This window comes from Loxodonta africana, chromosome 26, assembly GCF_030014295.1.
Source record: "Loxodonta africana isolate mLoxAfr1 chromosome 26, mLoxAfr1.hap2, whole genome shotgun sequence".
Lineage (NCBI taxonomy): Eukaryota > Metazoa > Chordata > Mammalia > Proboscidea > Elephantidae > Loxodonta > Loxodonta africana.
The window spans coordinates 32,865,695-33,154,052 of NC_087367.1; the positions used below are offsets into that span (position 1 = coordinate 32,865,695).

The 288,358-nt window shown below is 39.2% G+C and overlaps 2 protein-coding genes across 8 annotated transcripts; one reads left to right on the forward strand and one right to left on the reverse strand.

The window, feature by feature from the left end:
- The first annotated feature begins 39,933 nt into the window (after positions 1-39,933).
- FAM98A (family with sequence similarity 98 member A) lies at positions 39,934-60,064 on the forward strand. Its single transcript, XM_003416072.4, has 8 exons — positions 39,934-40,083; positions 43,464-43,612; positions 46,654-46,788; positions 50,504-50,688; positions 51,734-51,814; positions 52,375-52,491; positions 58,026-58,193; positions 58,278-60,064. Exons 1-8 carry the CDS (start codon positions 40,031-40,033, stop codon positions 58,935-58,937), a joined length of 1,548 nt encoding a protein of 515 aa, XP_003416120.1. The 5' UTR covers positions 39,934-40,030; the 3' UTR covers positions 58,938-60,064.
- Positions 60,065-90,952: 30,888 nt separating this feature from the next.
- RASGRP3 (RAS guanyl releasing protein 3) lies at positions 90,953-221,541 on the reverse strand. 7 transcript variants are annotated; one of them, XM_023555268.2, is made up of 18 exons: positions 221,246-221,356; positions 174,096-174,221; positions 168,875-169,064; positions 167,787-167,889; positions 162,344-162,406; positions 161,637-161,768; positions 160,146-160,293; positions 158,523-158,696; positions 158,031-158,147; positions 155,689-155,964; positions 142,358-142,435; positions 129,249-129,365; positions 117,688-117,803; positions 100,733-100,880; positions 97,361-97,397; positions 95,088-95,213; positions 94,377-94,741; positions 90,953-91,070 (listed from the first exon to the last, which is right to left on the reverse strand). In XM_023555268.2, exons 3-18 carry the CDS (start codon positions 168,942-168,944, stop codon positions 91,062-91,064), a joined length of 2,079 nt encoding a protein of 692 aa, XP_023411036.1. In that variant the 5' UTR covers positions 168,945-169,064; positions 174,096-174,221; positions 221,246-221,356; the 3' UTR covers positions 90,953-91,061. The 7 variants fall into 7 exon arrangements, with proteins under 7 accessions (XP_023411036.1, XP_064133284.1, XP_064133287.1 ...); XM_064277214.1 differs by lacking the exon at positions 167,787-167,889 and having other exon boundaries at positions 162,344-162,487; positions 221,349-221,541; XM_064277217.1 differs by lacking the exon at positions 167,787-167,889 and having other exon boundaries at positions 158,031-158,144; positions 162,344-162,487.
- Between the last annotated feature and the right edge of the window lie 66,817 nt (positions 221,542-288,358).

Below are 288,358 nucleotides of genomic sequence, written 5' to 3' on the forward strand. Positions count from 1 at the left end.
AGATTGTATAATGTTCAAATGATTTGGTCCTTTTCTAGACAGAGGTCTAATTTGTTTTGTGATATACTCACAGATTTCTACATGAACACACGCAGGCTCAAAAATGAATACCACCTTCTGCGTGCTCGGGCCCCACATCTTTCCAACTGTTGCCCTATTGCTGGGTAGGTGTTCGGGTTTCAAATGAGGATAAATTAAAATTGTATCAACTACCTCTGCAGCCAGAGTAGATGCACAGCTTATCTAGTAGGAGATGGTCTGGTTAAGTGAAACAGACTTGAATGGTAAACTCTTTTAGTGATGCAAGTATAAGGCAGGCATGAGACTGGTAGTATTGAATAAACAAGGGGCTATGGCAAGGGGCCGAGCCTACCACCTTCAGGAACACAGACTGCTAACTCCCAGTGCGGAAGTTATCCCCTTATTAAGTAAAACAGGAACTAACCTCTGCTTTTAAAGTATCTTCTTATTTAGGTATAATTCTGGTTCAGATTCAGCTAAAGGAAACAAGAGACTGGGGTCTTCAGTCCAGCTAAAACCAGTCTTAGACCAGCTTAGAGCCTCCTAAACTGCATAATACTGATGACCATACCCCTCAGACAACTTATGGACATCAGAGACCAAAAACACACCCCAGTCTAGATCCCAGAAGTCGGCAAAAAACCATCTTTGTAGCCCCCCTTTCAGACTGAACAGGCAGAGAAGACTGGACAGCCCCAAGAATGCCCTCTCATGTCAAACCAGTCAGCAAGCTGGCCCCACCCTGGGGTGATCCTGAGGAACCCAGACCCACTTTACTTTATCCATATAAACCCCTTGGGCTATTGTTCGGGGAGACACCTTGGTGACCCGAGTCCCAGTGTTCTTCTTTACTTGGCCAACTAAATAAAGCTTCTTTTGCTTTCATCAGCTCCCTGCATCTTCACAGCCAAGCCCAGAGGACCTTGGAGTGTCAGGTTACAGGCATGCTGTCATTGTCCTGGGGGAAGATCTAACAGAACAATGTAGGGCTTGAAAAAGGTCCCCACCATCTAGGACCCCTTTGTATGCTGCACTCAGAAGACGGGATTAACCACTTTGCTTAATGATCCCAAGACCCCTGAGTGGGAAGACACTGGAACCCCACTGATGCTGGGTAGATCATGGCTTGGAGTGCTGCCCACTGGCCAGAAAATATACAACCAACCCAGTGCCATCGAGTCCATTCTGACTCATAGCGACCCTATAGGATACAAGGCGCCCCAAAGTGGAATAACTGCATGGAATGTCTGGGCTGGTGGTCCAGACTCATCTGAAAGGCAAAGTGAAGAAAGGGGAGGGCTGACCCTGGTACAGAGTGGGGCTGAGTCTGGAAATCCCCTCTGAATCTGCCAGAATATGGGGAATGGCTGAGCATATGAGAGTAAGCTTGAAGTCCAAATTCAGGACACCACAGCAGCCTTTTCAAGGGTCTGAGCCAGGAAGGACATTGCTAAAGGAATGGACAAGCGTCTACAAGGCTGCCCAGGGTATTCAATAGTCCCAGCATCTGAAGCAACAAGTCAGGTAATCGGCTGATTGAGCTTCCCATATCATGCTCCCTTCTGTGTGGAAATGACTGAAACTTTGGACAATTGGGAAGGAAAGGAGAAAAAAACCGAGTGGGAGATAGCTGGTTGTTTTCCAAATAAGCAATGTGAGGATAAAATGTATGAAGTGATATTTTTCCCCAAGCTAGTGAAGCAGGTCATATCAATTTCAAAAAGAAGATAATTTTTTTGAGCTAATAAATGTATATCTAACAACTGTTAATCTTAAATTATGGAAACTAGCGCTCAAACCCACCTATCATCAACATGGGGGAAAAGAAAGGGCCACTGATTAGAGAAAACCATCTTAAAAGTATTTTTGGGCAGTGGGGCCAAGGTGGCGTAATAGCCACACACTTCCTGTGATACATCTTACAACAAAGACCTGAAAAACCAAGTGAAACAATCATATTTATGACAATCTAGGAGTCCTGGTCATCAAAGGCAAAGTTAGAAAACAAACTGAGCAGCAGGCGGAAAGAGAGGCAGTTCAGAAGTGGACAGGAGTACCCAGACCTGAATCGCTGGGATCCCTCAGGCACCAATCCCAGGAGCAGCTGCAGCAGGCTGGTGGTACCATTCAGCTGCCCTTTCCTCAGGGAGAAGCAGTCAGCTAAACAGCCTACTCACACCTCTGGAACCAGAGAAGAATGGCACTCTCGACAAAAGCTAAGTATTTGTGCATGTTTTACTGCTCCCCCCATCCCCAAGCCAGCTTCAGTGACTGTTGATTTACCTGGGCCTGAGATAGGCCTATTTAGTGCCCTGAGCCATGCTCCTGGATTTGGAGAAGGAATAAATTCACAACAGGGGGAAAACACAATTTGCCAGCTCCACTAACCTGGGGAGCTCTGGACAGAAGCAGCTCCTGTCCAGGCAAAAATGGTCCGTGGACTTTAAGCACCTTACCCCCCTGCATGGACCTGTGCAGGCCTATTTCAGGAGAATAGGCCCTTGCTGGCAGACTACAACTGTTTAAGTTGTGCGGTGGAGAGGTGGGTGTTTGATATTTGACACCACTTTGCCTATTAAACAGGGTCCTCACATACCCACATCAGAGGCCTAAGGACTGGTGGCTCCACTCAGATCACCTAGCCATCTGTGAAAGGGGCCCAAGGATAACTGGCACCTCCCAGCTCCTACAATCAAAAACTTTGGGTGCCCATGGTCCGTCTGCAGAGCCCACCCACCTGTATGCTCTAGGGAACAGGGACATGATTTCCTCAGAGACACTAGGGGGAAGATTCTCAGCCCCATGCCTTGTTCAGAGTGTGAACCCCTGCTGCAACCAGATACTGGTACTTACACCAACCACCCCTTCCCCTCTAAGACTGTAGGACAGAGCCTGTACCACACACTTGATGAGCAGCTACCTGGAAACCTGAGATGAATCCATACAAGAAAAGTGATTGGACTCCTAGACTGATACACTTTATAACAGCTCTAGCCATCTGGTGACAGGACGTCAGAGATCCAAAGGTGAAAATAATCAAGCTAGCTCACTCAAGGAACCCATTGGGGCATATCAAAACAAAACAAAGCAATAAACTAGGATACAGTAAGCAAACATAAAATAAACTAATACAATAACTTATAGCTGGTTTGGAGACAACAGTCAGTACCAAACCACATAAAGAAACGGAACACGTCCACTTCAATAAACTCTCAAAACAGAGAAACAAAGGATCTTCTGGACAAAAGTGCCTTCCCAGAATTACCGGATGCAAAATTCCAAAGATTAATATACAGAACTGTTCAAGACATCAGGAAGGAGATCAGGGAATATGCAGAATAAGCCAAGGAAAACACAGATAAAGCAGTTGAAGAAATTAAAAGGGTTATTTGAGAACATAATGAAAAATTTAATAAGCTGCAAGAATCTATAGAGAGATAGCAATCAGAAATTCAGAAGATTAACTATAAAATTACAGAACTAGACAACTCAATAGAAAATCAGAGGAGCAGAATTAAGCAAGTGGAAGGCAGAATTGGTGACCTTGAAGATAAAGCACTTGGCACCAATATATTTGATGGAAAATCAGATAAAAGAATTTTCAAAAATGAAGAAAACTTAAGAATCATGTGGGACTCTATCAAGAGAAATAACCTATGAGTGATTGAAGTACCAGAACAGGGAGGGATAACAGAAAATACAGAAAGAATTGCTGAAGATTTGTTGACAGAAAACTTCCCTGATATTGTGAAAGATAAGAAGATATCTAACCACGATGCTCATCAAACTCGATATAAGGTAGATTTTAAAAGAAAGTCACCAAAACGTATCATAATCAAACTTGCCAAAACCAAAGATAAATAGAGAATTTTAAGAGCAGCTAGGGGTAAATGAAAAGTCACCTACAAAAGAGAGTCAATAAGAATAAGCTCAGACTACTCGGCAGACACCATGCAGCCAAGAAGACAATGGGATGACTTATATAAGTCATTGAAGGAAAAAAATTGCCAGCCAAGAATCATATATCCAGCAAAACTGTCTTTCAAATAGGAAAGTGAAATTAGGACATTTCCAGATAAACAGAAGTTTAGGGAATTTGTAAAAACCAAACCAAAACTACAAGAAATACTAAAGGGAGTTCTTTGGTTAGAAGATCAATAATATCAGATATCAACCCAAGACTGGAACACTGGACAGAACAATCAGGTATTAACCCAGAGAGGGAAATCACTACAATGAATCGAGATTAAAAAATGCCCAAAACAGGGAAACAGCGATATCATTTTGTAAAAGAAGAAAACATTAAAATAATAAAGAGGGACTAAGAAATGCAGCCATAGACCTTTCATTTGGAGAGGAAGGCAAGGCAATATAAAGAAATAAAAGTTAAGTTTAAATTTAGAAAAATAGGGGTAAATATTAAGGTAACCACAAAGGAGACTAACTACCCTACTCATCAAAATAAAATACAAGAAAAAACCCTGGAGGTCATGGTCCCCAGACCTTCTGTTAACCCAAGACAGGAAACATACCCAAAGCAAACTCTTCACACAGCGATTGGACTGGACTATGGGAGAGCAATTAACATAGCAAGGTCTTTATACATTTTGGTATGAGAGATTGACTTGGTTTGTAAACTTTCACTTAAAGCACAATAAAAATTTAAAAACAAAAAACTCCCAACAAAAAAAAGCACTGCCTGGACACCTTCACTGCAGAATTCTACCAAACTTTGAGAGAAGAGATAACTCTACTACTAGGTATTTCAGAGCATAGAAAAGTATGGAATACTCCCAAACTCATTCTATGAAGCCAGCATATCCCCAACACCAAAACCACGTTAAGGCTCCCAAAAAAAAAAAAAAGAAAATTACAAACCTATATCCCTCATGAACTTAGATGCAAAAATCCTCAGCAAAATTCTAGCCAACAGAATTCAACAAAATATCAAAAAAATAATTCACTGTGACCAAGTGGGATTCATACCAGGTATGCAGGGATGGTTCAACATTAGAAAAACAATGTAATCCATCATATAAATAAAACAAAAGACAAGAACCACATGATTTTATCAATTGATACAGAAAATGCTTTTGACAAAGTTCAATGCCCATTCATGATAAAAACTCCCATCAAAATAGGAATAGGAGGAAAATTCCTCAACATAATAAAGGGCATTTATACAAAGCCAAAAGCCAAGATCATCCTAAATGGAAAGAGTCTGAAAGCATTCCCCTCGAGATCAGGAACCAGACAAGGATGCCCTTTACTATCACTCTTATTCAACATTCTACTGGTGTATTCAACATTGTGCTGGAGGTCCTCACCAAAGCAATTAGCCTAGCTAAAGATAAAGAGCATCCACATTGGTAAGGAAAAAGTAAAAGTATCTCTGTTTGCAGATGACATGATCTCATACACAGAAAGAAGAATCCTCAAGAAAACTACTGAAACTAATAGAAGAGCTCAGCAGAGCATCAGGACACAAGATAAACACACAAAAATCAGTTGGATTCCTCTACACTAACAAAAAGAACTTCGAAGAGGAAACCACCAAATCAATACCACTTACAGTAGCCCCCTAGAAGATAAAATACCAGGAATAAATCTTACCAGAGATGTAAAAGACCTATACAAAGAAAATTACAAGACACTACTGCAAGAAACCAAGACAGACCTACATAAATGGAAAAACATACCTTGCTCATGGATAGGAAGACTTAACATTGTAAAAACGTCTATTCTACCAAAAGCCTTATACAGATACAATGCAATTCCGATTTAAATTCCAGTGATTTTTAATGAGATGGAGAAAGAAATCACCAACTTCCTAAGGAAGGGAAAGAGTCCCCAGGTAAGTAAAGCATTACTGAAAAAGAAGAATAAAGTGGGAGGCCTCACTCTACCTGATTTTAGAACCTATTATACTGGCACAGTAGTTAAACAGTCAGATACTGGTACAACAACAGATACATAGACCAATGGAACAGAATTGAGAATCCAAACATAAATCCATCCACATATGAGCAGCTGATATTTGACAAAGGCCAAAGTCACTTAAATGGGGAAAGACAGTCTCTTTAACAAATGGTGCTAGCATAACTGGATATCCATCTGAAAAAAAATGAATCAAGACCAATACCTCACACCATGCACAAAAGCTAACCTAAATATAAAATATAAAATGATAAAGATCATGGGAGATAAATGAGGACAACGTTAGGAGCCCTAATACATGGCATAAATAGTATACAAAACATTACCAACAATGTAGAAGAGAAACTAGGTAACCGGGAGCTCCTAAAAATCAAATACCTATGCTCATCCAAAGACTTCACCAAAAGAGTAAAAAGATTACCTACAGATAGGGAAAAGGTTTTTAGCTATGACACTTCCAGTCAGCGTCTGATCTCTAAAATCCACATGATACTGCAAAATCTCCACTACAAAAAGACAAATAACCCAAATAAAAAAATGGGCAAAGGATTAGAACAGACACTTCACTAAAGAAGACACTGAGGTAGCTAACAGATACATGAAGAAATGCTCACGATCATTAGCCATTAGAGAAATACAAATCAAGACTACAATGAGATTCCATCTCACTCCAACAATGCTGGCATCAATCCAAAAAACACAAAATCATAAATGTTGGAGAGGTTACGGAGAGACTGGAACACTTCTACACTGCTGGTGGGAATGTCAAATGGTACAACCACTTTGGAAATTGATTTGGCACTTCCTTAAAAAGCTAGAAATAGAACTACTATATGATCCAGCAATCCCACTCCTTGGAAAATATCCTAGAGAATTAAGAGCCTTTACACGAACAGATATATCCACACCCATGTTCATTGCAACACTGTTTACAATAGCAAAAACATGGAGGCAACCAAGGTGCCCATCGATGGATGAATGGATAAATTATGGTATATTCACACAATGGAATACTACATTGTTGAATCCGCAAAATATTTCATAACATGGAGGAATCTGAAAGGCATTATGCTGAGTGAAATTAGTCAGTTGCAAAAGGACAAATATTGTGTAAGACCACTATTATAAGAACTGGAGGAATAGTTTAAACAGAGAAGAATATATTCTTTGATGGTTATTGGGGGGGGAGAGGAAAGGAGGGAGAGGGTTTTTCACTAATTAGACAGTAGATAAGAATTATTTCAGGTGAAGGGAAAGACAACACACAATGCAGGCAAGGTCAGCACAACTAGACTAAACTAAAAGCAATGAAGGTTCCTGAATAAACTGAATGCTTCGAAGGCCAGCGTAGCAGTGGCGGGGGTTTAAGGACCATGGTTTCAGGGGGCATCTAAGTCAACTGGCATAATAAAATCTATTATGAAAGCATTCTGCATCCCATTTTGGATAATGGCTTCTGGGGTCTTAAATGCTAGCAAGCAGCCATCTAAGATGCATCAATTGGTCTCAACCCACCTGGAGCAAAGGAGAATGATGAACACCAAAGACACAAGGCGATTACGAGCCCAAGAGACAGAAAGGACCACATAAACCAGAGACTGCATCAGCCTGAGACCAGAAGAACTAGATGGCGCCCAGCTACAACCAGTGACTGCCCTGACAGGTAGCACAATGGAGAGCCCCTGAAAGAGCAGGAAAGCAGTGGGATGCAGACCCCAAATTCTCATAAAGAGACCAGACTTAATGGTCTGACTGAGACTAGAAGGACCCCAGAGGTCATGGTCCCCAGACCTTCTGTTAGGTCAAGACAGAAGCCATTCCCAAACCCAACTCTTCAGACAGGGATTGGACTGTACTATGGGATAGAAAATGATACTGGTAAAGAATGAGCTTCCTGGATCAAGGAGACACATGAGACGATGTTGGCATCTCCTGTCTGGAGGGGAGAAGAGAGAGCAGAGGGGGTCAGAAGATGGCCAAATGGACACGAAAATAGAGCATGGAAGGAAGGAATGTGCTGCCTCATTAGGGGGAGAGCAATTAGGAGTACATAGCAAGGTATATATAAATTTTTGTATGAGTGACTGACCTGATCTGTAAACTTGCACTTAAAGTACAATAAAAATTTTAAAAGAAAAAAATAAAATAATTTTTTAAAAAGTATTTTTAGAAATACAGAGATGTCAATTATAACATTATTAATGGGAAAAAAAACAAGAAAAACTAAGATTTTCATCTTTCTCTTTGCAGATTATTTTCACAGGACATGGCACTATCTTCTAAATTCTCTGGAATCTTACCAAGTTCTCCTTGTTTAAATTTTGCTTCCAAGGGCAGAATTATACTAGCAAGAGGCATAACAAATTAGTAACAGTTAGGAATGTTCACAGAAATCTTTCTGTTGCACAGAAAAGCAAGATTGAGAATTGAATGAATGTTTCCAGTGTTTTATCAAATCAGATTATGTGAACACGTTCTATGGCACAGAAAGCTCTCTTCCCCAGAAGCTGCAGGGCAGAAGGGACCTCTTTTCCTCCCCTTCCTGAGCCTCCTTCATTAGTTATAAACTTTTACTTGCATAAAAAGCAGTCTCTGAAATTTCATTCACAAGGGTTATAAGGAAAAAGCAGGCCTGCAGTGATCAATTTTACTGCTAGAAATGGGATGAGAAATGGATAGGATCTTACTAATAATGAAATAAACAGCATATGACATTCTTCCATTTTTACTAGGTTGAGAATTGTTGGATTACTTGGGGTGACATGCAAATTAAATAATCCATTAATATATGTGTGCATGGCCTCTAAATAGTATGAAAGATCATAGACAGAGAGATGGAGACTCCTCGAATTTTATTTTCCTGATAATCCAAGTCTTTTTTTACTTTCATATGAAGGAGAAGATTTTAAGAAGGGAAAGTTTTTAACATAATTTACCTTTATTAGCCTGGAATGTTTGGATAGCTTACTCAAACTCTATCAGCTGCATGTTCTTCATAAAGATGACAAAATCCTCAGACCCTTCAGGGCGCTGAGGGAATTCCTCACTCCTCTCTATGAACTGCAGGCACCCTGGTCATTCTACATCACAGCAGAATTTCACACTTCCTTTGCCCTGCTGCTCCTGTGGCCAACTGGAAGGGTCTCTGTTCCCCAGTTTCATAATTCCAAATTCACAAGAGAGGAAAACGCTTGGCCCAGCTCATCTATTCATATGGTGTTCTTCTCGGACATAGTCAACTATGACTGACCTGGGAAGACGGCTTGTTTGTTTGGTTGTTTGTTTGTTTTGGTGACAGTAGAGAAAATTTCAATAAAAGGGAAGGTGGGCAGGTCAGATAGCGATCAATATCAATGGGACAACAATAAAATATGTTAAAACTTTGATTGAAATATCTATCTTCATAGTTAGAAATAAATTTTCTAAGGCTTCGTTATCATTTTTCAATACTCAATAAACTCTAAGGTAACTTTTCATTATATATACATTAAACAAACAAAAAAGCTCCATACACTTCCAATACAGAAAGAAAAGTCAAAGCAATTCAAACACAGTTTGAGAATTTTAGTCATTTTGGAATACTAAAGTTTGAAATCTGATAGATATGAAGGATCATGGAATACTAAAAAACACCAAGTACTGGGGCAGATTCTTTTCTTGTTGTTTTTTTTCTCCTCATCTCAAGCATGAAACACCACCCACTAATTTGTGAATCATAATTGGTTTCCTCAAGTAGACAGCTGGTGAGAGGGACATCAGTATAGCTGGGCCCAGGCCTGGATTTTCATTTAATTGATGCCATATAATGCGTATCTAATAAGGAAGGCAAGAGAAGAATTGGAATTGATGCCTTTGAATTATATGGTGTTGGCAAAGGATATTGACTATACTATGGACTGCTAGAAGAACAAATCTGTCTTGGAAGAAGTACAGCCAGAATGCTCCTTAGAAGCTAGGATGGCAAGACTTCATCTCATGTACTTTGGACATGTTATCAGGAGGAACCAGTCCCTGGAGAAGGACAACATACTTGGTAAAATAGAGGGTCAGCAAAAGACAGGAAAACAAGATGGATTGACACAGTGGCTGCAACAATGGGCTCAACCATAGCAACGATTGTGAGGATGGCAAAGGAGATGGCACATAGGGTGGCTATGTGTCAGAACGAACTCGCCAGCACCTAACATCAACAACGAGTATTCAGTAAATGTTTGCCAAATGCATTAGACTTTCTACTACTTTGGCAAAGTGAAGCAATGGTGCAGTTTTAACTAAGACGAACCCTAACGTAAAATATTTAAAATAAAAAATAGATGGATTACAATGCAAACAAAAGAGATGACTTTGGCTCGATGGTGTCACTGGGGTTGGTGTCACCCAGTGTGGTAACTCATGGTGTCACCCCCTCCCCTGGCCCAGGGTGGAAAGGGCTGGCCAATAAATCCTCCCCCCCACCAGATGTCCCCCTTCTTACAGTGTCAGGGGTTGCAGTCCATATCCCCTGGACCTGCTTTGACTAGACAAGGGAGGGAAAGGTAACAAAGGGATATAGTGAGCAAAGATGGGAGCTGTGGTCTCGTTGGGTTTTCTTAGGGCCAATGAGCTTACAAAAGAGTATTACCAAAGAGAAAGTACACACCTTGGTTTCTTAGTAAGGTAGTTTCCAGGAACCTGCAGCCCAGCCAAGAAAACCAGGCCTTTTGGTGAACAACCTGCTCTCAAGGACATCTCAAAGCATCTGTCTGAGCAGATGCTGCATCTCTGAGCTCCCATCTTGTTCTGTTCCTTACCCACTCCTCCCTCTCTCTCAACTCGCTCCTCTAGGACCTTCCTGTCAGTGGGGAGCGAGGGAGTGGACTTCGGGCAACTGTCTTGCTTCTTACTTTGGTTTCTCTCACTTATGGCTGTATGAGAAGTTAGTCTCTTTATGTCTCAATGTTCTCATTAGTAAAAACCAAACCTAAACTAAACCTACTGCTGTTGAGTCGATTCCAACTCATAGTGACACTATATGGCACAGTACAAGTGCTCCACAGGGTTTCCAAGGTTGTAAATCTTTAAGGAAGCAGACTGCCACATCTTCCTCCCACGAAGGAGCCAGTGGGTTCGAACCACTGAACTTTTGACAGGATAATAATTATACCAATCTTTTCTAGGCACTGAGTGAGATAATACTTGTAAGGCTCTTAGAACAGGGCTTGGCACATAGTAAATGCTCAATACACTGTTGTTGTTAGCTGCGATCAAGTTGATTCCGACTCATGGTGATCTCATACATGTAGAGTAGAACTGCTGCATAGGGTTTGCAAGGCTGCAACTTTCCAGAAGTACATCACCAGGCCTGTCTTCTGAGGTACCTCTGGGTGGTTTCGAACTGCCAAACTTTTGGCCTTAAAAAACCCTATGGTGCAGTTCTATTCTGCACATTTGGGGTCACCATGAGTCAGAACCGGCTTGACAGCAAACAACACTTCTGATCAGCACCTGATCTCTGAAATCTACATGAATCTGCAAAAACCCTACTGCAAAAAGACAACCCAATTAAAAAATGGGCAAAAGATGTGAATAGATACTTCACTAAATAAGACATTCAGAAGCCAGCACATGTATCAGGAAATGTTCATGATCACTAGCCATTAGAGAAATGCAGATCAAAACTACAATGAGATTTCATCTCACTCTAACAAGGCTGGCATTAATCCAAAAAACACAAAATAATAAATGTTGGAGAGGCTGTGGAGAGACTGGAACACTTATACACTGTCTTTATTGATCCATAGTATTCCATTGTGTGGATATACCATAATTTATTTATCCATTCATCCACTCATGGGCACCTTGGTTGCTTCCATCTTTTTGCTATTGTAAACAGTGCTGCTATAAACATGGGTGTGCATATATCTGTTTGTGTAAAGGCTCTTATTTCTCTAGGACATATTCCAAGGAGTGGGATTGCTGGATCATACGTATGGTAGTTCAATTTCTAGCTTTTTAAGGAAGCGCCAAATCGATTTCCAAAGTGGTTGTACCATTTGACATTCCCACTAGCAGTGTAGAAGTGTTCCAATCTCTCCACATCCTCTCCAACATTTATGATTTTGTGTTTTTCGGATTAATGCCAGGGCCTCTTTCCTTCCATGTGAAGTTGGTGATTTCTTTCTCCATCTCATTAAAAAAATGTCGTTGGAATTTGGACAGGAATTGCATTGTACCTACAGATCACTTTTGGTACAACAGACATTTTTACAATGTTAATTTAAGACTTCCTATCCAAGAGCAAAGTATGTTTTTCCTCTTCTGTAGGTCTCTTTTAGTTTCTTGCAGTAGCGTCTTGTAGTTTTCTTTGTATAGGTCTTTTACATCTCTGGTAAGATTTATTCCTAAGTATTTAATCTTCTTGGGGGCTACTTTAAATGGTATTGATTTGGTGATTTCCCCTTTCTTGCTGTTTGTGTAGAGGGATCCAACTGATTTTTGTATGTTTATCTTGTATCCTGATGCTCTGCTGAACTCTGCTATTAGTTTCACTAGTTTTCTTGAGGATTCTTTAGGGTTTTCTGTGTATGAGATCATGTCATCCGGAAACAGAAATAATTTTACTCTTTCCTTACCAATCTGGATGCCCTTTATTTCTTTATCTAGCCTAATTGCTCTGGCTAGGACCTCCAGCACAATGTTGAATAAGAGTGGTAATAAAGGGCATCCTTGTCTGGTTCCCGATCTCAAGGGGAATGCTTTCAGGCTCTCTCCATTTACGATAATGTTGATTATTGGCTTTGCATAAATGCCCTTTATCACGCTGAGGAATTTTCCTTCTATTCCTATTTTGCTGAGAGTTTTTATCATGAATGAGTGCTGAAATTTGTCAAATGCCTTTTCTGCATCAATTGGTGAAATCATGTGATTCTTGTCTTTTGTTTTATTTATATGATGGATTACATTAATCGTTTTTCTAATATTGAACCAGCCCTGCATACCTGGTATGAATCTCACTTGGTCACAGTGAATTATTTTTTTGATATGTTGTTGAATTCTATTGGCTAGAATATTGTTGAGGATTTTTGCATCTAAGTTCATGAGAGATATAGGTCTGTAATTTTCCTTTTTTTTTTGTGGTATCTTTACCTGGTTTTGCTATCAGGGATATGCTGTCTTCACAGAATGAGTTTGGGAGTATTCCGTCCTTTTCTAGGCTCTGAAATACCTTTAGTAGGAGTGGTGTTAACTCCTCTCTGAAAGTTTGGTAGAACTCTGCAGTGAAGCTGTCCAGGCCAGGGATTTTTTTGTCATTGTTGAGAGTTTTTTGATTACCTTTTCAACCATTTCTTTTGTTATGGGTCTATTTAGTTGTTCTGCCTATGTTTGTGTTAGCTTCGGTAAGTAGTGTGTTTCTAGGAATTCATCCATCTCTTCTAGGTTTTCAAATTTGTTAGAGTACAATTTTTCATAGTAATCTAATTCTGTTAATTTCAGTCGGGCCTGTTATGATATGGCCTATCACATTTCTTATTTGGGTTATTTGCTTCCTCTCCTGTTTTTGTTTTGTCAGTTTGGCCAATGGTTTATTAATTTGGTTAATTTTTGCAAAGAAGCAGCTTTTGGTCTTGTTAATTCTTTCAACTGTTTTCGTTTTCTATTTCATTTAATTCTGTTCTAGTTTTTATTATTTGCTTTCTTCTGGTGCCTGAGGGTTTCTTTTGTTGCTCTCTATCTATTTGATCAAGTTGTAGAGATAACTCTTTGATTTTGGCCCTTTCTTCTTTTTGGATGTGTATATTTATTGATATAAATTGACCTCTGAGCACCGCTTTTGCTGTGTCCCAAAGGTTCTGATAGAAGTGTTTTCATTCTCATTGGATTCTCTGGATTTCTTTATTCCATTCTTAATGTCTTCTATAATCCAGTCTTTTCTGAGCAGGGTATTGTTCAGTTTCCAAGTGTTTGATTTCTTTTCCCTATCTTTTCTGTTATTGATTTCCACTTTTATGGCCTTATGGTCAGAGAAGGTGCTTTGTGATATTTCAATGTTTTGGATTCTGCTAAGGCCTGCTTTATGACCAGACATGTGGTCTATTCTAGAGAATGTTCCATGTGCACTAGAAAACAAAGTGTACTCGGCTGCTGTTGGGTGGAGTGTTCTGTATATGTCTATAAGGTCTAATTGGTTGATTGTGGCATTTAGATCTTCTGTGTCTTTATTGAGGTTCTTTCTGGATGTCCTGTACTTCACTGCAAGTGGTGTTTTGAAGTCTCCTACTATTATTGTGGAGCTATCTCACTTTTCAATGCTGTTAGAGTTTGTTTTATGTATCCTGCAGCCCTGTCATTGGGTGCATAATTATGTAATATGGTTATATCCTCCTGGTATACTGTCCCTTTAATCACTATATAGTGTCCTTCCTTATCTTTTGTGGTGGATTTAACTTTAAAGTCTATTTTGTCAGAAATTAATATTGCTGCTCCTCTTTTTTTATTGCTGTTTGCTTATTTTTTACCATCCTTTGAGCTTTTGTTTGTGTCTCCAAGTCTAAGGTGTGTCTCTTGTAGGCAGCATATAGACAGATCATGTTGTTTTATCCATTTTTCCACTCTCTGTCTCTTTATTGGTGCACTTACTCCATTTATAGTCAGCGCAATTATGGATAGGTATTAATTTTTTTTTTTAATTTAGTGCTATCATTTGATGTCTTTTTTTGGGTGTTGTTGAGTTTCTTTTTCCCACAATTTTTTCTGCTGAGTAGTTTATCTTTATATATTGTCTTTTCCCCTTGTTCGTTATTGTTGATTTTGTTTCTGCTGAGTCTCTATTTTTTCTTGGATTTTACTTTGATATGTAGGATAGTTTGTCTCCTTTGTGGTTACCTTAATATTTACCCCTATTTTTCTAAATTTAAAATTAACTTTTATTTCTTTATATCACCTCGTCTTCCTCTCCAAATGAAAGATCTATGACTACATTTCCCTCTTAATTCTTTTAACGTTGTCTTCTTTTACAAAGTAACATCACTGTTTCCCTGTTTTCAGTTTTTTTTATCTTGATTTATTTTTGTGATTTCCCCGTCTGGGTTGACATCTGATTGCTCTGTCCAGTGTTCTAGTCTTGGGTTGATTCCTGATATTATTGATCTTCTAACCAAAGAATTCCCTTTAGTATTTCTTGTAGTTTTGGGTTGGTGTTTACACGTTCCCTAAACTTCTGTTTATCTGGAAATGTCCTAATTTCACCTTCCTACTTGAGAAACAGTTGTGGTGGATATATGATTCTTGGCTGGCAGTTTTTTTCCTTTAATGCTTTATATGTCATCTAATTGCCTTCTTGCCTGCATGGTTTCTGCTGAGTGGTCTGAGCTTATTCTTACTGACTCTCCTTTGTAGGTGATTTTTTGTTTATTACTAGCTGCTCTGAAAATTCTTACTTTATCTTTGGTTTTGGCAAATTTGATTATAATATGTCTTGGTGACTTTCTTTTAAAATCTACCTTATGTGGAGTTAAATGAGTATCTTGGATAGATATCTTCTCAACTTTTATGATATCAGGAAAGTTTTCTGCCAACAAATCTTCAACAATTCTCCCTGTATTTTCTGTTATTCCTCCCTGTTCTGGTTCTCCAATTACTCATAGGTTATTTCTCTTGATAGAGTCCCATATGATTCTTAAGGTATCTTCATTTCTTTAAATTCTTTTATCTGATTTTTCATCAAATATATTGGTGCCAAATGCTTTATCTTCAAATTCACAAATTCTGCCTTCCCCTTGCTCAATTCTGCTCTTCTTTCTATTGAGTCGCCTAATTCTGTAATTTTCTTGTTTATCTTCTGAATTTCTGATTGCTGTCTATGGCTTCTTCCAGGTTATTAAGTTTTTCATTATGTTCCTGAATAACCTTTGTAATTTCTTCAACTGCTTTATCTGTGCGCTCCTTGGCTTGTTCTGCATATTGCCTGATTTCCTTCTTTATATTTTGTAGGGTTCTGTATATAATCTTTTGTATTCTGCATCTGGTAAGTCCAGGAGGGCACTTTCATCTAGAAGATCCCTTCTTTGTTCTGAGAGCTTGTTGAAGCAATCATGGTCTGTTTCTTTATGTGATTCGATATTGACTCTTATCTCTGAGCCACGTATAAGTTAATAAAAAAAAAAATTTATTTTATGTTTGCTTACTGTATCCTAGCTTCTTGCTTTGTTTTGTTTTGATATGGTCAAATGAGTTGCTTGAGAGACCTAGCTTGATTATTTTCACCTTTGAAGCTCTGACGTCCTGTTACCAGATGGCTAGAGTTGTTAAGTGTATCAGCCTAGGAGTCCGTTCACTTTTCTCACAGGAATTCAGCTCAGGTGTCCAGGTAGCTGCTCATCAAGTGTATGGTACAGGCTCTGTCCTACAGTCTTAGAGGTGCAGGGGTGATTGGTGTAGGTACCAGTATCTGGTTGCAGCAGGGGGTCACACTCTGAACAAGGCAGAGGCTAAGAACCGTCCCCCAAGTGTCTCTGAGGAAAACATGTCCCTGTTTCCTAGATCGTACAGGTGGGTGGGTTCTGCAGACGGACCATGGGCACCCAAAGTTTTTGGCTGCAGGGACTGGGAGATACCATTTATCCTTGGACTTCTGTTGCAGGTGGCTGGGTGACCTGAGTGGAGCCAGCAGTCCTTAGGCCCCTGAGGTGGGTATGTGAGGACCCTGTTTAATAGGCAAAGCGGTGTCAAACATCAAACACCCACCTCTCCACCGCACAGCTTAAATGGTTGTAGTCTGCCAACAAGTGCCTATTCTCCTGAAATAAGTCTACACAGGTCAATGCAGGGGGGAAAGGTACTCAAAGTCCACGGACCATTTATGCCTGGACAGGAGCCGCTTCTGCCCTGAGCTCCCCAGGTAAGTGGAGCTGGCAAATTATCTTTCCCCCAATTGTGAATTTATTCCTTCTCCGGGGCCTGGGGGATGGCTGTAGGTGCTCAACAGGGCCTATCTCAGGCCCAGGGAAATCAACAGCCACTGATGCCAGTTTGGGGGTGAAGGAGTGAGGTAAAATATACTCAAGTATTAGCTTTTGCTGAGAGTGCCGTTCTCTGGTTCCAGAGGTGTGAGAAGGCTGTGCAGCTGGCTGCTTCTCCCGGAGGAAACTGCAGCTGAACGCTAGTACCAGCCCACCACAGCCGCTCCCGGGAATGATGCCTGAGGGCTCCCAGTGATTCAGGTCTGGTATCCCCTCTCCGCTTCTGAACAGCCTTTCCCTCCCCCTACCACTCAGTCTGTTTTTTAACTTTGCCTTTGATTTTCAGGGTTTTAGCTTGTCATAAATATAATCGTTACCCTTGTTTTTTCGGGTCCGTCGTAAGAGGTCTTGCTGGAAGCATTTGTTTATTCCGCCATCTTGGCCCCACCTCAAACAATATTTTTACGGGAAAAAATATAATCCAATGAGATACTCTACCAACTAATTCTTTTATTGGCAAATTTCTCTGACATATAAGTTGGGCAGGGGAATTCTTTGTGCTATTTAAGAATAGTAACTCTTCACTATAAATTACTATTTTAGGAAGGAATCGTGATGGCACCCCACTTAAACATAGAATAGTATCTCCTTGAGCTTCAGGGTTTTAACTGTAAAAGGAGGCAAAATTTTTTTCTTTCTTTTCTTATTCAAATGCATTTTTACATGGTTTATAGAAAAGAACTATAAGCTTTTTTTTTTACATTTCAGCAAAATAATAATAAAAACTAATATTTTCTGAGAGATTACTATATGTACCTTCACCAGTCTCTCAGTTTGTCGTACTGTAGTGGCTTTTGTCTTGCTATGATGGTGGAAGCTATGCCACCAATATTTTAAATACCAGCAGGGTCACCTGTGCTGGACAGGCTTCAGCGGAGTGATCTACTTCTGAAAATTAACCAATGAAAAACCATGGATCACAATGGAATATTGTCTGATATACTGCTGGAAGATGAGCCCCCTAGGTTGAGAGGCACTCAAAATATACACTGGCTGCAACAATGGATTCAAGCATACCAATGATCTCCTGAAGGTGATGCAGGACTGGGAAACACTTCGTTCTGTTGTATATGGAGTTACCTTGAGTCAGAGCCAACTCGATGGCAGGTAACAACAACAACAACACTGTTTGCCAACCTCTGTTCTAATCACATAGCTTCTGACATTCTGTCACTCATAGTCTTCTGTTCCAAAGTCACGGCAGTAAAGCGGGCAAAGACAACAAATGCTTTTTGTTATGTACGCTTATGATGTAATGATCCTAAATCAAATATGTGTGAAACATGTAATGTGTGACTTAGACATTTAGTTTACGTTTCAAAACTGACAAGTAAACTTCTGTGGTTTTTGTGTAAGGTCGGATATTATAGCTGGCTACCTCACTGTAAGACAACTGCTTCACTCTGATAAGGTGTGCCATAGCTTTCAGTTATCTATGCTAAGATATCTCAGATATGCACCCCTGATTATGGACCTATGAATGAGGTTACCCTGATGCCATGTAAATCAGGCACTACCCTGACAGACCGCAAGACCAAAGGGATTAAAATCACATAAAAATCCCAGGCTTTCACCCTTTCACCGAAAGCAAGTCAGGGGTAACTAGTCTCCACATTGGTCTGTCTCTTGAGCTCTCCAAAGACCCAGTACTGCCAGAGACTCTGCCCAGAGGGCCTGAACCCTCTACCAACCTCAAACCACAGAACCAGGGATGTCTGTTGAGGACATGCCATTGGTTAAGCTTATACCCCAAGACTTCTCATTAAAGGGAAAAGCCTGAAGTCTAAAGATTTGGACTCTAACCATTGGACTAACATTGTAATTGTCAACCCTGATTCTCTGGCCATAACTGAATGTCTTTTGGTCTCCCCTCTGTGCCTTGCCATGACTACCCTGCAATAAACTAAACGAGTTTATGCATTATAAGCTTGAGCATTTCTCTACTTAAAAAAATAAAGTCAACTTGGTGCCTTTCATCTTTCTCTAGATTTTCAGGTCATTAAGTGAGGCTTCCTTGTAGTCTAAGTGTTAAGTTTTTGTTTTTTACTTCAACTTCTCCCACACTCTCACTTTTCCTGATCTAGGAATTAAGTCCAATTTTCCTTTGGGCCAGGCAAGAAGTCCACTTACATGTCATTGCCCTATAATATGCTCAGAACCATTCCTACTGGATAAGACCTAGTCAGTGCCCCTCATTAAGACTGTACAGAGACATGCTCTCTGCTCAGCCTGAGTTCTTTACCCAGTCTGGCTAAGTGGCTGGCAGTTGTTTCTTCACTGCTAAACGATGCTGAAGGCAAGACTTTGCTTCAAGTATTTGCTCAATGGACCCCTAATACCTTCCTACAATCCTCCCCAGACGTACCTGAATTCTTAGTCTGTGGCCATCTTAGGCTCTCATGCTGGGATCCTCTTGTACTTCTCTATAAAATAAGGGTGGTGAAATGCTAAAGCCAGAAATGACTTTGATATGGCCTGATCCACTGGTTTGCAAACAGCAGCACACAACCCATTAGTGGCCTGGGAAATCAATTTAGTGGGTCCCAACTAACACCTTTTTTTTTTTTAATGGACTGAAGTAGAAAAAAATCACAGTGCACAGCACATACTGAGATGTGTGCTTTGTATCACAAAACTGTTTCAGGTGTGTGTGTGCCCTATGTGCACTGGGTCATAATGTAAAATCAGTTTCTTACTCATTGACATGAGTCTTCTGACTCATGTAATAGCTGGTCTCAATCAGTGGTTCTCTAATTGTGGTCCCTGGAGATGCAAGCTGTTGGCAATCAGCTGCTAACCTAAATGTTGGCCTTTCAAACCATGGCTTCTAACCAATTCCTTCTGGTTCAAACCCCCGCCAAGAATTTGCATTTCCAACTATTCCCTGCTGAGAATTTGCACCACCCAGATATACTGAATCAGAATCTACATTTTAACAAGATGCCCAGGTGATCCTTAATGTAAAACTTCCTGGGAACTTGTTAGAAACACAAACCATCAGCAGGGAACTTGTTAGAAATGTGAATTCTCAGCAGGGATTTGAACTGGAAAAAACCCAGCCAGTGGCTCCATGGAAAAAAGTTCTGGCAAGCTGCTTCCATAAAGATTACAGCCAAGAAAACCCTGTGGAACTCAGTTCTACTTCCTAACACATGCAGTCTCTGTGAGTTGAATCGACGTGACAGCAACAGGTTTGGTTTTAGTTTTGGACCAACAGCATCAGCTATCATTTGGAACCTGAAAACTCACTGGAAATGCAAATTCTTGGACCTCACCCCAGACCTACTGAATCAGAAGTTCTAGAATTGGGCCTGGCAATCTGTGTTTTAAAAAGCCTCCATATGACTCTAGTGCACATAAAAGTTTGAAAAACACCAGTTTCTAGATACTATAGCCTTTCTCAATCCCGAGAGATTAAACCCTAGAGAAAATTATTTCACTATTTTCTCATCTCTCCCAAGTACAATACATAGATAGCAGCATTCTAGATGCATAGGAAAGAAGTTAATTCATTACATACAATGTATGCCCATGGGCAATAGGGCTTAATTCTACCTTGGAACTGGATGAGAAAGAACCTTCCAAGGTTCTCTTCAAAGTTAAATTTATGTGACTTTACCCAAGGTTTCTAAAACATAAAGTAATCCAATACAAGGACTGCAATGTAATTGTTTCTGCTTAAAACATTTTTGCTTCTTATCTCTATTGTGTTTGTCAAAAATAAACCTCATATGATGATAAAGTATAGACACCAGTAACTAAGAAACTAAGACTTGCTGAGGATGTTCAAAATCAGCCTCTAGTTCATTTATCTAATCACCATGGTCATATTTACAAGCTCTCCCTAGAACAGCGATTCAGTCTTTATTCTGCTTTAGTCCAGTTTTGTTCACAGCACACTCCCAATTAGTAATCTCTCTCCTTACAATACTGTGATTTTCATGAGGTTGGGGAGGGTGGAGAACTTGAAAAGTTCCCTTGAGGAGCCTAAACCCCTACACCATACAGAATCGCTGCACTAGGATAAAAGACAAAGTTGCTAATACCAATCTAAGTCAGCAGAGAACATATCATCCTACCAGAGTAGCCTAGTTTTAAATAGGCATTGGCTGAGTTCCAGGCTGATCTGAGCTCAGAGCATAATTCCCTATTGTATATTTATTTATTCCCTGTGCAGAATCACTTTATTCTTTTAGAAGAAAGTGAAATCTGGCTATGAGAAAGGAAAGTTTTCCTTGTAAATCAACTAATCAACATTTTTTATGCCTATTGTGTGTGCACCAATGTACTAGGCAATATGTAGGAAGTGCCTAGTTTTACAGTAATTACAGAAAAGATCAGTACATATGAAGCAACATAAAAATATAACATTAATAAATGTGAAATTATAAGGGACTAATTATGAAACCATCTGGGATGGTCTTAAGAAAAATAGATTTCTAAACCCAGCCCCAGAAATGCTGACATACATTCATCATAGGCAGGTCCCTGAATCTCTCTTTAAGTTCCCCAGGTGGTGATGATAAGGTCCCTAGGTGGTGCACACGGTTTGTGCTCCACTACTAACCTAAAGGTTGGCAGTTTAAACCTACCTATGGCTACTGCCTGCTTCCATAAACATTACAACCAAGAAAACCTATGGAGCACAGTTCTATTCTGTAACACATGAGGTCACCATGAGTTGAAATCAACTCCATGGCAATGGGAAGATGGTTATAATAATCAGTCAAGTGGGGCACTACAACTTGAGAAATCCAGAAGAGAGGAAGATTAATTTTAACTAGTATAATCAGGGAACACCTCCTTTGTGGAGTAGCACAAGCTGAGCTATGCCATCAGGACAGGGAAGAATGTGAATAAAACAGTGCAGACGGCATTCCAGGTACACTGGCCTGGAGCAGGTATGCTACACCTGACCACATGCTAGGCAAGCCTACGTGGTGGTAGAGAATGAGTACCTAAGGGAGTCAGGGAAAGGGAAACAGAAACTGAGTCTTAAGGATTGAACAGGAGGACCCTGTCAAGCAGGGAATGAGCGAAGAGATTCCAGGCAAAGGAAACAACTTGTACAAAAGTATAAAAGCACGAAAGGGCAAGTTGTGTTGAGTGAATAACAGAAGCTTCATGTGACTAGAATAAGGAAAGAAGAAAGGTGGAAAAGCCCATGAACAATAGGGTAGGAAAAATGACTAATGCATTTAAGAAGTAAAAGACTTAAAGAGGGGATTCTCAAGCCCACAGAGGGCAAGTAAATTGCTGGGTGTACATGCATATAGATATACTATATGAGTGATAGGACCCAGGGACCATACAAAACTGGAGGATTCATGTCCCATCTAGAAGGGGTGGTCTAGCCAACTCAAGCCAATTGTTGCCATCATTGCTAACCAGGCTCAGTGCAACCAAATTACCTAATTTATTTATTTTTTTCCTCCAAATAGAACCAGAAATCCAGATTTTAAGTAAACTCTCCAAACTTTTAGATGTTGACACAAAACTCTTTTACTAGCCAGGTCAAAAAAAAAAACCCAGAGGTGGAGCCAAGATGGCAGAATAGACAGACGCTTCTGGAGAGCCCTCTTTACAAAAAAGACCTGAAAAAACAAGTGAAATGAGTATATTTGTGACAAGCTGGGAGCCCTGAGCATCTAAGGCAAGCTTAGACAACAAACTGAGGGGCAGGGGAAGAAGATTCCATTCAGAAGTTAAGAGGACTTACCAGATATGAATCGCGGGGAGCCCTCAGGCACCATTCCCGGAGCAGCGGCGCCGGCAGTGGGCTGGTCCTAGCGTTCGGCCACAGTTTCCTCAGGGAGAAGCAGCCAGCCACACAGCCCACTCACACCTCCAAAACCTGAGGATAAGGGTGCTCTCGGCAAAAGCTAAATACTTGTGTATATTTTACTGCGCTCCACCCCACCTCCAAGCCGGCTTCAGCGGCTCAATCCCTGGGCCTGAGATAGGCCCTGGTGAGTACCTAGAGCCATACTCCCAGCCTTGGGGAAGGAAAAAATTTGCACCTGGGGGAAAAGGTAATTTGCTAGCTCCATTAACCAGGGGAGCTCAGGACAAAAGCGGCTCCTGTCCAGGCATAAAACGTTCGTGGACCTTGAGTGCCTTTCCTGTCTGCATGGACCTGTGTGGGCCTATTTCGGGAGAATAGGTCCTTGTTGGCAGACTCCAACCATTTCAGCTGTGTGGCGGAGAGGTGGGTGTTTGACGTTTAACATTGCTTTGCCTATTAAAAATGGTCCTCACCTCCACACATCTGGGACCTAAAGACTGGTAGCTCCACTCAGGTCACCCGGCCACCTGCGACGGGGCTCTAAAGATAACTTGTACCTCCCAGTCCTTACAACCAAAAACTTTGGGTGCCCATGGTCCCCCTCTGCAGAACACATCTACCAGGACGCTCTAGGGAACAGGGATGCATTTTACTCAAAGACACTTGGGGGTCAGTTCTCAGCCCCCAGCCTTGTTCAGAGTGTGATCCCCTACTGCAATTAGATACCAGTATATACGCCAATCAGCCCTGCCCCTCTAACATTGTAGGACAAAGCCTGTACCACACACTTGATGATCAGGTACCTGGAACCCTGAGAGGAATTCATACAAGAAAACCGAATAGACTCCTAGAGTGATAAACCTAATAACAGCTCTAGCCATTTGGAGACAGGACGTCAGAGCTCCAAAGGCAAAAATAATCAAACTAGCTCACTTAAGCAACCCATAGGGGTATACCAAAACAAAAGAAAAAAACAGGCTACAACACAGTAAGCAAGCATAAACTAATACAACAACTTATAGATGGCTTGGAGACAAGAGTCAATATTCAGTCACGTAAAGAAACAGGCCATGATCACCTCAACAGGCTCTCAAAACAAAGAATCCAGGGATCTTCTAGATCCAAGTGCATTCCTGGAAATACCAGATGCAGAATACAAAAGTTTAATATACAGAACTCTTCAAGACATCAGAAAGGAAATGAGGCAAAACGCAGAACAAGCCAAGGAACACACAGATAGAGCAACTGAAGAAATTAGAAAGATTATTCAGGAACATAGTGAAAAGTTTAATAAGCTGGAAAATTCCATACACAGAGAGCAATCAGAAATTCAGGAGATTAACAATAAAATTACAGAATTAGACAACTCAATAGAAAGTCAGAGGAACAGAATTGAACAAGTAGAAGCTAGAATTTCTGAACTCGAAGATAAATCACTTGGCACCAATATATTTGAAGAAAAATCAGATAAAAGAATTAAAAAAAATGAAGAAACCTTCAGAATCATGTGGAACTCTATCAAGAGAAATAACTTTTGAGTGACTGCAGTACCAGAACAGGGAGGGATAACAGAAAATACACAGAGAATTGTTGAAGATTTGCTGGCAGAAAACTTCCCTGATATTGTGAAAGATGAGACTATAACTATCCAAGGTGCTCATCGAACTCCATATAAGGTAGATGTTAAAAGAAAGTCACCAAGATGCATTATAATCAAACTTACCAAAACCAAAAATACAGAATTATAAGAGCAGTGAGGGATAAGTCACCTACAAAGGAGAGCCAATAAGAAAAAGCTCTGACTACTCGGCAGAAATCATGCAGGCAAGAAGGCAATGGGATGACATATTTAAAAAACTGATGGAAAAAAATTGCCTGCCAAGAATCATATATCGATCAAAACTGTCTCTTAAATATGAAGGTGAAATTAAAAGACAGTTCCAGATAAACACATGACTAGGGAATTTGTAAAAATCAAACAAAAACCACAAGAAATAATAAAGTGAGTTCTTTGGTTAGAAAATCAATAACATCAGGTATCAACCCAAGACTAGAACACTGGGAGAGCAACCAGAAGTCAACCCGACAGGGAAATCCAAAAAACCAAAGCAAGATTATAAAAAAAAAAAAAAAGCCCAAAACAGGGTAACAGCAATATTATTACATAAAAGAAGACAACATTAAAATAATAAAGCGGGACTAAGAAATGTAATCATACACCTTCCATATGGAGATGAAGATACAGCAATACAAAGAAATAATACTTAGTTTTAAATTTAGAAAAATAGGGGTAAATAATAAGGTAACCACAAAGGAGACAAACTATCCTACTCATCAAAATAAAATACAAGGGAAAAATACAGACTCAGCAGAAACAAAATCAACCACAACAAATATGAGGAAAGGACAATATATAAAGATAATCTACTCAGCACATAAATCGAATGGGAAAAAAACTGTCAACACACAAAAAAAGACATCAAAATGATAGCACTAAACTCATACCTATCCATAATTACCCTGAATGTAAATGGACTAAATGCACCAATAAAGAGACAGAGAGTGGCAGAATGGATTAAAAAACAAGATCCGTCTATATGCTGCCTACAAGAGACACACCTTAGACGTAGAGACAAAAACTAAAACTCAAAGGATGGAAAAAAATATATCAAGCAAACAACAATCAAAAAAGAGCAGGAGTGGCAATATTAATTTCTGACAAAATAGACTTTAAAGTTAAATCCATCAGAAAAGATAAGGAAGGACATTATATAATGACTAAAGGAACAATATACCAAGAAGATATAACCATATTAAATATTTATGCACCCAATGACAGGGCTGCAAGATACATAAAACAAACTCTATCAGCACTGAAAAGTGAGATAGACAGCTCCACAATAATAGTTAGGAGACTTCAACATACCACTTTCGGTCAAGGACAGGACATCCAGAAAGAAGCTCAATAAAGACATGGAAGATCTAAATGCCACAATCAACCAACTTGACCTCATAGACATACACAGAACACGCCACCCAAGAGCAACCAACTATATTTTCTTTTCTGGTGCACATCGAACATTCTCTAGAATAGACCACATGTTAGGTCATAAAGCCAGCCTTAGCAGAATCCAAAACGTTGAAATATTACAAAACATCTTCACTGACCATAAGGCCATAAAAGTGGAAATCAATAACAGGAAAAGAAATCAAACACTTGGAAACTGAACAATACCCTGCTCAGAAAAGACTGGATTATAGAAGACATTAAGGATGGAATAAAGAAATCCAGAGAATCCAATGAGAATGAAAACACTTCCTATCAGAACCTTTGGGACACAGCAAAAGCGGCGCTCAGAGGCCAATTTATATCAATAAATGCACACATCCAAAAAGAAGAAAGGGCCAAAATCAAAGAATTATCCCTACAGCTTGAACAAATAGACAGCAACAAAAGAAACCCACAGGCACCAGAAGAAAACAAATAATAAAAATTAGAGCTGAACTAAATGAAATAGAAAACAGAAAAACAATTGAAAGAATTAACAAGACCAAAAGCTGCTTCTTTGAAACAATCAACAAAATTGATAAACCACTGGCCAAGCTGACAAAAGAAAAACAGGAGAGGAAGCAAATAACCCGAATAAGAAATGAGATGAGCGATATTACAACAGATCCAACTGAAATTAAAAGAATCATATCCAATTACTATGAAAAACTATACTTAAACAAATTTGAAAACCTAGAATGGATGAATTCCTAGAAACACGCTACCTACCCAAACTAACACAAACAGAAGTAGAACAACTAAATACACCCATAACAAACGAAGAGATTGAAAAGGTAATCAAAAAACTCCCAACAAGAGGCGGAACCAAGATGGCAGAATAGACAGACGCGTCCGTCGAGCCCTCTTTATAACAAAGACCAGAAAAAAAAGTGAAACGAGTTTATTTGTGACAAGCTGGGAGCCCTGAGCATCTAACGCAAGCTTAGACAACGAACTGAGGGGCAGGGGAAGGAAGAGACTGTTCAGAAGCGGAGAGGAGTTGCCGGACCTGAATCTCGGGGAGCCCTCAGGCATCATTCCAGAGCGGCGGCGGTGGTGGCGGGCTGGCCCTAGCATTCGGCCACAGTTTCCTCAGGGAGAAGCAGCCAGCCACGTAGCCCACTCACACCTCCAGAACCTGAAGAGAACAGTGCTCTCGGCAAAAACTAAGTACTTGCGTATATTTTACCATGCCTCCCCCCACCCCCGAACCGGCTTCAGCGGCTGAATCCCGAGGCCTGAGATAGACCCTGGTGAGCATCGGGAGCCATCCTCCCAGCCTTGGAGAAGGAACAAGTTTGCAAATGGGGGGAAAAGATAATTTGCTAGCTCCATTAACCGGGGGAGGTCAGGACAGAAGCGGCTCCAGTCCAGGCATAAACCGTCCGTGGACCTTGAGCACCGTTCCCTTCTGCGTGGACCTGTGTGGGCCCATTTCAGGAGAATAGGCCCTTTTTGGCAAACTTCAACCATTTCAGCTGTGCGGTGGAGAGGTGGGTGTTTGATGTTTAACATTGCTTTGCCTATTAAACAAGGTCCTCACCAACTCACAACAGGGACCTAAGGACTGGTAGCTCCACTCAGGTCGCACAGCCACCCGCGACAGGGGTCAAAAGATAACTGGTACCTCCTAGTCCTTACGACAAAAACTTTGGGTGCCCATGGTCCCTCTGCAGAACCCATCCATCAGCACGCTCTAGGGAACAGAGACATGTTTTCCTCAGAGACACTTGGGGGTCAGTTCTCAGCACCCTGCCTTGTTCTGGGTGTGACCCCCTACTGCAATCAGATACAGGTATATATGCCAATCACCCCTACTTCTCTAAGACTGTATGATAGAGCCTGTACCACACACTTCATAATCAGCTACCTGGAAAACTGAGCTGAATTCATACAAGAAAACTGAATGGGCTCCTAGGCTGATATACCTGATAAGAGCTCTAGCCAGCTGGGGACAGGACACCAGAGCTTCAAAGGCAAAAATAATCAAGCTACCTCACTCAAGCAACCCATAGGTGTATACCAAAACCAAACAAAGCAAGCAGCTATGACACAGTAAAACAGCATAAGCTAATACACTAACTTATAGATTGTTCGGAGACAACAGTCAATATTAAGTCACATAAGGAAACAGGCCATGATCACCTCAACAGGCTCTCAAAACAAAGAATCCAGGGATCTTTTAGATGAAAGTGCATTCCTGGATTTACCAGATGCAGAATACAAAAGTTCAATATACAGAACCCTACGAGACATCAGGAAGGAAATGAGGCATTATACAGAACAAGCCAAGGAACACAGAGATAAAGCAACTGAAGAAATCAGATTATTCAGGAACATAATGAAAAGTTTAGTAAGCTGGAAAATCCCATACACAGAGAGCAATCAGAAATTCAGAAGATTAACAATAAAATTACAGAATTAGACAATTCAAAAGGAAGTCAGAGTACCAGAACTGAGCAAGAAGAAGCTAGAATTTCTGAACTCGAAGATAAATCACTTGGCACTAATATATTTGAAGAAAAATCAGATAAAAGAATTAAAAAAATGGAGAAACCTTAAGAATCATGTGGAACTCTATCAAGAGAAATAACCTATGAGTGACTGGAGTACCGGAACAGGGAGGGATAACAGAAAATGCAGGGAAATTTGTTGAAAATTTGTTGGCAGAAAACTTCCCTGATATTGCGAAAGATGAGAAGATATCTATCCAAGATGCTCATTGAACTCCACATAAGGTAGATCTGAAAAAGAAAGTCACCAAAACATATTATAATCAAGCTTGCCAAAACCAAAGATAAAGAGAGAATTATAAGAGGAGCGAGGGATAAACAAAAAGTCACATACACAGGAGAGCCAATAAGAATAAGCTCAGACTCCTTGGCAGAAACCATGTAGGCAAGAAGGCAGTGGGATGACGTATTTAAAAAACTGAAGAAAAAAAATTGCCTACCAAGAATCATATATCCATCAAAACTGTCTCTTAAATATGAAGATGAAATTAAAACATTTCCAGATAAACACAAATTGAGGGAATTCGCAAAAACAAAACCAAAACTACAAGAAATACTAAAGGGAGTTCTTTGGTTAGAAAATCAATAATATCAGGTATCAACCCAAGACTAGAACACTGGGTAGAGCAACCAGAAGTCAACCCAGACAGGGAAATCCAAAAAAAACACAAAGGAACATTAAAAAAAAAAAAAAAAGCCAAACTCAGGGTAACAGCGATGTTATTATATAAAAGAAGACAACATTAAAATAACAAATCAGGACTAAGAAATGTAATCATATACCTTCCATATGGAGATGAAGATACGGCAATACAAAGAAATAATACTTAGTTTCAAATATAGAAAAAAAGGGGTAAATGATAAGCTAAGCACAAAGGAGACAAACTATCCTACCCATCAAAATAAAATACAAGGGAAAAATACAGACTCAGCAGAAACAAAATCAACAACAACAAATATGAGGAAAGAACAATATATAAAGAAAATCTACTCAGTACATAAAATCAAGTGGGAAAAAGAAACTGCCAACACACAAAAAAACAGATCAAAATGATAGCACTAAATTCATAGCTATCCATAATTACCCTGAATGTCAATGGACTAAATGCACCAATAAGGACACAGAGAGTGGCAGAATGGATTAAAAAACAAGATCCGTCTATATGCTGCCTACAAGAGACACACCTTAGACTTAGAGACACAAACAAACTAAAACTCAAAGGATGGAAAAAAATATATCAAGGAGGCAACAATCAAAAAAGAGCAGTAGTGGAAATATTGATTTCTGATGAAATAGACTTTAAAGTTAAATCCATCAGAAAGGATAAGAAAGGACACTATATAATGATTAAAGGGACAATACACCAAGAAGACAACCATATTAAATATTTATGCACCCAATGACAGGGCTGCAGGGTACATAAAATAAACTCTATCAGCATTGAAAAGTGAGATAGACGGCTCTACAATAATACGAGCAGACTTCGACACACCACTTTCCGTGAAGAACAGGACATCCAGAAAGAAGCTCAATAAAGACACGGAAGATCCAAATGCCACGATCAACAAACTTGACCTTGTAGACATATACAGAACACTCCACTCAACAAGAACCAAGTATACTTGCTTTTCTAGTACACATGGAACATTCTCTAGAATAGACCACATATTACGGCATAAAGCAAGCCTTAGCAGAATCCAAAACACTGAAACATTACAAAGCATCTTCTCTGACCATAAGGCCATAAAAGTGGAAATCAATAACAGGAAAAGCAGGGAAAAGAAATCAAACACTTGGAAACTGAACAACACCCTGCTCAGAAAAGACTGGATTATAGAAGACATCAAGGATGAAATAAAGAAATCCAGAGAATCCAATGAGAATGAGAACACTTCCTATCAGAACCTTTGGGACACAGCAAAAGCAGTGCTCAGAGGCCAATTTATATCAATAAATGCACACATCCAAAAAGAAGGGCCAAAATCAAAGAATTATCCCTACAACTTGAGCAAATAGAAAGAGAGCAATAAAAGAAACCCACAGGCACCAGAAGAAAACAAATAAAAAAATTAGAGCAGAACTAAATGAAATAGAAAACAGAAAAACAATTGAAAGTATTAACAAGACCAAAAGCTGGTTTTTTGAAAAACTCAACAAAATTGATAAACCACTTGCCAAATTGACAAAACAAAAACAGGGGAGGAAGCAAATAACCCGAATAAGAAATAAGATGGGTGATATTACAACAGACCCAACTGAAATTAAAAGAGTCATATCAGATTACTATGAAAAACTATACTCAAAAAAATTTGAAAACCTAGAAGAAATGGATGAATTCCTAGAAACACACTACCTACCTAAACTAACACAAAGAGAGGTAGAACAAGTAAATAGACCCATAACAAAAGAAGAGGTTAAAAAGGTAATGAAAAAACTCTCAACAAAAAAAAGCCCTGGGCCTGACAGCTTCACTGCAGAGTTCTACCAAACTTTCAGAGAAAAGTTAACACCACTACTACGAAAGGTATTTCAGAGCATAGAAAAGGATGAAATACTACCAAACTCATTCTATGAAGCCACCATATCCCACATACCAAAACCAGGTAAAGACACCACAAAAAAGAAATTTACAGACCTATATCCCTCATGAATGTAGATGCAAAAATCCTCAACAAAATTCTAGGCAATAGAATTCAACAACATATCAAAAAAATAATTCACCATGACCAAGTGAGATTCATACCAGGTAAGCAGGGATGGTTCAAGATTAGAAAAACAATTAATGTAATCCACCACATATATGCAACAAAAGACAAGAATCACATGATTTTATCAATTGATACAGAAAAGGCATTTGACAAAGTTCTACACTCATTCATGATAAAAACCGTCAGCAAAATAGGAATGGAAGGAAAATTCCTCAGCGTAATAAAGGGCATTTATACAAAGCCAACAGCCAACATCACCCTAAATGGAGAGAGCCTGAAAACATTCTCATTGAGATCGAGAACCAGACAAGGATGCCCTTTATCACCACTCTAATTCAGCATTGTGCTGGAAGTCCTAGCCAGAGCAATTAGGCTAGATATAGAAATAAAGGGTATCCAGATTGGCAAGGAAGAAGTCAAAGTATCTCTATTTGCAGATGACATGATCTTATACACAGAAAACCCTAAGGAATGCTCCAGAAAACTACTGAAACTAAGAGTTCAGCAGAGTATCGGGATACAAGATAAACATACAAAAATCAGTTGGATTCCTCTACACCAACAAAAAGAACATCGAAGAGGAAATCACCAAATCAGTACCATTTACAGTAGCCCCCAAGAAGATAAAATACTTAGGAATAAATCTTACCAGAGATGTAAAAGACTTATATAAAGAAAACTATAGTACACTTTTGCAAGAAACCAAAAGAGACTTACATAAGTGGAAGAACATACCTTGCTCATGGATAGGAAGACTTAATATTATAAAAATGTCTATTCTACCAAAAGCGATCTATACATTTAATGCAATTCCGATCCAAATCCCAAGGACATTCTTTAATGTGATGGAGAAACAAATCACCAGTTTCACATGGAAGGGAAAGAGTCCCTGGATAAATAAGGCATTACTGAAAAAGAAGAACAAAGTGGGAGGCCTTAGTTTACCTGATTTTAGAACCTATTATACCGCTACAGTAGTCAAAACAGCCTGATAAGGGTACAACAACAGATACATGGACCAATGGAAGAGAATTGAGAATCCAGACATAAATCCATCCATATATGAGCAATTGATATTTGACAAAGGCCGCAAAACAGTTAACTGGGGAAAAGACTGTCGTTTTAATAAATGGTGCTGACTTAGCTGGATATCCATATGCAAAAAAATGAAACAAGACCCATACCTCACTCCATGCACAAAAACTAACTCAAAATGGATCAAAGACCTAAATATATAAAATCTAAAACGATAAAGATGATGGAAGAAAAAATAGGGACAACGTTATGAGCCCTAATAGATGGCATAAACAGTATACGAAACATTATAAAGAATGTAGAAGAAAAACTAGATAACTGGGAGCTCCTAAATAACAAACGCCTAAAAAATTTGGTTTTTTTTTTTTTTTTTTTAATGCTCATCCAAGACTTCACCAAAAGAGTAAAAAGACTACCTACAGACTGGGAAAAAGTTTTTAGCTATGACATTTCTGATCAGCGCCTGATCTCTAAAATCTACATGATACTGCAAAAACTCAACTACAAAAAGACAAATAACCCAATTAAAAAATGGGCAAAAGATATGAATAGACACTTCACTAAAGACATTCAGAAGCCAGCACTTATATCAGGAAATGTTCATGATCATTAGCCATTAGAGAAATGCAGATCAAAACTACAATGAGATTTCATCTCACTCCAACAACAACAAAAAAAAGGCTGGCATTAATCCAAAAAACACTAAATCATAAATGTTGGAGAGGCTGTGGAGAGACTGCAACACTTCTACACTGCTGGTGGGAATGTCAAATGGTACAACCACTTTGGAAATCGATTTGGCGCTTCCTTAAAAAGCTAGAAATTGAACTATCATACAATCTAGCAATCCCACTCCTTGGAATATGTCCTAGAGAAATAAGAGCCTTTACATGAACAGATATATGCACACCCATGTTTATTGCAGCACTGTTTACAATAGCAAAAAGATGGAAGCAAACAAGGTGCCCATCAATGGATGAATGGATAAACAAATTATGGTATATTCACACAAGGGAATACTATGCATCAATAAAGAACAGTGAGGAATCTGTGAAACCTTTCACAACATGGAGGAACCTGGAAGGCATTATGCTGAGTGAAATCAGTCAGTTGCAAAAGGACAAATAAGACCATCATTATAAGAACTTGAGAAATAGTTTAAACTAATAAGAAAACATTCTTTCGTGGTTATGAGCGGTGGGGAGGGAGAGTAACATTCACTAATTAGATAGCAGGTAAGAACTACTTTAGGTGAAGGGAAAGACAACACACAACACAGGGGAGGTCAGCACAATTGGACTAAACCAAAAGCAGTTTCCTGAATAAACTGAAGGCTTCGAAGGCCAGCGTAGCAGGGGCAGGGGTCTGGGGACCATGGTTTCAGGGGACATCTAAGTCAATTGGCATAATAAAATCTATTAAGAAAACATTCTGTATCCCACTTTATAAGAGTGGTATCTGGGGTCTTAAACGCTAGCAAGCAGCCATCTAAGATGCATCAATTGGTCCCAACCCACCTGGATCAAAGGAGAATGATGAACACCAAGGACACAAGGTGATTACGAGCCCAAGAGACAGAAAGGGCCACGTGAACCAGCAACTACATCATCCTGAGACCAGAAGAACTAGATGATGCCCGGCTACAACCGATGCCTGCCCTGACAAGGAACACAACAGAGAACCCCTGAGGGAGCAGGAGAGCAGTGGGATGCAGACCCCAAATTCTCGTAAGACCAGACTTAATGGTATGACTGAGACTGGTCATGGCCCCCAGGCCTTCTTTGGTCCAGGACAGGAACCATTCCCAAAGCCAACTCTTCAGACATGGATTGGACCGAGCAATGGGTTGGAGAGGGATGCTGGTGAGGAGTGAGCTTCTTGGATCAGTTGGACACTTGAGACTATCTTGGCATCTCCTGCCTGAAGGAGAGAGGAGAGGGTGTAGGGGGGTTAGAAGCTGGCAAAATGGACACGAAAAGGGAGAGGGGTGGGAGAGAGCGGGCTATCTCATTAGGGGGAGAGTAATCGGGAGTGTGTAGCAAGGTGTATATGGGTTTTTGTGTGACAGACTGACTTGATATGTAAACTTTCACTTAAAGCACAATAAAAGTATTAAAAAAAAAACCCACAGCTCTTGGCCTGATGTGGCCTTATCACCTTTGGGCTAAAGTATAATAAACTATTACTGCATCCAAATTCGGCTAGTGTCTATCTAGTTTACTATATGTCTGTTTCATGGTTTGGCAGAACATGGCAACTAGTCTAACAATTTGTTGGAGGAAACAACAAAAATCAAGTGTGGAGTTTTTACTCTTGAAAGACCTAGATGTATCGGTTTTCAATACATATATACATGATAGCTACGGTTGTGATCCAACTTGGCTAGGCCATGATTCTCAGTAGTTTGGCATTTGTATGATGTTGTGATCACCTCCATGATGAGATTTAATATAATGTGATCGCCTCCATGATGGGATCTGCAGTAAATAACCAGTCAGTTGAAAGGGATTTTCCTTGGGCATGTGACCTGCATTGAATCTAAATGGACATTCTGGCAAGGTTCAGGGGCTTTTGCTTGCTCTGGATCCTGCAGCTGCCTCCTGTTGGTCTGGCCTCCAATTCTCTGGACTTGAGCTAGCAGCTTACATGTGGTCTTGCCTGCCAATCTTGGGATTCATCGATGTTTGCAGCCTGTGAGCAAGGGCCCTGCTCTGTGACCTGCCAATCTTGGGTTCACCAGCCACTGGAGCTACGTGAATCAGGAGACACCTCTATCCTGACCCACAGGCTCAGAATGTTTCAGTCTCTACAACCACGTAAGCCATTTCCCTGATATAAATCTCTCTCTGCATATATTTATGGAAACCCTGGTCGCATAGTGGTTAAGTGTTATGGCTGCTAACCAAAAGGTGGGCAGTTCAAATCCACCAGGTGCTCCTTGGAAACTCTATGGGGCAGTTCTATTCTGTCCTGTAGGGTCCCTATGAGCTGGAATCAGCTCAATGGCAGTGGGTTTGGTTTTATATATATTTATACACTTTACTGGTTTATACACACACACACATTCTAGTTGTTAGGCGCCATCAAGTCAGCTTCAACTCATAGCAACCCTGTATACAACAGAAAGAAACACTACCCAGTCCTGTGCCATCCTCCCAATCGTTGCTAGGCTTCAGGCCATTATTGCAGCCCCTGTGTCAATCCATCTCAGTGAGGGTCTTCCTCTTTTTCGCTGACCTTCTACCTTACCAAGCATGATGTCTTTCTTCAGAGACCAGACCTTCCTGAAAACGTGTCCAAAGTGTGTGAGACAAAGCCTCATCATCCTCACCTCTAAGGGACATTCTGGCTGTACTTCTTCCAATACATATTTGTTCTTCTGGCAGTCCATGGTATATTCAATATTCTTCACCAACACCAAAATTCAAAGGCATCAATTCTTCTGTATTCCTTATTCATAGTCCAGGTTTCACATGCCTCTGAGGCAATAAAAAATACCATGGCTTGCATCAGGTGCACCTTACTCCTCAAAGTGACATCTTTGCTTTCTAATAATTTAAAGAAGGTCTTTTGTAGCAGATTTGCCCAATGCAGTTCATCACTTGGTTTCCTGACTGCTGCTTCCATAGGTGTTGATTGTGGATACAAGTAAAATGAAATCCTTGACAATCTCAACATTTTCTCCAATTATTATGATGTTCCTTATTAGTCCAGTTGTGAGGATTTTAGGAGATAGCATATGATCAAGAACCAATCATATTGATGGAAGAAGTCCAATCTGCACAGAAGGTGTTGGTAAAAAACAAGGCTCCAGGAATGGACGGAATATCAATTGAGATGTTTCAACAAATGGATGCAGTGCTACAGCTACTTACTTGTGTATGTCAAGAAATTTGGAAGAAGGCTCCCTGATCAACCAATTGGAAGAGATCCATATTTGTGCCCATTCCAAGGAAAGGTGATCCAACAAAATGCGGAAATTATCAAAAAATATCATTAATGCCACATGGAATTAAAGTTTGCTGAAGATAATTCAAAAAGAGTTGCCACAGTACATTGACAGGGAACTGCCAGAAATTCAAACCGGATTCAGAAGAGGATGAGGAATGAGGGATATCATTGCTGATATCAGATGGATCTGGGCTGAAAGCAGAGAACACCAGAAAAATGTTCATCTGTGTTTTACTGACTATGCAAAGGCATTCGACTGAGTGGATCATAACAAATTATGGATAACATTGTGAGAAATGGAAATTCCAGAACACTTAATTGTGCTCATGTAGAACATGTACACAGACTAAGAGGCAGTCGTTTGAACAGAAAATGGGACACTGTATGGTTTAAAAATCAGGAAAGGTATGCATCAGGTTGTATCCTTTCACCATACTTCTTCAATTTGCATGCTGAGCAAATAATCCAAGACGCTGAACTATGTGAACAAGAACGTGGCATCAGGATTGGAGGAAGACTCATTAACAACCTTCCATATGCATATGACACAACCTTGCTTGCTGAAAGTGAAGAAGACTTGAAGCACTTACTGATGGACATCGAAGACTACATCCTTCACTGTGGATTATACCTCAACATAAAGAAAACAAAAATTCTCACAATTGGACCAATAAGCAACATCATGATAAATGGAGAAAAGATGGAAGTTGTCAAGGATTTCATTTACTTGGATCCACAACTGATGCCCATAGAAGCAGCAGTCAGGAAATCAAACCACAAATAAGCATTGGGCAAATCTGCTGCAAAAGGCCTTCTTTAAAGTGCTAAAGAGCAAATATGTCACTTTAAGGAATAAGGTGTGCCTGACCCAAGCCATGGTATCTTCAATCACCTCATATGCATGCATAAACTGAACTACGGATAAAGAAGACTGAAAAAGAACTGACGCCTTTGAATTATGGTATTGGCGAAGGATATTGAATATACCACAGACTGCCTATAAAAATGGCATAGGGCACTGTCTGACCTCTTTTAACTTCACAAGTGGGAAGGAGCATCAAGATCAACGGCCCAAGGCTGATTTCTATGAAGTAGGGATCAGACATGCCTCCTCTCTACACCATCTTTACCAATTCTGACACAAACCGTGCCTCCCACAGCAGTCTCTGTATCTCTGCTGGGTTCGATAATTCATTGCAATGGCCACACGAAACTCACAGCCCATACTCACGATTATGGGGCTTATTAAAAATTAGGAAAGTAAAATGAAAAAACCAAAGCTGTTGCCACTGAGTCGATTTTGACTCATAGTGACCCTATAGGACAGGGTAGAACTGCCCCATAGAGTTTTCAAGGAGTACACGGTGGATCTGAACTGCCGACCTTTTGGTTAGCAGCCATAGCACTTAACCACTACACCACCGGGGTTTCCTATTAAGGAAGTAACAGGTTAAAATTCAGACTCAGGAACACTCAAGGATACAGTTCTATCAGGACAGCTTCTTCCCAGCCATGCTCACGGGCACGCCTCTTCCCGGCCCTAAACCTTTGCCCAAAGGCACTCAGCTTTCTCCCTCTGTGGGCCAGAAAGCCCACCACACTATCTCCTGCTGCCTGGTCTCATTGTCACTTCTTGCTGCCTTTAGTATTACAGTTCTCTGTCTCCTGATTTCAGGATCTTCTCAGCACAGGGATTCCAGGTCCAAAGGACATACTGGCTCTTGGCTATTCTTCCTTGGTGGTGGTGGTGGGATTCTCTCTTCCTTTCCACCTCTGGGGTGGCTCATTTCGAGCCCAGTGGAATGGCAAAACTAACCAATCCGTTTGGTGGCCCACAATTACCATATCTGCACAGTTCTGCACAATCACTCAGGCGGAATTTACAAGACCATGGCTAGAAAGGCCACATAAAAGTGATCCTTCACACTGCAACGCCAGAAGGAAGAACAGACCTGTCTTGGAAGCAGCACAGCTGGAATGCTCCTTATATCCAAGGATGGGGAGACTTGTCTTGCATACTTTGGACATGTTGTCAAAAGGCACTATTTCCTGGAGAAGGACATAATGCTTGGTAAAGTAGAGAGTCAACAAAACAGAGGAAGGCCCTCAATAAGATGGACTGACACAGCGGCTGCAACAATGGGCTTTGCAATATTTGTGAGGATGGTGCAGGACAGGGCAGTGCTGCGTTCTGTTTCACACAGGGTCAGCGTGAGTTGGAACCTACTTGGTGGCACCTGACAACAACAACCTGCCTTCTCATCTTTGCGTTTGGGCAGATTTTACTCTTTTGGTCTCACATAATTAACTGTTCTAAGGAACTCCTTTCTCTAGAGTACTATTATTTATTTTGTAGGCCTGTCTATCGTTTGGCTGAAAGATTTTCTGGGAATGGCTTCAGTTCCATGTTCTCAGGGCTGTAGTCTCGGGGGGCTCCTCCACTCTCTATCAGACCAGTAACTCTGGTCTTTTTTATGGATTTGATTTTTGTTCTACATTTTTCTCCCACATTGTCCAGGACCCTCTATTGAGATCCTGGTCAAACAGGCTGTAATCTTTTATGGGAGCAGATCACCAGGTCTTTCTCCTGTGTAGATGACAGGTGAGTTGGAACCTGGCAACATTTTTGTTAGTAGCCAAGAGCGTAACTGTTGTGCACCACGGTTCCTTAGTATATTATAATGTTAATTCCTCCCCCCTCCCTCCAGGTGATACAAAACAAAGAACTAAAAGGAAATATTAAGGATAGGATGGATTTAAGTTTAAGAAAGTACTATTAAGGAGAGGTGGATGTTTGAGAACTACAAAAACCTAGTGGTACCAGTTTGCAAACCCTGTAATTAAATGCCTATACAATATAACATTATGACAATTTATTGTAAATATGATTTTCTAAATATGCCATCACTTTGAAAATAATTTCTGATTTTTCAGTAATTTCTAAGCACATACGCAATCAACAACTGGCAAGAATTGAATGTTACACTTAGCCAAATAATGTCAAAAGCAATGCCATTACAACAAAAGTACTAAAGTAGATGCACTTAAATGTATACTACTTGACATGGGATGAAGTACACCCCTCCTCCTTTTAAAATAAGAATGTTCGGGGCCTGGGAAAGGTTTAAGAAGTAGATAGCCCATAGAAGAACTGCAAGACTTTGTGAACACACCTGTGTCAAAGAAAAGCTGTCTCTTCCTTGACCGTGAAATACAAATACTGCAGCCACAAGGAAGTCCAAAAGCACACACTGTCTGCCAGTTCTCGGCAGCTGACTCATCTATGCATGTAGTAGGCAATTAAGACGTGAGCGTGTGAATTTTCCCATTCTCCATGACCCACAAACTAAAGCTCCAAGAAGTATCACAGCTGCTGGGGCTCCAAACCAAAACCAGAGCTGTCTAACGGAATTCCAACTTACAGCAACTTTATAGGACAGAGTAAAATTGCCCCATAGGGTTTCCAAGGCTACACGCCTTTACAAAAGTAGAGCACCACATCTTTCTTCAGGGAAGTGGCTGGTGGGTTCAAAGCGCTGACCTTTCAGTTAGAAGCCCAGCACTGCGCCACCACAGCTGCTGCCAGCGCTCCTGCCAAGGCTTCAGAGACCGCGTTTCTCTGAACACACCCACCCAAGTTCTAAAACAGCCAAGCTCCTCCCCTGCCCGCGTGCCTCGCCCCAAGATCCGCACATGCGCACATCCAATAAAGACAGGTTAGCGCGCTCCCCCTTCACCGGTCTCCACGCCCAGCTGCCACGCAGCCGGTCCTGCTGCCCTTCTCTGGCGGCTGGCTTCACTATTCACGTGATACGCATGTGCACAACTCTGCCTCCAGGCCTTCTTCAGGCTGGCAGGGGCGGGGCGGCAGGTGGGACCAAGCTTCTTGCGCACGCTCGGGACATGCGCAGTACAGCGGCTGAGGCGCCAGCTGTCGCGGTGGAAGTTCCGGGGAGACAGCGCATGCGCAAGTGTACGCGTTGCCGGCGAAGTGGGGAGCTTGACGACTCGGAAATTTGAATAGCACTGTAGCATGGAGTGTGACCTCATGGAGACTGACATCTTGGAGTCGTTGGAAGATCTAGGGTAAGGCTGTCAGGGCACGGGTCTCTCAAGCCCCACACTGCCTGACCTCGGTTACGCCTTCTCCGCTCCAGTGGAGGCACTGCTGCCTCTCCACGCCGTACCCCTTGGCTCCTTACTGTCGCCTCTCTGTCGCCCCGGGACCCAATGCCACGTCCGCTGCTTCTCTTACCGGCTCGGGGCCCCCCAACTCCGACGCCCATAGGTCCTCCCTGTGATCCTCCCTGCAAGCGTTTGTCAGTCATGCGTGTCATTGTCTGGCTCTCGTCCTCACCTCCCCTCCCCCAGCTTCTTTCCTGCTCCCAATCCACCTGCTCGAGCTCCACGCTCCAAAGGTGGCCAGAGTTGGTTCCCTGCTTTCCCTACTTGTTCTCCAAACTTCCTGCCCTTGTCGGTCTACTCTTGAGCCCCTGCTCCTTCCTACTCCACCTCCCTTCTCTCAAAAAAAAAAACAAAAAACTCTCCTTTGCCCAGTCATCTCTTCAGCATGCATCCCTAAGCCACCCGTCTTTGCTCTGCATGCGTTCCGCTAGCCAGCTCGCTGGTGTACCTCACCTGTCACCACCTCAAAGTGAACCACTGACAGTTTCCCTGGGCTCTCTGACACTTCGCTTCATTGAGCCACCATAATAGCCCCTGGAAACCCTGGTGGCATAGTGGCTCAAATCCGCCAGGCGCTCTTTGGAAACTCTATAGAGCAGTTCTACTCTGTCCTATAGGGTCGCTATGAGTCGGAATCGACTCTACAGCAGTGGGTTTAATAGCCCTCAGGGTCGTCTTCCTGCACCAAGGTCCTGCATATTTGTTTTGCATTTTGTTTCTCCTCCTCCTGACAGCTAACCCAACCATAATTCACCAGTGTCCAGAAGCTGGAAATAGGGCTTATCTCACTGGGTCGTCCAGATCAACACACTCTATGAAAACTTGAGGACCTAGAATCCCTTTGCTAAATGTGGTTCCAGAAACAAGTTGTATGACTAAATATTTGGTTATAAACCAAATACATGCAGTCAAAAACTACACATTTAGCTAGCTGTATTTATAAACTAACAAGTGCTTTGTCAAACCCTTCCCTCACCCTTTTTCATGACGTGGAGACCTTTGGGGAAAACTTTTCTTCTTTAGAAAAGGATACCTTGAGGGTTCCCAAAGCTAGCCCACATAAGTACTAATTTGCCATCCTGGTAGAAATTTTTAGGAAAGGAAGTAGTGCTTATCATTTTTCTTTGTCAAAGTGAATACCATTGTTCTTTTCTTTGTAACCTGAATATTTTCTTGAACATTCCAGACTTTGGGGGGCTTACTTCTTTGATTAGGGCCAGGGACAGATTACCCAGTAAGCAAGGTATGCATTGGCTTACTTGTGCTTACTTATTAATCTGCAGTGCACAATTTCACCTGTTTTTCTGACATGGTGAAAAACAGGTGAAATTGTACACTACAGATTAATAAGTAAGCACAAGAAGCCAGTGCGTACCTGGCTTACTGGTTAATCCGCCCCTAATTAGGGCACAAGTAAAAAGTCATATTCAGCAAAATTGCTTTTTTTGCTGAACACTCCCAGACTAAATTGCTTACTCACACATGATACCATTCATTCAACAAATATTTTTGAGGACCATTTGTTCTGTGGTTGGAATTGGTCTGGCCATTAAAGGTACAGGTGAGGTAGAATAGAAATTCACACTGAGAATAATCCGTGAGGAGCACAGAGGAGGGCCCACTTTACTGGGAAAGGAAATGAAGTCCTAGGAGCTTCCGGGAAGAAATGATAAACTTATTGCCATTGAATTGATTCCGATTCATAGCGACCCTATAGGACAGAGTAGAACTGCCCCATAGAGTTTCCAAGGAGTACCTGGCGGATTCGAACTGCTGACCTTTTGGTTAGCAGCCATAGCACTTAACCACTATGCCACCAGGGTTTCCAAATAGAACTTACTAATGTCATACTCTGGATAAACCCAGACCGTGATAGAGGTCACTTAAGAATTGGTGATGGATGCTGTTTCTTCCCAGTATTCTTGTTCTTTTACCCTCTTTTAACTGCATCCTTCTTTTCTAGGCTACTATAAAGGTAATTATTACTGTGTATTAAATGTAATAAATAATTGAGATGGGTTGATATAAACCACAACCTTTCTGAAAACTTTGTTATCAATTTTAACCTTAACTACTTAGTTTGATGACAACCGTATGTTAAAATTCAGCTTTAAAGGGTGGCTGTTTGATGTGTACCTTTGAAGGATTCACTGAGAAATATTAGACTTGACCCTTTCAATACCCAGTTATTTTCTGCTTTGAATTTTTTGTTGATACCATGGGTTTTCATTAATGGAAGCATGCTGAATCATTGAGTGTGTCTGAATTTTTGATAGGTGGTATGGATTTTTTTCCCCCTCCTGTAACCCTACCCTCAGGGTACAGTGGTATTCTGACTCATAGGGACCCTGTAGGTCAGAGTAGAGCTGCCCCATAGGGTTTCCAAGGAGCACTTGGAGAATTCGAACTGCTGACTTTTTGGTTAGCAGCCGAACTCTTAACCACTATGCCACCAGGGTTTCCGTGTTTAATAATATGTGGTTTTAAAATCTTAATGCCAGACTACATATAGTTTCATTTTTTTTGGCGTATGATTTTTTTCTATTCCATAATTAGATGTCTAATTGATGTTTAAAAGGACCGAGTATTGCCATCTAACATAATGTGTACGTCTGAACATCAAATTATCTTAAATATATTTAATGTGTCATCTTTCATTACAGTATTGTTATCAAGGTTTCATTTAAAAGAAGTTAAAATAATCTTCCAAAGAATATATACTTTAAAATTACTTCGAGAGCTTAACAAAATCTTTAATTAAAATACCAGTGACTAAATGTCATCGAATATAGTAAAAGCAAATAAATGATTAATTGGAAAGTTTTCACTTTTCAAGAAGGCCATTAAAAATATAAGCTAATTGATTTTTGGAAAAAATTCTAGAAAAGATGACCAGAGTTTTATTTCTGAAATAGTAAGCCATAGCTATCATTTGTTAATCTGGATCTAATACTCAATTCAGTTAAAGTAAGAAAATAAACCTTCATATAATAAGAGGTTTCAGTAAATATGTAGAAGTTGACGTAATTTAGTAGTATATGATTCTATTATGTATTCACATATATTGTGAATAGCTAGAATGTATTTACCATTTAGCTTATTTTTCTGATGGTTTAGTAGAGTTCTAAATTTTCTTTATATTTGTAAGTCTAGAAATTGATCATAATAACTTCTTTATTAAATTATTGCTTAATTATGGAGCTAGTACATAGATGCATTTTATCTATAATAAATACGTTGTGGTTTTATGTTCTTCTGAAGTGTGATTTCTTACTCACCAGTTACAAGGGTCCGTTGTTAGATGATGGTGCGCTGTCTCAGGCCGTCTCTGGTGGAGCCAGTTGCCCGGAATTTACCAAACTCTGTGCTTGGCTGGTGTCTGAATTAAGAATGCTCTGTAAACTAGAGGAAAATGTGCAAGCAACTAACAGTAAGTAAACATTCACTTTTAGGTACAAAATATTGATTAAAATTGGGGTATTGTTGATTCAACATTATCCTTACTAAAAGCTAAAATATCAAGCTTCCTGTAAATATAAAAAAAAAAAAAATTGTAAAGAAGCTAAGATACCTTTTTCCCTCCACTGTATTTGGAGACAAGAAGATTCAGAAGTTGAAATAGTCACATTAAAAATTTCTGGAGGTTAAAAAAACCTTGGGATGTAGAAAAATGGAGGCCACAAATATGGAATATATGAACTTTCCATTCTTTGTAAAACATGGCTTATGAGATCCTAGTTTGGTGGCAAGAACTAGAAATTGGAGTGTTTTTCTCTTAGGGCTATCAGATTCCAGAAGCATATATAGACTGTAATGTAAATGCATTACAGTTCTGTTGTACATGGAAAGAAAGAATGATTTGTTAAAAAGCTTTCTGTATCATAAGAATCTATCAATAGATACATAGAGAATATGACTGAAATTTAAACACAGCCAGATTGATGGGGTTGAGAGTTTGCCATTTTTGTTATCACTTTAACACTAGTTTATCAACTCTGCAAAAGAGACAAAAGCTAGGAATCTGACACTCCACCATCTGGTTCCCTCCTACTATAGATAAATCTATAACAGGAGAGAAAGGAAAATGCCCACCTGTTAACCTACCCTTAAAAAAAAAAACCAAAACCAAACCCTTTGCTTTCGATTTGATTCCGACTCATAATGACCCTATACCCTGGTGGCGTAGTGGTTAAGTGCTACGGCTGCTAACCAGAAAGTTGGCAGTTCGAATCTACCAGGTGCTCCTTGGAAACTCCATGGGGCAGTTCTACTCTGTCCTATAGGGTCACTATGAGTGAGCCTACCCTTAAGAAGAGTTAAACACATAATCCCGGTTTGAAGAGCCCCACTTTTTTTTTTTTTTTTTTTTTGGTGTATTTAATGGGTGTATTTTTATTGTATCTAATTATAATACGGAGAGTACCGCAAAACCAAACCCGTTGCCATCGAGTTGATTCTGACTCATAGTGACCCTGTAAGACAGAGTAGAACTGCCCCATATGGCTTACCAAGTAGCACCTGGTGAATTCGAACTGCCGATCTTTTGGTTAGCATCCATAGCTCTTAACCACTATGCCACCAGGGTTTCCATAATAAAAGCAGCAGTTTACAATTATTGAGCACTCACTATAAGCACTACCTATGAGGTAGATTTTGTTACCTTTTTGTAGATTAAACAAGGAAGCACCAAGAAGTTAAATACATCCATTGCCTCAGGTCACACAGCCACTAGTAGAGCCAGGATTTAAACCCAGCAATCAGGTAGGGGGCCGATGCTCTTAGTTCTTAACCACTGTGTTCTACTGGCTCCTGATCTAACAGTTCAAAGATGGTAGTTACCTTTGAAAATACCTCTACTAGATGATAACTGTTTTTAACCTGGGGCCTCTCTGTTCAAACGAAGCATTATATAGAAGCCAACATACAAAACAGGTAAAAGTGTAGCTGTTCTAGTTGAAGTTGAGAGGAAGTATCTTTAGCACATTTCGATCCTCTTCATCCTACCTGCACACGAAGGAGCCCTGTGGAACTCTGAAGTTCACAGAACACAATTTGTAAAACGTTGATAATGCAGTCTTCTCATTTTACAGATGAGAAAATGGACTCAGGTCGGTGACTCACCCAAAGTTTGTCAGTTCATTTTTACCCTCTTTGATATTGAACCAGAGTCCCTGGGTGGTACAAATGGTTAAAGCACTCCACTGTTAACTAAAGGAAACCCTGGTGGTATTGTGGTTAAGAATTACAGCTGCTAACCAGAAGGTTGGCAGTTCAAATCCACCAGGCGCTCCTTGGAAACTCCATGGGGCGGCTCTGCTCTGTCCTATAGGGTTGCTATGAGTCTGAATCGACTCGATGGCAACAGGTTTTTTTAATTAACTAAAATATTGGCAGTTCAAACCTACCCAGAGGTGCTTTGGAAGAAAGGCCTGGTGATCTGCTTCCAAAAAGCCACAGCCTTAAAAACCCAACAAAGCACAGTTATACTCTTCACACATGGGATTGCCATGAGTCAGAATCAACTCGATGGCAACTGGCTTGGTTTTCTTGATTTATGATAATGAATAAGGAACCATGAAAATAGTTAAATAAGTGTTGTTTTTTCCTTGGCTAACCTAATGAACTCCGTGTGTTTTTAGATGTTACAGTAATACAGAACTATAAGTCATGTTTGCTGTCCTTAGATTTAGCCTAACTGGGAGTATTAGGCACACATGAAGCAACTGGAGGTTAGTAAGGTGATTAAATGCTCTTGTGGTTCATAGGAGGAGGAAATCAGTGAGTGCAACAGTACTTGGAGAAAGTTTTGTCATGGAGCAAGACAACTGGGCTTTGATGGATGGGTGGTATTTGAGAGAGAAGGAGAAAGCAGAGGGCATATCAATCACAGGGAATAACTTAAAGGCACAGAAGTGCAATGAGATTGACTGACCTGGCATGAATAGAGGGAATATTTATGATGGTGGTTGGTGACAGTAATTGAACATGCTGGGAAGGGTAATCTATAAGGGCTGTAAAGAATCCTTAAAGGCAGAGAGAAAAAGTTAGATTAGATGAAGTAGAAATTAGGGAGCCATTAAAGATTGTCAAATAAGGGGATACCCAAAAAAAAACCAAACCGACTGCCGTCGAGTCGATTCCGACTCATAGTGACTCTATAGGACAGAGTAGAACTGCTCGATAGAGTTTCCAAGGACCGCCTGGCAGATTCAAACTGCCGACCTCTTAGTTAGCAGCCGTAACACTTAACCACTACACCACCAGGGTTTCCCAAATATAAGGGGATACCGTAATGAAAACAGTGTTTAAGAAATAAAATTGGCAGTGGTGTAGGAAAGAATAAATTAAGGGAAATGAACTCCAGGTAGGAAAATCCTATTAAAATTTTCAATTTACATCTAATAATAATTATATACTAATTGAAACAATCAGTATTATTAAATGAGATTGATTCATTTTAATTCTTAAAAGGCCCGAATGAAGCTGAAGAATTCCAGCTTGAGGTGAGTGGGCTTCTAGGGGAAATGAACTGTCCGTATCTTTCACTGACATCAGGGGATGTGACCAAGCGCCTTCTTGTCCAGAAGAACTGCCTCCTTTTGCTCAGTAAGTTCCTGGCTACAAGAGTGTAGCCGTTGTTTTCTATGTGTGTTTTCTGTAACTAGACTTTGGTGGTACTCCACCTGTTGAGTTTCACCTAACGTAACCAATGGTAGTGCTGGTGTGTTGTTCAAGTGTGTGATCATTAAACCTTAGGGTCCAGACTAGAAGCATATTTTAAAATGAACTGGGAAGATAGTGTGGGAATAATGAAGCTTTTTGTTTTTTAAATTAATTTCTTTGAAGAGAATAAGTATCTATTAAAGACAGTAAATGGTAAATGTGATTATTTAAAGCATGTTGTGTTATTGATATTTCTTTGGTTGGGTAATTGTCTGGGGTCTTGATTTTGTAAAAAAGTCAAATTAAAGTTTTTCTAGAATAATATTTGGATTGTTTCTGTACTTACTGATCATTCTGGGAAATAAATTTTTGTGAAAAGTTCTTCCATGCTCTTTATACACTAGCCACTTTCTCTCTTCACCTTGAAAAACAGTAAGACTCACAAATGTTACTGCTCTGCATAAACACTCCAATAGTCTTGACTCAGAATTTTTTCTAGCATTCTGAAACATATTTAAATTAAGCTCTGATTAACTAAATATTATAGTCCTTATGACATACTCAATTCAGAGGATTTTTAAATGTTTGTCTTTATCACCATACTATCGTTTCTGAAGAAAAACCCAACTCCCGTTTTGAAAGTTCAGCTAAAAAAAAATAATAATAATTGTGTTTGTAGCTATTATACTTAGGCTGAGTTATTCCAGGGTGACTTTCTTAACTTCCCCGTATCTGTCAAATTATTGTTTCTGGGGAATGCTGCTCATAGTTCTTCTAAACTCATTCAGTATTCTTCAAATTATATGTTTTCCATAACCATCTCAGTGTGCTCACTAATTCTTCCTATGTAATACAGCTTGTCTTTACAATAATATTTAGCACTTGGAATATGTTTTCTTACATGGGAAGATATCAACTGTCAGGAACTCTTAGAAATGATGCTGAATAGCTAAGTCATCTGAAGAAGGCATAGTTTAGTCATTTTAGCATTGGTATTTTTGAAACCAGTTTGAATGTGAATCTTTCTTAAATACCTTCAACTCTTTTCTGTTTTTAAGCAGACTGTACTGAACATTATTTTGCACTCAGGGTTACAATTACATACTTTATTTTAATGTACTGTGATCTTAAAGTGGAAACTGGTGGCGTAGGAATTAAGTGCTACAGCTGCTAGCCAAAAGGTTTGGCAGTTTGAATCCACCAGGCACTCCTTGGAAACTCTATGGGGCAGTTCCACTCTGTCCTATAGGGTCGCTATGAGTTGAAATCAACTCAACGGCAATGAGTTTTTGATAATCTTAAAGTCTCTTCAAGAATATGCAGCCATTTGTCTCTCAACCAAATGACTAACTCAACTAAAGGTTACTCTCTGCTTTAAATTCTTCATACATAAACACAGCCACACTGCTCCTCTTTCCCCCTCTTCATCTTTGCTTTCTAATTATTTCCCTCAGTCTGTATTCTCTTTCATTCTAGTATTTACATACATAAACACTCATTTTCTATTTAATCTGTGTAAATATTTCACATCTATCCAAGTGTTCATTACCACATCTTGATGCTATAATTGTACTCCTTCCAGCACCCTTACCTCACTAATTTGATTCTTTTAATACATTATGTTTTGGGTAAATAATAAACCAACTTCATTAGAATTGTTAGAAAAATAGAATAGTTTTTTGAGCAAGTAGCTGAAAAATTTGTGCATCAGTTTAAGAATTGTGTTTTAGCTGTTCACTGGTCTTTGTGGTTCTCAGATGCATACAAACAAGTTCTAGCCTTAAGTCTGTCCTTAAGTCTAATTTATATGTAAGTTGGAACAGTTAGGTACAGTTTATATTTAATGTCAGTTAGATGTTTATCATAGTATATACTGTACCTTTCTATGCATAAAAAGAATTAAACACTTCCAGATACGCTAGAACACCTTTAACATAACGCAGCAATAATAATGTTTTGCTACGTGGCACAAAGTAACGCCTGTTATTACAAATCATTGTGTGTGCCTCAAATTTTTAATATGATAGGCTTTACTATGAGTTGTATGTAAGTCAGACGAAACCTGAGGACTGCCTGTGTTCTTTATTCTCACCTAGATTGTCAGGTGGGTTATGGTTAAAATTTTTGGACGGTCATTTTGTGAATGCCTGAGCTATGATGCTCCAAATTTAGAAAACCAGTTTATTAAATCTCATATGTTCTAGAACAGGATCAGCAAACTTTTTCTTGAAGGACCAGATAGTAAATATTTTAGGCTTTGTGGACCACATGTGGCTTCTGTCACATCTCCCACTACTCACTCTGCCGTTGTAGTGCAGAAGCAGCCATAGACTGTGCTTACATGAGTGAATGTGGCAATGTTCCATTCAGACTTTACTTACAAATATAACAGTGACTATTTTCATAACTATGAGTCGGAATCGACTCGACAGCGTGGGTTTGTTTTTTTTTTATTTTCATAACCAGTGAGGTTGTACTGTTTTGATGTCTACGTATTGTTTTAACTCATTAATAGTTTGCTATATCAAACATGTTAAGATTTTGTCAAACCCATTATAGAATGCTCTTTCCAGAAATTACCTATATTTATTATTTGAGACTAGGAGTTGGCAGCTGTTTAAAAATTATTTGCCAAAATTGTGACCCCTGCACTTGCCAGGAGCATTACACCTTTGTTGTAGGAAACGAGATATTCAACCTGATTATACTTTTGTACTTCGAACTGAATTTAAGGGCCTGGAAAATATTTTTTTTCTAAAACTATATTGTTTGTATTGTCTGAATCATCTCACTCTATCATATCACCTGAAATTCTGAGAGTCGAATGATTAGTAATCTTTTATAAAAATATAAATGTCCTTGGGCAGGTTAAAGGAATATGATTGAATAGTTAAGCCTTAAACTGAATTACTCGAAGCACATTGCAGCCCTCATCTGGTTGAAACCAACACCCAGGGGGATAATACTGATAAAAAGGGACTCTACCAAGAAATTATTTCAAAGAGAGGTTTTTTTAGGGAAGGGGAAGGGGCAGTTGGGAGGAGGCAGCTCTGGGAAGAATGTAAATGAAAAAGGAGCAGGCAGAGGGTGACACATTAGGATACTGGGTTGTGGAAAGGAAGTTTTCGGAGTTTAATGCCTTCCCATTTCTCTTTATGTGTCTTACATCAGTGAAATTTTAAAAATGTTGTTGCAAGCCAGCTCTAGATGGGTTACCTGAGTATTAGGAGGAAAAAGGGCTGGATGGTTTTATCACTGGTGCTCACAAGTGGTTACAAGTTAAAACAAGTAGCGTTTATAACTGTCACTGAAAAGTGGCCAACTTCTACCATTAGCAAATGTATTGACAGATGTCACCCCCTGTTCTGGAGGTTTCTTAATAGTGTGATTCAAGAATCCAAACTTTTAGACATGATATGTTATGAGCCTTTGGTTTCAAAGAATTGATTATTTTTAAATCAGTCCTAAAAGACTATGTCTTGGTTTGAATACCTAAATTATAGAATTGATTTATGTGTTAACTCTATTTGCAGGTAACAGTGGTTTTACTTTCTTGTTTTTAGCCATTCTTGCAGCTTTAAAAATTATATATCGTTAGATCTGTAGAGTTGTGACCCAAGACTTACCTCATTTTGAAATCTTATTTTGTTTACTTCAGCATACCTCATCTCAGAACTAGAAGCTGCCAGAATGCTCTGTGTGAATGCTCCTCCAAAAAAAGCTCAAGAAGGAGGCGGTAGTGAGGTCTTTCAAGAGTTGAAAGGCATATGTATTGCTCTAGGAATGTCCAAACCTCCAGCCAATATAACTATGTTCCAATTCTTCAGCGGGATTGAAAAAAAAGTAAGACCTTTAGTACCAGATTGTAGTGTATTAAAGGCCTAGTCCTGCATTTGTTTGAAATGAAACAATTCTGTTAATTTTTCTTAGTGGAACCTAATGTGCATATTATGTTACAAAATGAGTTTTGGGTTTTAAATCCTAGATATTTTAAAGATAAGCTAATATTTAGTTTTTTTTAAACATGTTAGCCTGCTTCCTTTTGAAAAACGAGTCTTACTGTTTTGATTTATGAGCTCCAATAAGGTAGATATAATGTAAAAAAAAGAAAAAAGATTCCAGTCCTTTTAAAACAATATTTTAGCATTGAACTTTAATACAGTTAGTATTTTTTAAAGTTTTTAGCATTAAATGTTACCAGTCTCTTCCCCACTGACTAGACAGAAAAGGATGTTAATGATGTTTTCATTTGTGGTTTTTAATTCAGTCACTTCAGATCTTTAATAGTTTGACTTGGCAAACTAGATTTATTGAATACTGACATCATCTAGTATATGAAAATAAATCAGAATTATTTTTATACCATGTATTATCAACAGTTAAGATCTTTTATATAATTGATTAGGAACAAGTAGTCTCAATTTAAAAAAAAAAAAGAATGGGTAGAAAAGAATAGTATTTGCCATAGCAGATGGAGTATTCTCCGTGTGCACGTCTGCTGGACTCTAAGAATTGGTACATTTACATTGTGGGGTGGATCAGCACCATGATGCACAAATTTGGCTGACCACCTCAAGGGAGCAGCAGTGTATCCATAGTCCAGGTTTTCTGTGTGTGTTCATCCATCCATTCAATAAATACTCATGAGTGCCTACTGTTTTTAAGCACTCTTCTAGGTGTAGTGAAGAAATCATGCTTCTGTGGGCACATAAGAAGTGGGACGAGTGACTGCCTTTTTCGTGTGGATCTTCTGCATTTCAGAACGTTCTCTACCTTTGCCTTTGTCAGAAATCTTCCTTTGATGGCAAGATGTGATGGGAATTGGGAAGATAGGAGGATATGTTTTACTTTTAGAGTTATTAATTTATATATTTATGTTTTGTGTCAGTTAAAGGAGACATTAGCAAAAGTTCCTCCTAATCATGTGGGAAAGCCTTTACTGAAGAAGCCAATGGGACCAGCCCACTGGGTAAGTAGTGATCAGTCGCCTTCAGTAAAATTTGTAAGGAATCATATTTTTTTCATAATTTTTATGTCAACATTTATATTTGTTCTTCTTAAGTGATGCTTTCTAATATGTAGTTTTCTTGGTGCAAATTCTTAGAGGAAGTATTGTTTTTGCCAGTCTAATGATTTATGGAGGATAATTTTATTTTTATAAGATTAGAAGCACTTATAATTTATAAATGTTTCACACAGATAATTAATATAAATTGAAGATTGGTATAAGCATGTCTCAAATTGCCAAATGTGTTGCCTATAAGCCAAAAACTGCATTGGGCTGAGCTTCATGCAGTGCATTATAGGCAAGCTAAATATGAATTATGTACTTTATATGTTCTTTTTTTATGTTTTGAGACTTAGCATTATTTTGCCTATCATTGCATTAACTGTTAATTTATTATGTGGAAGGGATTTTGTGTGCAAAGTGCTGGGGACTCAATTATGAATAAAACAGACACCTTTTCTGCGTTTTTATAGCAGGGAAATCAAACTCATTTAATTTCTACCTTGTCTTTTTTGTTTCAGGAAAAGATTGAAGCAATTAACCAAGCCATAGCCAATGAATATGAAGTTCGGAGAAAGCTGCTAATAAAACGTTTGGATGTCACTGTGCAGTCCTTTGGCTGGTCTGACAGAGCTAAGGTACACATTAAATAATTTAAAAGCACAGTTTAGGTGCAGTGGAGACTAAAAGAAAAATACACAGAAGACACGCATAGAGATGTTTTTTTAGTGAGTTGCTGAGTAGCAATTCTTCCAACTATTCAGTTGTACTCTGTCCTATTATAAGGTCGCTATGAGGCGGAATCGACTGAACGGCTTTTGGGTTTTTGATTCAGCAATAATAAAAACATTCATTTTTAATTATTGGTATTTTTCAAGAACACTGAATTTTATTGTCCCTAACAGGTGCTCCTTGGAAACTCTATGGGGCAGTTCTGCTCTGTCCTGTAGGGTTGCTGTGAGTCAGAATTGACTCGACAGCAACGGGAATAGAAGTGTGGAAACCCTGGTGGCGTAGTGGTTAAGTGTTACAGCTGCTAACCAAAGGGTCGGCAGTTCAAATCCACCAGGCGCTCCTTGGAAACTCTGTGGGGCAGTTCTACTCTGTCCTGTAGGGTCGCTATGAGTTGGAATTGACTCGATGGCACTGGGTTTGGTTTTTTTTTGTTTAATAGACATGTACCCATTTGTGAGAGAAACAGTATCTGAAAGTTACTGAAATAAGAAATTCTGTTTTCATATTATTTGTTTACTATACTGTAAGCTAACAGTTTAATTTGGTTGATGAAGTTAGAAATCCTGGATTTAGTATGACCAAATATTAGGATTTATTTATAGAGAATTGAAGAATTTGATAAGATTCAAATTTTGTTTTACCTTAAATAAGATAATCCAGGTAGAGGCCTTGCTCATCCAACAAATATTTATTAAATGCCTACTACACATGATACTGCCATGAGTTGGAATAGACTCCACAGCAGCTGATGTTTTGTTTTGTTCGTGATTAGTAAGTGGGAATTAATTGGCACATTTCATTACTTGTATTGTCTTAGATCCCTGTAATGGAACTGTTCCCTGAATTTATGTTCAGATTGGTCCAGATGGATTAGTATTAGGTGTTCCCTTAATAATCCATGTATCTTTGAAAATAGACTTACCCTGTGAATTTTTTGTTAATTGACTCAGAAAAAAAAGTATTTAGTTTTCCAATTATGTTACTATTCTGTTCATTTCGTCTAAAACCTTTTAAGCCTTAGCTCAGTTATATTTGGTTATCTGTTAAATTGTTGGGGTAGATACTTAAGCTAAAATATTTTGTGCTGGAACGGTGTCTTGGAAATCAATCATTACCCTCCTCGTTTTGCATGTAAGAAAATGCAGACCCAGATAAATGGAGACGTTGCCTAAGATCTCACATAGTAACAGTAAACACCGGGAATAAATTATGTTGTCTTCTGTGACTGTGATTTAGGAAATACTAGTCCTTTCTTAACCCTTTCGAGAACCAGTTAATTTCTGCTTTGAATTTTTTGTTGATACCATTAATGGAAATACGCTGAATCATTGAGTGAGTCTGAATTTTTGGTAGGCAGTGTGGGTTTTCTTTCCTTGCCCCTCCCACAAGCCTACCAAGTATTTAGTGGTGCATGTGGAGTATGCTAATTATATTCCCAGGTCTCTACCGGAGTCTCTTGGTACATATGTGTAACAAATAAAAATTTTCAAAATTTCCATTTTTTCTACCAAAAATTCAGACGCCTCATACAATACCCTGTAAAAACAGTAGTTTGTGGCACAGGCCTGTTTCTTTGGTTTCAAACAGCCACAAAGGCCCCTGTTTTGTGGCAGCACACACTGTCATAATGCAGCCCCTTCCTAGTAAACCTTCAGAGGCAGAAAGAGTGCTTGGTCCCTAGAGGTACCCATGAGCACACATGGGTTAAGTTACCTTTAATTTAAAAACTATTTCACTCTTAGCATGGTTAGTATCCTTCAAAAATAATAAACTTTAGCTCTCAGTTAGAAAAACATGCAGCGATGAATGAAAGTGTACTGAATGAGGGGTGAACAGATGGAGGTTCTGGTCTCAGCACTGCCTGTAGTGGACTGAACAGCTCGGACCAGTGTGTCTGTGCTTCCGTTTATTCTCTCATTTTTAGCATCTTTAAAACAACCTGATTAGCCTAGATGGTACTTAAGATCCATTTAAAGCAAGATGTGCAATGATTCTATGAAACATACATTGGGAGGAATCAGAAAAGACTATACAAATTACTTTTACATGCACAAAGTGATCTTTTGTTTTTTGTAATGAAAATAAAGTACTTACAGCTCACTTTGAAATTTCCTTTTAATATTCAGTTTTATTTGATGTATATATCAAACCATTTTTTAAAGGTGTTTTGTTTCCACTGAACAAGCACTGATCACTTATTTTAGGTACTATAATAACTACAGTAAAAAGAAATGTAAGACATACTCAGAAAACATTTCCCAGACAAGCTATGTGATGACAGTCCCTTCATTCTTTCAGTTATTAAAAAAAATTTTTAAATAAAAAAATCACATTATCTGATCATCATATCACAGTAGCTGTTTGATTTTTAGTATTGTCTTCCTTACTTTGTATGTACAAGCGTAGTAAATATTACTTTGCATTCTATTTTTTCACATAATCTAAACATTTTCCATGTTTCTGCACAGTCATAATTTTCAGTTATTTAAGGACTGCACCATAATTTATTCCATCATGTTTTCCCTACTGTTAGACTTTTATGCAGATTTTTTTTTTTTCTCTTAATCTTTGAGCACATTAATTTTAATCTTATGTGGTCACTTTCATCCTTCTGTTATATAAAAGTAAGATTACTAAGTCAAGAGTTTTAACAGTCCTGTGCCTCTTGAGACACATTGTATAAATGGGTTATAGCAACATACGCCTTCCACCATCAATATCTGAGGACCTGCGCATAACCAGCAAATTTGCCAGTTATTTTTGTTCTTATGCTGTTTAGCTCTTTATTGTAGATGTTGCTTCCAGAATTTCACAGGTAGAAGATTGTTTTTGTCTCCCAAATTTAGGTTACTTTAATTTGCATTTATTGTTTCCTGTCTAGGATTTTTTTTTGTAGTTGTTCATATTTTCTTTTATGTGAACATTTTCTTTATACCGTTTGTGCATTTATTTTTTGTGGTCCTGTTTTTCGTATACATTTAAATGAATTTTTTATGTAACTACAAACCTTTTGTAATCTTTGACAGAGTTATTAAAAAAAAAAAACCTGTTGCCATTGAGTCAGTTCTGACTCATAGTGACCCTATAGGGCAGAGTAAAAAATTGCTCCGTAGGGTTTCCAAGGAGTAGCTGGTGGATTCAAACTGCTGACCTTTTGGTTAGCAGCCAAGCTCTTAACCACTGTGATACAGCTATATATGCTTTTAAATTAGAGTTATTTAGCCACTAAATAGACTATCCTAAACCAAATATATTATTGCATATTATGCAATAAAACAGGTTAATAAAATAAAACGAAATAAAATAGGTTAGTCTTAAATGGCACAAAGTTTACCTCCACCATTGCAGCCAATTCACTAGAATAAGCCTACTCAGAGGGTGATGAAAATAACCAAGAAAACCCAATAAGGTTTCTTGATATTATTTTTTTAGATATAGTTATGGATAAATGACTTGAGAGTCAAGAGTCTCTTTTACACATTGAAAATGAGGTCCTATTTAGCCTGCTTCATTTTCCAGTAAAAATTTTTATAATTGGATTTACGTTCTTGAATTCAACAAACTGCATTTTAAATAAATCTATACCTCTAGTAATCACTGGGTTAGTAATCACATTCCAGATTTCCTTATTCTGAATTTCAGATATTCTATCCCACTGACCATTCACCAGTTCCACTTGTAGATTTGGCAAATTTTGTCATCAAGCATACTTTCATTAAGTTGTTGAGAAATAATAACTGTCAGCATTTTATTGACTGCTACGTATTACTAAGTATTTTATACTGTTTGTCCCATATGATCCTCTCATACAACCCTGTAAGTGAGCTGCTTGGGTATCTCCCATTACCCAGGTCAGGAAACTGAGAAACAGAAGTATAGTGACTTGCCCAAGTTTCCTAATTGCTCAGTGATCTGCCTCTCTAATAATCATTAACTTATGCTCCTAGTATATGGTTAAAGTAGATCCTTTTTAACTATTTATAATAGAGCAAAGTATTCAATGAGGGGAGCACTTTGATAAGAAGTATGTATGCTAACAATATAATTAGTACAAATTATTTACAGCTAACAGCAGGGTCACTATGAGTCAGAATCGACTCGATGGCACACAACAACAACATTTTATTATCTCATGGAAATCAAAGATGAGAAAATTAAAAAGTAAAATTGTTGAAACAAGCTTCCGTTATTATATTTAAATAGATAAAATCAATATGTTTGAACTGAGATCAATGACAGGAGGAACCTTTTCACCAGTTTAGCCCCACAATCCTGAAGGAAGACCCCCCATGCCTTCCACTTAACCCCACTCCCGCCTCCACTCCCTTCCTGCCCCCCAGTCATTCCTTGATGTGTCAGCAAGTCTGGCAACTGTACTGTAAGATAGTTCTTGACTAGGTAGGAGCAATGGTGAATCTAACTTTTTCCTCCCATCTTAAATCTATTGTTGTTAGGTGCCGTTGAGTCGATTCTGACTCAGTGTCTTAGTTATCTAGTGCTGCTGTAGCAGAAATACCACAAATGGATGGCTTTAACAAGGAGAAATTTATTTCCTCACAGTAAAGTAGGCTAAAAGTCCAAATTCAGGGCGTCAGCTCTAGGGGAAGTCTTTCTCTCTCTGTTGGCTCTGGAGGGAGGTTCTTGTCCTCAATCTTCCCGAGGTCGAGTTGCATCTCAGGCGCAGGGACCCTGAGTCCAAAGGATGTGCTCTGCTCCTGGTACTGTTTTCTCGATGGTATGAGGTTCCCAACTCTCTGCTTGCTTCCCTTTCCTTGTCTCTTGAGAGGTAAAAGGTGGTGTAGGCCACACTCCAGGGAAACTCCCTTTACATTGAATCAGGATTATGACCTGGGTAGGGGTGTTACAATACCACCCTAATCCTTTTTAAAATAAAATTACAATCACAAAATGGAGGACAGCCACACAACACTGGAAATCATGGCCCAGCCAAATTTGATACACACATTTTTGGAAGGGACATAATTCGATCCATGACGCATAGCAACCCTATGTACAACAGAACAAAACAAAAACATTGTCCGGTCCTGTACCATCCTCACAGTTGTTGCTATGTTTGAGCCCATTGTTACAGCCACTGTGTCAGTCCATCTTATCGAGGGTCTTCCTCTTTTTCACTGATCCTCTACTTTACCAAGCGTGATATCTTTCTCTGGGACTGATCCCTCCTGACAACATGTCCAAAGTATGTGAGACGTAGTCTTGCCATCCTTGCTTCTAAGGAGCATTCTGATTATACTTCCAAAACAGATTCGTTTGTTCTTTTGGCAGTCCATGGTGTCACTGGAATCTAGTGAACATTATCATTATCAGACAAATATTATCAAACATTTTGGACGTCTTCAACTTATTTACTGTGAGTGTTTCTTACGTCATTTTGAAAACTGGTATTTGTCTTTGAACACTTTTCTTTCAACAGAGTCAGACAGAAAAATTAGCAAAAGTTTACCAGCCGAAACGCTCAGTCTTATCTCCTAAAAGTACTATTTCTGTTGCCCATCTTTTGGCTGCAAGACAAGACTTGTCAAAGATTTTAAGAACAAGCAGTGGCTCTATTAGAGAAAAGACTGCCTGTGCCATCAATAAGGTAGAGTACATGTAATTTTGTTTCAAATACATTTCTTTCTGTTTATGAAATAAAATAGTTTAAAATGTCTTTCTTCTCCCACAGGTGTTGATGGGCAGGGTGCCTGACAGAGGTGGTAGACCCAATGAAATTGAACCTCCACCCCCAGAGATGCCACCATGGCAGAAAAGGCAAGATGGCCCTCAGCAGCAAACAGGAGGCCGAGGAGGGAGAGGTGGTTATGAACATTCCTCATATGGAGGACGAGGCAGTCATGAACAAGGAGTAGGGAGAGGTGGACGTGGTGGCTATGACCACGGTGGTCGAGGGGGAGGAAGAGGAAATAAGCATCAAGGAGGCTGGACAGATGGGGCGAGTGGAGGAGGAGGTGGCTACCAAGATGGTGGTTATCGAGATTCGGGTTTCCAGTCCAGTGGCTATCATGGTGGCCACAGTGGTGGCTATCAAGGCGGTGGTTATGGTGGCTTCCAAACATCTTCGTATACAGGAAGTGGATACCAGGGTGGTGGATACCAGCAGGACAATAGATACCAAGATGGTGGGCACCAAGTTGATCGAGGCAGTAGTCGTGGAGGTAGAGGTGGTCGTGGAGGGCGAGGTGGTCGCGGAGGCCAGGGAGGAGGTTGGGGAGGAAGGGGGAGCCAGAATTATCACCAAGGGGGTCAATTTGAACAGCATTTCCAGCATGGAGGTTACCAGTATAATCATTCTGGATTTGGACAGGGAAGACATTATACTAGTTGAGGCTACAGAGTTTTGTATTTTGCTAGAGCTCAAGTAATAGAAACTTAGTTTCAGAACCCTGAACCCAGAATCTATTTTGAATTAATGTGAGACCGCAGGTGGCAGGCAGATTCCTGTGTAGCATAAGCATTTGTAGGTCATCATTCAGTTCTGTCAGTTTTTTTAATGGCTTACATAATGCTGTTTATTTGAGAAACACATACAGCATCTCTCCTTTGTATAAAGAATTTTTTAAAAGGTGGTAAAAGTTGCCTTTAATCTTTGACCAGTAGACTAATTCCACAATCAGAAAATGCTACTTTTTTTGAAGAAATTACTTGGATAAGTAGCTCTCCTGTTTTAAATATGCAGTTTTGAAAATGAGGATTTTCCTAGATTTTTTTAGATCTACAGCTAGGAAAAAAAGAAGCCTTCCTAATATTAACAATCCATTTGTATGTATTTTGCCTGAAGTATTCTAATGCCTATTTTCCAAGCACAGTTCTGCCCCGGGCTGGGTTTTATTCTGAGGTTTTGCCACATCTTCATGATAGGACTTTTAGGTCTGTTCCTATTAAATGAGCTCTTCTGCAGATAGCACACTCAGTAGCCTTATCCTCTTGATGGAATACTGTATCTTATGCTCAACTCTGAAAACCTTGAACACGGCCAGAACCGTGAAGATTATACAGGCAAACCATGTTGTGAAACTATAGTCCATGTAGGCATCTAGTTAAGTATAGCAATTCAAACTGACCTGCATCCTTCCAAAACAAGTTCTTTCTTCAACCTTGTTTTTACTTGAAATCTGCTAGAAGAAACAGCAAGCTGAATTTTGTTTTATGCACGAGTTAATACCACTGGCTCAGCAAATACAAGTTATTTTGCTTTGGGCAGGAGACTCTTTTTGTAATGAAAGAAATGCACTACCAAGTAAGAAGACGGATTTTTGCCTAGTGCAGGAGGCCCTTTATTATTGCTGCAGAAAACAAAAGCCTGGCTGAGTTGATGTTTTACATTCTCCTTTACTGAAATCTTCATGACGCTTCTTGCTGGGTTTTTGTATACGTAAACATTGTCAAGCTGTGAAAGAAATGGCTGGAGGTGTGCTTTGTGTGAAAGGTGAGCAATAAAGTATCTGTACGTTCTCTCTGTGGTTTGAGTTTTATTTTAGCTACTTGTTTTAACTGCATTTTTCTGACACTTGCTTCAAGCTTATAAAGGTTAAGGTCTTTGTTTCCCAAAGATTCTTAAGTATTTACTTAACATATAATTTATAGTGAAAGGTAACCCCTACCCTGAAACTTTAAATAAATTCAAAAAATGCCTGTTTCCAAATCCACCTTTTACTGTAATAGCTAGAAAACGTCACTACTCATCTCTGGCCATTGGGTGTCGCTATTGCTACACATATTAAGCATAGATCAATTTATGCCCGATTCTGGGTATTTTGTTTTGTGTTTCCATTCTTCCTAAGAATGGAGGACTTTCCTCTTAAGAGTAAGGGAATTGAAAATATAAATATGTGTTTGTAAAAAAAGAAAAATAGTGGAGTTTTTTCCTACCAAATTAGGCTTTTTAAAGAACCAACTCATGTCTTCCCACTAAAAATATCCTACTTGCTATTGAGATAAGCAGAAACCCTAGTGGAATAGTGGTTAAGAGCTTGGCTGCTAACCAAAAAGTCATTTTGAATCCACCAGGTGCTTCTTGGAAACCCTATGGGGTGGTTCTACTCTGTCCGTTAGAGTCACTATGAGTCGGAATCAACTCTACAGCAATGGGTTTGGGTTTGCATTTTTTTGTTGTTGTTGTTTTTATTGAGATAAGCACATTCTTCTAATAGCTAAAACCATTTTTTAAATCTGCCTTGGTCTTTTTGTTAACTTTACAAAAATTTATTAGATTTTTAGTCTGAACTGTTCAGATTTGAAGACAGTTTGGAATGCTTTTTATTACTAAAGGTAAAATTTTTAAAAAGTGCTGGTTTCTTTATGCTCTTAATAGGTATGTTTGGTATGTATAGCAGTTTCCTATTAGAAGTAAAGTGATCAAGATTTCATACCTTAAAATGATATCCTAGAGTGTATTTACATTTACCTTAGCCTTTGCTTTAATGTTTTACAGCCATGTACTCCACGATATACCTGATGAATATATTTAATTCTTTTGACAAATGTTTCAAGTTAGAGCATATTAGAAAGCAAATGATAACATCTCTCTATGATGTCTCTAAAATTTGCATCTTCATTCTGTGCCTGAAACTGCATTTTTTCCCGTATTATGAAACCATGAATTAGGCTTTTACTTTCTCCTCTTTAACAGATTAAGTTCTGTAGAAAAAGGATATTTACTCCAAACCACCAGCTAGTTTTACTATATTAAAGTTCTTAGATTTTTTTATGGAGATGTTTCTTGATCTTAGGCACATTCTTAACCTTAGATTGTAGTGAATAATGTTTTATTGGAGTAAAGAATGTGTAGAGTTTCTTGGAGAAACAAGATAAAAAAATTTTAGGAGGGATTTTTTTTTTTCGTATAAAATCTTAAAGTATTGTCTGTTTAAACGGACTCAGTGCTTTGTTTTCCTCCTGTTACCAGGAAATAGAACGAGATATCATCATTCTTATGAACATCATTCAAAATATGCCACCATCATTTTCATTTCTTGCTCTAGATTCAGACTGAGTTCGTGTCCACCTGTGCAGGACATAGAATAGAGGTAAATAAATTGTTGCTTAGGGAAACATCTCTATATGTACTTATTTTCCACTGCCCAAAACACCTGTCTCCTTGTACTTAAGATTTTTTAGGTTGCGCCCATTCTACCCTTCTGGACACTTCTTCAAAATACCACCCAAATTTCTTAATGAAAAAAAAATTGGGGACCATTAAATAATACACACACGCACATTTAAAATCTACCTTCAATACATTACAATTGTAGGTTTTAAATGTGTGTGTGTATTATTTAATGGTCTCCCATTAAGTAATTCAGGTGGTATTTTTAACAGAAAGGACCATTGGACTTACCCAGGGAAAAAGATATGTATGTCTTGTCACAGGGTATCCAATGTTATATACGACTTTTTTTCTTGCTTGTTCTCTTATTTCTCACTAGTGTGATTATAATCACGAGAATACTCTTTTGTTGTTGTTGAGTGCTACATTTCCACATTTGTATACATTAATGTATCCCTAAAGTTGAAATCACTGACTAAAGGAGGCATGCATGTCATCGTTTGAACTCACTTATTCGCCTGCAGAACCATGGCTATATTAATTATTGTCATGAGACCTCCCACAGTAAATCATTCAATGCTCATCAAATGTAAATGAAGGAACTTGGGGTAGAAGTAGGACTTTGGAGGGAAACCTTGAAAAAAAATCTATTAAAGCGACCAGTGTTTGTTAAATTTGTTGTTCTTGAAGAAGAAAGAAAAAGGCTTGCAGTTCCACTTAATAAACACTAATGATTACCTGCTATATTCTGGGCACTGTGTTAGGGCATCTGAGATACAAAGATAAGTTAGACCCTTCCCTGGAAAATGTCTAGTGGCAGAGCCAGAAACACAGAATTAAATTGTACCGTAATATAATAAGCAATGAAAGTTATGCCAGAATCTAGGATAGCACAGTGTTTTGGTGGTGTTTGTATGGGGGCAGTGGGCAGAAATTGGGAAGGTTGCCAAGGTCAGGTAACAGACGGCTCTATGTGCCCTCCATAGAAAAAAATAGACCTATTTTATTTGTAAAAAAAAAAAAAAATGTTACTGCCAGGTCGATTCTGACTCATAACGACCCTATTACGTGTAATAGTATACCAATAAAAGGATGTGACATGGTCATGTTTGAGTTCTACATAAAATATTGGTTAGAGTAGACAACAGCTTTAAATGAAAGATTGGAATCAGTAGTATGGAGCTTAAACTAATGTTTATCAGGGACAGAGAAGGGACAGACTTTGGAAATAATTAGGAAGTAGATTTTATAGGACTTCATTGGTTAGAGCGAGTAGAGAAATTTCGTATGACTTGGGCTTTTTTTGTTTTGTGACTGAATGAATGATGATATTGTTATCAATATTTATAAGAAGGACAAAAGGTTTGCTGGGGAGAGGGGGGTGATCTCACCCTGAAACTCAGGAAAAGGCCTGGGGACAGATTTGGGAATGATCAGCATCCAATGAATTTGCATTAGAACATTCAATCAGAACATGATTCTGTATTATTAAAAAACACCCATGGGGGAATAAGGAGCAGTGGATCAAGGATGGAATCTTAGGGAATAATCATTTAAGGAGTGGATAGAGTTGAAGCCCCAGAGGTAAGAAAATGAAAAGAGTGGCATGGAATTTTAGGTATAGTAGTAATAGCCTTACAGCTATCCACTGAGAGCATGGTGGGTACTTCCTATCACCCCCGAGTGTTAAGGGCAGGATGGTTGAGTAGATTGCCCACATCCATACAGGTGTAAGCAGGAGAGCTGAAATCAAACCTAGCCCATCTGGCTCCTGAGCTCAATGGTCAACAATTCCAGGCACTACAGAGAAATCTGAGGAAACAGTGCTGGCTCAGAAATATCCATTACATCGCGTGACCTTTTCAAGAGCAGTTTCAGGATAAAGACAAGTCTGTTTCCTGGAGGTTGAGGAAAGAGTGAGAACAGGAGAAAAGTATGTTTAGGCTCATTTCAGAAGCTTCACTGACAAGGGACAGAGTAAAATAGCAATATAAAATGTAATAAGGTAAAGTGATAGAATCTGAAAGATTACAAAAAGCCAAGGACATTTTCAAGCAAATAATAGTGATTGAAGCCCTTTTAGAACCCAGAAGTCAACTGAAGAATTGTTTTAGCAAATCCAAGCAAACAGATTATCTGCGTATTTTAATCCTAGTTTATGTTAGGTATTTACTAAAGGCCTGTGGTAAGTCAGATTTTCCTTGGGAAATGTATGAAAAACACTATCAAGTCTTCGAACCGATAGGCCTTCGCCTAGGCAGTCTCTAATGTTTCTAAAGGCTTACCCGCCTTACATTCCTTTATCTCATTAGAGGCCAGTTCACCTGGTGTAGAAGATTCGAGTCAACTACATTAATGTGAAACTACACAGAAACGTATTTCATTCTAACTAATATGCAATTAAGGAGCCCCCGTGGTACAGCGGTAAAAGCACTGGGCTGCTAACTGAAAGGTTGATGGTTTGAACCCACCAGCCACTGCAGGAGACATGGCAGTCTGCTTCTGCAGAGATTAGAGCCTTGGAAAAACTATGAGGGTAGTTCTATGCTGTCCTATTGGGTGGCTATGAGTCAGAATCGACTCAATGGCAATGGATTTAAAACACAAATACAGGTATACCTTATTTAATCAGTGCTTCACTGTATTGCGCTTCGCAGATACTGCATTTTTTACAAATTGAAGGTTTGTGGCAACCCCACGTCAAGCAAGTCTTTCAGTGCCGTTTTTCCAAAAGCATGCGCTTGCCTATTGTCTCTGTGTCACATTTTGGTAATCCTAGCAATATTTCAGACTCATTAATAGTACATCTATTATACTGATCTAGGAGCCCTGGTGGTGTAGTGGTTAAGAGCTAACCAAAAAGGCAGCATTTTGAATCCACGAGCTGCTCCTTGAAAACCCTATGGGGCAGTTCTACTTTGTCCTATATGGTCACTATGAGTCGAAATTGACTAAAAGGCAATGGGTTTGGGTGATCTGTAATCAGTGATCTCTGATGTTACTAATTTTATCGTTTTGGGGCACCACAAACTGTGCCCATATAAGATGGCAAACTTGATCGATAAATGTGTGTGTTCTGACTACTCCACCAACCAGCTGTTCCCCCATCTCTCTCCCTCTTCTCCAGCCTCCCTATTCCCTGAGACACAACAGTATTGAAATTAGGCCAATTAATAATCCTACAACAGCCTTTTAAGTGTTCAAGCAAAAGGAAGAGTCGCATGTCTCTCACTTTAAATCAAAAAATGATTAAGCTTAGTGGGGAAGGCATGTAGAAAGCCGAGACAGACCAAAAGCTAGGCTCCTTGCACCTAAGAGATAAGTTGTGAATGCAAAGGAAAAGTTCTTGAAGGAAATTGAAAGCGTTACTGTAGAGAACACACAAATGACAAGAAAGTAAAACAGCCTTATTGCCGATGTGGAGAAAGTTTTAGTGGTCTGGAGAGATCAAACCAGCCACAGCATTCCCTTAAGCCAGAACTTAATCCAGAGCAAGGCCCTAACTCCCTTCAATTCTATGGAGGCTAAGAGAGGTGAGGAAGCTGCAGAAGGAAAGTTTGAAGCTAGCAGATACCGGTTCATGAGGTTTAAGGAAGAAGCCATTTCCACAACATAAAAGTGCCAGGTGAAACAGCAGGTGCTGGTGTAAAAGTTGCAAAAAGTTCATCCAGAAGATCTAGCTGAGATAACTGATGAAGGCGGCTACACTAAACAACAGATTTTCAGCGTAGATGAGACAGCCTTATACTGGAAGCAGATGCCATCTAGGGCTTTCATAGCTAGAGAGGAGAAGTCAATGCTGGCTTCAAAGCTTCAAAGGACAGCCTGGCTCTTGGTAGGGGCTAATGCAGCCAGTGACTTTAAGTTGAAGCCAATACTCACATACCATTCTGAAAATCCTAGGGCTCTTAAGAATTATACAAAATCTACTCAGCCTGCACTCTATAAATGGAACAACAAAGCCGGGATGACAGCATGTCTGTCTACAAGATGGTTTTCCTGAATATTTTAAGCCCTCTGTTGAGACCTACTGCTCAGAAAAAAAAGATTCCTTTCACAATATTAATGCTCATTGACAATGCACCTGTTCACTCAAGAGCTCTGATGGAGATGTACAAGGAGATTAATGTTGTCATGCCTGGTAACATAACATCCATTCTGTAGCCCATGGATCAAGGAGTAATTTTGACTTTCAAGTCTTATTATTTAAGAAGTACATCTCGTAAGGCTATAGCTGCCGTAGATAGTGATTCCTCTGATGGATCTAGGCAAAGTAAATTGAAAACCTTCTGGAAAGGATCCACCATTCTAGATGCCATTAAGAACATTTGTGATTCGTGGGAGAAGATCAAAATATCATCGTTAACAGGAGTTTGGAAGAAGTTCATTCCAACTTCATGGATGACTTTGAGGGGTTCTAGACTTCAATGGAGAAAGTAACTGCAGATGTAGTGAACTAGAATTGAAGCCTGAAGATGTGACTGAATTGCTGAAATCTCATGAAAAAATTTTAATGGATGAGGAGTTGCTTCTTATGGATGAGCCCAGAAAATGGTTTCTTGAGCTGGAATCTAATTCTGGTGAAGATGCTGTGAATGTTATTGAAATGACAATAAAGGATTTAGAATATTACATAAACTTAATTGATAAAGTAATGGCAGGGTTTGAGAGGACTGACTAATTTTGAAAGAAGTTCTACTGTGGGTAAAATGCTATCAAACAGCATCATATGCTACAGATCTCTCGTGAAAGGAAGAGTCAATCGATACAGCAAACTTCATTGTTGTCTTATTTTAAGAAATTGTCACGGTCACCCAACCTTCAGCAGCCACCACCCTGATGAGTCAGCAGCCGTCAACTTTGAGGCAACACCCCACATCTGAAGGCTCAGATGATGTTTAGCATTTTTTAGCAATATTTTTAAATTTAGGTATGTACATTGTTTTTTTAGACATTATGCTATTGCACACTTAATAGACTACCAAAAAAAAAAAAAAACCCATTGCCATCGAGTCAATTGTGATTCGTAGTGACCCTATAGAACAGAATGGAACTGTCCCATAGGGTTTCCAAAGAGTGGATGGTGGATTTGAACTGCTGACCTTTTGGATAGCAGCCAAACTCTTAACTACTGCACCACCAGGGCTCCCAATAGTCTACCAAAAAAAAAAAAAAACCAAACTCGTTGCCATGCGGTTGATTCCTACTTACTGCAGTATAGTGTAAACATGACTTGAATATGCACTGGGAAACTAGACAATTCATGTGACTCACTTTATTGCGATATTTGCTTTAGTGCAGTGGGCTGGGAATGAACCTGCAATATCTCCGAGGTATGCCTGTATCAGAAATGGATGAAAAATTTTCAAGTGAAACAAAGCAAATCCCAACCTAAAGGGGTGAGCAAGGGCTGTTTTGTAATCTTATTTGTAGTGATCATGCAATATAATGTTTACATATTTTATTGCTACTTTTTATCATTTAACTTCTTATCTCAATATTTAAACTCTTACTATGGAAAAATAGAAGTCATAGGAAGCATATTTGTCTACCCTAGAGGCACTCACTCTAACCCTAGAGGTGCTCACTCTACCAAACTGGAGCAATGAAATACATACCAATTTTCGAATTTGAAAGTAATGGGTGGATGGAACAAATACTTGCTTAAAAATTCATTTCAAACACCACGAGGCAGTGAGTCAGAATTCAGAACCCTGATTTACTAGCTGTACAACTTTGTTGTTGTTAAGTGCCATCGAGCTGGTTCTGATTCATAGTGACCCGATGCATAACAGAACAAAACACTGCCCAGTCCTGCACCACCTTCACAATCGTTGCTATGCTTGAGCCATTGTTGCAGCACTGTGTCAGCCCATCTCTTGAAGGGTCTTCCTTTTTTTCTCTTACCTTCTATCTTACCAAGCATGCTGTCATTCCCCAGGGATTGATAACACGCCCAAAGAACGTGAGACGAACCCTCGCCATCCTCACTTCCAAGAAGCAATCTGGCTGTACTTCTTCCAAGACAGACTTGTTCATTCTTCTGGCAGTCCATGGTATATTCAATATTTGCTAACAGCATAATTCAAAGACGTGAATTCTTCTTCAGTCTTCCTTATTCATTGTTCAGCTTTTGCATATGTATGAGGTGAATGAAAATATCATGGCTTGGGTCAGGCACACTTTAGTCCTCAAAGTGACATCTTTGTTTTTTTAACACTTTAAAAAGGTCTTTGGCAGCAAGTTTGCCCAATACAATACATCGTTTGATTTCTTGACTGCTGCTTCCATGGCTGTTGATTGTGGATCCAAGTAAAATGAAATCCTTGACAACTTCAATCTTTTCTCCACTTATCTTGATGTTGCTTGTTGGTCCAGTTGCAAGGATTTTTTTTTTTTTTTTATGTTGAGGTATAATCCATATTGAAGGCTGTAGTCTTTGATCTTCAGCAGTAAGTTCTTCAAGACCTCTTTGCTTTCAGGAAGCAAGGTTATGTCATCTGTGTATCGTAGGTTGTTAATGAGTTTTCCTCCAGTCCTGATGCCACGTTCTTCATATATTCCAGCTTCTCAGATTATTTGCTCAGCGTACAGATTAAGTATGGTGAAAGGATACAACCCCGACACACACCTTTCCTGACTTTAAACCATGCAGTATCCCCTTCTGTTTGAACAATTTCCTCTTGGTCTATGTATAGGTTCCACATGAGCATAATTATTCCAGAATTCCCATTCTTTACAATGCTATCCATGATTTGTTATGATCCACACAGTCGAATAACTTTACATAGTCATTAAAACACAAGTAAACGTCTTTCTGGTATTCTGTGTTTTCAACCAAGATCCATCTGACATCAGCAATGATATCCCTGGTCCCATGTCCTCTTCTGAATCCAGCTTGAATTTCTGGCAGCTCCCTGTCGATGTACTGCTGCAACTGCTTTTGAATTATCTTCAGGAAAATTTTACTTGCACATGATATTAATCATCTTTCTTTGGAATGGGCACAAATATGGATCTCTTCCAGTCAGTTGTCCAGATAACTGTCTTCCAAATTTCTTGGCACAGATGAGTAAGCACCTCCAACGCTGCATCTGTTGAAACATCTCAGTTGATATTCTGTCAATTCCTGGAGACTTGTGTTTCGCCAATGCCTTTAGAGCAGCTTGGACTTCTTCCTTCAATACCATTGGTTCTTGATCATATGCTACTCCCTGAAATGACTGAACTTTGACCAATTCTTTTTGGTACAGTGATTCTTTGTATTCCTCCCATCTGTTTTTGATGCTTCCTGTGTCATTCAATATTTTGTCCATGGAATCCTTCAAACTTGCACCTCGAGGCTTAAAATTTTCCATCAGTTCTTTCAGCTGAGAAATGCTGAGCGTTGTCTTGCCTTTTGGTTTTCTAACTCCTAGTCTTTGCACATTTTACTATAATATTTTGTCTTCTCATGCTGCCCTTTGAAATCTTCTGTTCAGCTGTTTTACTTCATTTCTTCCGTTTGATTTAGCCACTCTATGTTCAAGACCAAGTTTCAGAGTCTCTTCTGACACGCATTTTGGTCTTCCCTTTACTCACTGTGTCTTAATGAACTTTTATTTTCTTAATATATGATGTCCTTGTCTGGTCTTTGATCATTAATGTTCAATGCATTAAATCTGTTATTGATATGGCCTCCAAATTCAGGTAAGATATATTGAAGGTTGTATTTTGGTTCTCATGGACTGTTTTAATTTTCTTTAGCTTCAACTGAAACTTACATATGAGCAATTGATGGTATGTTCCACAATTGGCCCCTGGCCTTGTTCTAACTGATGATACTGAGCTTTTCCATCATCTCTTTCCACAGATGTAGTTGATTTCAATCCTGTCTTCCATCCAGTTAGGTCCACTTGTATACTCACTGTTTATGTTGAAAAAACCATTATCTTCTAATCTGTGAAATGAAGATAATAATTTTCCACCTTCATAGGATAACTGTTCAGATTAAGTATGATAATCCATGTAAAATACCTACCACTGTATATGGTACACAATGCACATCCAATGTTTAGCTATTATTATTATAAATACAGAGGTAATTAATACTCAGGAACACCCTATGGAGAATTTTAGGTGGAAAATCTTTCCCTCATGGTTCAAATTTGGAACAAGTGTTACAAAAAGCATAGCACTCAGAGTTATTTCCATTTCTGCAACTTCAAAACAGCCAAAAATATCCTGAACGTCCACACATACAGAATCCATAATAGACGATCTGGTGCGCATTCTTTTCCTTTTAGTTCTAGCATTTTGTCTAATATGAGAATCTTTTAGTATGTAATACCATTTATGTAGAATAACGTAGCTTTGTAACAACATTGCCAAAGACAAGGGAGTAAAACTGGGAGATTCATTGCTCATTGGCTCATGTTACAGAATTCTTTTTATGTCTCTTTAAAACATTGCCTCTAATTGGGCATCTCCCGCCCCCCACCTAAAACAATTACAAAGACAAAATAAGAAGGTATCATGATGTCTATGATTTAGCATAGTGCTTTCCAAAATGGAATAAACCATAGTACATGAGGACATTGCAAAAGGTATGCTGCTAAGATGGATAGGTTTAAGCAAAGGAATCAATTTCCAGGCCCTCAGCTTCCACAGGTGCTCTTTCCAAATACTAGATGAGAAATGGCTTTTTCCACTTTACATTTAAAACACCCAAAACATGTCTCACATCTTCCTCTCGTGCATTGCCCCAGAGTGTAAAAACCTCTACCAGGAGGGTGGTTTGTCACCCCGTGTGCCTTGCCTGCACTTGTTCCTCTGTGAGACAGACCCAAAGGAAGGTCATATCGTATTTTTTTTATTATTTTTATAACATCATTTTTGAATAGGCAATACATGGGTCATAATTCTAAACACACACAAAGTTGTTTAGTGAAACCTCACTTTTCCCTCAGCCACATGGTTTTTCTTCTACCGACATCTAATTTATTGCAGTAAAACCTGTGAAAGGTGGAAACCTATCAGAGAAGGAAAACTCAAATATTTTCAACTAATAGGAATAGAAAAGTGGCGAGACAGCACACTTTCAAAGGCAGAAGGCTTCTAAGACCTGGAAAAACAAGGCAGTCCCTTCAAGCTCCGATTCTCTCACAGGTTTCTCTATTTTTAGTATATCCTTTCAGAGGTATCTTACACACATAAAGAGAAAAAAATACACCCCCCCTATTTGTACACAAATGAAGGCACACACTACATACTGTTTTGCACCTTGATTTTTATTTAAAATTTCATCTTGAATAAACATACAAAAACTGGTTGCATTCCTCCACACCAACAAAAAGAACATCGAAGAGGAAGTCACCAAATCAATGCCATTTACAGTAGCCTCCAAGAAGATAAAATACTTAGGAATAAATCTTACCAAAGATGTAAAAGACTTATAGAAAGAAAACTACAGTACGCTTCTGCAAGAAACCAAAAGAGACTTACATAAGTGGGAGAACATACCTTGCTCTTGGATAGGAAGACTTAACATGGTGAAAATGTCTATTCTACCAAAGCAATCTATACATTTAATAAAGTTCCAATCCAAATCTCAACGACATTCTTTAATGATGTGGAGAAACAAATCACCAAGCTCATACGGAAGGGAAAGAGGCCCTGGATAAGTAAAGCATTACTGAAAAAGAAGAACAAAGTGGGAGGCCTTACTTTACCTGATTTTAGAACCTATTATACTGCCACAGTAGTCAAAACAGCCTGGTACTGGTATGACAACAGATACATGGACCAATGGAACAGAATTGAAAATCCAGACATAAATCCATCCACATATGAGGAGCTGATATTTGCAAAAGGCAAAGTGGGGAAAAGAGAGTCTGTTTAACAAACGGTGCAGACATAAGTGGTTATCCATCAGCAAAAAAATGAAACAAGACCCATACCTCACACCATGCACAAAAACTAACTCAAAATGGATCAAAGACCTAAATATAAAATCTAAAATGACAAAGATCATGGAAGAAAAAATAGGGACAACATTAGGAGCCCTAATACATGTCATAAATGGTGTACAAAACATTAGTAACAATGCACAAACACCAGAAGAGAAACTACGTAACGGGGCACTCCTAAAAAACCAAAAACCTGTGATATCCAAAGACTTCACGAAAAAAGTAAAAAGATTACCTATAGACTGGGAAAAAGTTTTTAGCTATGACATTTCCGATCAACATCTGATCTCTAAAATCTATGTGATACTGCAAAAACTCTACTACAAAAAGACAAATAACCCAATTAAAAATGGGCAATATGAACAGACAATTCACTAAAGAAGACGTTCAGGTAGGTAACAGATACGTGAGGAAATGCTCACGATCATTAGCCATTAACCCAATAAAACCAATGCCGTCAAAACTACAATGAGATTCCATCTCACTCCAACAAGGCTGGCATTAATCCAAAAAACACAAAATAATAAATGTTGGAGAGTTTGTGGAGAGACTGGAACACTAATACACTCCTGGTGGGAGTATAAAATCATACAGCCACTTTGGAAATCAATTTGGCACTTCCTTAAAAAGCTAGAAATAGGACTACGATATGATCTAGCAATCCCACTCCTTGGAATATATCCTAGAGAAATAACAGCCTTTACGTTAACAGATATATGTTCACTCAAGTTCATTGCAGCACTGTTTACAATAGCAAAAAGATGGAAGCAACCAAGGTGCCCATCAACGGATGAATGGATAAGTAAATTATGGTATATTCACACAATGGAATACTATGCATTGATAAAGAACAATGATGAATCCATGAAACATTTCATAACGTGGAGGAATCTGGAGGGCGTTATGCTGAGTGAAATTAGTGAGTTGCAAAAGGACAAATATTGCATGAGACCACTATTATAAGGACTGGAGAAATTGTTTAAACAGAGAAGAAAATATTCTGTGATGGTTACAAGAGTGGGGAGGGAGAGAGGGAAGGGATGGTACTGAAGGAAGAGGTCCAAGCTGCACTGTAGGCATTGGCGAAAAAACAAGTCTCCAGGAATTGAATGAATACCAATTGAGATGTTTCACAAATGGATGCAGTGCTGAAGTGCTCACTCCTCTGCACCAAGAAATATGGAAGACAGCTTCCTGGCCAACTGACTGGAAGTGATCCATATTTATGCCTATTCCCAAGAAAGGTGATCCAACCGAATGTGGAAATTATCGAACAGTATCATTAATATCACATGCAAGCAAAATTTTGCTGAAGATCATTCAAATGAGGCTGCAGCAGTATATCAACAGGGAACTGCCAGAAATTCCGGCAGGATTCAGAAAAGGATGTGGAACCAGGGATATCATTGCTGATGTCAGATGGATCCTGGCTGAAAGCAGAGAATGCCAGAAAGATGTTTACCTGTGTTTTATTGACTATCCAAAGGCATTCGACTGTGTGAATCATAACAAATTATGGATATCATTGTGAAGAATGGGAATTCCAGAACACTACATTGTGCTCATGAGGAACTTGTACATAGATCAAGAGGCAGTTGTTTGGACAGAACAGGGGATACTGAGTGGTTTAAAGTCAGGAAAGATGTGCGTCAGGGTTGTATCCTTTCACCACACCTGTTCAGTCTGTATGCTGAGTCAATAATCCAAGAAGCTGGACTATGTGAAGAAGAATGGGGCATCAGGATTGGACGAAGACTCATTAACAACCTGTGTTATGCAGGTAACACAACCTTACTTGCTGAAAGTGAAGAGGACATGAAGCACTTACTAATGAAGATCCATGACCACAGCCTTCAGTATGGATTACATCTCAACATAAAGAGGCAGGGCCAAGATGGCAAAATAGACAGAAACTTCCAGTGAGCCCTCTTACAACAAAGACCCAAAAAAACAAGTGAAACAAGTATATTTATTTTTTTTTAGGTGCCCTGAACATCAAACGCAAAGTTAGAAAATGAACTGAGTGGCAGGGGGAGGAAGAGACAGTTCAGAAGCAGAGAGGAGTTACTGGCCTTGAATTGCCTGGACCCCTCAGGCACCATTCCCAGGAGTGACTGTGGTGGGCTGGTACTAGCATTCGGCCACAGTTTCCTCAGGCAGAAGTGCCCAGCCATACAGACTACTCACACCTCTGGAACCAGAGAAGAACAGCGCTCTCAGCAAAAGCTAAGCACCTGCATATATTTTACCGTACCCCCTGCTCACAAGCCAGCTTCAGTGGCTGTTGATTTCCCTGGGCCTGAGATAGGCCCTTTTGAGGCCTAGAGCCATCCACCCGGCATTCCCAACCTTGGAGAAGGAATAAACTCGCAGTTTGGGGAAAAGATAATTTGCCAGCTCCACTAACATGGGAAGCTCAGGACAGAAACGGCTCCTGTCCAGGCATAAACAGTCTGTTGACTTGGAGTAACTTCCCCCCCTGTACGGACCTGTGTGGACCTATTTCAGAAGAATAGGCCCTTGTAGGCAGACTACAACAGTTTCAGCTGTGCAGTGAAGAGGTGGGTGTTTGATGTTTGATACTGCTTTGTGTATTAAACAGGGTCCTCACCTACCCACATCAGGGGCCTAAGGAATGGTGGCTCCACTCAGGTCACCCAGCCACCCGCAACAGGGGCCCAAGGATAATGGGTACCTCCCAGTCCCTACAACCAAAAACTTTGGGTGCCCTTGGTCCATCTGCAAAAACGACCCACCTGTACAATTTAAGGAAGAGGGAGCGCTTTCTTCAGAGACACTTGGGGGATGAATCTCAGCCCCCTACCTTGTTTGCAGTGTGACCCCCTGCTGCAACCAGATACCAGTACCGACACCAATCACCCCTGCCCTTCTAAGACTGTAGGACAGAGCCTGTACCACACACTTGATGAGCAGCCACCTGAACACCTGAGCTGAATCCATACAAGAAAAGTGAATGGACTCCTAGACTGATATACTTGATAACACCTCTAGCCATCTGGTGACAGGAGTCAGAGCTTCAAAGTTGAAAACAATCAAGCTGGCTCACTCATGCAACCCATTTGGGCATACCAAAACAAAACATAGCAAGGAGCTACAATACAGTAAGCAAACATAAAATAAACTAATACATTAACTTATACATGGCTCGGAGACAAGAGTCAATATCGAATCACATAAAGAAACAGACCATGATGGCCTCAACAAGCTCTCAAAAAAAAAGAATCCAGGGGTCTTCTAGATGAAAGTGCCCTCCTAGAATTATCAGATGCAGAATACAAAAGATTAATATACAGAACCCTTCAAAACATAAGGAAGGAAATCAGGGAATATGCAGAACAAGCCAGGGAACACACAGATAAAGCAGTTAAAGAAATTAAAAAGGTTATTCAGGAACATGATGAAAAATTTAATAAGCTGGACAAACCCATAGACAGGCAGCAATCAGAAATTCAGAAGATTAACAAGACAATTACAGAAGTAGACAACTCAATAGAAAGTCAGAGGAGAAGAGTTGAGCAAGTAGAAGGCAGAGTTTCTGAACTTGAAGATAAAGCACTTGGCACCAATCTATTTCAAGAAAAATCAAATAAAAGAATTTCAAAAAATGAAGAAATCTTAAGAATCATGTGGGATTCTATCAAGAGAAAATAACCTATGAGAGATTGGAGTACCAGAACAGAGAGGAATAATAGAAAATACAGAGAGAATTGTTGAAGATTTGTTGGTAGAAAATTTCCCTGATATCGTGAAAGATGAGAAATCTATCCAAGATGCTCATTTAACTCCACAAAAGGTAGATTTTAAAAGAAAGTCACCAAGACATATTATAATCAAACTTGCCAAAACCAAACATAAGGAGAGATTTTAAGAGCAGCTAGGGATAAATGAAAAGTTACCTACAAAGGAGAGTCAATAAGAATAAGCTTGGACTCCTCGGCAGAAACCATGCAGGCAAGAAGGCAAAGAGATGACTTATATCAAGAATTGAAGAAAAAAAAATTGCCAGCCAAGAATCATATATCCAGCAAGACTGTCTCTCAAATATGAAGGTGAAATTAGGACATTTCCAGATATACAGTTTAGGGAATTAGTAAAACACCAGACCAAAACTACAAGAAATAATAAAGGGAGTTCTTTGGTTAGAAAATCAATAATATCAGGTATCAACTCAAGACTAGAACACTGGACAGAGCAATCAGCTGTCAATCCAGACAGTGAAATCACAAAAATAAATCAAGATAAAAAAACACTCAAAACAGGTTTGAAAAAGCGATATTATTATGTAAAAGAAGACAACATTAAACAATACAGACTAAGAAATGTAGTCGTAGATCTTTCATATGGAGAGGAAGACAAGACAATATAAAGATATGAAAGTTAGGTTTAAATTTAGAAAAATAGGGGTAAATATTAAGGTAACCACAAAGGAGACAAACTATCCTACACATGAAAATAAAATACAAGAAAAAAAAATTAAGACTCAACAAAAACAAAATCAACAACAATGAATAAGAGGAAAAGACAATACATAAAGATTAACTACTCAGCCGAAAAAATTAAGTAGGAAAAAGGAACAGTCTACAACACACAAAAAAAGACATCAAAAGGACAGAACTAAATTCATACCTATCCATAATTATGCTGAATATAAATGGACTAAATACACCAATAAAGAGACAGTGGCACGATGGATTAAAAAACACGACCCGTCTATATGCCGCCTACAAGAGACACACCTTAGACTTAGAGACATAAACAAACTAAAACTCAAAGGATGGAAAAAGATATATCAAGCAAGCAACAATCAAAAAGGGCAGAAGTGACAATATTAATTTCGGACAAAATAGACTTTAAAGTTAAATCCATCATAAAGGATAAGGAAGGACACTATATAATGATTAAAGGGACAATACACCAAGAAGATACAACCATATTAAATGTTTATGTACCCAATGACAGGACCACAAGATACATAAAACAAACTCTATCAGCACTGAAAAGTGAGATAGACAGCTCCACAATTATAGTAGGAGACTTCAACACACCACTTTGGGTGAAGGACAGGACATACAGAAAGCAGACCAATAAAGACACGAAAGATCTAAATGCCACAATCAACCAACTTGACCTTGTAGACGTATACAGAACATTCCACCCTACAGCAGTCAAGTTACTAGTGCACATGGAACATTCTCTAGAATAGACCACATGTTAAGTCATAAAGCAAGCCTTAGCAGAATCCAAAACACTGAAATATTACAAAGCACCTTCTCTCACCATAAGGCCATAAGTAGAAATTAATAACAGAAAAAAGAGGGAGAAGAAATCAAACACTTGGAAACTGAACAATACCCTGTTCAAAAAGGACTGGATTATAGAAGACATTAAGGTTGGAATAAAGAAATTCAGAGAATCCAATGAGAATGAAAACACTTCCTATCAGAATGTTTGGGACATAGCGAAAGTGGCACTCAGATGTCAATTTATATCAATAAAAGCACACATACAAAAACAAGAAAGGGCCAAAATCAAAGAATTATCCCTACTACTTGAACAAATAGAGAGCAACAAAAGAAGCCCCCAGGCACCACAAGAAAATAAATAATAAAAATTAGACCAGAACTAAATGAAATAGAAAACAGAAAAACAATTGAAAGAATTAATAAGACCAAAAGCTGGTTCTTTGACAAAATTAACAAAATTGATAAACCTTTGGCCAAACTGACGAAAAACAGGAGAGGAAGCAAATAACCCAAATAAGAAATGAGATGGGCGATATTACAACAGACCCAACTGAAATTAAAAGAATTATATCAGATTACTATGAAAAATCGTACTCTAACAAATTTGAAAACATAGAGGAAATGAGTGAATTCCTAGACACCACAAAAAAAGAAAATTACAGACCTATATCCCTCATGAACTTAGATGCAAAAATCCTCAACAAAATTCTAGCCAATAGAATTCAACAACACATCAAAAAAATAATTCACCATGACCGAGTGGGATTCATACCAGGTATGCAGCAATGGTTCAAAATTAGAAAAACAATTACCGTAATCCATCATACAAATAAACAAAAGACAAGAATCACATGATCTTATCAATTGATGCAGAAAAGGCATTTGATAAAGTTCAACACCCATTCATGATAAAAACTCAGCAAAAAAAGAAAATTCCTCAGCATGATAAAGGGCATTTATACAAATCCAATAGTCAACATGATCCTAAATGGAGAGAGCCTGAAAGCATACCCTTCAGACCGGGAACCAGACAAGGATGCCCTTTATCACCACTCTTATGCAGCATTATGCTGGAGATCCTAACGTGAGCAGTTAGGCTAGATAACGAAATAAAGGGCATCCAGATTTGTAAGGAAGTATCTATATGCAGATGACATGATCTTACACACAGAAAACCCTAAAGGATCCTCAAGAAAACTACTGAAACTAATAGAAGAGTTCAGCAGAGCATCAGGATACAAGATAAACATACACAAATCGGTTGGATTCCTCTACACAAACGAAAAGAACACTGAAGAGGAAATTACCAAATTAGTACCATTTACAGTAGCCCCCAAGAACACAAAATACTTAGGAATAAATCTTAGCAGAAACGTAAAAGACCTAAAGAAAGAAAACTATAAGACACTACTGCAAGAAACCAAAAGAGACCAACAGAAGTGGAAAAACATACCTTGCTCATGAATAGGAAGAATTAACATTGTAAAAATGTCTATTCCACCAAAAGCAATCTATAGATACAATGCAATTTTGATCCAAATTCCAATGATGTTTTTTAATGATATGGAGAAACAAATCAACAGCTTCATATGGAAGGGAAACAGGCACCGGATAAGTAAAACATTACTGAAAAAGAAGAACAAAGTGGGAGCCCTCATTCTACCTGATTTTAGAACCTATTATATCGCCACATTAGTCAAAACAACCTGGTACTGGTACAACAACAGATACATAGACCAATGGAACAGAATTGAGAATCCAGACATAAATCCATACACATACGTTGTTGTTGGTGTTGTTAGGTGCCGTCGAGTCAGTTCCGACTCATAGCGACCCTATGCACAACAGAACGAAACACTGCCTGGTCCTGAGGCATCCTTACAATCGTTATGCTTGAGATTATTGTTGCAGCCACTGTGTCAGTCCACCTCATTGAGGGTCTTCCTCTTTTCCACTGACCCTGTACTCTGCCAAGCGTAATGTCCTTCTCCAGGGACTGATCCCTCCTGACAACGTGTCCAAAGTATGTAAGAAGCAGTCTCGCCATCCTTGCTTCTAAGGAGCATTCTGGTTGTACTTCTTCCAAGACAGATTTGTTTGTTCTTTTGGCAGTCCATGGTATATTCAAAATTCTTCCCCAACACCACAATTCAAAGGCGTCAATTCTTCTTCGGTCTTCCTTATTCATTGTCCAGCTTACACATGCATATGATGAGATTGAAAATACCATGGCTTGGGTCAGGCGCACCTTAGTCTTCAGGGTGACATCTTTGCTCTTCAACACTTTAAAGGGGTCCTTTGCAGCAGATTTACCCAATGCAATGTGTCTTTTGATTTCTTGACTGCTGCTTCCATGGGTGTTGATTGTGGATCCAAGTAAAATGAAATCCTTGACTACTTCAATCTTTTCTCCGTTTATCATGATGTTGCTCATTGGTCCGTTTGTGAGGATTTTTGTTTTCTTTGTGTTGAAGTGCAATCCATACTGAAGGCTGTGGTCTTTGATCTTCATTAATAAGTGCTTCAAGTCCTCTTCACTTTCAGCAAGCAAGGTTGTGTCATCTGCATAACACAGGTTGTTAACGGGTCTTCCTCCAGTCCTGATACCTTGTTCCTCTTCATATAGTCCAGCTTCTCGTATTATTTGCTCAGCATACAGATTGAATAGGTATGGTGAAAGAATACAACCCTGATGCACAACTTTCCTGACTTTAAACCAATCAGTATCCCCTTGTTCTGTCCAAACAACTGCCTCTTGATCTATGTAAAGGTCCCACATACGAGCAGTTGATATTTAACAAAGGCCCAAAGTCAATTAAATGGGGGAAAAGACGGTCTTTTTAACAAATGGTGTTGGCATAACGGGATATCTATTGGCAAAAAAATGAAACAAGTCTCATACCTCACACCATGCACAAAAAAGTACTCAAAATGGGTCAAAGACCTAAATACAAAATCAAAAATGATAAAGATCATGAAAGAAAAAATAGTGACAATGTTAGGAGCCCTAATTTATATCATAAACAGTATATAAAACGTTACTAACAATGCAGAAGAAAAACTAGATAACTGGGAGTTCCTAAAAATCAAACACCTATGCTCATCCAGACTTCACCAAAAGAGTAAAAAGATTACCTAGAGGTTAGGAAAAGTTTTTAGCTGTTACATTTCAGATCAGTAGCTGATCTCTAAATCTACATAATACTGCAAAAACTCCACTACAAAAAGACATATAACCCAATTAACAAGTGGGCAAAAGATATGACCGGGTACTTCACTATTAAGACATTCAGGTAGCTAACAGATACATGAGGAAATGCTCATGATCATTAGCCATTAGAGAAATGCAAATCAAAACTACAATGAGAGTCCATTACAAGGCTGGCATTAATCTAAAAAACACAGAATAATACATGTTGGAGAGGTTGTGGAGAGACTGGAACACTTATACACTGCTGGTGGGAATGTAAAATGGTATAGCCACTTTGGAAATCGATTTGACGCTTCCTCAAAAAGCTAGAAATAGAACTACCATATGATCCAGCAATTTCCCTCCTTGGAATATATCCTAGAGAAATAAGAGCCTTTACATGAACAGATATATGCACACCCATGTTCACTGCAGCACCATTTACAATAGCAAAAAGTTGGAAGCAACCATGGGGCCCATCGACAAATGAATGGATAAATAAATTATGGTATATTCACACAATCGAATACTATGAATTGATAAAGAACAACGATGAATCTGTGAAATGTTTCATAACATGGAGAAATCTGGAAGACATTATGCTGAGTGAAATTAGTTGCAAAAGGACAAATATTGTATAAGACCATTATTATAAGAACTGGAGAAATTGTTTAAACAGAGAAGAAAATATTCTTTGATGGTTACAAGAGCGGGGAGGGAGGGAGGGAGAAGGGTATTCACTAAATAGATAGTAGATAAGAACTATTTTAAGTGAAGCGAAGACAACTCACTGTACAGGAAGGTCAGTACAACTGGACTAAACCCAAAGCAAAGAAGTTTCCTGAATAAACCGAACGCTTCAAAGGCCAGCGTAGCAGCGGTGAGGGTTTGGGGACCATGGTTTCAGGGAACATGTAAGTCAATTGGCATAATAAAATCTATTAAGAAAACATCGTGCATCCCACTTTGGAGAGAGGCTTCTGGGGTCTTAAACAGTAGCAAGCGGCCATCTAAGTCTCAACCCACCTGGAGCAAAGGAGAATGAAGAACATCAAAGACACAAGGTAATTATGAGCCCAAGAGACAGAAAGGGCAACATAAACCAGAGACTACGACAGCCTGAGACCAGAAGAGCCAGATGGTGCCTGGCTATAACCGATGACTGCCCTGACAGAGAACACAACAGAGAACCCCTGATCGAGCAGGAGAGCAGTGGGATGCAGGCCTCAAATTCTCGTAAAAAGGTTAGACTTAATGGTCCCTATACCTTCAGTTAGCCCAAGACAGGAACCATTCCCAAAGCCAACTCTTCAGAAAGGGATTGGACTGGGCAATGGGATAGAAAATGATATGGTAAAGAATGAGCTTCTTGGATCAAGTAGACACATGAGACGATGTTGGCATCTCCTGTCTGGAGGAGAGATGAGAGGGCAGAGGGGGTCAGAAGCTGGCTGAATGGACACGAAAAGAGAGAGTGGAGGGAAGGAGTGTGCTGTCTTATTAGGGGGAGAGCAATTAGGAGTATATAGACCCAGTGCCATCGTGTCGATTCCGACTCTTGATGAGTAGGAGTATGCAGCAAGGCGTATATAAATTTTTGTATGAGAGACTAACTTGGTTTGTAAACGTTCACTTAAAGCACAATAAAAACAAAACAAAAATCCTCGCAGCTGGACCAATAAGCAGCATCATGATAAAAGGAGAAAAGAATGAAGTTGTCAAGGATTTCATCTTACTTGGATCCACAATCAACAGCCATGGAAGCAGCAGTCAAGAAATCAAAAGACGCATTGCATTGGGCAAATCTGCTGCAAAGCGTTGAAGAGCAAAGATGTCACCCTGAAGACTAAGGTGTCTCTGACCCAAGCCATGGTATTTTCAATCGCATCATATGCATGTGATGCCTTTGAACTGTGGTTTTGGCAAAGAATATTGAATATACCATGGAGTGCCAAAAGAATGAACAAATCTGTCTTGGAAGAAGTACAACCAGAATGCTCCTTAGAAGCAGGGATGGTGAGGGTGAGTCTTACATACTTTGGACATGTTGTCAGGAGGGATCAGTCCCTGGAGAAGGACATCATGCTGATAAAGTACAGGGTCAGTGGAAAAGAGGAAGACCCTCAGCAAGATGATTGAGACAGTGGCTGCAACAATGAGCTCAAGCATAACAACGATTGTAAGGATGACGCAGGACCAGGTGGTGTTTCATTCGGTTGTGGGTTGGGTCGCTATGATTTGGAATCGACCCAATGGCACCTAACAACAACAACATGATATAATCGTGTCTGTTATTTCCAGTGTTTGAAATTTAGTAACTTTTCATTGTGGCATAACCTATGAACATGTCAATTATTGTGAATGTTTCATTGACAAAGATGGTACGGGATTTGTATCTCTATTTTCTGAAGATAGATTTCAATATGTTTATGTATCAATTAGAGTACAGTGGTTTAGAGTACAGACTGACACCAGAATGATGGGATCGAAACCCCAGATCCACTAATATGATCTTATACAAACTGCTTAATTTCTCTGTATCTCAGCTTTCCCACATATGTATAATAGCATCTGCCTCATGGAGTTGTGGTGAGGATTAAATGGTTTAATGTGCACAAAGCATTTAGAACAGTACCTGGAATGTAATGAACACTACATATGTTAGTTGTTATGATTATTTAGATCTATCCTGTTAATTACTTCCCCTAGAGCAGTGCCATTATCATTTCAACATGTAACCAACCTAAAAATTATTAATGAAATATTGTACATTCTTTATCTTGTACCAAGTCTTTGAAATCTGGCATGTTTTATACTGACAGCACCTTTCGAGTGCTCAATAACCACATGCGGCTAGTGGCTACCTTATTGGATGGCACAGGTCTAGCACCTTACTTACTTTTTGTGTCCTTTGTACTTGATATCCCATGAGCTGCATGAGATGAAAATAAATTTTGGGGTCACCATGAATATACTTCTGTTTATCCCTTCTTGAATCTCCTATATTTTTTACTTCATGCATATTGATGCTCTATAGCTTGGTGTGAAAATATTCGTAATTGTCATATTTTCATTCATCGTGAACTGTATCCTTTAGCATTAAAATAAGCCTGCCTTTGTCCTCTTTTGTGCCTTTTGCCTTGAATTTAATTTTCTGTAATACTTAATTTATGATCCATGTTTTCTCTTTGTTTGCATTTGCCTGGTATACCTTCACTCATTTCATTATTTTTCAACCTTCCAAGTTACCTTATGACGTGTCTTTTGTATACAACATAGACTTGCGTTTTTCTTTGTTATCCACTCTGAGGGCCTTTTTCTTTTAATAGGTAAGCTTAGCACATTTGCATTTGATGACACGTATTTGAACTTAGTTCTGTCATATTATTTTGTTTTGTTTCATTTTTCTGTTTTTATAACTTTTGAAAGCCTTTCACTATAGGGCCTCTTTGTTTTGGTTTTTGAATTCAGTTATTTATAAAGATTTGTAGTTCTAATAGTGATCTTAACTATAACTTTATAGAATTACCTTAATCTTATATTTCTTTAGAAAGAATTTCTAAGAAAAGTGATCCAAAACCTGTGGTAAGGTAGAAGTTGGCTGTGTGTCCTTTGGGTGTTATTCTAGAGCAGTTCTAACAAGCTTGCTCAAGGCTCCTCTGCCTCTTTTGGGCAGTGGTCTCAAAGTGTGGTACCCAAACAGTAGCATCAGCACCAGCATCACTTGGCAACTTGTTAGAAATGCAAACTCTCAGTCCCCAACCCAGACGAGCAGGATCAGAAATCCTGGAATGGTGCCCAGCAATCTGTATTTGAACCAGACCTCCAGGTGATTCTGATGCACAGACAGTGGTTCTCAGCTGAAGGCAATTTTGCCCCTCAGGGGGCATATGGCAGTGTCTAGAGACATTTTTGGTTGGGGGGATGGAAGGGACTGCTAATGGCATCTAGAGAGGAGAGACCAAGGATGCTGCTAAATACTCTACAAGGCACAGGACAGCCCCCCACAACAAAGAGTTGTCTGGCCCAGAATGTCAGTAGTGCCTAGGGAGGAGACGTTGCTCAAGGGCAATATAACTTTGTCTTACTATTAGTATGGATTAAGGCCCAGATACTAACTTGAAGAAAACTGATAAGATGCAAATGATTTTTATCTTGTAGAGATGCAAGTGGAATCTTTAGGTGGTGCAAATGGTAAGCAGTGACTACTAACCGAGAGGTTGGTGGTTCAGACCCACCCAGAGACTCCTTACGGGTAAGGCCTGGAGATGGGCCTCTGAAAGGTCACACCCTTAAAACCCCTATGGAGCAGTTCTACCCTGCACACATGGGGTCACCATGAGTCAGAATTGACTCAAGTGCAACTAACAACAACCACAACAACAGAGATGCAAGTTATTTCTGTCCAATAAAAAAAAGATAAAACAGTTAATGCACTAGGCTACAAACTGAAAGGTTGGAGGTGTGAGTCCACCCAAAGGCACCTCAAAGAAAGGCCTGGGGAAATCTACTTTTAAAAAAATCAGCCATTGAAAACCTTGTGGAACACAGTTCTACTCTAACACACATGAGTCAGAGTCCACTCGATGGCAGCTGGTAACCTGGTAAGAGAAGACAACCCCAAAGGTTATGGTTTAATTATCCTGTGTTGGTTCCAACTCACAGCAGAACAAAACACTGCCTGGTCTAAGCCATCCTCATAATCACTGCTATGTTTGAGCCCATTGTTGCAGCCACTGTGTCAGTCCATCTCGTCCGGGGTCTTTGTCTTTTTCACTGACCCTCTACTTTACCAAGCATGATGTTTTTCTCCAGGGACTAATCCCTCCTGATAATATCTCCAAAGAATGTGAGACCGCAGCCTTGCCATCCTCGCTTCCAAGTGAGTACTCTGACTGTATTTCTTTCTGGACAGGTTTGTTCGTTCTTTTGGCAGAATGTCCTGTAGATGTCCTGTAAGGATATTATATTAATTATCTATTGAGTAACGAAGTACCCTAAAATGAAGTACCCTAAAACTTAGTAGCTTAAACAACTGTAAGCATTTATTACTATCATGGTTTCTGTGGCTCAGGGGATCCATTAAGCAGCTTTAATTCTTGGAAAAATGTTTGACCAGTTTCCATAAGCTCTGTGTAGCAGAATTTTGTTTTTGTTTCTTTCTGGGGAGAATTTTGGCATCTGTTTTAACTGTCTTGTTTTTGTTGTTGTTTTCCTGGTATGGCCTGAGGTTTTTTTTTTTTTTAACTCTGTTTTGATTTTGAGCTTTTTCTACAAAATGCGTGGACTGTTCATGTAGGGAAGGAGCCAGGACAGTGTCAAGGCTAGGTGAAATTTTTATGATCCTAGGTTTTGCATGTAAGCTCAGTTAGCCCTTACATCTTTGAGGGGAGCAGCAACTATGGGATTTTATTCTTTCTTTTTTTTTTTTTTTTTCTCATCACAAAGACTTTCTGGTGCTCTGCTGCCATAGAGACAGAGCTTCTTGCAAAGAATGTTTGTCTGTGGGCCTGACTTGTTAAGCGTCTCAGAATCAAGCCAGATCCAGGAAGCTCCTGTCACCAGTGGGACTACCCCTGGTTCTTCTGTTGTAAACAAAGGGTTGAGGATTTGTACTTCAGAGTGTGCACCTTCACTCTGAGAGGGATATTTTTGCAGCCTGTTTTTTGATATTGCAGCCACTGAATTTTTCTCTCCCACACTATCTTTTCTCCACTTCTCCTGCAAACCCCTGTGATCAAGCTTACTTGCTTTTGGCTGTACTATTGTAGGACCAAGGATTTCAGATCTTGCCTGGTTTCTCTGAAAAAGGAATTTTTTTTCCATTGTTGCTTTTTTGATGGTTTTCAGTAAGAGGAGTAATGTCTTCTTTTTCTCTAAACTTTAGAAAAAGACCTACAAACCTTCAAAAAAGTTAAAAAATAGTATACAGTGAACACCTATATTCCCTTTACCTAGATTCAGCAGTTGTTAGTTTTCTCACATTTGCTTTCTCTTTCTACATATATATGAACTTTTTTTTTTTTTTTTTGCTCAACCATTTAAAGTAAATTACAGATACGGATACTTCATTGCTAAGTACTTCAGCACACACTTCCTAAAAATAAAGACATTCTCCTACATAACCATAAAATCATTATCACATTGAAGTAAAGTAACATTCGTTTAATAGAGATTTAATATGTAATTTATATTTAAATTTCCCAAATTGTCCCTAAAATATCTGCTTTATTTATTTTTTGATCCAGAATCCAGTCCAGGTTTACACATTATATTCAGCTATTATATTTTATTAAATCTCTTTTGATTCAGAACTGCTCCTTCTCCATTTTTTCTGTTTTTCATGACATTTTACTTTTGAAGTGTTCAGGCCAGTTGCATTATAGAGTACCCCAAGCAATGCTTTCTTTCTGCTCCTATGTACACACTGCAAGTCAGGAAGATTCTGAGCAGATGGGAATTCCAACATGATTTCATTAACATTTTAAAAAGATAAGATAAACTAAGTATTTTGGTTTTGGTCTGAGGGCTCAGGAGACTGCACTGAGAAGATTTTGGGTATAGTCTGGAGGACGCTATTTCCTGATGCACCTTAAATTCCAAGTAGTTTCTTGTAATTACCACCTTCAGTAGTTGTAAAATAAGTGTTACCCTTTTTATTTTAAAAGTTGATTTTTGTTTTCTTCTTGACTCCCTGTAATACATTAAATGCTTTCCAGAGCTAGTCTCTTAAGTATATTTATGCTCTGGCCTATTTTCATCTACCCAATATGTGGATTTTTTTCTAAATTCATTTACATTTTACCCATTTGGTTTCTTAATCTTGCCTACCTATTTTCAATCAGAGTAAGAAGCTGCCAATGTTAGGAGACAGACTAGAACTAGCCCTACACACACACATAGTGCCAGGAATAAGAAAAATTCTAATATTTTTCATTTATACTTCTTTGATTAATCAATTCTTTTTTGACACAAAATTTGCCTAAATATTGGGTATAGATCCTCCAAAATACATAGCCATATGATACCTTTAAATTATAGGGTCTTGAAGGCAATTTTGGAGAAGCTTGCTCAACTGCAAAAATCGTATTAACTTACTTATAAGGTCTTTACAAAGTACGTTGACATATATCATCTGACCTGATCTTTACAACTGTATGAGGTAGTTGAGGAAAGTGGTTGAATCTCTATTTTATGAATGAAGAAATTGAGGTTAAATGGATACACATGAATTTGTGCAGTATCCCATGGCTACAACTGGCAGAGATGGGATTCAAATCTGATCTCAAATTACATACCAAAGATATGCTTTGGTAACCAAATTTGACTGAATTTACCTCCTCAGTCATTCTGGAGTCTTGTATGTATTTGTGTAAAACTAATGTGTTCATCTTAGGAATACTTAAACTTCCTACAGTAAATAACCCTCATTTTAAAAGAGCAAACCCCTCTGACAGAGAGAATCTGTTTCCGTCACAACCCGGGGACATTACTGCTTCTGGAGATGGTCATTCAACAAAAAGCATTCAAAACACTAGCTAGGACTGCCCTTTGGTGCAGGCAGATCTAAAGAAGCATCAAACCAATTTGTCCATCCTTAATTGAAGACTCAGTTGAAGGATTTAATATATCACATCCTGGTACCTAATAAGATTCACTGTGAAGAGTTTGGTTTTGGTTTTGCTTTTCATCTGAAAGATGACAATGATCATCAAATCAAATCAAATGAAGGTCTGGAGGAACCAACCATAGCAGTTCTTTTTGCTCCATCATGAGTTTGCCTACTTTGTTTACTGATTATAGAAGACTGATAGATTGGAAATATCGAAAATACCATTGGTTATGTATAAATAATCAAAAAGATAAAGCAACTTCTTTTCGGTCTCAAATTCCTCTTCAGCAAAATAATAGTCGTGTGTTTATGTGTATTTGTGTGTGTGCAGTATAATATATGTTTACACATACACACACACATGTTTATATATGAGGTCCCAGGGTGGCAAAAGTGGTTCGCAATCAGCTGCTAACTCAAAGTCTGAATCAAACTGATGGCAATGGATATAGATAGATAGAGATATAGATATATGTTGTTGTTAGGTGCCGTTGAGTCAATTTAGATTCATAGCAACCCTATGTGACAGAGTATAACTGCCCATAGGGCTTTCTAGGCTATAATCTTTAAGGGAGCAGATCACCAGGACTTCTCTCCCATGGAGCCACTGATGGGTTCAAACCACCAAACTTTCCGTTAGCAGCCAAGTGTTTAACTGTTAAACTACCAGGGCACTGTATATATATATATATGTATACCCCTACCACCACACACACGTGTTGCATTGAGCAAATCTGCAAAAGATTTCTTTAAAGTGTTAAAAAGCAAAGATGTGACCTTGAAGACTAAATTGTGCCAGACCCAAGCCATGGTATTTTCAGTTGCCTCATACGCACTCAAAAACTGGACAATGAATAGGGAAGATCAAAGAAGAATTGATGCTTTTGAATTATGGTGTTGGCGAAGAATGTTGAATATACTATGGACTGCCAAAAGAACAAATCTGCCTTGAAAGAAGTACAGCCAGAATCCTCCTTAGAAGGGAGAATGGTAAGACTTCATCTCAAGTAATTTGAACATGTTATCAGGGGGACCAGTCGCTGGAGAAGGACATCAAGCTCATTAAGGTAGAGCGTCAGCAAAAAAGAGGAAGACCCTGCATGAGATGGATTGACACACTGGGTATAACAGTGAGCTCAAATATAGCAATGATTGTGAGGATGGTACAGGATGGGGCAGCATTTTGTTCTGTTGTACATAGGGTTGCTGTGAGTCAGAACTGACTTGACAAAACCTAACAACAAAGGTACGTATATAGATAGATTATATATATATATACATATTTGTTCTGTTTTCTTTGTTTGTTTTTTACTTTTCTAAATTTAGTTTCTTTATCACAGGGAACCTTAAAGTATAAAACTCTTTCTATATGTGAAAGCTCAAAAAAAAAAAAAAAAAACTAAGCTAAGTGACAAGTGGAATAATTCCCTGAAGAAGAATCCAACATTTATTAACAAGTTTTTTTCCTGAATTTTCTTTAAAATTTTTAAAAAACATGAAAGTTTTTCCATACATAGTCTTTTTGTTTTATTTTGTTTTGTTTTAAATTTTGTTAAAATACTCTTCATTGCATTTTTTAAGTAGGAATACATAATACATAGGACCAACACTTGGGGCTGGCTGTTTGCCTTCTGAGGTGATTGCAAACAGTGAGTTCTCTTATTATCCAGCTTAATCACTGCTCCCATAGCTAATAACTTCATTTAATTTGTAATACTTCCTTCCTCTGAGTCTGTTTACTACAATTAAGTTTGGAAACATATTTAAAAGCACTGGAACCATTCTGCCTTAATGCCCACAAAGCTACCCCTTGCCCTTCTTTGTGCATCTGGCTTGGGACCTGGCCCACAGCAGGTGCTCAGGGTTTGCTGAGCAGAACTGTCATCGGTGAACAGATGGAGAGAAAAGAGAGGAGAGGCATTTCTTTACTGAAGTGACTGACCCAAATAGAAACCAATTCAGTTTTATATGGAATATAAATGCTTTAGCACTCAAATGAGGACCAGACCACCTCCGTAAAATACAAGTCTGACTGGCCAACTGGAAGAAGGCCAGTCCCTCATCCACAGGCTCACTCCCACCTCTACTTTTGAGCATCTTGAACCAAGTTCTCTCTCCTCTAATCATGTAAGAAACACACCTGTGTCTAGTTCTTTTGGATCAAAACAAACAAAAAGCAAATCAAAGCTATTGCCGTGGAGTCAATTCTGACTCATAGAGACTCTATAGGACAGAGTAGAATGCCATCATAGGGTTTCCAAAGAGTGGCAGGTGGATTCCAACTGTCTGCCTTTTCAATAGCAGCCAAACTCTTAACCACTGGGCCACCAGGGCTCCTTTGGATCAAAGGAAGATACTTAAAATATCGATCTTTTAAAAGTTTAAATGGAAATGTTAATCAGAGGTGATTTGTGATGATTGGCTTTCTGTGACTACTCTTTAACTGTGGATTGCAGTTTCTTAGGAAGAGCACAGAGTTCTTTCATGACCAAAATTTTCTTTTTTTAACAAACAAAATTCTTAAAATTATTTTGAATTTTTAAAAATTGGTGGTTTGTTTTTCTTCTAAATTTTATCCCCAATAACTTGAATTGATGATTTCTTAGTTGTTCATATTTCAGGAGTCTTAAGAAAGAAAAATTACTAACCCCACTGAGATTGAACAAGTATAGTTAGCTTCACATGGAGAAATTAGAAAGGTTTTCGTGGCTGTGTCGTTTCCTAGTAATGCAGAATTGTTAAGACTTATGTGATACATACATGTGCGACTTGCTATATATCATAATAGCAACTGTATGATAAGAACAATGTAAACAGGTTCACCTTGCAACAGATAGTCAGTAGAAGAACAAATGCATTCCAGGATATGAAGGGCTTCCTTGTCCCTCAAGCCCTCAAGAAAATGTTAAGTCCTGCTCCATCCAAAAAATACACAAAAAGACCTCTAAATCACCTGGTACTCAAATCCTTGTTAACCCCCCCCTCAATCCAAAGTTTATTAAGACAGTAGAATTATACACTTACAACAACAACAACGAAAGGCAAAGCCTGAGTTTAGAAAATGAATATCAGGTACATGCACAAAAGTTTTCATTTCACCTGTATATAAATGGCTTTAGAGAAAGATATATGAAAAAACTACCAACTACATTAACATTGTCCTCGTGGCACCTAACTAGGGATAGGGAAGAAGAAAATAAATAGTTCATAGTTAGGGCACTCCTCTGTCCCATAGTCCAATCAGGCAGATCCCATGATGTCACAAGGCAATAAAGAGTCAGAGATCATTCCGCATAACTTCTTGAGAGTTGGAGTGTTCTTCAGAGTTTCTCATCTTGCTCCTTTCAAAAGCCAGTATCAATGCCTTCAGTTTCCTCAGAATGGATGAAGTCAGCCATCCTGCAATACAAATCCGAAGCTGTTATATGGTTGGATCTCATTTAACAAAATAAAAGTGTTCCTCTAAAGCAGTATATCAGAGAAATTTGACATAATATCACAAAGGATCAGCACCTTCTATTCTCAGAATTTAAGGGAATATAAATTAAGGTCTTGTCATCCAACCAGCACATGAAATCTTAAAGACTCCCATACCTACAGTCAAACAAGCATGCTTGCTCTAGTGTTTCCTAAAGAGTGCTCCACAAAACATTAGTTCCTTGAAATACTCCTTGTTAAAAGGGTTCCCTCTTAGAAATCCACGATGTAAATTAGTATAAGAACACTGAGAAAATTTGTAAAAAAAATTTATTAAGTTATATATACACACATGCATGTATATATATGTGTGTGTATCTATAAATATGCTAGTAAGAATATACATATTCTATATTCTATATGTATATATATGTATATTCAACTTTGTTGAATCCAGCATTCTCCAATCTTTTTATGATAAACACGTGTTGATTAGATTTAATTTAGAAGGTAATGAAAAACAAAAGAAGCATTATAAAGAAAATATACATATTCTTACTGTCGAGAGAATGATCTCGACCTGTCTTTTGATCATGTTCAATGATAGGACTCATAAAAATCGTCTGATAGCAAATAGTAAATGTGTAGGAGAGCATTTCTCCTAAAGCTGTTCATTGGTCTTGCCTGGCAGAAAAATTCTTAAATTTGGTGACTCCTTTTGTCCACATATTCAACAGGTGTAATTTTGTCACACTTTTTCTTTTCACCTTTGCCCTAGGCAAGGACAGATGTCTTTTCATTTGTTACTGATTTGGATGGTAGTGAGACAATATACTGTAGGCATTTTTAACAAAAGCACACTGTCTTCCTTAATTAGCACAAACAGACTTAACTACTAATTCAGTGACTCATCCCCTGTGATTTATGAGATGAGAAAATTCAAAGAGCAACAGAGCATCTGAACATGAAGGTTCAGTTTCCAAAGAGCAAAGTAATTAAGTTAAAAAGCCAGATTTTTGTTTTTATTTCCTTATAGAGATTAATGATCAGGAAATCTTACCATATAGGTGATTGCTCTCATCTAACAGGTTGTGACTCCTAACCCATGAGCATGATTTAAGTAACTTGAACAGTGCTAAAACCAAACCCCTGGCCTTCGAGTCAATTCTGACTCATAGGGACCCTATAGGACAGAGTAGAACTGTCCCCACAGGGTTTCCAAGGAGTGGCAGGTAGATTCGAACTACCAACAGTGCTAGGCCAATAGAAATAATAGCCCTCTGCGAGCTCATGGCTAGTTTCACTATTCGTTGCACAAAAGCAGGTGCTCCTCTGTATCCAGAGATGGTAAGCACCATCTTGAGAAATCTAGCTGGTCATCCTATGACTACATTCACAGAAGCTCTTTTTGTGAGATTTCAGTGAGAGCCACATTGCTCATGCAAACAGCCTCGGCAGGCAGAGGTGGTTATCTTAGTTATCTCTTGTCGTTGTTAGGTGCTGTCAAGTTAGTTCCGACTCATAGCCACCCTGTGCACAACAGAACGAAACACTGCCCAGTCCTGAGCCATCCTTAGAATCGTTGTTATGCTTGAGCTCATTGTTGCAGCCACCGTGTCAATCCACCTCATTGAAGGTCTTCTTCTTTTCCTCTGACCCTGTACTTTGCCAAGCATGATGTCCTTCTCCAGGGACTGATCCCTGCTGACAACATGTCCAAAGTATGTAAGACGCAGTCTCGCCGTCCTTGCTTCCAATCAGCATTTTTGCTGTACTTCCTCCAAGACAAATTTGTTTGTTCTTTTGGCAGTCCATGGTATATTCAGTATTCTTCACCAACACGACGTTTCAAAGGCGTCAATTCTTCTTCGGTCTTCCTTATTCACTGTCCAGCTTTCACATGCATATGATGCCATTGAAAATACCATGGCTTGGGTCAGGCGCACCTTAGTCTTCAAGGTGATATCTTTGCTTTTCAACACTTTGAAGAGGTCCTTTGCAGCAGATTTACCCAATGCAATGCATCGTTTGATTTCTTGACTGCTGCTTCCATGGCTGTTAATTGTGGATCCAAGTACAATGAAATCCTTGACAACTTCAATCTTTTCTTCATTTATCATGATGTTGCTCATTGGTCCATTTGTGAGGATTTTTGTTTTCTTTATGTTGAGGTGCAATCCATACTGAAGGCTGTGGTCTTTGATCTTCATTAGTAAGTGCTTCAGTCCTTAGTTACCTAGTTCTGCTTTAACAGAAATACCACCAGTGGATGGCTTTAACAAAGACAAATTTATTTTCTCACAGTCTAGTAGGCTAGAAGTCCAAATTCAGGGAATCAGCTCCGGGTGAAGGCTTTCTCTCTCTGTTGGCTTGGAGGAAGGTCCTTGTCATCAACCTTCCCCTAAACTAGTTTCTTCTCCTTGCAGGAATCCCAAGTCCAAAAGACGTGCTTTGCTCCAGGCACTGCTTTCTAGGTGGTATGAGGTCCCGCTGTCTTTCTTCTAACTTCTTTCTTTTATATCTCAAAAGAGATTGGCTTAAGACACAATCTAATCTTATAGATCTCATCAGTAGAACTACTGCTAATCCATCTCATCAACATCATAGTGATAGGATTCACAACACATTTACATCACATTAGATGACAAAATGGCGGAAATTCTGGTGGCATAATGGTTAAGTGCTAAGGCTGCTAACCAAGAGGTCAGCAGTTTGAACCTGTCAGGTGGTCCTTGGAAACTCTATGGGGCAGTTCCACTCTGTCCTGTAGGGTTGCTATGAGCCGGAATCGACTCAACAGCAGTGGGTTTGGTTTGGTTTTGAGAATCATGGCCCAGCCAAATTGATATACATATTTTGGGGGGACACAATTCAGTCCATGACATGGTACTTAGAGTGACTAGTGTGCGTTCATGCATCATCCTGAAAATCTTACACAATGATTCTCCCATTTTTTTTTTAAATTGCAGACCTCCTTGAGAATCTGTTTAGTGCTATGGACTCCACTCCTCATAATTAAATATGCCCATGTATAATTTCACATAAAATTTAAAATCCTTTCATGAACCCCCTGAAGCCCTCATGAGGAAATTGAGGTCCAAAGAGAAGAAATCATTTGCTCAGGGTAAAGTCATATGACTAGCCAAGGGCAGGACTTAAAGTGATATGTCTTGATTCACAACCATACTGCTTTCAAAATTACCAGTCTGCCTCCCAGCGACCCACTATAACTCTCAGCACCTTCAGCCTCCCTCTTCTGATTTTATTGTGGTTTGACCCAGCACTCACCTCACCGTCCTCTCTGGCCTCACTCATGTCTGCTCCATCCTGGTCAAGTTCAAACTCAGTACCCCGGTCTACAACATTCACACCAGCCTGCACCCGGGGCTTCTCGTTTTCCCACTTGGCAAAGCCTTTGTCCTTTGCTGCTTTGTCATGGAACTTAGATTTCATTTTGGGGAAGGTATGAGACCCTGAGTCTCCCCAGCCAGCCTCTGACCATACAGGCTCAGTCTGGGTGGCCTGGCTGGTGGTGGCCCGCTGTAGTCGCACAGAGATCTTTTGAGAGGAGCCTGTAACCAGTGTGATGGCTCTGCTGTCCAGGTCCTGGTGTCCAGCAGCAACCCCAGGGAACTCAAACACCTCATCCTGCACTGGAAGGGGTGAAGAAGGTGAGTATTGGACATATGATAGCTTGACAGTAAACCATGAAAGTTAGTGCAAACAACAGGGGTGTAACATGCTAGAGGATTAGACTAGGTACCGAACTAAATTAGCTCAAGTGAGTTGCATATTGGTGAGACCTGAAAGCAGAGAGAAGCAACGGGGGTGGGGGTAAGGGAGGTGGGGGGGGGTAGGGGGGTCTAGGATTAGCCACTGGTGCTCGCCTCGGTGTTTATATAACTGGGACAGGGCTGAGATCCAAAACTCAGGTGACAACCAGGCATGGGAAGGTGAGCCAAGAGAAATCATGGCAGGAAAGAAAGTAGAGGACATTACCTGGGGGCAGCGAGGGGCTTCCAGGCAGCGACCCATGACCACTGCCCAGGGAGGATACACGTGCAAACCTTCTGCAGGCCAGAACCAGGAGGTCTTTGCACTGTTTGTGACAATTGGCTCCACAGTCTAAAAATTTCCAAATATATCATAGATGATTAGAGGGACCCAGGTGTGTCTGGTAGTGATTGAACTTTCAGGGGGGCTAGAGCCTTCAGGCCCCCTTATTTCTGTGCTAATCTCAGAGTCCAGCCTAGGCCTACAGGATATGTCTGTTGTTGTTGTGTGTCCTCAAGTCTAGGGGCTGGGAAAAGGCCCTTGGGAGCCTTTTGCCTCCCTGAGGATCCTAAAGTTCTCTTGTATCTGCTCAGTTTGTTCCTCTACATGATTCATTGAAGTGCCTATGGAGTGAACAAGTAAAATCTAGCCTGGTAAGTTGTCTTTGCCCAAAACTAAATGGAAATTATGTGGGGCTGTCTACTTGAGGGCAATGGGTTTTGTTTTCTTGGATTTGGGCCTCTTCCCCAGGCCACTATGGAGCCCCTGCACAGAGTTTCCCAAGCCAGAATGAGGGTGAAAGAGATTCCATTTCTAGCCTCTCCCAGCACCAACTGCTGCCTCTGAGCATTTACGGGGAGTGTTCCTCCATTTACTACGTGTCTGTATTCTTCACTTCCCAAAACTTTTCTAGGGCAAGTGATTGTATCTTCTGCAACACTCTCTTTGTATAGATGCAGAAACTTGTTCAATAAATGTATTCCATATTTGACTACGGCTTTGAAATGACGTGTGGCAGATTCTATGAAATTTCCCATGCTAGTTAAGAAGGTAAAATATTAATCACTACTTAGGGCAGAAAGAATTTGACCACTTTGGAAGACAGCAACACAATTATTTCATGTAATGAAGGCCTCATGTTTCACTTAGAATCACTGTACAGGTATTTTTAACAAGTATGTATGTATTTCTCTTACCATCAAAGAAGACCTTTATAACTATTTCCAATAACCACTTTTCCCCCAAATGATCTTGTTACAAATGGTTTTGTGACGACATGAAGAAAAGGCAAATAGCAATGACATTTAGTCTATTTTAATTAATGATTTGGCTCTGTGGGCCATTAAGAGAAAACATCATGTATACAAAGATGTTCCAAGGGTTTAATTGATCTTGATCTTTATAAAATTCTTAGGGTGTGTGTGTGTGTGTGTGTGTGTGTGTGTGTGTGTTAGGACATGGAGGGGCAGAAACCAGAAGAAAACTGATTCACTGCTGGGCAGTCAGGGATTATAGTATCTTTTTGCTGCTTGAAAATAAACATGCAAGTGAGACCAAGACAACTGATGCAGAGAGACAATAAACAGTCCCAGCAAGGTTCACAGATGCTCTCTGTTCATGCAAAATGAAAGCCAAATTCTAGAAGGTGTCTTAGCTGGAGAAAAAGGCATCACTGGGGAGCAGTACTAATCTGAAGGCATTCTGTGATTGAGATGCTTCCTTTTGTATCCTTACTACATTTTTCAAGAACATTATTAGATTTTTTAAAATGTAAGCAGTCTACATAAAATATGCAGGGACTTTTTAAATTAAATGCCAGTAATATGCAATGATCTTAAATTAACTTCTGAAATTAAACACCAGTATATGGTACTGGTTTTTTTTTTATATGTAATATATACATAGAGAGAGAAAGCAGTACACTTCCTAATGCATCTGACTGTGCATGCATATTAAATTTGTCAAATATATATTTATTCAGCTTATGAATTTCAATTAAATAGAGCAGATACGTGAACTATTAATCAAAAGGGACAAAAATTAATTTTAGGTTTCTCTTATCATCATCATCTGTGTGGGTTTATAGAGAAAAAAATAACGATGTAAGAGTGGAAAGAAATGGGTACCTATGGCAGAAATGAAAGAGCGTTTTTTTTCCCTTGAAAGAAAAAGTTCTTATATGCAGTATTTTAAGAAGACCTGTCCCACTTCAAGATACCCAACTTAACCTGATGCTGAAGATTTCCAAGAGATCTTACAGAAGAGGGCTAGATTTATGAGGGTTGATAAGGGTGGTTTGCTACCTCAGGAACAAGCTATAAAATTCTAATTTGGCTCTCCAAAACTCTTTCCCTGGATACATTAACACTTCAGCTCTCAGTGGCCCAAAAGACTCGCGTTCTCACTGATGCCAGGAGCTTTTGTGGTTTAACTGAACAAATATGATCGCTGCCCCAAATATCAAATTAAAAAATTTTAACAAACTAGCATTTATTTACCTTTGCATTTGTATCCTTGTTTGATTATGCCCCAGAGCTGTAACAAAAGACAAAGGAATGTCAGGGAAGCTGAAGGGAAATCTGGGAGGAAAAATAAGGCCACAAAGAAGGAAGTCCTGGAAAGCTCAATGACTAGTCCAACACAAACAGGATGTAGCTGCTCTTAACACCCTTCCCGTCAAATAGAACCCCCCTTCCCATCCCACGTCCCACTCCAGCTGTGATGATAATGTGAGCTTTGCTTCCCTTTTCTTGCTGGGAGTCAAATGGGAGCTGGGATGGGAAACTAAAGTGAGTGCATGTATTGAACTTTGGCATGGTGCACTCTCAGCAAAATTTGAGTGGAAACACTGTCTTTGGAAGCCCCTATGCCCCTCTGCCTTTTGTGTGTGTGTGTGTGTATGTGTGCGTGTGGTGATAAAATGTATAGTAACATACACCATCTCAACAATTTCTACATGTACAATTCAGTGACATTGATAACATCCTTCAAGTTGTATAACCATTCCCCCGTCCTTTTCCAAATCATTCCACCACCGTTAACAAAACTCAAGGCTCCCTAAGCAAAAACTTTCTTTTGTCCCCTTCCTCCCATCCCTGGAAACCACTAATAACCTTTGGTTTCTATATATTTGCTTATTTCATATAAATGATATTATACAATATTTGTCCTTGGGGACTATTTCACTCAACATAATGTTTTCAAGGTGGATCCCTGTTGTGTCATGCATCAGGGCTTCATTTTATTTCATTTATCCTCTGCCTTCTTTCCGATGGCATTAGCTACTCTTGGTCCCCACTACATGAAATAAAGCTATCTATGAAGTATACTCTGCACTAAAGCTTTTGAACTTTGCTAGAATATTTTCTGAGCAGTATTTGTTCCTTAAAAGAATACGAAACAGGAAAAGATCTAATATTTACTCAGGTATTCACTCTCCACATTTGCTCTATGTTTCGCCTGTGCCAGGGCTGTGAGAGATGTAGAAATGATTTAGATCCTGCCCACCAAAGAGTTAGTAACTTCCATGTGGTGAACAAGTAGGAAGCAAAGAACACTTCAGGAGAGATACAAGGGTAGTGCAAATGGTTATCCTAGGCTGAAAGGTTGGAGGTTCAAGTGGACCCAAAGGCACCTCAGAAGAAAGGCCTGGTGATCTGATTCTAAAAGATCAGCCATTGAAAACCCTATGCACCACAGTTTCTGCTTCGATGCACATGGGGTCACCATGAGTCAGAATCAACTTGATGGCAACGGGGTGGGACAGTGCAATGAGAGAGTGTTTGCCCAAGTGGTTCAGGGGCATCCTCCTGGTGGTGTTGTCTTGCTCTCTGATAGGCTAAATCCTGTGCAGAAGGGGGCCTTTCTGTGTTCTTTCCTGTGCTCCCTGCCTCCAGCGCTTGCACATGATAGGGACACTAGAAATATAATTATCAATTAATTAAATGGGCTTAGCTAGAGCTTCAGAAGCTCCATTCCTAACCTTGGGGTAATTAGGTTAGGTGACTGTTGTCTACTTAAACTCCAAAAGTATCAAGGAATGGTATAAAAAGAAATATTTACTCTGCACTATGTGATATGCAACACATGTGATACCATTTAGTCATCTCAGCAACATGGCAGGTAAGTATTAACTCATTTTTACTGGTAGGAAAACAGAGGCTCAAGTATGGTCAATAACTTGGTCAAGGACACATGGTTAGTAAGGGCCAGGGTTCTAGACTCTAATAAGTCCAGACCTTTCTACCTCATCATAGCTGCACCAAGAACATAGTACCAGTACCTCTGCTCTGATGATCAGGGAGACGAGTATGGAGGCTCCCACAGATGACATCTTGCTGCTTCTACAGAACCAGTGCTTTGCAGAAGATGGAGATAGGACCAAAGGACTAGACAGCAGAGATTAGACCTCCCGTACCCACCAGAGGACAGGCAACTAACTCTTGGCTGAGCTATGTCATGGCCTAATAACCTGACCTTTTTCTTCATTGAGCCCTACCTTACACGGCCCCATCCCACTTCAGAATTTCTCAGGTCTAGATACTCCCCAAAATTCTCATCAGAATAGAGAAACTAGAGACCCATGACAAGGGCGATATATTTGTTTTATGACAGTGGTCTGGTAATCCTGTCCCAGTGGAGACAGTGATAGAAGAAGAGCCTCTCCTTCTCTTAGACAGATGAAGAGAGCTGGTTAGGCTGGCCTATCCTTTTAGCTGCTTGACCACCTGGGGCCATCTTTGAAGTAACTTGACTCTGCCTTTTTTTTTTTACCCTTTTCAGAGAGCTGTGTGGATGAACACAAACTCCTTCCCTTGGGACCTCGAAAGCCAGTTCTTCAAGTATGCATTGGGAAAAACGTAGTTTAATGTTAGCATGTAATAGCAGCAGCAAATTTAATATGAGCCAACGGTGTGACATAACTGCCAAATAAACCTAAAATAACTGGACTCTGATGTCCAGAAAAAGCACCATTAGCCATACTCACTTGGGTGCTGGCCACTCTCACCTGGAAGATCATGTTTTATATCTCGTATAATTTGAGTATCAACTTAAAGACACTCTGAAGTCAGGAGTGTACATTTAAGATAAGGGCCAAAAACTGACCTTAGTTCCCAAGGAATTATCAAAAGTAGGGGAAATAAGTTATACAATCTTCATTTGTTGCAGGAGTATAGGTAGACCACAGGATTCCAAGTCAGAAGGCCTGCATTGGAGTCCAGATTCTGATAATTATTAGCTGTGCAATCCTGGGGACTTTAGGTTATCCTCTGTGGGGCTCCCTGTCTTCATCAGCAAAGTGGGTAGAGTAAAACACTCACTTTACAGGCTTGTTGTGAGGATTAATTACACTAATGTCTGAGGAAGTACTCCTTTATTATCAAGTGCTGAGTAGACATTATTTATTATTATAACCATCTTCTCTCCAAAAAGTTTTTCCCCCCTTTTTGAGTAGTGAATTACTGAGCCATGCCATGAGAGATTTCTAGTGACTAACACCGCATCAAGTGAGAAGTCGAAGGAACTGGCTAAGATAAATGCTCTCCTTAATTGCAAACATTTACGAACATTAGTGATGAGTTCAAGGACTCATTGAGCTGACATCTACCTCAGGCAGGGATTAATAGGCAAAACTCTCTCTTGAATGAACAGACTTCACTTATCTTCTCCCTTTCTGCCTGCCCTGCATTCCTAGACTATAGCTCCACCTACAGGTACTGCTTCCATTTTTAATTTCATTCACAGAGCCCTCATATTTCACTTCTGACCCAAAGCAGATGATGAATTCCTTTTACAGTATCATTTTCCCACCTTCACAGAATGCTGCACAGTAATGACATACAAGAGAAAACCATGGAAAACAGACTTACAAATCCTGCACAGTGTTCACAGAAGGTTGGCTTGAGATAGGTCATCTCCTGAAAATTATGGATAAATCCTGGTCCCATTTTACAGTGGAGTTGAGACTTCGCTCTCAGGAAGTAAGCCATCATTTCATCTTTACTAATTAGGCCATCCCTGTTAAAAGAATCAAAGAAGGAAGGGTCTTTGAATACCATATTGCTAAGTAGTTACCACACTTTAACCACCCACCTCCCAAACCTTTGTGGTCAAAAGTAGGTGGAGAATGATCACTTCTTTGTCACATCTAAGTGGAGGGGAGGACTCCAAAAGACAGTTTCAGGTGCCCCAAGCCTTTCTCAGTAAACAGGAGATGGCCTCTGTGTGTGTGTGTGCAGGACCTGCTGACATGCACATGTGCATGTGGCCTGTGCACTGCAGCAACAAAAGTCTCCTTCATTAGTGAATAGTAGTTTCTAGAAGGACATCTTCTTTCTTGCCCTCACCTAGCTATAGGGTTTGCAGGACTCAGGCTGCTAGATAAACACAGGAAAATGTGATAACTGGGCCCGCCATTCATTAATTTCATTCAGCCTGATGTCATCAGAGCCAGTACCATCGGTGATCTTCACTGTTCGCAGCCCATTTTCTAGAGAATTCATCCATACAGACCAAACCCTCATTTCTACCCACTTCTTCAACCCCCACCATATATCCTGACCTCTTTTTTTTTTTTTTAGTTTTACTGTGTTTTAGGGGAAAGTTTACAGCACAAATTAGTTTTTCTTTCAAAAATTTTATACACAAATTATTTTATGACAGTTGCAGTCTTTAAAATGTGTCAGCGGTCTCCCCATTTCCCTTTCCACCCTGGGTTCTCCGTGTCCATTCATCCAATTTTCCTGTCCCTCCCTGCTTTCTCATCTTTGCTTTTGGGCAGGTGTTGCCCATTTGTTCTCCTATACTTGATTTCTCACGTGTGTTACTGTTTTTTTAATATGCCTGTCTAATCTTTGACTGACTGCAGCAGCTGATAAAAATCTTCTATTTCTTCATCTTTAGCCCTAGTGGTTGGTGCATAAATTTGAATAATAGTCGTATTAACTGGTCTTTCTTGTAGGCGTATGGATATTATCCTATCACTGACAGCATTGTACTTCAGGATAGATCTTGAAATGTTCTTTTTGGCAATGAAAGCAACACCATTCCTCTTCAAGCTGTCATTCCCAGCATAGTAGACTATATGATTCCCCCATTCAAAATGGCCAATACCAGTCCATTTCAGCTCACTAATGCCTAGGATTTCGATGTTTATGCGTTACATTTCATTTTTGACGATTTCCAGTTTTCCTAGATTCATACTTCATACATTCCAGGTTCCGATTAAAGCAGTATATCACACAGTGTTCTGCTGCTATTCATAAGGTTTTCACTGGCTAATGCTTTTCAGAAGTAGACTGCCGGGTCCTTCTTCCTAGTCTGTCTTAGTCTGGAAGCTCCGCTGAAACCTGTGCTCCATGGGTGACCCTGCTGGTATCTAGCAACACACAAGCCCCCACAGTAGGACAAACTGACAGAAGATTCTTATCAGCTGTTGCAGTCTGAAATTGATTGAACATGTAATCAAGATGCATTGATAATGACATGTGCAAAGAGTTGGAGATGGAAAGCCAGCAGGGAAGAACACGCTCAGCGTTTCTCAAGCTGAAAGAACTGAAGAAAAAATTCAAGCCTCAAGTTGCAATACTGAAGGGTTCCATGGGGAAAATATTAAATGACACAGGAAGCATCAAAAGAAGACGGAAGGAATACACAGAGTCATTATACCAAAAAGAATTAATCAATATACAACCATTTCAAGAGGTCACACATGATCAGGAACCAATGGTACTGAAGGAAGAAGTCCAAGCTGCTCTGAAGGCATTGTCGAAAACCTGTTCTTAGAGGGAATGCTTTTAGCCTCTCTTCATTGAGAATGATGTTGGCTATTGGTTTTTATAGATACCCTTTATCGTGTTGAGGAAGTTCCCTTCTATTCCCATTTTATTGACCGCTTTTATCAAGAATGGTTGTTGTACTTTATTAAATGCCTTTTCTGCATCCATTGAGATGATCATATGATTCTTTTCTTTTGTTCTATTTACTGTGGCAGATTATGTTGACTGATTTTCTAATGTTGAACCATCCTTGCATAAAAAAAAAAAAACCCAGTGCCTAGCAGGTATGAATCTCACTTGGTCATGGTGTATTATTTTTTTTTATATGATGCTGAATTCTATTGGCTAGGATTTTGTTGAGAATTTTTGCATATATATTCATGAGAGATAGTGGTTTGGTTAATTTCTTTTTTTGTGATGTCTTTGCCTGGCTTTGGTAACAGGGTTATGTTGGCCTTGTAGAATGAATTTGGGAGTACTCCTTCCTTTTCTAAGCTCTGAAATAGTTTGAGCAGTACTGCTATGAGCTGTTCTCTGAATGTTTGGTAGAATTTTCCAGTGAAGCCATCTGGGCCAGGGCTTTTTTTTTTTTTTTTAATTATTATTACCTTTTCAATCTCTTCTCTTATATGGCCTGTTTAAAACCCAGTGCGGACAAGTCGATTCCAACTCATAGTGACCCTATAGGACAGAGTAGAACTGCCCCATAGAGTTTCCAAGGAGCGCCTGGTGGATAGATTTTCTATTTCCGCTTGTGTTAGTGTAGTTAGGTAGTGTATTTCTAGAAATTTGTCGATTTCCTCTAGGTTCTGAAATTTGTTGGAGTACAATTTTTCATAGTGTTCTGTTATTATCCTTTTTATTTCAGTTGGGTATATTGTAATGTCCCCCATCTCATTTCTCATTTGGGTTATTTGCTTTCTTTCCTGATTTTCTTTTGTCAGTTTGGCCAATAGTTTGTCAATTTTGTTGATCTTTTCAAAGAACCAACTTTTGGTCTTGTTGATTCTTGCTATTGTTTTTCTGTTCTCTATTTCATTTATTTCTGCTGTAATCTCTATTATTTCCATTCTTCCAGTGGCTGTGGGCTCCTTTTTCTGTTCTGTATTTGTACAAGTTATAGGGCTAATGTTTTGATTTTGGCCTGTTCTTCTTTTTTGATGTGTGTGTTTATTGCTATAAATTGACCTACTAGCACTGCCCTTGGCGTGTCCCAAAGGTTTTGATATGATATGTTTTCATTCTTATTTAATTCTAGGAATTTTTTAAATTCTTTGTTTTCTTCTATTATCCTGTTGTTTTTCAGCAAGGTGTTATTCAGTTTCCATGTATTTTGATTTTTTTTTTTCCTTGCACTGCCTGTCATTGATTTTTACTCATATGGCATTTTGATCAGAGAGAATACTTTGTATTATTTTGGATTTTATTGAGGGTTACTTTGTTGGCTAAAATGTGGTCTATTCTAGAGAATATTCCATGTGTGTTGGAAAAGAATGTATACTTTGTGCTGTTGAGTGGAGTGTTCTATATATGTTTAAGAGGTCAAGTTGGTTGATTTTGGCCTTTAGATCTTCATCATCTTTGTTGAGTTTCTTTCTAGATGTTCTGCCTTTTACTGAGAGTGGTGTGTTGAAGTCTCCTACTATTATTATGGAACGGCCAATTTCTCTTTTCAGTGTTATTAGAGTTTGTTTTGTGTATTTTGAATCCCTGTCATTGGGTGCATAGATATTTATTAAGGTTATATCTTCTTGGTGGATTGTTCATTTAATCATTATATAATGTCCATCCTTGTTTTTTATGGTTGATTTTGCCTTAAAGTCTATTTTAATCACCTCATATGCATGCATAAACTGAACTATGGATAAAGAAGACTGAAGAAGAATTGATGCCTTTGAATTATGGTATTGGCAAAGAATATTGAATATACCATTGACTGTCTGTAAAAATGGCACAGGGCAATGTCTGACCTCCTCTAACTTCACAAGTAGGAAGGAGCATCAAGATCAATGGCCCAAGGCTGATTTCTATGAAGCAGGGATCAGACATGCCTCCTCTCTACACCATCTTTACCAATTCTGACACAAACCGTCCCTCCCACAGCAGTCTCTGTATCTCTGCTGGGTTCAATAATTCATTGCAATGGCCACACAAAACTCACAGCCCATACTCACGATTATGGAGTTTATTAGGAAAGTGAAATGAAAAAAAAAAAAACAAACCTGTTGCCATTGAGTCGATCTTGACTCATAGCGACCCTATAGGACAGAGTAGAACTGCCCCATAGATTTTCCAAGCAGTGCCTGGTGGATTCAAACTGCTGACCCTTTGGTTAGCAGCCATAGCACTTAACCACTATGCCACCAGGGTTTCCATATATATATATATATATTTTTTTTTTTCCTAGATAGCACAATGAGGTGGGTTGACACAGTGGCTGCAACAATGGGCCTAAACATAACAATGATTGTGAGCATAATACAGGACCAGTCAGTGTTTCATTCTGTTGTACACAGGGTCACTATGAGTTGGAAGCAACTTGACACCACCTGACAGCAACAGTAACAGATGGCACAAATGGTTTGTGCTCTATTACTAACTGAAAGGTTGGTGGTTTGAATCCACCCAGAAGTCCTGGTGACCTGATCCCATAAAGATTACAGCTAAGAAAACCCAATGGATCGGTTCTACTCTGTAACACCTGGGGTTGCCATGAGTCAGAATCAAATCAACAGAATGAGTTTTATATATATATATATATATATATATATATATATATATATATATATATACACATATGGTGTGTATATATATATGGTGTATACATATATATAGCTGTGTATATATATATATACACACACACATACATATATATGGCATATGTTATATTACGACCAAGTCAGAACACAAAGTAGATTGTGCCCACCCCTTGGAGCACAATCACTAGGTAGGAATCTTGGCTCAGGCCCTTTCAAGGTTTAATATAGGAAGAATGGTAGTTGCCTGGCATGTGTGCCAGCTTTCATCATACAGATCTGTTGCTTAAAAGTAACTATCCAGCAAGGTGCTATGTCTACCAGCCCTTCTTGAATCTGGGGTGGGGGTTGATGTGACTATTTGCCACCAAAGGAACATGAACAGATGTGGTGTGTAATACTTCAAGGCCAAGGAGTTTAAGAACTGCTGTGTTTCTCCACCCTCTCTTCTCACATATGCTTCAGGAATGCAAGTGACTCTAGAACCCTTGTTGTCGTTAGTTGCTAACTTAGTCTGTTTTGACTCATGGTGACCTTATGTATAACAAAATGATGAATTGCCGAGTTCTGCACCATCTTCATGATTGTTGGTATGTTTGAGTCTGTTGTTGCAGCTATTGTGTCACTCCATCTCATTGATGGTTCCCTTCATTTTTGCTGACCCTCCTCCTTACCAACCACAATATTCTTTTTCCTGAGGATGTGTCCAAAGTAAGCAAGCTGAAGCCTCACCATCCTCTCTTCTAAGGAGCACTCCAGCTGTATTTCTTCTAAGCCAGCTTGTTTGCTTTTCTGGCAGTCCGTTGTATATTCAATATTCTTTGCCAACACCACAGTTTGAACACATCAATTCTTCTGTCTTCCTTTTTCACTGTTCAGTACTCTAGAAGACTACAAAGCCACAAATAGAAGGAAACTAGTCCCTGAGTCACCAGGAATGGGAATGATGACCAGGAAACTGGAGTAAATGTGAGTGAGAAAAAAACTTGTATCAAGCTGCTGAAAATTTGGGGTTACCTAACTGATACACTTGGAAATAGCCCATGCTTCTCTGCAAAGATAAGTCCCATCCTTCCTTGGCACATGGTGCAGGTTTTCACATGTCATCAATGGGCATATCAGTTTTCAAGATGGCCTGGCCAGTGCTGTGAGTATCATGCCATCTGGGCTGGCTTTGGCACTGCCTCAGACAACCCACTGTTGCTCACATCTGCCCTATCGCCACTTATAAACAGATTGTGTCTAGTCTCTAAGTGGAGTTATGAAAGGATGTTGTCATGGATTGAATTGTGTCCCCCTAAAATATCTTTCAACTTGGCTAGTCCATCATTCCCAGTATTGTGTAATTGTCTACCATTCTGCCATCAGGTATGATTTTCTCTATGATGTTAATGAGGTGGCATTAGTGACAGTTATGTTAATGAGGCAGGACTCAATCTACTGACTTAGGTTGTGTTTTAAGCCAATTTCTTTTGAGATATACAAGAGAGAAGCAAGGGGCAGGGCCAAAATGGTGGAATAGTCAGATGCTTCCTATGGTCCCTTTTACAACAAAGACCCCAAAAAACAACTGAATTAATTATATATGACAAGCTGGGAGCCCTGAACATCAAAGGCAAAGTTGAGGAAATGGACTGAGTGGAAGGGGGAGGGAGAAACAGTTCAGAAGCAGTGAAGAGTTGCCAGACCTGACCCAATGGGAACCAGCATCCCACAGGCTGATTCCACTGGTGCAAGTGTGGTAACACAAGCAGTGGCATTTGGGATGCTTTTTTCACATTGGGAGAGAATGAGTGGTGGAAGGTCTGCTCAACCTTTTACAACAAACAAAAAGAGGCCCTCAATCAGCAAAAGATAAGTGCCTGCACTTAACTTACCTCATGGACCCAAAAATACCCCTTTGGGAAAAACCCTTCTCCCACTTACCTGCTCCCTTCCCACTCTGCACTGGGTCACAGCTGGCTGCATCCCCTGGGCTGGAAAAAGGACCCTGCACTTGCCCTGAGCCATTCTCCCGGCCTTGGAGAGGGGACAAATTAACAAACTGGGAAAAAATAATCTGCCAGCTCCCCTAAGCTAGGAACTCAGGGCAGAAACAGCTCCTTTGCCTAGGGACAGGCATAAGGGGCCCACAGACTTTGAAATCCTTTCACGTCTGCATAGACCCATGTGGGCCCATTTCAACAGAGTAGGCCCTCATTAGCACAGTACAACAGGGTATAAACCTGAAGCCTAACTTCAACTGTTTCAGCTACATGGTGGAGAGGCAGGTTTGTGATATTTGACACCACTCTGCCTATTAAGCAAGATCCTTACCTACCCACATTGGGGGTGTGAGAACTGGTGGCTCCACCCATGACACATAGCCACCCATGACAGGGGTCCGAGAATAAGTGGTGCCTTCCAGTCCTTACAGCCAACAGCATTGGGTGACCATAGTCTGGCTGCAAAACCCACCCACCTATGTGCTCTAGGGAACAGGGACACACTTTCCTCACACTCAGGGGCACTTGTTAACCCCCTGCCTTGCTCAGCATGTGACCCCCTACTGCAGCCAGATATCTGTGCCTACACCAATCACCCCTGCCTGTCTAGGACTGTAGGTGAGAGCCTGCACTACACACTTGGTGACTGGCTACCTGGACACCTGAGCTGAATGCATACAAGAAAAATGAACAGACTACAGGACTCACATACCTAGTAATGGCTCTAACCACCTGGCGATGGGATTTTAGAGCTTCAAATGTGTCAATAATCAAACTAGGCAACTCGAGCAGCCTATTTGGGCATAACAAAACAAAACAAAGCAAGAAGCTAAGACACAGTAAGCAAACATAAAATAAATAAATACAATAACTTATTGAAGGCTCAGAGACAACAGTCAATATTAAATCACATAAAAGGCAGACCACAGTGGTTTCAGCAAGCTCCCAAAACAAAGAATCAAGAAATCTTCTGGATAAAGAAAACTTCCTTAATTACCAGAGGTAGAATACAAAAGATAAATATACAGAACTCTTCAAGAGATCAGGAAGGAGATCAGGCAAAACAGAAAAAGACAAGCAGCACATGGACAAAGCATTAGAGGAACTTAAGCAGATTAGACAAGTGCACAAGGACAAATTTAATAGGCTGCAAGAATCATAGAGAGACAGCAAACAGAAATTCAGAAGATTAACAATAAAATTCAGAATTAGGCAACTCAATAGAAAGTCATAAGAGCAGAATTGAGACAATAGAAGTCAGAATTAGTGAGATTAAAAATAAAGCACTTGGCACCAACATATCTGAGGAAAGCTCATGTAAAAGAGTTTTAAAAAATGAAGAAACCCTAAGAATCATGTGGTACTCTATCAAGAGGAATAATCTACGAGTTAGAACAGGGGGTGATAACAGAAAATATCGAGAGACTTGCTGCAGGTTTGTTGGCAGGAAACTTCCATGATATGGTGAAAGATGAGAAGACACTTATCCAAGATGCTCATCAAAACCCAAAAGAAAGTCACCAAGATATATTATAATCAAACTTGCCAAAACACAAAGATAATTTTAAGAGCAGCTAGGGATAAATAAAAAGTCATCTACAAAGGAGAGTCAATAAGATTAAGCTTGGACTACTCAGCAGAAACCATGCAGGCAAGAAGGCAATGGATGACATATATAAACCCTTAAAGGAAAAAAAATCCCAGCCAAGAATTATATACCCAGCAAAACTGTCTCTCAAATATGATGGTGACATTAGGATATTTCCAGACAAACAGAAGTTTAGGGAATTTACAAAAAACATATCAAAATTACAAGAAATACTAAACAGAGTCCTCTGGTAAGAAAGTCAATAACATCAGATAACAACCCAAAACTAGAAAACAGGACAGAGCAACCAGATATCAACCCAGATAGGGAAATCACAAAAATAATTCAAAGCTAAAACACTCAAAACAGGGTGACAGAGACGTCATTATATAAAAGATGTCAACATTAAAACAAAAAAGAGGGACTAAAAAATGTAGTCATAGACGTTTCACATGGAGAGGAAGTCAAGACAATATAAAGAAATAAAAGATTGGTTTCATCTTAGAAAAATAGGCATAAATATTGAGATAACCACAAAGGAAACTAACAGTCCTATGCATCAAAATAAAAACAAGAAAAACATACAGACTCAGCAAATACAAAAATAACAATGAAAAAGAGGAAAAGAAAATATATAAAGAAAAATGACTCAGCACGGAAAATTAAGCAGAACAAAGAAACTCAACAACACACACACACACAAAAATACCAAAATGACAGCACTAAACTCATAAAAAATAATCAATAATTATGCTGAATGAAAATGGACTAAATGCAACAATAAAGAGACAGAGAGTGGCAGAGTGGTTAAAAAAAATCCATCTATATGCTGCCTACAAGAGACACACCCAACTTAGACTTAGAGGCACAAACAAACTAAAACTCAAAGGATGAAAAAATATATGTATCAAGCAAACAACAATCAAAAAAGAGCAGGAGTGGCAATATTAATTTCTGACAAAATAGATTTTAAAGCAAAATACGGTATAAAATACAAAGAAGAACACTACATAATGATTAAAGTGTCCATACACCAGGAGGACATAACCATAATAAATATTTACACACCCAGTGACAGGGCTCAAAAAATACATAAACTCTAACAGCATTGAAAACAGAGATCAATAGCTCTACAATAATAGTAGGAGACTTCAACACACCACTTTCAGTAAAGAACAGAACACTCAGAATGATGTTATAAATGTTAATGTTAATAAAGACATGAAAGATCTAAATGTTATAATCAACCAACTTGATCTCACGGACATATACAGAACACTCTATCCAACAGCAGCCAATTATACTTTCTTTTCCAACACATGTGGAACATTCTCCAAAATAGACCACATATTAGGCCATAAAGTAAGCCTTAACAGAATCCAAAACATCTAAATATTACAAAGCATCTTTTCTGACCATAAAGCCATGAAAGTAGAAGTGAATAACAGAAAAAGCAAGAAAAAAATCAAACACATGGAAACTGAACAACACCTTACTAAAAAAATTATTGGGTTATAGAAGAAATTAGGACAGAATAAAGAAATTCATAGAATCAAATGAGAATGAAAACACTTCCTACTAGAAGCTTTGGGACACAACAAAAGCAGTGCTCAGAGGTCAATTTATAGTAATAAATGCACACATCCAAAAGGAAGAAAGGGCCAAAATCAAAATATTAACCCTACAACTTGAACAAATAAAGAGAGCAGCAAAAGAAGTCCTCAGGCACCAGAAGAAAGCAAATAATCAAAAATAGAGTAGAATTAAATAGAAAATAGAAAAACAATCAAAAGAGTTAAGAAGACCAAAAGCTGGTTCTTTGAAAAGATCAATAAAATCGATTAACCATTGGCAAAACTGACCAAAGAAAAACAGAAGAGGAAGCAAATAACCCAAATAAGAAATGAGATGGGTGATATCATAATAGACCAAATTGAAATTAAAAGAATCATAACAGAATACTATGAAAAATTGTACTCTAAAAAATTTGAAAACCTAGAGGAAACGGAAAAATTTCTAGAATGTGCTACTAACACAAACAGAGGTAGAACAACTAAATAAACTTGTAAAAAAAGAAGACATCAAGGAAGTAATTAAAGAAAACTCCCAACAACAAAAAGCCCTGGCCCTGATGGCTTCACTGGAGAATGCTACCAAATGTTCAGAGAAGAGTTAACACCATTACTACTAAAAATATGTCAGAGCACAGAAAGAGATGGAATACTCTCAAGCTCATTCTATGAAGCCAGCATAACCCTGATACCAAAACCAGCTAACAACATCACAAAAAAAAAAGAAAATTAAAAACCAATATCCCTCTTGAACTTAGATGCGAAAATCCTCAAAAAATTCTAGTCAATAGAATTCAACAACATATCAAAAGAATAATTCACCACAACCGAGTGGGATTCATATCAGGTGTGCAGGGATAGTTCAACATTAGAAAAACAATCAATGTAGTCCACTGCATAAATAAAACAAAAGACAAGAACCACATGATCTTATCAATTGATGCAGAAAAGACATTTGACAAAGTCCGACACCGACTCATGATAAAAACTGTCAGCAAAATAGGAATAGAAAGGAAGGTCCTCAACATAGTGAAGGACATTTATACATAGCCAACAACCAACATCATCCTAAATGGAGAAAGTCTGAAAGCATTCCCCTTGAGAACAGGAAACAGACAAGGATGCCCTTTATCACCCCTCTCATTCAACATTGTGCAGGGGGTCCTAGCCAGAGTAATTATGCTAGAAAAAGGAATAAAGAGCATCCAAATTGGTAGGGAAGAAGTAAAAGTATCTCTCTGTGCAGATGATATGATCTTATACACAGAAAACCCTAACGAATGCACAAGAAAACTACTGGAACTAATACAAGATTTCAGCAAAGCATCAGGATACAAGCTAAACATAACAAAAATCAGTTGGATTCCTCTATGCCAACAAAGAGAACACTGAAGAGGAAATCACCAAATTGATACCATTTACAGTAGCCCCAAAGAAGATAAAATACTTAGAAATCAATCTAACCAGAGCTGTAAAAGACCTATACAAAGAAAACTACAAGATATTATTGCAAGAAACCAAAAGGGACCTACATGAGTGGAAAAACATACCTTGCTCATGCATAGGGAGACTCAACATTGTGAAAATGTCTCTTCTATCCAAAGCAATCTACATATACAATGCAATCCCAATCCAAATTCCAATGGCATTTTTTAACAAGATGGAAAAACAAATCACCAACTTCATATGGAAAGGGAAGAGGCCTCAGATAAGCAAAGCGTTACTGAAGAAGAACAACAAAGTGGGAGGCCTCGCACTACCTGATTTTAGAACCTATTATACTGCCACAGTAGTCAAAACAGCCTGTTACTGGTACAACAACAGATACATAGACCAATGGAACAGAAATGAGAATCCAGACATAAATTCATCCACCTATGAGTAGCTGATATTTGGCAAAGGGCCGAAGTCCCCTAAATGGGGAAAAGACAGTCTCTTTAACAAATGGTGCTGGCATAATTGGATATCCATCAGCAAAAAAATGAAACAAGACCCATACCTCACACCATGCACAAAAACTAATTCAAAATGGATCAAAGACCTAAATATAAAATCTAAAATGGTAAAGATCATGGAAGAAAAAATAGGAACAACGCTAGGAGCCCTAATATATGGCATAAACAGTATACAAAACATTACTAACAATCTACAAATACCAGAAGTGAAACTAGATAACTAGGAGCTCCAAAACATCAAACGTTTATGCTCATCCAAAGACTTCACCACAGGAGTAAAAAGACCACCTACAGACTGGGAAAAAAGTTTTGGCTATGACAAATCCCATCAGCATGTAATGTCTAAAATCTACAAGATACTGCAAAACCTCAACAACAGAAAGATAATAACCCAACTAAAAAATGGGCAAAGGGTATGAACTGGCACTTCACAAAAGAAGACATTCAGGTGGCTAACAGATACATGAGGAGATGCTCACAATCATCAGCCATTAAAAATGCAAATCAAAACTAAAATGAGATACTGTCTCACCCAAACAAGGCTGGCATTAATCCAAAAAACACAGAGTAATAAATGTTGGAGAGGTTGTGGAGACACTGGAACACTTATGCACTGCTGGTCAGGATGTAAAATGTACAACCACTTTGGAAAACAATTTGGTGCTTCCCTAAAAACTTAGAAATAGGAGTACCACAGGATCCAGCAATCCTACTCCTTGGAATATATCCTAGAGAAATAAGAGCCTTCACATGAATATGCACACCCATATTCATTGCAGCATTGTTTACAATAGCAAAAAGATGGAACCAAGTTGCCCATCAACAGATGAATGGATAAACAAACTATGGTATATTCACACAGTGGAATAGTACGCAATGATTAAGAACAACGATGGACCCATGAAACATCTCACAACATGGAGGAATCTGGATGGCATTATGCTGAGTGAAATTAGTCATTTGGAAAAGGACAAATATTGTATGAGACCACTATTATAAGAAAGGTTTAAACACAGAAGAAAGCATTCTTTGATGGTTATAAGGGTGGGAAGGAAGGGAGAAGGGTATTCACTGGTTAGATAGTAGACAAGAACTATTTCAGGTAACTGAAGGACAACACACAATACAGGTGAAGTCAGCACAACTGGACTAATCCAAAATCTAAGAAGTTTCCTGAATACAACCAACACTTCAAGGGACAGAGCAGCAGGGTTGGGGGTCTGGGGACCATGGTTCCAGGGGACGTCTTGGTCAGTTGGCATAACAAAGCGTATTAAGAAATCATTCTGCATCCCACTTTGGTGAGTGGCATCTGGGGTCTTAAAAGCTAGCAAGTGGCCATCTAAGATGCAACAATTGGTCTCAACCCACCTGGAGTAAAGGATAATGAAGAACACCAAAGACACAAGGAAAATATTAGCCCAAGAAACAAAAAGGGCCACATAAACCAGAGACTCCATCAGCCTGAGAACGGATGAACTAGGTGGTTCCCAGCTACCACCAATGACTGCCCTGACAAGGAACACAACAGAGGAACCCTGATGAGGCAGGAGAAAAGTGGGATGCAGACTTCAAATTCTAGTATAAAGACCAGACTTAATGTCTGACTGAGTCTGGAGGGACCCCAGAGGTCATGGGCCCCAGAGTCTCTGTTAGCCCAAAACTGAAACCATTCCCAAAGCCAACTCTTCAGTCAAAGATTAGACTGAACTATAAGACATAAAATGATACTGTTGAGGAGTGTGATTCTTAGCTCAAGTAGACACATGAGACTATGTGGACAGCTCCTGTCTGGAGGCGAGATGAGAAGGCAGAGGGGGACAGGAGCTGGTTGAGTGGACACAGGAAATACAAGGTGGAGAGAAGGAGTGTGCTGTCACATTGTACGGAGAGCAACTTGGGTCATATAACTCGGGTCATGTGTGGATAAGTTTTTGTGTGAGAAAATGAATTGTAAACTTTCATTCAAGGGACAATAAAAAAAAAAAAAAAGAGAGAGAGAGAAGTGAGCAGAGAGACAGGAGGACCTCACAACACCAGGAAAGCAGTTTCAGGAGCAAAGCGTGTTCTTTAGACCTGGGGTTCCTGCACAGATAAGCTCCTAGACCAAGGGAAGATTGTTGACAAGGACCTTCTAATCTAGAGCTGACAGAAGATGAAAGCCTTCCCCTGGAGCTGGAGCCCTGAATTCGGACTTCTAGCCTACTAGACTCTGAGAGAATAAATTTCTCTTTGTTAAAGCCATCCGCTTGTGGTATTTCTGTTACAGGAACACTAGATAACTAAGAGAGATGTCAATCAAGTGAATGAAGAAATTTATTTGGTCAGTGACCCATTGAAATTTCTCTATATGGCTTAAAACCTATTTCTGAGACTTCTTCCCATGGGGTTATTTCATGGGAGGCAGATTTAAAGTTAAATATCCCTGAAAACACTAGTTCCCAGAGAGGGTTTTGTGAGAAAAATGATCCTTGAGATGTTAATAAGGGTTGGGGGAGGAAGCTTTGTAATGAATAAATAAATAAATTTCTCCATACAAATACTTTTGTGAAAATATGCATTATCCCACCTCTCAGAGTGACAGTGCACCTTAAGCCTACAAAAATTTTGGAAAGTTGTGCAGTAAAAACAACTATTTAGTTAGATTTAACTCTGTATTCCCTAAACTTGACTTATTCTTTTTTCAAAAATACTAATTAATAGCTATTTCTATGCAACATAATTCAGAAAACACTTTCTCTCTGAGGCTTTCATGGTTATCGACTACTTGAAACGGTGCAGTTAGCCACGATGAATTTGTGGTATTAAGATATCCCATTGTCATACAAAAAAAAAAAAATGTATGTAAGCTATGAATAAGTCAAACCTTCATTCTTTAAAAAAAAAAAAAAAAAAAAATGGGTAGCCAGGAAATTGGAAACACTTTGCACATCTTCCCAGGCTTTTTTGAAGCAATTCTACCAAATGAGAGGTGGGATGATATCTAAAGAACATATAAAGAAAAAAATGAAGACTGAGAAATGACTTTAAGTCCACATCCTACTTGCATGTCACTGACAGCAACAAACTAAGGGAAGAGGTAGGTACTTAGCAAATAACAAATTTTCTTTGTAAAGGAAGTTTATGTTTCTCATAATTTAATTTATTTAAAAAGTATTATTTGTCCTGGACATATAATAAAATGGAATTTCAGGTTTTAAGAAATTTATGTAACAATATCAAGACTTTCTTTGGTGTGTGAAATTACAGATTTCTTTCTATCTTTTCTTTTTTTAATTTTCACACCAACAAAAATATTAGGATATTCTAATTTGATATAACTTGGACATTTCACATATATAAAATCCAGCATTTTGTTACAGATAATTTTAAAATTAGGAGCTAATCTCACATAATCAAAGATTAAAGAATCAAATTATTACCTTTTTTTTCCTCAGCAATGATTTAAAAAAAAGCTATTACATTTTTAAATGAGCTAGGATTTTAGCTCTAAAGTCACTTAATTTTTCAAGAATCATTTGAAGCTGATGTTTTTTTTTTTCATTTATCAAGGCAATCTTTGATCAATCAAAGAAAAATGCAAAGTACGAACACTTCTTGGCTATCTGCAGCAATGCTTGCTTTTATGAAGACCATAAAAAAATCTTTAAAAAATATTACTTACTCAATGAGTTTTAAGATTGCCCTTGGATCCATTGATGCGGAGGACTCCCCCAGGCTAGGTCTAACTCTATCTCTCCTCTATTTTTGTTTCAAACAATTTCTAGATGTATAATTCAGTGACATTTATTATATTCTTCAAGTTGTGCAAAAGTTCACACTATCCTTTTCCAAATTTTTCCACCACCATTAACATAAACTCAATGCCCCGTAAGCAAAAACTCCCCCTTTTCCACTCCTGGTAACCACTAGTAATCTTGGGTCTCTAAATATTTACTTATTTCATATAACCGAGATCATGCAATATTTGTTCTTTTGTGACTGACTTATTTCTCTCAGCATTGTTTTCCAAGTTTATCCATGTTGTGGCATTCAACAGGACTTCATTACTCTTTATGGCTGAGGAATATTCCATTGTATGTATATACCACATTTTGTTTAGCCATTCATCTTTTGATGTACATTTCCATTTTTTCCAAATTTTGGCTATTGTGAAAATTGCTGCAATGAACATTGTGTACAGGTTTCTTTTTGATTTCCTGCTTTCAGTTCTTCGGAGTATATGCCTGGGATTGGGATTGCTGGGTCATATGGTAGTTTCTAAGTTCAACTATTTGAGAAATCACCAAACTGCTTTCCATGGTGTCTGCACCATTACCAGCAATGGATAAGGGTTCCAGTTTCTCTACAACCTCTCCAACACCTGTTGTTTTCCGTTTTTTTGATCACTGCCATTCTAATGCAGGTCACTTGGTATCTCCTTGTGGTTTTGATTTGCATCTCCCTAAATCTTTTTTTTTTTTTTAATGGCTCATGGGAAACCCCGGTGGCGTACTGGTTAAGTGCTACAGCTGCTACCAAAAAGTCAGCAGTTCAAATCCACCGGGCACTCCTTAGAAACCCTATGGGGCAGTTCTACTTTCTTCTACAGGGTCACTGTGAGTCAGAATGGACTCGACAGCATTTTTTTTTTTTTTTAATGACTAATGACATTGAGCATCTTGTCATGTGCTTCCCAGCCATTTGAATATCCTCTTTGGTAAAATGTCTGTTCAAGTAGCTTGTCCACATTTTGTTGGGTTGTTTGACTTTCTGTTTTTAAGTTGTAGTTTTGGGTACTAGACTCTTATTGAATATATGGTTCCCGAAAATTTTCTTCTTATTTGTAGGTTGTCTTTTCACTTTTTTATAAAGTCCTTTGATGAACAAAAACATTACTTATTTTTGGTGGAGGCTTTGGGTTGATGAAATGGCTAAGCATTAGAAGTAATGTGGGAAATGGAGAGCCAGGCTACTTTGCAAATGGGTACTCAAGCTTAACGTGGATGACGTAGTCTACCCTATGATCCCATCCATTCAGTCATGTTCATATATGCCAAAAAAATAAAAATAAGTGCAAAGTTAAACTCAGCTCATCAAAGTACTAGGGTTGAAGCTGCCAAGATGTGAGTTAAAGGTTTCATTGGTCTTCTGTGATAATGATTTTCAGTTTTAGAACAGTGGAATTAAAAAATAACAACATTAAAACTTACTGATCTTTGTCCAGCACACAGAAGGAATCCAAGAAGGGAAAGTTGGCAGCTATACTTTCAAAGTCTTCTTGGGAGATGTACCCATCATGGTCATGATCATAGTTTCTAAACACAGACTGCAGATGAAAAACAAATATTTATTGAATGATTATTTATGAGTCAGACTCTGAATTTGTTATTGTGAAAGCATTGATGACTAGTAAATTATCCCTTCCACAAAGAAGCTTAGAATCTTGTGAAAGATAACTTAAACAAGATGAGTGCTTTGCTGGGGATAAAAACAGAGCACTACAGTGGGGGAGAAGGTGGGGAGAAAAAGAAGGAGGTTGACAAAGACTTCCTGGACAAAACAAGGTTTAAACTAAAACCTAAAGGTTGAGCAGGAGTTAGACTTAGTGAATTCACAAACTTGAATTCCATGACAATAGAAAATGAAGCTTAAAATGTTAAATTATCTCAAAAATTGGAGTACATATTTAATACAATTCCAATCAAAATCTCAGTGGCAACTTGTTTTAAATGAACAAGTTGATTCTAAAGTTCAAGTAGAAATGAATATGTTAAGAATAGTGGAAAAAGTGTTTAAAATCAAGAGTAATGAAAGGGAACATACCCTATCCGACACTGAATATTCTACAAAGCTACCTTAATCAAAACAATGCGGTATTTTAACTGATCACGGACAGTGGAGTCCAGAAACAGACCCATGTATATATGGGTATTTAGTATATCAAAAAGTATTTTTTCCAACCCACAGGGATATCATGGATTCTCCAGTAATTGGTGTTAACTGGCTAATAATTCTATGAAATAAATTGCTCCCAAATTAAATTCTAGATACATTATTTTAACATAAAAAATGTTATCGTTGTGCACATCAAGTTGATTCTGACTCATAGTGACCCTTTGCGACCATAGTAGAACTGCTCTCCATAGGGTTTCCTAGGCTGTAATCTTTATAAAAGAAAATTGTCGGGTCTTTTCTCCTGAGGAGCCACTGGTGGGTTTGAACCACCAATTTTCAGTTAGCAGCCAAGTACTTAACCATTGGACCACCAGGGCTCCTTATATAAAAAAAAATAAATCTATGAAAATAGATGAAAGTATTTTTCATGTTTAAAATATTTGAGTGGGAAAGACCTTTCTTAGCATATCATCAAAGTCTGAAGCCACAAAAATATTCTAATAAAATGCAAAATATTTTAATTAAAAAGTTCAATTGCAAATTTAAAAATTAATGACAAATAGAGAAAATTACTTGCAACGTATGTGAGAGATAAGACACAAAGGTGACATAGGCAACCACCAAAGGAAACGTACAAATGGCCAATACACTCATGGAAAGGTGTTCACCTCTGCAAATACTTATAGAAATGCAAATGAAACTTTTTTTTTACCTCCTGGATTGGAAAATATTAAAACAATGGATAACTCCCTAGTTTCTGAGGAAATAGGCACTGTCATATCAAGTCGGTGGAAAAGTAAATAATGACAAGCTCTCTGGAAGACAATCAGGCAATATAAAGCAAATTTTAAGTGCCTACCCTCTGACATTAGCAATTCCACTTTCAGGAATTTGTTCTAAGGAAGTAACCTAAGAAGGTTACTCAAATATATACATATATATAGCCCCCAAAAAAACCCAAACCCAGTGCCGTCGAGTTGATTCTGACCCATAGCGACCCTGTAGGACAGAGTAGAACTGCCCCATAGAGTTTCCAAGGAGCGTCTGGCAGATTCGAACTGCTGACCCTTTGGTTAGCTGCTGTAGCACTTAACCACATATACGTGGAAAAGATCATCTACAAGTGGTCAAAATGCTCAGCTGCTAATCAAAAGATCAGCGGTTCAAACCCACCAGACGCTCCAAGGGAGAAAGGTGTGGCAAACGGCTTCCATAAAGATTATAAAAAAATTATAGCTTTGGAAAATCCTGTAGGACAGTTCTACTCTGTCCTAGGGGATTGCTATGAGTCAGAATCGACTCGACAGCAACAGTTATCCCTGCAGAGTGGAATTGTAGTGCATGAATATTTACAATGTCATCCTTTATAGTCAGAGAAAAATAAAAAAGATTTTTCCATTGCCCCTGTTAGGTGGGTTTTTTCAAAAACATCTCTAAGTTCACTTGGTAAACACATGCTTGCAATGTATTTTTGACTTGCATTCCAGCTATACTTGGTCTTTCTCCCTTTTCCCAATGCTTTCTGTCTATTCTAACTACATTACCTTCTGCTGCATGCTGAATCAAGAGTATTTTGGAAGTGGTTAAGGTAAATGAATGAACTATTTGATTAAAAATATGACCAGCACCCATTGCAAGTGTATCCAGATAAATGAATTGTGCAAAATCACAAGCATTATTGTTATTATTTCGGCCAGTCCTAAGATCAATATTTGTAGCCCTTGGGTGGTACAAACAGTTAATGTACTTGACTGATAACCAAAAGTTTACAAGTGTACAAGTCCACACAAAGCCACCTCAAAAGAAAGGCTTAGTGATCTTTTTTTTTTTAATCGTACTTTACATGAAGCTTTACAGAGCAAATTAGTTTCTCATTAAACAATTAATACACATATTGTTTTGTGACATTGGTTGCCAATACCATGACATGCCAACACTCCCCCTTTCTCAACCTTACCAGCTTTCATGTTCCCTCCTGTTTTTGTCCTTGCCCCTTAGTTGGTGTGCCCATTTAGTCTGGTTTTGCCTTACGTGCCTGTCTAATCTTTGACTGAAGGATGAACCTCAGGAATGACTTCACTACTGAGTTAAAAGGGTGTCCGGGGCCATGCATTCAGGGTCTCTCCAGTCTGTCAGACCAGTAAGTCTGGTCTTTTTTTGTGAGTTAGAATTTTGCTCTACATCTTTCTCCAGCTCTGTTCAGGACCCTCTATTGCAATCACTGTCAGAGCAGTTGGCGGTGGTAACCAGGCACCATCTAGTGGTGCTGGACTCAGTCTGGTGGAGGCTGTGGTAGGCATGGCCCATTAATCCTTTGGACTAATCTTTCCCTTGTGTCTTTGGTTTTCTTCATCTTCCCTTGCTCCAGATGGTGTGGGACCAGTGGAGTATCTTAGAAGGCCGCTCACAAGCTTTTAAGACCCCAGACGCTACTCACCAAAGTAGGATGTAGAACATTTTCTGTATAAACTATGTTATGCCAATTGAGCTAGATGTCCACTGTGACCATGGTCACCAGTCCTCAGCCTACTAATTCAGTCCCTAACGGGTTTTGGATGTGTCTGTGAAACTTCCATGGCATTGCCTTGGTCAAGTTGTGCTGACTTCCCCAGGATTGTGTACTGTCTTACCCTTCACCAAAGTTACCACTTATCCATTGTTTATTTAGCATCCTTGATTCTGTTCCATTGGTCAATGTGTCTGCCGTTTTACCAATACCGGGCTGTTTTGACTACTGTAGCTGCATAGTAGGTACTGAGGTCAGGTATTGCAAGTCTTCCTACTTTATTCTTTTTCTTCAATAGCGATTTACTTATCCAGGACCTCTTTCCTTTTCATATAAAGTTAAGGATTAGTTTTTCCCTCTTGTTAAAGAATACTGTTGGTATTTGGATAGAGATTACCTTGTATTTGTAGACTGCTTTGGGTAAAAAAAAAAAATTTTTTTTTTTTTTTGGGGGGGTAGAATTGACATTTTCACAATGTTGAGTCTACCTATCCATGAGCATCGTATGTTTTTCCACTTATGTAGGTCTGTTTTGGTTTCTTGTAGTAGTGTTTTGTAGTTTTCTTTTACAGGTCTTTTACACCCCTGGTTAGATTTATTCCTAAGTATTTTATTTTTTTTAGGGACTATTTTTTTTATTATAAATGGTATTGCTTTCCTGATTTCATTTTCATAGTTCTTTTTTTTTTTTTTTATAGGAATCCAACTGATTTTCGTATGCTTATCTTGTACTCAGATACTCTGCTGAATCTTTCTATTATTCCCAGTAATTTTCTCTTGGAGTCCTTTGTGTTCTTTATGTATAGTATCATATTATCCACAAATAGGGATAGTTTTATTTCTTCCTTACCAATTTGGATGCACTTTATTTCTTTTTCTTGCTATATTGCTCTACCTAGGACTTCCAGCGCAATGTTAAACAGGAATGGTGATAAAGGGCATCCTTGTCTTGTTCCTATTCTCAAGGGGAATATTTTCAGCCTCTCTTCGTTAAGAATGTCAGTTGTTGGTTTTGTACAGGTGCCCTTTATTATGTAGAGAAATTTCCTTTCTATTCCTATTTTATTGACAGCTTTTATCAGGAATGGGTGTTGAACTTCATCGAATGCCTTTTCTGCATTGATTGAGAGGATCATGTGGTTCTTTTATTTAAGTGATGGGTTGCGTTGATTGATTTTTCTAATATTGAACGATGGTTCATCCTTGCATACCTGGTATGAGTCCCACCTGGTCGTGGTGTATTTTTTTTTTTTACAATGCTGAATTCTATTGGCTAAAGTTTTGTTGTTTTCTATTGGCGTAAGTCGGAATCGACTCGATGGGTTTTATGTTCATGAGAGATATCGGTCTATAACTTACTTTTTTTATGGTGTCTTTGCCTGGGGTTATGCTGGCTTCACAGAAAGAATTTGGAAGTGTCCCTTCTTTTTCTATGTTCTCAAATAGTTTGAGTAGTACTGGTGCAAGCTCTTCTCTGTATGTTTGCTAGAATTCTCCAGTGAAGCCATCTGGGCCAGGGCTTTTTTTGTTGTTGATGGGAGGTTTTTTTAAATTTCCTTTTCAATCTCTTCTCTTGTTATGGGTCTGTTCAGATTTTTTACCTCACTTTGTGTTAGTTTAGGCAAGTAGTGTATTTCTAGAAATTTATCCATTTCTTTGAGGTTTTGAAATTTATCAGTGTATAATTTTTCATGATTCTTTTTATTTCAACTTGTTATTTCAACTGGGTCTATTGTAATGCCCCCATTTGGGTTATTTGTGCCCTCTCTTGTTTTTCTTTTGTTAGTTTGGCAAGTGGTTTGTCGATTCTTTCAAAGAACCAACTTTTGGTTTTGTTGATTCTTTCTATTGTTTTTCTATTTTCTATTTCATTTATTTCTGCTCTGGTCTTTATTATTTCTTTTCTTCTGGTGGCTGTGGGCTTCTTTTGCTGTTCTCTCTCTATTTGTTAGAGTTGTATAGCTAACGTAGTGATTTTGTCCCTTCTTTTTTGATGTGTGCATTTATTGCTATAAATTGACCTCTGAGCACTGCGTTTGCTGTGTCCCAGAGGTTTCTGTATGATGTGTTTTCATTCTCATTTGATTCCAGGAATTTTTTGATTCCATCTTTGATTTCTTCTATTATACAGTAGTTTTTAAGCAAGGTGTTATTCAGTTTACATGTATTTGATTTTTTCCCCCTTTCTCTTCCTGTTATTAAGTTCTATTTTTATGGCATTGTGATCAGAGAAGATGTTTTCTATCATCTCAGTGTTTTGGATTTTGTTGAGGGTTGCTTTGTGGCCTAAGATGTGGTTTATTGTTCGATGGAGTGTTCTATATATGTCTATGAGGTCAAGTTGGTTGATCGTGGCCTTTAGATCTTCTGTGTCTTTGTTGAGTCTCTTTCTAGATATTCTGTCCTTTATTGAGAGTGGTGTGCTGAATCTCCAACTATTATTGTGGAACTGTTGGTTTCCCTTTTCAGTGCTGTTAGAGCTTCCTTTATGTATTTTGCATCTTGGTCATGTTAGGTGTGTAGATAATTATTATGGTTATGTCCTCATGGTAGATTGCCCCTTTAATCGTTATATAATGTCCTTCCTTGTCTTTTGTAGTGTTTTTTTCTTTGTTTTAAAGCCTATTTTATCTGAGATTAGTATTATCACTTCTGCTTTTTGTTGCTGTTTGCTTGATATATTTTTTCCATCTTTTGATTTTTTAAATATTTATCTTTGTTTCTAAGGTGTGCCTTTTTGTAGACAGCATAATGATGGGTCCTGTATTTTATCCATTCTGTCACTGTCTTTGTCTTTATGAGTACATTTAATTCATTTATGCTTGGTGTGATTATTGATAGGTGTGAGTTTATTGCTTTCATTTTGTAGTGCTTTTTGTGTGTGTGTGTGGTAGATGATGTTTTCTCTGTTCCTCTTACTCTCCTGTGCCGAATTCCTTTTGTTTGTGGATTTTTTTCTTGTTTGTTTTGTTTTTGTAGATTCTGTATCTGCTGAGACTTTATGTTTTTCTTCTCATTTTGATGAGTAGGTTTGTTAATTTTCTTTGTGGTTATCTTGACATTTACCCCTATCTTCCTAAGCTTAAATCGGTCTTTTTTTTTTTTTTTTTAACTTGATATTACCTTGAAATTTATATACCTACACCATTTTTTCCATCTTTTATTGTTCTGCTGTTGTTGTCATTTACAGATTGACCTCTCTGGTTCCCTGTTGTAAATTTTTTAGTTTTGTTTTAAACCTTGAGAGTTCCTTATCTAGGTTGATATCTGGCTGATGCTGTCTTACATGCTAAATCCAGGTTGTGGTCTGATGTTATTTGCTCTCTAACTGAAAGACTCCCTTTAATAATTTTTGTAAGTTTGCTTTGGTTTTTACATATTCCCTTAATTTCTGTTCCTGAAATGTCCTAATTTCACCATATTTGAGTGAGAGTTTTGCATGATATGTTATTCTTGGCTGGCAGTTTTTTTTTTTCTTCAAGATTTTATATGTCATCCCAGTGCCTTCTTGCCTGCATGGTTTCTGCCGAGTAATCAGAGCTTAGTCTTATTGTTTTCCTCTTTGTATGTGACTTTTCATTTTTCTCAAGCAGTTCTTGGGATTCTTTCTTTGTCTTCGGTTTTAGCAAGTGTGATTATGATATGTCTTGGTGATTTTCTTTTGGGGTCTATCCTATATGGTGTTCATTGAGCTTTTTGGATGGTTGACTTTTTGTCTTTCATGATATTAGAGAAGTTTTCAGTCAGCAAATCTTCAATGATCCCTTCTGTGTTTTCCACTTTCTCCCCCTGCTCTGGAACTCTAATCACATGCAAATTTTTGCTTTTGATTGTATCCCACATTATTCTCAGAGTTTCTTCATTTTTTTTCCTGATTTTTCCTCAAAGTGGTATCCAAGAATTTGTCTTCAATTTCACTGATCCTGTTTTCTATTGTTTCAAATTTGCTCCTAAAACCTTTCATTGCTCTGTCAATTTCTGAAATCTTTTATCTTTTTTACTTCTAATTGCTGTTTTTGTATGATTTCTAGTTGTTTACTTATTTTGACATTTTTTCCTTTCTATTTTCCTGAATTCTTCCACTACTTTGTCTGTGTTTTCCCCTCTTTCATCTGTATTTTCCAAGATTTTGTCTAATTTTTTCTTATTTTTGTCTGCATTTTCCTTTATCTGTTGGAGAACCACAACTATTAGAGTTTTGAATTCCCTGTCATGTAGTTCCAGTGCCTCTTCTTCTACCAGAAGGTCATCCGGTGTTTTATTTTGGTCGTTTTCTGGAACTGTCTTCTCCTTTTTTTTTTTTTTTTTTAATATGTTTTGGTATTTTCCGCTGTCTCTGGGATATTCAGAAATTATTTTCTTCATTTATTAATTGTAAGATTTCATTGTTTTGTCCTTTTTTGTTTTATTTTGTTATGTCTGGCAGGCGGGCTGGGAATGTTTCATTGCCTGTTCTCCTGTGGGCACAATGCTTCTCACAACCTTGTCCAGGTGGGCAGGGCTGGTCACTCAGCTATGGTACACCCATTCCAGCAGGGGTGGAGGGGTGAGAATGGGTCATTTGTGGCATGAGCTGTGGCCACTAGGGTGGAGCTGGGGGCAGTGCAGGTGGGGTCTGGGGTACTGCATCAATGACACTCAGGGATTCAGTGCTCTGCACACTATGCAGATAGGCAGGAGGGAAAGGAGAGGATGTGATGTTCAGAGTTAGAAGGGTGGGTGAAAGAAGAGAAAGAAGAAACAGAAACAAAGACAAAAACAAAGCAAAAGAAAAAATAAAGGAAAAGAGAAAGCAGAAAAAAAAAGACAACAACTAAATAAAATGGTGGCATGGTAGGATTCGGTGGGTGGGGGTGGGGCAGACCTGGAGAGACTACATGCTTGTGACTCTCTAGCCAAGCTGTGTGGCTTGACCTGTGAAGAAGGGGCATGGGTGGCACACGAGACTAGATGGCAGGAGAAAAGAAAGGAAAGAGGGGGAAGAGAGAGAAGAAGCCAACCAATCAACAAAAAAATACATTAAAAATATCAGCAAATATATATATATAGTGGTGGCGAAGCAGGCCATTGGGGGTGGGGTGGAATTGAGGCAGTAGCAAGCTGATGTCTCCCTCACCAGGTGGCATGGAATGTCCCATCAGGAAGGGGTGGAGGCAATGCAGAGCCTAGGTGGGAGGGAGAAGGGAAAAATAAGAAACAAAAAATACGGCTCTGAGGGAGCCAGCCTGTGGGGGTGGCACAGACCTGGGGAGGCTGTGTGCCAGAGGCTCTCCAGCCAAGCAGTACAGCACAGCCCATCAAGAAGGGGGAGCAATGCAGAGGGCTAGGTGGGTAGGATAAAGGAAAGGAAGAGAGGGAGAGAGAGGAAACAACAACAAGAAAAAAACATAAAAAATAAATAAATAAATAAATAAAGTGGTGCTGACGGAACCAATCTCTGACAGTGGTGCAGATCCAGGAAGCCTGAGTGCAGTGACTCTCCAGCCAAGCATTGCAGCATGGCTCCTCGAGAAGGGGTGGGGGCTGTGCACAGGGCTGGGTGGATGGGAGAAAGGAAAAGAGAGAGAGAGACAAAACAGAAAAAAAGCAAAGCAAAAAAAAAAGCAAACAAACCAAAAAAAAATCACAGCCCATCAAGCACACAGGGCTAGCTGGGTGGGAGAAAGGAAAGGAAGGAAGGGAGAGAAAGAGAGAAGCAAAAAAAAGCCAAACAAACAAACAAACCATAAAACAAAAAAAAAATGGAGCTGAAGGGACCAGCCAGCCAGTGGGGGCAGTGTGGACCTGGGCGGCAGTGAGCTGGTATCTTTCTGGCTGAGTAACTGTGGCCCATTGGAAAGCGGTGGAGGCCTCATACAGGAAAGAAGAATGAAGGATGGGAAAGGCATGTATCCCTGGTTACTGAGTGCTCTCTCCTGTAAGGAACTCTGTGAGGTTGCCTTGCTGCACTCCCTGTTTGCATTCCTTCACGGCTGTAGTCCAAGATAGTGAATCCATGCCATATTAGCTGGCAGGGAGCCTCCACTCCATAGCTCTCTTTGTTCTCTGTTCTCTATCAGTTTCTTATTCCCTTTGGTGCTCAATCAAGCTCTTTATTCCTTCATTTGGTGCTTAGGTTCCAGGATTCACATAGGCATTTGTTTTACTTAGTTTTTCAGGTCTTTGCTGCAGAGGGACGGCATGATGCTTCTGTCTATAGTGCCATGTTGGCTCCACCTCTTAATTAGTTTTATATTGGTGATCTATTTTTTGAAAAATTAACTGCTAAAAACTTCATGAAGCACAGTTCTACCCTGACACACACAGGCTTGCCATGAGTCAGAATTGACTCCACAGCAACTTTTTTTTTTAATATTGGTAATGATACTTATCTATAATCAAAACTGCTTTAAAATGAACTTTTTGGAGTGTCTACTATTCATGGTCTAACATTCATATTTATACTAAGAGCATAAGATTTTTTGCAGAATAACATTTAGCATGTTGTTGTTGTTAGGTACCATTGAGTTGGTGCCAACTCATAGCAACCCTATGTACAACAGGACAAAACTCTGCCTGGTCCTGTGCTACTTGTTATGCTTGAGCCCATTGTTGCAGCCACTGTGTCAATCCATTTCGTTGAGAGTCTTCCTCTTTTTTGCTGACCCTCCACTTTACCAAGCATGATATCCTTCTCCAGGGGCTGATCTCTTCTCATAACATATCCAAAGTATGTGAGACATAGTCTTGCCATCCTCACTTCTAAGGAGCATTCTGGTTGCACTTCTTCAAAGACATATTTGTTTGTTCTTTTGGCAGTCCATGGTATAGTCAACATTCTTCGCCAACACACATTTCAAAGGTATCAATTCTTCAGACTTCCTTATCCATCATCCAGCTTTCATATGCATACAAGGCAATTGAAAACACCATGGCTTGGGTAAGGCACGTTAGTTTTCAAGGTGACATCTGTGATTTTTAACACCCTAAAGAGGCCTTTTGAGTCATTTAATTTCTTAACTGCTTCTTCCATGGATGTATAATAAAATGCACTCCCTCATTTGACTAAACCAATGGTAGGCAACTTACCCAAACTGGGCCGATTTGAGGTCATTCTTCATGAAATTGGAATTGGAGAGAAGGGAACAGAGAGGGGAGAAAGAGATAGAGACAGAAAGAGAGAGAGGCTGAGAGTCTCTATTTACATGGGGAGAAGAGAAAGCCAGTCTGCAGAGAGCATAACATTGCAGTGAGCACTCAGAGAAAAGCCAAGAAAGAGTGGGAGAGAGGATATTTCAGTCTTCTGTTTCCAGGTATCAGAACTTCCATCTTTGCATTCCCTGAGGCCCCCTGGATCCTTTTCCCACCTTTCCTGGCATTTGGGTGTGTAACTGCCTCATTATCACATGATCTCCATTAGACCTTGTCTTCTCAGCCCCTTCTCTCACCAAACATCCTCTCCACACCTCCCTTTTTAATCTTTTCCTCCCTGCCTCACATACTTTAGAAAACTTTTCCTTCAACACCTCATGGTTGCTTGGATTATGCAAGATTTAGAACATCCTTTCTTTAAATGTCTCCTCTCAGCAAAAATACATTATATCCCAAAGACTCAATCCTGTTGCACCAGACGATGTAGTGATCCATTAAAGAATATGTTTTATCAAGGATCATAGTTTTCAGGGCTGGAGATGTTTCCAGTTTCCCTACTTTAGCACTATACTGTTCTGTCTATATATGGTGATATCTGTGAACACCAGAACTTGGTGGGACTGCCTTGTTTGTCCGGGCTTCACAAGTTGTCTGCCTGTGACTTACCACTTTTCTATCACTCTCTATTATTGGAAAATATTCTTCTTCTTGGACAGGTTTCTGCCTTACACAGGTTCTGCTTTTTGTAGGTTTTACTGTAGAAAACTCTGACAGATCCTTGTTCCACATTGTGATTATTATTATTATTATTTTACCTAAATGGCATTGTGCTGCTGTATCACAGACGTCCAAATATATACATCAAGAGAAATGGGCCAACTCCCAGAATTTTCTCTGCCCTCAGGTAATCAATTTATCATGCAATTTTTTGGGACCCATGTGGATTTTTAACTACTGGTTCTAATCTCCAAACAGTCCTGTGTGTTGCAGTGGTATCAAGGGAAGAGTTGAAGGGAGCTGAAAGTATTCAGACAAGTGAGGAAAGCTGAAAGAGAGGGAAAGGGAGAACTTCTCCTAGCCCCAGAGGTCAATGCCAGATAGACTAAATGTCTGGTAAATTGCTCCTACATGCAAGAGGGCTGTTTGCATGGATACCATCTGATTCCTGGGGGATTTCAGAACATTCTGGAAACAGAAAAGAGTCTTCTCGTACTCTCCTACTCACCCTTAATCACTTACCTCGACTAATTTCCTTATGTGCTTGTTGATGACTGTGGGGTCTGGCTTTGGTATCACTCCTGATGCCCACTCCAGGGGCACCACAGGCTTGTTGGGCGTTGTAGGGGAGGTAGGCTGCTGACAGGAAACACACACATTTTTTTGTGTTGTAAAAATATACATAAAAACATTTGCCAATTCAACAGTTTTTACATATACAATTCCGTGACACTGATTATGTTCATCATGTTTTGCCACCATCCTCACTATCCTTATGTAAATTATTCTACCATTATTAACAGAAATTCAGTGAACACACACAATTTAAAACATTAACTGGACCTTGAGCAATTAGGACCAGGGACAATGAAAAAAATATATAACGTCTGTGCATTGATAAGACCAATAAAAATCTACATTTGTAAACACTTATGTGTTTATAAAACAGACATCTTTCATTACTAGAATTTAATCTGTAACTAAACACATGTTTGGGTAGTGCATTTTCCTTAGCAGCAGCCTAACCCCCATTATTTTTAAATGAGAAAAATAATCCCACCCAAGTTTCCCAAATATCACTATAACATCCCAAAACACATATATAACATATATAAAACATGATACAAACATGTAAAACACCAGTTATCTAATTATTTAACAATTGATACTAGTGATGAATCAGTGAATATGCACAGTAGGTGGGTACCAGTGCACAGTCAAGTTCAGGCCTTTATGCCTATACCTCTTTCAATGTGCTTAACCACTTCTGACTTTTTGGGTAATCATTAGGGCCTCTCTAGTCCTCTGGTGGACATGTTATCAGGAGGGATCAGTCCCTGGAGAAGGACATCATGCTTGGTAAAGTAGAGGGTGAGCGAAAAAGAGAAAGACCCTCAATAAGATGGATTGACATAGTGTCTGCAACAATGGGCTCAAGCATAGCAACAATTGTGAAGATGGCACAGGACCAGGCAGTGTTTCATTCTGTTGTGCATAGGGTCTCTATGGATCAGAACCAACTCGACGACACCTAACAATTACAGCAACAGTCCTCTGGTGTTCTTGCTTCCTTCATAGATTTTTCCACATTCTTGAAGGATGTTTTCACTTAATAACGGGAAGATGATGGCAATAATGCACAACTGAGACTCGTGTGCACTTCATAGCCTCTCCTCGGGGCCCTCGCCAGAGTAGACACTGCTGCTGGTACATGTCTGCAAAGTTCTATTACAAGGTGTTTTATTTGATAATAAATTGGAGATAAACATTTTTGCAAGAGTTTGTAGCAAATATCCAGAGTGAGGAGTAACTACACTCATTTAAATCCTTAACAATATTGTGAGAAAGTTATTAATGGTATCCTAGAAGCTACCAGCAGGACCAAAAGTTACCTGCCATTTGGATATATTCACACTACACACACACACACACACACACTTTCACACACTCATACTCACACATACACACACCACTCACACACACACACTCAGTTATTCAGTCTCACAATACACACACCACTCACACACATGCACCTCATGCACTCACATATTCAGGCTCACACATGCACATACTCTTCACACACTCACACATTCACTCTTACACATACAATTCATACACTTTCACACATACATATACCACTCACACACACAGTCTTCACATGCTCACACACACACACGGAATCTTCACACACTCACACATTCACTCTCACACATACACATACACACATACATATGCACACATCTTCACAGATCACAGATCTTTCTAATGAGCATTTCATTTTGGGTAAATGATAAACCTGAGTTTCCCAATCTGTACATCAACGTGCCCTGGGACACTTCAGCAAACTTGCAGGGATGCCACAAGTTATTTCAAGCTTCCAAGAAAAACACAATACTCAGTATCTGTCAAACAGATACTACTTGAACTGCTAGCTTAACATAGTAACAATTTGCCTGTTAGACCGTGCTGTGACACCATATCTTTGTGAAGCAAAAATTAAGGTGGAACAGAAATGAGGGACATCGTCTCCAGTATGATTCCAATATTTAGAAATATTACAGAGCCCAACAGGCACAGCATGCTTTAGTGATTGTGGTTAAAAATAAAATAAAGAGGAGGCAGGGCCAAGATGGCAGAGTAGTCAGACACTTCCAGTAAAACCTCTCACAGCAAAGACCTGAAAAAACAAGTCAAATGGTAATATTCATGACAAGCTAGGATCCCTAAAGATCAAAAGCAAAGTTACAAAACTGACTGAGCTGCAGGGGAAGGGAGAGACGTGTCAGAAGCAGAGAGGAGTTGCCAGACCTGAATCACCAGGAACCCTCAGGCTGCAGCGGGCTGGTGGTACCATTCAGCCACAGTTTCCTCAGGGAGAAACAGCCAGCCGCACAGCCTACTCACACCTCTGGAACCAGAGAGGAATGGCACTCTTGGCAAAAGCTAAATACTTGCATATATTTTACCACTCCCCTAGCTCCCAAGATGGCTTCAGTGCCTGTCGATTTCCCTGGGCCTGAGTTAGGTTCTGCTATGTGCGCTGAGCCATTCTCCCAGTCTTGGAGAAGGAATACATTCACAACTGGGAAAACGTAATCTGCCAGCTCCACTAACCTTGGGAGCTCAGGACAGAAGCGGCTCCTGTCCATGGACTTTGAATATCTTTCCCTCTGCATGGACCTGTGTGGAGAATAGGTCCTTGTTGACAGACTGCAACCATTTCAGCTATGCGATGGGGAGGTGGGTGTTTGATGTCTGACATTGCTTTGCCTATTAAACAGGGTCCTCACCTTTTTCACCTACCCATATCCAGGGCCTAAGGACTGATGGCTCCACTCAAGTCACCCAGCCACCCACAACAGGGGTCCATGGATAACTGTATCTCCCAGTCCTTACAACCAAAAGCATTTGGTGCCCATGGTCCATCTATAGAACACAACCACCTGTGCACTCTGGGGAACAGGGATGCACTTTCCACACAGACACTCTGGGGACAGTTATCAGCCCCCTGCCTTGTTCAAAGCATGACCCCCTGTTGCAACCAGATACCGGTACCTACACCAATCACCCCTGCAGCTCTAAGCCTATAGGACAGAGCCTGTACCACACACCTGATGATCAACTACCTGGACGCCTGAGCTGAATCCGTACAAGAAAAGTGAATGGACTTCTAGGCTCAAATACTTGATAACAGCACTACCAATCTGGAGGCAGGAAGTTAGAGCTTCAAAGAAAAAATAAGCTAGCTCACTCAAGCAACCTATTTGGGCTTTCAAAACAGAACACAGTAAGAAGCGAGGATACAGTAAGCAAACATAAAATGAACTAATACAATAACTAAATAGATGGCTCAGAGACAACAGTCAATATCAAATCAGATAAAGAAGCAGACTATGATTGCTTCAACAAAATAAAGACTCAAGGGATATTCTGGATGAAGGTGTGTTCCTGGAAATACTGGATGCAGAATACAAAAGATTAATATACAAAACTCTTCAAGACATCTAGGAATGAGATCAGAAAGGAGATCAGGCAATACGCAGAACAAGCCAAGGAACACACAGATAAAGCAGTTAAAGAAATTAAATAGGTTATTCAAGAACATAATGAAAAATTTAATAAGATACAAGAATTCATAGAGACAGCAATCAGAAATTCAGAAGATTAACAATAAAAATACAGAATTAGACAACTCAATAGAAAGAGGAGCAGAATCAAGCAAGTGGAAGGCAGAATTGGTGGACTTGAAGATATAGCACCTGGCACCAATATATTTGAAGAAAAATCCAATAAAAGAATTTTAAAAAATGAAGAAACCTTAAGAATCATGTAGGACTCTTTCAAGAGAAATAACCCACAAGTGATTAAAGTACCAGAACAGGGAAGGAGAAGAGAAAATACAGAGAGAATTGTTGAAGATTTGTTGGCAGAAAACTTCCCTGATATTGTGAAAAATGAGAAGATACACATTTAAGATGCTCATCAAACTCCACATAAGATAGATCTTAAAAAGAAAGTCACCAAGACATATTATAATCAAACTTGCCAAAACCAAAGATAAAGAGAGAATTTTAAAAGCAGCCAGGGATAAATGAAAAGTCACGTACAAAGGACAGTCAATAAGAATAAGCTTGGGCTACTCAGTAGAAACCATGCAGGCAAGAAGGCAATACAAAAAAAAAAAAAAACCTGCTGAGGTCGAGTCAATTCCAACTCATAGCGACCCTATAAGGCAGAGTAGAACTGCCCCATAGAGTTTCCAAGGAGCACCTGGCAGATTCGAAGAAGGCAATGGGATGGCTTATATACAGCATTGAAGGAAAAAAATAGACAACCAATAATCATATATCCAGGAAAACTGTCTCTCAAATATGAAGGTGAAATTAGGACATATCAAGATAAACAGATGTTTAGGAAATTCATAAAAACCAAACCAAAACTACAAGAAATATTAAAGGAAGTTCTCTGGTTAGAAAACCAATAATATCAGATATCAACCCAAGACTAGAAGTCTGGACAGAGCAATCAGATGTCAATCCAGATAGGGAAATCACATAAAATAAATCAAGATTTAAAAACTGCTGAAAACAGGGAAACAGAGATGTCATTATGTTAAAGAAGACAACATTGAAATTACAAAGAGGGACTGAGAAATACAGTCATAGATCTTTCCTATGGAAAGGAAGACAAGGGATATAAGAAATAAAAGTTAGGTTTAAACATAGAAAAATAGGGGTAAATATTAAGGTAACCACAAAGGAGACTAACAATCCTACTCTTGAAATAAAATACAAGAGAAAAATAGAGACTCTGCAGAAACAAAATCAACAACAACGAGTAAGAGGAAAAGACAATATATAAAGACAAACTACTCAGCACAAAAAATTTAGTGGGAAAAAGAAACTGTCAACAACACACAAAAAAAGACATCAAAATGACAGTACTAAACTCATACCTATCTGTAATTACGATGAATTGTAAATGGACTAAATGCACCAATAAAGAGATGGAAAGTGGCAGAAAAGATAAAAGAACATGATCCATCTATATGCTGCCTATAAGAGACACACCTTAGACTTACAGACACAAACAAACTAAAACTCAAAGGATGGTAAAAACATATCACGTTAACAACAATCGAAAAAGAACAGCAGTGGAAGTATTAATTTCTGACAAAATAGACTTTAAAGTTAAATCTACCACAAAAGATAAGGAAGGACCCTATACAATGGTTAAAGTGACAATATACCAGGAGGATATAACCATATTAAATATTTATGCACCCAATGACAAGGGTACAAGATAAATAAAACAAACTTTAACAGAATTGAAAAGTGGGATAGACAGCCCCACAATTGTAGTAGGAGAATTCAACACGCCACTTTCGGTGAAGGACAAAACACCCAGAAAGAAGCTCAATAAAGACATGGAAGATCTAAACGCCACAGTCAAACAATGCACATGGAACATTCTCTAGAAAAAGAGACCACATATTACCTCATAAAGCAGCCCTTGGCAGAATAGAAAACATTGAAATATTACAAAGCATCTTCCCTGACCACAGGGCTATAAATAGAAATCAATAACAGAAAAAGCAGGGAAAAGAAATCAAACACTTGGAAACTGAACAGTACCCTGCTCAAAAAAGACTGGATTATAGAAGACATTAAGGATGGAATAAATTCATAGAATCCAGTGAGAATGAAAACACTTCCTATCAGAACCTTTGGGACACAGTGAAAGCAGAGCTCAGAGTTCAATTTATATCAATAAATGCACACATACAAAAAGACGAAAGGGCCAAAATCAAAGAATTATCCCTACAACTTGAACAAATAGAGAGTGAAAAAAGAAACCCTCAGGCACCAGAAGAAAACAAATAATAAAAATTAGAGCAGAATTAACTGAAATAGAGAACAGAAAAACAATTGAAAGAATTAACAAGACCAAAAGCTGGTTCCTTGAAAAAATTAACAAAATTGATAAACCCTTGGCCAAGCTGACAAAAGAAAAACAGGAGAGGAAGCAAATAACCTGAATAAGAAATGAGATGGGCGGTATTACAACACACCCAACTGAAATTAAAAGAATCATATCAGATTACTATGAAAAATGGTACTCCAACAAATTTGAAAACCTAGAAGAAACGGATGAATTCCTAGAAACACACTACCTACCTAAACTAACACAAACAGAGGTAGAACAACTAAATAAACCCATAACAAGAGAAGAGATTGAAAAGGTCATTAAAAAACTCCCAATAAAAAAAAAGCCCTGGACCAGATGGCTTCACTGCAGAGTTCTACCAAACTTTCAGAGAAGAGTTAAAACCACTACTACTAAAGGCATTTCAGAGAATAGAAAAGGACAGAATATTCCCAAACTCATTCTATGAAGCCAGCATATCCCTGATACAAAAACCAGCTAAAGACACCACAAAAAAAGAAAATTAGAGACCTATACCCCTCATAAACTTAGATGCAAAATCCTCAAAAAATTTCTAGCCAATAGAATTCAACAACATATCAAAAAAAAAAAATTCAGCATGACCAAGTGGGATTCATACCAGGTATGCAGGGATGGTTCAACATTAGAAAAACAATTAATGTAATCCATCATATAAATAAAACAAAAGACAAGAATCACATGATTTTATCAATTGATGCTTCAAAGGCATTTGACAAAGTTCAACACCCATTCATGATAAAAACTCTCAGCAAAATAAGAATAGAAGGAAAATTCCTCAACATAATTAAGGACATTTATGCAAAGCCAATAATGAACCGCATCATAAATGGAGAGAGTCTGAAAGCATTCCCCTAGAGATCAGGAACCAGAGAAGGATTCCCTTTATTACCACTCTTATTCAACATTGTACTGGAGGTCCTAGACAGAGCAATTAGGCTAGATAAAGAAATAAAGTGCACCCAGGTTGGTAAGGAAGAAGTCAAAGTATCTCTATTTGCAGATGACATGATCTTATATACAGAAAACCCTGAGGAATCCTCCAGAAAACTACTGAAACTAATGGAAGAGTTCAGCAGAGTATCAGGATACAAGATAAACATACAAAAATCAGTTGGATTCCTCTACACAAACAAAAAGAACATTGAAGAGGAAATTACCAAATTAGTACCATTTACAGTAGCCCCCAAGAAGACAAAATACTTAGGAATAAATCTTAGCAGAAATGTAAAAGACCTAAAGAAAGAAAACTACAAGACACTACTGCAAGAAACCAAGAGACCTACAGAAGTGGAAAAACATACCTTGCTCATGGATAGGAAGACTTAAGATTGTAAAAAGGCCTATTCTACCAAAAGCCATCTATATACACAATGCACTTATGATCCAAATTTCAACGACATTTTTTAATGTGATGGAGAAACAAATCACCAACTTCATATGGGAGGGAAATAAGCCCTGGATAAGTAAAGCATTACTGAAAAAGAACAAAGTGGGAGGCTTCACTCTACCTGATTTTAGAACCTATTATACAGCCACACTAGTCAGTACAGTAGCCTGGTACTGGTACAAGAACAGACACATAGACCAATGGAACAGAATTGAGAATCCAGACATAAATCCATCCACATATGAGCAGCTGATATTTGCTAACGGCCCAAAGTCAGTAAAATGGGGAAAAGACAGTCTTTTTAACAAATGCTGCATCTGCAAAAAAATGAAACAAGCCACATACCTCACTCCATGCACAAAAACTAACTCAAAATGGATCAAAGACCTAAATATAAAATCTAAAACGATACATGATACATGGCATAAAAAGTATACAAACCATTACTAACAATCCACAAACACCAGAAGAGAAACTAGATAACTGGGAGCTCCTAAAAATCAAACACCTATGCTCTTCCAAAGACTTCACCAAAAGAGTACAAAGATTACCTACGGACTGGGAAAAAGTTTTTAGCTATGACATGTCCGATCAGCGTCTGATCTCTAATATCTACATGATACTGCAAAACTCCACTACAGAAAAGACAAATAACCCAATTAAAAAATGGGGAAAGGATATGACCAGACACTTCACTAAAGAAGACATTCAGGTAGCTAACAGATACATGAGGAAATGTTCACGATCATTAGCCATTAGAGAAATGTAAATCAAAACTACAATAAGATTCCATCTCACTCCAACAAGGCTGGCATTAATCCAAAAAACACAAAATAATAAATGTTGGAGAGGCTGTGGAGAGATTGGCACACTAATACACTGCTGGTGGGAATGTAAAATGGTACAACCACTTCGGCACTTCCTTAAAAAGCTAGAAACAGAACTACCATATGATCTAGCAATCCCACTCCTTGGAATATATCCTAGAGAAATAAGAAACTTTACATGAACAGACATATGCACACCCACGTTCATTGCAGCACTGTTTACAATAGCAAAAAGATGGAAGCAACCAAGGTGCCCATCAACGGAAGAATGGATAAATAAGTTATGGTATATTCACACAATGGAATACTATGCATCGATAAAGAACACTGATGAATCTGTGAAACATTTCATAACATGGAGGAATCTTGAAGGCATTATGCTGAAATTAGTCAGTTGCAAAAGGACAAATATTGTATGAGACCACTATTACAAGAGCTCGAGAAATAGTTTAAACAGAGAAGAAAATAATCTTTGATGGTTACAAGAGAGGGGAGGGAGGGAGAGGCACTCACTAATTAAATAGTAGATAAGAACTACTTTTTAGGTAAAGGGAACGACAACATACAATTCAGACAAGGTCAGCACAACTGGACTAAATCAAAAGCAAAGAAGTTTCCTGAATAAACTGAATGCTTCAAGGGCCAGTGTAGCAAGGCTGGGGTTTTGGGGACCATGGTTTCAGGGGACATAGAAGTCAATTGGCATAATAAAATCTATTAAGTAAACATTCTGCATCCCACTTCGGAGAGAGGCGTCTGGGGTCTTAAGCACTAGCAAGCAGCCGTCTAAGATGCATCAATGGGTCTCGACCCACCTGGAGCAAAGGAGCATGAAGAACACCAAAGACACAAGGGAGTTATGAGCCCAAGAGACAGAAAGAGCCACATAAATCAGAAACTACATCAGCCTGAGACCAGAAGTAATGGGGCTACAACTGATGACTGCCCTGCCAGGGAACACAACAGAGGAACCCTGAGGGAGCAGGAGAGCAGTGGGATGCAGACCTCAAATTTTTATAAAAAGACCAGACTTAATGGTCTGACTGAGACTAGAAGGACCCCGGAGGTCATGGTCCCCAGACTTTCTGTTAGTTCAAGACAGGAACCATTCCCAAAGCCAACTCTTCAGATAGGGATTGGACTGGACTGTGGGATAGAAAATGACACTGGTGAAGAGTGACCTCCTTGGATCAAGTAGACACATGAGACTATGTGGGCAGCTCCTGTCTGGAGAGGAGATGAGAGGGCAGAGGGGGTAAGAAGCTGGCCAAAAGGACACGAAAATAAAGAGTGGAGGGAAGGAATGTGCTGTCTCATTAGAGGGAGAGCAACTAGAAGTATATAGCAAGGTGTATATAAGTTTTTGTATGAGATACTGACTTGGTTTGTAAACTTTCACTTAAAGCAGAAGAAAAATTAAAAATAAAATAAAAATATTTTTCTTTCAATGTGTGTGTATTATTTTTTCAAGTGAGTACTAAGCTGTCAGAACATAAATATTTATTATGTTATTTGGAGTTCGATACCCTCTATAACTAACTAGTCAGGTGAGGTCTGCCATTGCTGAGTGTAAGCATATTAAAGCTAGAGGCTCTTGGTAACATAACCCCGACTAGTCATTATTCTCTAGTTATCAGCCTATGTCAAAGACCACGCACAAAAAAGGATGACATACCACTTAGAGAAGAGACAAGAAGGATTGAGAAAAGTGTTTTCATAGATTCACAAGCTTTTAGCACGTGGGAGGGGCTTTGAAAACTTCTGCTCTTACAAAAAGTAAAATGACTTCTCGGTATTTAATGGGAACTTCTCCCAAAGTTGGCAAAATGTTTATCCCGCAAATAAAATCAAGTGAATCTTAAAAGGCACAAATAAGTATGCTAAAACGGTAAATTCTTCCCCCCCCCGCCCCCCGCGCCACGCTGTTCTTGATATGAGGAATAGTGGGAAAAATGACACAGCATCACGTGGTAGAAATGGTACAGGCATTGAAGATAGACAGGCCTGAGATTGAATCCCAGTTCTCCCACTCGCTGGCTGTGGTGATGCAGACTCAGTTTTCTTAACAGTTAATGAGATAACACAGATATGATGCTCCACCAGGCATCCAAAAAGGGGTAGGAATTATGCTGTCTTGTTTAGATAAAGGAAGATGTCAGGGAGGTGGAAAATCTCTGAGTGCATATACACTGCAGCCTAACACACCCTGGTCAGGCTTATCACACCAAAGCTATGGAATGAGACCCATTGTCACCGAGTAGATTCTGACTCATAATAACCCTATAGGACAGAGTAGAATTGCCCCATAGAGTTTCCAAGGAGTGCCTGGAGGATTCAAACTGCTGGCCTTTTGGTTAGCAAATTTACCCCTTAACCACTACACCACCAGGGATAAGAGAGGAGCTGAAATATTTTTTTGCAAAAGCTTTGTTTCTGTCCAGGCTCTCTTAGTCGGCTAACTTTGAAGAGCCTAGGCCCCCATCCCTCCCTTTGCCGGTCTGTTAGATCTTCCCACACAACTCTATTCTGCAGTGTTCCCAGAAGACAGACCTCTTGGGGACTGGCAGGGAGAGTGAACACGCTGGTGGAACCACCACACTCACTATTTTAGGAACAGATGCTACCAGGTGCTAAAAATAAGAGTGGTGGGGGCATCTAACCACCTGTAATTTCACAAGGGAGAAGGAGAATCATTATCAATAGCCCAAGGCTAATTCCTATGAGGCAGAGTTCAGACATGTCTCCGACCTCCAACCTTTTTAAGAGTTCTGATGCCTATTGTCCTTCCCATAGCATTCCCTATTTCTCTGCTGGGTTCAATAGTATGTTGCAATGGACATGCAGAACTCACAGACAATTCTCACAATTATGGGGTTTATTAGGGAAGTAACAGGTCACAATTCAAGTTCAGGAACATTCAGGATAAAGGTCTTCAGTCAGGACAGTCTCTTCTCAGGTGTGACTGAAAGCACATCTTTCTCTGGCCCCTCTGCCTTGGCCCTGCTCAGGCAAGTGTTACAAAGCTCTTTTAGCTCTGCCAATAAGTGCCCAGAGACACCACACTCCACCAGTAAGCCTCGGCCCGAAGGCACTCAGCTCTCTCACTCTGTGAGTCGTCAAGCGTAACTCTGCCACCAAGCCCTCAGAGGCATCTCACTCTGCCAGCAAGCCTCCTGCCTGAAGGCACTCAGCATTCTCGCTCCACAGGCCAAGACGCCCACCACGCCATCTTCTAGCCTCCTGGTTCTGCTGCCTCTTCTGCCACTGTTTCTCTGCCCCTGCTTCTCATTCTCTCTCTCTGTCTCCAGTGTTACAGCTCCCTCTCTCTGTCTCCTGGATCTAGGAGGTTCTCAGTGCAGGGATCCCAGGTCCAAAGGACACACTCCACTCTTGGCTCTTCTTTCTTGGTGGTATTGATATCCTCTCTTCCCCCCTATGTGATGGCTCATTTAAGCCTAGTGGAATGGCAAAACTGACCAATCCCCTCATTAGAGTTCCGTACTCCTTATTTGCATGGTCCCACCCCCACAATACAGGATCAGAGGAAAACCCTCAATGAGATGGATTGACACAGTGGCTGCAACAATGAGCTCAAGCATAACAACGATTGTAAGGGTGGTGCAGGATGGGGCAGTGTTTCGTTCTGTTGTGCACAGGGTGGCTATGAGTCAGAACCAACTCAACAGCGCCTAACAACAACGGCACCCCCACAAAGGAGCCATGCACCTTATTTACATCTTTCCAATCCCCTCGTTGGGCCACAATAACCTCATTTGCATAGTCTCACTGAGTCATGTGGTGGAAATTACAAAGACTATGGGTTTTTGATGGCGAGAAGAGGCATATTAAGTAATTCACTGTACCACACAGGTTAACTGACTCAGGTTCAAGTCCAGCCCCTACCAGTGCAGAAGAATGGCTCTGAGTTATTCTGTCTCTTTCATTTCCATGGTTCGAATCACAATAGATAATAGGTGGACTTAGGGTGTAAAGTCACAGTCAATGTGCCACAGAGTTCAACTGGTAAGGAGTTAGTGTATGAGAACTCTATAAGGAAACTAATCTCAAAATATAAGACAGCAAATATAGATTTAACATGCAAACCTCATCCTCCTTGTAAATTTCCAATTTATCCGGGTAGTTTTTTATTAGTACAAAATATAACTAAAATATAGTACACTCACTATGACAAATGAGCAATGACATTCAGGGACATGATATCCTCAATGATATAGTGTTTATTTACTAAGAGCCAGCATTCAATTACATGAGACACTACCCAATATGATACAGAAATTCTGAACTGAGTCAATCATTAGTGGAAAAATTTGTGAATTTTCATCAGGGCTACTTAAAATAAAAAATATCTGATTTTATTTTGAGTAGAGTTTTTTAAAAGGTAAACCCAAACCTACTATCATCAAGTTGATTGCAGCTCATAGCGACCCCATTTGCTTTCCAAAGCTATAAATTACGGAAGCAGACTGCCACATCTTTCTGTCACGGAGCTGCTGGTGGTTTTGAACCACCGACCTTCTGGTTTGCAGACATAGCTTTTAACCACTTTGCCACCAGGGCTCCACTTTTAAAGACTAAAAAAATAAAAGGCTAGGAGCGTCTAAATGATCTTTAATACTAAGATACCAGTTAATATTTATGGGTTTTTTTTTTCCTTTTTGATCCTATACATGGGTGAGTTCTCAGATAGACTACAACAAATGGAGGATCAATAAAACAAATTGGGAATGATATCGTTCCTCATATTAGTCTCTGATATGAAGAAATAATCTCAAACTGTCGGCGATATGCTATTCCATCAGTAAAATGGAAATAATACAGATTTTTAAAATTCTTTAATCTTTCAAATACAAAAGTACCATTGTAATGGCCAATTACTGTACATGACAAACAATAGTACCTGACAATGGTCCTTGGAAAACGATACCTACCAATTTAGAGTTCCTGGGCTCCAGCACCAGTGACAGTTTGTAAATATCATCTTCAGTGTGATAGAGGTCCAGAGAAAGCTACAACAAAGAAGGGATAATTATGTTGGATCATATTTATTTATTTACACTGCTGAAATTTTTTTTTAACTGAATGTTTAATTTCAATATAGAATAATGCTAGTGAATACAGAAAACTAAAAAGATGGCATGCAGAGGTGGACAATGGAAAAAAAAAAAAAAAGAAAAACATTAATCCTGGCGTGGTTATCAGCATCAACAAAGACCCTAGACTCAATTCCTCTACAATATTTATTGAGCAGCGACTAAGTGCCAAGCACTGAGCTTGAGCTTAAGGATACTGAACGTTTACAGGCTAGAAGACTTGTAATGCAAGGTAAGGAGTCTCTGGGTGGGGCAAACAGTTAAGCACTCAACTACTAGCCAAAAAGTTAGCAGTTTAAACCCACCCAGAGGCACCTCGGAAAACAGGCCTGGAGATCTGCTTCCAAAGGGTCGCAGCTTTGAAAATTCTATGGAGCATAGTTCTACTCTGCATACATGGGGTCACTATGAGTTGGAACTGACTCTACGGCAACTAACAGCAACAATGTAAGGAAAGGTGTCCCTGGGTGGCACAAACAGTTAACATGTGTGGCTGCAAACTAAAAAGTTGGCAGCTCAAGTCAGAAAGGCTTGGCTATCTACTTCTAAAAAATGAGCCACTGATAAAGTAAAACACGGAGCACAGTTCTACCCAGAAACACCCATGGGTTCACCATGAATAAAAGTAAACTTGATGATGGCAACTGGTTTTAATGCAAGGTAATAAATGCTCTTAGAGGCTTGATTAAAGAACTATGAAAATAAAGAGTCATTTGTTAGGTTTCTATTGTTTCAAAGTGTCGAAAAGCAAAGACATCACTTTGAGGACTAAGGTGTGTCTGACCCAAGTCAGGATATTTTCAATCACCTAATATGCATGCAAAAGCTGGACAATAAATGAGGAAGTCTGAAGAAGAATTGATGCCTTTAAACTATGGTGCTGGTGAAGAATATTGAATATACCATGGACTACCAGAAGAACAAACAAATCTGTCTCAGAAGAAGTGCTGCTAGAATGCTCCTTAGAAGTGAGAATGACAAGACTTCATCTCAAGTACTTCGGACATGTTATTAGGAGGGCCCAGTCCTTGAAGAAGGACATCATGCTTCATAAGGTAGAGGGTCAGAGAAAAAGAGGAAGACCCTCGATGAGATGGATTGACACAGTGGCTGCAACAATGGCTCAAAGATAGCAATACTTGTGAGAATGTTGTACATAGGGTGACTATGAATTGGAACTGACTTGATAGCACCTAACAACAACAACAATTATTCTGGGTCAGTATGTAAGATCTGGTGATACAGCATGATATAAAATGAGTTCCTGCCCTCAAGGGCCTAACAATTTATTTAAATAAATAGTATATGAACACCAAAAAATGACTCAGTTAAAGGCAGTGTATACTAAGTGTGAAATGAGTCCCCCCACCCACTGCCCTCACATTCCCCCCCCCAACCCCCCGCCACTGTAAGTGCTATAGGAATTGTTCAGGGAAGCAGAGTAGTAGAACATAAGCTCAGAGGCTTTAGCGTCAGGTGCACCTGGGTTCAAATGCTGAGCCTATCACTGACTAGCTCTATGACCTTGAGCAAATTATTTCCTCTCTGACACTCAGTTTCTGCATCTAGAAAATGAGAATGATCATAGAAATTGCTGCTGAATTGGATTTTTATCAGGATCAAATGAAATAATGCATGTAAACTACTTCACACAAGACCTTGTACACAGTAAAATCTTGGTAAATGTCACCTGGCATTGTTGATGTTATTGTTATTATTATAGTTTTATTTGTAACTTATTATTATTGGTAGGGGCCACTGAAGACTGAAATGATCAGGATGGATTTATGGAGAAACTTGTGAACTGGATCCTAACTGGGAGGACTCAAAGAGGGAGAAGAGGTTAGCATAAGCAATGACAACATCTTAGACCAATGTCAGAGGGCATGGATGAAATTGTTGAGACTCAGAATGAATGTTCTACTCACCTAAGACAGAAGTCATGCCTGCACAAGTCCCACCCATGTCCCTTCAATGTTAAGACACCTGAAGAATCACACCACTCTTATGAACAGTGAAAATAACCAAGTGCTGTGACCTTTATTCAGGCATTAAAAAATTTCTCTAATATGTCTGGCCTAAAGATAAGGACTTAATGGATATAGGTGTGGCGTGAGGGGAAAGGGATGGAAGAAGTAAGTAAGAGAAAATGCACAGGCAAAGGATGTTTTTCAAGGATTTATTTTTTGTTCCACCCATTAAAAAAAAGTTGGCATCATACAATTTCATTTTAGAATCATTCATTCATTCAACAAATATTTATTGAGCACCTAATATGTGCCAGGGAACAATCTAGGCACTGCTCTAGTCACTGGATACGTTTAAAGATTTAATATATCAAGTCATATATTGTTTTACCTAGACTTTGTTACCTAAACTTTTTTCTAAACCTAATAAACTTTTTATTCTAAATATACTAAAAGTTTTACTATGAAATTGCCCTGGGCATCAGTTCAGACTATGGAAATCCCTTCTCACAGAGAACAGATAGTTCATCCACCCTCCCTTGAACAGCAATTACCCATATCTCTAAGGGCTGTATATTTTTACAGGAAAAGAACTATCCACAAACTCAAATGCCTTTAGGAGTCAGGCCATTACATAAGAGAGCAGAGTGGGATGCATGAAAGGAGTATTTTGTTAGAGATATTGGTACAAGCAATATTTATCTTTCCTCTTTAGCTTTGCAGTAAGATACGTTCATGATGATAGTTTGATCCTTTGTTAGGAAAACAATAGGGAGAGGTGTGGTCTGTGATAAATGGGAGAAACAGCCGCTACTCAGCTACGGCAAATTGCTTTCAGTTTGGCATTGGACTCCAAGTTGCCGTATCTTTTCATTTGTCAAGAGAAGTTCAAAATCTGGAGTTTTATATGAAATATCCTAATTTTTAAATGTTGGCAACTAATAATAAAAATTTCTTATGATCTCATGCAGGTCAAGTGAAACATATCTGTCTCAGGCAGTGGCTGCTGTTTTCCAAGTTTCACAATAGAAGATTAGGGCTTTGTGACAGTGGGTGGCACTCTGACTTTTCTAGCTCTGTATCTCCAGGCCCAGCCTGCTGCCTGGCACTGTGTATGTTACACAAATAAAGAGTGAAAAACAAGTGATTTCTCCTTTCTGAATTCCTTGTTATCAGGCGTTAATTTGCACTTTGAGTAGCATGTTGTTTCCTCCTGACTCAGCCTCCAAGAGGGCAGAGATTACACACGCTGGCATCTGCCAGAGACCAGGTGATAGTAGTGCTGGAATATCTGACCAGAAATCCAAATAAACTACACACTAAGTCGGGGAGATGCTCTTTGAAAAGAAACAACATTTTTGGGTATTTTCATAAGTCAGATGGACAGATATCTTACCCTATTATGGAAGTGCATTGGTCTTCTTCAAATGTTTGCTTTCTACTTATTAGTGCTACAAACCTGGACAAGTCATTACCCTTCCTGAGTCTCAGTCTCCTGATCTGTAAAGTGGGAATCACCACTAATAGCTCCCTCCCAGGACTGTTGTGAAGATTAAATGAGCTAATGTATATCTGACTGGTTTTGTTTAGAAGATCACATAGATGGGAACTACAGGGCTTGGTTCCCATCACTGCAGCACTCAAATGCCACTGTGCTTCTCTGTGAATGTGAAGCTGCCCTCAGGGTTATTCCTGTCATCTCTGCTCAGCTCTGCTCTGGGTCCTACAGCCTGGCCGAAAGACTGCCTGTTCTACTTCTTACACACCTTTTTTTTTTTTTTAATATAGGCAGTTTCTCAATGAAATTTCAAGAATATTTGCTTTTACCTAGCATATTTTGAGTCCTGTTGTTTCTGATAGATGTTCTGATTTACTTTTTCAGATTGGTGCATTTACCACCCAATCCTATCAGTAAAGGTAGCTGTAGATTTAGTCTGTACACTAGGACCTGCATTGCCTTGACTGGAGAATTGTAAGATAAGATATACTTTATCATCAGATTTTCTCCACTCACTATTTCTACAACTGTTCTTTTTCTTTCTTCTTTTTTTTTTTTTTTTGTTAATGAGACTGTAAAAATACAGGGGCTTTCCAGTTATTTGCATGTGCTCAGAATGGTAAAAGTAACTGATGGTCTAAAAATACTACGAAAAGAACCACCAGCCTGTTTTGTATACCATGAAGCAGAAGCATCAACTCTCAGATCTCCTGGTTATATGAATGGGGGGGTCACAGGTGAAAATGTCTTCTCCAGTTCTTCCCTGAAAGGGAGAACAATCCAAATTGCAACTGTTCCTTCTTTCATCTGCCAGGTGCTATGGCTGCTAATCTACAGGTCAGCAGTTCAAATCCACCAGGCGCTCCTTGGAAATTCTATGAGGCAGTCCTACTCGGTCCTATAGGGTCTCTATGAGTCAAAATCGACTCAACAGCAAAGCGTTTGGTTTTTGGGTTTGGTCCAAGGGGCTAAGGATACAATGATAAAAATGACAGACATAGTCCCTGCCCTTATAAATTTTGAAATTGGAGGGGAGGAGTGGTGAGGAGTCAGATGTTAAATTTTTGTACAAGTAATTGTTTAATTATAGTTTTTGTGAGTGCTTCGAAAGAAAAGAATGGTGTACAACACAAGGAGAACACACAATTTAAGTCCATAATACTCTAGTGGGTAGTGACTTTGAGAGTAACACCTTTCTTGGATTTTTTTAGGGGGATCAGTGAGGATTCGCAGGTGAAGAGAGGGAAACGGTCTTCTAGGCAAGGAGAACCATGTGTGTAAAGGCCCTGAGGCAGAAAGGAGCTGCAGAAAAATATATTTATATCTTATTCCAATACAGCCTTTCCTTGTAATAGGAAAAAATTAAGTTGTGTACTTTAGAGACGTAGTTGTGGGGAAGGATTATATTTTTACCACACTTTACTTGGATAAAGCACTGGACTGCTAATTAAAAGGTCAGCAGTTCGAAACCACCAGCGGCTCCACAGGAGAAAGATGTGGCAGTTTGCCTCATAAAGATTTACAGCCTTGGAAACCCTGTGGGGTCACTATGAGTTGAAATCGACCCAATAGCAGTGGGTTATATTAAATGAACTCAAATATCACTTGTTGAACATTAAGCCCTTGGAAAATTTGAGAGAAAGGAGAAATATGGATCATAGAAATTAAGCTTCATGGCTTTAAATTGTGATCTAACCAGTTAACCAGTAACAACACCAGAAAATAATTCCAACTCATGGTGACCCCATGTCTGCGGAGTAGAACTCTGTTCCATAGCATTTCCACAGCTGTCATCTTTCAGAAGCCAGGCCTTTCATTTATGATACTTCTGGGTGGGTTTGAACCACCAACCTTTCAGTTAGCAGCAGAGCACTTACCTGTTTGTGCCACCTTCTGAGTCTTAGTTTCTTCGTGTGTAAAATGAAATGATAACTCCTATTCTGAGATATTAAAATGGAAATAATAGCAGCTATTCTGAAGAAGTGTGAGGATTAAATGAGATAATTATGTAAAACACTGGATAGGCTCCATACCAAAGTTGAAGTCACATGTGTTCATATTCTATGGACAAAATATAAATAGTGCCTTCTGGAGATGTACAAAGAGGCAGCTATTATGCATTTCTTTTCTTTGTTTCCCACCCAGTAAGGATGTAGGAACAGAAAGTAAATATTAAGTGTTGATTCTATTTTTATTGATTTATTTACCAGCTTGCATTTTCTTATCAGAACAACAGATTTACATTAGAGAATAAATTATGTTATTTTGGTATGTAAGGTTCCAATGACACATTGTACAATAAGAAATGCAGTAAAGAAATGTAAAAAAAAAAAAATTAAGGGAAGGGAAAGTGACATATATTGGTTCCCCAATATGTTCCAAGCACTGTGCTATTATTAAAACCTCATGAACCCCATTTTACATATGAGGACAGTGAGGCTCACCGAAAGTAAGCAATTTGCCTAACGTTACACACTCATTGAGTTCAGAGCTAAGACTGAATAGAGAAAAATGTAAAAATGTGAGAAAAATACAAAGAACAAACAAATGAATCCATGGACAAATAGAAAACCATTAAGAATCAATTCCCTCATACTAGGAGCACAATATCACAAAAGGTATCAGTATCAAAAACATCAGTATCAATGCCACAAAAGCACAAACAGAATGAACAGACCCAACTTCCAGCATTATGGCTAGCATCAGCCTGCACAGTTGTGCCCTACAGACGTTTGCCTGGTAGCAGAGATACTAAGACTACCCCTATCGGTTTGTCTCTGAGATAGGAGATGAGGCCCAAGCTGGGATTCCCACCAACTGACTTCAGTCTCTACCCACTCTATCAGCTTCTTTACTCCCTGAGAGTCATTGAGGAGACTGTAAACCAAAGTCACAGAGGCCACTAAGAAAAAAGTAGTTCTCCACTGAGAAAGAGGAGAATCATGGGAACTTCCACTCATTCTAAGAAGTGGAACAGAATCAAGCAGAATGGGTCATTATTAACAAGAAAAAATAAAACTACAAAGCTGATCTGTGGGAGGGTTTTAAAACTGTAGAAATTTATCAAAATTTATCAAACAAATGACAATGCATTATTTTCTTTTTCTCGAACTTTGTCAATAAATCTTTAAAAATAAAATTTACCTAATACTTAAGCAACGTTGATTGATCATATAATTGTTGATAAAGATGAAGACAACTTGGATGTAAAAATACCTTTTGTCTATTGTCAATTTATTTATGAGAGTAACAATTAGAGAAAATGTTAAAAATCAGGTTATGGTGTTCAAAATATGCCCAAAGTCTACAGAATTCAATCACTATAGAAAATTTCATATGTCTTAACATGACATCATCATGAAACTATAATGTTAGTTTGTTCATTTATTCTTTCATTCATTCATTCTTCCAACAACTATCTGTTGAGTGCCTACCATGTACATGCATGAGCCGGGTGCTGACAATACAAAGAAGAATAGGGCACGGTGTCTTTTCCTGGGAATTTGCAAGATGGGGGAAGATGGGGCCGGGTAAAAACAGTAACTGAGGCTCCAGAGTAGAATCATATGATCACAGAGGGAATGAATGACCAGATCTGAATGCTTAAAACTTTACTTTCAATGAAGTAGGGTGCAGAATGATGAGAGATTGAAGGGAAAGGGAAGTCATGGTAGCCAGTTAGGAATTCAGACAATAAACAGGAAAAACTAAAGGAAGCTCCTAACATTGGGAGGGTTGGGGGATTAGAGTTAGAAGCTACAGAGTGTAGAATTCTGTCAGATGTGGGGAGAAGTAGTGAGAACGTAGGAGTTGGCTCCATGTCTCTACTTGATTGGTTGTTTGGTGATATTACCATTACCAGTTGCTGTTGAGTTGATTCCAACTCATGGTGACCCCATGTGTGTCACAGCAGAGCTGTGCTCCATAGGGTTTTCAATGGCTGATTTTTTGGAAGTAGATCACCAGGCCTTTCTTCCAAGTTACCTCTGGATGTTACTACTGTTGTTGTTGTTACTGTTCGTGGTATTTATATAATGTCAAATGAAATTAAAACTCTATGTTATTAAAATATAATCTAAATCTCTTAGATGTTTTGTGGAGGGAAGGCATTTTTTAGCTGCATTTTTACAATTTATTCATATTGATCCATGGAATAATGTTGTGTCATATACCCACTCCTCACTTGTTGACATGGTGAGTTTTCAAAGACCAGGTATTTATGCAAAAATCAGCATTATGTGAAAATGGAGAATGACCACATTAGATCACAAAATGGAGGATGACTACGTCATTACATGACTACCAGATTACATATTATATAACTGCCAAAATATATAATTACCTAACTGCCAAATTAAATCATTACATAACTGCCAAACCACTAAGAATCATGGCCCAGCCAAGTTGGCACATCATAGCCAGCATTACTCTCACCTCACACTTTGGCATTTGTTACTGCCAGACTTCTGTTGTTAATGTGCAAAAAAGTTGAGTAGTAGATTTTTTACTGTTGTCATAAATGCAAAATGTCGGATAACGAGATAGTCAATAAGTGAGGAGTAGGTATATTTGGTGTGATTGGTTGTTTTTAGATTTCTGCATGTGCCTTAAGCATGGAATTAAAAGATACATAGTTAAAAATAAGGCCAGCAAAAGGATGTGTCAGTCAATCTTAGGCATGGCCTTTAAATGTTATCCCTTATCTTTCTTACTTGATCTCAGGGAACCATCTCCTGAAACTTAAATTAGAAATTCAAAATATAGCTGTGACCTGTGTAAAGAAAAGCCAATTCTCCATTCAATCTTTGCAATATTCTGTAGGAAAAATCAACGACAGCCGACACTGAGAGGCAGGATTCAAAATTATATACTCAGTAATGACTTTTTTCCTAAGGGATTCAAAGTATTACTGGGCAAGTCATGTTTGTAACTAACTTCTTTACACAGTAGAATGGTTGTTGTTGTATGCTATTGAGTCAATTCTGACTTAGAGTGACCCTGTAGGACAGAGTAGAACTGCCCCATAGGGTTTCCTAGGTTGTAATCTTTTTGTGTGTGTGTGCTTTGGGAGAAAGTTTACAGCTCGAGTTAATTTCTCATACAAAAATTTATACACATTTTGTTATGTGACATTAGTTGCAATCCCTGTAATGTGACAGCACACTCCCCCTTTACGCCCTGGGTTTCCCATGTCCATTCAACCAGTTCCTGTCCCTTCCTGCCTTCTCATCCTGCCTCCAGACAGGAGCCGCCCATTTGGTCTCATGTATCTGCTTGAACTAACAAGCATGATCTTCATGAGTATTATTTACTGTTTTATAGCCCAGTCTAATCTTTGTCTGAAACATGGGCTTCGGGGATGTTTTAGTTCTGGTTTCAGAGCGTCCGGGGGCCATGGCTTCGAGGGTTCCTTCGGTCTCAGTCAGACCGTTAAGTCTGATCTTTTTATGTGAATTTGAGTTCTGTTACACACTTTTCTCCCGCTCCGTCAGGGACTCTCTGTTGTATTCCCTGTCAGGGCAGTCATTGGTGGTAGTCAGGCACCATCTAGTTCTTCTGGTCTCAGGCTAATGGAGTCTCTGGTTTATGTGGCTCTTTTATCTCTTGGGCTAATATTTTCCTTGTGTTTTTGGTGTTCTTCAATCTCCTTTGCTCCAAGTGGGTTAGGACTAATTGATGCATCTTAGACAGCCATTCACCAAAGTGGGATGAAAAGCATTTTCTTAATAAATTTTATTATGCTGATTGGCCTAGATGTATGCCAAAACCGTGGTCCCTAGACCCCAGCCCCAGCTACTCTGTCCCTCAAAGTGTTTGGTTGTGTTCAGGAAACTTCTTAGCTTTTGTTTTATTCTAGTTGTGCTTTGTTGTCCTTCCCTTCACCTAGCTTGTAATCTTTACAGGAGCAGATCACCAGGTGTTTTCCCCTATAAAGCTGCTGGTGGATTTGAACTGCCCACCTTTCAGTTAAGCTGCTTAACCATTGTACTACTAGGGCTCCTTAAGTGGGATGGAGGGAGGGAGATATCATCTAATTTTTATAGATGGGGAAATACAGTAAATTAGCAACATGCCCACATTAGAGAGTAACTGTCCATCTGAGCTGACTGGCCAAGAGGGAAAAAAATTCCAGGCTGGGATTCACAAGTTTACCACCTGCAAGACTTTGGTCTTACGTGAATCTCAGTTTCTTCTTTTGTAAACCAGAAAGCGGTGTGTGTGACGTTATACTTGCCTTGCTCAGGCTACACAACGGGGTGTTTGTGAGAATCTACCAAGAAATGTATATAAAGTACTTTGCAAGCTCAATAAATTATTACAGAAAAGTCAAGCATTTTCTTACAGCCTATTGCACAGTATAGGCATTAAACAATTGTTGATTAACTTAAGAGTTCTCATTTTGTATTTTCCAGGACTCTCAATCATTTTTTTGGGGGGGGGGGGTTGTCAATCATATATAGAGCTACATCTCCAGGGGCACATTTACAAACAATTTTTTCAGGCAGGAGCCAACTTAAAGCCTGCTATGGATTGAGCTATGTCCCCCAAAATATGTGTTGGAATCCTAATCTAACATCCACATATGTGGATGTGATCCCATTTGGAAATAAAATTTTCTTTGTCATGGTAATGAGGTCATATCAGTGTAGGGTTTATCTTAAACCTAATCATTTTTGAGATATAATAAGAGCAGATGAGGCACAGAGACAAGATGGATGATACATGGAGATCTCCAAGAAATCAAGGAATGCAGGAGCTAAAGAAGATGAAACAAGAATTTTCCCCCAGAGCCAACAGAGAGAGAGAGAGCCTTCCCCAAATAAATTTATGCTCGTTAAAGCCACCCACTTGTAATATTTCTGTTACAGCAGCACTAAAAAACTAAGACAAAGTCCTTGGGGCAAAAGGACTCACCCCTTCAAAAACTTAAGCACACATTTAGGCAGCTACACTCAAATCATAGGGCTCTAATCCAAATAACGTATGTGCTTCATAAAGTGCCCATCGGACTCTAATCTCCTCTGTCCTCATATTTCAGAGATTATCTCTTTCAGGCTTTTTGCACAGCTCAAGGTTTCATTCCCCAGTGGCCAAGTGGAATGAATGTATATCCTATGCACTGAGCTTTCTCCTTAGCTGTGGGGGGAAAGAAAGCATCTTGGCTTTAAACAGAAATTGGCTTGATGTTTGGTGCACTCATATATAGGCACTGTACTATCCTGATGAACCATTGGACTGACACCCCAGAATCAGGTTAACACTTGGTTCCTTATTCTCAAGGCCCCACCATTCCTTATATCTAGAATCATAGAAGATTAGAACTGGAAGCCTCAGAAATGAACACAAAACCCTAACCAAAAAGCCACAGTCGGGGTTGGTTAGCTAGGAAACATAGCTATGTAACTGCCGAAGCAGAGCTAAAAGCAGCAGCTCCCATTTTGGATCTTTGCCACTACACTTTGCTATACAACACTGCATTTGCTAAATATGGTGTGTGATGGCTTCTGACTTTTCCTTCAATACTTCTGTGAGGAAGAGAGAGAGGAAGGAGAAAAGAAAGAGAGAGATTTTGATTGAATTGGAATCCTAGTTCTTACCTTTTGTTTCTAGATCTCATATTTTTCATATGTAGCCTCAAAACTTCATTTGAAATCCTTCAAGACTTCTTTAAATATTTGTGTAGCATTATTTTGCTTGCTGCATGTATAACTCAAAATAATTTTCCTATATCATCATTACCTTTTCTCTAGATGAGAAATTACCCCAATGTAGGCACCTGTTCTGGAAGTTACTCTAAACATCAGCCTGGGCACAGATGCTGGAAACCAAGGTTCCATGTTGAAACCGGTTTTCAGACATCACATGTGTCTGTGGCTTTGCAGTCTGATTGGGCTGCAACTCTGGTCACTTATTCATGGAAACATATTTACATGTGCAAATGATTAATAAATGCAGGTGCTTGAATTATTGTGAGTTTTTTTTTTTCCAACAGAGAAGGTATATGTGTTTACAATTTGTCACACAAATTTGACCTCAAGAGATTCATGCTTCTGTGTATTGGCCACTTCTGCTTCACACTAAGGGCACAGCAGGCATGACTGCCTACTCTTAGGGGTTCTCTTCTTTGGTAAACAGTTTGCAAGAAGCCCTAGGAACCACACTGCTATTCCAATGCAGCAGTTCTAGGAGATACAGGCTTTCAGGGTTTAAAAGGGGTTATTGCTTTCATTTTTCATGGCCATAAAATGAAAATAGTCAATTCATTATTGAGGAATCAAGTTTCAGATGCTCCAGTGTTATATACCCAAACAAGGAAGTTGTGCATTCACTTGTTTAAGCAATGGTAAGATAATTTGGTTATTCTTCCCCTTCTCCCACCCCCAAAGAAGCAACCAGTCATGAATGTTCTCTTCCACACACCTGTTGTATCTAAAATTGCTAGGACCTGGAGACCAGCTACATGTGTGTAGGTATGCCAAAATATGAGTAGTAGGTGAATTTCCTCTATCTGACCTACATCATTCCTGAACACAGCATTCAATCCATCTCTTGAACTCCTAAATATGCCAAGCATTATGAGAAGTGCTAGGTGGGTAGTATGTAAGGAGGGTAAACAGAATAGCTCTAATGAAAAGTGATACCTCCTATAGTTAAGGAAAGCATAAAGTACAAGGGCAAACACATGACAGATTACTGTTTTGGAGGTGAACAGAGAATGATCCAGAAAGATAGAGGTTATTGAATTTGAGTTAACTACGTGTTGTTGTTGTTACTGGCTGCTGTCAAGTCAGCCTCAGACTCATGGTGACTGCATGTACAATGGAACACTGTGATCCATAGGGTTTTCATTGACTGATTTTTAGGAAGTAGATTGTGAGGTCTTTCTTTCTTGTCTGTCTCAGTCTGGAAGCTCTGCTGAAACCTGTTCAATATTGTAGCAACATGCAAGCCTCCACTGACAGACTTGCGGTGCCTGCACTTGAAGTGAATTGGCCGGGAATCAAATCCAAGTCTTCCTCATGTGAGAATTCTATGACTGCTACCCATGTGGATGAGTGGAAAAGGAATTTTTGAGACAAAAGAGAAGATGCAAAGGCCAGGAAGCTGAAGACAGCATTTGGTGGTAGAAAATACAATAAGTCCAATATTCCTCAGAGGCAAGTGTGATGTGAGAATGGTTGATGGCAAACAAGGCTAACTAATGGTCAGAGACTAGTTTCTGAAGGGCCTCAAATGCCAGGCTGGGAACTCTATTGCAATGGTATTGGGAGGATGGCAGTGGAGGAGATCATAGAAGAGGTACTTGTATTACTCCAACCTCCAACTAAATCATTGCAGTGGGAATAAAGAGAAGCAGTGAGTTGAGGACATATAAAAGGACGCGATTAATTAGATGAAGGTGTTGGGGGTGGGGCACTAAGGACAAGTCTCCAGGATCCTTTCTAAGAACTCCAGAAGTGAAAGCTGTATGCGTGAGGCTGGGCCCCTCCAGAACCAAAGGGGACCTTCTTAGTCCTGAGTCTCAGGTCATGCAGTTTATTTGCATGGGGTTCTCCTCCCCTCATCCTTTGAGCTTTCTTCTCATCTACTGACCCTGAACTCAACTTTGCCCTATAGTTAATTTCTGTCACAGATCTCCCTGTTTCCCCTGGAGGGTGAAGCCAGAAGAGTTATTACTACAAACTCGGCCCCTCAGAACTCACCGTGAGCAGGTTGATCAGATCCATGTTGGGCTCTAAGTGGTGAGAAGCATTCTGCAGGGAGACCAGTTCACTCAAGGTAACAGAAAGCTGGTGCATTTTCACAATGTTCACTTTGTTCTCCTCTGTCCAGTCTGGGAAAATGACATGGACTGCTATCAAGTCTTTCAAGTGTACTCCAAGGATGGGGATTTTGAAGCCATCGCAGTCTGCAAAGGCCTTGCGGTAGTTGCAGTAATTGCCGTTGGAAGAAACCAGCTCTGTCATTTCATTCCAGTTCTGGGAACAAATGCAAAAGTAGAGCTTTCAAACTGCTGTCCTTTATTCCCACCCATCCCCAGGCCCTGCAATTGTGTGGCTAGGAAATTCCTCATCTATTGAGAGAAGTATCCATTGCACTAAACTTGTTGCATGAATATATTATCCAGGAAAAAAAAGAAAAACGTACTAGGCCTCGCTATGTGAGATGAACAGCCTGTTCCATTCCACGGCAAAATGAAAATTGCCTATGCCTCTGTCTACCTACTAGGGATGCTGGGATGTCAAATGGCATCGTGTATATTTAAGTATTTTGTGATTCACAGAAATATTACAGTCCAGAAATTCTAGCATGTATCATATTTAAGTTTCCTAGTTGTTCCAAGAAAATTACATGCAAGATATTACTTGAAGGTAAATCTGGGACAGTATGGGGTGGGGAAAGTTGCACTGATGTGTTAGACAACCGGAGTTTTGGACCCTGCTGCTAAGTAGAAGGGTGATCCTGAGTGAGTCACTTTACTTTTTTTCACCTCTATTTCCATTTCTGTAAGGAAGGAGAGTTCAAATAAGTAACTGCTAAAGACATACTGGCCTTTCCAATGCTCTATGAACCTCTGCCAGATTCTTATTCTTTATGACTTTTAAAAATTTGTGTTTGTTTTTTACTTGAAATTCAGTAAAAAGCTAAAAGAAAATATAACACATAATGAACCCCATTATACTTGAAATGAGTGCAGTGTTTGAGGTCAGACAGTGGGCTTCTGTGGCTTACTTCCTCTTGTTTATATAGATGGGTGATTGTTGGCCATCTAACAGCAACCAGACCTTCCTAACAGACCCCGATTTTGATCAGTCTACCCTTTCCTAAAGCAATCCTATGACTCAGAGCAGGGAGCTGTTCTATTCACAGGTCCAAAGACTCTGATTTCCCATCATTGTCATCCCATCCCTCTGGCTTGTGATTGGCTCAGGAACATCAGGTTTAGCCAATCAGTACACTGTATTCCTATGGCAACTGCTGTTTCTGGGGTGGGCATGTGACCTAAAGTGGCTCAATATGTCTAAAAAGAAAGTTATTAATTCCATGGCAGGTGAAGATGATGACAGGCAGTGGGAGGAGCTTTCCTTATCTCCAACTTTCATGGACAAAGGAACATAAGATTTTCCAGTTACCGCAGAACGACACCATCAGGAGAGAAGCCAGTCTGAGGAAAAAGACTCAAAAACATGATACTCAAAAGAAGGCAAACAACTGAGCCAGAGCTCTGATCACACCATGCCTGGAGTTCTGCTTCTTCTAGATTTCCAGATATATGAGATGATACATTTCCTTATTTAAAAAAATTGATTTTGAGATGAGTTTTCTTTAACTTGCAGCTAAAAGTGTCCTTACTGATATATTGAAATATACTCTTAGAAAAAAATCTTTTCATAAGGATGAAATACTCCTTTTTTGCTCAATAGGGAAAAAATTATTGTGGTCTAGAAATAAATACAGCAGAAAAACTAAGTTTGGGAAATCATCTTTACCTAAAATATGGAGCCCTGGTACACAATGGCTAAAGCACTCAGCCACTAACAAAAAGGTCAGTGGTTAGAACCCACCAGATGTGGCCTGACACATAAAAAACCAAAAAACCAAACCCACTGCCTTCGAGTCAGTTCTGGCTCATAGTGACCCTATAGGACACAGTAGAACTGCCCTGTAGAGTTTCAAGGAGAAGGTGGTGGATTCGAACTGACAATCTTTTAGTTGGTAGATGTAGCCCTTAACCACTACACCACCAGGGTTTCCACCTAACACATAATAAGTACTAAATAAATATTTGTTGAATATTTACAACTACAGTATGTTAACAGGATGTCAAGGCTCTCTTGTTGGGGTCCTTACCACCTCTGACCTATTTTTCCAAGTGGACTTGGCTGATCCGAATATCCCCTTCCTACTTTGCCCCCATGTGTAACCTACCATTGGCCTAGGAGGAAAACTTTCCCATTCTGAATAGTGTTTATCAAGAGTATACTAAACCTAAACAGTTTACGAATGAAGTTTTTACTTGGAATTAGGATAAGATCCACTGTACCTTTGTAACTTCTGAAGAAAGATGAGAGTGGGTCTCTTTGAGGCGTGAAATGGAACTATGACTTAGGCCGCCCACCACTGCCATCAAGGTGTTAAAATTTTTGAGCTGAAGGAGCTTCTGCAATAAAAATGTTAACATAAATATTTTGTAAGGATTTTGGGATTATTCTAAACTTTCTGTGCATGTAAAATTTTAATGACAATCTAAAAATAATATTAATTTAAAATGTAGCACAAGTGGACTCCATTAGAAAAATATAACAATTATTTCACAGAAAAGTAGGGCAACCTTAAATGCTTCTAACTATTGCTTTTTAAAAGCAATCTTCTTGCATGAGAGCAGTCTGATTTGTTCATTAGGCACCTAATGAGTGGTTTAATTGCCTGATGTCCTTATATTTGAACGCCTAATTTCCTCAATGCTTTTCTCTACAGAGTGAATGAACAGCTATAACAATCCTTTTAGAACTCTGGTCCTGATTGCCAGACATACCTTTGCAACATTGATAAACTTCGTGATGACCTCTGCCCTCTGCTGGGGTGTTGGTTTGCTAAGAACCATCAACTGGACCCACTTAGAGATTCCATTAAATAAAGCAATAGATCTCTCCAAGGTTGGGTTATTCTCTAGGCAGCCATGGATGACGTAACTTTGGTAATCGGTGAACTGGTAAAGGAAAAGTCAGAGATTCTGAATTATAACAGAGCCTTTAAAAAAATAGAATTTTGCATAGAAATTAAAATGCTGCGTAGAAGACAAGAGATACTGTTTTAAAGCAAAATAAGTATTTCATCCATTTCACATTATAGTGACATCCTGCAATTTCAAATATACATACATCTTTAAAATGTTATTTTGTTGCATTTCATACAAACCCCCACACTCTCTTGCATATCACAGTTTGGTGGGAGGAGGAAGGGACCAGAATGGTCATACTCCAGTGAGTCCCAAATCTGCTACAATATCCACCTAGGGCATTTGTTAAAATACTGATTCCTGGGGCCACCCCAGACCTAAAGGATCAGTATCTTCAGAGGAAGAGCTTAACCTGCTTCTAGGGGTTCCAATGATCAGCAAGTTTGAGAAACAATGCTATACATTAGAGAAGAGAAAATGAGCATAAATATAATGATTATAAGTCAGAGCCATTTTGTAAATCTTCTTTTCAAGAAAAAAAAAAGAGGTAAGATAAAATAGCAATTGAAGTAAGGCAGCTCTTTAGTAAAACAGACACATTTTCAAAAAGTCAGCATGGATGCCACCTAATATTAGGGAGCCTACTGTCATACATATGGTGCAGGGAATTCCCTCCCATGGCCTGCCTGTGGGGAATTGCTAAGGTCTTCTCCAAGTTGGATTGCTTAGGGAAATACTCAGTATTTCAGAAATCCATGCTTCTAACCAGATGCTCTTACTTTGCAAGCAGGAATGTAATTCATTTCCTGGCACCTTTGAACAAAAGGAGGAGGGGTGACTGCTGCAGAGCTTGGTGACACAAAGAAAAGCAACTGACTGATTGTGGACCATTGTGGAAATGGGATCCCAGCAAGCAGATAGTGAGTAGGTGACTAGGGAGGGGTAAGAGTCCATAGGAAGAAAGGAAATATTGTGGAGGAGGGAAGCTCTCAAGATGAGCAGGAAAGAAAAATTTGATTCGAGATCTCGATCCTTGGGAAAGAAACAACCCAATGCTGAGATTTTCTTCAAAGTTCACAACTTCTATTTTCAAACTACACCCATAATTAGGCATTCACCCAAATCCCAGCCTAAATAATTCTTCCCGAAAATGAAAAGGCATATAGCAAAACACCTTCACTTGGGAGAAGTCAACAGAGTGAATGGCTAAATCTCCACCAAGTATTTTGAAAGTCATGCTTTAAACATATGAAAGGAGACATTGAAAATAGTGACAGAAATATAGCTCCCGAGCCATAAAATAAAGACAGGATAATATTTATCTTTGGTTAGAAGGAATTGTTCCTATGAATTAAGGGCACTTTTCCAGTGGAGCATAGTGACAGAGGCTGCCAACACTTCAGAGTATGAAAATGTAGCTCTCGGGAAAGTTGGCATGGTGGTTGTTATCCTTGGAAGAATAAATGTTAAGTTTCTTACTGAGATCCGTCTAAAAGATTTATGCTCCAGAAAAGTGAGGTGCTCAGCCAATTCAATGGGCTCCAGATGGTCAAACAGCAGACAGGCTTTTCCCTTCTTGGATACTTTTTTCCTCTGTGTGACTCTTCTCATCCAGTCATAGGAAGGACTACAAAAGAAGAGTGAGTCTGGTCAGTGCGCAGAAAGCCCATTTCACTGAATGGAAGTTATTAACCTACTGACTTTGAAATTCTTGGCTTGCTTCCAGGGGCCTGAGCAAAACACATGCCCTGCTTTTTATATTTGAAGAGAAAACCACCGCCCCATTGCGAATAGAACATAAACTTTGAGTTGTTTTTCCAGACAGAATGGGTTTACATTGATCCACCCAGAATCTCCTACTTGGTCCTCCTAGGGACCAGGAAGGTCTGGATCTTAAAGGAGAGGTCAAGGCTAGGCATATAATTGTGGGTGTTTATCAGCATTTAGGTGGTGAGTTAAGGAATGTGCAAACCACCAGAAGCTATGGTTCTCACACTTCAGTGTCATATGAATTATCTGGAAAGCTTATTATAAAGACAGAGGCCTATATCCCACCACCAGAAATTCTGATTTGTTAGGGCTGAACCTGAATAATCTGTATTTTTAAGAAACATCTTCGATGATTCCTGGATTACAGACTGTGAGTGCCTGGGACACAAGAGCGTACATTAGTTAGCAAGATGCATAATCAGACTTAAGGGTCATGAGATAATTTTTCTCTGTGCAAAGTTAGGTAGTTGATAGGAAACTCTAGTCTAATTAGCACCAAGTTCTAATAACTGAGCTAACCAGCTCCTGGTACAACTATGGTCAACATTTGTTCAATCTCAGGCCAACCTCAGAAGCACTGTGGTACAGAGCTTCTCAGGAATCTTATTAAAATACAGATGAAAACTCAGCAGGTCTGGGGTGTGACCCAACATTCTGCATTTATAATCAGCTCCCAGGTGATGTCAATGCTGCTGTTCTCTAGATCACACTGAGAAGCAAGGGCATAGGAGACATTAACTAGATTCATAAGTAGTGAGCATCTATTATGTGCCAAATGTTTTCACATATTATCTTGTGAACTTATTGGATGCTCACAATAACGCCATGAGAAAGGTGTTATCCTTATTTTATAGATGAGAAACTGAAGCTTGGAAAGATGAGTTATCTTCAAAGTAGCTGTGCTAAAAGCTGCAAGACTTCCCTTAAAGGAGCAAATCTAAATTGTGAAATGATATGGATTAAGATCAAGTGAGGTCATCAGTAAACAAAAAAACCAAACCCGTAGCTGTCGAGTCAATCCCGACTCATAGCGACACTATAGGACAGAGTAGAACTGCCCCACAGTGTTTCCAAGGAGCGGATGGTGGATTCAAACTGCCAACCTTTCGGTTAGTAGCTGATTACTTAACCACTGTGCCACCAGGGCTCCCTCCCAAAAGCCATGAACTTGTGTTTGAAAGAAGCTTGTGACACTCTTACATGCTGGATATGTCGATGAGGCTGATGTGTTTTTCATATCCTAATTGAATAGCTACTTCCCGAAATTCCTCAGTTATACGAATCAAACCAAGATCCAAATTAAACTCTGCAGGAAACTTCAGAATCCAGTACCTGAAATACAACAAATATTTTTTGAAAGCTGGAACGTGTCACCTTGGACCTGTATGGAAATTATCACATTATTTCACAGAATACAACACCACACCCCAAATTAGAAATATCTCCCCTCCACCCCCCACATTGAGTCTCTCTCTTCCCACATTGAATCACAGAATGAAGTCCACCACTGCCACCCTGAGCCTCTCTTTCTGTTTCTCACTAGAACCATAAAAAAAAAAAAAAAAACAGACGAGAGGAAATGCTTCCCCCCAGTTCATGGCAAGAAAATGGGGAATGTAGGTGGTGCGGGAGAAGAAAATGAATAAAATGAATTCACCCTTCCTGAGAGCCGATTTCACTCCCTAAACAAGCTTACCACTGCTTGACCTCCACCCCACTAGAAAGATAAATTCTACCCCCTAGAACTGAAGAGGGTCAATTTCAAAAAAGTCAAAAAAAGGGAGATCTGAGTTGATCCTATTTTCCAAACTAGATCTGCGACTAGGTCTGCTGCTTGGGGAGAAGGGAGATGTCAACAATCCCAGAACCAGAAACCACAAGGCAATTAAAATTTGAAGTATATTTACCTCATGAAGTAGCAGATCTTTAATCGAAATTCATTGCACCTTTCTCCACTGGCATTTTGATACGTGCTCTGGTTAAAGAAAATGTTCTTGACCTTTGTTTCCTTTGCACCCACCTGCAACTGCTTTCCCAATTTAGATGAATTCCTAATAAAAGGGCCATACTGGGTTATGTGGACACCGAAATAGAGAGAGGAATGGACACTGATAATTTCAAAGCTGAATAAGCAAAATTTAATTTATTATTGCTCTGGGATATACTTTTTATCTGGAAGAGAGTACACTTATAAAATTAGTTTAATCTCCCTGAGCACTTACCAACCATGAAGGTAAATTGTAATTATAAACGTACGTACTGCCAACTACAGATAATTAAAATTGATGGCATACACAAGCACCCTTTTTTCCAGAGCCCTAGGATTATAAGATGGAAAAAGATTTTGTGTTTAGGATTAATGTCTTTTATAAGTACACTAATTTCTTTAGTATCTGAAATTGTCATTTTTCAGGTCTATTAATATGAAGGTTGTGTTGTAATTTGATCTCATGTCTATTCATTCATACTCTTTTAAACAAATACTTATTGAGCTTCTGCTCTATGCCAGGTACTGTGGATATGCAGTGAACAAGGACTCCAAAGTGTTATAGATTTAATTGTGTTCCCAAAGATAGTTAAAATCTTAAACCCTGTACCTGTCAATGTGACCTGTTTGAGGAAATAGGGTCTTTCTTTGTAGATGTTATCAGTCAAGTTAATGAGGTCATACCAGAATAGGGTAGGTCCGCATTCTACATGACTGGTGTCTTATAAAAGAGGAGGACAGACACTGAAATAGGGTCACGTGCAGGGGGAAGACACCATGTAAAGATTCATCTATAAGCCAAGGAACACCAAGGAATGCTTAGGACTACCAGGAGTTGGAAAAGACAAGGAAGGATCTTCCCCTAGAGTGAACAGAGAGAGAGCATGGTCCTGACAGTGCCTGGAGTTTGGACCTCTAGTCTCCAGAACTTTGAGATGATAAATTTCTGTTTCTTATTTGTTTGCTTTGCTTTGTTTTACTCCACTTTGTGGTATTTTTTGGCAGTCCTAAGAAGCTAAGACACAAAGGGAATAAACCTTAAAGAAATGTCGACTCACAGGCACTTTTCAACTTGTGTACAATCTGTACTTTCACATGTTAGATTATGTATGTCCAAATATCCCTTTTTACTTGTGTTTGCTACATCAGTGGACATACTAAGAGTGAGAATAGCATTTGTGGATATATTCTTTGGACAATATTTGGCTCCTGGAGAGGCGTGAGGCCTAACTGAATCAATCCAGTCCATCCTTCCTTCCCTATGCCCTGCCTTCCAACAGTGGGCCCCATGGAGCCCAGGCTCTTTCTCACTTCAGGACAAAAGTCACCTTACCCTTTCTCACATGCTCTGCTATTGTGAGGTTGTAGGGGGCCTGAGAGAAGTTCAAAGTGAAGGAAGCTTGAAGCAAGCAGTAGAAGCTCCACTTGGTCCAGGCAGTGGTAGCAGGCACTGGTAACACTTGCCAGACCCTCCCCCTGGCAGGCTCCCTGTGCCCTGAAGGGCTTCTCACTCACCTGCAGTACACCTTGAGCTTAGAGAAGGCGAAGACCACAGGTACCAACAGTAGAGGTTATATAACATACCTTAGGTCTTGGAGGGGCGGTGGGAGGGAGCTCCTTATAAATGTGAGACCGTTTTTCTATTTTCAATCATTTGGCTTTCAAATACCTTTCAAGACTGCATTATGTATAAAACTGGTGGACTTGTTGTTGTTAGGTGCCGACGAGTTGGTTCCAACTCACAATGACCGTATGTACAACAGAACAAAACACTGCCCAGTCCTGTGCCACCCTCACGATTGTTGTTATGCTTGAGCCCATCGTTGCAACCACCACTGTGTCATCTCTTCTTGTTAAGGGTCTTCCTCTACTTTACCAAGCAGGATGTCCTTCTCCAGGGGCTGGTCCCTCCTGGTAACATGTCCAAAGTACGTGAGACGAAGTCTCAACGTCCTCGCTTCTAAGGAGCATTCTGGCTGTACTTCTTCCAAGACAGACTTGTTCATTCTTCTGGCAGTCCTATGGTATACTCAATATTCTTCATCAGCACCATAATTCAAAGATATCAATTTTTCTTCAATCTTCCTTATTCATTGTCCAGCTTTCATATGCATATGAGATGACTGAAAATACTATGGCTTGGATCAGATGCACCTTAGTCCTCAAAGTGACATCTTTGCTTTTTAACAGTTTAAAAAGGTCTTTTGCAGCAGATTTCCCCAATGCAATGTGTCATTTGGTTTCTTGACTGCTGCTTCCATGGCTGTTGATTGTGGATCCAAGTAAAATGAAGTCCTTGATAACTTCAATCTTTTCTCTGTTTATCTTGACATTGCTTATCAGTCTAGTTGTGAGGATTTTTGTTTTCTTTATGTTGAGATGTAATCCATACTGAAGGCTGTGGCTTTGATCTTCATCAGTAAGTGCTTCAAGTCTTCTTCACTTTCAGCAAGCCCAAGGTTGTGTCATCTGCATATCATAGGTTGTTAGTCTTCCTCCAGTTCTGATGTTGCATTCTTCTTCATGTAGTCCAGCTTCTCAGATTTTTGCTCAGCATACAGATTTAATAAGTATGGTGAAAGGATACAACCCTGATGCACACTGTTCCTAGCTTTAAATCACGCAGTTCTTTTTAGAAAGACTGCCTCTTGGTCTATGTACAGGTTCTACACAAGCACAATTAAGTGTTCCAGGATTCCTACTCTTTGCAACATTATCCATAATTTGTTATGATCCACACAGTCCAAGGCCTTTGTGTAGTCAATAAAACACAGGTAAACATCTTTCTGGTACTGTCTGCTTTCAGCCATGATCCATCTGACATCAGCAATGATATCCCTTGTTCCACATCCTCTTCTGAATCCAGTCTGAAGTTCTGGTAGTTCCCTGTCCATGTACTGCTGCAATCATTTTTCAATGATTTTCAACATAATTTTACTTGTGTGTGATATTAATGATATTTTTCAATAATATCCACATTCTGTAGCATCACCTTTCTTTGGAATGGGCACAAAAATGGATCTCTTCCAGTCAGGTTGGCCAGGTAGCTGTCCTCCATATTTCTTGGCATAGATGAGTGCGCACCTCCAGCATTGCATTCATTCTTTGAAACGTTTCAACTGGTATTCCATCAATTCCTGGAACCTTGTTTTTTGCCAGTGCCTTCAGCACAGCTTGAACTTATTCCTTCAGTACCACTGTTCTTGATCATATACTACCTCTTGAAATGGTTGAATGTCGACAAATTCTTTTTGGTACAGTGATTCTGTGTATTCCTTCCATCTTCTTTTGATACTTCCTGTGTCTTTCAATATTTTCCTCGTAGAATCCTTCAATATTACAACTCTAGCCTTAAATTTTTTCTTCAGTTCTTTCAGCTTGAGGAATGCCAAGCATGTTCCTCCCTTTTGATTTCCTAATTCCAGGCCTTCACACATTTCATAGTAATTCTTTACCTTGTCTTCTTGAACCACCTTTGAGATCTTCTGTTCAGTCCTTTTCATTCATCGTTTCTTCCTTTTGCTTTAGCTACTTGACATTCATGAGCAACTTTCAGTCTTTTTCTGACATCCATTTTGTTATTTTCTTTTTCTTTTTTTTCTGTCTTTTTAATGACTTCTTACTTTCTTCATGTATAATGTACTTGATGTCATTCCACAACTTGTCTGGGTCTTCAGTCGTTAGTGTCCGGTGCATCAAATCTATTCCTGAGAAGGTTTCTAAATTCAGGTGGGATATACCCAAGGAGGTATTTTGGCTCTCGTGGGCTTGCTCTAATTTTCTTTAGCTTCAAAGCCCCTGGCTTTGTTCTGTTCTCTTTCCACAAATGTAGTCGATTTGATTCCTGTATATTCCATCTGGTAAGGTCCACATGTATAGTCGTCATTTATGTTGTTGAAAAAAGATACTCTATTATGTGATCTCTAGCATAGGTTCTATCACCAAGGCCATATTTTTCCAACTACTGATCCTTCTTCGTTTCCAACTTTCCCATTCCAATCACCAGTAATTATCAATGCATCTTGACTGCGTGTTTGATAGTTTTCAGACTGCAAAAGTTAGTAAAAAACCTTGAATTTCTTCATCTTTAGCCTTAGTGGTTGGTGCATAAATTTGGATAATAGTCTTATTAACTGGTCTTCCTCGTAGGTGTATGATATTATCCTATCACTAACAGTGTTGTACTTCAGGATAGATCTTGAAATGTTCTTTTTGACAATGAACGTGATACCATTCCTCTTCAATTTGTCACTCAGAGAATAGTAGACCATATGATTGTCTGATTCAAAATGGCCAATCCCAATCCATTTTAGTTCACTAATGACTCGGATATCAATTTTTATGTATTCCATTTCATTTTTGACCACTTTCAATTCTCCTAGATTCATACTTCAATATATTCCATGTTTTGATTATTAATGGATGTTTACAGCTGTTTCTTTTCTCATTTTCAGTTGTGCCACCTCAGCAAATGAATGTCCTGAAAGCTGGACTCTATCCACATCATTAAGGCTGACTCTACTTTGAGGAGGCAGCTCATCCTCAGTTGTATTTTGAGTGCCTGCCAACTTGACGGGCTCATTTTCAGGCACTATATCACGGTGTACTTGTAGCTGCCCTTATTATAGAATTTGATTTCTAACTATGTTTTTTGGTTTTTAATGTCAGAGGAAATCTAATATTATTACCAATAAACAAATTACAGTAAACCTGTCAGAATGTTCTTTGTGTCTTGCCAGCAAGGGAAGATGTGAAAACATAGGTAGTATTTGTGCCTAATCCAAAACATATCATTTTGCCTGGCATTCCCATATGTCTTGCTGTATCTTCTATCCCAACCATTCTGGCATCTTGGAAGGAATAAATTAAGTCTTGAATCAGCTTTAAATATTCTTTCATCGCACAGTGAATCCTATGAGAGCTGGACTCCCTTGTTTTTCTGGGTCTTGCAAGTTTTCCGCTTTTGACAAGGTGCAGTCTTACCACTTTTCTATTGCTCTCTATCAGTGGAAAATATTTGAGTTTTCCCTTCTCTGACAGGTTCTAGCTTTTGGAGGTTTTACTGTCATTTACAGCAGAAATATTGAAGACAAGTTAGAAACATTCAGCCTATAGCTACGATTTCGTTCTACATATTAGTGGTTATTTTCAAGTGGAGCCAAAATGCCCAAATGAATAATGAACTTTTGATCCATCATCCAGATGTTTTGTCTAGACATCTCTATATATTAACAAGACAGCTGGATAACTAACTGAAGACTGCTAATTCATTTTAATCTACTGGCTTTGGATAGAGACTCTATCTAAATAATAAAAAAACTTTATTTATGACTGTAAAAATTACACAGTAGTTGAAAAGATATATGCAGAGAAGTTTTTCTGCCAATTCAGTGGATGATAAATACCATCGGTGCATCAGTAGAACTATTCTTGGCAAATAACTATTATTCAGCTCTCCATTGTCATCTGTTAAAAAAATAAAATAAAGAATGAGGAGACAACAGGGCTACTCTTCTCTTTTTCTAATACCAATAGAGAAACAATAGCATCAAAGATTTTTCATTGATTCAATTATCTTTTCCCTCCTTTTACCTTCTGATATTTGCTTGCAAGTTAAGGTGAGTCTGTCATTCTTTTGGTTTAGAATTGCCATATTTAGCAAGTAAACATAAAGAGTACTCAATTAAACATGAATATCAGATAAACAACAGATAATTTTTTAATATAAGTATGTTCCATGCATCATTTGGGATATACTTACACTGAAAACTTATTCATCATTTATCGGAAATTCAAAATTAACTGATCATCCTATGTTTTATCTGGCAACCCTACCCTGGTTTAACTCTGATTTTTATAACAATCATTTCAACAAACAACTCCTGTATGCCTGTTTGTGCAAGGAATTATTTTAAGTGCTGATGTGGATCCAGAAACACCATGATAAAAAGGATACACTTGTAGCATCAAAAACCTAGTAGGAGATAAAATATCTGTGTGCGAATATTGAATGCAGCAGACTGTGCTACCCACAACAGTATATACCATGTGCCATAAGAGAGTGCAAAGGGTGTGGGAGCATGGTGGAGGCAAGCAGTATTCCCGACAGAGAGATTAGGAATAATATTATGAAGAAAGCAACTTCTGAGATAAACCCTGAAGCTGAGTTTCAGTAAAAGGGGTATGGTAAAACCATGAAGGTAAAAGGGTGCCAGGAACGTTTAAGAAACATTAAGTGAACGATCTGGCGGGGGCATGAGCTATGAGCATTAAAGGGGAAGAAGTGCAGAGGGCAATGATACTAGGGAGATAGGTTGGTGTCAATTAAAAAGGCCTTAAATACCAAAGAACAGAGATTGAACTGTGTTCCACAACAAGCAAATGCATCTGAGTAGAGTGAAATGGTAATAACAAATTATGCACAAAGGATGAGATGAGAAAAGTTTCGTACCAAACATCTCGATGCAAGTGATCAGCAGTTCATCTAATGTTGCTGCTTTTCCAAGTCCACTTGACCCCATGGTTGTTCAGCTGTTGTCAAAAAACTATGGACATTTTCAACATCAGATAAACCATCTCCATAATCATGCAAGCTGGTGATGTTAGGTAGTCTCTGTTCTTAGTTGCACTTCAAGGAAACTCTAAAGAAACAAGAGAAAAAGAAAGTTATCAGACTGGAGTTCAGACTTCATTAAAGCATCACTTTCCTACCTTATTTTATCTTTGTACAAGAGAAATATGAATGTGACCAAGATTATATTAACCACCATAACAACAAAAGGTCTGTTAAAGTGTCCTTTAGCACATATGGTGCTTTGAGACCACTGTTAAATACCATTCCATTTTGTTGCCGAAATTTTTTCTGATACTTACAGTATTCTAGAATTTCTTCATATTTTTAAGCAATAAGACATTCAAGGGAAACCCTGGTGACATAGTAGTTAAGGGCTACGGCTGCTAACCAAGAGATCAGCAGTTCAAATCTGCCAGGCGCTCCTTGGAAACTCTATGGGGCAGTTCTACTCTGTCCTACAGGGTCACTATGAATCAGAATCGACTCCACAGCAGTGGGCAGTGGGTAAGACATTCAAGAATATTATGTGTTAAGTGGTTTAATAGTATTACTAATATATTTCTTTAAAGCACATCTTCTAGGAGATAAATGTGTAAATGCAAATATATTTATTAGAATTATCTTCAATGATCATATAAATGTTCAACAACTATAAAAAATTATATTTGCCTAACTTCTTTAATAGTAACATTAGTGGTAAAAATATTAACAATAATTTATTGAACATCATGCATTAGGTACCATGCCAAATGATATGTGTGTGTGTGTGTGTATTTTGACTTTCACAACAATGCTGTGAGGTAGTAATTACTATTCCTAGTGTACAGATGAGGTCATGGAATTACAGAGTTTCAGCAAGTTGTCCAAAGTTAGACAATTATTAAGGACCAGGTCAAGACTTTAAAATAAAGGCTCTCTTTCTCTCTTTTGTTATTTTCCCGTATGGATACCATAAGGTGTTACAATTATGCCCCAATCTAGTGTGAAGAGTCTCACTCCTCCACACTATCTCAGAAAGAGAATCTAAAACAGATTACCTGTCACATATTATTGCTTCATACACATGCGAAAGCTGAAAAGTCAAAAAGGAAAGCAGAAGAATTGATATGTTCTAATGGTGAAGAATATTGAATATACTGTGGACCACCAGAAGAATGAACAGATCAGTCTTGGAAGAAATACAACCAGATGCTCCACAGGACAGAAGATAGTGAGACTTTGGCTTGCTTACTTTAGACATATTATCAGGAAGGATCAATTGCTAGAAGAGGACATCATATCTGGTAAAGAAAAGGATCAACAAAAACAAAGGAAACCCTCAAGAAGACGGATTGACTCAATAGCCAAAGTGCTGGACTCAAACATACCAACAATTGTGAAGACGCCACAGGACCAGGCAATGTTTTGTTTTATTATACATAAGGTCACCCTGAGTCAGAGCTGACTCAACAGCTACTAACAACAATAGCATTTGTCACAGAGGTAGAAGAAAAATGTCCCATTTAACAGCACTGTCATGGGGAAAATGTGACTGGAAATAGCTTCAAAATCCCTGTTCAAGACACACTATCATTTTCTTTTACAGAGCAGGTCCTTGGTGCCAGGTACATAAACGGCTTAAAGAAGTAGACAGGTTTTCATGATGTAATATGCAGCACTTATTAACTTTGGGCAATTTAGTAGATAAACATGGCCATTGGGGATTCATCTCATGAACGTTTAAAGCTAATGTCTATTTTACTCTCAAATGTTATGTATTCAGCTGGCAATCACTGAGCGCTTGACATATGCCAGGCACTGAGCTTGGCATTGAGGCTGCCATGATGAACAAGTTATTGTCCCGTGCCTGCCTTCAATGGGTTCACATCAGCTTCAGAACACAAACACATGAATGAAGGGGAAAAGAGCTAATGTTCGCCTGTATAATTGTACCACTTCATTGGGACACCTGAAGAGTGCCATTTGAGCCAGTCTGCTCACCAGTGAAGGATTCTATGGGAAAAATGTTAAGCGGCTCAGGAATCATCAAAAGAAGATGGAAGGAATACACAGAGTCATTATACCAAAAAAGAATCAGTTGACATTCAACCATCTCAAGAGGTAGCGTATGATCAGGAACCGATGGTACTAAAGGAAGAAGTCCAAGCTGCACTGAAGGTGTGGGCAAAAAACAAGGCTCCAGGAACTGATGGATTATCAATTGAGATGTTTCAACAAACAGATGCAACTCTGGAAGTGCTCACTCATCTATGCCAAGAAACATGGAAGACAGCTACCTGGCCAACTGACTGGAAGAGATCCATATTTATGCCTAGTCCCAAGAAAGGTGATCCAACCGAATGTGGAAATTATTGAACAGTATCACACGCAAGCAAAACTTTGTTAAAGATCATTCAAAAGCAGCTGCAGCAGTATATCGACAGGGAACTTCCAGAAATTCAGGCTGGATTCAGAAAAGTACATGGAACCAGGAATATCATTGCTGATGTCAGATGGATCGTGGTTGAAAGCAGAGAATACTAGAAGGATGTTTACCTGCGTTTTATTGACTATGCAAAGGCATTCGACTGTGTTGATCATAACAAATTATGGATAACATTTCGAAGAATGGGAATTCCAGAACACTTAATTGTGCTCATGAGGAACCTTTACATAGATCAAGAGGCAGTTGTTTGGACAGAACAGGGGATACCGAGTGGTTTAAAGTCAGGAAGGGTTTGCGTCAGGGTTGTAGCCTTTCACCATACCTATTCAATCTGTATGCTAAGCAAATAATACGAGAAGCTGGACTATATGAAGAAGAACAGGGCATCAGGATTGGAGGAAGACTCATTAACAACCTGTGTTATGCAGATGACACAACCTTTCTTGCTGAAAGTGAAGAGGACTTGAAGCACTTACTGATGAAGATCCAAGACTACAGCCTTCAGTATGGATTGCACCTCAACATACAGAAAACAAAACTCCTCACAACTGGACCAAAAAGCAACATCATGATAAACTGAGAAAAGATCAAAGTTGTCAAGGATTTCATTTTACTTGGATTCACAATCAACACCCAGGCAAGCAACAGTCAAGAAATCAAAAGACACATTGGTTTGGGCAAATCTGTTGCAAAGGACCTCTTTAAAGTGGTGAAAAGCAAAGATATCATTTTGAAGACTAAGGTATGCCTGACCCAAGCCATGGTACTTTCAGTCACATCATATGCATGTGGAAGCTGGAAAATGAATAAGGGAAAACCAAAGAAGAATTGACACCTTTGAATTGTGGTGTTGGCGAAGAATATTGAATATACCATGGACTGTTTTTTGTTTTTTTTTTGACAAAAGAATGAATAAATCTCTCTTGGAAGAAGTACAACCAGAATGCTCCTTAGAAAAGGGATGGTGAGACTGTGTCTTACATACTTTGGACGTGTTATCAGGAGGGATCAGTCCCTAGAAAAGGACATCATGCTTGGTAAAGTACAGGGTCAGCAGAAAAGACGAAGACCCTCAATGAGGTGTATTGACACAGTGGTTGCAACAATGGACTCAAGCATAATAATGATTGTAAGGATGGCACAGGTCTGGGCAGTGTTTCATTCTGTGGCACATAGGGTCGCTATGAGTTGGAACCAGCTTGACAGCACCTAACAACAACTGCAGCTCACCAAGCAGATAACTTTGGAGGAAAAATGTTTTCGGTCTTAATTATATCTGTATAGGAGCCATGTTCTTGTACAGAAGGTACCACTCCTAGAGCATAAAGAAAGGGTTATTCTACCTTTTGCAATAAAAAATAACAGAAACACTGGACTAGTACTCCCCTACCTCCACTGCTAAATGATTTGTGAAAGGGAAATACAGTATTAAAATCATCTGAGACTAACTCTTTATATCTCTTAACAAAGTCACCTTATCTAGAAGGCCTTTCCTGACCACCCTATTTAAAATAACAACACCCCCCTCCCCACTCCCATCTCCCACTTGGCATGCCCTACCTCCCTTCCTGGATTTATTTTTCTCCATCACAATTATCACCATCTGACATCCTATATATTTATTTTGTTTTTCATCTCTCTGGTGATAAAAATGTAAGCTCCAAGAACTCAGGGATTTTTACATGTTTGTTTTGTGATTTACTCAATCACCTAAGATTGTACCATTTGCATAAAAAAATACTAAAAGATCATTTCTTGAATGAATGAGTAGATGGATGGATGAAGAAATGAATAAGATTGTTAAAAGTGTGCCTTCAAAAATGTGTATATTTGTGTGAGTGTATATATACATCATAAACATATTAAAGATTATTTTTTAAAGTTTGTTTTAATAATTTACATTAGCTTTTTGCAAACATCACTGGGGTAGGAATTCCTGCCAAATTTCTGTACTTTATAGACTCTCCCTAGATTCATAATAAGAATTTGATACCTCTTTCAGAACATTTTGGAGTAGCGTGCCTCTGCTTTCCCTAATATAAGCTCTGTTGATCCTATTAAAAATCAAGGTTGAGCAGTTCACAAGTTTGATTGCCTGTATGTATATACAGACATTTTTTTTTATCCTGTTTTACTCACTAAATACTACATGTATTACTTAGAACCAAATAGCCTAGATTAACTGAATTGATTTTGCAGGTCAAAACCATAATTATTTAGCTGTTTGGGGAAGGTGTTGGCCTCTCCACAAGGGATTAGAGACAACCTGGTACCAAAGCCCTGTCACTATGGTTTGGAGTTATATTTGTGATCTGCAAAGAAGCTGGCACATGATGAGCCAGATGGGCTGGGCTATCAGGTTACAATCTGTTCCTGCAATCACTAGATGTGTCTGTGGCCCTGCTAAACATCCTGTCACTTGCATATTTACCTGAGATCTTATTTCACATTCATAGACATTATTGTGTCTATAACTGCTTTTTTCAAATGTAAAGCTTATTTATTGTTAGAGCAATATACATTCATTACTAGAAATAAGACAGTAAGGAAAAAGGGAAGGGAAAAAGTTAGCCATCATCCAAAGACAACTTATGTTTCATTTCATTTTTCTAGGCACATTTACTTTTAGGGGCATTTCTTACATAATCTACAATAGTTTAAAGAAATATTTACCTATTATTTTCAAGCAGATTTCCAGGTCTGAAGGAAATGTAAGGGCAGGTATTATCATTGGGAAATGCATTGGGGAAGCAGTTTGTAAAACTGGTTTGTCCAACTTGAGTAAGTACTTTGGAAAACCTGGTAAAAGAAAGAAAGAAATCCCAAACAGAATTAAATAATAGAAACTCAAGAGAATCCACATTGTGTTAGTGTTTCCAAAACTCTGAGTTATAGGTGGTACTTGAGATTTTGTCTAAACCTCATCCATGAAATCAATTAAAAAGGGAAAAAATTCAAAATAGTTATTTGGTAACTTTTTTTTTGGCTTTAACAAACAGAAGTTTACTCTCTCACAGTCTAGGAGGTTTGAAGTTCAAATTCAGGGTACCAGCTCCCAGGGATGTCTTTCTTTCTCTGTCAGTTCTGGAGGAAGGTCCTTGTCCTCAATATTCCCTCGGTCTGGGAGTGCAGGAACCCCAGGTGCAAAGGACACCCTCTGCTCCCGGTGCTGCCTTCTTGGTGGTATGGGGTCCCCCACTCTCTGCTCACTTCTTTCTTCTTTTATCTCTTGTAAGATAAAAGGTAATGCAGGCCACACCTCAAGGAAACTCCCTTTACATTCAATCAGGGCTGGGACCTGAGTAATGGTGTTAAATCCCACCCTAATCCTCTTCAACGTAACCCAATCCTGCCTCATAAACCACAGGCAGAGATTAGGATTTACAGCACATGGGAAAAATTACTTCGATCACAAAATGGAGGACAACCACACAATACTGGGAATCATGGCCTAGCCAAATTGATACACATATTTTGAGGGGAACACAATTCAATCCATGACAGAGGGAAGTGAGAGTATTATTAGGGCTAGAAACAATGTGTACTTGGAAGTTTTTTCTTTGCAACCATTTGGTAACATTTTTTAAACCAATTAGTTTTAGTTTTTTTTTAATTCTACTTGTTAAAAAAAACATAAATTTGGCAAAACCAAGCTTTACACAGGGTGTAAAATACTATTTTAGTCCAAATATACTTACTTACATCAAAACCAGTAGATTACTCACTAGGAATTTCCCAACATTGGCTTTGAAATGTTAGTAAATCCCTAAAGCAGCCTGTTGTGGGGTCATCAAACTCTGACTCAAAATCGTTCCTGACTGCCTCAAAATGAATGTCAAGTTCTTCAGGTGGTTTACTCTCCGAATGGTTTAGGACTAGCTTTAGTTTTGATAGGTACTCTCTGGCAGAGATGAAAATTATTGTTCCCCAGCATTGGTATCTGCTCACAAGTCTGAAAAGGACACAATAAGCCACATTTTCCCCAGGGCTTGCATTATTTCTGAGAGAGAATTTCTGATTTTATGGGGACAGTAAGGTTCTTTTGGGTGTGATTTCCAAGGCTATGATGTGTTCACTTGGCAGAAGGGCTTTTCGTTAATGTGACTGGTGAAGCTTCTATCTTCAAAAAAGTCTTTGTGAAGTTATCTAGGACAATAAGAATTGCTCTTAATTTTAGAAAGAGTGAGAGGGAGTCAATTCAATGCAGCTGTCCATTAACAAAAGACTCCTGGGTGTCACAAATAGCTTGTGCTTGTCTACTAATGAAAAGGTTGGCAGTTCAAACCCACCCAGCCACCCCATGAAAGAAAGGCCTGGCAAACTGCTCCCACTAAAAATTATAGCCAAGAAAACCCTATGGAACAGTTCTACTCTGTAACCCGTGGGATCATCATTAGTTGAATCAACTCAAAGGCAACAGGTTTTGTTTGTTGCTGTTGCTTGTTTTTTTGTTGTTGTTGTTGTTGTTTGTTTTGTTTTAATCCTTTAACAATGTAAGTTAGCACCCATGGCTCCTGACTCAGAACATTTAGATCTCAAATTTAGATAACCAAATGAGAAAGTTTTAGTTACCTCTAAGTAAAATGCCGTTAAGATCATTTACTTTACTATATTGTTTAAGGAGTTGATACGGTAACATATAAAATGTGCCTACTGTGGGGCCTGGAAAACACTGTGTGCTTGGGGAAGGTGGTTCCCTTTTCCTGTGCTATCCCTTCCATTCAAACATTTAAAGGCCTGAGGACTTAAGCTTAAAAAGAGGACCAATTTGTAGAAGTGACAAGAAGAGAGGTGTTAGGTTAGAGAAGGGAAGAAGAAATAGAAGAAAAAATATTGTGACAACCAGAGCATTCCAGAGTGAGCCAGGTAATCTCATCAGCCTAGATTCCCATTCCTGAAAGTTCTCCCCCATATTTAGCTCATTACTGTCAGGGATGTTGTAGACTAAATTTCTAGACAGTGCCTAGGAAGAAGGCTAAAATGACAACGAAGTTTTCTCCTGGCTCTAGGACTGCAGGAATAATTAAGTGGAGTGTTACATCAATAAGTATGCAAGAATGTTTTGAAATGATGTTGGCCACATTGTTGTTGTTGTCAGGTGCCGTTCAGTCATTTTTCGACTTAAAGCAACCCCATGTGAGTAGAACTGCCCCCATAGGGTTTTTTGGTTGTAATCTTTATAAGAGCAGGTTGCTGGATCTTTCTCCCGCAGAGCTGCGAGGTGGGTGCAAAACACCAACCTTTTGGTTAGTAGCTGAGCTTAACCATTGCATTACCAGGGATTCTTTTGGCAACATTAGAATTTCCAAAGATGGTCTTGTCTATAGCATTATCCCCATTGGAGAAAACAAACACAAAGTCTCAAAGACTCTTTCATCCTAAGGGTAAATAGTGTCTTTATATATAAATGACCCTATATATGTCTTTATATTCATATGACCTTCAGATGGAGACAAGGAGATTCCTCTCAATGCTTAAATCGTTTGTGGGAATGTGTGGTATTACAAGCCATTAAGCCTTAAGGATTAATGACTAAGGTGTCATAGTATTAGTTGTTCTGGCAACTTAAGTCTCCCTTTCTCACATAGGGTTGAACAAAAAAGTGTTATGATTATATTTTCTGAGACTTCACAGGAAAATCAAAATTATTGAGCTCAATAGCAGAAATGATAAAATCCTTAAGGATCATTTATTTGACAAATATTAATAAGAATCTATTAGGCATCAGACACTAAACTTGCTACTGGAGTGGCTGGTATAGGGAGTTGGGAAGTGAGGGAGGGGAGAAGTTGGTGAGCAAGAAGGATATAATTCTTGCTCGTATACCCTAGCAAGTAATTAAATATGTATTCATAATGAAGTATCCTATGAAGCACAATGAAGGGTGAAGAAGAACACTAATTTAGTCTAGGGCCCAGAAGAGTTTTGCCTAAGTTGGGCCTACATGTTGGGTAGGAGTTAGCTAGACAAAGAGTGGGTAGAAAGGAGTGTCCCCGACAAAAAGAATAGTGTATACAAAGAAAGATTCCAGAAGTAAAGGAGAGAATGGCAAGTAAGAGAAATTGCAAAGCACTGAGAATGACTGAAATACTAAATGTGACAAGAGATAAGGTTAAAGAGTCAGTGCAAGTAGCTCGTGGACAGTATTTTAGTGTCTGGTTTTATGTAAAGGGTAATGGGAAGCCATCATTTTAAAGGTTTTAAACAAGAGAGAAACATAATTATATCTGTATGTTTTTAAAGATCTTTCCAGCTGCAGTATGGAGAAGAGATTAGTATAAACCTACATCGAGGATGGGGAAACTAAATAGATGTCAATTATAACAACTATAACAGCAAGAGATGATGGCTATCCAAACCACAATGTGGCCATAAGGAGAGAGAAGTGTTTGGTTACAGAATGTATTTTGAAGATAAATTCAATAAGATTTTCTGATCGGTTGGCTTTGGGGAATGAGTAGAAAGAAGAAATCAGAGATAACTTCCAGATTTCTAGCTGTACATTTTGTTAGATCATGGAGCCATCCCTGGAGTTGGTCTTATCCCCCATGCTCTCCAACTTCCTAGTCAGGCTTTGTCTATTTCTACCACGCCACTTGCACTTTCCAATGCTCTCATTATCTGTTGCTATTCAAAAGGTCATAAATTACAAGATATCATTACCTTTTTTCTCAGTTCACTCTTTGGTTATTTATGCATTGGTTTGCTTTAATTTTAATTCTTCTCATTTCTTTCAACTTCGCCCCTCAGTTCCTTGGGTTAATTTCTCTTTCTACATTATTTCCCTTCATAATCAGTTGCTCTTTCCAGTGTGCTCCACCAAGTTCTCATTGCCATCATTGTCAAAGCTGTTTTTATCACAAACCTACTAGGATAGCATGAATTTAAGAAATGGGTCCACTGCTTACACTTTTAACTTACGGTTAAAACACTGTAAACAGGCCATAATTGATGACAAGGAGAGTAAAACACACTGTGTTTACGGATAGTGGAGCAATATTCCTAAAGTTTAAATTTGACAATGATCGTAGGAAGTATCCATAGATAATACTATATTTTTCAACTAAAAAAGTCATTTATTTGCCATTCTTGCCTTGGATGAGTTTAATGAATGTGGTAATGGGTTTTTCCTATTTTTGTTGTTGTTGTTTGTGCTTTCCTGCAAAGAGCTTTTACTAAATTCATGGGACATTAATAATCAAAGTTGTCCTAGATTTTAGGAAACTAAGCAGTAATAATAATAAAACCAAAACCATTGCTGTCAAGTCGATTCCAAAGTAATAATCTATAAATACCGCTTGTTGGTGGCATGTGATGTGATAGATATAATGTCAGGAAAATTGCCTATACCACATTTAAATCTTTTATTTAACACACTACAAACTATTATTATCCCCATTTAATGGATGAGGAAATTGAGACCCAGAGAGGTTATTTGTCCAATAGCGTGTTGACAACAGTTAAGTTACAACATCAAGTCCATCTGATTCTAAACATTTATATTTTTTCCATTACCCACAAAAATTTTAGCTGTTGTTAAGTCTCGCCTATTAGGTCAATTTCTAGACATTGTCTGGAACAAGTGTTTACTGTTCTCTGTGGTTAGTTTCTAAACATTTTATCACAGATCCTATTGTCTGAAAATGAGTAACCATTATTATTCCAGCAAACTTGGCAATTCAGAGAATCACTGGTACCAAGCACTGACTGGAAGTCAGTAACCAGCTTGGAGCTCATCTCACAAGGCCTCATTACATTTTCTGGTAACAATTAAATAACAAGTTTTAACTTCCTTTTTTTTTACTTGGTTCCTGGTCATTATTTAATACTGGCAACTAAACTAATATATTTACAGCTACCTAACACGAATTGAATCGGAAATGAGAGTCTTCAAGCTGTAGTAATAATTACTAAGAAATTCCAAAGTCCAACCAAGCAGGTGTTTTCCTAGCACTTGGTTGGAGCTGGACACGGAAGAGAAGCCGTATATGTACATTCCAGACACTTGCAACCAGCTGATTTCCAGATGGACACATTCAACCGCACTGAAGGGTTGTAACCTACTACAACAGCTCCATTGCTACAATTGTAAATAATACACCAAAGTAAGACTCAGAACTAAAAAATGTTTACTTCAGAAGTGAAAATTTTAACCTTTGGGAAAATAATTTTTTTAAGGGCCACTGTGTTCTCCTGAAGTTGCCAATTTTATAGTCACAAGAACCCTGTCTGTGGCTCTAATGCTCAAATTTCCTGACATAAGATTACATTTCTTACCCCTTTGACTGTTTCCATTTACTTCATAGTGAGTTTAATCATAATGAGAATGAAAAGGAGGAAGAGAGAGAAGAAGAAAAGGAGGAGTTGTCATCATCTTTTTGAGTGGTTTCTGTGTTATATTCACTGCTAAGCTCTTTCCCCAATAAGCTCTGTGAGCCCCCAGCACTGGCACTAACATGCTCATGCTTTCTGTGCCCACTGTGAACAAGAGCATGTCTTCAGCGGCTGATGAGTGAGTATAACCCTTAGGGATCCTCCACTGAGGCCAGATGACAATCTCAAAAGGTAGAATCTACACAAAGGAAGTTCTAAGGGAAGAAAGATGTCACACAGAAAGCCTCTAAGAAACAAGAGAATGTGAGCAGAAGGCAGAGACTGGATTACAAAATCTTTCTTTAACCTACCAAAGAAAACCAACCATCACTTCATGCTGGGGGTGGAAGTTACCTGTCTCTGAAAATACTGGGTAAGGTTTTGAAAACTTGAGTTCTAAGTTGCTATGCAGGAATCAGGGCCTCAAAACAGTTCATTCTGGTTCAAACTCCTGCTGAGAAATTTTTATCTCTAACAAGTTCCCAGGTGATGCTAATGGTTCCACCACAGATATACTGAACCAGAATTTACATTTTGACAAGATCCCCAGGCAGGAATGCAGCAAGAAGTGCTAACATGATGAAAGATTGACTTGTCCATGTCCATGTTCTCAGAGAAAGGCATTCGTCTCGTTGAGCAAAAAAGACAATGTTTATTGAGTGTCAATTTAGGGTAAAAAGGAGCCCTGGTGGTGCATTGTTTAAGCATTCTGCTGCTAACCAAAAAGTCAGTGGTAGGAACCCACCAGCCGCTCCACAGAGAAAGATGTGGCCATTTACTTCTGTAAAGATTTACAGCCTCAGAAGCCCTGTAGGGCAGTTCTGTTCTGTCCTATAGGGTCACTACGAGTCGGGATTTACTCAGCAGAAGTGTGTACTAAGTATAAGGACTGCATGATGGGCTGGAGATGGAAAGCACCTGTTCTCAAGGGCCTACAACCCCGTGTGGAGACAGATTGTAAACTGATTATTTTAAAACAAAGGGTCCATTAGGTCCAAAGACAGAGACACATGTCCAGAGCATTGTGGGAGCCCAGAAATGGGGCTGAATTCAACCTAAAGAGATCTAGGAAGTTTTCCTGAAAGAGAAGACACCTGAGGGTATAAAGTTTCATGGATCACAAAACTAAAACAGAAAACACAGTCTATGTTCAGTGGTGTCAGACAATGAGGTGGTTGAAAATATCTGAGCATGACCCCAGAGTTGGCACAGGATAGACTGTACGAGCAACCTACTATAAGGAAACTTACCACATGAAAAAAGGAATAAGAACACAAATAAGACAATTCTTAGAACAAGAGCAAATTATAGTTGATGACACAGAAACATGATTAGGGTCAGGTATGGAGATGCTGAGTTCTGAAACATCTTTGGATTTTAAAAACTTTTTAAAGCATAAATAAATGAAAGCACTATAGAAAAGCATAAGAGATTGCACAGCACCACTTTATTATCACTATTCATTTTATTAATCCAATTTGATCTTTGACAGGGATAAGATTTAACAGCTAAATTTCCTACACCATTTTGATGCTAATTTTGTATGCACAGATATGGACCTAACTGAATATTTAATATTTAATTTCTCTTTTTTAAGTGAAACTTAAAACTTATCATCTAAGTTAAAACATTTTGCTCCAATTTGGAAACCAGCACGCTCATAGCACTCTTATGGGGTAAAACCAAAAAATCGAAACCCACTGTCATTGCATCAGTTCTGACTCATAGCGAACCTATACGACAGAGTAGAGCTGCCCCATAGGGTTTCCAAGGACTGCCTGGTGGATTCAAACTGCCCACTTTTTGGTTAGTAGCCACTAATAGCTCTTAATCACTATGCCACCAGGGTTTCCCTTATGGGATAGTAAAACCTCAATTTGAAATGACTCTGAATCAGGGATTTGGAGCTTGTCTTTTTATTGGAATCAATTAAAAGTAAAGTATAGGAACAAAAAAAGAATGTGCTTTTAAAATTATTTCTGTACTCTTAGATAAATTTACACAGCTTGAAATCTATAATTGGGAGGCTCCTTTTAATGATTCTCCTACAGCAAATGATTCTTCTTTTCTCTGAAAGGAAGGCAAACCTCAAGAGGCATTAACTGATCTGACCTTAATCCTGAAAAAAAAAGCACAGAGCATACCTACAGAAGAGAAAATGTAAGTAACTCTAAAGCATCTTAGGTCTCATTTAACTTCTCTAAGGCTCATTTTCATCATCTCTAACATGACAGAAATAATATTACCTTGCCTCTTTTTTTCCTCACCAGAACAGGAAAATTCACTTGAAAAAGCCTTCAAGACCATAAAACACAACTTCCAAAAAAAAAAAAGGAAGTCTAAAATTGCGAAATGTTTCAAGCTAAATTTTTAAGTTGGGTGTTTGGAATTTAGAATATACTTCCTCACTACAGTGATACTATAAATGGATTAACAGCAGATTTACATATGGGGACAAGGGCACTGGCAGAGATCTTTCAAGATGCTAAAAAGAACTTTTGGAATTACCAAGAGTTTTAGAGGTTGATAGTACTGGTTTGTTAGTATGCCAATTTGGCCAACTGAACTTGTGCAACTCCTAAAGACATGAGTCAGATGGATATTTTTGGCTCGTCAGTGGATCTACAGAGACAGAAGAGGAAGAGAGATGGACAGAAAGATGGCCTTCATAAGTAGCTGTTAAAGAGTTAGAGGAGATGAAGGTATGAGAATAAAGATTGTGTTGGTACAGTTATAAAAGAGGAGGAATGAAAGAACTGTCATTTCGTAAACTGTGTGCAGTTTAACACAAATAAACGGGAGTGCAGAAGGAGTGAATTTTCCTTGCCTTGCAAGTTGAATATATCTGCATGACATACATGCTTCTTTTCTCTTGTCTCAGGGAGAGTTCTGCTCAGCCTGCCCTTCACCAGCTCTTGATCTGACTGTGCCCCATCACGTATCCCTTCTCCTTCCTTCAACTTTAAACTCTCTTTGTCTTTATACTACGTAAGTAAGCATAAGTTGTCTCTTCTGACCAAAAAACAAAACAAAACAAAACCACCCTCTATTGGCAGCCTCTCCTATCTCTCCCATTCTTCACAGCCAAGTAGAATTTTCTGGCTTTATTCCACCCCCTCTTTACACCACCTAATTCAATCTTGGTCCAATTTCTCCCGCTGCTCCCCCAACTCACCTACATGCACATACTTCGTTATAACTACTCTGGCAAAAGTCACCTCCTCTAAGTACTCTTCAGCCTTTTCGTACTCTAAGGTTCAGCAGCAGTGCATTACATCGTGATACCAAAAAACAACTTAAACCAGTGGCTGTCAAGTCGATTCTGACTCATGGTGATCTCATGTGTTTCAGCGTAGAAATGCACCCCATAGGATTTTCATGGCTGTGACCTTTCAAGGAGCCCTGGTGGCACAGTGGTTAAGAGCTATACTTGCTAACCAAAAGGCTGGCAGTTCGAATCCACCAGCTGCTCCTTGGAAACCTATGGAACAGTTCTACCCTGTCCTATAGGATTGCTATGAGCTGGAATTTACTCAAGAGCAATGGGTTTGGTTTTGTTTTTGAACTTTCAGAAGTAGGTCACATGGCCTTTCTTCCAAGGCACATCTGGGTGGAACTGGATCACCAACAATTTGGTTAGTAGTCGAGCACCGAGCTGTTTGTGCCACCCAGTGACTCCCACCTCTTGACTACACTCTTCCTGAAATTCTACCTTTGGATGGGTTTCCTGGTACGTGTCTTCCCAGGTTTCCCTCCTATGCCTCTGGCTACACCTTCTGTGTCATCTGCAGGCTCCTCTCCTACTACAGGCCTCTTAACTGCTAGGATTTGCAGGTCTCTATGCCTGATCCAGAAACCCTGGTGGTGTAGTGGTTAAGTGCTACCGCTGCTAACCAAAGGGTCAGCAGTTCGAATCCGCCAGGTGCTCCTAGAAAACTCTATGGGGAAGTTCTACTCTGTCCTATAAGGTCGCTATGAGTCGGAATCAACTCGATGGCACTGGGTTTGGTTTTGTTTGGTTTATGCCTGATCCTTTCCTCTCATGTTACAAATTCTCATCAGTAAATTTATACACCTCCGTGCCTACAACTACCTCGTCTATGCTGATAACTCAAAATCAAATGGAGGACAGCTACATGGTGCATCATAGTGGAAAGAGAGTGGGGTTTGGAGATAGCCAAACTTGGATTTGCATCCTAGCTCAGCTACTTACTAGCATGTGATGTGGGCAATTTTTTCTTAACTTTTAGGTAAGTTCTCTGTCTCAGTCATCTAGTGCTGCTATAATAGAAATACCACAAATGGATGGCTTTAACGAAGAGAAATTTATTTCTTCACAGTAAAGAAGGATAAAAGTCCAAATTCAGGGCATTAGTTCCAGGGGAAGGCTTTCTCTCTCTGTCAGCCTTCTCATAAATTTTCCCCCGGACTAGGAGCTTCTTTGCACAGGAACCCTGGGTCCAAAGGACACGCTCTGCTCCCAACACTGCTTTCTTGGTGGTATGAGGTCCCCCTGTCTCTCTGCTAGCTTCTGTCTTTTATATCTCCATAGATTGCCTTAAAACACTATTCAATCTTGTAGATTGAGTCCTGCCTCACTAAAACAACTGCTGCCCATCCTACTACCTCCTCTATGCTGTTAACTCAAAATCAAACAGAGGCCAGCTACATGGTGTATCATAGTGGAAAAAGAGTGGGGTTTGGAGATAGCCAAACTTGGGTTTGTATCCTAGCTCTGCTACTTACAAGCATGTGATTTGGGGTGAATTTTACTTAACTTTTGGGTAAGTTCTCGTATCTATAAAGTGGAAGCAATAACAATAACTATTATGTTGGGTTGTTTGAGGATTAGAGATCATGTATGATAAATGCTAAACACATGGTGTATGCCTAATAAATGGTAGCTATTTTTGTAGTTAAGTCTGTATTTCAGGCCCTGACTTCTTATCTAGATGTCAGATTCATACATTCATCTGCATTCTAGACAGCTCTGCCAAGAAGCCCTAAGGTGTCTTAAACTTAATATATAAAAATAAATGAGCAAAGGATTTGAATAGACATTCATTCAAAGAAGATACACAAATGAACAATGTTGTTGTTGTTAGGTACCATCAAGTCAGTTTCAACTCATAGTGATCCTATGTACAACAGAACAAAACTCTGCATAGTCCTATGCCATCCTAACAATTGTTGCTATATTTGAGTGTACTGTTGCAGCCACTGTGTCAATCCATCTTGATAAGGGTCTTCCTTTCACTATGAGAAATGGACAATAAGCACATGAAAAGATGCCTAGTCGATGAGGAAAAGCAAATCAAAACCACAATGAGATACCACTTCACAACAACTCGAATGACTATAACCAAAAACAAAAAAACAGACAATAACAAGCATTGACAAGTATGTGGAAAATTTGGAATCTTCACAAATCACTGGTAGGAATGTAAAATGGTACAGCAATTTTGGAAAACAGTCTGGCAGTGCCTCAAAAATTTAAGCATAGAGTTACTACATGATCCAGCAATTCAATTCCTAGGTATATACCTGAGAGAATTGAGAACTTATGTCCACATAAAATCTTGTACAGGAATGTTTGTAGCAGCATTATTTATAATAGCCAAAAAGTGGAAACAACTCAAATGTCCAGCAACAGATGAATCAATAAACAAAATGAGGTATATTCACAAATGGAATATAGTTCAGCCATAAAAAGGAATAAAGTACTGGGTGAACCTTGAGAACGCTGTGCTAAGTGAAAGAAGCCAGACTCAAAAGGTCACACAGTGTAATGTTCAGAATAGGTAAATCCATAGGGACAGAAATTAGATTAGTGCTTGCCAGGGGCTGGGTGGAAGGAGGAATGGAGAGTAACTGCTAATGGGTTTGGGGACTTTTTTAGTGGTTGGGCAACCTAATGGATATACTTAAAAACGCGGAAAAATACACTTTAAAAGAGTGGATTCTAATGGTATGTGAATTACATCTCAATACAAAATTTTTAATTAATAAACTAATACGTCTCCTCTGATTTCCAAAATTGCTCTGTCTCCTATATTCCTTTCCTTGATTTATGACCCAATTTTCCATGCTAGAAACTTGGGATTCATCCTAGATTTCCCAGCACCCTTCACCTTCTCCCCATAACTAAGTTTAATAATCTACCTCCCCATTATGTCTTATATTCCTCTACTTCTCTTCATCTCCAACTGCCACTCCCAGGTTCAACCTGTCATTAACTCTCTCCTGGTCCACAACCAGGGCTAATTTATAAGACTTCTTAATTGACTCCTACCCCTTCAGCCCCACTAATCTCTCCTCTCTACTGGTGTCCAATCAATCTTTCCAAATTATTCGATTGATCACACAAATTCTCTATTTAGAATTCTTCCACAGTTTCCTATTGTCTACTATGTAAATCTACAGCCCTTTGAATGACAACCAAGCCTTCATGAGTGGGCCCCTCAGTCCTGTCCACCAATATCCTCACTCCCTTTACTCACCTCAGCTTTACTCCACCACGTGTTATAGTGCCATAAAATGAACTTCTTTTTCATAGCAGCCATTCTACGAGCACATTGTTCCTATTTTTCAATGCCCATCCTTAATATGTTCCCTTGGCAATCGCTTGCTCACTTTTCTAGTGCTTACTTGAATTCTCCTCCACCCTTCTGACTTTTTCAGGCAGATTTTGACACTCAACCTACTGACTTTTTTAGGTTTTGTATGATTTATGTTACTGAATTGCTCTTTCCCCAGTAGTTCCTTAAGAATAGACACCGTATCTTTATCTTTCTAGTCTCAAACCTAGAAGCATGTCTGATATCTTTATATGATCGTCTTTCTCTGCCCTCTTATTCTTCCACTGTGGCCTTTAAATTTTAAATTTGTTTCTTCTGTAATCTTATTCTTGTCTTGAATTTTTTCTCTTGATTATTGAATTGTGTTTTTTTTATAACTGAAAGTTCAGTGGTTTGACCTCACCAGCTGCTCCATGGGAGACAGATGTGGCAGCCTGCTTCTGTAAAGACTTACAGTGTTGGAAACCCCATGGGACAGTTCTACTATGTCATATAGAATTGACTTGACAACACTGGGTTTAGTTTTTGTTTTTTTATATGAATGTGCCATAATGGAGTTTCAAGACATGCTTCCAGATTTTTTGTATTATGGATTGTTAAAGAGAGTTCAAACCCACTAGATACATCTTCTAGTCATTTTCTCACCCATTTAGTAAACATATATTTCAGTGTCAGACTCTGTGATTAACACCATAGCAGAAATACAGGTATATATCAGACACTGATTAAGATCTCAAAGGTTGAGAGAGGCGCAGCCAAGATTGCGGAATAGACAGACATTTCCAGGAAGCTCTCTTTACAACAAAGACCTGAAAAACCAACTGAAACGAGTGTATTTATGACAAGCTAGGAGCCCTGAATATCAAAAGCAGGCTTAGAAAACAAATCGAGGGGCAGGGGGAGGAAGAGATGGTTCAGAAGTGGAGAGGAGTTACCAGAACTCAATCGCAGGGAGTCCTCAGGCATCATTCCCAGAGTGGCAGCAGGCTGGTACTAGCATTTGTCCGCAGTTTCCTCAGGGAGAAGCAGCCAGCCACACAGCCTACTCGCACCTCCGGAACCAGAGAAGAACCTCATTCTTGGCAAAAGCTAAGTACTTGCGTATACTTTACCGCGCACCCCACCCCCAAGCCAGCTTCAGCAGCTGAATTCCCTGGGCCTGAGATAGGCCCTGTTGAGCACCTAGAGTTATCCCCCCACCCTTGGAAAAGGAAAACATTTGCAATTGGGGGAAAAGATAATTTGCCAGCTCCACTAACTGGGGGAGCTCAGGACAGAAGCAGCTCCTGTCCAGGCATAAACGGTCAATGGACTTTGAGCGGAAACCCTGTTGGTGTAGTGGTTAAGTGCTATGGCTGCTAACCAAAAGGCAGGCAGTCCGAATCCACCAGGAGCTCCTTTGAAACTCCATGGGGGCAGTTCTTCTCTGTCCTATAGAGTCGCTATGAGTTGGAATCGACTTGATGGCAATGGGGGACTTTGAGCACCTTTCCCCTCTGCATGGACCTCTGTGGGACTATTTCAGAAGAATAGGCACTTGTTGGCAGACTCCAACCTTTTCAGCTGCACACTGGAGAGCTGGGTGTTCAGTGTTTGACATTGCTTTGCCTATTAAACAGGGTCCTCACCTACCCACATCAGGGGCCTAAGGACTGGTAGCTCCACTCAGGTCACACAGCCGCCCAAGATAGTGGTCAAAGTATAACTGATCCCTCCCAGCCCTTACAACCAAAAACATTGGGTGCCCATGGTCCGTCTGCAGAACCCACACATCTGCATGCTCTAGGGAACAGTCACACGCTTTCCTCAGAGACACTTGGGGGTTGGTTCTTAACCCTCTGCCTTGTTCAGAACTTGAACACGTGCTGCAATCAGATATAAGTACATACACCAATCACCCCTGCCCCTCTAAGACTGTAGGACAGAGTCTGTACCACACACTTGATGATCAGCTACCTGGAAACCTGAGCTGAATTCATACAAGAAAAATGAATGGACTCCTAGACTGATATGCCCGATAACAGCTCTAGCCAGCTGGGGACAGGACTTTAGAACGCCAAAGGTGAAAATTACCAAGCTAGCTCACTCAAGCAACCCAATTGGGTATATCAAAACAAAACAAAACAAGAAACTACGACACAGTAAGCAAACATACACTAAAACAATAACTTATAGATGGCTCGGAGACAACAGTCATTATCAAGTCACGTAAAGAAACAGACCATGATCACCTCAACAAGCTCTTAAAACAAACAATCCAGGGATCTTCTACATGAAAGTGCATTCTTGGAATTACCAAAGGCAGAATAAAAAGGATTAATATACAGAACCCTTCAAGATATCAGGAAGGAAATGACGCAATATGCAGACCAAGCCAAAGAACACACAGAAAAAGCAATTGAAGAAATTAGAAAGATTATTCAGGAACATAATGAAAAATTTAAGAAGAAGGAAAAATCCATAGACAGCAATCAGAAATTCAGAAGATTAACAATAAAGTTACAGAATAGACAAATCAATGGAAAGTCAGAACAGGAGAATTGAGCAAATAGAAGCCAGAATTTCTGAACTCGAAGATAAACCACTTGTCACTAATATATTTGAAGAAAAATCAGACAAAAGAATTTTTAAAAATGAAGAAACCTTAAGAATCATGTGGGATTCTATGAAGAGAAATAACCTACAGGGGATTGGAGTACCAGAACAGGGAGGGATAACAGACAGTATAGAGAGAATTGTTGAAGACTTCTTGGCAGAAAACTTCCCTGATATCATGAAAGATGAGAAGAAATATCTATCCAAGATGCTCATCGAACTCCACATAAGGTAGATGTTAAAAGAAAGTCACCAAGACATATAATCAAACTTGCCAAAACCAAAGCTAAAGAGAGAATTATAAGAGCAGCAAGGAATAAACAAAAAGTCACCTACAAAGGAAAGTCAATAAGAATAAGCTTGGATTCCTTGGCAGAAACCTTGTAGGCAAGAATGCAATGGGATGACTTATTTTAAAAAACTGAAGGAAAAAAATTTCCAGCCAAGAATCATATATCCAGCAAAACTGTCTCTCAAATATGAAGGCGAAATTAGGACATTTCCAGATGGACACAAGTTTAGGGAATTTGGAAAAACCAAACCAAAACTACAAGAAATACTAAAGGGAGTTTTTTGGTTAGAAAATCAATAATATCAGGTATCGACCCAAGACTAGAACAATGGACAGAGCAATCAGAAGTCAACACAGACAGGGAAATCAAAAAAACAAATGAAGATTAAAAAAAAAAAAAACGCTCAAAACAGGGTAACAGTGATGTTATTATATAAAAGAAGACAACATTAGAACAATAAAGAGGGACTAAGAAAAGTAACAATAGATCTTCCATATAGAGAGGAGGATATGGCAATGCAAAGAAATAAAAGCTAGGTTTAAATTTTAAAAAATACGGGTAAATAATAAGGTAACCACAAAGGAGACAAACTATCCTACTCATTAAAATAAAATACAAAAAAATATAGAGACTCAGCAGAAACAAAATCAACAAAGAATATGAGGAAAAGACAATATATAAAGATAATCTATTCAGCATACGAAATTAAGTGGGAAAAAGAACCTGTCAACAACACACAAAAAAAGACATCAAATGATAGAATCAAATTCATACCTATCCATAATTACGCTGAATGTAAATGGACTAAATGCACCAAAAAAAGAGACAGAGAGTGGCAGAATGGATTAAGAAACACGATCCATCTATATGCCGCCTATAAGAGACACACCTTAGACTTAGAGACACAAACAAACTAAAACTCAAAGGATGGAAAAAAATATATCAAGCAAGCAACAATCAAAAAAGAGCAGGAGTGGCAATATTAATTTCTGTCAAAATAGACTTTAAAGTTAAATCCATCATAAAGGATGAGGAAGGACACTATATAATGATTAAAGAGACAATATACCAAGAAGACATAACCATATTAAATATTTATGCACCCAACGACAGGGCTGCAGGATACATAAAACAAACTCCATCAGCATTGAAAAGTGAGATAGACAGCTCTACAATAATAGTAGGAGACTTCAACACACCAGTTCAGGTGAAGGACAGGACATCCAGAAAGAAGCTCAATAAAGACACGGAAGATCTAAATGCCACAACCAACCAACTTGACCTCATACACATATACAGAACACTCCACCCAAGAGCAGCCAAGTATACTTTCTTTTCTAGTGCACATGGAATATTCTCTAGAATAGACCACACATTAGATCATAAAGGAAGCCTTGGCAGAATCCAAAACATTGAAATATTACAAAGCATCTTCTCTGACCATAAGGCCATAAAAATGGAAATCAATACCAGAAAAATCAGTGAAAAGAAATCAAACACTTGGAAACTGAACAATACCCTGCTCAAAAAAGACTGGATTATAGAAGACATTAAGGTTGGAATAAAGAAATTCATAGACTCCAATGAGAATGAAAACACTTCCTATCAGAACCTTTGGGACACAGTGAAAGCAGAGCTCAGAGTTCAATTTATATCAATAAATGCACACATACAAAAAGAAGAAAGGGCCAAAATCAAAGAATTACCCCTACAACATGAACAAATAGAAAGAGAGTGAAAAAAGAAACCCTCAGGCACCAGAAGAAAACAAATAATAAAAGTTAGAGCTGAACTAAATGAAATAGAAAACAGAAAAACAAATGAAAGAATTAACAAGACCGAAAGCTGGTTCTTCAAAAAAAAAACCCACAAAATTGATAACCCATTGGCCAAAGTGACAAAAGAAAAACAGGAGAGGAAGCAAATAACCTGAATAAGAAATGAGATGGGCGATATTACAATAGACCCAACTGAAATTAAAAGAATCATTTCAGATTACTATGAAAAATTGTACTCTAACAATTTGAAAGCCTAGAAGAAATGGATAAATTCCTAGAAACACACTACCTACCTAAACTAACACAAACAGAGCTAGAACAACTAAATAGACCCATAACAAAAGAAGATATTGAAAAGGTAATCAAAAAACTCCTAAGGAAAAAAAAAGGCCCTGGCCCGGACGGCTTCACTGCAGAGCTCTACCAAACTTTCAGAGAAGAGTTAACACCACTACTACTAAAGGTATTTCAGAGCATAGAAAAGGATGGAATACTCCTAAACTCATTCTATGAAGACAGCATATCCCTGATACTGAAACCAGGTAAAGACACCACAAAAAAAGAAATTTACAGACCTACATCCCTCATGAACTTAGATGCAAAAATCCTCAACAAAATTCTAGCCAATAGAATTCAACAACATCTCAAAAAATAATAATAATAATAATTCACCATGACCAAGTGGGATTCATACCATATATGCAGGGATGGTTCAACATTAGAAAAACAATTAATGTAATCCACCACATAAATAAAACAAAAGACAAGAATCACATGATTTTATCAATTGATAAAGTTCAACACACATTCATGATAAAAACTCTCAGCAAAATAGGAATAGAAGGAAACTTTCTCAACATAATAAAGGGCATTTATACAAAGCGAACAGCTAACATCACCCTAAATGGAGAGAGCCTGAAAGCATTCCCCTTGAGATCGGGAACGAGAAAAGGATGCCCTTTATCACTGCTCTTATTCAACATTGTACCGGAGGTCCTAGCCAGAGCAATTAGGCTAGACAAAGAAATAAAGGGCATCCAGATTGGCAAGGAAGAAGTAAAATTATCTCTATTTGCAGATGACATGATCTTATACACAGAAAACCCTAAGGAATCCTCCAGAAAACTACTGAAACTAATAGAAGAGTTCACAGAGTATTGGGATACAAGATAAACATACAAAAATCAGTTGGATTCCTTTACACCAGCAAAAAGAACATCAAAGAGGAAATCACCAAATCAATACTATTTACAGTAGCCCCCAAGAAGATAAAATACTTAGGAATAAAAATTACTAGAGATGTAAAAGACTTATACAAAGAAAACTACAATACACTTCTGCAAGAAACCAAAAGAGACCTACATAAGTGGAAAAACATACCTTGCTCATGGATAGGAATACTTAATATTATAAAAATGGGTATTCTACCAAAAGTGATCTATACATTTAATGCAATTCTGATCCAAATTCCAACAACCTTCCTTAATGAGATGGAGAAAGAAATCACCAACTTCATATGGAAGGGAAAGAGGGCTCAGATAAGTGAAGCATTACTGAAAAAGAACAAAGTGGGAGGCCTTACTCTACCTGATTTTAGATCCTATTACACCGCCACAGTAGTCAAAACAGCCTGGTACAACAACAGATACAGGCACCAATGGAACAGAACTGAGAATCCAGAGATAAATCCATCCACATATGAGCAGTTGATATTTGACAAAGGCCCCAAAACAGTTAAATGGGGAAAAGACAGTCTTTTTAACAAATGGTGCTGGCATAACTGGATATCCATCTGCAAAAAAATGAAACAAGACCCATACCGCACTCCATGCACAAAAACGAGCTCAAAATGGATCAAAGACCTAAATATAAAATCTAAGACGATAAAGATCATGGAGGAAAAACTACAGACAATGCTAGGAGCCCTAATACATAGCATAAACAGTATACGAAACATTACTAACAATGCAGAAGAAAAACTAGATAACTGGGAGCTCCTCAAAACACCTGTGCTCATCCAAAGACTTCACCAAAAGTGTAAAAAGATTACCTACAGACTGGCAAAAAAGTTTTTAGCTATGACATTTCCGATCAGCACCTGATCTCTAATATCTACATGATACTGCAAAAACTCAACTGCAAAAAGACAAATAACCCAATTAAAAAATGGGCATAAGATATGAACAGATACTCCACTAAAGTAGACATTCAGGTAGCTAACAGATACATGAGGAAATGCTTACGATCATTAGCCATTAGAGAAATGCAATTCAAAACTACAGTAAGATTCCATCTCCCTTCAACAAGGCTGGCATTAATCAAAAAAAAACACAAAACAATAAATGTTGGACAGGCTGTGGAGAGAATGGAACACTTATACACTGCTGGTAGGAATGTAAAATGGTACCACCACTTTGGAAATCGATCTGGCACTTCCTTAAAACCTCGAGATAGAACTATCATACAATCCAGCAATGCCACTCCTTGGAATATAGCCTAGAGAAATAAGAGCCTTTACACCCACAGATATATGCACACCCATGTTCATTGCAGCACTGTTTACAATAGCAAAAAGATGGAAGCAAACAAGATGCCCATCAATGGATGAATGGATAAATAAATTATGGTATATTCACACAATGGAATATTACTCATTGATAAAGAACACTGATGAATCTGTGAAACATTTCATAACACGAAGGAATCTTGAAGGCATTATGATGAAATTAGTTGCAAAAGGACGAATATTGTATGAGACCACTATTATGAAACTCTAGAAATAATTTAAACAGAAAAGAAAATAATCTTTGATGGTTACGAGAAGGGGGAGGAAGGGAGGGGTATTCACTAATTAAATAGTAGATAAGAACTACTTTAGGTAAAGGGAAAGACAACATACAATTCAGACGAGGTCAGCACAACTGGACTAAATCAAAAGCAAAGAAGTTTCCTGAATAAACTGAATGTTTCGAGGGCCCGTGTAGCAGGGGTAGGGGTTTGGGGACCATGGTTTCAGGGGACCCGGACATCTAAGTCAATTGGCATAATATAATTTATTAAGAAAACATTCTGTATCCCACTTTGGGGAGAGGAGTCTGGGGTCTTAAATGCTAGCAAGCAGCCATTTCAGATGCATCAATTGGTCTCAACACACCTGGATCAAACGAGAATGAAGAACACCAAGGACACAAGGTAATTATGAGCCCAAGAGACAGAAAGAGTCACATAAACCAGAGACTACATCACCCTGAGACCAGAAGAGCTAGATGGTGCCCGGCTACAACCAATGACTGCCCTGATAGGGAACACAGCAGAGAACCCCTGAGGGAGCAAGAGAGCAGTGGGATGCAGACCCCAAATTCTCATAAAAAGACCAGACTTAATGGTCTGACTGAGACTAGAAGGACCCCAGTGGTCATGGCCCCCAGACCTTCTGTTAGCCCAGGACAGGAACCATTCCCAAAGCCAACTCTTCAGACAGGGATTGGACCAGACAATGGGTTGGAGAGGGATGCTAGTGAGGAGTGAGCTTCTTGGATGAGGTGGATACTTGAGGCTATGTTGATATCTCCTCCCTGGAGGGGAGATGAGAGGGTAGGGGGGTTAAAAGCTGGCAAAATGGACACAAAAAGAGAGAGCAGAGGGAGGGAGCGGGCTGTCTCATTAGGGGAGAGCAGTTGGGAATAGGTAAAACCCGTGTAGCAAGGTGTATATAAGTTTTTGTGTGAGAGACTGACTTGATTTGTAAACTTTCACTTAAAGCGCAATAAAAATGAAAAAAAAAAGATCTCAGAGGTTGTAGGATCTAGTGAAGTGGCACACACGAACAAAAACTATTATACTAGGCATTAGGAAAGAATTATTAGAAGTAAAAGCAAGTTGTTCCTCATAGAATTGAGCTGCGCCTTGAAGCATGAGTGGGGTTTCACAGAACAGAGAAAGAGAAGGAGAGGTCTGTGTGTACAGCAAGTGACATTGAAAAAGTCAGAGGCATGGAAAAGCAGGAATGCACACAGGGTGACGAGGTCTTAAAACTGGGATTAAAGCATACGTTTGTTCATACTTTCACTCAACAAACATTTATTGTGGGGACATAGATGTTCTATCACCACCTGTCTGTTGGTTTGCTGTAGTGCAGTGGCTTGTGTGTTGCTGTGATGGTGGAAGCTCTGCCACTAGCATTTCAAATATCAGCAGGGTCACCCATGGACAGGTTTCAGTGGAGCTTCCAAACTAAGGCAGTCTAAGAAGAAAGGCCTGGTGACATACTTCTAAAAACCAGCCAATGAAAACCCCATAGATCACAGCAGACAACACAGGTTTAAAACTAGAAGATGAGCCCCCTAGTTTGGAAGGCACTCAGAATACACAGTGGAAGCAACAATGGACTGGAGCATACCAATGATTGTGAAGAAGGTGCAGGACTGGGCAACATTTAGTTCTGTTAAACATAAAGTTGCCATGTGTCTGAGCCAACTTGATAGCAACTAACAACAATAACAACCAAATAAGCCTCTAAAAAAGCCCATGTGACATAATCCAATGTAGTCCTTTCTTGTGGGGTCTGTGTAGGCTTTACACATTTTACGCATTCTTTAATGAGTTCTTTTCTGAGTACAACTTAATGGGCAATTATGGAAGAGCCTGGATTCTAGAGCCAGACGAAATCAAATTTGACTCTCACACTTGTGGCTTCAGGCAAGTTACATAACCTTACTGTGTCTCTGTATCTTTATCTAGATAATAAAATCACAATAGTATCTATGTTGTAGGGTCGTTATGAGGATTAAATGAGTAAATAAGGGGGAAGTGCTTATAACTGGTACATAATACATTCTTGGTAAGTGTTAACTGTTATTATTTTCCTGGTAAGTGACCAAAAAGTGCTCTCTATCCAAGAGATGGAGTCCCTGGGTGGTGCAAATGGTTAAGGCATTTGACTGCTAACTGAGAGGTTGTAGGTTTGAGTTCACCCAGAGGAACCACAGAAGAAAGACCTGCAGATCTACTTCCAAAAAACCATCCATTGAAAATCCTGTGTATCACAGTTCTACTCTGACACACATAATGTTGCCATGAGTTGAAATCAACTCAATGACAACTGGATTTTACCCAAGGGATAAAGTGATTCTTACTGCCGTCCTCTCTCTCAAATTTATAAGCCACGTATATTTTGCCAAAATATACTCCTTTTGGAAAAAAAGAAAGAAAAGAAAAAAAATGGAAAAAGAAGGCAACATAGGCTAGAAATATGAGTCATGGAATGAGGACTAGTTTAAATCCCATTTCCACTAACTCTACCTCAGTTCCACATTTCTTAAATGAAGATTCAATGATCTGCTTCTTACTCTGTCCCAGTTGCCATTGAGTAGATTCCAACTCATGGAGACCCCATGTGTGTAAGAGTAGAGCTGTGCTCCATAGGGTTTCCCATGGCTGATTTTTCAAAAGTAGATCTCCAATCCTTTCTTCCAAGGCACCTCTGGGTGAACTTGAAACTCAGACATTTCAGTTGGTAGGCTAGTGGATTAAACATTTGCACTACCCTGAGACTCTTCTTACTCTGTAGTATTCATTATTTTAGGAGGATAAAACTAGCTTTAAACTAGCTTTAGACATACAAGCCAACCCATTCGACTATATTTTTGATTGATTGGTTACCAATCTAATTTTTTTAAGAAATATTTATCAAGCATCTGGGAGAAAATAAGTACTCAAGGGGCTAAAAAGACACATTTCTACCCTAAAACAGATTAAAGACCAGTAGATTTCAGTTGATAGATATATAAAAATGCCAAGTAATATCTCATGAGTACCCATGAGTCTTGAACGTGGCCAAGTGTCAACATCACGTTATTAATATCCCTAAAAATAATTTGGGGCGAGTGGATTACACAAAACACATCCACCAAAAGTTTTGCTAATGGATCTAGTAGCCAAAATAAGGATGTTGAAGAGTTGAAATAGCAAGTGAAACCTAGCAGGTTACTAAAATTAGACCAAGAACCATACCAGCTTCTGCCGTAATCTGTGGGGATTTCACAAATCTGCATATTCACACATTTCTAGACCCTTGGCAATCTGTATCTCACCATAAGATCTTGCCTCCAGTGATTTATTTTTAACACTTGTTTCTAATTTCTAACTGAGGAAAGAGGCATGTCTTTATTTTATTATTTTAGCATCTTTTAACTATGAGTAGCACAGACCTTGAGAGTATTCACCAAACGTTGTTTAATAGAGAGGGAATATGTTTTACCTGAATCTTTTCCCAAGCATTTAGGCAAAAAATACTTCCTCTCTACTAAGTGCAACACAAACGATTTACTGTATTTTTTAAAACAGGAAAATAAAAAATGAAACTATTTAAACCTCTTATTGATTTGGGAAAGAAAGGCAAAAATATACCACAAACATATAAATGACTAGGAAAAAAGTACTAGGCTATCTGGAGCTGTATCTAGGCAAAAACAATTAAGGAATGTTTATGACCTAAAATTTGCCACCCTCATGCACCTAAAGCAATGTGAAGGGAAGCCTGGTTTTGTGAAAAGTATTATTTTTTTTCAGGTATTACAGTTTCTTTCCCAAAATCTAATTTAGCTGAGGGATAAGGGAGTCTTTACTTTGACAGTATGCTGTCTACAAAATTCCAAACATCTATGTTTTAAAAACCAGAAAATTCCTTATGTGATCTAGATATATCCAAGCTCCATACTTCTGTTATTATATGGACACAATCAGAATCATTCCAATGATTTTTTAATTACAAAGTATATTCACAATAAAATGACCACAGATACTATATACATGACATCAGAAAGATCTCACATTGATGTGCTTATGAGTCCTAAAAAAAAATCAGGCTTGCCAAAATGACCCAAGAACTCTTGCTCTGATGTGATAGCCATGAAATATAAGAATAAAGTGGCTATTTAAATATTATAAACATTGCTCTAAAACTTTCTTTTTTAAAAATGTTTCTTTTTCTGAGAAAGCCTAGTTGTAGACATACAAATAATAAACCACATGTCTTAGTAATGTCTTCAAATTGAAGGTGGTGAAGGCTAATAAACTTTTCCTTATTCAGCATCCAGAGCTTATCAAATGGTTGCCTCTTGGACAGATTTAGCTCACAGGTATGTTTTGTTGTTGCTAGGGCCTGCATAGAATTGGCTTTCCAAAACTTCAAAGATTTTGAATTAGTTACAAATATTTATAAATAAGGACTTTCACTTAAAAAAAAAATTCAGTTTCCTAGCTTCTTGTGGAAAAATCAGACCTGCCAATTTTAGGTCTGTATCCCCATGAGGCAACATTTGGCTGGAGCTGAGTAGCAATTGTCTCTTGGTTCTCCTATGTCCCCACTGTCCCTTATTGTCTCCTCAAATGGAAACCAAGTGTCATTATCACTTACGTACTTTTACACTTATCACTTGTCTCAAATGCAGAAAGAATTTTTATCCCCAATCTACTAACCTACTTCACTAATCCACTTTCTTAATCCTCAATCCTCTAATTAACTTCATTCATTAGGATGTATCTCTAGCCCTGCAGAGATTTCCACTTGCAAAACCCTACCTCAGACTCAGGGTTTCTGGGTGGCTCAAACAGTTTGTAATCAACTACTAACCCAAAGGCTGGTGATTCAAACCCACCCAGCAGCACCACATAAGAAAGGCCTGGTGATCTGCTTCCCTAAAGTTTACAACCATGAAAACCCTATGGAGCAGTTCTACTCTGGAACTCACTGGGCTACCATGAGTCAGAATCCACTCACGACACCACTTTTGATTTTTTTGACTTTATTTCAGATTCATTCATCTGCTCACTTAGCAAAAGCTAAGGTAGAGGTGGTAGTGTTGTTAGGTGCCATTGAGTTGACCCTGACTCACCGTGACCCCATGCGACAGAGTAGAACTGTCCCCATAGGGTTTCCTAGGCTGTAGTCTTTGCAGAAACAGATCACCAGGTCTTTTCTCCTGTGGAACTGCTGGGTAAATTCAAACTACCAACCTTCAGATTTGCAGCTGAGCGCATAACCATTGCTCCATCAGGGCTCCTGAAAAGCTAAGGGGACCCTTCAATGTGCCTTTGCTAAGAATGTTTCTATTTGTGAATTGGGCAAGGGAGAATCACAGGACAGATACTATGATTAAGCAAGCCTCTGGCATGTTTTCAAATTACAAGACAAGCTTCACTTCTCGCTGAACAAGAGAGTAAATTTGGGGGTTTCTACAGCATTTGTCAGTACTTCTCCAGTGGCACAAATTGTTAAGTACTCAACTACTAGCAGAAAGTTTGGCAGTTTAAACCCACCCAGAAGCTCCTCAGTAAACATGCCTGGTGATCTCTTCCAAGTGACCACAGCCTTGAAAACCCTATGGAACAGTTCTAGACTACACACGTAGTATTGCCATGAGTCGGAATCGACTTAAAGGTCACGAAAAACAATGATAGAGTGGCTAGAGAAGACCAAGTAAAGTATAATAATGACTTGTGCAAACAGCTGGAGATATAAAACCAAAAGGGAAGAACACACTCAGCATTTCTCAAGCTGAAAGAACTGAGGAAAAAATTCAAGCCTCAAACTGCAGTAGTGAAGGATTCTATGGGGAAAATATTAAATGATGCAGGAAGCATCAAAAGAAGATGGAAGGAACACACAGAGTCATTATACCAAAAGAAATTAGTCACTGCTCAACCATTTCAAGAGGTAGCTTATGATCAGGAACCCATGGTACTGAAGGAAGAAGTCCAAGCTTCTCTGAAGGCATTGGCAAAAACAAGGCTCCAGGAATTGACAGAATATCAATTGAGATGTTTCAACAAACGGAAGCAGCGCTGAAGGTGCTCACTGGTCTCTGCCAAGAAATATGGAAGACAGCTTCCTGGCCAACTAACTGGAAGAGATCCATATTTGTGCCTATTCCTAAGGAAGGTGATCCAACCAAATGTGGAAATTATCGAACTATATCATTAATATCACGCAAGCAAAATTTTGTTGAAGATCATTCAAAAATGGCTACAGCAGTATATCGACAGGGAACTGCCAGAAATTCAGACCGGTTTCGGAAGAGAACGTGGAACAAGGGCTATCATTGCTGATGTCAGATGGATCCTGGCTGAAAGCAGAGAATACCAGAAGGATGTTTACCTGTGTTTTATTGACTATGCAAAGGCATTCGACTGTGTGGATCATGATAAATTATGGATAACATTGCAAAGAATGAGAATTCCCGAACACTTAATTGTGCTTATGAGGAACCTTGACATAGCTCGAGAGGCAGTTGTTTGGACAGAAGAAGGGGATACTGATTGGTTTAAAGTCAGGAAAGGTGTGTGTCAGGGTTGTATCCTTTCACCATACCTATTCGATCTATATGCTGAGCAAATAATCCAAGAAGCTAGACTATATGAAGAAGAATGGGGCATCAGGATTGGACGAAGACTCATTAACAACCTAGGTTATGCAGATGACACAACCTTGCTTGCTGAAAGTGAACAGGACTTGAAGCACTTACTAATGATGATCAGAGACCACAGCCTTCAGTATGGATTGCACCTCAACATAAAGAAAACAAAAATTCTCAGAACTGGACCAATAAGCAACATTATGATAAATGGAGAAAAGATTGAAGTTGTCAAGGATTTCATTTTACTTGGATCCACAATCAACAGCCATGGAAGCAGCAGTCAAGAAATCAAATGACACATTGCTTTGGGTAAATCTGCTGCAAAGGACCTCTTTAAAGTGTTGAAAAGCAAAGATCTCACCTTGAAGACTAAGGTGCACCTGACCCAAGCCATGGTATTTTCAATCACATCATATACATGTGAAAGCTGGACAATGAATAAGGAACACTGAAGAATTGACGCCTTTGAATTGTGGTGTTGGCAAAGAATACTGAATATACCATGGACTGCCAAAAGAACGAACAAATCTGTCTTGGAGGAAGTACAACCAGAATGTTCCTTAGAAGCAAGGACGGCGAGGGTGAGTCTTACATACTTTGGAAGTGTTGTCAGGAAGGATCAGTCCCTGGAGAAGGACATCATGCTTGGCAAAGTACAGGTCAGCAGAAAAGAGGAAGACCCTCAACAAGATGGATTGACACAGTGGCTACAACAATGAGCTCAAGCATAACAACAATTGTAAGGATGGCGCGGGACCAGGCAGTGTTTCATTCTGTTGTGCGTGGGGTCGCTATGAGTTAGAATCGAATTGACAGCACCTAACAACAACAATAACAGCATTTTTCAAGCTGGATAGGCTATTAAATTTTTATTTCCATTTATAAAATATTTAAAATTTCTAGATTACCTCCAAGTTTTGTAATTGCTTCAGACTTCTGTGTTTTTTTTTTTAATAGAAAAGTTATCATAATTAGCAAAATAGTTGCTCATTAATGAGTCCCAAAGAGCATGGGACTCGGTGCCAATGTCCTCTCAACATTTTACTTTGTAGATTCTGGAAAGATTAATAGAAAATAGAGTGTACACTGGGCTGCTTATAAAAAGAATATGTAACTACTCATGATTAGAAGCAAATACGCTTTCAGATTCCACACACTGTAGTGATTTTCACTCTCTCCTACTTCCTCTCTGCATATGATGCTTTGGATTTGTTGACTATGACTAGTAAAAACAGCTTACTCCTTCTCCATGTCAGACCTGTGTCAATCACAGATACACATACTGTGGAGATGCTCTGGATAATTTCACTGTGGATAATTTCCAGCAGATTAAATGTGTCAATTGTATAATTAGTGACTCTACAAGTCAAACTGGTATTCTTCCTTTGTTTTTGTCTACTACTCTAAAAAAAGAAACCAGAAGCCAGGAAAGGGTTATTTACTGGTCAGTGCAGCTGCAAGGATTGGTCTCCAAACACTGGTTTTGTCATCTTGTTCCTTCAAGTCTTCTGATGGTGCTTTTCTGTCTACTCAGAAGAAACTCTGTAGATCTAATTAAGAGATTGCAGTAGTAGGAGAGACAAGAACACTATCATTTATCAAGGGGACCATTCATTTAGTTACTAGGTTAACTATTACATTTTACAAAGGGGAACCCAAGACCAAAAAGGTAAAGTGATTCACCCAAGTTTAAACAGAAAGTTAGTGGCAGAAAAGAAAATATGCCACCACAGTCAGCTTCCATAGAATCTAGATATACACTGGATATGGGATATAAAAAGTACAGAAGCTTGATTTTGAACTAATGCACCTGCTTGAAAGATTGTGATTTTTTTTAACATGAAGCAGCCCATTTGTCATTTAAAATATAGAAAATTGCAGATGGTATATGCTGTCATTTATGTAATTTCTACTTATCAGTCTGATTTCAAAGGAATTTAGCAGTTTGACTTTGCAAAGATTATTCTAACCTGGCCATCTCCCTTTGTCAAAGTGAGTTTTGCATTCAGGAGTCTGAAATGTTAGTGGGAATTTTATCAAAATGCTAGAATCCCTGGTTGGTGGTTATTAGGCACCCACTTTTCATGAAGAGAACAAAAATCCTCACAACTGCATCAATATACAGCATCATGATAAATGAAGAAGAAAGTTAAGTTGTCAACGATTTCATTCTACTTAGATCAACAATCAACAGCCATGGAAGCAACAGCCAAGAAATAAAACAACACATTGCACTGGGTGAATCTTCAGTTAAAGGGCTCTTTAATGTTTTTTTAAAAAAAGTCACTTTAAGGACTAAGGTGTGCTTGACCCAAGCAATGGTCTTTTCAATCATCTCATATGCATATAAAAGCTGGACAGTGGAAAAGGAAGACAGAAGAACTGATGAATTTGGGATACTGACTACTGTGGACTGCCAAAAGTACAAACAAATCAATCTTAGAAGAAATACAACCGGAATGCTCCTTAGAAGCAAGGATAGCAAGACTTGTACTCACTTTATTTTGAACACATCATCAGGAAAGACTAATCATGAGGAAAAGATATCATGTTTGATAAGGGGAGGGTCAGCAAAAATGAAGGGAACCCTTAATGAGATGGATTTACACAATAGCCACAGCAATGGACAGAAACATAGCAATGATTATGAATAAGGCACAAGATTGGGCAAAGTTTCATTTCCTTATACATAAGATCACCATGAATTGGAGCCTATTCAATGGTGCATAATAAGAATAGGCATATGAATCAGTTCTGCGTACCTTTGAGATGGGTGAAGGTGAACCTGAGAACGGGGAGCCTTAGAACTCAAAATAAGTCTCAGCACAAACCACTGACTCTCTGGATCTAACATTTGGGTCCTGAACTTTATCTGTTCATTTGCTCCGTCACATGGGCCCCACAAGTGGATGGCTTTAATAAAGAGAAGTTTATTCTCTCACAGTCCAGTAGGCTAGAAGTCTGAATTCAGGGCACCAGCTCCAAGGGAAGGCTTTCTCTCTGTCTGTCAGCTCTGGAGGAAGGTCCTTGTCATCAGTCTTCCCTTGGTCTGGGAGTATCTCAGCACAGGAACCTCAGGTCCAAAGGACACGCTCTGCTCCCAGCACTGCTTTCTTGATTGTATGAGGTTCCCATGTCTCTCTGCTCGCTTCTCTCTTTTCTATCCTAAAAGAGATTGGCTTAAGACACTATCTAATCTTGTAGACCTCATCAATATAACTGCCACTAATCCATCTTATTACATCATAGTGATAGGATTTACAACACATAGGGAAATCACATAAAATGGTGGACAATCACACAATACTGGGACTCATGGCTGAGTTAAGTTGACAGATATTTTGGGGGGACACAATTCAATCCATGAAAGTTATCTTCACCTCACAAACTTTGGCCTCTCTTGTTAACCCTTCCAGAAAAGGCCTGCGCAGGATGCCTACTCCAGTCCAAACTCACTCCTACAGTACCACTAGGCTTTGGGACCCTACCCCTGGTTTCCTACATCTTAGACTAACTCATCTATGAGTTACAGTTCCCATTGTCCTTGTCCCCAAATTTCACCCACATCTTTTTTCAAGAGGTAGCAGTGAGGTAAATGGATTTCTAAGAAGTAAATGCTTCAAGTTGCTCTAATCTTAAGTGTGAAGAGAGACTTCGCTACTTCTCAAACTGGGATTACTATGTCCAGGAGGATACTTTGCTGCTTATAAATGGTTTTGTGGCTCTCAAGAACCAGGGAGGTTCTCCCCCAAGCAGAAGATCTGCTTACCAGGCAGCCCCCCTCCCCCATCCCATCCTTCATGCCTCACTAACTATGAGCACAACTGCTCTGGGGGCCAGAACATTTTCTGTAAAACCCCTGACATTATATGTGGAATTTTATATGTTTGTGTACATGGGTTTTGTTCTGGGGAGACAGTCCCCAGTCTTCCTTAGGGTCTCAAAGGGGTCCATGATTAATAAAAGGTTAAGAATCACTACTCAAGTGCATAAAGACTGCCCCAGGAGATTTTGGAAGAAGTCAGAGGGAAATCAGTATTACCTGAGGTTTCACCATCTAATGTCCTTTTTTATACCTTACAGCAGATGAACTCGTCCAAAGAAAATAAGAGGAAAAACAACCTCACTCGCCAATTCTCACTATCAGCTTTGTAGAGTCATAAAAATTTTTAGAGATGGTGAAATTTTAACACCTTCCCAAGAGCACATGAACAACCTCAGGCTGAACACCCAATTTTAAAAATAGAAAGTTTTCATTTTTGCAGAGGCATCTACGACCCTGTCAGGTCTTACTCCTCACCATAAAGTTGCTTCCTTCTCCACTTCGTTCACCTCTGTTACCCTTCAGTAACTTGACCGTATGCCAGAATGTCAATTATGTTCTGTCCTCAGCTCAGCCAGAAGCCACCTTGTGGTCCACACCTCACATACCACCTCCTACAGAGCATGGCAGGTGAGAAAGATGAGGAATCCAAGGCAGTGGAGAAAAGAAAAAAAAAAAGTGGAGAGGTTGATATAATTCCAGCCACTTCACGGAAAGACTGTCAAATGTCATCCTTTCAAATGATGGCTTATAACAATGAAGGCTGATGACATTTCATTGACTTTGTTCAGACAAAAGCACAGTACACTACTAATTGAAGCTAAGAAAATTGATAATACGTGTAATTTCTACAATACCTAGCGTGGGACTTGTATGTATTTCTTCAAAAGACACAATAATAGGACAATAATCTAACTTCTTCTTATAAAATACTTATGGCAAAAAAAAGCATCAGTAGTATTATTTTTATGTCATAAATAAATAAATTGAAATATAAAAAAATTAAGTGAATTTTCAATTAGTTAATCTATTCATCAGGCCACAGCATTTACTAAAGGCCATCTTTTAATCTAATTAAAAGTTCTACTCTGACAGCCAAGGGACTTAGTTCTTATCCTTTCAGAAAAAAAAAAAGTGTCTGTTTTAGACGCAGTACTCAAATCATCCTTTACTAACCCAGCAAATGTCGATGGAACACATTATGCCAGGGCCTGGGTACCCAGACCAAGTTCCTGTCCAATAGAGTGAACAGTGTAGTGAGGAAAGCCAACACTAAACACAAACAGACAAATTGAAACACAATAAATTGTCATAAGAGCTATGAATGAAAACCCACAGAGCATGCAAAGAAAGAGAATGACAAGAGAGGTTGTTTTAGCTGAGGGGGCAAGGCCTCCTTGTAGAGGTGATACTTAAGCTCAGAGGCCATATTTAAGCTCAGAGCCGAAACTTGGAGAATAAGTCAATAAGACATATGAGGAAAGGAAGGGCTTGAAAAACTGACTGAATCATGACTTCATTTACTGAGTTAGTGAAGGCTGATAGGGTTGGACAGTGTGGGTATACGGGAAGAAATTAGAGTTGTCCTTAAGTTTTGTTAAGGTTAAAATACCTGTGAAACTCCCATGTGTGGGTGTCAGGTTGCAGCTATTAATACAAATTTGATGCTCCCAGGAAATGTCTGGGATAGAATTTAAAATTTGGAGTTATCCACACGTGAACAGCATTTAAAGTCATAAGAATGGTTCGGATGACTGAGGAAGAAAGTATAAAGAGAGAAGATAAGGAGGCTTATCCTTAGGCTTCGGATCTTCCAACAACTAGAGGTCAAAAAGAGGAGGAGAAGCCAGTAAAGCAACTTGAGAAGAAGCTGTCAGAGAGGCAGAAGAAAAACTTGGAGCATGTTCTTGGCCTTTGTTCCATGAGGCCAAGAGAAGAGCATGTTCCACAGAACTTGAAATTGTCAAATGTTTTGAGTGCTACTGAAAAGTCAAATAAGTAAAGGATGAGAGTTTATATGTTCTTTTTAAAATTTGCAACAAGAAGGTCACTGGTGTCCTTGACAAGAGTAACTTAGTGGAGACCCCGGTGGTCATGGCCCCCAGGCCTTCTGATGGCCCAGCACAGGAACCATTCCTGAAGCCAACTCTTCAGACATGGATTGGACTGGACAATGGGTTGGAGAGGGATGCTGGTCAGGAGTGAGCTTCTTGGATCAGGTGGACACTTGAGACTATGTTGGCATCTCCTGCCTGGAGGGGAGATGAGAGGGTGGAGGGGGTTAGAAGCTGGCAAAATGGACATGAAAAGAGAGAGTGGAGGGAGAGAACGGGCTGTCTCATTAGGGGAAGAGGAATTGGGAATGTGTAGCAAGGTGTATATGGGTTTTTGTGTAAGAGACTGACTTGATTTGTAAACTTTCACTTAACGCACAATAAAAATTATATATATATATACATAAAAAGAGTTACTTAGTGGAGCTGGAGATAGATGCCAGGTTGGTGGGAGTTAAAGAGTAAATGGGAGGCAAAGTAGCAAAGATAACATTTGTAGAATACAAGTTTAACAAGTTTGACCGCAATTAGAGTGAAGAGTAATTGGCAGAGGATGTAGAGACCAGGGGATATTTTTTTTTTAATAATATTTTATTGTGTTTTCCGTATAGATTTACACAGCAGTTCAAGTTCCCATGCAACAATTTCTATACAAGTGTTCTTTACATTCTGCTTGTTCCACTTCCATTAATCTGATTTCCCTGGCCCTTTACAGTCTAATCTTTTTTTTTGAAGTAATTGTTGACCATTTCGCCTCATATAGGTGATTTTTTTTTTAAATTACTATACTTTAGATGAAGGTTTACAGAGCAAACTAGTTTCTCATTAAATGATTAATACACATATTGTTTTGTGCATTGCTTGCCAACTCCACAACATGTTAACACTCTTCAATTCTTGACCTTGGGTTCCCCATTAGGAGCCTTCCTGTCCCCTCCTTCCTTCTCGTCCTTGCCCCTGGGCTGGTGCGCCCTTTTAGTCTTGTTTTGATTTATGGGCCTGTCTAAACTTTGGCTGAAGGGTGAACCTCAGGAATGACTTCATTACTAAGCTATAAGGGCACCCAGGGGCCGTACTCTTGGGGTTTCTCCAGTCTCTTATAAACCAGTAATTCTGGTCTTTTTTTTGTGTGTGTTAGAATTTTGTTCTGCATTTTTCTCCAGCTCTGTCCAGGATGCTCTATTCTGATCCCTGTCAGAGCAGTTGGTGGTGTTAGCCAGGCACCATTTAGTTTTGCTGGACTCAGTCTGGTGGAGGCTGAGGTACTTGTGGTCCATTAGTCCTTTGGACTAATCTTTCCCTTGTGTCTTTGGTTTTCTTCATTCTCCCAAAGGATTTTTTTAATGAGTCACTGGAGCATTCCTGTTCACTGATGTGCATAATCTAATAGAGAGGAAGAAGCTAAAGACTCAGAAGTAAGAGGGGATACAAAAAGAGAGGGGTTGGGTACCAGGTGTAACAAAATGAAGAAGAAAGACAGAAAAGAATGTGTTTCAAACACCGACAGAGTTTATATAATTAATAAGAGGAAGTGAAGAAGAATAACATAAGTCACAGACAGAGAGTCATCAAACTTGTCAGGAGGCGTTTATCTAATCTACCTGCCTCCTACGCCTTCTGTTCTCCTTCCCTATTTCTTGAAGGAAAGACCAAAGCAGAGAAATGAGCTCCCCAAGTTTCAGAGGGAGAAGTCCCAAAATGAACAGTCTCTACTTAATATCTAATGATCCTTTCCCCCTTTCTTGTAAACAATGTAACCCTAATTCATTTGAACACTTTTCTGCTTGCTAAGTTTCTGTTTACTTGCTGCCAGCATTTGATGCTTTTGGACAACAAACAGTCCTGTCAACCTGTGTTGAGAACCACACAGGTTGGCTTTTCATGGAGCTTACTCTGAAGGACTCTGGTTATTGTATTTTACATCTCACTTTCTCCTTGGTGTTGATGCAGCTGTGTTTCATTAAGTTATCACCACTTGCTGCTCAACAATGGAATAAAAATAAATGGCATATGTTACTAATCTAAAGTGTTTTGAGGCTGTATTAGAGTGAGGCTTTTAATTGACTCAGGTAGACCAGGGCTTCTCAACCTCAGAACTACTGATATTTGTGGCCAGAAAATTGCTATGGGGAGTGGGGTGGGGACTGTCCTGTGCATTGTAAGATGCTTAGCAGCATCTCTGGCCTCTACTCCCTAGATGCCAGCAGTACGCCCACCCTGCCCCCAGTTGGGTCAACAAAAAATGTCTCCAGACAGTGCCAAATGTCCTCAGGGGAGGTGGGGCAAAATCAACCCCAGATGAGAACCACTGATATGAACTGATGTCATAACATCAAAATGGAAACTGAAAAAGGTCAATCAAAGACACAAAAATTTATCTAGTATCAGAATGTCTGTTTTTTGTGTAGGCAAATGTCTGGCTATTTGACTAAATTTTCAGTTTTCAAATGAATAGCAGATATCTTCATCACCAACAAACATTTGAATTAACACATCTTCTAGACCTTATCTCAACTTGATTTTAATTCTTGAAACAATCATGAGGTATTAACAGGTCAGAATCTGACAATTTAAAATATTTGTTAAGCTTTCTAAGTCTAAAACTTAACTGTCATATTTTGGCTCCTGTTTTATTCTGTGTTAATCGTTTTCAGTTTTATTTTATTTTGTGTTTGCTGCTTATTGTAAGCTGCTTTAACCCTTTTTGGAGGAAGTCAGAGGATAAATATTCATAAACACAGGCGTTGTTTTCAATATGTGAATAAGGAGTTCTCTTTTGTGGAAAGTTTCATCTCTCTTCCTATTGCCTCTACTCTGGCCTATGTTGAGAAATCTTACAATGACTTCGTATGGACTATGTTGCCTATATTACAATTTTTGTTTATAAATCATCTACTACATTGATGAAGATCATTCAAAAGCAGTTGCAGCAGTATATTGACAGGGAACTGCTAGAAATTCAAGCTGGATTCAGAAGAGGATGTGGAACAAGGGATAACATTGCTGATGTCAGATGGATCCTGGCTGAAAGCAGAGAATACCAGAAGGATGTTTACCTGTGTTTTATTGACTATGCCAAGGCATTTGACTGTGTGGGTCATAAGAAATTATGATAACATTGTGAATAATGGGAAATCCAGAACACTTAATTGTGCTCACAAGGAATCTGTACGTAGACCAAGAAGCAGTTGTTCGAACAGAACAAGGGGATACTGCGTGAATTAAAGTCAGGAAAGGTGTTCGTCAGAGTTGTATCTTTTCACCATACTTATTCAAACTGTATGCTGAGCAAATAATCTGAGAAGTTGGACTATATGAAGAAGAACACAGTATCAGAATTGGAGGAAGGCCTGTTAACGACCTGCAATATGCAGATAATACAACCGTGCTTGATGAAATTGCAGAGGACATAAGCACTTACTGATGAAGATCAAAGACTACAGCCTTCAGGATGGATTACACCTCTACATAAAGAAAACAAAAACCTTCACAACTGGGCCAATAAGCAGCATCTTGACAAATGGTGAAAAGATTGACGTTGTCAAGGATTTCGTTTTACTTGGATCCATAATCAAAGCCCATGGAAGCAGCTGTCAAGAACTCAAACGACACATTGCATTGGGCAAATCTGCTGCAAAAGACCTCTTTAAACTGTTAAAAAGCAAAGGTGTCACTTTGAGGACTAAGGTGTGCCTGACCCAAGCTATGGTATTTTCAATCACCTAATATGCTTGCAGTAGCTGGACAATGAATAAGAAAGACCAAAGAAGAATTGATGTGTTTGAATTATGGTGTTGGAGAAGAATATTGAATATATCATGAACTTCCAGAAGAATGAAAAATTCTGTCTTGGAAGAAGTACAGCCAGAATGTTCCTTGGAAGCAAGGATGGTGAGGTTTTGTCCCACGTACTTGGGACAAAAAATTAGGAGGAACCAGCCGCTAGAGAAGGATATCATGCTTGGTAAAGTAGAGGGTCAGTGAAAAAGGGGACGGCCCTGAAAGAGATGGGTTGACACAGTGGCTGTAACAATGCTCTCAAGCATAACAACGATTGTGAGGATGGTGCAGGACCAGGCAGTGTTTCATTCTGCCGTACATAGGGTCACTATAAGTCGGCACCGACTCGACAGTACCTAACAATAACAACAACACATTGCATTATTACTCTGCAGAACCGTCAAAGGCAAGGAGTGATACTCAGTGTGAAACTAAGAGAGGTGATTCAGATCTATCACTTACTGGGAAACTTAAGTTTCTGGTTGTTGGTTTCCTCACATTCAAATCCAATTAACATTTATGGAGAGGCATGTAGCTTCCCCAGGTCAATATTTGACAATGTCCCACAGACTGTTTTGTGATAAGGTATGACTGCTCCATTAGCAGCAAAGTTTGAGGATCAGAAGATACTCAAACAGCTCGTCATTTTCATGAACAACCCAGTAGGGATTAGCTATGAGCTATGTTAATCCTTCTTGAATTACATCCTTCCATTTTGGGAAAATATTATAAATTTAGTCTCTTTTGTGTAATATATAAATTCCACATAAACAAGTATTGAACTCCACGACACGCATGGTGAAGTGTTTAGGAGTGCAGTGTACTGATGTCTGCAAGTTACCATGAAAAAAAAATATGATGGAAGGATGGAAAAATGATAAGTGGGTAGATGTGTGAATAAGCAAACATCATGAATTGTTCATTGTAGAATCTAATTGGTGGGGTATATGGGTACCCATTATATACTGCTTTCAAATTTATTGTTTGAATATTTTCATCATAAGGTATAAAAAAAAAATAATAAATTCTTTCTATTATTTTAAAGTCTCCTCTTTCCAAGCTATAGTGTTTGGGGTTTTGGTGAACAAGACATGTTTACTAGCCTTTATACTATTAGTCATATATAAACTGAAGAGGTCTCAGTTTTCAGGATGTCCAAGTGGCAACTCTGACCCCTTGAATATTTTAAACCCGAAATTACTCCAAATGCTTGAAGCCTCAAAGCTTTTATTTAAGAGTATTAGGAAAATACTTTTGGATTTGTTTTCATTATTCTCTGTAATGCTGGACCATGCTAGATTGTTTTTCAAGAAATTCCTACACTATATTGGTTAATGGCACATTAACATGCTAGTTAACTAAGTTAAAATTTCCAAATCTTCCTCAACTTCCTCCTCTCTCTGACTCCCCTATCCAACTGTTCTCAAGAGCTATCAACCTTACTTTTTAGATATTCTGGAAATCTTCCATTCTTTCCAACACCACTTCTACTCCCTTGGTTTAAACCCACACCTGGACTCTTGTATTGGTTTTTGATGTTTTTTCTCACAAACATGTCCTCTTCATTGGCTTCAGAGTACTCTTCCCAGAATTCAAATATACTGGTATCACTCCGCTACTTGACAAACTTCAGTAAAAGTTAAGAATCATTGTTAAATATTTTAGATTTAGTAATGATGTTGTAAATTTTTCTAAAGAGCAGTTATCTTTTAAAATAGACTTTAAAATATTTACAGATGAAACAATGAATGCCTGGGATCTGCTTCAACAATAATATGGGAAGGAGAGATCATGGGTGGGAGCATAGATGAAACAAGATTGGGACCATGAGTTGAACACATTTAAAGTCAGGTGGTGAATGAGTGGGAGTTCATTATATTATTTTGTGTGATTTTGTATATGTTTGAAATGTTCTATAATAAAATGTTTTTTAACAACTTTAAATGTTTCTCAAAAATGCCCAACTACTTCAGAAGGGCAAACAGTACTCTGAACCATCAGAAACCACCTTGTCTTCTGAGCATTTTCTCTAGTCCCTCTACCAACATGTATCCTATGATTCAGCTCCACCAATTTACATGTTATTCTTAAAATTAGCACTTTAAAAAATAGTTTTCTGTTCTTGGACAATGACTACTTATCCTTTTATACCTGGATTGACTAAATGTTTTCAATTCTAGGGAACCTTACCTGAGTCATCCTGATACAATTAGTCATTTCCCCTTTGAACTTTGTACAACTCTTTTAAAGAACATATATCCATATATTGTATTATGATAATTATAACAACTTTTTAAAATGTTTACCTGCCTCATTAAGTAGTAATATTCTGTAAAGTCTGCATCATTAATCATGTTTATGCAGTATGTAGCACAAAGCATGCATTTGAAAACATTTACCAAATAAGTCATCTTTCATACATACATTTTTTAGGTTCTTTCCTATTAACTTTTACTACTTGTTATGGATTAAACTGTATCCCCCCCGCCAAATGTGTGTCAATTGGCTTGTCCATGATTCCCAGTATTGTGAGGTTGTACTCCATTTTGTGATCTGATGTAATTATCCTATGTGTTGTAAATCCTAAACACTATTATGTTAATGAGGCAGCATTATAGGCATTATGTTAGTGAGGCAGGATACAGCCTACAGGATTAGGTTGTATCTTGAGTCAATGTCTCTTGAGATGTAAAAGAGAGAAGCAAGGAGAGAGGAGGGGAGCCTCATTACTGCCAAGGAAAAAGAGCCAGGAGAAGTGCATCCTTTGGACCTAGGACCCTTGTGCTGAGAAGCTCCTAGACCAGGGGAAGATAGATGACCAGGACCTTCCCCCAGAGCAGGCAGAGAGAAAGCTTTCCCCTGCAGCTGGCACCTGAATTTAGACTTCCACCCTCCTAAACTGTGAGAGAATAAATTTCTCTTTGTTAAAGCCATTTGCTTGTGGTATTTCTGGTATAGCAGCACTAGACAACCAAGACATTACCTAAATGTAAATCCTGGCTTACACTTGAGGAGTTCCATAAACCAGACTGTACCTGCTTAGCTCTTAATAATTTTTGGTTTAGTACACTTTCCCAATCTAGGAATTAAAGCTCAAAACAATTTCCCAAGCATATTAGTCTCTCTTCTCCAAGACTGACATGAGATAATATTCCAAATAGTTGCAGAATTTTATGTATGACACATTCCTCAGTCATCCCTTTAACTTAAAAAGATAAACGCTCAATTTCTTACACAATAGCACCACCATCACTGGCTTAAGCCAACCAAAGTTCCTGCAGCTTCCAAATGGAGGTCAATAGCAATATTTCTTCTAAAACACAGAGAATTAAAATAGCATGAGATATGTTACACCAGTCCTACTTCAAGGTCTACTTGGTCCCTTAATCTCGCTCTAAGCATGTACACAAAAAATAGTTTATACAGTGAGTATGGCTGCCCATCTTGGTGTCAATATTATGTCACTTCTTATAAAAAACAAATAAAATTTAAAGCAAATGGTCACTGCTGGCTAGTCAACCGGGTCTAACCATCATGCTCTTTGTTATACCTGTCATCTTCTGAGATGCTGTAATGATTTTTGAGGGTTGCCAGAGGCTTAGCTCTGCAGGATCACCCTGCCAGAGGTGCAGAGGACCACAGTCAAGAGAACGCTTCAACGATGAAAACAGAATGAGTTTGGTCTGTGAAGGGCTACAAGGAATCTGCAGGGTACGTACATACATCCAGAGTCCTAGGACACATCTTTCTCCTACAGCAGCCTTCTAATGGAAATGGTGCTGCATTTAGCATGACTTCCTTAGGACATAATGTCAGTTGCATGACTAGGACAGCAGAACCCAAAGTCTACAGAATGGCTGCTATTTTCATAGAGAGCATCAATATTTAACATAGACATGGTGAGATGCAATGCACATGAATGGCAAAGGCATTCACTTTGTCTCCAGGCAGACTAAGATGAGAATCCTGGCTTCACTGCTCCCTGACTTGTGACTTTGTGCAAGGTACTCAGCCTCTCTGAAATTTAGTTTTCTGTCCTGTCAGAGTGGGAACAATAATGCTTATCTCTGGGTGTCGTCAAAATAAATGTCAGTTTCATTTCTCTCCCAGTAGTTTCATTTCTCTCCCAGTAGGATACCCAGTTATAATGCCTGCTGCAGAAGAAAAAAAAGAGGCAGATTTATCTCACAATCGGAGTGACTAGGGAAAGAGACCAAGAGAAATCTCCAGCACCATCATTCAGATAGGGCACTTGTCCCTGCCATAAAAAAATAGTGATCTTTAAAAATCCTGTCTGCTCAGATGATTTTGAATGACAGGCATTCCATGCATAAATGAAATGCTTTCTACCTTTAAAAAACAGAACTGAAAGCAGAGCAGAATCCAAAGTTCAGTCAAATAGAACTTATGCGTTTTCCAGAACCAAATACGAAGGTTAAACTCAGTTCTTCTATTTTAAAACTGTTTTAAAGTCTCGAGTAGTTTCTGAGTTTCAGAAATCTTAGAACACTCATCCTGGATGGTCACAGGGTGAGTTGTTAAGAGACTGCTGGAATGTTCTTTCTTGCAGCTCCTTTATTCTAAATCTAATGAGTTCTGCCAAGTCAACCTGTTTTTGTAAATTCTTAGGAAGGGATCCCTTCCTAAAGGACTCCAAAGAATACTGGCTCAGCCCTTTTGAATTTTTGGATGAAGTAGAAAAAATATTACTTTTTCAAAACAAACCAGAGGAATGATTAAACAACCTTTTTTTTTTTTTTTCTTTTAACGTTTGTGTCTGATTCCATGGCAGATCGATGGACTCTTTGACTAAGTTCTTCTCTAAGTTGACCTTGTTTCTGAACTCAAATGTCCATGGGCTTTGGAAACATCATCATGGGTGTACATGAGATGGCAAATCTCAAATCAGTCATTCATTTACCCTTTCCTCATCCAAAGATAAAATATAATTTACATCACTTTTCATCACAAAGAACAATTCCACAGATATGTAAGTACATAGTCATAGTTGAAGTTTATCTTTCTCCAAAAGACAGAATAAACTAAGAGAACAGGCAGGGCACTGGTAATTGGAAGACTGGGGCTTATTTGAGCTCTGGCAGTTGTTAGCTTGCTCACTTTCTATCATCTTCAGTTTTCTCACTCTAACAATGGTGATGATGTCCTCCCTCTTGCTCAGAATTGTGGCAAAGTGCATGAAAGTGTCTTATACCTGCAAATACCTGTATAAATGCAGAAATTTGGCTTCTCAGTAACAAGGATGGGCTCGAAGATTAAAGCACCACGGACCCCACAGGTACAATGATTAATCGAAACAGGAAAAAAAATCAGTCTTCAAATTCCATAAAGCAATGGGACCATGACACTCAAACAGCTCAATAATTGCAGGGACAGCAAATGAACCACCCATACAAAGGGAAAGAAAAAGTCAAGGCAGTTAACTCTTTGGGAACATGTTTCTTTGAGATATGGTCTTTTAAAATATGGCAAAAACAAAGAAATAAAGCAAACAGTGCATCACAGAATCTGCTTCCTTGCCCTAAAAGATCCAAAGAAAACAATCAAGCATTTTATTTGGTTTCAAATCAGCCTTGCAGTATGATTTGTGGACTCTGTTCCCATTCTGAGACCACCCAACATGTCCCTATATAACACCCCCAAGGACAACACCAATTTCTTTGGAAATAAGCAATTCTCTCCAAGAACTGGAGGTAATTTCCAGTGGTTCTGGTTTAGCAGGCTGCATCGCTGACTGGTATTGAGTGGGGCTTAGTTTTAGAGGCATCAGGCAGGTGGCAAGTAGATTAAAAAGTCCCTTCTCTTGCTATAACTAGTTTGCAATTCACTGTGTGTAATCTTGTTATAATAAGCTTGGGGGAAAAAATTGATAAACTTTCTTAAAGACTTCCATGAATGGTCTACTTGCTTAATTTTTCTCCTGATTAACCAAAGAATCTTCCTGGCTACTTGTATATTACTCAGTGCTCTTTCTCATTATCACCACATAATTTTCACATTTAACCACATGGAGGAATGTAGAGAGAAAAATAAAATATTTTAAGGTGCTCAAGAAGTAGGTTTCTATAATTTGTCTCTGTCTGATGACACAGAAAAGCCATACATTCATGGCCCACAAGACTGCCATTCTTAAAATATATGACAGATGAGAGGAGAAAAATGTGTCTCTGCATGGCACAGTTAAGCGCTTGACTACTGATTAAAAGGTAGGCAGATCTAACCCACTCAGAGGAGCCTCAGAAGACAGACCTGCCGATCTGCTTTCTAGAACCTGATGGAGCACAGTTCTACTCTGCACACATGGGGTTGCCATGAGTGGGAATCAACTCAAAAGCAACTAGCTTGTTTTCTTTTTGAGGGGGGGCATGCACTTAGGGGCAACAGCAGGTGTAGGCAGCATCTCAGGCAACAGAGAAAAGCACACCTCTCCTCCTGTACCAAGGCTTTCCCCACTCACAGCCAGCCACCTGCCCTGTGACCCTCCCTCACAGCTCAGAACAAAGAGAAACTTCGTGACTGATTGCATGATTTCTATTCATAAACAACCTACATGAACAACCAATCTTCCAGGTTGAGCCATAACTAACAGGTGTGATAACAGCTTTATCAACACTAAGGCAGCTCTTGGGGGTGGGGCATGGGTGGAATGGTTGCCCTCGAAAGGAAAGGAGTGACAGGAAAAACTGAGGAAAAGGCCAGAAGGGGCAGTGAGAGCAGTGTGCTCCAGGTTGCTAATAACGCTCTTGATTGCTCTTCTTACCAATGTAGGCCCATCATTTATTTTCAAAGAGAAAAACATGCCACTAGTCAATGACACAAATAGCTTGGGTTCAGACTACCACAGGGGAAACCTAGCCCTTCCTGCCACAGGGAGTTCCAAATGACCATAGCACACATTATGTCTAATCATACAGTGCTGCAAATATTCTCACTTGCATTTCATGAGCTTTTCAGTTGACAAGTGGGATTAGTATATACATTAAAGTTCTCTTACTTTATTAATGTCCACAGCACTGTGTAGCTGAGGAGTGTTAGTGTGGGTTCCAGGGGCCAGGTCTTGTGCAGGCACAAGCCCTAATTATGTGACTACAGGCATGTCTCCTGTCTAAACAGCCCTGTCATGTCCCATGTGTCTAAACAGCCCTGTCATCCTCATCGTTTAGAGCGGAGGAGCCCTCCAAATTTCTCTGGCCTTTGTTTAATAACTACTTGTACTGTTTTTACTCTTTCCCTCCTTTCATCTACCTGCGAAACAGCTGCTGCTAGGCTTCTCTTTTAAGAGTTTCGAGGAGGTTAGCGAGTGTGCAAACTCAGGATGAGTGAAGAGACCTGTCACAGGGCTCACACACTGAGCTCCAATGTACCTGATGGAGGCAGAGAGCTCCTTGCTCTATCTTGGCTTGAAGCACCCATATGTTTCTGCGTAGCTTGCTCACATACCTCTTTGTTTCCCCTGCCCTTGTGGCTGGTAAGATCTGAAGATCATAAAAGTTCCCTGGTGAAAATACAGTTCTTGTATGCATTTAAGACTGGTCTTCTGAGAAGCAATACAGAGGTGGTGTGGGGATAAAAAATGTGGGTTCTGGACTCAAATCCAGGTGTGATGCCCACCTGTGCATGTATAGCCAAGTGACTAACAGGTCTCAGAGCCTCAGTTTCTTCATCTATAAAACTGGAATATAATATGTAGCATATAAAGTTATTGGATTACTTGAAAATAAATGTACTTGCTTAGCACATTATCTGACATAGTAAGTACACAATAAACATAAGTTATAATTATTAGCATTACTGTCATGATGGTGAAGTCCCTGGGTGGTGAAAACTGTTAATACACTCAGCTGCTAACTGAAAGGTTGGAGGTTCGAGTTCACCCAAGGCGCCACTGGAAGCCCTATGGAGCAGGGTTCTAGTCTGACACACATGAAATCACCAAGAGTCAGAATTGACTCAATGGCAACTGGTTATTTGTTTATCATGATAGTAACAGTAGCATGTATGTTGAGCAAATAATCCAAGAAGCTAGACTATGTGAAGAAGAACACGGCATCAGGATTGAAGGAAGACTCATTAACAACCTGCAATATGCAGATGATACAACCTTGCTTGTTGAAAGCATAGAGGACTTAAGCTGATAAAGATCAAAGACCACAGCCTTCAGTATGGATTACACCTCAACAGAAAGAAAACCAAAATCCTCACAAGTGGACCATTAAGCAACATCATGGCAAACCAAGAAAAGATTGCAGTTGTCAAGGTTTTCATTTTACTTGGATCCACAACCAATGTCAATGGGAGCAGCAGTTCAGAAATCAAAAAAAAAAAAAACATTGCATTGGGAAAATCTGCTGCAAAAGACCTCTTTAACGTGTTAAAAAGCAAAGATGTCACTTTGAGGACTAAGGTGTGCCTAACTCAAGCCACGGATATGATCCAAGCTGGACAATGAATAAGAAGGACCAAAGAATTGATGCCTTTGAATTGTGGTGTTGGTGAAGAATATTGAATATACGATGGTCTGCCAGAAGAATGAATAATAAGTCTTGGAAGAAGTATAGCCAGAATGCTCCTTAAAGGCAAAGATGGCGAGACTTCGTCTCATGTACTTTGGACATGTTATCAGGAGGAACCAGTCCCTGGAGAAGGACATCATGCTTGGTAGAGTATCATCACAAAAGAGGAAGACCCTCAACAAGATGGATTGACACAGTGGCTGCAACAATGGGCTCAAGCACAGCAATGATTGTGAGGACGGTGCAGGACCTGGCAGTGTTTCGTTTTGTTATATACAGGGTTGCTATGAGTCAGAAACGACTTGACAGCATCTAACAACAACATCAATAGAGCAGAAGACTTGAGCTCTCTTTTCTGGCTTTGCCATTAGTCCTGTAACCCAGATAATTTTGCTACAATTCCCCCATCTTCGAAATGAAGGCATTAAATCACACATTCTATAATTCCTACCCAGATCTAAAAGTCTTTGACTTTATGGATGTACTGTCTGCGTGTAAAATAATTTTTTTTATTTATTTTGTTGTTAATATTTTGAAAGTCAAGGTATCATTGGGTTTTTGTCAAAATAATCTGCCAACCTTAAAATTTCAGCATTCTGCTAATTCAAAAACACTCTGACTCCCATGCAGACACTCCATTTTATCCTGGGAGGCTCTATTTTTTCTAGAGACACATTTTCACTTGAGAGTTATTTTCCACTATCAGCCTGTGGAAAAAGTGAAACTATGCCAGGAGAAACCTCCTAAAAAGAATGGCCCAGCAGGGCAGCCAGTCTACCAGTCAGACAGGGAAGTCACTGGGCCACATGGCCTCATGATGACCCAGGAACCTCACACAAACAGCATAAAGAGGAATGCAGGAGTTGGAAATATTTTTTCTCGTTGGACACTCTGGGTTTTATGGGTTCGTCTACATTTTAAGAGAAAGAAGAACTTTCCAATGCCAGACTAGCCATTTTCTAGATGGGGCATCTGGAACTCCTTCCATCACAGATCTCTGGCTGATGAGATACTCAAAACAAATTGTGTGGCGGTTAACTCTGAGGCAGAACCAGCATGTCCTAGGCAATTTTCAACTCACTCTCCACACGCAACAAGGGCGGGTGAGGTTGGAGAGTGAACAGCGTTCCCTCTGGCCAGGGGGCAGAAGTCGGAAGAAAATCATACAACTTGAGCCTACATGGCAATCTCATCTGTCTGCCTGGAGAAACAAGCACACTTCGGGGTGTCCTGGGCTCAACATAAGTAAAACAACTGTTTGGTAAGAATTCAAATCAACAAAGCTCTGTCTGCTTGCCCTCCCTAATGTCCAGGCAATCCAGAAAAAGGAAGCTGTTTGGTTACCTCCCTGCAGCACTCTGATTCAGAATGCTGTCACTTCCAGAGGTTTACATCATCTATGTTCAGGGTTCTGCCCTCTCCCTTTTCCCCTTTTTCCTTTCTTCTTAAGCATCTTGTCTGCTGACTCCTGAGGAAAGATAGAAGTCCCTAAACAAGAGCTCAGTTCCAGTATGGTGCCTACCAAGGCTTCAAACTGGTTCGGTCCAGATGGACCCCCTGCTGGGAATTTACATTTCCACCCTGGGAATTAGAATTACTGAATCAGAATCTACATTTTAACGAGGTTCCCAGGTAATTCTTGCATATATCTTGTCAAAAATGTAGACTCTGATTCGGTATAACTGGGGGTAGAAATGCAAGTTCTCAGCAAGGGGTCAAACCAGAAAGAGGCAGTTCAAAGCCCTGGTGCCTGCTTTGCTGCTATCCCAAGAGCATGCCCCATTGTTGTTGAATGAGCCTAGGAAAGAACCAGTCCTTTCAGTTATTTGGGTGCCAGCCCCGTATTTGATAATCAGCTTTAGGCAGCACTTGGATAACACAGTTCAAAAACAAGAAAGACCCTGACCATCACAAAAACATAAACTTTCCCTTACCTAAAGTAAGAAAGACCTGGAGCAACTACCAGTTTTAGTTTTAAAATAATGAAAGTGAATTAGTTTGTTGAAGAAGAGAGTACACTAGCTATAAAATATAGTTTTCAATGAGTTGGAAAGCATGCGTGAAATCTAAATATAATTTTTAATCTAAATCTAAACATGATTTTGTCACTTTTCCATATTGCAGATTGTTTCACACAGGTAAATAAAATATTCTTCAAATTTGACTAGGAAAGGTCAATTTAGACATATAATAAGCTCAGATGTTTTTTTAAAGAATGGAAGTTTTCTAGTTCAGTAGTAAAACTGATTAAAATCAAATAGTCATGAAATCACTTCAAGAAGTTCTCTACTTTGTAACCCAAATCTTCACTTTGAACCTCAATACCCTGGACTATAAAAACCCTGGACAACAGAAAATAAACTCACTGCTTCTTAGATATGAATCAAGCAATATGTCCCATTCATCCCTCAAAGTTAGAAAACAATGTTGTTGAAAGTGACAGGTTCTAAAAAAGTCACTAAAGCTACAATTGGCCAGTAACAATGAGTACAAATAAAATATCATCTTTTGTAGTGCCAGAGAGGAAACCAAAATCAAAATTAGAAAAATTGTGAGTGGTTTGCACAACCCACACACACATAGAAGTTCTCCAGTTACTTACTGCACTGGGCTCTGCCCGGTATTCCTCACATCAGTGCCTTGCCTGTCCAGTTGCCAAGTGCTGCAAGCAGCTGTTTCCTTCAACCCGGGGCTCTGTGTCTTACCCAGTCACATGTGCCTCCTGATAAATGCTGCTGCCGTGCCAGGAGGTCAGAAACTGAAGATCATTCTTCTTCTCATTTGCAAATCTTCTCAAAACTACTGAGTTGGCTCTGCTGTTTCATTAGCATGCAGAGCTGCACATTCCATAATTTTTTTTTTTCTTTTAGTGATAAACACCGAACAGCTGATAAGTTATACTGGAGGGCAGGTCAACAGCAAGTAGAAAGTTAATGGTGTTTATGTGGGATGTGGGGTGGGGAGGCAGGCAGTCCCTACGCTCTCTCATCTCACTCAGGTTTTCATTGGGGCCCCCGAACAGCAAGAGAAAGGAACCACAGACTCATACAGCAGGTAGAAGCTACTCTATAGTCCAGGTACACCTGAAACACGTCAATCTACCTCTCCATCTTGGTTTCATTTTTTCAGCACCCAAAGCTCCAGTTTGTTGGCACAGCCACAAGATGGGGTGGACTGCCCCAAGGAAGGCAGGCCCCGACTAACGGTCTAAGAATGCTCAGGTTTCATTTCACAGACTGGTATGGATAGTATGAAAAGGCCAGGGCTGCTGTGACAAATGATGCTGAGGGGGCATATATATGACGGGTTTGATGAAGAATGTCAGATACAGCTTTGTCTAAAGAGCTAATGGACTCTGCCATAAAGAGGAAATTAGTCCTGATACGTGCTACAACATGGAGGAACCTTGAAAACATTATGCTGAGTGAAGTAAGGCAGTCATGAAAGGATAAACACTGTATGATCCCACTTATGTGCAAATAGTAGGCAAATTAATATAGAGACCAAGGTCTATTAGTGGTTACCAGGGATGGGAGGGAGGTAGAATGAGGAATCTTAGCTTAGGGGGCTATGAGTATCTGTTTATGGCGGTAGAATAATTTTGAAATGGATAGTAGAGATGGTTGCACAACATGATGTCACTGAATTGTACCTGTAAAATATGCTGAATTGGCAAATGTTTTGTTATATGTATTTTTACAACAAAATAATTTTTTTAATGAGTTAATGGAAATCATTTTAGGTAGCTTAAGACCAAATTTCCACATAATCACCTGCTGGATTATGTCAACATGTTAAGGGAGAGCAGAGCAGTGATCGGCCGCTGTGAGCAAAAACAGAAATAATCACTGAACTTTCAGAGCACTTTATGGGAGCTCTGCTGCCCCCTTTGGTCTGCTAAGAAATTGGGCCAACTGTCTGTTTTCTGTGCTCACTGCAATCATCCTGGGACTTTGTTGACTTTGCCCTTCTCACCTGAAGTGATTGTCCCTCCCTCCCTCTCCCCCTCACTAGGGAAAGCCTCTTGGGTATCTGATTTTTTGGTATATTAAGGGTCACACTTCTCAAAATCAGTGCCTGAGCTCACCCCTTTGGATACAATGTAGATACGGCAGGGAGTCAGCTCATTTGGCAAAATGAACATCCAAACAAAACAGTTATGGTCCCCCAGGCAGGGGCAGATTATCCAATAGGCAAGGTAAGCACAGTGCTTACCTTGCTCAACAGATCATCTTTAGTGAATACTTTCACATTTTTTCACCACATCGAAGATTCTGCTTCTAGGTATGGCTAGCATCTGTCTCTGTCCCAACCCCACAGCACCCTCCTATGGAATCAAAGCCTTTTTTCAAATTTACAATCTCTGACAGGGGTAGATTATCAAGTCAGCAAGGTTAGCACGGGTTTAATTGAGCTTACTTACAAATCTGTAGTGAACAATTTCTACATCTTTGATGTGGTGAAACCCATTGGAACAATGATGAGCCTGTTAAACTGTCAACTTTGGTTTTTTAATGAGTGAGATCTTACTCAACAGAGGAGCCTGTATGGACAATTTTTCATACCTGGGCTTTGTTTCATAATTATTTCCAATGATAACCAAACCAGGAGTTTTACTCCATAAAGAGACTACAGTGTTTTTCCAAAATAACAGAAAAAGAAGAAAAAAGTGATAATCTCAGGCTTGCCATACTGTCAGGGGTGAAACCCCAACATCCAAAGAGAAAAATTTTGCAAGCATCAAGATGTATCCATGAAGATGGTTCAGTGTTTGTAATAGAAATAAACTACAAATATCATGTGCTAAGACAAGCCATTTTTTTTAATAGAGGGAGTTGTCTGTACTTTTTTAATTTTTATTGTGTTTTAAGTGAAAGTTTACAAACCAAGTCAGTATCTCATACAAAAACTTATATGCACCTTGCTATATACTCCTAGTTGCTCTCCCTTTAACGAGACAGCACATTCCTTCCCTCCACTCTCTTTTTTCGTGTCCATTCAGCCCACTTCTGACCCTCTCATCTCCTCTCCAGACAGGAGGTGCCCACATAGTCTCATGTGTCTACTTTATCCAAGGAGCTCACTCTTCACCAGTACCATTTTCTATCCCACAGTCCAGTCCAATCCCTATCTGAAGAGTTGGCTTTGGGAATGGTTTCTGTCTAGGGCTAACAGAAGGTCTGAGGACCCTGACCTCTGGAGTCCTTCTAGTCTCGGTCAGACCATTAAGTCTGGTCTTTTTACGAGAATTTGAGGCCTGCATCCCACTGCTCTGCTCCCTCAGAGGTTCTCTGCTGTGTTCCCTGTCGGGGCAGTCATCGGTTGTAGCCAGGCACCATCTAGTTCTTCTGGTCTCAGGCTGTTGTAGTCTCTCATTTATGTGGCCCTTTCTGTCTCTTGGGCTCATAATTACCTTGTGCCTTTGGTGTTCTTCATTCTACTTTGATCCAGATGGCTTGAGACCAATTGATGCATCTTAGATGGCCGCTTGCTAGCGTTTAAGACCCCAGACGCCTCTCTCCAAAGTGGGATGCAGACTGTTTTCTTAATAGATTTTATTATGCCAATTGACTTCGATGTTACCTGAAACCATGGTCCCCAAACGCCTACCCCTGCTACATGAGCCCTAGAAACATTCAGTTTATTCAGGAAATTTCTTTGCTTTTGATTTAGTCCAGTTGTGCTGACCTCGTCTGAATTGTATGTTGTCTTTCCCTTTACCTAAAGTAGTTCCTATCTACTATTTAATTAGTGAATACCCCTCCCACCCTCCCTCCTCTCGTAACCATCAAAGATTATTTTCTTCTCTGTTTAAACTATTTCTTGACTTCTTAAAATAGTGGTCTCATACAATATTTGTCCTTTTGCAACTGACTAATTTCAGCATAATCCCTTCAAGATTCCTCCATGTTATGAAATATTTCATGGATTCATCATTGTTCTTTATCGATGTGTGGTATTCCATTGTGTGACTATACCATAATTTATCCATTCATTTGTTGATGGGCACCTTGGTTACTTCCATCTTTTTGCTATTGTAAACAATGCTGCAATGAACATGGGTGTGCATATATCTGTTCTTGTAGAGGCTCTTATTTCTCCAGGATATATTCCAAGGAGTGGGATTACTGGATCGTATAGTAGTTCTATTTCTAGCTTTTTAAGGAAGCACCAAATTGATTTCCAAAGTGGTTGTACCATTTTACATTTCCACCAGCAGTGTATAAGTGTTCCAGTCTCTCCACAACCTCTCTAACATTCATTATTTTTGGATTAATGCCAGCTTTGTTGGAGTGAGAGACACATGTCATCTTGGTAGGCATTTTGCTCGTGTGTTGATGTAACAGTCTCCAATCCGAAACAGAAAAGGGGGTCAATCGAAGATTTTAAATACTATTTTGGCATATTTTACTTCATATTTACAGTAAAAAACTTTTGTGACCTTATGGCATCTACCACTCTATTTGCAATTAACTGTTAATTTTTCTGATTACCCAGTGCATATCACATAGTTAAAGAAAGACCAAAAACAAAACGAAACAAAATCAGTTGCCATTGAGTCAGTTCTGACCCATGGTGACCCCATGTGTGTCAGAGTAGAACTGTGCTCCATAGGGTTTTCAATGGCTGATTTTTCAGAAGTAGGTTGTCAGGCTTTTCTTCTGAGGAGCTTCTGGGTGGACTTCAACATCCAGCCTCTCAGTAAGCATTTAAGTGCATTAGCCATTTGCACCACCCAGGAATTCCTGAGGAAAGACAGATGCTGGGAACCCATTGCTGCCAACAGCAAAAGCCTCAGGAAAGACAAGAGAAGCTTAGAGATTCTTCTCTAATTGTATTGGCAGGGAGGAAGGGATAGATTCTAAACCGTACCTATGAAACAAACCCTCAACTTAGAGACCAAGACTCTGAACGCTTCCAGTCTTGTAAAGAAGTGGGAGATCCCACATCTCTGCTTGTACCGCCTACGTCTTCCACCAGTCAGTCCCTGTCAGAGACCATCCCTCCTCCTGGACTTTGTGTCCAGCCCTCTCCCCTCTGCTCAAGACCCTCCCACCAGCAATCATGCCTGCTATCCCTCTCAGCTCGTCCACCTCTTTATCTAAACATGCTGACATGTTGTTTGTTTGTTTTGGTCCTAAAAAACAATCTTTCTGATCCTCTGCCCCTTTAATTGCTGCCTTAACTCGCTCATTACCTTCATCAGTAAGCTTTTTGAGAAACATCTGTTGTCTCCACCACGTCACATCCCATTCAAGTCTCAACCCACTTATAGTCAGGTTCTTCCCTGCACTTCACTGAAACTGCTTTCACTAGTCACCAACGATCATGGCCAATGGACACGTTTTTGCTTTTATCTTCCTTGACCTGTTGGCTGTACCTGACCATTGACCAAGTCCTCCTTGAAGTGTTCTCCTCCCCTGGTTTCTATAAAATTTTACTTTTACCTTCCTCAGCCGACTACGTGGACCTCGCTTCTCCATATGATCTTTAAATATGAAAAATACCCTCTGCTCATCTTGTTTTCTTACGTCTCTCGTATATCCTAATTTATTACTGGGTTACAACAGCGATTTCCTAATTAAACTTCTTGCCTCCAAAAGTCTATCTCTGCCCTCAATTTATCTTTTACACTTTTGGAATGAAAGTCTCTCAGGGGCCATGATGATGTCTTGTCAACTCTGTCTTCTCAGAACCTAGAACAGGCCTTAGATCCCATTCTGGGCTGTCTTGCCTTTTTGTACATTCTGTTGCAATTTATTTCTTACTCTGTGTTATAATTATCAGAGCACTACTGGCACAGTAGTTAAGACCTCGGCTGCTAACCAAAAGGTTGGCAGTTCGAATCCACCACCCACTCCTTGGAAACCCTATAGGGCACTTCTACTCTGTCCTATAGGGTTTATCTATGTTCCATCCAAATGTTAACAACCTTAGAAGAAAGCATATGTCCTATTTATTTTAGTATCCTGCAATGCTTAGTACAATGCCTGACATGTAGGAGAAACAGCGGAAACAATTCTGAATGAATAAATGAATGATTAAAGAGAAAACCTTTTAATTCCCTTAAGAAAATACATAAAGTTTGCAAACATTGATTTTCTATTAGACTACAAAGAAAATCTCAAGCAATTTTCTCCCCAAGGAAATTATTCTGTCCATATTCTATAACCACATGGTAAGAAAACTATAAATTAATTTCAAAAGTGTAAGTCAAAAAAGATCCAGGCTCTTGGGGAAAAAAAAAATATATAGCTTTCTTTAAAAAATCATTGATGGAAGAAGAAATCAAAAAGGCAATTACAGAATGCTTAGAAAGTTTCCTTCACAAGAGCCCAAAAAAATAAACTGAACCCACTGCCACTGAGCCAATTCTAACCCATAGTGACACTATAGGACAGAGTAGAACTGCGCCATATGGTTTCCAAGGAGCAGCTGGTGGATTCAAACTGCTGACCTTTTGGTAAGCAGCCAAGCTCTTAACATCAAATACTGTGAGATACAGACAAAATAGTAATTAAAGGCAAATTGACCAACAAAGAAGCTGAGAATCAACAGATCAATAATCATGAAAAAATTACCAAGGAATTGTCTCCAAGAGAAATTTTGGTCTAGATTACTTACACAATCAAGTTCTCTTTGACCTGTACATATGCTATATAAAAATTCCATACACAAAGTGATAGAAAGCTAAAACAGTATTCCTGATCTTAAAAATAAAAAACTGACAAAGCACAATAAAGGAAAACACGGACTAACCTAACATATAAACATGTTTATCCTAGAGATGTAAAAACATCTCAATATTAAGGAATGTACTGGCATAATTAAGACCTCAATAAGTCACTAGAGAAAAGCTTTTGGATTAACACAACAGGTGATCCTGAAAATTCATTTGATAAAATTCAATATTGATATTTTAAATTAATAACATAGAGTTCAAGAAATTCTTCTTAACATGATAAAGATTATCTCCTTAAGCACCATAGTTAATAGTGAGATACTTTGGTATGGATCATACCTTCGGTATGTATTACACCTCGACATAAAGAAATACAAAATCCTCACGATTGGACCAGTAAGCAACATCACGATAAATGGAGAAAAGATTGAAGTTATCAAGGATTTCATTTGACTTGGATCCACAATCAACACCCACGGAAGCAGCGGTTAAGTAATCAAACTGACACATTGCTTTGGGCAAATCTCCTGCAAAAGACCTCTTTAAACTGTTAAAAAGCAAGGATGTCATTTGGAGGACTGAGGTGCTCCTGACCCTAGCCGTGGTGTTTTTAATCTCCTAATATGCATGAGAAAGCTAGAAAATGAATAGGAAGACAAAGAAGAATTGATGCCTTTGAATTATGGTGTTGGCAAAGGATATTGAATATGCTATGGACTGCCAAAAGAATAAACAGATCTTTCTTGGAAGGAGTATAGCCAGAATGCTCCTTAGAAGCAAGAATTGCGAGACTTTGTCTCACATAGTTTGGACATATTATCAGGAGGAACCAGTCCCTGGAGAAGGACATCATGCTTGGTAAAGTAGAAAAAAGGGTCAGTGAAAAAGAGGAAGACTCTCAATGAGATGGATTGACACAGTGGCTGCAACAATGGGCTCAAGCATAACAACAATTGTGAGAATGGTGCAGAACTGGGCAGTGTTTCGTTCTGTTGTACGTAAGGTTGCTATGAGTAGAAACTGACTTGATGTCACCTCACAACAACACTAGAGGTGTTAATATTAAGCTCAGAAACAAGAAAAGAATGTTCGTTATCACTATTTAACACTGTTCTGGACATCTAAGTCATTGGAACAAGACAAAAAAAGAAACTAAGGAACAATTATGAGAAAGCAGGAGACACAATTATCCAACTTGTGGATTTTATAATCATTTGCTCAGTAGAATAAACTAAATATTTTTTAATAATTAGAAAGTATAGTAAAGTGGATGACCACAAAATGAACACAAAAATTAATAAATATTCCTTATAACAAACACAACTGCTTAGAAAAGGTATTTTAAAAAATTCCATTTGTATAACAATAACATTGCAAGGAATAACAAAAAATATGCATAACTTGTATAAAGAAATTTATAAAACTTCACTGAGAAAATAAAAGATTTTTCAACAAATGGGGAGCTACCCAATTTTCCTGGACTGGAAGTCTCAACATTGTAAGGATGTCAGTTCTCCCCAAATGGATTTATAAATATAATGAACTCTTGAATAAAACCTCAAAGAGCTTTTTTTTAAAAAAAAAAACAGACTCCCCTCCAAAAAAAAAAAAAAAAATTCTGAAGTTTATTTGCAAGGACAAAAAATTAAGAATGGTATAGTTAATTTTAGGAAAAAATATATGGAAGACTAGATATTAAACATGCTAAAAAATTTCAAGAATTTGGTACTGGTGCCAAAAGAGGCATAACAATGGGACAGAACAGAGATCTCACAAATATAGGTGCAAGTACTAGGTAAAAAGTTTCATTATTTCTCATGCATTGTGTTAATCCCAGTGGGAAATGGATGCATTATTCAATAGCTCATTGAATAGTAAAAGATACAATCATTACTTTATCATACACACAAAGTAAATGTCTGACTAGAGTTCAATACTAAAATAAAATCACATACAAACTTGAAAAATATTGTCTTTATAACCTTTAAATGATTTTAATCATGATTAAATTATTTTATTACGAAAATTATTTTAATCATGATACAAATACAGAAATGATAAAGAAAAATTAAAATATGCCAACAAATAAAAATGTAAAATTTATGTATGGCAAAAATAGCCCCACCCAACACAACCAAAATCAAATCACAAATGAGAAAAAGTGAAACATATGTAGAAAAAGGCTAATAGCTTTAACATATAAACAAAAAATAACATATAAATAGGATTTACAATTAACAAATATGCAAAGGATAGGAATAAATAATTCACAAGAGAAGAAATACAAATGATGAAAATACATATTTTAAAAAATTCAGCTTCCCTAATTAAGAAGTGCAAATTAAAGAATGATCAGATGTTATTTATTGTTTATGAAACTGACAAAGATGAAAAAAATGATAATTCTCAGTGTTGGCAGGAAGTTTAGGAAAATGGCTCCTCATACTCTGTGGGCAAAAATATAAAACAGGAGGCGGAGCCAAACAGAGGAATAGACAGATGCTTCCGGTGAGCACTCTTTACAACAAAGACCCAAAAAAACAAGTGAAACGAGTATATTTGTGACAAGCTGGGAACTCTGAGCTTCAAAGGCAAGCTTAGAAAAAGAACTGAGGGGCAGGGGGAGGAAGAGACTGTTCAGAAGGGGAGAGGAGTTACCTGACCTGAATCTCAGGAAGCCCTCAGGCACCATTCCCAGATCTGCAGTGGCGGGCTGGTACTAGCATTCAGCCACAGTTTCCTCAGGGAGAAGCAGCCAGCCACACAGCCTACTCACACCTCCAAAACCTGAGAAGAACAGTGCTCTCAGCAAAAGCTAAGTACTTGCGTATATTTTACTGTGCCCCGCCCACCCCCAAGCTGGCTTTAGTGGCTGAATTCCCTGGGCCTGAGAAAGACCCTGGTGAGCACCTAGAGCCACCCTCCTGGCCTTGGGGAATGAAAAAACTTGCAACTGGGAGAAAAGATAATTTGCTAGCTCCACTAACTGGGGGAGCTCAGGACAGAAGTGGCTCTTGTCCAGGCATAAACTGTCCATGGACTTTGAGCACCTTTCCCTTCTGCAAGGACCTGTGTGGGCCTACATTGGGAAAATAGGCCCTTGTTGGCAGATTCCAACTGTTTCAGCTGTGCGGTGGAGAGGTGGGTGTTTGTTGTTTAACATTGCTTTGCCTATCAAACAAGGTTCTCACCTACCCACATCAGGGACCTAAGGACTGGTAGCTCCACTCAGGTCACCCAGCCACCCACGACAGGGGTCCAAAGATAACTGGTACCTCCAAGTCATTACAACCAAAAACTTTGGGTGCCCACGGTCCCTCTGCAGAACCCACCCACCTGCACGCTCTAGGAAACAGGGACACGCTTTCCTCAGAGACACTCGAGGTTGGTTCTCAGCCCCCTGCCTTGTTCAGAGGGTGACCCCCTGCTTCAATCAGATACTGGTATATATGCCAATTGCCCCTGCCCCTCTAAGACTGTAGGACAGAGCCTGTACAACACACTAGATGATCAGCTACCTGGAAACCTGAGCTGAATTCATACAAGAAAACTGAATGGACCCCTAGGCTGATATACCTGATAACAGCTCTAGCCAGCTGGGGACAGGACGTCAGAGCTCCAAAGGCAAAAATAATCAAGCTAGCTCACTCAAGCAACCCATAGGGGTATACCAAAACGAAACAAAAAAACAAGGTACAACATAGTAAGCAACCATAAACTAATACAATACCTTATAGATGGCTCGGAGACAACAGTCAATATCAAGTAACGTAAAAAAAAGACCATGGTCACCTCAACAAGCTCTCAAAACAAAAAATCCAGGAATCTTCTAGATGAAAGTGCATTCCTGGAATTACCAGAGCCAGAATACAAAAGTTTAATATACAGAACCCTTCAAGACATCGGGAAGGAAATGAGGAAATACACAGAAGAAGCCAAGGAACACACAGAAAAAACAGTTGAAGAAATTAGAAAGATTATTCAGGAACATAATGAAAAGTTTAATAAGCTGGAAAAATCCATAGACAGACAGCAATCAGAAATTCAGAAGATTAACAATAAAATTACAGAAGGAGACAACTCAATAGAAACTCAGAGGAGCAGAATTGAGCAAGCAGAAGCCAGAATTTCTGAACTCGAAGATAAATCACTTGGCACTAATATATTTGAAGAAAAATAAGATAAAAGAATTTTAAAAAATGAAGAAACCTTAAGAATCATGTGGGACTCCATCAAGAGGTATAGCCTATGAGTGATTGGAGTACCAGAACAGGGAGGGATAACAGACAGTACAGAGAGAATTGTTGAAGATTTGTTGGCAGAAAACTTCCCTGATATCATGAAAGATGAGAAGATATCTATCCAAGATGCTCACCTAACTCCGCATAAGGTAGATGTTAAAAGAAAGTCACCAAGACATGTTATAATCGAACTTACCAAAACCAAAGCTAAAGAGAGAATTATAAGAGCAGTGAGGGATAAACGAAAAGTCACCTACAAAGGACAGCCAATAAAAATAAGCTCAGGCTACTCGGCAGAAACCATGCAGCAAGAAGGCAATGGGATGACATATTTAAAAAATTGAAGGAAAAAAATTCCCTGCCAAGATTCATATCCAGCAAAACTGTCTCTTAAATATGAAGGTGAAATTAAGACACTTCCAAATAAACAGAAATTGAGGGAATTCGTAAAAACCAAACCAAAACTACAAGAATTACTAAAGGGAGTTTTTTGGTTAGAAAATCAATAATATCAGGTATCAACCCAAGACTAGAACGCTGGGCAGAGTAACCAGAAGTCAACCCAGACAGGGAAATCCAAAAAAACAAAAGAAGATCAAAAAAAAAAAAAAGTCCAACACAGGGTAACAGCGGTGTTATTATATAAAAGTAGACAACATTAAAATAATAAAGAGGGACTAAGAAATGTAATCGTACACCTCACATATGGAGAAAAAGATACAGTGATACAAAGAAATAAAAGTTAGGTTTAAATTTAGAAAAATAGGGGTAAATAATAAGGTAGCCACAAAGGAGACAAACTATCCTACTCATCAAAATAAAATACAAAAAAAAAATAGAGACTCAGCAGAAACAAAATCAACAACAAGAAATATGAGGAAACGGCAATATATAAAGATAATCTACTCAGCACATAAAATTAAGTGGGAAAAAGAAACTGTCAACAACACACAAAAAAAGACATCAAAAAGATAGCACTAAATTCATACCTATCCATAATTACCCTGAATGTAAAGGGACTAAATGCACCAATAAAGACACAGAGAATGGCAGAATGGATTAAAAAACAAGATCCGTCTATACGCTGCCTACGAGAGACACACCCTAGACTTTGAGACACAAACAAACTAAAACTCAAAGAATGGAAAAAAATATATCAAGTAAACAACAATCAAAAAAGAGCAGGAGCGGCAACATTTATTTCCGACAAAATAGACTTTAAAGTTAAATCCATCATAAAGGATAAGGAAGGACACTATATAATGATTAAGGGAGCAATATTCTAAGAAGATATAACCATATTAAATATTTATGCACCCAATGACAGGGCTGCAAGATACATAAAACAAACTCTATTAGCATTGAAAAGTGAGAAAGACAGCTCCACAATAATAGTAGGAGACTTCAACACACCACTTCCGGTGAAGGACAGGACATCCAGAAGAAAGTTCAATAAAGACACAGAAGACGTTCAGGTAGCAAACAGATACATGAGATACATGATCATTAGCCATTAGAGAAATGCAGATCAAAACTACAATGAGATTTCATCTCCCTCCAACAAGGCTGGCATTAATCTAAAAAACACGAAATAATAAATGTTGGAGAGGCTGTGGAGAGATTGGAACACTTATACACTGCTGATGGGAATGTCAAATGGTACCACCACTTTGGAAATCTATTTGGCGCTTCCTTAAAAAGCTAGAAGTAGAACTACCATATGGTCCAGCAATCTCACTCCTTGGAATATATCCTAGAGAAATAAGGGCCTTTACATGAACAGATATCTGCACACCCATGTTCACTGAAGCACTGTTTACAACAGCAAAAAGTTGGAAGCAACCAAGATGCCCATCAATGGATGAATGGATAAGTAAATTATGGTATATTCACACAATGGAATACTACGCATCCATAAAGAAACACTGATGAATACGTGAAACATTTCATAACATGGAGGAACCTGGAAGGCATTATGCTGAGTGAAATTAGCCAGTTGCAAAAGGACAGATACTGTATAAGACCACTATTATAAAAACTTGAGAAATAGTTTAAACTGAGAAGAACACATTGTTTTGTGGTTACGAGAGGGGAGACGGAGGAGGGGTGGGAGAGGGGTATTCACTAATTAGATAGTAGATAAGAACTACTTTAGGTGAAGGGAAAGACAATACACAACACGGGAGGTCAGCACAACTGGACTAAACCAAAAGCAAAGAAGTTTCCTGAATAAACTGAATGCTTCGAAGGCTAGTGTAGTAGGGGCAGGGGTTTGGGGATCATGGTTTCAGGGGACACCTAAGTCAATTGGCATAATAAAATCTATTAAGAAAACATTCTGCATCCCACTTTGAAGAGTGGCGTCTGGTGTCTTAGTCGCTGTCAGGCAGCCGTCTCAGATGCACCAATTGGTCTCAACCCACATGGATCAAAGGAGGATGAAGAACACCAAGGACACAAGGTAATTACGAGCCCAAGAGACAGAAAGGGCCACGTGAACCAGAGACTACGTCATCCTGAGACCAGAAGAACTAGATGGTGCTCAGCTATAACTGATGATGGCCCTGACAGGCAGCATAGCAGAGAACCCCTGAGCGAGCAGGAGAGCAGTGGGATGCAGACCCCAAATTCTCATAAAAAGACCAGACTTGGTGCTCTGACTGAAGCTAGAAAGAATCCGGTGGTCATGGCCCCCAGGCCTTCTGTTGCCCCAGGACAGGAACCATTCCTGAAGCCAACTCTTCAGACATGGATTGGACTGGACAATGGGTTGGAGAGGGATGCTGGTGAGGAAAGAGTTTCTTCGATCAGGTGGACACTTGAGACTATGTTGGCATCTCCTGCCTGGAGCAGAGATGAGAGGTTGGAGAGGGTTAGAAGCTGGCGAAATGGACAAGAAAAGAGATAGTGGAGGGAGAGAGCGGGCTGTCTCATTAGGGTGAGTGTAATTGGGAGTATGTAGCAAGGTGTATATGGGTTTTTGTGTGAGAGACTGATTTGATTTGTAAACTTCCACTTAAAGCGTAATAAAAATTATAAAAATAAAAAATATATAAATCAATACATCAGGAAGATAATTTTGTAATACACAGCAAAGCTTTTAAAAATGTTTATACCCTTTAACTTTTAATTTCCTGCTCTATAAATGTATCCACCTAAAATAATATGGATTTGCATATGTATAAGGATGTTTCTTACAGCAATGTTTATACTAGTGAAATATTAGAAACAATCTATGTGCCAAAAATAGTTGAAGAAATTTTAGTGCATTCATAAGATGTAAAATTATGCAGTCATTATAAACTAGTATTGTTGAAGTGTTAACATGGAAAAATATTCAGCATACATTAATTGAAAAACACATTGTGAAGCAGTTTATTCAGTGTGATCCCATTTTTCTAAGAAATATGTGAACATATGAAAAAGGCTGGAACATTATATATAAAATTTTTAATAGTGGTTACATTTGTGAATTGGGGCCACGTGTTTTTTAAAATTTTCTTATATATGCTTACCAGGATTTTTCTACTCTTTCAATGATGAAATGTATTGTTGTGTTTTGTCAAGTCAGTTTAGACTCATGGCAGCCCCATGTGTTACCAAGTAAAACTGTCCCATAGGGCTTTCTAGGCTATGATTTTTACAGAAGCAGATAGCCAGGGCTTTCTCCTGTGGAGCTATTGGGTAGGTTCCAACTGGTAACCTTTCAGTTAGCAGCCAAGCACTTAACCATTGTATCACCAAGGCTCCTTAAATATGTATTAGATGTTTATTTTTAAATGAGATTTCTTTTTTAAATAAGAAAACTATGCTTATAATAGTTCTTAAGGACTTTAATCATGTACACAAAGAGAAGAAATCCATTGACAAGAAAAGAGAACAAGAGAAAAGGACCACCAGCAGAAACACCTCATTATCCATTAGCAAACCAAGTCACTTCCTTCCAATTAAACCTTGATTCTCTAACTTGCTGGCCCTGGACCCAATCTTAAGAGCAAGTCACTGGATGTGGTGCTAAAAAAAAAAAAAAAAAAAAAAAAAAACCACTACCATCGAGTGGATTCCCACTCATCACGACCTGATAAGACAGAGTAGAACTGCCCCACAGGGTTTCCAAGGCTGTAATCTTTACAGAAGCAGACTGACTTCTTTCTCCCACAGAGCCACTGATGGATTCAAACTACCAACTGTTCAGTTAACAGCTGAGCACTTTAACCATTGCACCATCAGAGCTCCTTATGTGGTAGAGAGCCCTGGTGGAAAAACCAGGATCAAAGGATACAAGAAGAAGATGGAAGCATGACCTTGCCTGAGCACCTTAGATTCTATTTCTCAGAGAAGTACCCATGGGCCTGTGTGACTACCTGAGGCATTCTCTTACGCAAAAATTCCTAGTTGGAATCCATCCCACACATGCACTGTCAGCACAACCTCACCTACCCTCTCCTAAATCTGCCCACTCATCCATCTTGTCCCAAACTCCACACAAGCAGTTCCAAGTTGGTTTCACCACCTTCTGGTCAATTTGAGGCAGTAAACTTATGTCTCATCCCCACCTCCACTTTCTTTTCCTTTTAAAGGACCCCGTATGCAACATGAAGGAGCTCTGGTGGCACAGTGGTTAAGCGCTCAGCTGCTAACTGAAAGGGTTAGAACCCACCAGCCACTCTACAGACAAAGATGTAGCAGTCTGCTTCCATAAAGATTACAGCCTTGGGAAATTTATGGGGCAATTCTACTCTGTCCTGTAGGGTCACTATGAGTTGGAATTGACTTGATGGCAATGGGTTTGGTTTGGTTCCTTGGTACGCAATGTGGAGTCTGTGGGTGGTGCAAATAAGTGCAATCAGCTGCTAACCAAAAAGCAGGTGCCTCAGAAGAAAAGCCTGGTGACCTACTTTTGAAAAACCAGCCATTGGAAACCCTATGGAGCTTGTAATAGCTCATAAAAAGATGAAATACACAGGAATAAATCTAACCAGGGATATAAAAGGCTTATACAAACAAAACTACAAAACACTATTGCAAGAAACTGAAAGAGACCTACATATCAGAATGGTTAAAAGCATTTTTTTTTTTTTTAGCCTAGATGAAAAAGAAAAAAAAAAAGAAGACCTATATAAATGGAAAAGCATACCATGTTCATGGGTAGGAAGACTTGACATTATGAAAATGTCAATCCTACGCAAAGCAATCTACAGGTATAATACACATACCAACAGCATTCTTTAATGATACAGAAAAACTAATCACCAACTTAAATGGAAAGGAAAGAGGCCCTGGATAAGCAAAGCATAATTGAAGAAAAAGAACAAAGTAGGAGGCCTCACACTACCTGATCTCACAACCTACTATACAGCCATGGTAGTCAAAATAGCCTGGTACTGGTACCACAGATGCACAGAATGGAACACAATCAAGAAACCAGATGTAAATCTATCCACCTATGGTCAGCTGATCTTTGACAAAGAACCAAAATCCACAAAATGGGGAAAAGATATTATTTTTAACAAATGGTGCTAGCAAAACTGGATGTCTATCTGTAAAAAAATGAAACACACCATATACAAAAACGAAGTCAAAATGTATCAAAGACTTAAGTATAAAACCTAAATGATAAAGATCATGGAAGAAAAATTAGGGACAACGTTAAGGGCTCTAATACATGGCATAAATTTAATACAAACCATAACTAACAATGCATAAACACCAGAAGATAAACTAGATAACTGGGAGCTCCTAAAAATTAAATACTTATGCTTATCAAAAAACTTCACCAAAAGAGTAAAAAGAGAACCAACAGACTGGGAAAAGATTTTTGGCTACGACATATCCAACAAGGGTCTAATATCTAAAATCTATAGAATACTTCCACACTTCAATTAAAAAATGGACAAAGGATATGAACAGACATTTCACCAAAGAAAACATTCAGGCGGCTAACAGACACATGAGGAAATACTCATGATCATTAGCCATTAACAAAAACCAAACCTGTTCCCGTCAAGTCGATTCCAACTCATAGCAACCCTATAGGACAGAGTAGAACTGCCTCACAGGGTTTCTGAGGAGCAGCTGGTGGATTCAATCTGCCAACCTTTTGTTAGCATCTATAGCTCTTAACCACTGTACCACCAGGGCTCCCGTTAAAGAAATGCAAATCAAAACCATAACGAGATACCATCTTACCCAAACATTACTTGTATGAATCAAAAAAAACAAAAAATTAAAAAATGTTGGAGAGGTAGCAGGGAGGTTGGAACTCTTATGCCCTGCTGGTAGAAATGTAAAGTGGTACGACACTATGGAAAATGATATGGCACCTTCTTAAAAAAACAGAAATAGAAATACCATACAATCCAGCAATCCTACTTTTAGGAATATATCCTAGAGAAATAAGAGCTGTCACATGAATAGACATATGCACAGCCGTGTTTATTGCAGCATTATTCACAATAGCAAAAAGATGGAAACAACCTAAGTGCCCATCAACTGATGAATGGATAAACAAATTATGGTACATACACACAATGGAATACAATGAAAAAATAAAGAACAATGATGAATCCTCAAAACTTCTAACAACATGGATGAATCTGGAGGGCATTACACTAACTGAAATTAGTCAATCACAAAAGGACAAATATTATATAAGACCACGATTATAAAAACCCAAGAAAAGGTTTACACACATACACACACAAAAACTTTGATGGTTACACAGGTGGGGAGGAGAAATCACTAACTACATAGTAAAAAAAAAATAAGTGTTAATTTTGGTAAAGGGAAAGACAACACACAACGTAGGGGAAGTTAGCACAACTTGACCAAGGCAAAGACATAGGAGCTTCCTAGATACATCCAAATACCTTGAGGGACTGAATTACTGGTGCTGAAGGCTAGGGACCATGGTCTCAGGGGACATCTGGGTCATTTTGTATAATACAGTTCATAAAAAAAGTTCTATATCCTACTTTGGTGAGTAGAGTTTGGGGTCTTAAAAGCTTTTGAGCCACTGTCTATGATATATCTATTGGTCCCATCACATTCAGAGCAAAGGAGAACAAGGAAAACAAAAGACCCAAGGAAAATATCAGCCCAAAGGACTAATGGACCACATGAACCACAGCCTCCACCAGCCTGAGCCCAGAAGGCGCAGGCGGTGCCCAGCTACCTAACCACTGATGTTCTGACAGGGATCATAACAGAGGGTTTCAGACAGAGTGGAAGAACGAAATTCAAATTCACACACACAAAAAAACAAAAAAGACCAGGCTGACTGGTCTGAGAGACACTGGAGGAAACCCTGAGACTAGGGCCCCCGGACACCCTGCTAACTCAGAACTGAAGCCACTCCCAAAGTCCACCTTTCAGCCAAAGATTACACAGGCCTATAAAACAAATAATAATATATGTGAGGAACTTGCTTCTTAGCCCAAACAAGTATATGAGACCAAATGGGCAACACCTGCCCAAAAGCAAAGACAAGAAAACAGAAAGGGACAGGAAAACTGGACGAATGGACACGGGGAACCCCGGGTGTAAAGGAAAAAGGGGAGAGATTGTGGGGATTGCAACCAATGTCACAAAACAATTTGTGTATAAATTTTTGAATGAGAAATAAATTTGCACCGTAAACTTTCATCTAAAATACAATATAAATAAATAAAAGTTAAAGAGAAAGCCCTATGGAGCACATTTCTACTCTGACACTCATGGGGTCACCATGAGTCTGATTCGACTGAATGGTAACTGGTGGGTATGCAATACTGGAGTTCCTGGGTGGTGGAAACAGTTAACATGCTCAGCTGTTTACCAAAAGACTGCACATTCAAATTCACCCAGAGGTGCCTCAGAAGAAAGGCCTGGCTACCTGATTCAGAAAAATCAACCATTGAAAACTCTATGGAGCACAGCTCTACTCTGACATACGTGGGGTCAACTCAACCGCACATGAGTTCGAGTCAACTCAACAGCAACTGGTACTGTATGCAACATTACTCCCTTATTTCTCTGGTTCAGTAAATTATACTTTGTGCAGTCTCTGTTTCAAATACATAGACTTTTTTTATCCCTTCTCTTCTTCTCTTTTTCTTCCAACATTTTTCTAAGTATCATGGGCAATTTTCTCTTCCCATGTTGTTCTTCCCATTTTCTTCCTTTGAGCCATTTGTGAGCCAAAATAAGCACCCAGTCACAGTTAACCATCAGAGTTGTGCTAGCTACACACTTTTAACAAATAATAAGAAAGGGTAAATTTTTGAAAGACTCAGAGGGTAGAGATTTTAACAAAGCAAGTCAATAAATGAAGAGTGTCTGTGTTCAATGTGCATTTGCATTTGGAGATTCACCGAAGTACATGACAAATGTCTCTGTTCTTAAAGCCTATAATCTCTCTAGGAGAAAGGAGGAACACATGAGAAGGCATTTATAACTAATAATAATTAGTATTTATAATAGTAATTTGAGTATATTAGTATACACATGTTATATATTATTATTAATATATAACAAAATAACATTTCTGTGCAAAATGCTCGTTTGATTCTCACAATAATGCCCTAAGAAGATGCTATTATTACTCCCAGATGCTCTTTAGTGAGGTTAACTAGTCTGCCCACAATGAGTAAACACAACCAAGAGAGGTGAATCCAGGCCTATCCAACTGCAAAAGCTGTGTGTTTACCCACCAAAATGGTTTGGTAGTCATGCAAGTTTTCACAGACTTACCCATCCTCTTCTACTAAACATGCTTACCCTTCAGGCAGGAGCCCTGGTGACACAGTGGTTACGGTGCTCTTCTGCTAACCAAAAGATTGGTGGTTCAAATCCACCAGTGGCTCCAAGGGAGAAAGATGTGGCAGTCTGCTTCTGTAAGAATTTACAGCCTTGGAAACCCTATAGGGTCACTATAGTCAGAATCAACTCGATGGCAGTGAGTTTGGTTTGGTTTAGCCCTATCATCAGCACATGCCAAAAATTCTATGAACTCTAAAGACCGTTCCAGCCATAGAATCAATTGGTTAAAAATATTTTATGAGCAAATATAAACTAATACGTTATTAAGAACAAAAAATGCTAATGTTGGACTAATCATATTTACTGTACTTTCAAAACATGGAATGATGCAGGTGAGACAAAGGACCTGATGCTCTATCACTTGTTTATATCTTATTTGCTGGACTTGGCATTTGTAACTGCAGGTCAGCAGTTCAACATGCCATCTGAGTGAGGCAGGAATGGGGCCCGTGATCTAAACATAGGAATAAAGAACACCTTAGTAACTGCAGGGAAACCCTGGTGGCTCAGTGGTTAAGAGCTATGGCTGCTAACCAAAAGGTCAGCAGCTTCAATCCACCAGGCGCTCCTTGGAAACTCTATGGGGCAGTCCTACTCTGTCTTATAGGGTCACTATGAGTCGGAATCAACTCGAGGGCGGTGGGTTTAGTGTCTGCAACTGCGATCCTCCTGGCATGGGGTTCTATCTGAAATTACCTCTTCTGAATTATATGGCTTCACTACGTAGTTTGGTTTGGGACTTTAGAGTGAGAGGGTGGAATATATTAACAGCATATATATATATGCCATGTTACTGTAGTTAACTGCTTTGGCTACATCAACCAACACACTCTAAGACAAGAACAACTGAGCACAGAGTTCCTTGCTATAGAAAAGAAAATAAGTTCTATTCAACATACATGAAGGGACATTTTTCATATTACAAAAGTACTCTTTGTTTTAGAAATCCACTCATTGTAGAATTACAAGAAATGTGTGCACTCTTGGTGCATTAAAAATGGCATTCAACCAACCAAAATTCAACTCATACTTTTTAAGAACACATTGATTTAGTAAAATAAACAAAATTCCGAATTTGAATCCAACTTGCTGGCCCAAATGGTCTGAGCCCTTTCCTTTAGAACAAAAAAGTGGGCAAGCAATTCCTAGCTGCCTGTGATAGACAGGTTATTGCAAAATCTCCCCAGCGTGCTTAAAAGTAAGCTGCTATAAATAGCCTCTCAACTGTAACATTAGCTTCCTTAAGCTGAAGGTCCAGGTGAAAATGTAAATTACTTGAAATAAGTCCCCTGCGTTCTAATTCCATAGGATTCTGCTACCTGAAAATCCTCAATGATCCTCCTGACAATCCCACCATAAAAAATTTCTTTACCATTTTCCAAACTGGTAGGAGAAGCAGTATGGTGAGTGGTGAGAGTGTCGGCTCATCACAGATCCCAGAAGCCAGGATTCTCGTTCCCATTCAGCTTGCTGGCCAAGTCACTCACTCCTCTAAATACACAATTCCTCATTTGTGAAAAGGAAATCATGATACCCACTTCAAAAGGTTACTATAAGGGCTGGGAATAACGTATTCCACTTCAGGGTTTTACTCCTGTAGAGATATTCAGCAAGTATTCAAAGATATATGTAAAGGAGGTGCAATGCAACTCTGTTGTAATAACAAGAATGACAAAAAGGAAAAGCCTAAAAAATAATGGGAGATTGCTTAAGCTAATCACAATGCATTCATGCAATACATCATGCGCCCATGAAAAGGATGGAAAGGAAAGAAGGCCTTCGTGAAGTAAGTGAAAACAAGGAGCTGCAAAAAACCCTGTGCATTAACCCTGTGTTTATGATGATGATATATAGCAGACATGTGAAATGACAAAAACAGTAAACATATATCTACGCTGAAGAAGAAAGAGGCATTTATACACTTAATTTCGATATTGAGTACATTCATTTATAACAAGGCTGTATTGTTTTCATAACAACAAAAAAAGAGAGGACAATAAAGAAAACAGTGAGAAATAATGAACGTGAAGTACTTAGCACAATGCCTAACGGACATCAGTGACTCGCACCTACCTTTAGTTCTGCCCAGAAGGTACAGAACGCCTTAAGCCACAAGTTTACAGAAAACAACCAGACATTTGTACCCTGCAACAAATACATGTTCCTGTGTGAGATGCATCAATTTTTTTAAACAAAGTGGATGTTTATTATCTTGACTGTGGTGGTAGTTTCATGGGAATATACATACATGAAGACATATGAAATACACTTGAAATATGTACAGTTTATTCTATGTCAATTATACCTCAATAAAGTTGTTTTAAAAAGAAAAAAAAGCAGAACCAAAATTCTCAAAGTAATAACATGAAAGATGCGAGAATGAGATCAGAAGTAAAGGTTTCTAAGATTCTTGTGTTATTCATAAAAAGGGTAAACATATTAACATTAGACTTTGTTACATTGTGTGTGTTTTAAAAATTTAAGTGTATCCACTAAGAGAAAAGAAATAGATTACATAACTTCCCAACAACTACAGGGGAACAATGGGAATGAATAAAACTTGAAAAACCCAAAAGAAGGCAGGAAACCAGAGAAAAAGAAGAAAAAGGACAATAAACAGAAAATACAACTTATTAATACCTCAATAACCACAACTAATGTAAATTGTCTAAATTCACTATTAAAATATAAAGATTACCAGATTAAATAAAAAACAAAGAAGGGATCAATATTAATCAGTTCAGCTCCACAGGTGTAGGATCCTACATGTGTGTATGAATGTGTAAGCAGATAGGAAGATCGGAGACATTTCCCCAACTCAGTATCTTTTAACTACTGTTCTTAAGCCTTAAACTTGAAGAAATACTCTTTATAAGAAAAATAGATGTGAGGTGGAGGCAAGGGGGACGTGGAAGGGGGACTAAGAGAACTGGCAAAGAAAAATAATATTTTTATGCAATATAACCTCAGCAACATGGTAAATGAAATATATGTGAAATTGTCTAACTGATGCCCAGCTGGTATCTTGAAAATGATACAGCACCCTCTAATTGAAGGGAGACACTCTAGGGAGGGTGGAGCAAATATCTGGGACCTCGCGAGCTCCTATAATCCTTAGCAAGCCTGAGGGTAAAGAATCATTCTTTGTATGGTGGAGCTTAAACTCGTCCGGGAAATTTGAACTAAATTTAACCGGGCCAGATGGAGTCTGAGAAACTGGATAGATGGTTCTAATCAATCTTATCTGGAAAACAGAGGGAAAATTTTTCCCAGAAATTAATTATTTGGTCTTAAAGGCCATGTGGCTTCTCCAGGCTGTCCGCATTTGACAGCACTTTCCCAGTCCTCTATTGATTTTACATGTGCTGGAGTTGAAGCACAGGGAATTGTGGTCCAGACACTTGGAACATTCATGTAGCTCATTGTCTGTAAACAGCATCTCTTCAAACGTCCTTCCCAACCCAATTATCTAGGAATCTGTGATCCTGTCCTGATCACTGGGATGCTAAACTCAAATTCTTACAGGACTAAGAATCAAAATTCATGACTTCTCAGCTCACCTCTTCTTTAATGTAGTTGAAAGATAGCGAGCAAGTCTGTCACATTAGCACTATGAGTCCCCCGTCATAATCAATAACATGGTAATGGCAGTACCTGCATCACGGAGTTTTCAGAGGAGCAAATGAAATAATACAAGGAAAAAAGTACTTTCAAAAACAATAATGTAGAAATTTAAATTGTACTTATTTCTTTCATTTGTATTGCCTTTGCCTACATGGTGTCATTCCTATGGAAGAGCTTAGAAGTTATAGTTGACATTATTTGCCTAATTTACAACTCTCCACCATCACCACCTTCAACCACAACTCCACCTGCTCCTGCTACCTTTGGAACTTCTGTGATGTTTTGGTAGAAGTTCATGGGTCTGGGGATTGGTCAACCATAGTATCTCTCTTGCTTTGGCCACATTCGAGCATTCCAGAAGTGAGCACCTGACACAGATGGATGATTCCGTAACCTAATGACTCTCTCTCACATTTTCCAGACGTGGAACCACAACAGCCTTTCTGTGTGGTCAAGTCGTAAGATACAAAATCTAGAACCTATCAGCAGCCACATTTTCTGCCATTCCAACAGTATTCTGGGAGCTGAGTGAGAGAAGAAGGCTGCATCTTAACTTTGGATCTGTCCACTTTGAATTAATTCCCCTGTCTTAAGTACAATACTGCTGCTTCCATCTGGGCCTGGTCCAGAGACCAGGGTCCCTCCGTCTAGAGACACCCAGTTCTACCCTCTCAAGAGAATAAACCTCCAATCTTCTGCTATGGTGGAAGAGGGGTAAGCTCTCAATTATGTAAAGCAGGAGAGGGAATCTGGGAGTCTAATCTCTTTTAGAAAGATATTCTGCCAGTCCTTGTTTTAATCTCATCTTTCTTCCACAGTTTAAGTGGCCCCTGTTAACACTAATTCCTGAGTCTCTGAAGGGTTTTCCAGTCCAAATTGGACTGATTTTCTGCTTTCGAGCTTCCAAAATATTATCATTGTGGGTTTGTTACCTTAAAATAAAAAAAAAAAACCCTTAGATCTTATTTTAGCAGGATTTCAGAAGGAAGCAGAGGTAAGTAATTGCATGTGTTAAATTCATCTTTAGTTGGAACTAGATGTCTTTACAATGCACTTCTCTATCTTTGTATCATTAACCCTGCTTTTTATGCCTCCCTGGCCTCTACAATAAACTCTCTACCGTGACTACTTCTTCCAAGCCTTGTGTTCCATATTTCAAAACTATCGTTCTTTTCATAAATTTTCCTTTCCTTAGTTACAGGATTATATAAAATGGAGAAAGTACGGATAGCCCAATTTTATATCAAGGGACCAGGGACTGACTCTCTCCTTTTTGGAATATTTATGATTGTTAGAAAAAAATTATTGATTTGTGTATGTGTATGTGATTAGAAAAGTCACATATGTTCACCATAAAAAATGGAAAGTATAGAAAAGCACAAAGAAAAAAATAAGATCAACTCTTATCACACAATTATAATATTATTTTGGTGTATGTGTGTGGTACCTTCCAGATGGTCGCAAAGATCCTGACATGCCTTTGTGTAGTCACTGTCCACACTGAATCAGAGCTGACCTTGTGACCAATAGAATACAAGAGAAGTAATGGTATATAACTTCCAAGGCAAGGTCATAAGAAGCATTGCATCTTTCATGTTGGTCTCTTGGACCTCTCCCTGTGGGGGAGGTTAGCTGCCATGTCATAAGATCTTTAAGCAGCCCAAAGGAGAAGCCCATAAGTAAAGAAACTGAAGTCTCCAGCCAACAGCCACCACCAACTTGCCAGCCATGTGAATGAGTCACCTCAAAAGTGTATCTTCCAGTGCCAATCAAGTCTTCAGATAACTGCGGCCCAAACTGACATCTGACTCTATATTCGTGAGAGACCCTTCCAGCTGAATTCCTGATCCATGAGAGATAATAAATAACTAAACAACCCGTTGTCATCAAGAGACCCTATAAGACAAAGTAGAACTGCCCCATAGGGTTTCCAAGGAGTAGCTGGTGGATTCGAACTGCTGACATTTTGGATAGCAGGCAAGCCCTTAACCACTGTGCCACCAATAAGTGACTACCGTTGTTTAAAGCCACTAAGTTTTGGAATGATTTGTTATACAGAAATAGGTAACTGAAAATATCTTTACCTGTCTTTTTTAAAATTTAGTTTATAATGAGCACACAGATTTTCAGCCTTTTTTCATTTATCATATAGCATATTTCTTCATTCTTCTTTAGTGCATTTGCTTTTCTATCAATATTAATGAACAAAATTAATATGATTTGTCTTTTATGCATGTTCTGACACAAATAGTTTAAGCACTTGGCTACTACCCAAAAGGTTGGCAGTTCTAATCCACCCAGAGGCACCTTGGAAGAAAGGCCTGGCAATCTACTTCAAAAAGATCACAGCCATTGTAAACCCATGGAGCACAGTTCTATCCTGACACACATGGGATTGCCAAGAACTGGAACTGACTTGATAGTAACTGGTTTGGTTTATTGGCTTGGGGCCTCTAACACAACACGTGGTACTTTGTAGATGCTCTACCAGTGTTTGTTGCTTTGCACAAATATTTTTCTTCTGTATAGGTAATTATTAATTCTGTGAAAGTATTATTTCTACTATTTTTCTTTGCAAATACATGGTTTTTTAGGTACATATGCTCAGTCACTATTTGTAACCTTGTTTCTATAAGGAAAACATAAAAGGAATTCAGAGGACCAAGAGAATTTTCAAAAACAAACTTATGGAATATAACCAATTTGTAAATCATACAACGGATGGTCATTACTTATATTTTAAATGTCTTTAAATTTTATTTTTCTTTTAAAATATCCTGACTGCTTTAAACCTAGCTCTATAATCAAACCCTCATGGAATAAGAAATGACCCCAAAATATGATCGTTCCAGTTGGCTGCAACTCGTTACCAGGACTCAGAGGTCCATCTCCAGGTCCCTGCTATTGTAGGGGCCATAAGCACCTTCAGTGTCTTCTAGTTTTATCCACTTCCATCAGCTCTGTTTTTGTGTTTCCACATTTAGCACACAGAGCTATCTTTATCACCCCAGCTGACCAGCATAAGAGTCCCCAGGGCTTAGTACTTATAAAGATTATTGAAGCATACTTCCTACTGTTCAAATAAGACAATGCAGAATGCAGAAAAGACATCATCAGCAAGCAGTCACAATGTTACGAGGGGCTTTTCTTTTTTTTTTTTTCCTTCATTGCTGAGGATTTCTTTCTTTGTACTAAGGTTTATGAGCTATTAAGAGCACAATATCCGCACTGCTTTCTGGAAGGTAATTTTAGACTGTGCAATAGGACCTATTCCTATGCCTAAATTCACTTGAAATCATCATGATAAAATAAAGTCTCTACAACCAGATCACCAAGATTTCAAATTTGGGGATTTTTTTAAACCTATATTACCCTTATTCTTAATTGAGGGATCCACAGTTTCTTAAACAAACAGTTGGTTTGTTCTAATAGGCTAGATCTCAACAACAGCCAACCCCTTGCTCATTTTTCAACTATTCTGTTTTAGCCGATGCCTATAAGACCAGCCAGCTCAGTAGACCAGAACAGAGAAGACTCCGAGTCCTGGACAAATAGCAGATTTTCACAACCCAAACTTCAAATACTGTTTATGTAACTGGGAGGCTCTTCTTGTTTCTAGATCTGCCCTTTCCAATAGAGCAGCTACTAGGTACCCGAAGCCATTGAGCACTTACATGAGTCTAGTGTGACTTGAGATGCACAGTAAGTGTGAAATAAATACTGGACTTGGTACCAAAAAAAGAGAAAGTAAAATCTGTCTAGCAATTGTTTTTATTCAATGCATGTTGAAATGATAATATTTTGAATATACTGGGCTAAATAAACTACATTATGAAGATTAATTTCACCTCTTTCTTTTTTTATGTGGTCACCAGAAAATGGAAAATGATACTTGTGACCCACATTAGTGGCTTACATTTTATTTCTATGGGATAGTGCTAATTTAAAGGCATGGTTTTTATGATTAGAAGTCAGAGGTGCTGGAGAATTTTACTCCAAATTAACAAACAGAAGAATGTGGCTTGGATTCAAGTTTACGGCAGCCCCGGAATGTTCAGTTCCACCACCCAAGGAATTCTAATAGTGCCCCGACGGGACAGTTCGGTAATGCCTACACAGCCACTAACCAAAGCCAAACCAAACCCATGGTCATGGAGTTGATTCGGACTTAGGGCATCCCCATGTGACAGAGTGGAACTGCCCCATGGGGTTTCCAAGGCCATAATCTTTATGCAAGCAGACTGCCACATCTTTCTCCTCAGGAGCTTTAGTTGGCTCAGACTGCGGACCTTTCAATTAGCATCTGAGAGCTTAACCACTGCACCACCAAGGCTCCTCTACAAAGCCACGAGGAGAGATCAGTGTTACTACAACACAATCCCTGCCTTACTTAGCCCTTTCTCATTGTATAACAAGTCCCTCACTTTCATCTCAGGGATTGTTCTTTGTGCCTATTTCACAACTTGAAACTGGACGATGAATCATGAATTCGCTTGTTTTGAGCTTTTTGTTTGCTTTTTCCCTCTTGTTGCTGCTAATATGAACACTAGGAATCCTTTCACAGAAGCATGAATTTGGTATTTTAAAGTTTAGTGAAAAAGAAAACCTAAAATTCCATGTGTGGGCAACAGGCAGCTAGTCACAGGCAAGAACAGTAAAGCAGGACCCTGAATACCCATAAACATAGAAAGTTCAGCGCAAAATCCCTAATGCAGGATTACCAGATTACTGAATTAAAAACTTATTGGAGGTCAAAGCTGCCAGCAAAGAATTGTGTAACTGTTGCTAAAAATAGTGATTTCAGGAGTAGGTCGAGAACAAAACAATAACGTCTTTGTAAGGTTCTGAAAGCTTCGCGTGAATAAAGCTGGGGCTGGCTCCATCGCATTTCCCTGTCTGATTTGCTGACCATCTTTCTGCCCGTAATTGTTTTCTGCCATTCATTTCCTCCAATTGTCAATTATTACTAAAACAATTATGAAAAAAACAAAAGTATGTGTCTTTGTTTCCTGTTGTTGAGGAATGGAGTGAAGTCACAGACCAGGCTAGTGCATCACAATCTTTTCCATTACCATAAATTATGCTGTCACAAACAGGATACAGCGCTTTACTGGGCAGAGGCTGTAAAAGTGGCTGAATTAGCACAATCATACTATTGGCAGTCACGACAGCAAGGAATTAGAACACTGGGACATAGTGCTTCACTTTTCAAAACACTGGTTTTTGTTCCTAACTATAAAAGTAGTTCATACTTATCATGGAAAACTTGTAAAATACAGAAAGCAACAAAGTAGAAAACAAAAACCTCCACTACGCCGTCATGCAGAGAACCCTATTGTTAGCATTGGGGCCTCTGTTCTTTCTTTCCGGATTCTTTTTCATAATAATCGTATGTATTTTTTAAGCAAATGGGATCACACCATGTATATAATTTTGTGCTCTTTTTCACTTAACACTTACTGTGAGCAGTTTCCAATGCCATTAAATATTTTAATGTGAGTTAGTGGCTGTATAAAATCCTATACCATAGAATATTAGTTAGCAATTCCTTTATTTTTGTCAATAGAGGCTAGTTCCAAAATTTGCCTATTACAAATAAACATTCTTTTACATACATTTTGATCTGAATCTATGATTATTTTCTTAGGAAGTATTCCTAAAAGATAGACTTTCACTTTTTACTAAAAAATATATTGTCTGCTTTGAAGTAAATATATAGAATAAAAAGGTCTGAGAAATTTTCTTGACAATAAAGGCACATATGTACATTACAGGTGTAATAAGCAACCATGATAGACGTGACTTCCTAAAAGGACAAACAAGTGAAATACTTTTAATAATTAGAAAGTTTAAGATAAATCCCAAACTGGTCTGTTCAAAATGCACTTTGGACCAACCAACTATGAGGGTGTACGTAATTTCACGGAGTTTTTTTCTAGAACCTCCTAGCGCAACCAACCTCCAAACCACTGAAGAGCCCACAGATGACTCTGCAGTGATCCTGTGAATTCTCCCCTACTCAGGAACTGGCAATGCTGTTTGGAGATTTCTAAGGAGCTTCGTTCTAATGCTGCCTTGCTGTCTCTGGCCAGGACTGAGTATTGTTAGCTGATACTACCGCTAGAGGGCAGCCAGGGCCAGGGAGAGGAGTTCGACACCCCTCTCAGTGATACTTACTCTTCAGCAGAATCTTTATTTCACCAGTTGACCAACGGAAAATTGAAAATGAAGCACTGAGAGGAAAAATAATTTAGGTAATAAACAAGCAAATAAATATACAAACATCTGTGTATAAACTATTCCCATTTCTTTAGAGCGATTAACCAAAAGGTGCAGAATTCTATGAGGGCTATAGTAGTTAGAAACCACTGAAGACCAGGAATCTAGTTAAAAACTGGGTTATGGCATGAACAATCATAGTTCTTGCATCTTGGCAGTTGGAGAAGCTGAAACCAGAGCAGATACTCAATGTTCTACGGGGATTAGCAGGTTCATTTTCTCTCTGTCTCTCAGTAGCTATGTAACCATAGACAAGTTACTTAACCTCCCAAAGCTTCAGTTTTCTCTTTCATAAAGGGTGGCTATCAGTGGAACCTGCTCATAGGTTGTTAGGAGCATTAAATAAGATAATGAATGTGAAAGACTTGGCACATAGTAAATGCTCAATAAATGCTGGCTGTTATTCACCTCCCTTCTAAACTTCCCCATTTCCAGTTGCTTGCTTCCTATTTTCACCTGACTACTATGAGTCGAAATCATCTCAATGGCAACAGGTTCGGTGTTTTTTTTTTTTTTTTTTTTTTTGGTTTTTATCCATCATCACCTCAAATTCAACGTGCCTAAAACCACACTCCTCATCTCCCTCACTGTTGCTATCTCTCTGATTGGCCATTTCTTGAATGGAACATCAAAAATAGCGTCCTCTTTAACACTTGCCTCTCCTCCTATTGTTGTTGTGTGCTGTGAATCAATTTGGACTCCTAGCAACCCTAACTGAGAGTGTAGAACTGCTGCAGAGGGCTCCCTAGAATCTGATCTTTATACCACTGCCCAATCTGTTTTCAAAACCTGTCATTTGGTCTCTAAAGTGTCTCCATCTGGTTTCTTTCTCTCTGTTGTTATCAGCAGAATCCAGGCCTCAGTTACCCCCCCCCGCCCCCGCTCCTTTGCCTTAGACTGGTAGATCTTGTTGATGTTATTTCCATTTTCGAAACCCCTCAGTGGCATCTTTAGATTAGATTCTGAACTCTTTATTCTGACATTACAGTCTCACCAAAAGCTGACCTCATCCTCCTCCAGACACTTCTCTCTTACTCCATTTGTTCTCTCCCTCTGCTTCTATCAAGCTGGTTGACTTAGGGTTCCCTGGTAGGGTTGCCAGATTTAGCGAAAAAAAAAAACAAAACACAGGACTCCCAGTTAAATGTCAAATTCAGAACAACATTTTTAGCCCTGACGGTGCAGTGGGTAAGAGCTCACCTGCTAACCAAAAGGTCAGCAGTTCAAATCCACCAGTTGCTCCTTGGAAGCCCTACGGGGCAGTCCTACTCTGTGCTGTAGGGTTGCTATGAGTCAGAATCCACTCAATGGCAATGAATTTGTTTTTTGGTATGTCTCATACAATAAACAAACAAACAAAAAAACCATTATCATCAAGTCAATTCTGACTCATAACAACCCTACAGGACAGAGTAGAACTTCCACGTAGGGTTTCCAAGGCTGTAATCTTTACAGAAACAGGCTGCCAGGTCTTTTCTTCTGCAGAGTGACTGGTTGGTTCAAACTGATACACACAAATCAACGCGCAACCCTCTCACAGCATCAGGCCAGATGAGTGTGGCTGCCTGACCTCGGCATGCTTCTCCTCACACCCACTCTTTAACACTCTCCACAAGTTGCAGACTGCATTAGGTGACATCGAAATTTCTCATGGCTTCCCACATGATCCCTTCGGTAAAGAGATTTCACTTATATTTCAGTGTGATGGCCAGGGATCGGTAGTGTGTAACTTGTAATTACACAGTGATTATAGTAGTTAGGCTGGAGGCCAAGCAATAAACTTAAAATTAATTGAGAAGCAATAAGAATTTTTTTTTAACTCAAAAAGAGTCCCCGATCGCGTGAATGGCTATGCACTCAACTACTAACCGAAAGGTTGGTGGTTCAAAGTTACCCAGAGTTGCCTTGGAAGAAAGGCCTGGAAATCTGCTTCTGAAAGGTCACAGCTTTGAAACCCCTATGGAGCATTTCTACTCTGCCATGAGTTGGAATTGGCTTGGCAGCAACTGGTTTGGTTTTTTGTTTTAATAACTCAGAAGACACTTAAAAAAAAAATAAGAACTCTGCAAAACTATTAAACAAGCCCCCAAATAACTATTTTAAATAAATGGCACTTCATGAGTGTACTTAAAAGCATTTCTGGATATCCAGGAACCGATGCCTAACAATAAGACTTTCACAAGTGAAAAAATACATTTTTAGAATAAAATTATGTAACTCATAATTCTATCTATTATTTAAATCATCAATAGTGTTAAAACTGTTTTGTTCTCATAGTGTAAACATACAAATGTATCAAAAGAGAAAGTTGTGCTGAAACTGTAAAGGGAATTAGTTCAACATGAACCAAAATCGCTGTCTCTAACACTAGAGCCACATGGAGTGGCAATTAAATTACCTTAGATTTCACTTCATGGAAGTAATACAATGGATTCAGAATTGATTTTGCAGCACTGGGGTGTCCTGAAAATAAGTGCTGAGTTTGTTTTACGTGCTTCTTCAGACCCATCATGTTGATCCAGATTAATTTTATTTCCCTCTTTTTTTTATAACTCAAGTTCAACTGAATAATCTGCTCTGTCTGTTCAAACACACCATGCTTTGCTACAATTTCCATGGAATGAGATAAGATTTTCTAATCAGAAAATAACCCTTAAATTCTCCCAGGAAAGAGAACAGCCAATGAGATCCACAGTGAGGCAGAACCAAATGAAGCCTGACCTCCTCCGTGGGTTGCAGTCTGGGTGGCTTAGTTTTTCTGGCTTCCAGCTCTGCTATCTTCTTTTGACAGATTCTAAACATACCAATCTCAAACTGGGATAAGCCAACCTAATAGCAACACATTTCCTTCTTCTCTTCCTTTTTAATAAACCCCCAGAACTTATTTATTTGTTAGTTATTGTAGTAGCATTAATCAAGTTACTCTAAGACACAATGTGGATATTATCAGAGTGGATCCAAACACAGTGCCTCACTTAAACAAATACACTTGTTTAATGACAAGGAATGTTAAAAGAATTTGGAATGCCCCTAGGAGCTTTCCAAGTTTTTGTGGACATCAAATATTCTTGAATTTAATCCATTTCCTTTCAACCTTTCCACTTCCAAGTCCAGTGACATTTTTCAAGGGACTCAGAAAATGTATGCTGAATGAATGCTTTGAGCTAATAAACGTAAATAATTATCTGTTAACAGCCTCTACCGCTAAGAACTGTTTGGTGCTGTTTTTTCTAGCGCTTCTAGAAGGTTCTCCTTTCTCTGAAAATTAATGTTCACTAAAGGAATAGTTGTCTTCAAAAATAATCTTTACCTTCACATGATTTTCCACTACAAGTTGTAACTAAAATAACTCCTCAATAATTGTCCATTTTTGCATGAGTACCTCTATTAATATTTGAGCATTCATCAAAGAATTAGTAGATGGACTGTTATTAACACTTTGAAAGGAGAGAAAAACAGACAAATGTCAAGAAATTATTTTTGAAATATGATCGTCAATGAAAGCATTTGTACTATCTAATGCCCTGGTGATAATACAAATGAAGAAAACTTAGTGGAGGTAAAGCTTTCTTAAGGAAAATCTACTTTTTTTCAGTACCTATTATTGTGATTGGAAACTGAAGATGTTGTAACTGAGGCTGATTTCTGCATTTCTTCAGAGACATAGGCAAAGCTCAGTGACAAGTTGCCTGACGATCTGCCCTCAAATCTACACACTGTGGCTAAGATCCACAGTTCATGAAAAGCATTAAGAAACAGCAATACTCAAATGCTAAAAATGACACTTACCTTAACTTGCAAACATGGAATTATTTTAAGTTCATGCCTCTATTGAATCATCCTTTCTTGTTCCTCTTCACCACCCTCTAGTAAGTTTCTCTTCAATGTGTTTAAACATGTAGAGATTCCTATTCTCACTTCTAAAATATTGTCATCACCTCCACTGCCCAAATCCAGTTCAAAAATGGGGAGAAACAAAAATTCAAATTTGCAAGCTGTTTACGCCTAACAACGACAGTGAAGCTGCTAATCTTTGAGCTCAATGAATTAAAGGTTGTTTGGCTAAATGGCAGGCACACTTCCTCCTATTCTTTCCAAACTTAGTTTTCCTGCCTCCAGTGGAGCTCTTTCCTTTCCTGGGCTATAAATAGACTGATCGTAAGAGTACTGAGGAAAGAAGAAGGCAGGAAATGTATTCAATTTCAAAAAGCAGTTTTAGGTGTATGTGTGTATGTACCTTTCAAGTGAATAAAATAAACAAGCTAAAAAAATTTGGCCTCAAAGAATTCAGATTTGGTTTGTGTGCTGCAGTCAATTTTCTTCTTTAATTTCGTATAGCCTCGGTCTCACTAAAAAAAAACCCAGTGCCGTCGATTCTGACTCTATAAGTTGTCATTTCCCATAAGAAACATTTGAGTTTGGGTATGTGCCATTTTCTATGTAAAATATTATGAACAAACCTAATCCCTCATTTTCCACAGAAACCCCATATAAATTGAATTCTCAGAGGCAAATGAGGGAGGGTCTCTAGTTGTTTCTTTTCACTCAAAAGGAGGTGAAGTGCTTTTTGAGGCTAGGTTCAACAGAAGGAAGATGTCATAAGGTGAATAAGAAAAACAGATATTTTTGCTTAAAATAAATTATAAAGTCAAGTTTCTAGTCACCCTTCTGCACTGAGCTAATAGGTTGTCCACAGCCTTGCTACTCAAAGTACTTCAACCTCTCTCAGAATTATAGACTATGCAAGCTAAAATAAAAATTAGATATTTTTCACGTCAAATTGGCAAAGAAAAATTTGATGTTAATATCTGATACTGTTGAAGTGTGAAGAAAAAGCATGGTGGTGGAAGTATAAATTGGCCTAAACTACTTTGAGGGCAAGGAGCCCTGGTGGCGCAATTATTAAGCCCGCAGCTGCTACCTGAAATGTTGGCAATTTGAACCCACCAGCGGCTCCCCAGAGGCTATCGGCTCCTGTAAAGATTATAGCCTAGGAAACCCTATGGGGAAGCTCTACCCCGTCATATAGGGTCACTATGACTCAGAATCAACTTAATGGCACCTAAAAACAACAACAACAACTTGGAGGATAGTTATCAACTTCTTTCACATACCCTAACAAGCATCGTTGAGTGACAATGTGTACTCTGTTTAAAATAAAAGTACAGGGTCCTTGAGAACAAAGGCAGCTCGAGCCAGGTACACGTTGGATCTCACAAAGTGAAAACCCAGCGGCTCCGAAAAGCTTCAGTTACACAGGTGTAGTTATAGGGTTGAATCAGGAATTTAGCCTACAATGTTCTGATTGGTAGGAAGGAATCAGTAAAGTTTAAGGTGGGATGTCTTAAAGTAGGGCTTTGATTGGGATTGATTGACAGTATATATGGGTTAAGGGGCTTGAGTACACTCACATAATCGCAGAAGTAGGTGCTCAAAAGGGGGCCACAAAATGATTGATAAGGGGTCAGAGTCTGCTGATTCCACACAGTCAGAGGCCCAGGGCCATAGCATATGAAGACGTCAAAGTTACATTCTCAGGAATGCAGAAGCAGAAGTTACAAAATGGAGTCGGGCCTACACCTGAGCCCGTCACCCTAGGCATGCCAGATACCTCAGTTTAGAAACCCTTGCACACAAAACAAATATGGCCGATTCTGCAAAATGGGAGTGTAGGCCTAGAATTAGAGGATAATTTACTTTGTGATATATATTATTTTATACTCTTGTTATACTGTAAAGTATTACTTACTTTAAAACTGACTAATTTTAAAGCCTGAATTTTTAAAAAACTTATCACTTAAGGTCTTTCATATGATTCTATTAGCTATCTAACACCTCTCTATACCTATCTATTTACATATCTATCATCTATCTATGTATCTGTCTAACTGTCTGTCCATCTGTCTATATATCTATCTATCTATCTGATGAGGCCTGGTGGCACAGAGGTTAAGAGTTTGGCTGCTAACCAAAAGGTCAGCAGTCTGAATCCACCAGTTGTTCCTTGGAAACCCTATGGGGCAGCTCTACTCTGTCCTGTAGGGTTGCTATGAGTCAGAATTGACTCAATGGCAATGGGTTTTTTTTTTTTTAATCTATCTACCTGTATGTATATCTCTTGCTATCTATCTCTCTGTCTGTCTATCTATTATGTACTTACTGTCTGTCAGCAAGCTGCTCTTTAAGTTAGGCCAACACTTTGAGAAGCAACGTAGGCATGGCTAGAAATTTCTCCATAGAAAAAGCTACTCAAAGGGTCGAAGGATCAGTAGCATTGGAAGCACCTGGATCAGAATCACTGGGTTGGGGCCCGAAAGGCTGTGTTTTAACTCCAGGTGGTACCAATACTCACTAAAGTCTGAGAATTACTTGGTCTATGGAATTATCTTACTTGTTTGTTAAATAGCCCACCTTCTAAAACAGGATGTAAGACAGCTAATTTTTCTAATCTATGTAAGATTAGGAAATTTTTAAAATATCATTTATGTTGATGACACCTATTTAGAAGGCTATCAGCATTTTTACATATAATGTTAAGAAGACACACTAATCTCCCAATTACCGTGAAGATGCTACCTGAAGCAAGGCAAAAGCAGTGGAAAGAACAAGCTGATGGGGATTTCAGGGAGAGACACAAGAACACTCACATTGGGGGTAGTCATGATAAGTATGGATAAATTCAAAGCAACTAATATTTAGTTGTGAAAATTATGAGTTGCCTAAAGTAAGATGAAATCAAAGTGTACAGTTAAGAGATAAAATTAAGTTTCTAGGTAAAAACAAAATGTCCCATCTCATATTTTTGGTTAGATTGTTTCCTGAACCACTCTTTTCTTGTCCATTCTTAGCCTTAATGCAAACCCCTGTGTAATAGAAACAATAGATTGAACAATGAGCTCAGCCAGAATTCGTGAGGGGAAAGTAGAAATATCCACATCCCAGGCACAGATGAGGAGGAAAAGACTAAAAAAAAAAAAAAAAAAGAGTACAATAGAGAGAGGGGGTGTGTGTGAATGACTTCCTTGTAATAACAGACAGGAAAAACGAGATCCATGGTGGTCGAGATATAGCAGCTGCAGGAAGGTGCTGTACGGTTGGGAGAGAGACAGATGCCAGCTGTACCTAGAAGCAGAATCTTTGATAGGGTGAAAAAAAATGTGTAACTGTTCACTACCGATGATCCACCCCTGGCTGCAGTGTATTGAAGAGTCTAAAAGGTATGCAAGTTGACGTGGACAAGAAAATGGCTGGCAGCAGGATAATATGCTTCTGGGAGAAAACCATGCCCTCACATGAGAATGAACTCTTCTAAGAAACTCTGAGTGTATTTACCAGGAGTTCATTGCTTTCTGGAAACATTCATTCTCTTTTTGTGGGGAAATATTTCACTTCTCAAAAAGAATAACTTCACATTACTCCTATATAGACCATCTCTAGAAATTGAGCATTAAAACATCTATGGGAACAGAAAGCTTCTGTGCTCTTTAAACTAAAATGAATGATAGACTTTCAAAAATCATAGTAGGGAAAGTCAAAGGCCTGGTCAGGGAAGGTAATGTGTGGCTTTCTTCAACTCTTTTGTTTCTGTAAATGGAGAAAAACAATATTTTTTTTTTTTACTATAGTCACTGTCCTAGTTATCTAGTGCTGCTATAACAGAAATACCACAAGTGGATAGCTTTAACAAACAGAGTCTATTCTCCCACAGTACAGGAGCCTGGAAGTGTGAATTCAGGGTGCCAACTCCAGGGGAACCCTTTCTCTCTCTGTTGGATCTGGAGGAAGGTCCTTGTCATCGAATCATCCCTGATCTAATTGCTCCTCAGTGCAGGAACCCTGGGTCCAAAGGATCCACTCACTCCTGGCTCTTCTTTCTTGGTGGTATGAGGCCCTCCATCTCTCTGCCCCCTTCTCTCTTTTATATTTCAAAAGAGATTGACTCAGACACAACCTAATCTTGTAGATTGAGTTCTGCCTCATTAATATAACTGCTTCTAATCCTGCCTCAAGATTCACGGCACATAGGAAAATCTCATCAGATGACAAAATGGTGGACAATCACACAATACTGGGAATCATGGCCTAGCCAAGTTGACACACATTTTGGGGGACATAATTCAATCCTTAACAGTCATCTAAAGAAAAATTCAATATATATACTATAGAGGATACCCAAGTACAAGTCCTCAAGGAAAAAATAAAAAAAGAAAAGAAAAAAGTCTCTTATTGCTCAAAATAACTGAATGTACTGCATGCATCTATGTGCCCCGTGGCATTTTAATAATAGCCTACCTGTGTCCAGAAAGTGCAGAAGCTTCAGGTGATTACCAAATTGTGGCACATGAACTTGTTCCTTTGATTTGAATTGTTGTATTCTACTAGGTAAGGAGTCCTGGTAGTGCAACAGTTAAGTGCTCAGCTGCTAACTGAAAGGTTGGCAGTTTGAACCTACCCCGCAGATCTATGGGAGAAAGACCTGGCAATCTGCTCCTGTAAACATTAAAAAAAGCAAAACAAACAAAAAAAAACACCACCAAACCCATTGCTGCTGAGTCGATTCTAACTCATAGCGACCCTACAGGACAGAGTAGAACTGCTGCATAGGGTTTCCAAGGAGCAGCTTGCGGATATGAACTGCTGACCTTTTGGTTAGAAGCCAAGCTCTTAACCACTGTGCCATAAGGGCTCCAAAAGATTAAAGCCTATAAAACCCTACTCTGTCTCATGGGGTCACTATGAGTCAAAATTGTCTCAACAGCACTCAACGGCAACACTCTACCTGGTCCCATAAGTAGGAATCCACTCAGTGGCAATGGGCTTGGTTTTTCAGTTTTGGTTAGTAATGAAAATAAATCATGGCTGCTGGAATGACTAGTCAACAGCACACAGGTAAAGAATGGGTTTCTAAATTTTAGGAAGAACATTGTAAATATGGTTGAATGTTACGGGAAGTTCTATATTATATAAATAAAATATAAATGTTAACAACACTTTCAGAGCACTAGAAGACTTAGTGAATAGAAATGAAACTTACTCATTTATAAAAATCTTAAATGTATTCATCAGTAGTTTACTTTTACTTAGTCTAATTCTCAATAATGTTAGAGTTACCTTGCAAAATTATAATAATCCTAACACAAATAAAACGGTTCACAATATCTTCCAGGGGAAGCCCAGCCTTGGTAAGTTCCAGTGGGAAAACCTAAACAAGAGTGCTTTCACTGAATTTGGCTTTGGTTTCTATTGGTATGCTGTCACTTTGGCATGTACCTAAAATAAAACAGCACTATTTTTCACATAATTAAAAAAAAAAAATCTTGAGACTCATTGATAACAAATGCCTAGAGCTTGTTCAGTTTTGTCAAGACTAAAATCTGATGTCATAATAACTAAAGGAAATTCTAACTGATGTTATGGTAAAATTATTTTATATTAATTCTGAAACATGGACACCTTCATCTTGTTTCTGCCAGTTGTGTGTTCCTTTGGGAAAAGGACTCCATCATAACGTTTTTTTGTGAAGCTAATCACTGTTGGACACAGGACCAAGCAAGATCATCACTGGGAAGAAAATGTGCCGAAAAGGAAACAGTCCACTAGAAGGGAACCACTGGAGGGACAGTGCATGGCATACATCTAATGATAGGGGGAGACTACTATGGGCTCCAGGAGCATTTGGTTCCTAAATATTACCTTATTTTGTGCAATATTTGAAAGTAAAAAGGTAAAGCAGTGGCAAAGACAGCATGGCAGTGAAATCGATTTTCCCACCAAAGATTACAATTGATTGTTTTGGCGGTCACTCTAGTCTAGTAAAAGGCCAAGTGGTGGGTTGATTGCTGATTTAGTGGTCTACCCAGGTTTCTTGCTTAAACAATGAAGTAGTTTGAATTCACAACAGGGTCAATATGCTCCATAGTCTCTTGAATTATGCAATCAATGAAAAATCTTAAACTGAGTTTATATTGGTAGTGTCAAGGTGAACACAACCACAGCTCTAGAATTCTAACATAAGTTATAAAGTGCAAATCCACCCCAAGTAGATGCAAGTTAAAATAACTGAGTATTTACAAGTGAGTGATGTGAGTGCGTACAAGTGAGTGATGTGAAAATCTTGTTGCAGTTTCAAATTCTGAATTACCTGTCATTATTCTTAGACAGGGACGGATTACCTAATAAGCAAGGTACACATGGACTTACTTGCACTTCCTGACTAATCTCTGATGCACAATTTCATCCTTGACGTGGTGAAATGTATGTGAAATTCTGCACTACAGATTAGTAAGTAAACACAATTAAGCCCATGCATACCTTGCTTTCTGTAAACCCGTGCATACCTTGCTGACTGGTTAATCTGCCGCTGTTCTTAGAGGTTCACTTGTGAAAGAGTGGTAAATTTACATATTAACAATATAGATGTATTAGTTACCCATTGCTGCCTAAAAATATTACCACAATCTTAGAAGCTAAAACAACATGCACCTATTATCTTACAGGTTCTGTGAGTCAGGAATCCAGACACAGCTTAACCAGTCCCTGTCCTTCAGGGTCCCATGAGGATGCAATCATGGTGTTGGCTAGAGCTGTGCTTTTATCTGAGGCTCAACTGGGCGGGGGGGTTGTGTTTCCAAGCTCAGGTGGTTGTTGGCAGCATTCAGTTTTTTCGGACTGTTGGATTGAGAGTGCAGTTTCTTGCTGGCCATTGGAGAGAGGGTAACCTCAATTTCCTGGCATGTGACCCTTTCCATGGGCAGCTCACCACATGGCAGCTTGTTCCTTAAAGCCAACAAGAGAGAGAAAGAGAGAGTCTCCTAGCAAGATGGTTTACAGTCATATGTAAAGTAACCATGTAAACATAATTGTGTATATCCCATCACCTTTGCCAGATTCTATTGGTTACAAGCAAGTCACAAGCCGTGTCCTCATTCATTGTAAAGATATTAAAGGGCATGAACACCAGGAGTCAGGGAGCATGGGGCTACTCTAGAGTCTATTGGTCACAATGGGTAATTGACCTTAAAAGAGGGAACAAGGACCCATATTAGCAGGTGGATTACTGAAGTGCAGTTAGGAAGAATGTTACCCAAGGACAGAAAATTAAGATGTTTTGTGTCTCAGATCCAAAGACAGACCTAAAACACGAAACATCTTAATTTTCCTCCTTCAAAGCAGTAGGAAGTACACTCCCTTGAAAGAAAATCAAGTCATCTCTTTACCATCACACACTCTTGGACAACTCACTAACTTAAATGTCCTCAGGTTTGCTCTCTGAGATCCTTTCATTTCTAAGCCTCTGTGACTTTGGACCTGCCCTTCCAAGCCTCTCAAGATATTTTGTCATGCTTTAAATCCTACTTCCTGGTTGTATTCATACAAGCATTTGGGGGTCACTGTGCATTGTTGACACCTGACTAGAACAATGGGGAGAAGAGAGTAAATTTTTAATAAATCAACCTCTCAGAAAAGTTAAAAGCGAAATCTATTGGATGATACCACATGATTCAATTTTTCTATTTTTTTTTTCATGGTTTAATTGAATGCTTGCATTTAAAATAAGATCTCATTCTAAAAATACACAGAGATAAAATCAGTATTAACTTCACTTTGTACAGACAAGTATCGGGCTAAAAACTACGTTCTCTGAGGGGAACAAATTACATTTTACATTACATCCAAGTAATACTGAGTGCAACAAGAAATTACTTTGGAGAGACGGAGCCAACATGGTGCCCTAAACAGATGCATCACGATGTCTCTCAGCAGCAAAGACACAAAAACCTAAGTAAAATAGATACAAATGTCAATCCTGGAACGCTAAGTAAGCATCAAACGAAGGAATAAAGAACTAGATCAAACACCAAGTGAAGGAAGAAACTGAATGAAAACAGAGAACAAGAAGAGATACAGAGTGGAGGTCACCTGCCAACAAACACAGCACAGCTTCACCATCTTGGAGCACAGCCAGAAAAGGCCCCAGACAGGGAGTTCAGGAAGACAACTCCACAGAGCTCCCAACAGGAGACAGAGCACCTGGTAACCAGAGAAACACGCTTTCCCATCCCTCATCCTTCTCTGTATGACACCCCCACCCCGTACCGCTCCCAGACAGTCAATGCTGTGCTGCTCAGCTACAGAGCTACCAGGCTGCAGTCACCCTGGGTCTGCCCAGCCCTCACCATGCCATCTTTTCCCCTATCTTCCTTTTCTTTCTCCCTTCCACCTAGCCCCATTTGCCACCCCCACCCCTTCCCAATAAGTCACAGCTAGAGAACTACCAGCCTTCCATCACCCTGAATCCACCCCGCCTCCACCCACCAGCTCCTACCATGCCATTTTTTCTTTTTTTCCCCCTTTTCTCCTTTTCTTTCTCCCTCCCACCTAGCCCCATAATCCTTCTCTACACCTTCATGCTGGGCCATGGCACATTGTCTTGGCTACAGAGCCACCAGCCCACTGTCACCACAGGTCCGCCCCACCCACACCCACTGGGTCCCGCTGTGCCCTTTTTTCTTTCTCTTTTTCCCAATTTTTCCTTTTCTTTCTCCATCCCACCTAGTCCCATATGTCACCTCTACCCCTTCCCATGGCCATACCACACCTTCCCAGCTAGAGAGCTCGCCCACACCTGCCAGATCCTGCCACATTGTTTTTTTCTTTGCCTTTTTTCCTTTTCTTTTGCCCTCCCCTCTAGCCTTGTATGACACTTCACCCCCTCCTTTCCACTAGCCCCCAAGTCCACCCCACCACCGTCACCCAGCTACCCCTTTTTTCTTTCTCTTTCTTTTCTTCACTTTGTTCCCCTTCATAGTCCCATACAACACTCTCCCTTCCTGCTGGCCCTTGCAGCACCACCACAGCTAGAGAACCCTCAGCTCAGGCTCACCACTGCAATGGACTCATACTGCCCCTCCCCTCCTGCCTCTTGACCACTGCAGAACAGAGGGAAACAAGCCCATACCACTCCCGTCTGAAAGCTCCAAACTCTGGCAATAGCTGTGAATGGTCCCACACTGCTGCACCAACACCAGGAGGTAGACAACACCTGCCCAGTTCATACTCGGCCACCTCGTCAAACCAAAGTACATCAAAGTCTGCTGTTGCCCTGCCCACCAAGACAAGGTGCAGAGAGCTATTGTTCCCACAAATGAGCGAATAGTGAAGCACACCTTGTTCAAATGTCCTGACGTATCAAAACAAAACAAAGAAGCAGGATGAAACAAATAAACACACAATTAATAAATACAGAAAATAATACAGCCTTAGTCATCCAGTGCTACTATAATAGAAATACCACATGTGGATGACTTCAACAAACGGAAGTTTATCCTCTCACAGCCTAGAAGGCTGGAAGTCTGTGATGGTTAAGGTTCTGTGTCAACTTGGCTGGGCCATGATTCTCAGTGGTTTGACAGTCTCATGATGGTGTGATCACTTCCATGATAAGATTTGATATGGGATCTGCTGTGAGTAGCCAATCAGTTGAAAGGGAGTTTCCTTGGGCATGTGGCCTGCACTGAGTATAAGTGTATATTCTGGCAAGGCTTGTGGGCTTTTGCTCATTCTGGATCCTGAAGCTGGCTCCTGTTTGTCTGACCTCCAGTCCTTGAGACTTGAGCTAGCAGCTAGCCTGCAATCTTGCTTGCCAATCTTTGGGATTCATCAATCTTCACAGACTGTGAGCAAGAGCTCTGCTCTCCAACTTGCAAATCTTGGGTTCACCAGCTTCTGTGGCTACATGCATCAGGAGAGGCCTCTATCCTGACTCACGGACTTGGGACATCCCAGCCTCTACAACCACGTGAGCCGTTTCTTTGCTATAAATCTCCCTCTTTCTATATATTTATAAACTTTACTGGTTTTGCTTCTCTAGAGAACCCAGGCTAAGACATTAGCACCAAGAGAGGTTCTAGGGAAACAACATCATAAGGATGAGTTTTCTAAATTGGTTCTCAAGTCTGGTTAGTCTTAAAGATGTTGATGACTCTTCTTCCAGTAGTAAAGAGAGCACTACTAATCCATGGTGTGAGGTGGAAATTAAGATACGCAAAATATCAACACCAATAGATCAGGTATTGGCAAAAGGCAAGGCTCTGCGTCGTTGCATGTGTGATAGCTTTCTACAATTTTGTCAGAATGAGAAGTACAATGAAGCTGGTTAGTTTGTCCTACTTTCACTACATAAACTGGTGAAAGAAAGAGATGCACTCAGAGCTTCAGAGTCAAAGCTCAAATGCTGCATTAACAACTTCAAAGTCTCCACTTCTTCTTAGAAAGAAAGCCTCATTTCTTTTAATAACAGAGCGGATATTGCCGAAAACCAAACACAGAGTCTTATTGTAAGAGTGGCTGAAATACAATGCCAGCTCAACTGCCAACCTCGAGAGGTGTCTGAAGTTAAAGTGAGGGCATTGACTGGGAAGAAATAGGATCCTGAAACTTGTTATGGGGACATATGGGCAGATAATCAGGAAGTTGAAGACACTGAGCCCCTAAATTCCATTGAATCACTCCCACCAACAGAATGAGTTCTCTCATGCTGATCTGAAGAGATTACTCCATGTTTGTCTGCTAAACCACCCAACCCAGTAAAACCATTAGCCCCTCCACTCCCATCTAATGATATTAGCCCAGCTGCCTCATCTGAGTCATTGCCTAGGGCATCACCTGAGCCAGCTACTTTACAGGACAATGCTGAATGTTCTCAAAACACTTCCTCACTACAAATTTTGACTTCTAGACCTATAACTAGACTTAAGTACTGGCGAGCCCCAAAAGGTGAAGTACTAAGCGTGAACTATGAGGAGGTATGCTACACTCCAAAAGAACTGCTTGAATTTTCTGATTTGAACAAACAGAAGTCTGGGGAATATGTGTGGGAATGGCTATTGAGAGTATGGGATAACAGTGCACAGAACCTAAAGATGGATCAGCCTAAGTTTATTGATATGGGTCCACTAAGCACAGATTCTTCAATATTTTAACTCGAGAAGTTAGAAAAGGGTATAATGGTTTTATTTGGTTGGGTTGCCGAAAAATGGATTATGCAGTGGCCTACACAAAATCAAGTTGAAGTATGAGACCTGCCTTGGTATGCTGTAGAAGAAGGTATCCAAAGGCTTAAGGAAATTGGGATGCTAGAGTGGATTTATCAGGTTAGGCCCAAAAAACCAACACATGGAGTGCCCAGAGGACACACCTTTTATCACTGCCGTGAAGAACAAATTTGTGAAGAGAACCCCAGCATCCTTGAAGACTGTTGTGATTCCTATTTTAGGCAAATCAGATTTGACAGTGGGAACAGCCCTAACTGAATTAAGACACCTAACTACGATAGGGCTGATTGGACCCCATGGTAGTAGGGGCCAAGTGGCTACGCTCAATCAACTAAGACAAGGTTACAGTAATGGACGGTGGAGTAAAACCAGTAATCAGAATAGTCTGACTCAAATGGACTTATGGCGTTGGCTACTTAGTCATGGTGTCCCTGGGAGTGAAAGAGATAGGAAATCTACTAAATATTTACTTGATCTGTACAAACGGATGAACTCCAGGTCAGGTGAACATCAATCTAATTCCAGTCGTCAGAATAGACAGCCACGGTCCCACAATCAATTCCCAGACTTGAGAGAGTTTAAAGGCCCACGACACTTGAATGAAGAGGAGGCAGGGTCTCCTTTAGGAAGGATATCAATACACCGCCAAAAACTTATACTGTTAATCTTTCTCCCAGCTTTCCCCAAAGGGATATAAGTCCTTTTATGAGAGTGATTGTTCATTAGGGAAAGGAAAATAATCAGGCTTTTTGGTGATTACTGGATACTGGCTCTGAACAGACGCTAATTCCAGGAGATTCAAAATGTCTCTGTGGCCCAACAGTCAGAGTGACAGCATACAGAGGTGTCTTAGTTATCTAGTGAAATACCACAGGTAGATGTCCTTAACAAAGAGAAGTTTATTTCCTCACAGTAAAGTAGGCTAAAAGTCCAAATTCAGGACATCAGCTCCAGGGAAAGTCTTTGTCCCTCTGTTGGCCTTCTCAGACTAGGAGCGTCTCCACACAGGAACCCTGGGTCCAAAGGACATGCTCTTCTCCAGGCAGTGCTTTCTTGGTGGTTTGAGGTCCCCATATCTCTCTGCTCACTTCTTTCTTTTATATCTCAAAAGAGATTGCCTCAAGGCACAACCCAACCTTGTAGATAGAGTCCTGCCTCATAACACAACTACCACCCACCCCCCTCATTAACTTCATAGATGCTGGGTTTACAACATATAGGAAAATCACATCAAATGACAAAATGGTGGACAATCACACAATTCCAAGAATGATGGCCCAGCCAAATTGGCACACATGTTTTTGGGGAGACATAATTCAATCCATGACAGGAGGTCAGGTTTTTAATGGAGTCTTAGCACATGTCAGTCTCACAGTAGGTCCAGTGAGTCCCTGAACCCATCCTGCAGTGATTTCTTCAGTTCCAGAATGCATAATTAGAACAGATATACTCAGCAACTGGCAGAACTCCCACATTGGATCTCTGACAAATGTATTAAGGGCTATTATGGTAGGAAAAATCCAAATGGAAGCCATTAGAACTGCTGCTACCTAGGAAAATAGTAAACAAAAGTACTGCATTCCTGCAGGGATTGCAGAGATTACTGCCACCATCAAGGACTTGAAGGATGCAGGGGTGGTGATTCCCACCATATCCCCCATGCAGCTCATCTATTTTGTCTATGCAAAAAACAGATGGACCTGGTCTGACTGAGACTAGAAGGACCCTGGTGGTCATGGCCTTCAGACCTTCTGTTGGCTCAGGACAGGAACCATTCCCAAAGCCAACTCTTCAGACAGGGATTGGACTGGACAATGGGTTAGAGAGGGGTGCTGGTAAGGAGTGAGCTTCTTGGACCAGGTGGACACTTAAGACTACATTGGCATCTTCTGCCTGGAGAGGAGATGAGAAGGTAAAGGGGGTTAGAAGCTGGCAAAGTGGACACAAAAAGAGAGAGTGGAGGGAGGGAGCAGAATGTCTCATTGGGGGAGAGAAATTGGGAGTATGTAGCAAGGTGTATATAAGATTTTGTGTGAGAGACTGACTTGATTTGTAAACTTTCACTTAAAGCACAAAAAAAAAAAAAAAAAAAGATGGACCTTGGAGAATGACTGTAGATTATCAAAAACTTAACCAGGTGGTGACTCCAATTACAGCTGCTGTTCCAGATGCAGTTTCATTGTTTGAACAAATTAATACATCTCCTGTACCAGGTACGCAGCTATTGATCTGGCCAATGCCTTTTTCTCCATACCTGTTTTGAAGGATCACGGGGAGCAGTTTGTCTTCAGTTGGCAAGACCTACAATACACCTTCAGTTGCCTACCTCAGAGCTACATCAACTCTCCAGTCCTATGTCATAATTTAGTCCACAGGTACCTAAAGTGAAGGATAACTTATTGAATCTGGCTCCTGTCACAACTGAAAAGGGGACACAACACCTAGTGCGCCTCCTTGGATTTTGGAGACAACATATTCCTCATTTGGGTGTGCTACTCTGGTCTATTTATCAAGTGGCTAGAAAAGTTGCTAGTTTTGAGTGGGGCACAGAACACAAGAAAGCTCTGTAACAGGTTCAGGCTGCTCTGCGACCTGCTCTGCCAATTGGGCTGTATGATCCAGCTCATCCAATGGAGCTTGAAGTGTCAGTGACAGATAGAGATGATGTTTGGAGTTTTTGGCAGGCCCCTATTGGTGAATAACAGCACAGATCCTTAGGATTTTGGAACAAAGCCATGCCATCCTCTGCAGATAACTACTCTCCTTTTGAGAAAAAGCTTTTGGCTTGTTACTGGGCCTTAGTAGAGACTGAACACTTAATCACGGGACACCAAGTCACCATGCAACCTGAGCTGCACATCATGAACTGGATGTAGTCTTATCCACAGAATCATAAAGTTGGGTATGCACAGCAGCACTCCATCATTAAATGGAAGTGGTGTATATAAGATTGGGCCTGAGCAGGACCTGAAGGCACAAGTAAGTTGAATAAGAAAGTGGCCCAAATGCCCATGGTCTCCACTCCTGTCACATTACCTTGCATCTCCCAGTCTGCACCTATGGCCTCATGGGGAGTTCTGTATGATGAACTGACTGAAGAAGAGAAAACCCGTGCCTGATTTACCGATGGTTCTGGGCGCTATGCAGGCACCATCCAAAAGTGGACAGAGGCAACACTACAGCCCCTTTCTGGAACGTCCCTGAAGGACAGTAGTGAAGGGAAATCCTCCCAGTGGGCAGAACTTCGAGCAGTGAACCTAGTTGTTTACTGTGCTTGGAAGGAGAAACGGCCAGATGTGTGGTTGTATACTGATTCATGAGCTGTGGCCAAAGGTTTGGCTTGATAGTCAGGGACTTGGAAGGAACATGATTGGAAAATTGAAGGCAAGGATTTAGGGGGAAGAGGTATGTGGACAGACCTCTCAGAATGGGCCAAAAAAGTGAAGACATTTGTGTCTCATGTGAATGCTCACCAAAGGGTGAACTCAGCAGAGAATGATTTTAACAACCAAGTGGATAGGATGATGTATTCCGTGGAAATCAGTCATCCTCTTTCCCCAGCTACTCCCATCATTACTCAATGGACTCATGAACAAAGTGGCCATGGTGTCAGGGATGGGGGTTTTGCATGGCCCCAGCAACATGGACTTCCACTCACCAAGGTTGACTTGGCCACAGCCACTACTGAGTGCCCAACTGCCAGCAGCAGAAACCAACACTGAATCCCTGATATGATACCATCCCTAAGGTGATTAGCCAGCAACCTGCTGGCAGGTTGATTACATTGGACCAATTCCATCATGGCAAGGGTAGTGTTTTGTTCTTAGTAGAATAAACACTTACTCTGGATATGAATTTGCCTTACTTGCATGCAATGCTTCTGCCAAAAGTACAATCCGTGGGCTTACAGAATGCCTTATCCACCATCATAGCATCCCACACAACATTGCCTTGGATCAAGGGACTCACTTCACAGCAAATGAAGTGTGGCAGTGGGTGTAAGTTCATGAAATTCACTGGTTTTACCATGTTCCCCATCATCCTGAAACAGCTAGCTTCATAGAACAATGGAGTGGCCTTTTAAAGACACAATTACGGTGCCAGCTAGGTGGCAATACCTTGCAGGGTTGGGACAATGTTCTCCAGAAGGCTGTATTTGCTCTAGACCAGAGTCCAATATGTACTGCTGTTTCTCCCAAAGCCAGGGTTCTTGGGTCCAGGAACAAAGGGGTGGAAATGAGAGTGGCACCACTCACTATTACCCCTAGTGACCCACTCACAAGATTTTTACTTCCTGTCCCTGTTACTTATGCTCTGCAGGTCTAGAGAAATGCTCCTACCAGGAGACACAACACTGATTCCATCGAGCTGGAAGCTAAGAATGCCACCTGGCCACTTTGGGCTCCTTATGCCTCTGTATCAACAGGTAAAGAAGGGAGTTACCACACTGGCTGGTGTAATTGATCCTGATTACCAAGAGGAAATTGGATTGATATTACATAATGGAGGTAAAGAAGAGTACGTAGGGAATGCAGGAGATCCCTCAGGGCATCTCTTAATACTACCATGCCCTGTGATTAAAGTCAATGGATAACTACAGCAACCCAATTCCAACATGACTACTGTTGGCCCAGACCCTTCAGGAATGAAGGTTTAGGCCACTCCAACAGGCAAAGGACCATGACCAGCTGAGGTGCTTGCTGAGGGCAAAGGAAATATGGAATGTGTGGTAGAAGTTCTAAATACCAGTTATGGCCACATGACCAGTTGCAGAAATAAGAACTGTAATTGTTATGAGTATTTCTGCTTTGTATGTGTGTTCGTTGTATTATGTTAAGGGCAAGTATGACTTTTTGGTTGCCTTTATTCAGCAATTATGTATGGTTTGAGGAGATGTGTACAGATGCCAAGTTAACAATGGGTGGACTGTGATGGTTAAGGGTGTGTGTCAACTTGACTGGGCCATGATTGTCAGTGGTTTAATAGTCGTATGATGGTTTGATCATTTCATGACGAGATTTGATACTATGTGATCACCTCCATGATGAGATCTGCTGTGAGTAGCCAATCAGTTGAAAGAGAGTTTCCTTGGGTGTGTGACCTGCATTGAATATAAGTGGATATTCTGGCAAGGCTTGTGGGCTTTTGCTCCTTCTGGATCCTGCAGCTGGCTCCTGTTCATCTGACCTCTCTGGTTCTTGAAACTTCAGCTAGCAGCTAGCCTGCAGTTTTGCCTGCAGATCTTTGGGATTCATCAATCTTCACAGCCTGTGAGCAACAGCCCTACTCACCAACCTGCTGCTTTTGGTTTCACCAGCCCGTGTGGCTACATGCATCAGGAGAAGCCTCTATCCTGACCCTTGGACATGGGATGTTCTAGCCTCTACAACCATGTGAACCATTTCCTTGATCTCTCTCTCTTTCTCTCTGTCTCTATTGTATAGATATACTTTACTGGTTTTGCTTCCCTAGAGAACCTAGCCTAAGACAAAGTTCAAATTCAGGGTATCAGCTCCAGGGGAAGGCTTTCTCTCTTGGTTTTGGAGGAGGGTTCTTGTCATCATTGTTCCCCTGGACTACAGGGACCCCAGGTTCAAAGGACACACTCTTCTCCTGGCACTACTTTTTGATGGTATGAGGTCCTCCTGTCTCTCTGCTCACCTCTCTCTTTTATATCTCAAAAGAAATTGATTTAAGACACAATCTAATCTTGTAGCTTGAGTTCCAGCCTCATTAACATAACTGTTGCTAATCCAACCTCATTAACATCACAGAAATAGGATTTACAACACATAGGAAAATCATGTCAGATGACAAAATGGTGGACAATTACACAATACTGGGAATCATGGTCTAGCCAAGTTGATGGGTATTTTGGGGGACACAATTGAACTTATGACTAGTATTTTAATGTCTTGGAGACAGCAGACAATGTCAAAACATATAAAAAACAGGACAAGATGGCTCTAAAAAGTGACCAAAATAGAGAAACAGATGACCTTCTGATAGAAGAAAAGGCAATGGAACTACCTGATGTGGAATTCAAAACATGAATATTTAGGCATCTCCAAAAGATTAGGAGAGGAAACAAAGACAAAACCAAGGAAAAAATAGACAAAGGCATAGAAAACACAGAGAAAACCACCAAAAACATAACCAAAATCAAGAAAAATACAGAAAAACACTAGAAGAAATCAAGAAATAATACAAGACCAAACATTAAAATAAATGAACAATTGGAAGTCATACAAAAACTGCAACTAGAAATTCAAAGAATAAACAACAAAATTTCAGAAATGGACAACTTAATAGGTTTTAAGAGAAAACTTGAAACAATGGAAGACAGAAATAGCAAGATTGGAGACAAATTCATGGATGACACTTTGAGGAAAAATCAGAGAAAAGAATGAAGAAAACCTAAAAGAATTGTGTAGGACATAATCAAGAGCAAAAACGTGCATGTAATCAGAGTTCCAGTACAGGGAGAAAAAATGGAAAACACATAGAAGATTGTTGAAGTTTTGTATAGAATGTTCGAATGGAGAGAAAGTCAAGATGATATCAAGTAACAGATGACTGTTCAAACTTAGGAAGGTAAGGGTAAATTTCAAGGTAAACAAAGAAAGCTGGCAAATCTACTCATCAGAATAAAAAAGAAGAAAAAAAGAAAATCTCAGTAAACACCAAATATATATAAACAAAAAAATAGAAAAGAAAATCCACAAACAAAAGGAACTCAGCACAGGAGAGTAAGAGGAACAAAGAAAAGGTCAGAACCACAAAAAAAATTCTTTTAAAAGCACAACAATATGACAGAAATTAACTCATACTTATCAATTAATCACACTGGATCCAAATGGTTTAAGTGCACCTGTAAAGAGACGGAGATTGTCAGGCTGGATTAAAAAAAAAAAATGACTCATCGATATGCTGTCTACAAGAGAAACACCTTAAAAACAAAGGCATAAATATGTTTAAAAAAGCAAAGAATGGAAAAAAATATATCAAGCAAACAGTAGCCGAAAAAAGGCAGGAGTGGCAATAGTAATCTCAGATAAAATAGACTTTCAGGCAACATCAAGCATAAAATACAAGGAAGGACATTATATGATGATTAACGGGACAATCCATGAAGATGACATAACCATAATAAGTACATATGCACCAAATGACAGGGCTTCAAAATATATAAAACAAACTCTAACAATACTGAAAAGAGAAATAGTTCCACAATAAAAGTAGGAGACTTCAACATGCCACTCTTGGTAATGGATAGAATATCTAGAAAGGAACTCAACAAAGATACAGAAGATATAAACGCCAAAATCAAGCAGCTAGACCTCATAGATATATACAGAACTCTCCACCCAACAACAGCAAAGTATACATCTTTTCCCAATGCACATAGAACATGCTCCAGAATAAATCACATTTTTAGGCCACAAAGCAACCCTCAATAAAATCTAAAACATCAAAATAATACAAAGCATTCTCTCTGCTCACAACGCCATAAAAGTAGAAATCAAAAACAGTATAAAAAATCAAATACATGGAAACTAAATAATACCTTGCTTAAAACCACCTGGATAATAACAGTAACCCATTGCCATAGACTTAATTACAATTCACAGCGACTCCGTAATAACTACATAAAAGAAGAAATCAAAGTCTTTTTTTCTAGACATTGTCAAGGATTTCATTTTACTTGGATCCACAATCAACACTCATGGGAGCAGCAGGCAAAAAATCAAACAACACATTGCATTGGGCAAATCTACTGCAAAAGACCTCTTTAAAGTACCAAAAAGCGAAGATGTCACCTTAAGGACTAAGGGGTGCCTGACCCAAGCCATGGTGTTTTCAATCACCTCATATGCATGCGAAGGCTGGATAATAAATGGGGAAGGCCAAAGAATTAATGCCTTTGAGTTATGGTGTTGGCAAAGAATATTGAATATACCGTGGACAGCCAAAATAACAAATGGATTTGTCTTGGAAGAAGTACAGCCAGAATGCTCCTTATGAGGATGGCAAGACTTCGTCTCACATATTTTGGACATGTTATCAGGAGGAACCAGTCCCTGGAGAAGGACATCATGCTTGCTAAAGTGGAGGGTAAGTGAAAAAGAGGAAGAACCTCAATGAGATGGATTGACACAGTGGCTGCAACAATGGGCTCAATCATAACAACAATCATGAGTATGATGCAGGACCTGGCAGTGTTTTATTCCTTTGTACATAGAGTCACTATGAGTTAGAACTGACTTAACAGCACTTAACAACAACAATAGAAGAAATCAAAGAGGGAATAAAAAAAAAATTCTTAGACTTAAATGAGACTGAAAACATATCATACCAAAACCTTTGGGACACAGCAAAGGCAGTGCTCAGAGGCCAATTTATAACAATAAATGCACACATGAAAAAAGAACAGGTGAAAATCAAAATGTTAGCTCTACAACTTGAACAAATAGAAAGAGAACAGCAAAACAAGCACAATGGCTACCAGAAGAAAAGGAATAATAAGGATTAGAGCAGAAATAAATTAAATAGAGAACAGAAAACAATAGAAAGAATCAACAAGACCAAAAATTGGTTCTTTGAAAAGATCAACAAAATTGACAAACCACTGGCTGACAAAAGAAAAACAGGAGAGGAAGCAAATAATGCAAATATGAAATGAGATGGGGGACATTACAATAAAAAAGATCATAACAGAATAGTATGAAAAATTGTACTCCAAAACAATTGAGATCCTAGAGGAAATGGACAAATTTCTGGCAACACACTACCCACCTAAACTAAGGCAAGCTGAGATAGAAAATCTGAACTGATCCATGACAAAAGAAGAGATCCAAGAGTCAATAAAGCTTCCAACAACAACAACAAAAGCGCTGGTCCAGACAGCTTCACTGGAGAACTCTACCAACCATTCAGAGAAGAGCTGTCACCAGCACTACTCAAATTATTTCAGAGCACAGAAAAGGAAGGAATACTCTCAAATTCATTCTATGAAGCCAACATAGCTTTGATATCATAGCCAGGCAAAGACACCAGAAAAAAAAGAAAATTACAAACCAATATCTCTCATGAATATAGATACAAAAATTCCCTACAAAATTCTAGCCAATAGGATTCAGCATCATACCAAAAATAATAATAATACACCACAACCAAGTGGGTTTCGTCAAGGTATGCAAAGATTGATCAACATCAGAAAATCAATCAACATAATCCACTGCATAAATAGAATAAAAGAATCACATGATCATTTCAATTGATGCAGAAAAGGCATTTGATGAAGTACAACACCCATTCCTGCTAAAAACTCTCAGTAAAATAGGAATAGAAGGGAAATTCCTCAACATAATAAAGAGCATCTACACAAAATCAGGAAACCCTGGTGGCATAGTAGGTAAGTGCTACGGCTGCTAACCAAAGGGTCAGCAGTTCGAATCCACCAGGCGCTCCTTGGAAACTCTATGGGGGCAGTTCTACTCTGTCCTAGAGGGTCGCTATGAGTCGGAATCAACTCAACGGACTTGGGTTTGGTTTTTGTTACACAAAATCAACAGCCAACATCATTCTCAATGGAGAAAGACTGAAAGCATTTGCCTGAGAACGGGAACAAGACAAGGATGCCCTTTATCACCACTCCTATTTAACATTGTGCTAGAAGTCCTACCTAGAGCAATAAAGCAAGAAAAAGAAATAAAGGGGATCCAAGTTGGAGTGAAAGAAGTAAAACTACCCTTATTTGCAGATGATATGATCCTATGCATAGAGAACCCCAAAGATTCCACACAAAAAAACTACTGAAGCTAATAGAAAGATTTAGCAGTCGCAGGGTATAAGATCAACATACAAAAATCAGTTAATTCCTATACACCAACAAAGAAAAGTTTGAAAACATAATCAGGAAAACAATATCTCTAAAAAGATAAAATACTTAGGAACACACCTAACCAGGGGCATAAAATACCTATACAAAGAAAACTAAAAAACACTATTGTAAGAAACCAAAAGAGACTTACATAAATGAAAAAACATACTATGCTCATAAGTAGGAAGTCTCAATACTGTGAAAATGTCAATCTTAACCCAAAGTGATCTACAGATACAAGGCAATCCCGATCCAAGTAATAACAGCATTTTTTATTGAGGATCTAATCTCTAAAATATATAGAACATTTCAACACCTCAATAAGAAAAAGATGAATAATCCAATTTAGAAAATGGGGAAGGGATATGGACACTTCACCAAATAAGACATTCAGACAGCTAACAGACACATGAGGAAATGCTTGCAATCATTAGCCATTGGAGAAGTTCAAATCAAAACTGCAATGAGATGCCACCTCACCCTGACATTACTGGCAAGAATCAGAAAAACAGAGAATTACAAACCTTGGAGATATTGCAGGAATATTGGAAATCTTATGCACTGCTGATGGGAATGTAAAATGGTACAACCATTGTGGAAAACAACATGATGCCGCCTTAAAAAGTTAGAAATACCATTGTTGTTGTTAGGTGCCATTGAATTGGTTCCAACTTATAGTGACCCTATGTACAACAGAACAAAATACTGCCCAGGACTGCACCATTCTCATGATTGTTGTTATGCTTGAGCCCATTATAGCAGCCACTGTGTCAATCCATTTTGTTAGGGTCTTCCTCTTTTTCGCTGACTCTCTATCAAGCACGATATCCTTCTCCAGGGACTGATCCTTCCTGATAATATGTCTGATATGTAGGATGGAGTCTCACCATCCTGGCTTGTAAGGAGCATTCTGGTTGCACTTCCTCCAAGACAGGTTTGTTCATTCTTTTGACAGTTCTTGGTATATTCAGTATTCTTTGCCAAAACCATAATTCAAAGGCATCAATTCTTCTTCTGTTTTCCTTATTCATTGCCCAGCTTTTGCCCTCGTATGAGGTGATTGAAAACACCATGGCTTGGGTCAGGCACATCTTAGTCCTTCAGGTGACATCTTTGCTTTTTAAACTCTTTAAAGAGATCTTTTGCAGCAGCTGTGCTCAATGCAATGTGTCATTTGATTTCTTGACTGCTGCTTCCATGGGTGTTGGATCCAAGTAAAATGAAATTCTTGACAACTTCAATCTTTTCTCCATTTATCATGATGTTGCTCATTGGTCCAGTTGTGAGGATTTTAGTTCTCTTTATGTTGAGGTGTAATCCATACTGAAAACTATGGTCTTTGATCTTCATCGGGAAGTGTTTTAAGTCCTCTTTCAGCAAGCAAGGTTGTGTCATCTGTATATCGTAGGTTGTTAATGAGTCCTCCTCCAAACCTGATGATCTTCTTCATATAGTCCAGCTTCTTGGATTATTTGCTTAGCATACAGATTGAATAAGTATGGTGAAAGGATAAAATCCTGACACACAACTTTCCTGGCTTTAAACCACGCAGTATCCCCTTGTTCTGTTCAAACGACTGCCTCGTGGTCTATGTAGACTCCTCATGAATACAATTAAGTGTTCTGGAATTCCCATTCTTTGCAATCTTATCCATAATTTGTTATGATACACACAGTCAAATGCCCTTGCATAGTGTGTCTTAGTCTGGAAGCTCAGCTGAAACCTGTCCCCCATGGGTGAACCTCCTGGTATTTGAATACCAGTGGCATATTTTCCAGCATCACCACAACATGCAAGCCCCCACAGTACAACAAACTGGGGGAATTATGGATAAGTAATACCATATGATCCACTAATCCCACTCCTAGGAATACATAGTAGAGAAATAAGGGCTGTTGCGCGAATAGGTATATGCACACCCATGTTCACTGAAGCAATATTCACAATAGCAAAAAGATGGAACAACCCAAGTGCCCATCAACAGATAAAGGGATAAAAAAATAATGGTACATACACACAATGGAATAATGTGCAATGATAAAGAACAATGATGAATCCTCGAAACATCTCACGACATGGATGAATCTGGAAGGCATTATGCTGAGTGAAATAAGTCAATCAGAAAATGAAAATATTGCATGAGGCCATTATTATAAAAACTCAAGAAAAGATTTACACACGGAAAAAAGCTTTGATGGTTATGAGGGAGGCAGGGAGTGGGGAGGGAAAATTACTAACTACATAGTAAACAAGTGTTAACTTTGGTGAAGGGAAAGACAACACACAATATAGGGGAAGTCAGCACTCGACAAAGGCAAAGACATAGAAGCTTCCTAGACACATCCAAACACCTCGAGGGACCTAGTTACTGGGGCAGAGGTCTGGGGACCATGGTCTCTGGGGACATCTAGGTCAATTGGGATAACATAGTTCATTAAAAAAAAAAAAAAAATTCTACATACTGCTTTGGTGAATCTTTAAAACTTTCGAGCAGCCATCTAAATAAAGTGCATCTCTTGGTCCCATCGTGTTCGGAGCAAAGGAGAATGAAGAAAACCAAAGACTCAAGGAAAATACCAGTCCACATGATGGACCACATGAATCACATCCTCCACCAGTCTGACCCCAGAGGAAATAGATGGTGCCTGGCTACTACCACCAACCACTCTCATAGGGATCACAATAGACAATAGGGGGTTCCAGACAGAGTGGGAGAAAAATGTAGAACAAAATTCAAATTCACAAAAAAACACCAGACTTACTGGTCTGATAGAGACTGAAGGGACCCCTGAAACTATAGTCCCAGACATCCTGCTAATTCAGAACTGAAGCCACTCCTGAAGCCCACTTTTCAGCCAAAGATTACACAGGCCTACAAAACAAACAATAACACACGTGAGAAACGTGCTTCTTATTTCAGTCAAGCATAGAAGACCTAATGGGCAACGTCTACACAAAAGCAAAGATCGGAAGGCAGGAATGGACAAGAAACCTAGAAGAATGGACATGCAGAACCCAGGGTGTAAAGGGAAAGGATAAAAGTGCTGAGACATTGTGGGATTTCAACCAACGTAACAAAACAATTTGTGTAGAAATTTTTGAATGAGAAACTAATTAGGAAGGTAAACTTTCACTTAAAACACAATTTAAAAAAATTACGATGGCAGTGTGAACTCACAGACTCTTGGGGTTAGAAAAGGCCTTAGTGGTTGGTCATCTATCCAACCACCTAAGTGATGCGGAAATCTCCTCTGGAGCATGAAGAACAAATTATAGTATTAATTTCAAAATAGAAATTGATAGAGACTGTCATGATATATCCTTGCAGGGTCATAAATGTAAATGACTCTATTAAAAATAAAATTAGGAATTTAATCTAAATTTAATCTAGATGAATGAATGTTTCTTTTTCTTCAGGCAAAAAAATTCTAAAGTACATGGAATTTTAAACATGTAGTCACAGTTCTTCTTCGGAGAACATAATACACAATGAAGCACAGTATAAGCGTTCCCTAACACTTCATTAAAAATGCAGATTAAAAAGTATAAATCAGGTTGAATGTAGAAATGCTTCATTTCCACTTAAAGCCTGAGGAGGCATAAATAGTTCAAGAAGGAAATGACTTTTGGGGACTATCTGAAATCAGACTGAGAATCTGAATTTCGAAACACAGCACTAAAGTCAAGTTTTTGGAGTCAGCATTATATTATGGCACCTTACTATATGGTTTGCTCAGATACGAACAATTAACTCCAGACAAGTAAATATCACAATGAACTCTGAAAGAAATCAAAATGCTACAGATTGTGTTTTGTTTGGACAATGAAGGCCAACAATCGTCCAGGAGAATAGTGAATTGTGCAATGCTAAGTTGTTATTTTTCAAGTCCGAATCCGTCTTTCTATATCCTGCTTTGTGATGCTGGGGCTGGAACTCTGCCAACAGCATTTCTGCTTTGCCAACTGGATCCCTATAGGGCCTGCGACAGGGAGCCTGCAAAGCTGGAGGAGGGTAAGGGGAAATGCTGCTTCCTCTCGGCTTCCTATTCCTGTGATGTCACCCCAGCTACACCTCTTCACTCAGCCAGAGGCAGTTCCTTCCCAAAGCGGAAGCTGAATCTACTTTTCAATTTTGCTCCATTTACAGAACCAGGTTTTTGCACCCCCTCAGAGACACTAGCACTAGCAGGCCAATGCCACCTCCTCAGAGGTTTGAGTCTCAGCTCTGCAGAAGTCCTCTAAGTTTCTAAGTTTAATAATTTCAACCTCTTCCCTTTGTTTCCTCAGCTACAGGGCTGGTAGCTACTCCCCGAAGTTGCTACTTCTGTGATATCTTAGAGTTTTCTTTTCTTTTAGATTACCTAGCTAACAATTTCACACCTAATTGCTGTTGTTAGGTCCTGTCGAATCGGTTTTAGAATCACAGTGACCCCATGTGACAGAGTAGAACTGCCCCATTGAGTTTTCTTGGCCGTAATCTTTATGGGAGCAGATTGCCAGGTCTTTATCCCATAGAGCTGCTGGGTTGCCTCAAACTGCTAACCTTTTGCATAACAGCCTAGCACGTAACTTTTGAGTCACCAGGGCTCCTTTTACACTTAATTGACAACTATATTAAATTTTCCCTGTTCACATATCTGGTGTGGTTTCTATCTCCTGAATGGACCCTGGTTATACAGAGGTGGTCCTTCCAGCAATAATCTGAGGTCTAAGAACTATATAATAACTGAGGTGGCGGATAACTGAAGTTTAAATACCAGAGAGACCAAGTTCAAATACCAAATATAAAGGTCAGAGTCAGGACTTGAAATAGTGATCACAATGTCAGAAGGTTGAACCTGGGCAGAGACAGGATCAACAACATAAACAAGATAGAAGGTTTAGGCAATTGTTACGAAGAAGGTTCACTAGCAAACTCTTCACCTCTCCTACAAGGGATATGTGGCTTTGATGTCAGTAGGGTGGGTAGACCTGGCTTAAAATCCCCGGGCAAAGTGGACCCAAGTCCTCTTGATTTGGGGTTGGCAGGTTTGAAGGATAGCTTGCAAAATGATTCCTAATGTGTGTTGTCTATGGTCATAGAGTCAGACAGACATGGAAAAGAGGGCCTTTTCTGCCTCATGGTCCTTTCTGGCCCTTTGTGTCTACTCTAAGGGGTCTTGGTGGTGCAATAGTTAAGCATTCGGCTACTAACCTGGCTGCTAACAGAAAGGTCAGCAGCTTGAACCCACCAGCAGCTCCACGGGAGAAAAAACCTGATGATCTTCTTCTGTAAAGATTACAGACTGAGGAACTCTTTGGGGCAGTTCTACTCTGTCATATAAGACCACCATGTGTTAGCATTGACTGAATAGTACACAAGAACAACAATAATGCCTACTCCATGGACCAGAATGGCCTTGGGACCAAAGCTGTAAGGGTATTTACCCCATGTCCTTCAGATGTACTATTTAAACATCGTCCAGCCAGCCTTCTCAGCTCCAGTCCGGTCCAGACTGTCAAAGTGTCCATGTGAATTCTCCCAGGCACCTCAAACTCACCATGCTCAAGATTAAATTCAATCTCTTTTCCTTAATCCTGCATTTTTTCCCATGGAAAGTAGGTAGGAAGCACTAGCTTCATTTAATGCAGCAACTTAAAACAAAACTTGGTGTCTTCCTAGAATCTTCCCTCTTTCCTCTTACTTACTGGCTTCAAACTGTTTGGATAGATGGAACCCTGGGTTGGATAGACTATGTGGCATATCAGTGAGTAAGATGAAGTCTTATCGCCCAGTTGGGGGGAAAAATCAGTGAAAGGTAAATCTCTGCTAAAAAGGAGTCATGAGGAATGGAGAAAACAGGGACGTTGTGGTGGTGATTGGGAGCATGAGGGAGGAATTCTGAAGCTCTCTAGCTCTGATCCATGAGGGGTAAGTTGAAGGCTTGAGAACAAAAAACTCAAAAAGCTGTTTGACTCATGTTTCCGCATTCTGAAATCCAGGAGTCCTTTGTCAGGAAACCTGGTGGAGAATACAGACTAAACCATCCTGCCATTGTCAGCTCCAACAAGGGGCTCAGCAACAGGAGCAAAAGTAACTTGTCTGTCTTTATATATACTTTTTTTTTTTTTAACCTTAAAGAGAAATCTTTTATCTTTATGCCAGTGCCTTGAATAAAGATATCAAGAATATGTAAACTTGTGATAGCAAACATTTTGGATGTCAGAATCAGAATCTCAAAAGATCTTGACAGGACAAAGTAAGGTGACAAATGACAGAAGATGAAATTAATAGGAGCAAAGGTAAAATTCTGCAGACTGAGGTCCAAAAAACCACTTATAGAAGTTTAGAATGGGGGAGGCATGGCTTAATGGGAACCCATACTTTCATACTCTTTATTGATATTGTATTGGTCAAGATATGCTAACCGCTATAATTACAATTTCTAAGCTTCAGTGGTGTCCCATGGGAAAAAGGAGTTCCTCAAAGCCAAGGGGATGAGAGTGGCTGACTCAGTAGATTGATTGCTTCTAGCAAGTCTGAATTATTTCCGTTAACTCTTGTCCAATAAGGGGACTTTTAGATAACATTACCTAATTTTAACTAAGTTAACCCTCATATCGGACAGGTGGCTTAAAAAGATTTCTGCAAGAAAAATAACAGATGGAAAAAATAATAGTAAAATAAACCTAAGGAAAATGGCGGGTTGAACATTTCTACTTTGAGTATAAACTCTTGTTCACCCCCATCATTAGGTAAAAAATGATAATATAATTAGACTAGCAAGAAGTACTGTCTCCAAATCTAAATGATCAAAAAGACTATTTTAAATAGGGCTTTACATTCACTGTCATTGTTGATAAACTTCTGCCTGGGTGCCTGGCATATCATGTCTTGAGATGTTAAGTAGTAATACTGGAAGCTGTTTTGATTGGCAAGATATTTAAAAATCAAACATACAGGATAGGAAAACACAATTCAGCACTTTTTCAGAGAGATTTAAAATTATGTGGAACAAACCCAGGTCTTGACAATATTTCACAAAACCTACTGGTAATTGCTTAGAAGCACCTTTCGAGGTTTTTAATTTTACGATTAATGAACAAAAGCCAAAACCATTGGGATGTCTGAGTCCTTCTTCCACAGTAAAAAATGGCTGAAATTATTGCAAAACAAAAGACCAACAAACTGAAATCCATTTCCTTGTCAGTAAATTTTGGGAGAAGTCACAGAAACATTGCTGAAGATATGAAGAAACAAATAGAATAAATTACTCTGTATTGACTGTGCATTTGGGTGAAAGTACGGATGTTTCTAACATGCCCCAGCTTATGGTATTTGTTAGATTCTATTTCTTTTTTTTTTTTTTATTTCATTAGCTATAGTCCTGAAGAACAGCTTTGTTGTGAGTCACTTTAAAGAAAAATTATACTGAAAATCCTACTGAAGTATATCCCAAAGATAAATGGTTTCAAAAATAAAAACAACATTTTATGGGAAAGCTGTGGAAGTGAAAGCCCTGAATTGAGAAAAATAAAAGGCATTCCCACAGAGAAATCAAAGGAAGGGTGCGAGGAAACCTTAACAGAGATGTTATCTCTGCAGTGTTCATCCTGTGTGTTATTCATCAGGAGTACCACAGCAAAGAAATTGATGCTGGATATGCATACAATACTACTTGATGTCATTGGTGTGGTTAGTTTCAACAAAAATCTTTAAATAGCAGAACTTTACACAACTTTGTAATGAAATGCAGGATCTGTTGAGATTACATCACAGGCCATCTACTTCTTTTACACAGCATTGCCTCCTTCCCTTTCTTTTTACGCTGATCTCCATTTCAGAGTCTGCTTCCTGCTGGACTCAACTCACAACAGTGGCTGGAGTGGTCCAAGAAAGCAAACGCTTATGTGGGATTCTGGAGCTGCATCACCTGCCGGAAGGAGGTAGGGCTTCAGCTACTTAATGGAGGCAGAGAAGAATATGACTGGCACCACTTGACCTTCCCTGGATCACCTCAAAGGTAAATAGACAAGCGCAGCAGTCATGCTTAGAAAGGACATGGAGTTCAGGAGCTCAGAGGCCTCAGGAATGATGATCTGGGTCACTACAAGATAAGCCATTTTATGAACACAGATGCTAGCTGAGAATGAAACTGTCTAGAATGGGTAGTACTCATTGCCATTGAGTCAATTCTGACTCATTTTTATCTCACTAGTTTTCTTATAATTTCTTCCAGAAAAAGAGACCCAACAGATTCTTGAAGAAATTCTTCACAGAATCGATATGAAGACGTGGATCTGAGTAGTACAAATGGTGAACCATAGAAAAATGTAATGCACCACTCTGCTTTTCAAGACTGAAGGACTGATTCTTCCAGACATTGAAAATGCTACTGTCTGACAGCCTTCAGCTGTCAACCCTCTCAAAAAATTGCCCTAGGCTTAAAAGATCTGCCTTACACAAGATCAAGCCTCTTTCCCTAGGGGCAGTCTACATCCAATAACTGCTCAGTGTAGATAGAGCACAATGGCCCGGGCAACATTAAAGGGCCATCACAGCCACAGAGGTCCTCCAAAGATTTGTTGAAACTACATCACAGCCCAATTTCTCCTTCCACCCAATGCAGACTGCTTCTTTTCTTTCCTTTCTACAGTGCTGATCCCAAGATTGCACCCTAATAAAAATGTCTGAATATTAATTTCTATTCCAGAGACTCCTTCCTGGGGAGCTCATCCTTCAACAAGAACATTACTGGGCCACCTGATAAAATTTGAATATAGACGGTTGTTGTCGTTGTTGTTAGGTGCTGTTGAGTTCGTTCCAACTCATAGCGACCCTACGCACAACAGAATGAAACACTGCCCAGTCCTGTGCCATCCTTACAATTGTTCTTATGCTTGAGTCCATTGCTGCAGCCATTGTGTGAATCCACCTCATTGAGAGTCTTCCTCTTTTCTGCTGACCCTGTACTTTGCCAAGCATAATGTCCTTCTCCAGGGACTGATCCTGCCTGACAACATGTCCAAAGTATGTAAGACGCAGTCTTGCCATCCTTGCTTCTAAGGAGCATTCTGGTTGTACTTCTTCCAAGACAAATTTGTTCGTCCTTTTGCCAGTCCATGGTATTTTCAATATTCTTCACCAACACCACAGTTCGAAGGTGTCAATTCTTCTTCAGCCTTCCTTATTCATTGTCCAACTTTCACATGCATATGATGCAATTGAAAATACCATGGCTTGGATCAGACCCACCTTAGTCTTCAAGGTGACATCTTTGCTTTTCAACACTTTAAAGAGGTCCTTTGCAGCAGATTTGCCCAATGCAATGCATCTTTTGATTTCTTGACTTCTGCTTCCAAGGGTGTTGACTGTGGATACAAGTAAAATGAAATCTTTGACGACTTCAGCCTTTTCTCCATTTATCATGATGTGGCTTATTGGTCTAGTTGTGAGGATTTTTGTTTTCTTTATGTTGAGATGCAATCTGTACTGTAGGCTGTCGTCTTTGATCTTCATTAGTGTTTCAAGTCCTCTTCACATTCACATTCAGCAAGGAAGGTTGTGTCATCTGCATAACGCAGGTTGTTAATGAGTCTTCCTCCAATACTGATTCCCTGTTCTTCATATACTCCAGCCTCTCGGATTATCTGCTCAGCATACAGATTGAACAGGCATGGTGAAAGGATACAACCCTGATGCACACCTTTCTTGACTTTAAACCACTCAGTATCCCCTTGTTCTGTCCAAACAACTGCCTCTTGATCTATGTACGGTTCTTCGTGAGCAGAATTACTTAACAGGAATTCCCATTCATAGCAATGTTACCCATAATTTGTTATGATCCACACAGCTGGATGACTTTGTATAGTCAATAAAACACAGGTAAACATCTTTCTGGCATTCTCTGCTTTCAGCCAGAATCCATCTGACATCAGCAATGATATCCCTGGTTCCATGTCCTTGTCTGAAACCGACTTGAATTTCTGGCAGTTCCCTGTCTATATACTGCTGCAGCCTCTTTTGAATGATCTTCAGCAAAATTTTGCTCTTGTGTGATATTAATCATATTGTTCTATAATTTCCGCATTTGGTTGGATCGCCTTTCTTGTGAATAGGCATAAATATGGATCTCTTCCAGTAAGTTGGCCAGGAAGTTGTCCTCCATACTTCTTGGCACAGATGAGTGAGCACTTCCAGTGCTGCATCTGTTTGTTGAAACATCTCAATTGATATTCCACCAATTCCTAGAGCCTTGTTTTACACCAATGCCTTCAGTGCAGCTTGGACTTCTTCCTTCAGTTCCATCGGTTCCTGGTCGTATACAAACTCTTGAAATGGTTGCACGTTGACTAATTCTTTTTGGTATAATGACTCTGTATATTCCTTCCATCTTCTTTTGATGCTTTCTGTGTAGTTTAATATTTTCCCCATAAAATTCTTCACTATTGTAACTTGAGGATTGAATTTTTTCTTCAGTTCTTTCAGCTTGAGAAATGCAGAGCATGTTCTTTCCTTTTGGTTTTCTATCTCCAGCTCTTTGCATGTGTCATTACAATACTTTGTCTTCTCGAGCTACCCTTTGAAATCTTCTGTTCAGTTCTTTTACTTCATCATTTCTTCCTTTTGCTTTAGCTGCTCGATGTTCAAGAGCAAGTTTCAGAGTCTCCTCTGACATCCATCTTGGTCTTTTCTTTCTTTCCTGTCTTTTCAATAACCTCTTGCTTTCTTCGTGGATGATGTCCTTGATGTCATTCCACAACTCCTCTGGTCTTCGGTCACTAGTGTTCAATGCGTCAAATCTGTTCTTGAGATGGTTTCTATATTCAGGTGGGATATACTGAAGGTCTTATTTTGGTTCTCGTGGACTTGCTCTGATTTTTTTTCAATTTCAGCTTGAACTTGCATCTGAGCAATTGACGGTCTGTTCCACAGTCAGCCCCTGGCCTTGTTCTGACTGATGATATTGAGCTTTTCCATCATCTCTTTCCACAGATATAGTAGATTTGATTCCTGTGTGTTCCATCTGGTGAGGTCCATTTGTATAGTCGCCATTTATGTTGATGAAAAAAGGTATTTGCAATGAAGAAATTGTTGGTCTTGCAACATTCTATCATTTGATCTCCAGCATTGTTTCTATCACCAAATCCATATTTTCCAACTACTGATCCGTCTTCTTTGTTTCCAGAAGCTTTCACATTCTAATCACCAGTAATTATCAATGCAAACTGATTGTATGTTTGATCAATTTCAGACTGCAGAAGTTGGTAAAAACGTTCAATTTTTTCATCTTTGACCTTAGTGGTTGGTGCGTAAATTTGAATAATAGTTGCATTAAGTGGTCTTGCTTGTAAAGTTATGGATATTATCCTATCATTGACAGTGTTGTACTTCAGGATAGATCTTGAAATGTTCTTTTTGACGATGAATGCAACACCATTCCTCTTCAGGTTGTCGTTCCCGGCATAGTAGACTATATGACTGTCTGATTCAAAATGGCCAATACAAGTCCATTTCAGCTCACTAATGCCTAGGAGATCGATCTTTATGCCTTCCATTTCACCTTTGACGATTTCGAATTTTCCTAGATTCATACTTCATACATTCCAGGTTCCAATTATTAATGGATCTATGTATGGCTGTTTCTTCTCATTTTGAGTCTTGCCACATCACCAAATGAAGGTCCTGAAAGCTTTACTCCATCCACGTCATTAAGGTTGACTCTTCTTTGAGGAGGTAGCTCTTCCCCAGTTGTCTTTTTGAGTGCCTTCTAGCCTGAGAGGCTCATCATCTGGCACTGTAACAGACAATGTCCCACTGCTATTCAAAAGGTTTTCACTAGCTAGTTCTTTTCAGAAGTGGACTTTCGGGTCCTTTTTCCTACTCAGCCTTAGTCTGGAAGCTCATCTGAAACCTGTCCTCCATGGGTGACCCTGCTGATATCTGAATACCAGTGCCATAGCTAGCAGTATTACAGCGACATGCAAGCCCCCACAGTACGACAAACTGACACATGGGGGAATATGGACTGTAGATTTGATAATAGATTTGTACGAATGTTGTTTTCCCTGATTTGGACCATTATATTGTGTTTATATAAGAGAATTTTCTTGTTCTTAGAGAACACACTGAAGTAGATAGGGGTAAAGAGGCATGATTTTTGCATCTTAATCTCAAATCATTCAGGAAAAAATTGTACATGGAGGGCAGATGGAGAAAGAGAATGCATATGATAAAAGAAATTGGGCAAAATGGTGAATCTGGGTAAAAGGTATATGTCATGGATTGAATTATGTCCCCTCAAAATACGTGACAACTTGGTTAGGCCATGATTCCCAGTATTGTGTGGCTGTATTCCATTTTGTGATTGTAATTTTATGTTAAAGAGGATTAGGGTGGGATTGTAACACCCTTACTAAGGTCACATCCCTGATCCAATATAAAGGGAGTTTCCCTGGAGTGTGGCCTGCACCACCTCTTATCCTACAAGAGGTAAAAGGAAAGGGAAGCAAGCAGAGAGTTGGAGACCTCATACCACCAAGAAAGCAGTACCAGGGCAGAGCGCCCCCTTTGGGACCCAGGGTCGCTGCACAGGGAGCTTCTAGTCTGGGGGAAGATTGATATGAAGGCCAAGAGAGACAGAAAGCTTTTCCTGGAGCTGATGTCCTGAATTTGGACTTCTAGCTTACTGGACAGTGAGAAAATAAATTTCTCTTTGTTAAAGCCATCCATTTGTGGTATAGTGTTATAGCAGCACTAGATGACTAAGACAGTATTGGAGAGTTATTTATACTCTTCTTGCAACTTTTCTGTAATTTTGAATTTATATCCAATAAAAAGTTACAAAAGGAAAATGGCTACAGCCCATCCCATTCCCAGTGACCTGATTCACTTGGTAAGGTCCAAGCATTGGTGCTTCTTTTTGTTCTGTTTTGTTTGTTTTTAACTCCTCAGGGTTGAAAATCATTAATACAGGGGAAAGGTAGACATTAAACAAGTAATTTCAATCAAGAGTGATGTGTGTCATGAGATGGGAAGTACAGAGTGCTCTAGGAAAATATACAAAGAGGATGTAACTTAGTTCACTGGGTTCAGAAAGGTATCCTTGAAAAAGTGACAGTTAAGCTGACATTTGGAAGAGCAGTTAGTCAGACCAAGAGCTATTAACAAGAA

Coding starts and splice junctions, on each gene's coding strand:
- FAM98A (XM_003416072.4), top strand. CDS start 40,031: ATGGAGTGTGACCTCATGGAGACTGACATCTTGGAGTCGTTGGAAGAT. Junction 51,815..52,374: donor CAATGGGACCAGCCCACTGG/GTAAGTAGTGAT, acceptor TTTTTGTTTCAG/GAAAAGATTGAAGCAATTAA. Junction 58,194..58,277: donor CTGCCTGTGCCATCAATAAG/GTAGAGTACATG, acceptor CTTCTCCCACAG/GTGTTGATGGGCAGGGTGCC.
- RASGRP3 (XM_023555268.2), bottom strand. CDS start 168,944: ATGGGGTCAAGTGGACTTGGAAAAGCAGCAACATTAGATGAACTGCTG. Junction 167,890..168,874: donor CACTTGCATCGAGATGTTTG/GTACGAAACTTT, acceptor TTTTTTTAACAG/ATGACAATGGAGAGCTGAAT. Junction 95,214..97,360: donor ACAAGGATACAAATGCAAAG/GTAAATAAATGC, acceptor GGAAATTTTTAG/ACTGTGGAGCCAATTGTCAC.